Source organism: Lynx canadensis, chromosome F2 (genome assembly GCF_007474595.2).
Source record: "Lynx canadensis isolate LIC74 chromosome F2, mLynCan4.pri.v2, whole genome shotgun sequence".
NCBI lineage: Eukaryota > Metazoa > Chordata > Mammalia > Carnivora > Felidae > Lynx > Lynx canadensis.
In genome coordinates, this window is record NC_044320.2 from 62,033,746 (window position 1) to 62,322,103 (window position 288,358).

The 288,358-nt window shown below is 40.1% G+C and overlaps 1 protein-coding gene across 6 annotated transcripts; it reads left to right on the plus strand.

Annotated features, from left to right (window-relative positions):
• The first annotated feature begins 14,964 nt into the window (after positions 1–14,964).
• EYA1 (EYA transcriptional coactivator and phosphatase 1) lies at positions 14,965–185,506 on the plus strand. Of its 6 annotated transcripts, XM_030304383.1 has the most exons (18): positions 15,043–15,053; positions 20,183–20,232; positions 21,768–21,895; positions 43,124–43,201; positions 54,539–54,608; positions 54,930–55,075; positions 58,675–58,812; positions 76,577–76,659; positions 77,077–77,263; positions 104,442–104,581; positions 105,927–106,010; positions 129,341–129,430; positions 159,319–159,377; positions 159,490–159,650; positions 160,479–160,593; positions 160,758–160,879; positions 164,957–165,057; positions 183,543–185,506. In XM_030304383.1, the coding sequence occupies exons 3-18, from the start codon at positions 21,772–21,774 to the stop codon at positions 183,621–183,623; spliced, it is 1,779 nt and encodes a 592-aa protein (XP_030160243.1). In that variant the 5' UTR covers positions 15,043–15,053; positions 20,183–20,232; positions 21,768–21,771; the 3' UTR covers positions 183,624–185,506. The 6 variants fall into 6 exon arrangements, with proteins under 6 accessions (XP_030160240.1, XP_030160243.1, XP_030160238.1 ...); XM_030304380.1 differs by lacking the exon at positions 21,768–21,895 and having other exon boundaries at positions 14,965–15,053; XM_030304378.1 differs by lacking the exon at positions 15,043–15,053 and having other exon boundaries at positions 19,999–20,232; positions 58,690–58,812.
• Positions 185,507–288,358: the final 102,852 nt, after the last annotated feature.

Here is a 288,358-nt window from a genome sequence, read left to right on the forward strand (position 1 = left end):
CCACAGGAGTGAGCATAGCATTCTGGGATGACAAAGGAGGCTGGTGAGGTGTGAGTGGGTGGGGGAGGGGATGTGTTACATACTTTGACTAGATAGTAATGAAGACTTTCAGTTCACTTTCTATTATTTAGATTGTAATTATTCAGGCTCTTTGTGTTTATGTCATGTTATTGTATGAGCAAGAAAGCAGAAAGAAGAAATGAATGAAGATGAAAGGCAAATCAGTGGTGTTTATTGTTTATGCGGAGAGACTGGAGTCATCTTTAATTTCTTTCTTTGCCTCAAACCCACATCCAATCTGCAAGTCCCATTGGGTCTAATTCAAAAATATGCCCTAAATCTGACGACATGTCATCATCTTCCTAGATAAAACCCTAGTCTAGATTACCACCACTTCTCACCTGGAGTATTGCAACAGCCCCCCCCTTTGTCTCCCTGCCTCTCTTCTTGCTGTCCTCTTGTCTTCCCTCCACACAGCAGCCAGAGGGATCGTTCTTAAATGTAAATCAGACACTGTTCTGGTCAAAACTTAATTATAAAATAAAATAAAACAAACAAAAAACATTGCTAGTAATTTTGTATTCTGCCAAGAATAAAATCCGAGCTCTTTAACTGGGCTACAGTACCCCATGCTCCATACCCAACCCGGGTCCTGGTCTCTCCTTCTTGTCCACTGTCCTCCACGATTCTTTCTTTCCTGCTACTTGTCAAGCTTGCTCCCTTTGAACTTGCTGTTTCTTTTCCGTGGACCACATCCCACCCCCCCCCACCTCAAGTTTTTACAAGTCTATCACATCTTTTTCTTTTGGAGTTTTAAAATTCATTTTGTTTCATTTTAATTTTTATTCAAGTAAAATTGATACACAGTGTTGTATTAGTTTTGGGTGTACAATATAATGATTCAACAATTCTATATATTATTCAGTGCTCATCATGAGAAGTGCCCTCTTAATTCTCTTTATTTAGTTCACTCATTCTCCCATCCCCACCTCCCCTGTGGCAACCACTAGTTTGTTCTCTGTATTTAAGAGTCTGTTTTTTTTTTCTCTTTTTTTCTTTTTTTTTTTTTTTGTCTCTTTTTTTTCTTTGTTCATGGTCTTAAATTCCACGTATGAGTGAAATCATATGGTATTTGTCTTTCTCTGACTGACTTATTTCACTTAGCATTATACCCTCTAGGCTTATCCATATTGTTGCAAATGGCAAGATTTCATTGAGTATATATATATTCATATATATATTTCATTATATATATATATATATATATATATACACAAAATTGACTATTGTAAATAATGCTGCAGTAATCATAGAGGTGCATATATATATTCAAATTAATGTTTTTGATTTTGGGGGGTAAATACTCACTAGTGGATTTACTGGATCATAGATAATTCTATTTTTAATTTTTTGAGAAACCTCCATACTATTTTCCACGGTGACTGTACCAATTTACATCCCCACCAACAGTGCAGGAGGGTTCCTTTTTGTCCACATCCTTGTCAACACTTGTTTCTTGTGGGTGGCTTTTTTTTTTTTTTAATTTTAGTCATTCTGACAGGTGTAAGGTGATATCTCATTTTGGTTTTGATTTGCATTTCCATGATGATGAGTGATGTTGAGCATCTTTTCATGTGTTTGTTAGCCATCTATATGTCTTCTTTGGGAAAATCCACTTAGGTCCTCTGCCCATTTTGTAATTGTGTGTGTGTGTGTGTGTGTGTGTGTGTGTGTGTATGTGAGTCATATAAGTTCTTTATATATTTTGAATATTAACCCCCTTTCAGATATATCATTTGCGAATCTTTTCTATTCAGTAGGTTGCCTTTTGTTTTATTGATGGTTTCTTTCACTGTACAAAAGCTTTTTAACTTGGTGTAGTCCGAATAGTTTAATTTTGCTTGCACTTCTGTTGCCTGAGGAAACATATCTAGAAAAATGTTGCTATAGATGATGTCAGAGAAATTACCTGCTGTACTATCTTCTAGAATTTTTATGGTTTCGGGTTTCACATTTACATCCTTAGTTCATTTTGAGTTTACTTTTCTATGTACAGTGTAACAAAGTGGTCCAGTTTCATTCTCCTGTATGTTGCTGTCCAATTTTCCCAGCGCCATTTGCTGAAGAGACTAATTTCTCTATTGTATATTCTTGCCTCCATTGTCATAGATTAATTGGTTATCTAATCAAAGGTTTAATTCTGTGTTCTCTATTCTATTCCATTGATCTATGTGTCTATTTTTGTGCCAGTACCATACTGTTTTGATTACTAGAGCTTTGTAGTATAACTTGACATCAGTAATTGTGATTCTTCATTTGGGGTCTTTTGTGGTTCCATAAAATTTTAGGATTATTTGTTCTTGTTCTATGAAAAATATTGTTGGTATTTTGATAGGAATTACATTAAATCTGTAGATTGTTTTGGGTGGTATCAACATTTTAACAATATTTATTCTCCCAATTCATGAGCATGGATTATGTATTTTTTCTGTCATCTTCCATTTCTTTTATCAATGTTCTACAGTTTTTGGAGTAAAGACGTTTTACCTCCCCGGTTAATTTATTCCTGGGTATTTTATTATTTTTGATGCAATTGTAAATGGGATTGTTTTCTCAATTTCTCTTCCTGCTGCTTCATTATTAGTATATAGAAACGCAATACGTTTGTGTATATTAGTTTTGTATCCTGTGACTTCCCTGAATTCATTTATCGGTGCTAGTAGTTTTATGGTAGAGCCTTTAGGGTTTTCTGTATATAGCGTCACATCATCCACAAAAGTGAAAGTTTTACTCTTCTTTACACATTTGGATGTTTTTATACCTTTTTCTTTCTAATGACTGTAGTTAGGACTTCTAGTACTATGTTGAATAAACCTGGTGAGAGTGGACATCCTTGTCTTGTTCCTGATCTGAAAGGAAAAGCCCCTAGTTTTCCACCATTGAGTATGGTGTTAGCTGTGGATTTTTCATATATGGCCTTTATTATACTAAGGTATGTTCCCTGCAAACCTGGTTTGTTGAGAGCTTTTATCATGAACGGATGTCTTAAGATGATCATATGGTTTTTATCCATTCTCTTTTAATGTGATATATCACGTTGATTGATTTGTGAATATTGAACCAACTTCGCATGCTAGGACTAAACACGCTTGTGGCTACTGAATGATTTTTTTAGTGTATTGTTGCATTAGGTTTGCTATGATTTTGTTGAGGATTTTTGCATTTGTGTTCATCAGAGATATTGGCCTGGAGTTCTCTTTTCTTGTGTAGTGTTTTTATCTGGTTTCGGTGTTAAGGTAATCCTGGCCTCATAGAATGAATTTGAGCATTTTTTTTCCTTTTCCATTTTTTGGGATAGTTTGGGGAGAATAGGTGCTAACTCTTCTTCAAATGTTTGGTAGAATTCATCTGTGAAAGCATCTGGTACTGGACTTTTGTTTGTTGAAAGTTCATTGACTACCGATTCAATTTCATTGCTGGTAATCAGTGTGTTCAAATTTTCTATTTCATCTTGATTCAGTTTTGGATGGTTGTGTTTCCAGGAATTTATCCGTATTTTCTAGGTTGTCTAATTTTTTGGCACATAACTTTTCATAATATTCTCCTATAACCCTTTGTATTTCTGTGGTGTTGGTTGTTATTTCTCCTTCATTTCTGATTTCATTATTTTTTTGAGTCCTCTCTCTTTTTTTTTTGATAAGTCTGGTTAAAGTCACCAATTTTGCTTTTGTTTTCAAAGAACTGGCTCCTGGTTTCATTTATCTGTTCTATGTGTGTGTGTGTGTGTGTGTGTGTGTGTGTGTGTTTAAGTCTCTATTTCTGCTCTAATCTTAACTATTTCCTTTCTTCTACTGACTCTAAGCTTTGTTCTCTTTTACTAGCTCTTTTAGTCTACCACCTTTTCATTATCTATGCCTCAACTCACGTGATACCTCCTTAAAGAGGCTTTCCTCTGCTAATTAACATAATGCCCACCTCTTCCCCCTTGTCCCTTTCTGCCAAATTTTACCTGAAATATTTCCTAGTACTTGTCAATAAGTAATATACATACAAAGGATTAGGAAAATGTCTGGGTTTTTTTTCATGTTTATTTTAATCAAAATTATATATAGATAATTTTGTAAGTCAAATAATCTATAAAAATTATTGTGGAGAAGAAAGTCTTCTACTTAACTTTCATCTTTCTCTGCCTTTCCCAGATAAAATCACTTCTAACTTTTCAGCTGAATCTTGCTATATTGTTCCTTGTTGATTTTTAGGTGTTACCTATTGACTTGTCACTGTGGAAGACAAATATTGGCTCCTTTTTCCTGGCCCTCCCACCCAGCATATATAAACAAAAACTGCCAGTTTTGCTATCCTCCCAATATGGTTATTTCCTGATTTTTATTAGATGATTTTTGACATTTACATCACTCCATCGACGTGTATGCTCTGTACAACAGCTGTATGTAGTATTCTATAATGTCTTTTAATAATTCAATTTCATATTCTCCCAAGATTGTTAAACTCTTCTTTCCATATGTTCAGATGTATCAACTCTTCTATCAATTTTTTCATCTTGAAAACTCTTTTGGTGCCTTCTGACCTCCTCTTTGGACCGCCATGCCTGGGGCAGAGCTATGATCCTAGAAATTCTCTTTATTACCAACACCCAGGGATTTGATTCTTTCTTTTTCCTGTTTGGTTTATTTATTTCATTAAGGAGGTTTGGCTCCCAAGTTTCAATACAGCCTATTTTCTGTTAGCTTCCTGGGAAAAGATAACGTGGGAAATAAACTTTTTAAGACCCACATGTCTGCAAATATCCTCAACTTGATTTAAATGTCTTCAATTTTCTTAGTTGTTATAAAGTTTTTTAGGAAAAAAATTCTAAGTTGAGAATTATTTTTCCTTAAGAAATTTGAAACCACTGTTCTATTACCTTCTAGAAATACAGGTTTCAATTAAGAAGTCTGAAGTCATATGATCCATTTTGTCTGTGATCTATTTTTTTCTCTTTGCATGACTGTATGGACGACCCTTTCCCCAAGTGTTTTGAAAGGTGTCAAAAATGTCCACTGTCTTTTTAACAAAAAATTCATTTTGTTTGGGTATTCATTGAGCTCTTTCAGTCGGAAAACTCATATCCTAGGAAATTTTTTTCATAATATTCTCTTATTTTACTGTTAATTTTCTCTGCTTGTCTTGCAAAACTCCAGTTATTTGGATGTTGGACCACCACAGTTTCTTATATCTCCTCATTTCCTTATGGCATTTTCTGTTCTTCTCTCCTATTTTCCAGCTCTTTTGCTCTATTCTCTGTGCATCTTCCTCAGTTTTATTTTTTCAAACCTTTTGAATCACACATTTCTGTCATTCTGCTTTTTATTTCTAAAGGCTCTTTTTGGTTGTTAGATGTTTCTCTTCTTTTAAAAAAAAAATACCGTTATTGTTACTTTCCTATCTTGTTTCCTATTTTATTTCTCTGGGGATATTAATGAGGGTTTTTCGTTTTTGTTTTTCTTGCTTTAGCCTGACCTCTGTTTCTTCAAGTTGCTTTTCTCTGTTCATTTGGTTTCTACATTTCTTGCTAGAGGCTTTCCTCAGACACAGATAACCCTTGACTGTTGGCTCCTATGTGCAAGTGGGGCGCCTTAGAATTGTCCATTGTCTGGGGACTCATAAACTATAGTTTTTCCTGGAGGGCAATTAGGCTGGGTCCTTTCTTTGAGAGACCCCAGGTGTAAGTTTCTCAAGTCTTTCCTCTTTGGCTGGTTAGAATTCCTAGTGAAAGTCTCTTTTTATCTACTGCCTGGATAACCTAGATTTAGCTGTTCTGGGAATCTGAATGCAAAAAGGTTTAGTGGAGGGAAACAGCGGCAGTTGTCTCACAATCCAGTGTGTCCCAGCATTCAGCATTCTGCAGACGGAATCCACCTGTTTTCAACACGGTACCCCTTCCTGAACACATTCCAGGCCTTCTCTGTGAGTCCAAGTGCACTTGTTTCACTGACCATGCAGAGTGGCAAAGTGAATCTAACTGCTTCTTACACGGATTTGTACCCTCCTCCTTTTTGTGCTTCTTTTTACTTCTGCTTCCCAAAGTACTTGGTACCGCTAATTCCTGAGACGTCAGGGACTTTGGGGGTGCAAATTGGATTGCTTTTCACCTTTCCTCACTGCCAGCTTGGGATTCGGCTTTCTTGGATCTGCTAAGCCAGTTACTACTGGCCTGCCTATTTTTTCACCTCTAATTTTTTTTTTTTTACTGTTTTCTTATTAGCTGCCCTCCTCATACTTTATGCTTTATGCTTTAAAAATTCCATGTACTGTTGCTTTAGTAAAAGGAGTTTACTAAATGTACTAAAAAATTCCATTTACCGTTGCTTAGTTTATAGAAAAAAAAAAAAGCAAAAATGAATGTATATGCCCAGTTGGCCACCTTTTAATTTATTCACGCTCTTTTATGCACACATGATAAGTAGGAATTCTCTCTGCTGGTTTACTGCTTCATCTCCTAGTGCCCACAGTACCTGGAACATGCTAGATGTGCATGATAAGTATTTGCCCAGTAACTGACCGGCTGACAGGCCCACTAACTAGCTTGGGCTAAATTTAGTTAAATTTCGGAACGGCCTACAATCTCCAAAATTTTAAAATGACAATGTTGGAGCTCTATCTACAATGAAGTATTTCTGAAAGGCAAAGATGTAGGATTTCTTTAAAGGTATTTTAATTCTATTATGTATCCCTTTAAATTTTTTTATTAATCTTTCTGGATTTTTCTATTGAGAATTCAAAAGGGAAACATGAACTGCTTTGGAGTAAAGTGTGCTTTGGGAGGAATATGTTAGGTAAAACTAAATGTGTCTACGATAGCTTCTTTTGAACTGAAACTTGACTTTTGATTTCATTTTCCTGTCTCACTCAAACCTATAGGCTATGTGGATAGAGGGGTTTCAGGTCTCTTCCAATTTCTTAATTTCCTTCGAATTTTGTTATTTCCTATTGACAGGATGGCAAATTCTTGGCACAGATTCAATGACTTGATTTTGTTCTGTAAGGTATTTTAAATATATTTTGAACACGAGAATGAGATTAACTCCCCTATGATGATAATGCCCTGCCAGTCCACTTTAGAATTTCTGCGGGGGGGGGGGGGGGGGCGGCAAATATAATAATGTGTAAGGAAAAACATAGAAGCAAAAGAAATTCAGGGAAATCATTTTTCTTGTACAAACCAGGGCCATGTTCTGTCAAGTAGCCAAATGTGCTTGTATTAATTAATTTGAGTAACATTGACTGAGCACCTGCTTACTATGTGTACCTGCTTACTTTATGTACCTACTTATTATGTGTACTGTGTTAGTATTAGAAACCCACCATGCCCTCATTCTACACTTGCTTAATAAATTGATTTGAGATTCAGTTTTCTGTTGCTATTTTACTATCCATGGGAACTCTACCCGTGCCGTAAACATTTTTATCCCCATGCCATTTTGGTAAGGTGCGTGACCTTCTTAAATCCATTTCATAGGTAGCTTGTTTACAGATTATAAGTTGAGAGCCTAACACAGAGGAATCCTGTGCTAAATGTAGAATTAGAACTTGAATCTTCAGTGCATTTTTGTTTTGTAGTCCAGTGAGTAGTACCTTTAGATACCAATAGATAACTTTTGGTGGTTCTACAAATTTAAGGAAAAGCACAGCATTTAAACTTTGAACAGTGATAGATATAAAACCCAAAAGTACAGAAAGATGTGGCATCTGGTGCTTCGGGAAGGTCTTAATGTGAAATATCTCATTTAAAATATCTTTTTTTTCAAAATAGGTCATTCATTGGTTAGTAATAGGCATGATTTGGAGAAACTAAATAGAGAGCTGAGTGATGTGGGTCTTCCTTTTAAGTAGTCTTTGGTTATTCATCATGAATCAATTTATTTGTGGTGAATTAGGTTTGTTTTGTTTTGTTTCTCGTTATTTTATTTTTAATTTTATCAAATGCAGTGTCTCCCAAAAGAGACGTATCTGTAAATTGAAAACATAAAATCTGCATATCTAAAACACGCTCTTTTTCCTTTAGAATTTCTAAGTCATAGACACTCATTCTTTTAAAAAAGCCTGAGATTCTTGAACTGGTTTTCTGATTATTGTCTCGAATAACTTCTTGTTTTCCTCCTTTTTTTGTCTCGTCCCTCCCTTACTTCCCCTTACCCCTCTCATCACTCTCTGGTGGCGAGGAAGATCTGTCCTCTCAGGCAAGGGCGGGAAGGAAAGTGAACAGCTCTCCCAGGAGGCCAGAGCTAATGGGAGTTTTGTGGATCTTTCAGCAGGGCTGGTCAATGATAACCATGCTGTAGAGGTCTCTCCTACTGGCTCTCTGACCTCTTGGTAAACTATTTGTTTTTCCTTGTATTGATTAAAACACACACACACACACACACACACACACACACACGCACGCACAACGAGCCACCCGGTCCATAGCTCCCTATCACCCAGGACATTGTTTTTAACAACTGTACACATTTAAAATACACGAATTCGGAAAACTCCAGATCCTTGACTTGATTTTACTCTGCAATGCAGGTAAACCGATCACTGGTGATGTTCAAACAGAATCCTTGAAAGAAGCAGTGGATGCTTCCAGATTTCTATTTTTTGAAAGGACGTGAATCACAAATTGTTCAAAATCAGTAGAATACTCCAATTATTAATCCATGTGAAATGAGTATTCTTATTAATTGTGACCATGTAAGGACTAAAACACGTTCATCTTTATTATCATGTTGGTCCTTAAAAGGTACTCTCTTTCAGTATTTGAACAAACTGGAGTTCTTGATTTCCTTAGTATATAATGCAGGGTCTATTTTTTTTTCCTTACCATACAGCATTCTAAGGTAAAATTCAAGGATCCAAGGCAACTTGATTGCCTGCGGGTATGAATCTTTACAGTAGAGAGAAACCTCCAGGTTGTATACCTATTGACATTGCTTAATAAAAACATCTAGAATAATGGTGCTTCTGGTTGTGTTTCCAATAGCAATGTGATTGCAGCACAGTGTGGATTAGGTTACGGCTCCTTTGAATTCTGACCTTCTGTCTAAAACAGCTTTAGAGGTTACTCTTTTTTTCCGATTTGGGAGACTGGAGGGGGAAAATGTTAATGCTGCTTGAAGGAAGAAAAAAATTCTCTAGGTTATTAAGTTTTGGTTTTTTATTTTTCCCCTTCCTGGCAATTGCTTTGTAATAATAATAGAGCTTCTTGATTCTGGATACTTAAACTATACCTCCAAATGCATAAGGACACTTGGAGTACATTTCGAATGTAATTATTTCCTCATGAACAAATCAAGTGTTTATGATGTAATAGCTATTAAGATCAAAGCATATCACATTGGATAACTGAAATTAGGAATACAAAGGGAAAGAAATGGATAGAACTGTAAAATAACTTGTCCATATAATTGCTTGTGGTGGACTCAGACTCTTAGTGTCTCCTTTTTATTATAAAGAAAAAGTGGGGAATATTTATAATTCTTATTTTAGAACGGCAATTCACCTTTTTTGATAAATATGAGGAAACTATATCTCCTGATTTGATCATTTCAGGTTTAAGGATTCATCATATTGTTTTCCCTATTGGTCACTTAATGTGTTTTTATTTTCGAACCTGCACCCTGACTTGCAATGTATAGTTGTGCATAATCATATGTTGCATAGTGATTGTATCTATTCTATATTGCATGTATCATTTCGATATATATATCATTTCAACACATGACACACCTTTCTGGATTTATTAACTTTATTAGGTGTCCTTTTGCTCCAAAATGATGATACAGCACACAACATACCGATGTCCCAGTTGCCCAGTGTTTAGTGGGAACTTTGATGGGGTTAGAGGAGTGAGGCAGATTCTAAAACAAATACCAGGGAGAGGGCATATTTTTAAAACTCAGGATTCATACAGATAAATTGTCACGTTATTTGTTAAAATAAATGAAGAATGTATAGAAAACGCCTCGCATAGCGCCTGGTGTGCAGTAAGCACTCAGTAAATGTTAATTTCCTTTCCTGTTCCATGAGATAGTCATCATTTCTGAAGAATTTAAAAACTGTGAACTCAGCTGTCGTGAAACCTGGAAAACACAAAACAAATTTCCAGATCCTCTTACATGTATTGGGAGGTGCTGACAAGATTGGTTTTGCCCATGGCTTTGAGAAAAAAAAAAAAAAAAAAAGGTTTGAAGAGGAGACAAACCTGGGTTCCTGGGTTTTCTAGGTTACTTCGTGTCAACAGAAATCCATTTTGAAGTGTGAGAAAGCAAAGGAGTTTATTGCTGAGAGTAAGCTTCCAAAACCAATTATTTACCTATTTTTGGCAGATGGAAGAAAAAGTAACTCCATTTGCCATTTCAGAAAATCAGTTGATTTTAAAATTGGAAACCTGGTATGTCATATTTTTTAAAGAACCTATATCATCCCATTCCCTTAAAAATCTACCACTGCCCTTGTTATCATTATTTGTTTCAATAAGTGCACCTCAAAGTTTCTATTAAGAATAATAATATTTTAAAATAACATCCTATAGGCAGCCATTACTACATAGGATAAGTTTCCCACCCTACATAAACAAATGTGATTATTCATATGTAATAGCCAATGTACTTATTAGAGGACCAGGAAATAGATTATATTTCCACATTGTGTTGTTATAAAGACTAGAATATTTATTAAAATAATTTTCCATGGTACAGTGAATAGTTAGTAATTGCCTCTTTAAATTTACTGTTAAAAGCTATTCATGTTGGAGTTTGAATGGAAAACATTTAGCAAAATACTGGTTGACATTCAGTTTGGCGGATTTAATATCATTCTTAAAATAAATAGAGGATGTTTTACTTGGTCGTGTTTCAGCACAAGGCTACTGGGAGCAGGGCCCTCATTGTAGGTCTCGTGCCAGTAGGGAAAGAGGAGGTCATGAAAGTGACCACTCCAAATGCCAGCAAGGATCGTAACGCCAGCCATCCAGACATTGTTCCAATGGTTCCATAAAAAAGCCAGGAATGTAATGCCATGACATGGGCCACGAGAAAGGAGAGTTATTTGGAAGCAAAGGGACCAGAAGTACAATCTTTTAGAATACTCTGCCATTCCACTTTAAACAGTCTGAATCACAAAATGTTGATTTTATTGATCAGATATACTTGATTTTACTAATGTGGAAGAAATAATAACCAGGATTTTACTTTTGAAGAGAAAGCATTGGTCTTTAAATGCTAATGATGTTTTCACAACTTACTATACATTATTGTTGAGAAATAATCTGCTAAGAATAGTAGAAACGGAGACAACAGATGGTTGATAGTGAATAGCGTGCATCCTTAATTCTAAAATTATTAAAAGGTAAACACAAATAAAGGAAAAACAACTGCTGAATACCTCTCTTATTGGAAACTTCACAATGACTCAAGATCTTTATTGTTGTTACGGGAATGGAAAGAGGAAAGGAATACTTGTCTTCATTCATTCGTTTTCTCTGTTCATTTGTTATATTTAATTTGATTAATTAACTGCTTACTCGTGTAGTTTCAGAAAAGTTCAGTTACCTTTTCGATTGTTCTAATGAATTCCTTATAACTGCCCTAGTCTTTTTATTTTTTTTTTTTAATTGGGGTCATTTGTTTATTTTTGGAACCATGGCTTTATTTAAAATTCTGTTAATTGGGAAGCAGTAACAACTTCTCTCAAAATTGCAGACTTGCCTATAACCAGGTATGCGTCTAGGCAACAGCTTGTTCTAGAAGATAAAACCTGTTTGGAGAGACAGCATGTGAAAGACATTGTCTCATTGAGGGTACTCAAACACTTTGTTACAGTTGCCTATTACGAGTGTTTTTCTTTTCCAAATAAAATGATATACTTATTTTTTGTTTTAATGGGAAAAAGGCATATTAGAATTTCTTTACTCCTATTCATTTGTTTTTGTGTTGAAATTTCTTCAGGAAATCTCAGAAAATAATGCTTTCTGCTATTACCTCTACTATTTACTAATGGCAAATTTTCAGCAAATGTTTCTAATTTGTAACGTGTATGACTCTTTTTAGGGGACACCTACATCCTTAAAGTATATGGATAGGTTATATAATTATAGTTAGTGAAAATTTAGAAATAGGAAGTCAACAGTATACTACAAACTGGATCTTATTAGTAATGGCTTACATATTGGCTATTTATCAGAGAATAACTTATTTTTGGTGTAAGTTGTATGGTTGTTATTGCATACTTGATATTCAGAAGTAGTAACCAGACACAAATCTATGGCTAAGCATGTGATTGTTTTTAATCCACCTAATTTTGCTTTAGGAAAAGGAAACCATTTAAAATTGGTATATCTGCACACGGATATTTCTTTTAGCCAATGACTAAGCTCTTTGTTACATAATTATGAAGCATGACCTGTGTCATATTAGTGGTCATATTACCTTCATCATGCTTTTCATAATTTTCTTCATAATTACATGCATCATTTCTTTAATGGTATCATGTTTGGTTAGTTATATAAATAAGAATAATTGAATTTCAATATAAAAACTAATGTAATATGATAAATTTGATTATAATATAGGCAAGTAATTTATATGTAAAAGTCAGATACTTTACATGATATTCCTGATGTTCTGACTTCATTTAGTTTGTGTCTTCTGGATTTGCAAATATAATCTCCCATGGATCAGAAAACTAATATTTTACCCTTTTACATCTAGGATAATTTTTCAACTATGGGAAGCAGGGGTACAATAGCTGAATGTAAAGTTTCAAACAAGGTTGAATTCTCCAACCAGCACCTCAGATTTTTATTTGATGAACCTTAGAAATAAATATGATCGCAAAAGCAGTTACTATGTGGGTGCTTGACATCATAGATTGAATTAATGTAACATTACATTTTATTTCACAGCACTAGAAACCTCCATCATGTGCTGTGTTTTATTTTCTGCATCTATACTTTAGTATATTGAGTAACTGACACTTCTGGTTTGAGAAAGTGCTGTAGGTGGTAATGTAATTCTATTTCTGCTGCATATATGAACAGATCCAATAGCCATCAACTGCTTTTTGACCTAGCTTCCCAAATATGGCAGACGACTAGCCCATGATTCCTTGCTGGCACCACACAAAATGAAATCCTAGGTGAGTTTGCAGTTTAAGCTGCCTCTTAGGTTTGACAAAGCGTTCCTTTCTGAGGAATTTCGATTGGCATCCTTTCAGGGGGCAGTAAGGGAGATAGTCCATACTGAATTTTGTTCCTTAGAAGCTTTTTGTTGTGGTTGCATCAGAATGGTGCTTTCGTGTACAAATTAGCAAAGCAAAGGTAAGACTGTATCTGTTTTATTAGTTGATGATCTGGAAATGTATCATGAAATCATTTAAGAATTTGCTGTGATTTTAAAAATGTTCTTTCATAGCAAAGCAGGAAACTTTTTAAAAAGGTGCTTTTTACTGTTAATAAAAGACCAAATACGCAGAAGAGTATTTATTATCGGTGAAGACAAAACAGTTTTAAAGAAAATCCAGTGGGTATAAAGATTTTACTTTAGAGTACAGAATTGGTTATGATGCGTGAGTAGTACCAAAATAAACATTTGTATTTGAACTACGGTAGAGAGCTGGTGGGGGGTGGGGGGGGAAGGAAAAGACAAAAATATAGAATAGGCACATAAGTGATACCTCCTTTAAATATTTGAAATCAGTGTAACGGTTATCACCGATCTAATAACTGAAGTCCTTTATTTGTCTAAAACACGAAAGGAAGTAAATATCTTAAACTGAAGTTGCAATTTAGTCATAATAGTGGAGAGCTCAACTCTCCAGATAAGTGTTGCGGATTATCATGCGTAGATACTGAGTTTAGTTAGAATTTTTTAAAAGAACAAAATGTAAAGAGAGTTCTAGATGAAATCAATCTTTTCCCAAAAATGATTTTCAAATATCAACACCGAAATATTATCAGGTTCATACCCCCCCCCAATTGCTCATGTAACCCTTGCCCCTCTAGAAATCACTGCAGAATCATCATTCAGGCTTTCATTGTTAAACTGATAATAGTTTACACGTTTGCTTGTTTTCTCCCTCTGCGTACTTAATACATAAGTTGCCATTCTAATTCTTTTTTCTAAAATTTCCCAGACCCGTTAGTTGTTGCACGGGGGGGGGGGGGGGATTGCAAAGTATTGATTCCCCAAGTTTCAGGGCCTGAAAAAAGTTTTGGAAAAGTATAAAAGATAACGTGTAACTACTCCCCAAAGCTCGTAATTGGTAGCTGCTGGAGCAGGAGATGTGTGTCGACAGTGTCTCCGAGAACTTATTCTCACACAGCTGTTTATTCAGATAGCGTGGGGCGCGTTCATTTACATAATAAATTTTTTTTTTTTTTTTTTTTTTTAAGCAGCAAGGTTGAGTCAGACGGAGCAGTGCTCCTCTCAATTGTTGCATTTAAACCAATAAGGTTAGAACAAGAGAATAGCTGTGGTTTGCGTTGCAAAAACAAAAAAAAAAAAGCCCCGAGGCTCCACGGGCAGACCTACAAGGCTGCGCAAACAAATCGAGGGATGAGATTGTGCCGTTTCTTTGTCTAGGGTTCTCAGATGCTATCTGCCGCCGCTGTTTGGTGGGGAAAGAGCGCAGGGCTCGCAGCGGCTCCTAAACAGATCGGTGGGAGCTGATGGCTCCGAGTTTGGGGCGAGGTAGAAACTCTCCAGTGCCACTTCCGACTTTAAGCCTTCCTGTTGCCGTCCACTGTGGCGGTTTTCTTGCTGGGGAAAGCGTTCTCGCTCAGTCGCTCGGCAGCCCGAGCCTGCAGCAGCGGCCAGGCGGCCGTCCCCGCGGCCGGGCTTTCCCCTGCAGAGGCGCCCCGCTTCCAGCAGCGCGGGGCTCCGCTGGGAGCGCCTAAAAGCCCGCACGCGTCCTTCCCCGGGAGCAAACCTACCCAAGGAATGGAGGTCTGCTAAACCAGAACGTTCGAAGGAGCACGTTAAAAACTGGTGGACGCAGCAGATGTAAGCGCTGTAAGTACAAGCTGACGGTTTGAAAAATTGTAGGGACTGACAACAGCTGTCCTGTGGGCAAAGCCCAAGATACCAGGAGCGCCGTGAGTAATTGTTTGGATTTGTTTTAAACTAAAAACATGAGGGCACGGGCAAGATTATGACACTTTGGACCTGGGATTTTATGAGCCACAGGGTTCCATCACAAAAGTAGAATTCTTAACCCCCCTGTTAGCTCGGCGACTGGCATCATTAAGAGAAGACAATTACAAATTAATTGTTAGCAATTACTGTGGTTGTGATCTATGGAAATAGAGTACACGGCTGTATTCTTGCAGGGAGATTACTTCATTATCTCTCCTGAATTGCTGCACAAACCTCAAATATTCTTGAGCGATATGGAACAAAGCGATAAATACCTATGCGTAATCTCCATTGCAACACAGATTAACTTTGCCTCCACACCTTAGGTTGATATGAGAAAATGAGGGAAGAATTCACATTTTGAAAGCACAACAGATAACAAAAATAAATTGAGACCACTTTTTAAGGAAGGAAACCCTTTCGCTTCAATAAACAAATTTCCCCCACGTTATATGAAACAGGCTCGTCTTCTAAAGGTGAAATAATAAACATTTGCTAAATTAATATACTTTTCGCATATTGACGCTTTAGATGACTGGAATGGACCTTGAAACTTAAAAGAAGGTTCTTCAACTTTTGAATTACCATTTAAAGTATTTGTCATTCAAAATCACTATATTACTAATGACTCATGGGCTTATATTTCTTGGGAGGAGTTTTTGAACACATTTAAGTCTAGCTTTTGCAAGAATTCAGTAAATTCAGACCTGCCATTGAATTTAGACAAGTGTTTTCATGTTGCATTTCTTAAAAAGACAAGGGTACAAAAAGTTGGTAGTTAAGCACAAAGTGTAGTTTTATAGAGTTGGGATTGTTTTTTGTTTTGTTTTGTTTTGTTTATGCATCTTTCAAAGTAGCTTTTATTTTAGGCTTCTGTGAGTGTTTTCGCCCACCGTTTGGGGTTTGAGCACATGCATACATGAATAGTCCTGCATTGTCAAATATTTGATATTTGACTTTCTTGCTTGCTTGAGTTCTCCTAAGGCCCAGAGTGTTCAGTAAATGAACAAACAGCCATGGGTTTTCAATCCTGAAAATTCTTCGTGGTGACAGACAGAGAAGCCTGATTGAGCCACTGTTCAGTTTTAGAGTGCCAAAAGGAAGTCAGCTGCTGTGTGAGTTTCGTACACATGATAAATGATTTTCTCAAAAGAAAATTTCCATTTGTATGTGAAAATTCCTATTATAAGAATACACTGGGAAGAGGAAAAAAAAAGACTTGCAGTGAGAATAAAACCCTCTCTTCCATTTAATCAGATAGCAAAGGCATTTCATTCAACATTTTCAATGAGTGCTCATTTTGAAATCAATCTTTTAAAACTATGGTGGCATCAGTGTCATTTAAACACTTGTTTTTGTTTTCACGGGGACTCAATGTTGTCATTTTCTTCAAACGAGGTATGTCAAAGAGGAATACAGCCTACTACATTCAGTTCAGTAACAGCATTGGAGCATTCATTTAATGGAGTCTTTGATAAAGAAGGAAATAAGTGTTAACATTTAAAAGACATCTTCGTCTTCCTAGGAGTTCATTTTGATTTTACGTTTAGATTTTTATCACAGCATTGACACCAGAGTTAGAAATACTGATTGAGGGAGATTTTAGCAAGAATATACTCTGATGAAAAAGCAGATCTATGCCTAAGTCTCCTTCTTATAAAATACATTCTGATTAGAAAATTGCCATTGTCTTTCAAATTTGGGAGTACTCAGGTTGATCTGGGGGGGGGGGGTGGGCAAAAGCAGCCTGCCTGCCAAGTCTATTTATTTAGATAAGTTCAGTACTTTCACTTTGAAAATGTCTTTTTAGTTTTTGGGGGGAAAAAAAAAGTTTTAAATTATAGCCATTTTATAAAAATTGCTTCTAGCAAGCAAAAAAGCCTATGGAAAACCCATAATTGAGACAAGTACCTACATTTTATTTGCTCTTTGCTGCTGAGATTTAGAACCCCTTTCCATTTACAGTTTACTTTTCACAGAACATTATTAACTTTTTGGCTTCATACACGATCTTCTGTCAGATGCTTTTGATTTGTAATTTAGCAAAGTATAATAAACAGTGCAAAAGTCATGAATTTTGCTCTGCGTCCTGAGCTCTGTGGTAGGGAAAATGTGATAAAATGTGTACCTTAAGTCTTGTTTGATGATCTCTCAAAGCAAGTTTGCCTTCTGGAAATAATTTCTGGGGTTGAAGAGCATGGTATTAACAGATTTAATGTGGCTATTCAATGGATTGGCGAAGTACTATGTGAGGTTTAACAAAATGAGAGAGACAAATTGAACATCAACAAAAGTTACATCTGTGAAGAATTATAAATTTAATTAGAAAAAAGGCAAACTTAAAAGACCTCATTAACTAATCAGAAGTCAAAGTGACTAGTTTAGGATTCTTGAATTTAAATTCTACGACGTTCTGCTATCTTTTTTCCTCTTTGTATTTCTGCAACTCTCAGTATGTAGGCTGCTGTGGGTGTTCTATACAAAGAGTTTTAAAAAGCATTAGAGTGAAGTGACTTCATTGTAATATAAGATGACTCTTTGTAATGTTAGGGGAAATATTTTTGTACTCGTAGGAACATTTGAATTAAAAATACCAGATTAGAAGAAGACAAGAAACGTATTAAGTTTATGGATATGAAGCAGAAAATATGAGCTTACTGAATGCCTAACAGCATTTTCCTGAAAACCATGAAATAATTTTTTTTTCTCTTTTGAGTGGAAATCTGCCTAATGAATGATTTTTGAAACACATTATGCTCTTGGACCTTGAAAACACAGAAACTTCCAGCGATATTGTCAAACATAAGAGAAAATCAACACCAATCAGAAATAGGTGTTCTTTTTAGATAAGTCATTATAAGAGCATGTTTCCTTACTGGCCTGTAATCTTGTACTACACATAAAAAACTAAAAGCATGTGAAGTGTAGCATTTTGTAAACTGTAACTAATTTTGCTCACATCTGTGTCTAATTGTTGTCTGCATTCGCATTCTTGAGAGTAGATTTATTTTTCCTGGACCACGATGTGGATTCAGCTGACCAGCCTAAGTGAGGATTAGTTGTTTTAAAGTTATTTTGATTAAAGAGTCATTTTTAAATACAGTAACACACAACACATGGTTTAAATAATCCTTGAGACACAAAAGAATATATCTGAAGTATACTTAATGAAATGAAGATCATGGATATGGGATTTCAAAAATTGTAGTATATGAAAGTACAGTAGAGACTGAGTCAGGGCAGCATTAAAAAAAAGTGCAAATGCATTTTTTTTCAGTGAGAAAACGTGGTCGAAAAATTCTTATGTTGAAGTGCATTTTTAAGTTTGACTTTGCAATTTAATGATAGGTTCAACCACAAATATAAGGATAATCAAACTTTCAAAGTATACAATGAAACCAAAATTATATTTCCAGGATTATACTATCTAGCCAATGTTAAAATAGGAATGTATTTTAACATTTAACAGAAAGTGTGTTTTACATACTCTTTCCCACAATTAGGCCAAGAGAGTTCTTAAAACTAAGCTAGTTCTCACCTATAATTTATTCCAGGTGTATAAAAGCAGGGGGAAAAAAGGGAAAAAAAATTTATCCTCGTAGATTGCTGCAGTTTCTAGAGGAAAACATTTAATCTTACGTGAGAACGTTAACAAAAATTGCAGCCGCCTGCTATCACAAAATGATATATCTGCAGGAATTAAAATTAAATTTTCACTTACTACTCAGGCGTCTGTTAATGATTTTCATCCTGCATGTATTCTAGAAACACATACCTAGAAATTTCACATAATGTTACACCAAGGGATCTAGACTTCAGCAGTGCACTCTTCGTGCCAAAAAGGTAGAATTCCTCAATTTCATAAATCATAATTAGAAAATAACCAGACTCAATGGCAGAAATTTGCTTGGATCACTTTAATGCCATTTGAGATGCTTCAGTTCTCATCTTTGTTCTGTAGCCCTAATTGATGTCAGTTCAGGTTGAATGAAAATGCACATCAAAGATTTGGAATTCCGAGTCATTTTAAGTGTTTTCCAGAATGCTCTCTCCTGCGAGGCGTTAGTCTGAGCTTGTAAACCAGCAGCCCGCCCTCACCTGAGCTTATCACCTGCTGGCGGTTTGCGCTGCCTCTGGAGGAAGAGTAGTAGCTGGCAGAGCCTGCCTGTGAGCCTAAGTTAGTTGGTTCATCTGGAGACAAAAGGCACCAAAATGCTGGCTCCCAGGGACATTGAACTGATGATTAAGCTCTCTGTCCTCTTGGTTGAAACGACAGCAAATTAAACGGAGAGCTGACTGCTTTTTCTGTTTTAGCAGGCGATGGTGCGTAAGCAGTCACTGAGTTTCAAATTTGCATGAGTGCATGAGCACACGTCACTCAGTGATGTGATTGTGGGGTATGAAAACTTGCCTTTGCCATTTAGAGTGACATTTTTCAGCATTGCCTGAAAGTTGCCCAGAAGCTGTTTCAGTAAATGCTACATGACGAATAGTAAATATAGGAGAAACCACCATGGTAAGGAGGAGAAACTGTCAGGAGTCAGGGGTGGGCGGGAACTCTGTTTCAGCTGGTGATAGCAGAGAATGGAAGATCTTCCGAGGGTGCTGGAGGGTTAATTCTTGAACTGCTGTGAAACACACTCATTTTGCTAATAGCTATTTTTCTCCAAGCACCTTTTCCAAGCTGCCTGGGCAAGGCTGCTTTGCATGTTGATTGGGGGAGGGGTAATCCCGTTTGCAGCTGTCATAGGCCAGTGATGAATCACTATCCCGTCATTTGGCTGCCTTCCCCCTTGACAAGGGGAGGAGGAGGGTAGACCTGCAGGAGGAAACAACAGTGGAGACCTCAACTTCAAGACAATATGCCTTTCACTGCTGCAGTATCCTCCTTTTTCTCTTTTGGTTAAAAGAGAGCATTGTCGTTCTCAGCCATGTGCTCTGTATAATTAAGAGCTGACACTGAAGCAGAGTAACAACAGCTTCTAATTTCTTACCCCCGATCACAGGTGCAAACATCTCAAACCAGTTCAGATGTTGCTGTTTCCTCAAGTTGCAGGTAAGGATATTTGACATTTTTAGAGATTACCTTTCTGTGACCCATATCTATTTTTGTCTAGTATTTCTTAATTATTTCTATTAATAGCAACAGCCTCTGTTGGAAATTACTTCACAATTTGTGTGTGTGCGCGCTTGTAAAAAAATTTTAAGTATGTAGAAAGGGAATAGGAGCTTGGGTTTGAAAATGATTATGGGCTATAGTTTCTGGTGTTAGGTAAACTGTGAACGTGTAATGTGAATTAGGAGAGAAAAGTTGGATTGTAAGCCATTTCTAGTTTGATTTAGAAGATTGGGGAAGTAAAAACTCACTTTAGAAGTTACAGGGTTCATATTAAGCTGCTTTAAAAACTAGTTACAGTCAGTCTAAATGCAACCTCTAGAGTAAAATAACTAGCTTTTATTAACCTGGTGGGGGGGAGGAAAAGTCTTCACGTCAATGGAACATTAACACCCCCCCCTTTTTTTTTTAAGAAAAATACATAGGTTTAAAATAAAGGGAATGGGCCTTAGATTTTTTTTTAAAAAATTGGCTGTCAGAAAACAGAAGGGTATCTAGGTGTGGTTTTAGTCGCTTTAAATAAGCCCCCCTCCTCTCCATGAATAGAATATTAAATATACACGGATAGCTCTGCAATTGTGAACGTGAGTGGCGGCTTTACCATCATTTTATAAAATCAGCAGCTACTGAGTCTAAGAACTTGGGGGCGGGGGGGGGGGGAGTATTTAACCTTTTATATGGTAAAAATGCAAAAGTGCAGCATTGAGGTAGAATTGTTATTTCCCTGAATAAGTGACAGCTGAGGTATTCCAAGCGCTAATGCTCCCAGGGACTCACTGTATGTTGGCCTTATCCCTTTTCAATTGGGCACGCTGTATGTAATCCACAAAGCAAACAAGTGAGCCGACATCATAATGTTTTAATGCTGCATTTGTTTCAAGGGAAACAGAGGAACAATTAAGCAGTTTGCCAGAGTAAACACATGCATCAGGACTATCTCTTTCCCTGTCACTGCACTATGGGCCTCAAGTGTTTTATTTGGTTTGGAGACCCATTAAATTACAATTGGGTGGTAAATTATAAGGGAGTACTGGTGCTAATTTATGAAACAGATTCCATAGACAGTGACGCTTCGTCCTTTTATAACTGTTTACATATTTGTCTTTTACAGAAATAACGCCTCTGTTTTTTCAATTTAAAAAGAAAAGCATGACTGCATTTTTTTTTTCCTTTGGAAATTAAACTTGACGTAATGGTCTCACTGTGATTTGGTGAGCTGTGTAAGAAAAAAAGATTTTTCAAAGCGCCATGTGAATACTTGGTTAGCTAGGTAAGGCCAAGGACACCTTTGAGCACCACATGTTGGGAAAGCATGACTGAAGGTAAAATGTAAGGTGAACTGTTTGGAGTCTAAGAAAACAGATACAATGGGACTTTTGTGTGAATGTGTTTCAAAGGTGTCAAGTCGTTAGCGCATTAAATACTAGTGTTATGAATTTGGTACATCTGTCACACGGAAGGCTTCTTGTCTTTAGGTCTATGGAAATGCAGGATCTAACCAGCCCGCATAGCCGTCTGAGTGGTAGTAGTGAATCCCCCAGTGGTCCCAAACTCGATAACTCTCATAGAGATAGTAATTCCATGACTCCCAATGGCACCGAAGGTGAGTGTCTGCCTTCTCGCTATTTGCTTTGCACCTTGTTTCTTCGTCAGCGTATACTTTGTTATATACAAGGGGGTTATGATTTCAGTTGTCAAACCCATGAAACTACTGTTCTAGTTCCCATTTGGGTCGTTTGACGTGTGAATCAGTATTCATCCTTCAGTTAGGAGCTGCACAGTACTAAATTATTGTAACATTAACAGACTGGTTCTATTTGGCATAAATGGACACACGTATATGGATGGGTGCGTAACGTTTTTAACCTTTGAGTGTTTTTTAAGCTTCTTGCTGATGACTCTTCAGAGTATAGTATTTGCATTGTTTTGTTCTCTGAGCAATGAGAATTTGGAATTACTTCCTTTCCCTTTTGATACTAAATATAACAAAATGGGTTTCAACGTAACATTGGACTGGATTGTTTCTAAGTACTGGTAAAATTGTGTGCCTAATGTTCTTGCGTCTCTGACCATTGAGATATAAGCAAATAACAAAACAAAACAAAAAGCACCCTTGTTTACAAATATACAACCTTATTTGGGAGCTACATGAAATTTATTGTCTTCAGGATTAGATAGTATACCTGAATAGTTGTGTTACAATTATTTTGTAAATTAATACATATTAATATTTATGTAAATTTTATGTAAACACCTACTTTAGTCCATAGATTCCTCAGTCTAAACAAGTAAAGCTATCCGTGTGCATTGTGAGCTGTTCTGCACATTTATTTCGGTATTATGTATAATTTTAAAACTGTAACATATGCAAGTATGTGTTACATATTGTATTTATTTCTACTTTAGCCTGTTGAAAAATTGCTGCTTCACACACGATATTTTTGCTTATTCCTTACTAAGCCTCAGGACCTTAATGAACTTACAGCATAAGTTTCACTAGAAGTTCAGTGAATTATCCATGTTAGAATTCCATCCATCCATAAACAACACCCTTAACCATCATTTCCCAATCGCCATGGTGATCTTTTATCACAGTTCTTAAAAATAAACAAAACTAAATGCCATATAATTGTTTGTTTGGTGCAGTATTCCAGCACGTATTGGTGAAGCCTTTTAAAACTAGGAATGTTAGGACATTTCTGATCCTAGAAAACATATAAAGTGAATTGATTCTGATATTAGATACCTTCATTTCTATACCGACCGTGGTGATTTTTAATGTGTAAATAGTCTGTATTTTGCTTTTTGAGTAAATACGTTCGTTACCAGCATTGCTGAAAAATGGTCACTGTCAAAAGTAGAAACTCCGCTGATCTAGCAAAAAATAAATAAATAAAATAAAGAAAAGAAACCTCTGAATGAAGTTGGCTCTTCACCTCAAACTCTTCCCATTTTGACAGGCAATCAAAAAGACACTGAAATTATTTTTAGGAAAGCAATTCTGGTATTGAAGTAGGTTTCGTAGAGCAAATAAAAAAAAAAAGTCTTTTTTTCTCTCCTTTGGGATTCGGCTTCAGGTGGAAGTGTGACTGCCACGCAGTGTAGGTTGGGCGTGTGCAGTCTGAGTGTAGGTCCTTCGGGGGGGGGGGGGGGCCCAGGCCGGTGTCCTCGTGCAGGTGGCTACTGACAGGAGAGTCAGAGGGGCCACAGGTGCAAACCTTAAATAGTCCTCATCGCTGAGAAGTCCAAATAAGACCATCATTTAGAGTAACTTAAAAATAAAGAAGACTATGTCTAATCATTTTTGCTAAATAGAATTTACTAATACGTATTGGTTGGAGTAATTATGAAATAATGCATAGTGGTAGTTCACATACGTATAAACAAATGAGGTGGGGGGGAGGCATTTTCATTTTGTCATCATTTACTGGCAGATTGTCTCCTACAGAATAAGAACCATGTAATACTGAAGCAGAGTCTGTGATGGGGACTGCCCCCTAGGAAGGCTTTGTGTGAATGACGTGTGGTTTGTTTTTTAAGGACATGTGGAGTGGTTATGTCTTTCTAACAGTTTGTTTACCTTTAATAGCTTGATATCAGGTCCATATTCAGGAATATGTGTCTTCTACCATTTTTGCATAAGTGGTTCAAAAGAGTACGATTTTGTAGGTAATTGTGGAATCTGCTGAGGCAATCTGGCAAATACTTCAAAATTACTACTTATCCAGAAAAATTCTTAATGATCTTATGTTTTAGAAATGAATTTTTTAGACCTTTTTCAGACAAAGGCAGTTACGCATTTCGTTTTGTTTTCAGGGATCTTACCTGGGTTTACTTTGTAACGGCTATGGTAGTTAAAGTGGAGTTAGAAGGTACCAATATAAAATAAATTCTCCAAAGAATAAAGGGAATTTTCATCATTCTGCTTGGAGATCCAGTTTTATTTTCGTATACGGTTTGGAAATACGGTTCTAGACTTGCTTTATGATCCCTGTTACATCCCTCTTTAGATGCAGACTCTATCAGAAAGTTCTGAGTTATTATTAAGTTTGTGAATCAGTTCATCAAGCTGCTTACGCATTCTGTAACGCATTTGTTTCCTTACCCCCAGTCACCGCTAGAGGAGTGAAGGTTAAAATTAGTGAGCTCCTAGTGTCTGGCAAGCTTCCCTGGGATATAATCCTTATAGACTTTCCTAGTCCTTCTTTGAAAGTCTTCTTTCGAAACTAGTACTGTTTACCAATGAATTAGAAGAACGAAAAACAAGAAATTCATTTAAATGTAAGAGAGCGTTTAAAGTATCAATCATCTCCCCTAACTCCATGACAAATATTTTTAGCTCTATATGCCATGATTTATATTTAAGTGACTTCACTGCAACTGAGTTGAAGCTATTCTCCTTAATGAGGTCAACAAAACTTCCATTGAGTTGACACAGTTGTTGGCTTTGCCCGCGTTTATATAGGTTGTCTTCTCAGAGCCATTTTTTACTTCCTGCCCCCACTTGTCCCTATAATGAGGCTAAGAAAACATGAAAATCTCCTGTATCAAAAACCATAACTTCATCTGAAGAACAAACAAGAAGGGAATGGAATGGAGAGGCCGAGATATTAAGTTTCTTCTTAAGTCGGCTGCCAAATTATCATAAGACTCAATGTTTGTAGGTTCTGTACTCACAGGCTAGTGCCTATTTTCATGGTTCATCTAAGGGATAAAGACAGACAGACACTGAGCTATAGCCTCAGATACTGGGCTTTTTTATTCCCCAGATGAAATGTTCTTCAGTTAGGATGGTTGTTTACTGTTTCATACTTCAAAAGTTTCAACTATTCGTATTTTACGTTCTATTCCAACCTCTCTGTGAATCGTTACCGTAGTTAACTGTTGGTTTCTCACAGTTTATAAACCTTGGAGATAGAAAGCATAGATAGGTAAAAAAACAAAATAGCATAAATGAATGCTTGAGTTGCACTGAAAAAAAAAAAAAAACAGAAGTGATATGTTTCCAAATGAAGTAATAAATATTTTACTCTTAAACAATTACAATTTGATTTGGAGGAGACTCATGGATAGTTATGAAAACTATGAGCAACTGTGGCTTTCTTTTAACTGTTTGGCCTATTTTGGGGGGTGGGGGGCAGTTAGTTTTCCAAGACAGGATTGAAGAGAAATTTCTTATTAGATTGTAACAGCATAATTTTTAAGACCTAGGCTTCTTGCTGGTGATGCTCGCATTAGATGTATATTAAAGCACCGAATCTGAGAGGATTCCTAATGTGTGGATATATGTCAAGTCTGTTGACGTCTGTGTTGTATAAGCGTTCAAAGTTGTTGGGAAACCTTCCTTTGGAAGGATTCAGGGCCATAGCAGTAAAAGGAGTTTTATTTACGTACCTAATTAAGGCCTTGTTTGCAAAGCAGTGATTCTTTCCATCTTTGTTTTTTTCTCGTTGTCTTATTTCCATGGGAGCCTAAGATTGGTCGGTTCATATATTGCTAGTTTGAGTGTTTATTTTTGCTTGTCTGGGGAGGAAGAGTGGGGAAGGGCAAAAAAGAAGCGTGAGCGAGTGGAACTGAGAGCTCTAATTCTGAGTTTTTGCTATTGTAAATTCAGATTCAAAGTCAAAAAGAAGCTTAAACTTGTCTTAAAGCAGATGAATTTGCCTTTAAGTGACGTAACACCACATGCGGTTGAAATCTTCACTACAAACAGGGTTTCAGGAATTCTGATGGTAATTCAAATAGTAATTTTGAATTGGTATATCAGATTCCCAAGGTGATAAGAGATACAATCTTGAATTAGGTGGCTAAATTTTCTGCATTTTAAAAATGTATTTAATTGTGTATTGCATATTTTAGGATGATAGCTTAATTCAATTTTGTATTACCAGGAGCTATTTTAATGTTGTTTTGTCATTTCTACAAAGCTCAGAACACCAACAAATGATCTGAATTTGTTTTTCTCGCTGCAATTTGAATTTAGTGAAATAAAGTTATATGCAACTGGAATATTTTTAAGAAATCTTATTTATAAGAAATATGTAAGCTGGAGTTAATGTGTATAAAATTATGGTTTGAGGCTGCATTTTAAAGGCTACATTTGTATATTTGTGGTCAAATATTCTGTTGTCAATAGAAACATGGTAATCTAATTTTATTATTGTTTACATTCTGCACATGACTTACTTTCTGGAAGATTAAGGGACATTGTGAGTGAAAGGATTTCTAAATGACATTTTTAAAGTTTGCCTGTAGCCACATAATTGGTCTCTTATAAATTGTTCACAAGGAAAAGCCATGAAAGGATGAACAAAATAATTTTAGGATTTAGTATTTGCCTATATTGTGTCCGAGAAGAGTTTTCACATGCCTGTTACTAATTAATAATGATAATGGCTAATGTTTATAAAGAACTTAATGTTAGTCTTTATGCTGACCATTCTCCAGGATTTGTTTCATTAATCTTCAGAAAATTCCTGACATCCCAGTGTCGTGGTTAAGACGCTGGGTTTGACTCCCAGCTCCACGATCACTAGCAGGGTTAGCTTCTGTTGGGCTCAGTGTCCTCGACTGTAAAATGGGAATCAGAGCAGAAACCTCTCTCAGGCTTGCTTTGAGGATGATAAGTAAAACCTGGGACACACTTGGGACTTCCTAAGTACTCTGTATTTATTAACTTCTGTACCATATCTAGACTTGTATGGTACTATTACTGTTTTACATACAACAAAACAGAGCGTTAGAAACTTCAGTGCCAAGTTTAAAGGCACAGGGCTTATAATTGGTACCACTAATATCTGACCTAGTATTTGAATCCAGTTCTGAGTTCAGAGCTTGGGTTTTAAAATCTCTGTATTAGTCCTTGGAAAGAATACACGATTCCCATCCCCAGCCAGTGTCTTTTCTGACACCTTCGTACTAAACACTGGTGCCTTCCCCTTCCACATGGATGCCTTCTCAACTGGAGAACACCATTCCCTAGCAAACAGTGGAGCTGTAAAATGGCCTATGGCAGAGGCTTTGATGACAAAAGGACTTCATTATGAGGCCATGTCCCCAGGGCAGTTATATTCTGGTCTTTAAGTTCTTGTGTGCGTGAGTGTAGGAGATTTCTTCTTGGTGCCACGCGTGCAAAGCATATTGCATCAATAGGTTAAGTTTTAGGGGATTGTCTCTTACTAGTTTTCAAAGCTTTAGACTTAATTATAATTCCATCAGCCGTCTCTCTCTGTTGGCTTCCCTGGGATCAGAGATGGGAAGTCCTCTCTGCTTTTCATTACAATAGTCATTATTATATGCACATTTGGATTGGAGCAGTATTACTGTGAAATCTAAAAAGCGGTCACAGTTTTGCTACTGCTCAGAGTAACCATTTTCTACCTCAGAAAATATTCTTAAGTGGATGGTAAATTTGGTCACGTTTCTCTTAGAGAACCGGGCTATGTTAACTAAGCAAAGCTCGAAGAAGCAGCTTAAGTGGCATTTGTTGGGGGTTCCATAGAAACAGCGGTTACGGAAGCCAGGATATGGGAGCACGGGTGCTATGTTCTAGGAGCAGCAAGTAGCCGTTCAGGCGGTGTGGCGGGGGGAGAGAGGTTGACAGGGTATAAGAGGCGAAGTCACAGGATACAGCGGTGGCATGTGTAGGGCCTTGCACATTGGCAGATGTACTATCGCTCATAAATAGCTTTGGTAGGAAGAATAGGAATTCCAACGCTTATTGCCTGAAACTGTGCTCAGAGTACAGAATCAGGCTCCTTGATAAACGGACTCTATATAGTATTCTCTTCTTCCCCAATACCTCACAGTTCAAGAGAATCAGAGTTCTATGACATCTCTTCTCTAGCTGGGCCAGAAGTTAGGTAGCATCAGCAATCTGTACCTCCCTTAGAACATCCTATCTTCTGGGAGAAATTCCTGGTTCCCTCCAGGGATATTGTGTGAACCTTTAGTGAGTCCTAGCATTTAGGCTAATTCTGAATCCTTCACTCATGGATTCCTTGCTTTAAGTGATTCCTAATTTCTTTTGATGGCCAAAGATGTCTTGGGGGTGAGCTGTATATAGATAACGTGATGGGTCTATGTGTGCCCACTTTGCTTACTTGGAGTAAAGTCTAAGAGTGACTCATTTGCCTCTTTTTGGCTCCAAGGGTACAATATAATAGGAAAAAAGACAATTACAAATTTTCCGATTTTATTTTGGGTAGGCAAAAACATTATCTGACACATAGCTGTCTTCAGTGACTGCTGAATAATCAAGGACTTAGGCTGAGGATTTATGTAAAGTTTTAGGACCCCTTTTGTAAGTAAAAGGCTGTTGTTATGTTTATGGTAATTTGTTGGTTTTGTAGATTTTTTAGTTTCATTTCATGCCTGAGACATCTCATTATATTGAAAAAAGGTGGATGAACTCTAGCAAACACATTCTAAGCTGATTTATTTATGTACTCCCTTTAAGGCCAATTGGAAACATTTTTCTATGAAATGAATCAAAATCTAAAATGCTTACCTGTTTTATCATTGCATTGATTACTGATCAAGGGAATTGTGAGTGGAAACAATACTTTTTTAACAAAATGAGGACTATGAAATGAATTGCCTAAGTTCTTACTGTTTCTTAAGCATATCAAGAAATAGCATACCTGATTTTATCTGCAAAAGAGTTAACTTTTATGTACCTAATTTCAAAGAGTTTAAATAGCACAGTACTGTGCTGGAGAAGAGAATCAAAGACACGTCAGACCGATCTCAAAGCTCACATCCTTCACATTCTGAAATATGGGCTCCCTGATAGCCAAATAACTTGCTCCTTACTGACATAATTTATCTGCCCTAAGAAATTTTATGTTACCCTGTCTAAGTGGATGATTCATTGAAGGAAATACAACATCCGTTTATATGTATGTTTCACTTAGTAGAGTCTCTAGGTTCCTTAAAGGCAAGGATAAACCTGTTCACTACTGTGTTCTTGGCATCTAGCAGAAGGCTTGGCTGTGATTAAGCAGTCAACACGTATTTGTTGAATGAATGCCCCATATGACTAAGCAGATAATGCAGGAGAGTGATTATAAGAGACAAGAGTCACTCATTTTATTTAAAGGCATTAATAGATTCAATAAGTATCTAAAGCCTCGTTTTCAAAGTGTGAAAATGATGATTTCACAGACCAATTTATATAGTAATTATACAGGCCATCCATTCAGAGAACATCCACAGTCAACATTGCTGCTGATTTTTAATTTGATCTGTAGTAACTGACTTGCATTTGACCTGTACTAATTAATTAATTTATTAATGACAACTGCTCTTGGACTTAATAGTATTAAGCAATGATGAAGCAACTTCCACGTAGTCCAAGAAACACATGAATTATATAAAGATCAGGCAGTTAGTACACTTAGATTTAGTATCTTTACAAGATGGTAAGGTGTCATGATTGGAGGTGAACATTTTTTTTTTAATTAAAAAAAATTTAATGTTTATTTTTGAGAGAGAAAGAGAGAGCACAAGGAAAGGGCAGAGAGAGAGGGAGACACAGAATCCAAAGCAGACTGCAGGCTCTGAGCTGTCAGCACGGAGCCTGATGCAGGCCTCAGACTCCCGAACTGAGAGAGCATGACCTGAGCCGAAGTTGGACGCTTAACTGACTGAGCCACCTAGGTTCCCCATAGGAGGTGAACGTTTTATTTTTATTTATTTTTTTTTAATTTTTTTTTTAACGTTTATTTATTTTTGAGACAGAGACAGAACATGAACAGGGGAGGGGCAGAGAGAGAGGGAGACACAGAATCTGAAACAGGCTCCAGGCTTTGAGCTGTCAGCACATAGCCCGATGCGGGGCTCGAACTCACGGACCATGAGATCATGACCTGAGCCGAAGTCGGACGCTTAACCAACCAAGCCACCCAGGCGCCCCAGGAGGTGAACGTTTTAAAAGTGAGGAAAATTCTGGGGTGCCTGGTGGCTCAGTCAGTTAAGTTTCTGACTTTGGCTCAGGTTGTGATTTCACAGTTGGTGAGTTTGAGCCCCATATCAGGCTTCGCTTGCAGAAGACAGTGCAGAGCCTGCTTGGGATTCTCTCCCCACCCCCCCCTCCCCTGCTTGCATGTGTTTTCTCTCTCTCTCTCTCTCAAAATAAATTTAAAAACTTAAATGTGAAGAAAACTTGCAAGGACAAGGATATATACATACTGCAGTGAACAGTCTCTATGTATGTATGTATGAAATAATATATATCACACTGTATATCCACCATTACATCATTCATTCAAGAAAGAGTCATGATTTGTGTCTAGAAATTTACCAAATATCATCTTGCCAAAGAGAAGTTTACAGTCTACTGGATTTGCAGACCTATAATCAGATGACCACTATACTTTATCACTAGGGCTATATTCTGCAGAGAGGTGGGGTCCTAATTATGACGGGGTGATCGAGGATGGTTTATGCACACAGGTAGTACTTAAACTGAGTCTTGAAGAAGAGGTGGAAAAACACTGGGTGACAAGCCAGGAAGGAAGAAAGAGCATGGATTGTTTAGCTGTAGCAAAGACATCCCTAGTCCCAGGGGTGGTGTGTGTGTGTGTGTGTGTGTGTGTGTGTGTGTGTGTGTGTGTGTGTGTGTGTGTGTTTAGAGAGGGACATGCACACAGTGCGTGCCATGGGGCTAAGACAGTAATCACCCAAAGCAGGGGAGGAAGAGCCTTACGTATGAGGTTCAGGAGTTTGAATTCAATCCTGTGGGAGCTGGCTGATTTGGAGGCTCATGAACAGGAGAGTGATATGATTGAGTCTATGCTTCAGAAATACATCAAATGGTATCTTGAAACTGTACTCAAGGGACGGTGGGTGGTGAGAAAAAATTCTGGGTGAAAAGCTAGGAGGACCTTTTTGTCTGAAATAATGTACTTATTTATATGCTATTATTTCAGTTCAAATTTACATCTAATGCTTGCCTTAAGTGGAGAATGCATAATATTAAAAGTATAGAAAAGCAGTAGTGCATGGTGGTGAGAATGTGGGTTTTGCAGTCAGACTAACTCTGGCCCAAAAAAAATTCACCGTTTTGCTATTTACTAACCATGTAACGTGGGTTTTGAGAGGCAGCAGAGCAGGGGTTTGAGAGAGGGCTCCGAAGCCTTGTTGTCAGCTCTGCCACTCACCAGTTAGCTAAGTGTGACGCTGAATAATTACTGAACCGCTCTGTGCCTCTGCTTCCTCGTCTGTGAGACGAAGATAGTAATAGTACCTGACTGGGGTGCTGGGTCGCTCAGTTGGTTAGGCATCTGCTTCTTGATTTTGGCTCGAGTCAATGATCTCATGGTCTGTGTGATCGAGCCCCACATCTGGCTCTGCCCTGAGAGCGTGGAGCCTGCTTGGGATATTCTCTCTCCCTCCCTCCCTCCCTCCCTCGTTTCTCTGGCCCTCCCCCGCTTGTGTGGGCATGCACCATCTTTCAAAATAAAGATGAATAAACTTAAAAAAATAATAGTACGTACCTGTAGGTCTGCAAGGATGGTTAAATTAATCGGTGAAGCGCTTAGAACACAATGTGACTCCTAGGAAGTGCTTAATATTTATTGGTTATTATTATTACCATCATCCTCGTTATCATCATCTATGATCTCTGAACCTGTGCGTTGTAAAATGGAGATTGTAGTTTTATCATGGTATTATGGCAATGTCTACTTAAAATACTAAGCATAGTCACTAGCATCTACCACATGTATTCAAACACTAGCAGCTATTATTAAATAATTATAAATGTTCCATTAAAAAAACTCTACTGGGACTGGCTACTGGGTCTCCGTGGGTGGGAGAGGATATTTTCTCCTCTTCTGATGTCCCTCACATTATCCAATGGCTGTTTCAGGTACTCTGAGTACCTGGGCTACCTAATAAGTACTTGCTCAGTTAATACGTAATAAAGGTAGGGTTTATGTCTGAATATTCCTGCAAATGGGTGAAGAATGGGAAAATATAGGGGAAAAAACATAATCTGAGATGTAAATTTGGTAGGTTGATTACATTTTAGGCAAGTAAACCATTTTTCCAGATTGATATGATTGAGGTTCTGAGTCCTAGCCAGCTCATCTGCTTCCAATCTTCATACACTAGTTTATTTTACCATCCGCTAATTTGCAACATACACTGATACACTTTTATTCAATGCCCTGGTATTCTGGGACTTTTCCTATGGCTGTGCCGTTTTTGCTGATTGTTCAGATTTCCAGCAGAGCGATGATTAAGGATGATCAAGGCCTAATTAGAAAATGTTTGACTTTGTACTTTTCAAAGATTTCGTGAAAGCTATGGTAAGTCAAAGAAATTTGAAACTACTTGCATGACCTTAGGCTAGTTTCGCAAACACCTTGAACCTGCAGTTTCCTCACCTTTGAAAGGTGAGGATTATAATATTTCCTAAAGTTGCCATGAGGAGCAAAGGAGGCATTGCTTGTAAAGTACTTAGCACAACGTGTGACCTATAGTAGGTACTCCATACACATCAGTTTCTATTTAGAGTCTTCCTTTTTTTGTTCTGAAACTCTACTGAAATATTGCCTAGGTCATTAATTGAGAATTGTTCATTGAGAATCTACTGAAATATTGCCTAGGTCATTAATTGAGAATTCTTAACTGAGAATCTACTGAAATATTGCCTAGGTCATTAATTGAGAATTCTTAACATAAGGGCAGTCTTTTTGTACTGTTGTGCCATGCTCCATCAGTATAACACACTAAAAATAGATCCCACTTTGGAATCTGAATGTAGGGATCTGTTAAAAGTCATTAAATGGCACGTTTCAGGTCTGTGTACTTCATTATATATAAATGTTAGTTAACAGAAAGAAGAACCAGAAACAAATAGGAATTCTAGCTAATGGTGTGAATGGTGAAGTATTGAGGAGGAATAGATGGTATGAGCAACTTATTTTAAAAGCATGTGAAAAATAAGATGGTTTTATGAGAAATAGGTATGGAATAGTAAATATAGTAATATGTGAATTATGGGATTTAAGCAGTTGGTTTATGGCTGTTCACTATATACTTCTTTTAACTTTTCTAGATGTATGAAAAATGTTATAATAAAACATTCGTGAAAGAAGTGAGCCTACAATACTTAGGAAGGAAACATTTATTTATTTATTTTTCATAAAGAGCTATTCCAGATTCTAACAGAAATACAAAGAAGTAAACAATACTACTGCTGACTTAAGGAGTTCACAATGTAGGTGGGGGAGATAAGACTTTTTGAAAATTTAGCCCAAACTAAAAGGTCCTAATATGTCAGTTGGATCATGAAGCTGAGAATTTTCCATGTGTGACTTAGCCATCTCCAGGAGTTCTAGAGCTCGTACTGAGGTCAGCAAATTCTTTTGTGCCAAAAGCATTGTCTGTAAGATGAGGAAATTAACAGGCCACGTATATAGTTAATTCTTTTCACGCGGGACCTTCTAGTTATTAAAATGCACATTTTCAGGTCTGAAATTTCACAGTGGGTTTTTGTCATTATGCACTTGCTCAATCAACAGATTAAAAATAGACTGTCATTCGTGTTCTGAAATACTTTGGTGTTAGAAAGAGGGCTTCATTCTCAAGAAGGTTAGAAGTCACTGATCCAAACAAAAGTGCTCTCAGAGTTTGGAAAAAAGAGCTCTTCAGCTTGCTGAGGCCTGGCCAGGCTTCAAGAAGGAGATGGAATCTGAGCTGAGTGTTGGGAAATGGGTAGAATTTGAATAGGTTGAGAAGAGATGGAATGCATTCTAAATGAGGGACCAATCTGAACAAAGGTAGGATAGTTTGGGAGACCACGAGGAGACCAGTTTAGCTGAAGAAGGAATTGATCGTAGATAAGGTTGGAAAGATCAGCTGGAGACAAACTGTGGAGGACTCTGAATACTAGACTGAGGAATTTGGACTTCATCCTGGAGCCAGTAGAGAAGCCACAGAATATTTTGAGCAAGGGATTGATACGGTGAAAGTGTTTGAGGTACTAATCTGGCAGCAATTTCAAGGATAGATTGGAATGGGGGAGAGATGAACAGTAGTCCGGAGGCTCATGCAGTCTGCCCAGATTTTGTGTGTCAGGAATCTGAGCCTGGGTGGCAAGAATGAGAGTTTCAGGAAGGGAAAGTGAAGTTTCAGGAGACATCTCAACGGAGCCGCCCTCCTCTACCATGTGGCATTTCTTTTACTAAAAAGAGTCACTGGGTCTAGACCTCTACAGAAGCCGTTGCACAGTGCTGCTTCAATATGGTACACACGTCACACTTGCTGTGAATAACAAGTTTTCAAATTGACTAACATTTCTTATTGGCCATGTATACAGTCAAACCCTAAGTTTAGTCTATAGGTGTTGATTTGACTTTCCTGAGGTTGTATAAGGTATGATATTTTGAAAACCTAATACTTTTCCTATTTTCTACCCTCTTTTACGCAAAAGAGGATGGCCCTAGCTTTAAAATTTTGGTGATCACCAGATGCCAGACTATAGAACCAATAGTCACACCTAAAGGCACACCTCATTTTCCCAATGGGAACTAACTAAAGGCAAAAGCACTTGTTTCGTGGACATATACGTTGTTAGGTAAAGAACAAATAGTTAAATGGCTACTTACAATATTTATTAACTCAATTCTGTGTCTTTGAAGTGTCCTATAAAATCTAAAATTTTCAAATATTACTATTTCCCACTTTCATATTTCATGCGGTAATTTTATTCACTCTCTTCACATAGGCCTTTGGTATCTGGTATCCCTTACTGCCATCTTTTTCAGTCATTTGACCTAGTTTCCAAAGACCTACGTTTCCACTTCTGCCTCATGGTTTGAGTAAGCATAGTCATTAAATCTGTGAGTGATACAGCCATTGAATCCAAACGATAACTGAACATTATGGTGGCTGTGTATTTATTTTGTCCCACGAGCTTATATTTGTTATCTGTACAGCATAGTCTTGTGCAGTGTAGCTTTTAAAAGAGTTCTTTTAAGGCCTGTTTATAGCAATAGCTAAGATTTGCCTTTGGGCGGATATGCCCCATGCATTATTGCTAATTTATCGCTCTTTCGAAGGATCCAGGCAGGGTCCTCTTTTAATGTACAAAAATTCCAATGGTTGATACTATTTTATGTTAATGTGTCTTCTCCAAAGAGTACTTGGTTCAAAATAACTTAATGACTTGCATCCTGCAACTGAGAGGCTTTATAAGCACCTGCACATAAGTTGATTGAGTGATAATTTGGGAGGAATAAAATGTCTCATGTTTGAGCATACATAATATAAATTGCCCTATGCAATGTGCCTAGTAGTATGAAGTCAGTTGTAAGTCAGTTGTACATTTTTACCTTTATTTATTCCCTCAATGAATATTGAGTTCCAACTATGTGTCACACATTGTATCAAGTTCTGTAGAGCTACAAAAATATGCAGTTCTTACCGGTAAAGACATTTATAATATATTAAAATGGATAAGGCTGAAACGTAAAATGAGGTAGAATAGGATGTATTTTCTGAAGGAGGCATAAATTCCCATTTAGTAGCTCATGGAAAAGAAAAATCAGTCCAGAGTAGTAGGTCAGGCAAGACTTCACAAAGCAGACAGGACTTTGGTTCAACCTTTAAGGAATTGTGTAATTTAGTCAGATGGAAATTTATAGAATGTTGGAGAGAAAGACATTAGCAAAACCATGGGTTTGAGGATGCATTAAGGATCTCAGTAGGCCAGTTTGGTATAAATGTTGAATATATACAGTCCTGTGATTCATGACCTGGAAAATGGGATAATGGTGTCACACAGAAAAGTTAGGGCAATTAGATGTAACTGTGTATTTTATAATACTGTTATATTCTTGTAAGTTAGTATTTGTTAGAGAAGTAAAGCCAAAAAAAGGAAACAGTTTGGTGTTAGAGTGTAGGGGGGTGGGGCTTAAAAACATGAGAAAGGGATGTAACTTAATAGCTTAATTCAGGAGAACATGGAGAGCTAAAGACCTCAGAGCAAGGAGTGACTCCCTCAAATCTAAGCTATGGAGAGATCAGTATCTCTGCTTAGAGTAGAAAGAGCAGGGGCTGAAAGGCCAATTATCAACTTTTACAGGAGAATAGATATAAGATAATTAGGACAGTGGCTGTGAAATTAGCAAGAAGATGATTGGGAAAGATTATAGAGTGGTGGCAATTACAGACGCGGCAATAGGGTGCGAAGTGAAGGGATCTGGGAGAAACTGGGGTGAAAAGGAAACTTTCATTCTAGAGGACATGACCATTACAGAGGGACAAAATGAATATTTTATGTTGGAGTAGGTTGAGTTTCACCCTGATCCAGATGAGGGTGTTGTGTAATTGGGATGTGGTTCCCATGAAAAAGATGTGCAGGTAGATAGAGATTTGGGAGTCATGTACATGAAGATGATTTTTTTTAAATGTGTGGCAAGGAAAGACTAGAGAAATAGGTAAGAATGGCATAGAATTATAAAACCACAGAGCAGGCAAAGGGAAGAAAATCCAGAGAACAAGAGAGATACGAAGGGGAAATGGGGGAATGTTGCGTGTTGTATTGGTCAATGAAAAAAAAAAAAAAGAGGAAAGCCCATTCTGTGAAAGAATTAAGGAAAATCAGAATTGGGAATAGTTTGACCTGGGCAATTAAAGTCCTTTTAGTAAAATAACAGCTATAAAGAAACGGTTGATGGAAAGGACTAAAGACAGAGTAGATGATCCAGATGATGTACTCATCCAGAGTAGATGATCCAGGCAAATTTGTAGGAAACTTGGTGCTGAGAAAAGGGAGAGAAGTCTCATGGTTGAGAAAAGCCTTTTAAAAATTAAGGGAAGCCTGCTTTTTTATTAAAGTATAGTGGACACATCATGTTATATGAGTTTCAGGTGTACAACATAGGAATTCGACAAGTCTCATGTGCTCACCACAAGTGTAGCTGGCATCTGTGACTGCACAACACTATTAAAATACCAGTGATTAGGGGGCACCTGGGTGGCTCAGTCGGTTGAGCGTCCGACTTCAGCTCAGGTCACGATCTTGCGGTCCGTGAGTTCGAGCCCCACATCGGGCTCTGGGCTGATGGCCCAGAGCCTGGAGCCTGCTTCCGGTTCTGTGTCTCCCTCTCTCTCTGCCCCTCCCCTGTTCATGCTCTGTCTCTCTCTCTGTCTCAAAAATAAATAAACGTTAAAAAAAATTTTTTTTAAATACCAGTGATTATATTCCCTATGCTGTACTTTTTATTCCCCTGACTTATGTATTCCACAACCGGAAGCCTTTATTTCCTACTCCCCTTCATCCATTTTGTGCATTTCCTTACTCCCTTCCCCTCTGGCAACCATCAGTTTGTTCTCTGCACTTATGGGTCTGTTTCTGCTTTGTGTTTTTGTTTCTTCTTGTTTTTTAGATTCCACATGTGAATGAAACCATATGGTATTTGTCTTTCTCTGACTGACTTATTTCACTTAGCATGATACCCTCTGGGTCCATCCATGTTGTCCCAAAACAAGATCTCGTGTTTTTTTTTATGAGTAAGTAATACACACACACACGTATATACACATACATGTATATATACACTCATATTTATACATATATGCAGTTTTGATATGTGTGTATATACACATAATGTATATATGCATGTATGTATAACACATAACACATCTTCTTTATCCATTCATCTATCCATGGACACATGGGTTGCTTCCATATCTTGGCTGTTACAAACAATGCTTCAAAAAACATAAGGGTGCCCTATGTTTAGTGTTTTTGCTTTCTTTGGGTAAATACCCAGATGTGGAATTACTGGATCATATGGTATTTCTATTTTTAATTTTTTGAGGAACTCTCATACTGTTTTCCACAGTGGCTGCACTAATTTAGATTCATACCAACATTGCACGAGGGTTCCCTTTTCCCATATCCTCGCCAACACTTGTTATTTGTCTTTCTGATTCTAGCCGTTCGGACAGGTGTAAGGTGGTATCTCAGACTTGTCTGTCTTTGTTGGTAGAAGAGAAGTAGCCTCCTGAGATGGAATTATTGAGGATTCTGGGAGATCACATAATGGAGTTTTGTGGCAAAGACAGTATGGAAGTGGCAGTAAGAATAAAAATGTAAAAGGTTAAATCCTACTACAGGAAAGGAAACCTCCACTGAGATTAACCAGTAGGAATCAGAGATGTTGCAGGAAGACCACGGAAAGATTGAATGTAGCTTTAACATGCTTTATCAAATAGTTGGTTAGGGCATGTACTGAAGAGGATGGGGCATGAGGTGAGGATTGGAGGCTTGAGGTAGGTAGAAAAGACTCCACAGAAACTATTTCAGGCACAATAAATGGAAAAGGGATGGTCAAGAAAAAGGATGAGTCAAAAGAACATGGAAAGCATACATGTTAGCAAATTTGGTCAGCAGGCAAATTGTGGCCTCATCTTCCATGCTCAACAATCCAGAATAGCAGTTGAAGAATGAAAAATGAGGACTTGCCAAAGCGAGGATTAAAGCCTGGCGAAAAAGATGCTTGGTACGAGATAACACAGGACTCTAAGGTAGCAGCTCTTGGTTCCAGACCGGGCTGGTGAAGTTGGAAAGACATGACATTCTCATGAGCAAGTCTAGTACCAGTGCACAAATGAAAAAGGTAGTAAAGATCCATAAAAATCAATGCAAAGTACCTGGTTTAAAGCAGGGGCTGAAAGTATATTTGCCACCATCATTAGTAGTAGCTCCAATGCCTTTCTCCTGGGAATACTACCAGGGAGCTATCTCAAATGAAGACTGTTAAAAGCACCAGCTTTAGAATTATCAGCTGAATTTCAATCTAGCTTTGTTATTAACAGTATGAAAAGTTATTCAACTTCTGTGTATCTCAACTTCCTCATCTGTTAAGTGGGGGATAACATACTCAGGAGAGGGTAAAAAAAAAAAATGCTTAGAAATCATTTAGCTAGGTCCAGAGGTCATACTTTGTAGTCACTTTATCATAAAGTGTCTCTTTTAATTAGGAGAAATCAAAGTCTTTCTTATGGGATACAATCTATTATATATGAGCTTCACATTAAAGTTAAGTTTATCCTTTGAAAACTAAATTAAGAATATAAAGTCAAGCAACTTGCCTAAGAGCCAACGCAAGGCCATTTTCCTCAGGATGGCCAAAATCAAATTCAATCATAGAGTAAAATCAAATCAAGGTAACTTGAATGTAACTTAAGGCAGGACTAATGATGATTATAGGAGAAAACTTACACAGTAGTCCCTCCTCATCTGTGGATAATATGTTCTAAGACCCCCAGCACATGCTTGAAACCATGGACCGTACCAAACTCTACATACATACTACGAATCCTAACTGCATTCCTGTAATGTAGGGGTCATTTAAAAATTTTTGTATGTGAGATAATTAAGATCAGAGCTCAAATAACTTTTATAAAGTCTTAAAGCGGATAACTGGATTCTTTGACTCCAAAACCAAAGCTCAAAGATGTTGATAGATGAGAGTTTGTGGCAGCCCTGGAGGGTAGCACGTTGCCCTGTACAGTACAGGCCTAGAGAACATGACTGAGCAAAGGAGTTGCAGGGGGGAGGGGGGCAGTGGGTTGTGAAGATGAAAGAGGCAAAGGGGAGTTTCTGAATAATTAGAGAATATTTAAGGACCTACTCAGGTCCTTAAAGTATCAGATAGAAGATTGAAGACTGGAGTGATGAAGACAGACTCTTGAATGGGGGCAAAAGAGAATAAAAATTGCTGTTTTCTACCAGACTGAAATCCTGTAATGAAGGAAAATGTACAGTGGAGATAAAAGAATCATACAGTTACTTAGAAGAGAACAGAGGATTCATAGATTTTTCTTTTCAGATAGGTGGCTTAGATGGGATGATTGTTCTCAGATGTGACACTACCTTAAATCTGTAAGAGTTAAAAATTTCAGGAGGTGGTATTTAAATCTCTAGGAGTTAAAAAAAAAAATTGAGCCTTGGAGAGGTGATCTATTCTGTCATCTATGGCATATTTATAAATCCGATAGCGGGAGTGAGGATGGGTAGTTTGGTGGCTGGAGATCCCTCTTGTCTTTTTAACTTTCTGGAGGGTGTATGCTTGGCAACAACAACTCAGGAGGTGGTCTCTCTTTATTTGGCTTTCACTCAGAAACTATTTTACATCACAATAAATCTTCAGTCTCTTTAGTGTTGGGTCCCTGGTGATCAAAGTATTCAGTTCCAGTACCTGATAAAATCATGAGTATCTTGGTAGTTACTTTATATACATCCTCTTCTTTTCAACAGTGAGCCTTTTAAAAAAAATTGGACTCATTAGGAAAAGGGAGTCTTTATTCCTTAGTATACAGATGGGTATATTTGAACAATGGCAGAAGCTAATGTACTTGGGGCCTAAAAGAAAAAGTATCCTCCTCCTTTCCTTCTTCGTTTTAATGGAATTTCAAGTATAATTTAATGTGTCTCCTGGGAGTGAAAGCTATATTCGATTAAGCTAGTAATATGGAGAATAGCTAGAGTAAGTCTTAGGGGTATAAGAGTGGGAGTGGTTTTGGTATAGTAAGCTCTCGCCAAGTAATTTTATCATCCACTCTGTAGAACCATAGATCTTAGATTTGATAAAGATTTAGCAGTAATGTGGGCTAACACCCTATGCACTGGAAAATTTTTTCTTCACCGTTTTCTCAGGCAAGTGAATGAGGAGCTTCTATGAGGTCCCCTAGTGAGTGCATTAGCCTGGAGTGTTCACACTCTAGGAGGATCTGGACTGCTGGGGTTTACTTCCCTTCTATCCACCGTGTATGAACATGTGCCTCAATTTCCTTGCTTTGTTGTAGAGTAGTGCTAATTGTTGAGAAGGCCACATATTGTCATTTTCTTTCAAGCCTGGGATGAAAACATGCAAAATAATTCCCATTTCTGCCACTTACTGTGTGACTTTGGACAATTTCCTAGTCCCTTTGCTTTCAATTTTTTCAACATTTTTTCAATTTTTGAAACAAGGAGACAGTACCTAGCTAGGGAGCTTGTAAGTTGTGCTCTGAGACCTCCTTGGAGAATTCTTTAAAAGGATTAATCATGACGTCCATAGTCTGACAGTAGGAGGCACTTCGTATGACCTGTTCCCCTTGGGCCTGATTGTGGTCTTTGATCAGTATATGGTATTTGATTTGGAGTTCAGATCCCTGTGGTAATCTGTCCAGTACAGAGTGAAATAGAGCTACTGCTTTATAGGTACAGGGTGCTGTATGAGTTGTTCTTTCAGGGAGGAAAGCTAGGATGTAGACAACTGGGTAGGAAATTTTGGACCTGTGTACCAGTAGTAGAGGACCTACTTTCCACAATCTAGGGGAGTATAATGGTTATGAAGAACAAGATCATTAGGTTGCCTGGAGGTGTGAAGAGAAAAGGGAAATACAGGCCTGTGTCAGAATTTAATAGCATCAACTAAGACTTCTAACCCCAAACAACTGGTGGAAAAATGAAAACTTCAGTGACCCTATTGTTTGGTCTACACGAAAACAATCCATTTCAGTGATTCCCATTAGACTTCCTGGTTTTATTTTTCATGTGTTTAGAAGCAGCCTAAATAATTTTTTGTAAGTGACTATCTGCTGCAACTATTTATGTTATCTATTTGAAAACCACTCATTATGTATTAGTAAAAGATTCAAAGGTCAAAGAGGGTGAATTTGTTATTTGCCTGATGTTTATAAGAAATTGTCAATGTTGAGAGAAGGAAAACTGCATTTTCTCCATCATTCTTCCCCATTTCAGAATGTTTTTACTTGTAAGAGAAGCCACCCCAAATATTCTCTTGGTAGGACCTTTGTTTTGGGAAACATGTTACTGATTTTTAAGTAGCCCCTAAGATCTTATTGCCATCTTTCTGGAAACCCATTAGTGGGGGGTGTAAAACTTCCACACAGTGGGCTAGGCAAATCTCAATGATAGCACTTCACTAGTTTCTAAGGAAAGCAATAATACTCTCTCTTCATTTTTTTTTTTTTAAACCTAAATCTGAGGAAAAAGGCAAATGTTCTGAGGTGTCTGGCTTATCTGTTTGATAGGGGTCAATAATACCATGACTATGTCAGTGGAGTGGATTGCTTTCAATAACTCAAAGCATAAGTCTAAATGTTTTTAGTTTACAGCTCCAAGGGGCTTTACTAAAGATCATATATGTTTTTGACAAACTGTCTGCTATTGGTTTTCTTTTAGAATGGAAAACTTAATTTCTGCTTCATTTACATTTAGTGTGGTTTTGGTACCAAGTACATCAGATATTGATAAATTGGCAGCCAGATACGACTGAGTGGTTGTAATGATCCATTAAATTGAGCACTCTGTTTTTCAGCTATACTGGATAACTAGGAGTGTGCGTGTGTGTGTGTGTGTGTGTGTGTGTGTGTGTGTGTTCACACACGTAAGCATGTGCCTGTCCTTGAGTATCATGGCTTTTTGGCTCTGTTTGGTCAAATGGCTACATACCCAAGGAAATAACTTCATGTCCACATCATATAAATGTTAAGATATAAGTTATTTGTTAATAAGCATTTCAATAAATATGTAAGGTAACGTGTTTAGCTACTTTTAAAGTGTTTCTGTTTTTGAAGGATAGCTTGACACAATGGATTGTTAACTTAAGGAGAAAACCGTGAACATGCGTATGTTTTGTAAAAATGCTATTACAAATATTAATCTGAATTACATTCAAATATTAAAAGACTGGCTTTTAGAGTGATTTTCTTGTAACTATTTTGAATGTTATAACTTCTCCACCATGCCTTTACAAATAACTATTAATTGGATATATGATATATGTTGTTTATTTTGTAGTTAAAACAGAGCCAATGAGCAGCAGTGAAATAGTTTCAACAACAGCAGACGGGTCTTTAGACAATTTCTCAGGTTCAGGTAAGGAATATATATTAGACTTTCACATTAATACAAAACATAGTTTTTCTTAGTTTATTGAAACTGTTAGATATATCAAGTATATATCTGTGTGTATATGCATGTGTGTATGTATTATATAAATGAAATAGAGCCTTATGCAGAGTACCATTCTTGTAATTCTCTTTTTATCCAATGTTATGAAGTGTTTGCTGAAAATATTGATATCCTATCAAGAAGACAAAATCAAAAGGGGTTTTGTTTCTTTTCTCTTCTACTAAATTATCTTTATGTTAGTGACTCCTTCCCTTTTTCTCTCATTTGTATGGTTTTTCTAATCATGCGTATTTAGTTAGGCAAAATTTTGCTTCTGGTACTCTTTAAGGAGTCTTAGAAACTGTCCTCCTGTCATGTCAACTATAGATCTAATTAAACACTTTATAAAGCAGCTTTCAATCCTTAAGTTAGTTTTGATCTCTTTCACGTTAACAAGGCCTGCCTCCAACAAACAAGTTTCACATCTTTGTTAATGAAATTACTGATAGGAAAGTGATTGTGATATTAAAGTAACTGTGAGGTTGTGATTATGTATTTGCCAGATTACCCAGATTGGACTATTTCAATAAAGAAATTATTTCTATCAGAAGTAATTCTTAAATTTTTAACCCTTTTTATATTATCCGCTGTGTTTTTAAAACCTCTCAAACAGAAATGCTATACTTACATAAATTTGTGATTGACTTACTCCAGCTCTCAGGATCACTTATTTAATGCATACCACAACTAAAAGGAGTTATACATAGATATAGCATGAAATACAAATGTATAACTTTTATACTTAGGATACCAGATGGAAGCAATAAGGAAATAACAAAAAGGTGTTATGCCCATGAGTTCTTTTACAAAACACTTACTAGAATCCAGCTTAAACCAGAGAATGTGCTTGGTGCCGTTATGGATTCTTAGGTACATGAGAGTGGCCCTGGTTTGAGGCTTAGTGAGGTGAATAGGTAACCAGATCATGACATTACAGTTTGATTTCCAGAGGGAACCCAAGAGATCCCCGAGAACACCTAGGAAGGGACCCAACAGAGACAAGGTTGGGATGAGGTGGGCAAGAAAGGTTTCCTGGGAGAGATGATGGCTTCGCTCAGCCTTAAAAAATGACTAGGAATAAAGCACATAGGGTAGGGGGAGGGAGAAAATATGAGGAGGGGGAAGCTGGACAGATGGAACTCCATGGGAACAGACCAAGACACAGAGGCACAGAATTTAGAATTGCCAGTGGCTCAGCATTCCTGGTGTGTGCAGTTTGAGTGATGACAGCATGCTGGACAGGGTCAGGATAGAGTCTGACCAGGCTTGCGTGTTCCACATGATGTTTGCGTTGTGTCCTGAGAGCAGTAGGAGACATCAGAGAAAGGGGGTTGCATGATTGTGTTCCCATACAGAATCCAGACTCTATCAGGACTGAGGGGGGCTTGAGAACTGAAGTGGAGAGACCAGATAAAATCTTCTGGCATTTAACACCAGAGAGGAGGTGCTGGCAATGGTGTGGACAAGTGATGCGTTAAGATGTATTTGTGAAGTAGAATTTATGGCATAGCAACCAATGAGCACAAGGGGTGAGTGAGGCAGAGACAGGTTAAGGTGACAGAATGCAAGACAAGCATGACTGAGAAGGAAAGGTGGTACCTTCCCTCTGGGGCATGTCGAGTGGGAGGTAACATCCACTCAGAGATGTTGGAGCTTGGGAAAGACCTAGAAAGGAAATTTTGGAAGCGTGCAGAGAGTTAAAGCTAGTGGGCTGAAACAGCGTTGAAGACAGAATCCCGGGAAGACCAATATGGAGAGATGGGCAGGGGATAAAGTGAAAACACTGATTTTTTTCAACTGGGGAAGAAGGAAGAGGATTGAGTTGCAAGTGAAGGCAGGGAAGAATTTCAAGGAAGTGCCGTCTATGTGAGAGATTTGGATACAGCTATTAAAAATAGGTTTGAGAAAACTGAACGGCATGAGGAAATGTTAACTATACCAAGTAGGTATACCAAGCAGGTTACAAAAGAGTAACAAAAGGTTTTGTACCAAGCAGGTTACAAAAGAGTAATATGCTCTGTATAATCCATTTATTTTTAAACATTATGTGTCTTTGTATATGGGTATACAAATTAATGGTGGTTTTCTCTGGATAATAGAATATAATTTGAATTTTATCCCTTCTGCTTTTTTTCAAAAATATCTTACAGTGTATGTGTATAGCATTCATACTTTTTAAAAGTAGTAATTTTGAAGTGCAAGTTTAAAGTCATGTACTGAAATGAGAGAAGTTTTTTTTTTAAGTATCTATGGACAATAATATTGCATTGCTATTTTTCCTGATATCGATAACCTGTGATAAAGAACTAACTTGTTCTTAAATATATACACTGAGGTAGTAGCAAAGGGGCATCATATCTGCAACTCCAAAAAAAAAAAAAATGAGATATACGTATTTATACACACACACTTAAATAATGAAAAAGGGACTAGAGGACTAAGCTACTAAGACATTAGTGTTTAGGGAATTGTGGTAAACAATATCTGGAAAAGTTTTTCTACTCTATTTGCAACTTTTATTCAAGTGTCAAGTTATGTCAAAATAAAATATCAATGAGAGGGGCACCCGGATGGCTCAGTCGGTTAAGCATCTGATGATCTCACTGTTGACAGGATCAAGCCTTGTGTCGGGCTCTGCACTGACAGTGTGGAGCCTGCTTGGGATTCTCTCTCTTCCTCTGTCTCTGCCCTTGTCTGTCTGCTTCTCTCTCACTGTCTCTCAAAATAAATAACCTTTAAAAATAAAATATCCATGAGAAACATCAATAGATTTAGCCTACAGCAGTTTCAGTGAGTAGTGATTTTCTTCCCCTTGTGCCCACTTGCCTGTATGCCCCATTTCTGTTGCCAGCATAGTTCCTAGCAGATCTATGTGGTCATAAGTTCAGGGAATAAATGGATGATTTAACCAATAAGGTGAGGAAGTGATTTAACCAATAAGGTGGAGACAGGGAGGAGAAAAGGGTCTTTCAAGTACGAAGCGGTGAGAGGAGAAGAGAAGGTAGTCCATTAGTAAGATATGGGGCTGAGGACGGCATTTAGAAAGTCAGAGTTGGGGCGCCTGGGTGGCACAGTCGGTTAAGCATCCGACTTCAGCCAGGTCACGATCTCGCGGTCCGTGGGTTCGAGCCCCGCGTCGGGCTCTGGGCTGATGGCTCGGAGCCTGGAGCCTGTTTCCGATTCTGTGTCTCCCTCTCTCTCTGCCCCCCCCCCCCCGTTCATGCTCTGTCTCTCTCTGTCCCAAAAATAAATAAAAAACGTTGAAAAAAAATTAAAAAAAAAAAAAAAGAAAGAGTGGTTTTGGCTGCCAACACAAACTTCACAGAGGTAGAGGTGAAAGGTGTAGGCAAAATGGGGATAACTGATGGAGGGAGGTCCCTGCTGGGACAGCAGTGGCTTAAATCCAAAACAGAAGTGGATCGCCTTAGAGAAAGGAATAACTTTTCCACAGAAACATCCGGAACAACGGAATGGAAGTTAACGTGCATGAGTTTGAAGTAGAGGACGAGACACTACGTTAAGGGAATTCCTGTCCGATTCTTCTGTTCAAACCCTCCAGTAGCTCCCATTCATCTCTGAGTAAATGCTGATTCTTTGTAATAGCGAAGAGCCCCATCAGACCTATTGCCTGCTTCCCACTAGTCCTTCAACATGCCAGACATGCTTCCAGTCGGCGCCTTTGCCGTGACCGTCCCTCTGCCTGGGGCACCTCTCTGTACACCTACCTGCCTGACTCCTTAATCACCTTGAGTCTTTGCTCTCATATCACCTTCTCTATAAGGCACCCCGACCACCCTACTCAGTGTTACAAAACTCTCACTGTAGGCTTCCAGTCTCTCTAACATGCTAACCACCATAACACAGCCCTTAGCAAACTGTATCATTTACTCGTGTATTAGTTTTATTGTTGGCTTTTCACCCCACCAAAATGTAAGCTTGTGATGGCGAAGATTTGGCTCGCTTTGTTCATTCATATCCTCAACACTTAAAAAGTTAGGCACTTAGATATTTGCTAGATGAATGGATGGATGAATGAATGATGGCTTCTACTTTTTCCTCTGAAGCAACTCATTTTGAGCTATCAACTCATTTGTTAGTGATAGGCTTGTGAGCTTGAAAAAATGAGAAGAATGAAATAGATGCCATGAGGAGTTGGGAAGCCCAAGGCTGCTTGGAATATAAAAGAAGGTTGGCAATAGAGCCCGAGTCCAAACAAAGGTAGAACGATGAATGTGGAGCCTTTATGGCAGAGCAGTTTTTCTCTACAAGAGTTTTGCTGCTCAGGTGAAAATGATATTTAAGGATTTTCAGGTAAGGCAGGGAAGAATGTGGAAGTAAAAGGACAGGTATCAGTAAGAGTTTAAAATAATTATTCATGTAGCCTCAAAGTTTTTTTTCTTTTTTTTAAAGCAAAAGTAAGGGATAACAAATTGAGAGAAAATAGGCTGTCGAGGGGTCCTGCATCTATGATAACGTTGGAGAACAGATGAGACTAGAGGAAAGAAAATTCTGGAAGGAGAGGATGTTTCTTCCTTAATCTCAAAACTCAGTGAGACCTCTACCACATGCTTCCATAGTCAGTCCTCTGTACTTCCTTTCTTCAGCCTTCATCACTACTTTTAAAATTACTTTGTATTATTTTTCCTCCTGCTAACCCATAGCACTATGAGAACAGAAATTTTATTTGGCTTGCTTACAGTTATAGTCCTAGCACCCATCATGGAATTGAGCACATAGATGCTGGTCAGTAGATGTTAAGTAAACAAATAAATTGGTTGACGCTGTTGTGGTGCGAGACTGTGGAATGGGGGGGGGGGGACGTTCACAATGTGGTCTTGAGCTTGATGGTTGGAGGAGAAGACTAGAGTTGAGGCCTAGATGGAATGAGAGAAGTGTTGGATACATAACCCAGGACAACGTTGGGACTTGTTAGCGGACATAGTCAAATATTAAAGTTTTTGATAAATGTGAGGCCATGTTTAGGAGGTGGGTCATTCATGGAAGTTTTTAAGAATTGCCATAAATCTTAGAAAAGGAAGGCCTTGTGGGAGAGCAAACAACAACGATTTGGAAGAAAAAGCAGTGAGGATATGTTTTTCAGGTCTCTTGTAATATCTGGAATCTGAGAGAATGAGTAGGATCTACTTGGAAGAAGCTCTGCGGGAGAAGCAAGGTCCTTGGAAAAAGGCTTAGCAGAAGGTGGAAGGAAAGTTTGGTGAAGAGACTGCAGCTATAGGGGATCTTGTTTTCCATAGATTGATTCTCCATGTCGCACAATGGAGAAGGGGATGGAGCACGCTAGGGATTTTTTCCTTCCTTCTTTCTGCCTTTCTTGAGTGAAAATGTAAAAATCATGGCCTGCTGGAGCAGTTGTGAATGGGACTTAGGGTTTATAAGAAAAAGAGAAGCCTGGAGAAAGCGATCTCTGAGCATTTGACTCCAAAACGGTCTTCACCTCTGTGGTCACTCCTCTGCTTCCTTCTCCATGATGACTTCATTCACATGTCAACCTTGGGTGTCTTGAGGCAATAGCAAGGATAAAGAGGAACTGGAACCATGCTGACATTGGTAGTAGCCGTCTCACCTCTGTGCCTCAAGGAACCTGAGCATCTTAAAGCATTAAGGAGGCAATGAAGCTCCCTCTTTTCCAGGGAAATCCCCAGGTATCCTTATATGGGGAGACTGGAGGAGAGCAGGTGATTTTCAAAGGCATGTTGCCGAATTGAAAATGGCAAGGTTATTATGTTTTTAAAATTTAATGATGTTCTGCCCATTTACTATTTACCACTGAAAAGCAGTATTTTAGCGATCTAAATGTATTAAGAGCAGTTGAGGTTGAAAAGAATGTTTTTAGGGATTACAAAATATCTTTGCCTTCTGTTTCTTCCATTTCCACAAAGTCTAAATTTGTTATTAATTTGTTAAATGAAGTGCCAGTTGATAATATTGATCATATAATATAATGTTGATCATATAATCAAATAATCATGTAATATAATGATCATATAATATAATGGTCATCAATATAATGTTGATGTCTGGTAGTGTTTGAAAATTAGAAATAGGAACAGGAATGCTTCTAGAGGAGAAAGAAATGTCATGTATGAAAAATAGGATTTCTTTGTCTTTTAATTGCTCGTAAAAAGATGTAACTTTTTGGGTCTGACTCCTTCATTCAACAGTTATGTGTAGAGCACCTACTGTATATAAGCCAGTGTTCTAGGTGGTGGAATTATGGCAGTGATGAAGTAGATGAGGTCCCTGCCCTCAAGGAGTATTCGTTCCGTGGGTGAGGCAGGTAATAAAGAGCTAAGTGGTAGTGAAAGTAAATAGCCTACAACAGAAATGAGAGCAGATCAAAGCATATAGCGAGGAGTGGCTGGGGGTCTCTTTTAGAGGGACGGCCTCTCTGAAGGGTGAGCATACGAGCAGAGATCTTAGGGAATAAGTTCGAGTTTATGTATGTATGTATTTTATGTAATTTATTTATTTTTTTAATTTTTTTTTCAACGTTTATTTATTTTCGGGACAGAGAGAGACAGAGCATGAACAGGGGAGGAGCAGAGAGAGAGGGAGACACAGAATCAGAAACAGGCTCCAGGCTCTGAGCCATCAGCCGAGAGCCCGACGCGGGGCTCGAACTCGCGGACCGTGAGATCGTGACCTGGCTGAAGTCGGACGCTTAACCGACTGCGCCACCCAGGCGCCCCTGTAATTTATTTTTAAGTTTGGGTTAATTTAAAATAGAGGATAATGGGGCTTAGAGTTGGGGACAGTTGTGACATGATCCAATATATGTTTTTAAGAGATCAGCATTTGTTGTGTGGAAAATGCTTTATGGGAGAAGAGGGGAGAGAAGGGTAAATAGAAACAGGGAGACCGGTATTGCCCTGGCTGAGAAGAGAGAGGACTGTATTAGCCCGTGTCCTTCTTAGAAGAGCCACAGAGGCGGGACTAAATGTGCCAGGATTCCATTAGGGGAAAGGAGTGGAGGAGAAAGAGAGGAGGGTGAGGCTGTGTGTGGGGAGGGGGGTCCTGACCACCACTCCCCGGTAGCCATCACGTTGATAATTGCTACAGGGTGGTAAATGAGAGCAGGGATAAGTTGTCAAGTAGAGGGCATATTCTGAAGGGAGAGCTGGCTGAATTTATGATGAAATGATAGGAAAGAGAAGAGTCAAAACTTGTGGACTTTCAACTTGTCCATCTGAGTGATGTTTTTAATGAAATGGGAGCAGTGAAGGAGGAACTGCTAATTTGGGGGTTTCTGTTCACCTTCTCAGGAGATTCTCAAGCTTAGGTCCTCCCCTCCCTTCCCACAACAAAGATTTAGGGAGGTTCTTTAACTTCTAGGTTAGAACGAAGAGAAATAATGGCATAATAGGAAACAAATGTACTAAAACAGAGAGAGGCATTAGTTGCCCGTACATTCTCAAGGCTCTGGCGTGTGTAATTTGGAGCTTACTAATGGTAAAAGAACCATTTTATTTACCTTGATGAATGATCTGGGAGCGTTCTTTTTGCTTTAGGGTGTTCTGGTCCCATGAAATTTAAAAGTAATCAGAATTCCTAAATTGTTTAAAAGTCAAAGGTGTTTAAGGCAATTAAGAGGAAAAGTACTTGAGGTATGACTTGGAAGATTCTAGACTTTAGTCCACACAAAATTGTAGGGGCTCGGATTTAGGGAAATCCCCCAAAATAGGGCTTTATTATATGGCATTAAATATTTAATCATTTTAGGGGCACATCGTTAGGTAATTAGTAGCAAGATACCCAGACAACATCACAGCTTCTTATTCACATGTATTTTATAAAGGGTACTATTCACAGGTGCCTGGGTGGCTCTGTCGGTTGGGCGTCTGGCTCTTGATTTTGCCCAGGTCATGATCTCATGGTTTGTGAGATGGAGCCCCGTGTTGAGCTCAGTGCTGACAGTGTAGAGCCTGCTTGGCATTCTCTCTCCCTCTCTCTCTCCCTCTCTCTCTCCCTCTCTCTCTCCCTCTCTCTCTCCCTCTCTCTCTCCCTCTCTCTCTCCCTCTCTCTCTCCCTCTCTGTCTCCCTCTCTCTCTCCCCCCTGCTTGTGTTCATTCTCTCTCTCTCTCTCAAAATAAACTAAAAACAAATACTATTCACTCCAAATTTTATGGCCAAAGGACTGAATCAGATTTATTTTGTATGTTTACACATAACTGCAAAAAATTTAACCATCCTTCACATCATCAGGGTTTAAAAAAAATCTACTTTGCTTATGACCTATTTCTTCACATTCTTCATATTGTTGATTGATTTCTTCCCACATGCCAGGCCCTGTCGGGTGCCAAGGAAACAAAAGAGCAAGGGGTCCTTGGCCCCAGAAGCTCATGGTTAGCAGAGGAAGTGAACATCTATGCACATGTTAACTATAATGCAGCGTGGTTAAGTGCTACACGGCCAATGTTTACGGCACTTCAAGAAGGTACAGAGAAGGAAGATATTATCGGAAAGAGAAGATGATGTTTGAGTCCCACTGGAGGAGTGTTTGTCAGGCGGGGAGAAGGCCTTAGAGGGCAGAGGGTCTGGTCTGAAGAGCCCCCCGAGACAAAGATGAGCACGCATGGCATGTGTGGGCAGTCCTCAACTCCAAGGAGGCTACATATTACTAAACCCAGGGGAGGGGGGATGATTGAATCTCTGGACTCTGCCAAGAAATTTGGAATTTTTCCTAGGGATAACGCGAGCACAGTTGAGAGCTCCTAAGCTGGAACATGGACATAAAGAAGTTTCCGTTTAAGAAAGATCACTGTGGTGGCAGTGCAGTATTGTGCTCAGGTCCGCAGATGGGACACAGGGAACGTGACAGAGGCTAACGAGAGCCGGGACAGGGGAGCGGGGATGGCGTGTGCAGAACAGCTCAACAGGCGGTATCTGGATTTGGGATGGGTGACTTGTGACTCATGAAATGGAGGCAGGGGAAAATGAGATTATTCTGAGGTTTCATGTTTCTTCACAGGAGGTCAGGAAATAGTATGTTTTGATGGAAGGAGTCAGGCAGTCGTGGGTTCAAATACCACCTTTCCCATGTATTTGCTCGAATGTGTTACTTAAGTTCTATGCCCCATATGTAAAATGGGGACAGACAATTGTGTTGTGTGGACCAAGATCAAAGAGAAGAGTTGGAACTTCAGTCTGAGCCAAAATTAAATTCTGATTCCAGAACCTGTGCTCAACTACCACACGCTGAGCACCCCCCCACCCCTATCTCTTTCTTCATGTGTACACACCTATACTCCACATTCAACCTTAAAGCTTCACGGAACTCACCGCACCCTGTGTAATAAGCCTGATACAGTCTCTTCTGTTATTCTGTTTACCTGTGAAAAACTTCTGGGTGCAACCTGTGAAGTTGAGTTTGTGATCATGGGTCCTGACCCACAGTTTGAAAAACCCAGGGAGAGAGCTGGGCAAGAATAAAAGGGATTTCTGTGGCTTCCACCATCCGGTCGCATTGCGTTTTTGTTCTGGTTTAGTTATTTATTTTTTAAAGTCGTTTTGAACTGTGATTGTCCAGGGAAGGTATTCCTCCTCCAGCTACTCTGCCGGGTATATCTACTTTGCCCTCGGTCTCTTTTCAGGCTTAGCAAAGGAGAACAGGAAAGGCTGTAGTCGAGGATGACCTGGGCAGGTGGTAGTCCTTGTTGTCCAAGTGTGCTCGCACTAATCCCTCCCTTCTATAAATTGCAATATTTAACTAATCCCCCCATGGCTATTTGTGTGTCAGCCTCCCCACATGTGACAGACAGAACTTGTCTTTGCGTGTTTGCATCTGCGGCATCTAGCTCGGCGGCTGGTGCGGAATAGTGACTCAACACGTGCCCGCAGGTCGGGGCACACCAGCTGAGTTGGCCTGCCCTCGCTTTAACGCGGACCCCGACTCTGCCAAACTGAGAGCCACGTGGCTGAAGTCTGGCAGCTGGCATGCAGCACTGGTATGAATCTGAATCTGCGGTCACTGCGTGAGGCCGGCTTGCTTTACAAGGAAAGGAGCATTCCGGATCCAGATTCTGGTCCAACTCTACTTGCTGTTCTCCCGAACCCAAATGGAAAACTGAGCTTGAGAAGTATACGTGGACTGATGGGACATTATGAAAAATGTATCAGACTTTGAGCGCATGGAAGCTTTTAGAAGGATTGTAATACACAGCATAGTTCATAAATAATAGAGCCCCTGAAGACTGGGATTACTACTGGAAGAAGAAGATGAACCTATTATATCTTGTAACTGTACCCAAAGACTATACATCTTAGCTAGGTAGAGGGTAGAGGATAGGGGTATTGACATGTATTTATATGTAATACATGGAAACGCGTAGAGCTGTGGGTATATATAAGTATATGTGTGTGTAATATATATCGTACATAAAATCGCCCCTATTTACAATAAAGCTGAGAACTACCATTTTAAGGCCTTATGTTAACAAAAATGGATTTTTGTTTTAGTTCAGGACGAGCGTAAAAGAATGGCAGTTTAGTGCATTTCTGAGACCTACTGAGTAACGTATATGTGATTAAAAAGAAATGAAATTCTGCCTGAATGTTTGAATAACCTCTTTAAACAACAACAAAAACATTTTATTTTATTTTTTTAACTTAAATAACTGAAGTTAAGCACGTTTCACTGAAAAAGGCCCAGGAACACTGCCTCAGTACAAGAAAGATCAGGCTTCGCTTGCAACTTGAGAAATTTAAGAGCGCCGTAGGAATGCATTTTTACTAAAAAATGTTGCTAAATTCACGCAGGCGAATGAGGAGCGGCCCCATTTCTGCTCACCTGGGAGAAGATTAGACTGCGTTTCCCGTTAATCCAGGGTCAGGTGTGTGTGTGTCCCTGAGCGCACACAATAGGCCAGGTGACCTTTCGGTCCCGCCCAGCCCTGCAAATTCACCCTCGTCCCCGCCCCCCTTTGAGCGGGCCCTTCTGCACAGTGGCCAGGACTCCTTGTCCTCTTACCCTGCAGCTGCCAGCTATTTCAGATGATTGTGACCACTTTCTAAGACCTAATCTAAACTTAGAACCACTTCATCAGTTCCCAAAGGTTGTTCCATAGATTTTCACTTGGGTTGACTGCATGAAATTGCCGTTTTTTTGTTTTTTTTTTTCAGGCCCAAAAGGTTGAATGCTGGCCATTTCGTATGGGCTACCTGTCGTTCAAACTAGATCAGCGCTTTATGCTGGTTTCGTATTTTGCTTTGACTGTTATGTGTTCTTTTTCTTTTTTTTTCCAGCAATTGGGAGCAGTAGCTTCAGCCCAAGACCAACTCACCAGTTCTCCCCACCACAGATTTACCCTTCCAAGTAAGATGTATTTTCTCTCAATAAATGCCTTTTCTGGGTAATCTTTTACCTTATTTCAAGTCATGTTTTGTGCCCACATGTTCCATCTTGATTTAAACTAAAGTGCATTTCACAGAACCGTAAATGTGTTGACACAAATTTCTTTTGAGCGTCACCTGGAAGAGATACTGAAGTATTTCAGTACTTTGTGTATTGTATTCGGAAGTTATACTTGAAGAGACCGTCTTTAACTGCAATTTGTGATTTGGTTGTTAATCAGTTACCTTGCATGTTTCCATCTAATGCATGGGCTTTCTATTTTCTGTCATTTCTGACAAATAGCAGACCATACCCACATATTCTCCCTACCCCTTCCTCACAAACTATGGCTGCATATGGGCAAACACAGTTTACCACAGGAATGCAACAAGCCACAGCATATGTCACATACCCACAGCCGGGACAGCCGTACGGAATTTCCTCATATGGTGAGTAATCCCGTTACTTCAGTGGTGGGATCTAATGGGCATACCTGTGTGTGGGGGCAAGGTTCATAGGAGTGGTACCTAAAGACTGTCATCTTGGGCCGCTTTAGAAGGTGTGATCACCTTTTGTGTCTAAATTCGTCATCTGATTGTTTTCAACGAGCCTTGTAAGAAGCGGGGCTACTTCTCTGGAAGACGTCAGTGGCAGATAGATTGCGTGGTTCGTATGCCGTCTTGCTCTCCTTCCCCGCCCCCCCCACCATTGGTAGCTCAACTTTTAATTTGCCGCTTGAGCACTCGGTTGTGGAATCCAAAGCATTTTAGTGCATATTTGAGATAAAACTTCTGTGAATGAAGTCTTTTAGGGTAAAGATACGTTTCCTATTTATCAGATGCCTAGCTATGATTAGGGAAGTACAAACAGAATTCAACAAATCCTTGCTCTGAACGAGAGGCTGGTAGTACTTTTAAATTTCAGCATTATCAACCATTAGGAAAAGTGATCTATATATCACAGCTTGGGCTGCCCTTTGAAGAGGCAAAGCAGGAAACCTTTAAAGCTCACATCCCTATTTGTTCCTTCCCACCTGGAGATTACCTTTATCTTGGTGTAATTTAACTCCATTGTTAAAGGGTCAATACCTGTAAATTAAAAATAAATCCAGCAAAACCCCAAAGTTTAATTTTAAGAAATCTTAGGATTTCAAGATACCTTTTCTTCAATTGAATTGCAATTGCAACTTTACACACATTGCACTTTGTTTGAGTAGGAAGAAAGTGAATTATTAACATTTCCTTAAGAAAAAAATCTAGCGATCAAGAAAACGTACATGGAAGCTTGGAGGAAAGGACTGATAAAATAAATAAATCTGTGCTTATAGCAGTATATTGAAAGAAATAATGTTCTTTAAGCATTTCATTAATAATTAGAAGGCAAATTACTTTATTCCTTCTTTATTTTCTACCTTTACCCCAAACCAAATCGACTATATATAAATTTCTTATAAAATATACCGAAATTAAAATGTTAATTATATATGATTTCACCCTTTATGGTTTCATTTCAAAATTACCCAGAACCGAATGTTACTTAGCTAGGTTTTTTTTTTTTTTTTTCCTAGCTAGGCATTTTTAAGCCAGATTTTAGAAACAACCATAAGATGGACTTCCTAGAATTGTCTTGCATTTCTATAACTTTTACGCAAGATTTCTGAAAATAATGTTAGATATAGATCAATTTTATCTGCCATCAACTCTTAACCAATTCTCGTGCTAAATGAGGAAAAAGGACCTCGGATTTGAATTTCATAGATTCAACACTATAATGTGAGTTGAGGCAGTCCCCAGTTTATATTCTCAAAATGTAAAGGCCTGCCAGGAGAGGGTGCCCTTCATGCCATTGCCTCGACTGCCACTCACACATCTCCTGTCTTGTTCCTTCTCCTCTCCATTCAATTATGGTAGGGCCCTTTGCCACTTTCGAGGCTGTGGTCTAGGACCCTTCCAGTACTGAACCATTAGTGGATGTCCCTATTGTCTGAGATAATTGTTCCAGGAGCAGAGATTCTGAGGTTCAAATCAGAACTGGTAGAGTGAGGATAGGGATTTTAACAGGAGAGGTGGGGGTCGGGAGATGGTAAGGGCAAGGCTCCGTGTCGAGGGCTTTGACCCCAGGGCCATCTGTGCTTATAAATCTCCTGAGTCCTCAGCATTTTCCTGATCACTGTCTTCCTTCTCTTTGGGGGCCTTGAGTACAAAGAGATGCTCCCAGTGCTTCTGACCAGGCATTCTATTTTTCCTGGGCCAGCGCATTGAAAAGTACGACCGCCATCTCCCCTCTGCTTGCTTGTGAAGGAAGAACACGTAGGTCAGGGTTTTTAACTGCTGATAGTCAAGGTCCAGATGGTCTTAGAAGACTTTCTCCCAGGACTTGTGCCCCCTGGCTTTTTACTTAGAGCCTGTAAGAAAAACTAGGCAAATCTTTTCATAGTGGGAATACTACATCAGTGGAGAAGAGAGCTTAACGCTCTTCTCTGGATTGGCATAGAGCCGAGCAGTATGATGAGTTTGCAGGCTTGTGGGTGGAAGCCCTGGAGACAGGTGCAGCGGAGGGGGTTTTCTACCTCTTCCTGCTTTTCCTTATCTGTTCTCATCACAAAGATTGAGCCTCTAGGCTAACACCAGAGGTGGTACAGGAAGACTCAAAGCAGATTAATAGAACCCCCAATGGAGACAGAGCAGGGGGAAATCCCTGTTGGTGACCACATGGAAAGAAAGGGTTTCTTGAGCCATCAAGCCACCTGGCCGGGTCAGGTGTCTTTCCAGGGACCATTGATAAGGACGGGTTGCTTCTTGGTTTGGGATTGCCTGTGCGGGGAAAAGTCACATTTTGTTAAATGTTAAGCTTCTCTTAAGACATAAATGTTAAGATCATCATGAGGCTATGTAGAGATACGCCAGGAATTACTGTAGGCTCCCTCAGCCAAGAGTCAGATTCTTCCACTGCCTCAGGAAAGTTACCTAAGTTCATTCTACTGATGAAATTCCCCTAAAATGGAAATAAACTGTGAGACTACTGTGTCTTCTAGATCCCAAAGATATCATTTATCTTAAGTGCAAAGTGAAATTATTCAAAAATGTGGATTCGCTTGGCAGAAGACTTGCTCTCTTCCTTCTGTGGAAATTAAGGACCCTTGTTAACTTTCATGACTGTCTTTAATTACAATCCAGCGCTGAGCCCTGCACAACAATACTGCCAAACCCAAGTCCTAAAATTCGGATGTCAGCCTGGCATTCTGGGAAGTATTTGGAGGCCACAAACACATGATTTTTATAGTACAATGATAAAAAAGAAAGCGTACTTTAGGCTACACTTAAAACAATAATATTGGAATAAATACTTGAAACTATAAGGGACAGAAAGGGAATTATTGGTCAGCTTTACTTGTTTGTAAATCACTATGTTGTTCTATATGATACAGTCCTTTAATATCCTCCTAGCTTCGTGCTTACTTTCTGGTGGGATCGGGTGGTTGGGAGATTTTCCCCCTGTGTTGCTTGGTTCTGTGCCCAATATTGTTCCCTCTGACTTCAAAATGAATTGAGTGCTAAAATCATCTTTGTGGCAGAAAGAGTAAAGAAAAAAAGGAAAAAAATGCTGTGAGGCTAGAGACTCTAATCTCCTCTTAGAAAAGAGAATTTTGATTTTTGACACTAATCTACACAGTGACTTTTAGAACAATCTAGTTGAAGTTTAATTATGGCTATTGCTGGATTCTAAAGGAGATCATCTTTTAACCTCTTATAAAACAACAAAACTAAATCTAGAAATCATCACCGGAGTTAAATTTTATAGAAACGGTAAATCGGAAAAACAAAGGACAATGGGAATAGTCGCTCAAATCTGTAATACTCCTGTTTTGTTTCGTTTTGTTTTCATTGAAGTTCTAGGTTAGGGTATTTCACTCTAAGCTTGCATACCTTTGGTTGTTGAGATAATATCGGGAAGCATTTGTGACTGAACAGTTGTGGGAGCGTTTGGGGGGGGGTGTTTACCAGCTTTTGAAATGAACATATAGATAAGCTGTCATTAACTGATTTAGGTGCATTGTGGGCAGGCATCAAGACTGAAGGTGGATTGTCACAGTCTCAGTCACCGGGACAGACGGGATTTCTCAGCTATGGCACAAGCTTTGGTACGCCTCAACCTGGACAGGCACCGTACAGTTACCAGATGCAAGGTCTGTATACACACTGACACTAGCCTTTTCATTAATCCTGGAGTCCAGTAGTTACCTTCTAAAGTAGAGCCCTGTGTTCTGTGTAGGTAGTAAATGGTGATAGAAAGTGACTGGGCTTAGAGGCAAGATCCCTGGTTCTGCTTTGGCTCATCACTTACCTATTCTCTGGGCCTAAATTTCCATATTTATAACCTCAAGGGGTCAGACCGAATCGTCTCTGAAGTTCTTTTCAAAAAGCTCTAACATTCCCTGTGACATTGAAGTTTTCCGCCTCTGCCTCTATCAATTTTAAAAAAGGAATGACAGGGGCGCCTGGGTGGCTCGGTTGGTTGAGCGTCCGACTTCAGCTCAGGTCATGATCTCACAGTTTGTGGGTTCGAGCCCCGTGTGCACAGAGCCCGAAGCCTGCTTAGGACTTTGTGTGTGTGTCTCTCTCTCTGCCCCTCCCCTGCTCATGTTCTGTCTCTCTCTGTCTCAAAAATAAATACAAACATTAAAAGAAAAAAATTTTTTTAAATAAAAAAGGAATGACAAACCCAAAGTTATGATGTAAGAGGCTGGAGTGTGATATGTGCTAAAACCTCTGGGGCTTGGCATTACCAGCCAACCTTTTTAAAGGGGCTGTTTTCTTCACTGTCATTATTGTAGCTCTAGAAGTACAGTATGTGATATGTGTTAACTAAATGACCTACCAATGACCAAGAGATTAAATTGACAACCACTCAATGCATCTTCAAGATACTGCTTCCAAAGACCAGTCCCTGGGCTCTAAGTTTGAAACTATAGACCAAACATACCGCAAATGCAGGACAGATCAAAGAATAGCTGAAAATTTAATGCTGTCAATACTGTTTTCAGGAACACACAGGCGTAAATGTAACTGGCAGATTATTGTCATGCAAATGTGTCTGTAAAATAATGGAAGTTCTTATAATCTAAATATTCTCCTAATATCTTTTCACTACAAATCAGTTTAATCCCATTCAGCCTCTTAATAATGGTGCCAAGCCACAATTCAGTTAAATCCCTTATCACTACTTTTTGATTGAAGGCATTCTTTTTGTAGTTTTTATCTCTTTTATATCTTTTATTCTTCATTACGTTAAAATAGTTGTTTATTGCAAATAAATTAGAAAACAAGAAAAATAATGTTTCATATTTACTATTATGACTTTAATATTCTTCCAGATATGTAGTATTGGACCATATTGTATAATAGAATATTACAACCTGTTTCTTTTCAGTAACAATATATTGTAAACATATTTTCACATCAATAAACTCGATTCTATAGCATCATTTTAATTGCATAGTTTCATATATATATATTTTATTTAATAATTCCCATTTCATTAGAAGTCCAGAGCAATGCCATGAATATTTTATGTGCATTTTTAATTATTTCCTTTGAATAAATTTAAGCCTGAATTGCTAAGTAAATTTTTAGACTCTTTTACAGATTTGTTATATATTTACACAAGGGCTGTGTATTAGCATGTACACATTGGGTAATATCTTTCTTTTTTTAATTTTTCTTTTTAATGTTTATTTGTTATTGAGAGAGAGAGACAGAGTGCGAGCAGGGGAGGGGCAGAGAGAGAGGGAGACACAGAATCCAAAGCAGGTTCCAGGCTCTGAGCTGTCAGCACAGAGCCCGACGGCGGGGCTCGAACTCATGAACCGGGAGATCTGGACCTGAGGCGAAGTCGGTCACCCAACCGACTGAGCCACTCAGGTGCCTCTGGGTACTATCTTTGTAAAAATTGTCATTTTAGTAGGTACAAGATTTTATTACTATCATATATATTTTTTAATTGAGAAGATGATCATTTTTTCTTCCATGGCAGTGTTTTTCTTTGTCTTATTATTTCTTTTATTAAGATTTGTAAACTTTTATAATATTTCATAGGTAAACGTCCAGCTTCTCATTTTTTAAACTAAAATGTAATGGGACCAGATCTATTAATCTTTTCATACTTGTTTTTGCCTTTGGTATAAAAATACCTGAATTATAAAATTCTGATATATTTGGGGGCGCCTGGGGTGGCGCAGTCGGTTAAGCGTCCGACTTCAGCCAGGTCACGATCTCACGGTCTGTGAGTTCGAGCCCCGCGTCGGGCTCTGGGCTGATGGCTCGGAGCCTGGAGCCTGTTTCCGATTCTGTGTCTCCCTCTCTCTCTGCCCCTCCCCCGTTCATGCTCTGTCTCTGTCCCAAAAATAAATAAAAACGTTGAAAAAAAAATTAAAAAAAAAAAATTCTGATATATTTGGTAGCTAGAAAATAAAAGTTGGCTTACCCCAGATAATATGTGTTGTTAGATGGATGTTACTTATATGCTAGATTCCAGAACTTTAACGCTCCTCAAAGGAAGAATTATGTTCCTGCATGTGCTGATTATTTGAGTAAAGGGATAAAAAGAAAAAAAGAGTTGAAGAGATCGTGTTAATGAATTCAGTAGTCCTAGACTGTAGTAATGAGATGAACCATAACGCAGACAAGGCCTGTTTGCTTCTGGAGCTTGCGTTTGTCAAGAACAGAGTCTTCTGAGAACTATGGGAGAAAAAGATAAGGCACCGCAGCCTCTTCTCCATAGAGAAGCAGGTCCTAAAGGTCGGAAGGAGGCATGTGAGGTTTCTCGCGAGAGGAGAGCTTCCTCAGTGCGTGTGGTTCCTGGGCCCAAGCCCGTCTGCAGCCTCTTGGTTACCCATCCACAATGAGCTGAGCAGAGAAGTTTTAAGTGTTTAGAAACTTGTATCGGTCCATAGTAAATCTCAGGTTGGTTAAATCAGGTAATAATTCTAAGAAATGGGGCTTACACCCTCTCTCGTTTCTTTTTTCATTTCATTCCTTTGGTAATACCTTATTGTATTTTGCTAAATTATCAGTCCTGGAAGGATTAGGGGGAAAAACTAGTCTTGCAATTTCGGAGAGTTTGAGAGATAACATCCTTGAAAGTTATCTTTATTCTTTCTCTAAGATCAAAAGCTTATAAGGCCGAATGAGTTCCTAAGAGGACTAACCGACTGTCAGAGTATAAACATAGTGTGAGAATAGAGAGAACGTGGAAATGAAGGAGGAGGAAAGAAAGTTAGTTTGGAGAAGGAAAACTCTTGATTTTAAAAAAGAAATAAAGAGGAGAGCCCAGGTGCCTCAGTCCGTTAAGCTTCTGACTCTTGGTTTCAGCTCAGGTCATGGTCTCACAGTTCGTGAGTTCGAAATGCACTAACAGCACAGGGCCTGCTTGGGATTTTCTCTCTTCCTCCCTCTCTGCCCCTCCTTCGCTCCCTCTCTCCTTCCCTCTCTCAAAAAAAGAAAGACACGTGCAGTACCAAATATAGCATTGCCTCTCTACCCATATTTTCCATTGCATCTGGGCATATTGGATATTGCATTAAAACTTCTTTGTGTTTTTGTGCAGCCTTTGGTGGGCTGGCCTTTCCAGGGGGATTTCAGAACCCATTTTCCATGAATGAGATATTATTTTATATGGGTATTTCTATAATGGCCCTTGACTCAATTTTAGATGATTAGATATAATATGACTTCCACATATCAAGCCAGATAATTATATGCTATTAACTTGAAACATGCTAGTGTGGCGATGGTAATGATATATAATATGCTATAAACCTCTTATGGCCAGATTTGGATAAATACTGAAATTCTGATTAATATGTGTTTTTATAAGTATCAAGTGTATTATGAAAAATGCTTCACTATTATTAAATGATATTGTGTATCCAGTTGCAGGAATCTATTAGTCTTTGAGTGTTTTTTCAGTACATCTTTTTTTAATATAAAAATTGTTATAATGTCTTAAATTATTTTCAACATTATCCCAATTATTTGATCCTTAATGAATAACAGCGATTTCTGCTTAGATCAGTCTTAGAGCTATTAAACATTTTTAGAATCCTAGGTGAAACTATATGTATTTTAGTGGTTTGGGAGTGTTTTACCTAGCTTTTTTCCCACGATCTTTTCACCTTTAAAATATAAGGTGTGATCATCAGTTATTCAGAGATTTAGCTACTAGGATTTCATGATATTAAAATTTCACAATTCTAGAAGACATGTTCTAGTAACTCAAATGACTCATAAACTGAAACGTCTTGTGCTTACTGTGTTATGCTGATTCATTGAAAGAAACTTTATGGCGATCACCTCTTGGACAGATGTGCCTCCATCAGGCATAGAAGGGCTAGACTAAAGGCACGGTGACACCTTGCCGTCTGGTTAATGGAGTAGGTTCTAGGGGCACCTGGGTAGCTCAGTCCGTTGAGCTGAATTCACCTCAGGTCATGATCTCATGGTTCATGAGTTCGAGCCCCACATCCGGCGCTGCGCTGACAGCGTGGAGCCTGCTTGGGATTTCTTTCTCTCTCTCCCCCTCCCCCACTGGCTCTTTCTCTCCCTCTCTCACAATAATCAAACTTAAAAAACATTGTGTAGGTTTTAGAGTCAGGTTGCCTGTTGAATAGCCCTGCCATTGCTCCACAGGGCTTGACCTCTCCACATCTGTCCTTCCTCTTCTCTCGGGTGGCGATAATATTATATACTCTAGTAGTGGTGGAGTGAGATTTAATTGGGATTATCCAGGTAAATCACTCTGACCAACATGTATGTAGCCCATGGTAAGAACTGAAATGGTTGTTTTCATTGTTACTGCTCTCATTGTGGTGGTGATGTGGTTCCTATTTATTACTTACTAGTGGTGTTATTATTTAAAAAAAAAATTAATGTTTATTTTAGAGAGAGAGTGCAGGGGAAGGGCAGAATCCGAAGCAGGCTCCAGGCTGCTGCCAGCAGAGAGCCCAACGTGGGGCCCGAACTCACAAACTGCGAGATCATGACCTGAGCTGAAGTCGGACGCTTAACCAGCTGGGCCACCCAGGCACCCCAGTAATGTTGTTATTACTGTCCAGCTTTCTCAAATACTTAAATGCTCACTCCCATTCACAGGAGAAAAAAAATATATCTGTGCAGGCATATATATAAATTTAGTATGTACATAATATACTAAAAGTATGTATATATGCTTATATAAGCATACATATATGTGTGTGTATATGTGTATATATTATAAAACCAGCAAAGAGAACTCAACCCAATAACCATATAAGCATAGCAAAAAAAAAAAAAAAAAAAAAAAAATCCAGATCTAGCTAATGTCCTGGCAAAAAGGAAAATCACTATCAACACAGATCAGGCTGTTTGTACATGACCCAGAAATTGGTGGAGAGACCAGAAGAAACAGCCAGGGACCTGAAGAAGAAAATCAGAAGAGAGAAACGGCTGTGCTGCTGACGTGGGTGGCAGACGTCGGAGAAGAGAAGCAGTGAGTGCACAGAAGGGCTGCTGTGAAAGACAGGAGGAACTTAGTTCTGCAGTGGTGGGAAAGAAGGAGGCATCATCCGAGCGCTCGTGCCTCTGTAATCCCTCAGTCATAGCTCTACTTTGAGCAAGAACTGGTAGAAAAATAAACGGCAAATTGTGTAGTTCAGAAATCAAAATGAGGAAAGAAGATAGGAACGTGACATTCTGCTACACAGGGATGGAATACTCTAGTACCCGTGCAGCAAAACGGTTAATGTTCACGCTGCAGGGATTAGTGCTGAGGGCTATTGTCTCCATCCATGCGAGGACCCTGAATGATGACTTTAAGGGATAAACCTGAAAACGCCAAAGGATGTGTCAAAATGGAGAATGATTTTTAGAACAGTCGGACCCTGTTATGTTGTACTGCACTTAAATCATAGTACCAATAGGGAAGCCTCTCAGAGGATGCTGCAACAGTATAAAATATAGTTGCCTATAGTGTATATATTCTCGAGGACAGATTTGCTCTTTAGATAATTGAGACCTTGTGTCACACAAATTCATATATAAGTGTATACCAGCTCTAGGAGAAAGCTTTTTAGAAAGTGCACTTCTGAGTGCAGTTTGTACTTGAACACTTCTATGACACTTGAGGAACAGAATTAGTTGGTAATTTGTGGGTATTTGCCACTTCCAAGCCTTGGGAAGTATGCCATACATGCTGCCCGTGTTTGGTCCAGGGGATCCTTCTGGATCCTTCCAGCTCCAGTGTTCAGCACTTCTGTCGTGGTAGGCTTCTGTGGATCCTGCATGTGCCTCATTTTAAGACAAACAAGGGCTGAATTTTTGTTTTCTCTTCGTTTAAACTTTTTTTTTTTTTTTTTTTTTTTACTGCTTATTTTTGAGAGAGAGAGAGAGACAGAGCATGAATGGGGGAGGGTCAGAGAGAGGGAGACACAGAATCTGAAACAGGCTCCAGGCTCTGAGCTGTCAGCACAGAGCCCGACGCGGGGCTCGAACTCACGGACCGTGAGATCGTGACCTGAGCCGAAGTCGGCCGCTTAACCGACTGAGCCACCCAGGCTCCCCTGAATTTTTGTTTTCTATGCACTGATACTAATAGCCCATGAAGTAAAACCTCATGGATTGGGAAGTCTGATTGCTTTCCCTTTTGCTGTAAGGTCGCTAGAAAATTCTGTTTCTGCTTTAGTGATCTCTTTTTGTACATCCAGTGAAAGTTTGGAAACAAGTTTAAGAGAGGACAAGAAAATGTTTCTGTTCATAGACCACTGTAGGGTTCACCCTGAAGAGGTAGAATCCTTGCTTTTAGCGTTGATACTTCCCTGCTCCCAGGGTTAGCCTTCGTGTTTCTGGAAGACGTTTTGGAAGGGTGTGAGGAGGTTTCCCTTCACAGGCCATTGACAAACTTTATGCAAATGGGTTAGCCGAATGGATGAATATGTATGGGAAACGGGTCCCTGGCGACCCTGGGTCAGTTGTGCAAGTGGCGTAGACAGTGTTTTCAGTGCTGCTGGCCAAAGGGCCCCGACAGCCATAGTGAGGCGTGGGTGTTGTGTGTGCGTGTGTGTATGCATATGAGTATGCATATGCGTGTGTGAGTGTGTGTCCGTGTAAAAATCCTCTTAGAAGAAACTGCTTCAGCCTTTTATTTACTGACCAATTTCACAGAATATCTGCCCAGTTTGTCACACACTAGTTTTTATTCACTTCTTTAAAAAGTTTTATTATTTCTTTGTTCTGAGAGGGAAAGTATGAGCCGGTGAGGGGCAGGGAGAGAGAATCCGAAGCAGGCTCCGTACCAGCGGCGTGGAGCCCTAAGTGGGGCTGGAACTCACGAACTGGGAGATCATGACCTGAGCCAAAACCAAGAGTCGGACGTTCAACCGACTGAGCCACCCAGGTGCCCCATTGACTGTTTATGTATAGGAAGCAACTGACCTGAAATCAAACTTTTAGTTAGATTTTTTTTAATGCACGTTCCAGAGCTATTGCTGGCACCACCTTTCATTTACCCCCACGTTCCACACAATATAGGCTCATAGTTCCATCTCCCACAGAAAACAAGAAACTGTGTTCGTAATTGTGAGGCTGAGTCACATGAAGAAAATGACATTGTGTTTGGCAATTTATTTAAGGTAAGGACGCGCTAAAGACTTTCATGCACGAAAAAAAATAGATTGGGTTAGAATTAGCTGAGCCTCAGCTTGGAGGAAAACCCAGCATCCCATAATAACTTAGTTCTATTAATTCTAGATGGTTGCAAGTAGTGATCCTCTTTACTCATCTCTTCATCTCTGGTGTCTGGTAATAGGTCTAAAATAGATGAATTTTATTTTAAAGGTAGAGGGGTTGATGCCACCAAGAAGATTGAGATTAAGATTCATCAGGACCCTAGTTCCCTTCATTTGAAGAAGTGAATTTGGAAGTTAGCCTAATAAAAATCTTGGTTGGTCTATGATCATAGTTTGTTCAAAGCAGTCTTCCTTTGTGTTCATACTTCTAGAAGGAGCCGGTTGAGGGCATCCCAGAATGGGAGGTGGGGGCATACAGTGCCTTTCTGAGTGTTTCTGAGTGTTTTACCGCCCCCAAACAGCAATTCAGTGTGGTGCATTCCTTTCGTTCTGCACTGGGGAGGTGTCAGGATCTGCCATAATAGATAGGAGGGGCTACACAGACACACACGGAAACTAGAAGGCTCTGGAAACTTCGCTTTGTTTATTTTCCTTAGGCTTTATTGCTCTCACTTAGAGAGGAAGATAACACACATTCTAACTGCCTCTTTGTATATTATGTTGTTTGTTCTGTTAAAGAGATTGGGGTTCAAACCAATGAGAAGAGACAAAGGAGGGCAGGGGTTGAAGAGTGTATGGCAAGGGGGACCACTGTGCACCTCTCTATGCCTCACTTCTCTGGGGCTCGTGATCCAGTGGAAATGATCTAATAACAACCCAGTCAGCGAAACTGTCCTTATTTCCTTTGTTCTGCCTGTCCATAGCTTCTCACATATACAGCCAAAGTGTTTCCGTGTATGAGGCATTTAGAACCTCAGAATTGCTTAGCAAAATGTTCTCTGAAAGGTTTTTTCATCGTCCGTAGACCTGACATTTTTCACAAGGAAAATTAGCAAACTCCAAGATGCATGACTTTCAGAAAATGAATCTTAAACCTTTTGTTACAATCTGCGTGACAAAGCACTTGAGATTTGTACTTCTTGACATACAGTGACACAATACAGTTCGAACTGAAGAATCGCTCTTGTAGCCTGCAGCGATGTTCAAAATTTCTCCCTGACTTCTTTGCCGGTCTACTCACATTCATATTTTAGTTCATGGCCTTTTTGCGTTCTAGAACTTTTTTTGTGCCGAAGGTGATTTTTTTTTTTTTTAAGTAATATTCCATTTTGTTTCTTTTGGCATCTTGTGTTATTTCAGCTAATGGGTACTGAAAATGGTATCAGATTTTTTTTTGAAATCCAGCTGCAGCAGTAATCAGTGGTCAGCACCAAATGTATTTTCTATAGGAACTGTTAGAGGATATAGAAAGAGATCAAGAAAGGTAAACATAAAGGCTCTGCAAGCTTTATTACCTAAGTGAAAAAAAAACGCTCTTCGGAATATAAAAACTATTACCGGGATAAAAAGGAAAGCTTGGTCACTTAAAATCCTTCTTGTAGGAAAGGGGGGAAACTTTGGTTTTAAATAACCCATCTGGCCTTCAGGGGCTTTTCCCCGGGGAGTTGCACTAACTTCTGCCACATAGATCGTGCCCGATGATGGACATAGCCCATGGCAAAGAGGCCAGGGAAGGAAAGCAAATGGACTTCTGTGAAAATACACGAGGGACAAAGAGCATCCTGCTCGCGGAGTAAGTGCTAGGAAACGCTCTAAAACATGGGGAGTACAGACAGGCCCCAGCAGGTTCCAGCATTCTTGTGTGGGCTGGGATTCTGGTTTTTAATGTGAGTCCTTGTTCTCTGTGAAGTAGACCTTTGACCTACACGTCCCCCTTTTCTTTTTTTTCCTTTTTTTTTTTTTTTTTAAAGCGTTTTGAAGTTAGAGCGGGGCAGTGTTCTCCAGTGAAATCACACAGAAAGCTTCGATTTCATATTTTAAACCGTGGCCTTTATCAATATGAACTCTAGTCTTCTTCATATGCTAAAGTAGTAGGGATTTATTAACGAAGGTTCTGCGAGGTTGGCTTATTTTTCAAATACAGTTGCTTAGCACCTATAGAACTGGGTGGCCCACACAGGGTCTTCTAGCAAGACTGTTTCTTGTTTTTTACGGTTGATGAGACCACTGCCCTTTCTCTGTAGGAATCCCTGACAAGATCAAGAGGAAAGCAAAATCTTTGTGATATACTCTCTATGGGCAACGTTCTATAATTTGCTTTTAAAATGACTTCCTAGCCTAGAAGAGAGCTATACGGAAGAAGCCTTTTAGAAAGGAGGTGGTTTGATTGCACGTTTATTCGTTAAACGTTTCAGGTACCTTTGTCCCAACCGTTGGTATGTCTGTGATGTTTATGTAACCAGAAGTTACGCCCACTTTTCGTAACCTGCGATTCGCTCTCAATGTGTCTCAGTCAGAAAATCTAAAAGGTGGATTTGGCGTGATAGAGTGGAAGACGGTGACCTGAAAGTGGAGACGGTTGGTCATTCCCTTAGAATCCTTGTCCAAGAGAGAAAGCAGCATTCACTCTGCTTGGAAAATGAGGAGGATGTCTGCCTCAGCTACCTTACGAAGCGATGTTGGAAATAACCAGAGATGATGGAGGTGGAAGTGCCAAAATATAAATGGACTATTAAAAAAAAGAATATTATTGCATTCTGAATATGAAATTTCTCATACGCAAGCGAGACTCTTAATTTCGTTAACATACCCACAATATGCCAGTACCTGAGCTCGCAGCAGCCTCTTAGGAGGCCCATATCTGTACTGAAAGGTCAGGGTTTTGTCAGGTTGTCCTGGTAGTATGTATAGGGATGGGATATTCTTCTTCCATCTCTGTGATCCAGTAAGATTTTATGAGGTGTTCCAAATCCATGATGCTGAATCAGTTTAAAATCTTACTTGATGTAAAATTCTGGATTTTCTTTTTGGAGACTGAGAAATATTTTACATCCTTCCAGAAGAGTGCTTATAAGTCCTGCAGTTAATTTTCTTTCATGTAAAGTTGTGACTGTAATCTAGTGTTTAAAGAGAAGTCTTAGGAGCGCCTGGGTGGCTCAGTCGCTTAAGCGTCCAACTTTGGCTCAGGTCATGATCTCACGGTTCGGGAGTTCGAGCCCCGTGTCAGGCTCTGTGCTGACAGCTTGGAGCCTGGAGCCCGCTTCTCTCTTTGTTCCTCCCCCGCTCGCACTGTGTGTCTCTCTCTCTCTGAAAAATAAATGTAGACTAAATAAAGATTAAAAAAAAATTTAAAGATAAATCTTTATACATCATCCAGTTTAAAGAAAAAACAGTAAAGTGTATATTCTCTAGGTAAAACCTGAGAAATAAGCGGAGTTATTATTTTTTTCCTTTCCCTACTCTTTTTCATCACTGGACAAGTGAGGAAGTTGAGAGACTTTTTTTTCAACGTTTTTTGTTTTGTTTTTTTTTTATTTATTTTTGGGACAGAGAGAGACAGAGCATGAACGGGGGAGGGGCAGAGAGAGAGGGAGACACAGAATCGGAAACAGGCTCCAGGCTCTGAGCCATCAGCCCAGAGCCCGACGCGGGGCTCGAACCCACGGACCACGAGATCGTGACCTGGCTGAAGTCGGACGCCCAACCGACTGCGCCACCCAGGCGCCCCAGAGACTTTTTTTTCTTTTGTGATGTCTGTTGGACTTCAAGCTGCCCTTCCAAACTGCCCACAATCGCCACCACCAACAAAAAGAAAAAAAAAAAAAAGACTTATTAAAAGGTTTCCATCTGTTCTTACACCTGATTGTTTAGGTCACTTCTATTATTACTGGACCCTTTGGTCACCACCCTGGACGAAAATTCTCTAGCGCCAGTTCTGTCTCCCACTTGAGCCTGGAGGAAACCCTTCAAAGGCATGAATCAGCCATGGTTTTTCCATCTCCATGTGAGGCAGCAGGATAAACACAACACAGGAATCTGAGGAACGTAGGTCAGGATGAAAACAAGACTAAGGAAGAGGCAAATTATGTGGCTTCAGTTAGTGCACTGGAATGCCCAGAAAGGGAAATCGGTGCAGAGAGGAATAGTCAGGGAAAGCTTGTTGGAAAGCTAAGACTCGAGCCAGGTCTTGAAGGATGGGAAACGGGGACTGGTAGAGGGAAGCATTAAATAAGAGTAGCAGGAATGAGTCTGTTGTGTTTCCAGGATCACAGGGACCCCATCCTGAACTAATATGGCGGACTGTGGATGGGGGAGCTTGGGCAACGGTATGGGCAACAGTATCCTTCCCTTAGCACATCTGTCCCAAACTCCCATCTCCTTTCTGTAGGGCCAGTTACATACACATATGTATCCTTGAGTTTATGACCACTTCCCCCCACCTCCTCCACCCTTTAACATTTCCTGTGTCCCAGTATGCTCCTATTGGAATGTTCAAAATTTAGATTCCTGGGTTTTTTAGTAACAGTTTCCAAACTGTTACTCTTTTCTTAAAGGATCGAGACACTTCTCTCACCTACCTTTAGTCCCTCACCCTGCTTTTCTAAGAAGCGTTCACTCTCTGATCTTCTCCTTTGGGCAATTTGTCCTCACTGCCTGCCAGGAACGCACTGCTTGCTTTTTCTGCACAGTTGTGTTTTCCTTCCCAAACTTACCAGGTGTTTTTGCTTCATTCACTTGAGCAGCTTTGCCTCGTAGAGGTATTCTGGAAGGAAAAATTTTTTTCAGTGTTCTTTTCTTTCCCCTCCCTGACCAAAAAAAAAAAAAAAAAAAAGTATTGCTATGATTTTTTTCACAATAGTAAACTATTTAAATAGAGAAGATTTTTCTCTTAACGACTGGGTAAGAAGGTTCCCCCACCGCCATCCTGCTTGGAGCGTAAATTCCTAACTGTACCAAGAATAATCCTGGGCATTACTGGAGCGTCACTTGCACCCCCTCCCTGCCAACCTCCTTAATTAAGAAATAATGAGTTCTAAGTGGGAATTGCTTCTGCTTTGGGGAATTTTTGTAATACTTATATAAAATATAAAGCATTTTATTACAGAATATTTCTGCTTTCTCCTTTACCTAGAGGTGACTTTTTGTGTAAAGTCATTTGTCTCTAGGCAGGAGAAAACTACTTTATTTTGATAAAGGAATTCTGAATATTAAGCCTGATTCTATGACCTAAGATGAAAGTGAAGACTCCTAAATCAAATAGAAACTCTCTGCAGATTGAACCTAATGGACAAAGGAGGTCTGTTTTTTTGTTTTTGTTTTCGTTTTGTTGGTTGTGTCTTGCCCTCCCTCGCCTCCAGCGTCCGTGTTCAAGCCCGCCATCCGGCAGCCCTCGACACAAATGTGCCTCTCCTGCTGGGCCTGCCCCGGGTAGGAAGGGGGTTTTGCGGCTACACACCAAAACTTTCTTGGGAGCACTGTGGTTGCGATTTTGCCTTTGTGGTGTTCTGAACTGGTGAAATTCATCTGGCGGTGTTGGCACCGATCTGCATCAGATCAGCTATCAAGGTGGGACCCCGTATTCCCTTTACGAGCTTTAGCAGAGCTTAAGGACCCCAAATGCCCCAAACAGTCTCTGCGAAGCTTCCATTCTATAAATGCTCGACGAGCGCGATTACTTTCTTAGTGGAAAAAGAAAGGCTGTCCTGGTTACGTGTTTCTGAGGTAGCTGTGAAAACACCTACTGAATTGGAACAAAACGTAGTGGTCCTAAAAGTCAGGTACTGTAGGCGTTTGATAAACCTGTGGATTTTCAGGGTAAAACCCTCCCCTTTCTCCCTCAAGGAGACAGTAATTTCATGTCCAAAGAGGGGCCTAGATGTGCGCTTTTTTAACAAGCATCTCCTGATGATCGCGTGACAGTTAGTTAGCCATATGTTCAATATGTTGGTTAAAAAAATTCTTTTTAAGATCTTGCCCCCAACACCCCATGCCAGCCCCGATTACTTTGTGCACAGTACATATACCGTAGAGATTAGAAATTTTGACACTGGGGCAAGACAGCCCGGGATTGAACCCCAGCTCTGTCGTGCCCGTTTATGTCTTCTGCAGTTTGTTCATCTGTAAAGTGGGACGTAAGCGTACTCACCTCGTGGGGTGGTGGTGAGGGCCCAGTGAGCTGTAACATGTAGAATGTTGTTTTGGGGGCCCGGCTCAGAGTTACCACTCAGTAAGTTTTAAGTGCTACTATTCTTATTATTTGCTTTTCTTAATCCTATAGAAAACGAGAATGAATTTCAGAACTTCTCACAAAGCGATAGAAAATAGGTAAGAGAGGACAAGAGAGCATTGTGTAGACTCTCAAACCGCACAGAGCTATTTTTGAATTTCAGTTTCACCCCATGAAAGCTGTATTATTTTAACCTAACCCTCTGTGTCCTTATTTGCAAAATGAGAATATTAATACTCCCTATAGGATCAAGGTGTGGTAGGGTGTATATAAAGCAGGTAAAAGATGAACACATTCCCAACACACAGTAAATGCTCAGTGGACGTTGTCTTTAGTGTTACTGTATGGGGTAATACTGGGGATATTTGTATGGGTTGACTACAAGTAATTAATTATATAAGCTCTAAGTTTCTTTTTAGCCTATTTCATAGGGAAAGGACTAATGAGCTTAAACGTAAGTGGTATTTGTTAACTTGTATCAATTTGCTAATTATTAATTAGCTTAAAATACTGATTCATAAGTCATGATACTATAAACGTATTTGTGTACATGTTATATAAAATTATGATTTCTCTAAAAGTATACATTACAGAGAAAGAAAGAAAGCAAAGAAAGCAAGCAAGAAAGACTCCGTAATCTAGCCTTAGGAGGAAAGAGAAGAGGGGAACTCAGGGAAGGTTTTTCTGAAGAAAAGGGTTTCTAGTCGCTGTTGAGTTACGAAGTTGATTAGAAATTAGGACCGAATGGGGAGGAAGTAAGAGGTGCAAAGAATAGCCTTAAGACAACCACATGTCGCTTCATTTGTGTCAAGTCAGGCTGGAATGTGTATCTGGGTGAGTTGGGTTGAGGTTACTGGGAAGAAACCAAAGAAGTCTAAAAGATAATCTGGAGCCAGACCAGGATCTAAGAAATAGGCTCTGGTAAGGAGTTTAAATTGTATCCTGAGGGCAATAGGAAGCCACTAACAGTTACTTTTTTAAACAGGGAGGTGAGAAGATCAGATATGCTCGTTAGAGAAAGTATTCTACCTTTGTGGAAAATGAACTGGAGGGGGCCAAAAGATGGGCAGGAAACCAGTAAAGGAGGCTGTTGCAGAAATCCAGTGTTGGTGGCCTGGACTGAAAGTTAGCAGCTCTCTTTGCCTGAGTCCTCCACGAAGGCAGGTGGGGCAGCCCTATAGATCCGATTCTGGTGGTGAAACGTTCCTATTGCCTGAGCCCGATTCTCTGGTGTGTCCACCTCTCCCTGAAGTAAGTCAGACCCTTTTGGAAGTTGCATTAAGTCTCGGAGGCCACAGGAGTGCCATTAAAGCCTGTTTCAGCATACTAAATGGAATGGAATCTCAGCCTGCAGTCAGCCAGTAAATGAATATAACTTATGTTGAATTCCAGCTAATGTACAGTCTTAGAAGTAGCATTAAGTCTGGAAAGTCACTTGGGTACCATTTCAAGTACTGAACTGTGATTTACTTGGTCATACCTCAGTGGCCAATATGTGCCAATATAGCTTCCATGGCCCTTTCTACTTTGTTCCAGGGAATAACTTATGGAATGAAAACATCCATTTTTAAAATATATTTTCTATATCTTACTCGCTTTCTTGGTGGATAGGGATTATTGAGGTCAGTATTTATTGTTCAAAAATGTGTAGTATAAATGAAAGTAACAAGTCATAACCCCAAGTAATGTTTCCTATTAAATGTATATAATAAAGTCAAAAAACGGTATTGATATTCACACACTTATCCAGAAGAAATTGAAATTTTATTTTACAAGGAGTGTTTTAAACTCTCGTTTTAAGTTTGTATATAATATATAGATATATATATATATATTTTATATATAATATCAATATTAATGAACTGTTGACTGATAAATACCTAAATAGTGAGCCACATGCCCATGTAGCCCAGAGCTTACAAAAACAAAACTGATGTCGTCCTGGGAAGCCCTGTGAGGTCCCAAGTATGTCCTAGTCATCCTTTTATCCCCCTGTAATTATCACCATGAGTCCAGTATTTAATATACGTTTAAACCTTTGTGATTGTCACATGCTAATGAACATTAATATAGAAAGCTTATCTGAGGCCCCGATTTTTGCAGTGGAGTCGGTATTAGGAGTGTGAGAGCTGTCTGCTTCTCCGTGTTAGATGTTATGGGAACTTTGAACAATTGGTATTCCTGAAAGGCACAAATAAAGAAACCTCAAATATGAGTCTGTGTGATACTAAATGTGAAACTATCTTAGGAAATATTTTCCCTTAATAAAAATAACAAAGCCTTGGATCAGGTTTTCAGAGTTCAGAGATGTTTGATAAGTAAGTAGGAAAAGAATTTTAGATATGCAAAGAGATCGAGTCATATTTAGCTAGTTTGGGAAAGTGAAAAGATACATAAATGCAGTGGAGAATTTTAGAAATGTTTACTGAAGTAAACAATAACTGTTCCTAACACTTGTGTGGTGCCGTAGACTGCTCATTGTACTTTCTAATCTGTACTTTCCTCATCTGATCTGTTGAAGAACCTTACAAAGTCTACTTTTCACAGTTAGGGAAATTCTGTCTTAGAGGGGTTAGGCGATTTGTCAAAGTCCAAACCGCTCGTAAGTGATGACGGGAAACCCTGTTTTCTGACTCGCAAGGTAGTACTTGAATGTTGAGTAGCAAATAAATCATTGGCATATCTTCACTACCACATCATACCTGAAGGCGTCTGCGAATACTTAGTTCACACTGAAGACTTTATCCTTGAACTGCCAGCCTGTTTATTGCCTATACCATTCATTTGCCATAAAATTTTCATTTTTTTGAAAAAGGTTTTTCTGTTTACAGAAGCAGCACAGCTTCTGGGTAGAAAATTTTAAAATGTGCACTGGCTTCACGAACATTATGTGGCCAATGGTTACACCCTCCCATGGGTAACAGTTCTGAGATTTTTGTGCTTTTAAAAAATTTTTTATGATTTTAAAAATATTTCACATGAACTTACCAAGCCATTTTTTCGTTTTCGTTTTTCCTTTATCAAAATAATGTGAAAAAATTGTCCATGTAATTCAGCATTATCGTAATACCATTGCAATGTCTTCAGAGGGTTCTGCTTTCTGAATCACACCTGTTAGGGACATAAGAATGCTTTCTAGGTTTTGTTATTGGAAACAACACTGAAGAACATCTTTGCTAACTATCTTTTCGTATAAGTCCACGTATTTTTTTTTTTTATCTTAAAGTGAACGGCAGTACAATTGCTGTTCAAAAGTTACTTAAATGTTGACCAGATAGCCCAGCCAGAAAGGCTGTGCTTATTTGGATTCCCATTTTGCAGCCTATGAATCGCATTTTTTACACATTTTCCAATCCCTGATCTTTTCAAAACTCTTTGCTAATATCACCAAAGATAGTATATTGTTGCTTTGAATAGTTTCACAATAAGATGGTAAATAAAACGAGGGAGGGAACTGAGGTTTGCTTTCGTGTTTGTATCCTGCACGGTGACAACTATTTATTGTTGAGCACATCTACGTAGATGTTCTGCAAACAGAATGTTACCCAGAGAGCACACAGAATACACGAAACATTGATCACCTTCCTCTTTGATTCTTGTCTTTTGAAGGACTTCAAAAGTTGCCATTGTTCTTTTGTGAAGTGAAATAATCAGCTTTTTCGGTGGGCCATTATAATGACAAGAACAAGTCTGAAAGCATTTCAAGTTCTCGAAAGTAGCGTTGTTTTTGAGCTTGCAAGAACTTTCGAGATCATTTCATCAGATCCCATCATTTTACATTATGTATATTTAAAGCTATGAAAAAATCCTGGTGCGTTTTACAAATTGAAATGGAAAGTTCAGTGACTAATATTTTTGCACAAATGTATCATTTTGTCCACAGTTTATATGTTACGTCCTCAGAAATTCAAACCTCTTTACTCTTTAATCCTTTGCAGTACAGTGAAAGTAAAATTGTCAACTATTTCAAGAAACGATTTTGTCATGGCAATGGATTCTGGTTTTAAAGATAAACCAAGTGTGTTTGCAATGAACTTCAACTCTGTTTTATCTAAATAATGATTTCTTATGGGCACATTATTCTGCATAGTTCAGTCACCCGTATTTCTTTTCATTTTGTTTTAGGTAGCAGTTTTACAACATCATCAGGATTATATACAGGAAATAATTCACTCACAAATTCCTCTGGATTTAACAGTTCACAGCAGGTAATTTTAAAAACCAGTTTAACTTCAGAAAAAAATTTTTTAATGCAACAGATGATTTTCTTATATAAAGAAAGATCTGTTTATAGTATACTGTGAGGGCTTACCTGAGCCTTTTAATATATGTATTTTTTTTTTTCTTAAAAAAAAAAAATCTCTTTAGCAGTCCTATATGGTGAGTGTTTGGTTTTCAGATTTGTTTGATTTTACCTAGTACTGCATCATGGAATCGAAGAAATAGGAAGAGTGGACCTGATCTTACATGCAATTTGTTTGCACGTCGGGACATTTGAGTCAATGGGTGCTCGTGTGCTCCTCTGTGAATTCAGAGAAGACCCAGAAACACAATATAGATGCCCTTTGGAAAGTAAGAAATGAGCAATATTCTGACAGGTTATTCTCGTGTGTTTGGTTTGGTAGGACTATCCGACTTATCCCAGTTTCGGCCAGGGTCAGTACGCACAGTATTATAACAGCTCACCGTACCCAGCACATTATATGACGAGCAGCAGCACCAGCCCAACCACGCCGTCCACAAACGCCACTTACCAGCTTCAAGAGCCACCATCTGGCATCACCAGCCAGGCAGTCACGGATCCCGCAGCAGGTAATTACGTGCATTTTATTAGTCCCGCAGGCTCTATTTCTGGTGGTTTAAATGCATTTTTCTATAGTCATATGTGCATGTAGTGGTTTCACAGTTTGGGCAAGTTTGGGCATGGCCTAACTGTAAGTCAAACATCATGATTGTGGCATTAACTTTATTTTTATTTGCTGAAAATTTTTAGTGTAAATTACGGAACTTCAAAAGCACCTGAAATTGAGGTTCCTTTCATTGTCAATATAGTCAGTTTTCAAGATACGTATATAACATCTTAGATAACTATAGATATTTAGATGCAATTATTAACTATAATTACAAACATTTGCCCACATATGGAGTATGAAAATAAGTGATGTTGCCTCAAATTTAATGTTGATTATCATTAAATATTTAATGTTTTTCCAAAATCAAACAACATCACAGTTAATAATTGAAAGCAGTGATTCCCCTGGCCCACCCTTCTCCCCCATCATGGCCTACTTAATTTCATAACTGGGCATGAGCATTTTCATACTTCTGCACCACCCTTGATAGGCCCTCCAGATGAAAATCTCTCCACCTCTGGAAATTTTCCTACTGTGTCTTTGATACTTCTTTCCCTCCATTAGTGTTTTCTGGAACTCTTAATATTGTATATTTAACTTCCTGTATTGGTCTTTACCTGTATTTCTGATATTTTCTCTTGTACTTCTCACCTTTGTCTTATTAAAAATGTAGTGTCGGGGTTCCTGGGTGGCTCAGCTTCTGACTCTTGGTGTTGGCTCAGGTCATGATCTCACAGTTCCTGAGTTCAAGCCCCATGTTGGGCTGTAGACTGACACCTGCACAGCCTGTTTGGGATTCTCTCTGTCCCTCCCCTGCTAGTCTGTCTGTCTGTCTGTCTGTCTCTCTCTCTCTCTCTCTCTCTCTTTTTCAAAACAAATAAGTAAACATCTTTAAAATTTTATTTTTTTCAACGTTTTTATTTATTTTTGGGACAGAGAGAGACAGAGCATGAACGGGGGAGGGGCAGAGAGAGAGGGAGACACAGAATCGAAACAGGCTCCAGGCTCCGAGCCATCCGCCCAGAGCCTGACGCGGGGCTCGAACTCACGGACCACGAGATCGTGACCTGGCTGAAGTCGGACGCTTAACCGACTGCGCCACCCAGGCGCCCCAAAACATCTTTAAAAAATGTAGTCTCTTTTCATGGATTATGAGGTGAGCTATGATCCTCAGTCACAGACTTTTCTCCCTTTTGCCTTTTATTCTTAGAGCCAAAGCCCACTCTTTGCTAACCTTTACTATAGGTTTATCTTCCCAATATTAGCAGATGCCCCCCCCACTAAAAAAAAAAAAAAAAAAAAAAAAACTTCAGGTTTTTAGTATTCCACCTTCTTCTTAAATGTAGGTGAGCACTGTTTTGTTTTCGATTAGGAAGTTACAGCATTCCTAAACTTGTACCCTCACTAACTATGAACACTATTTCTGCTGCACAGCTCAACTCCAAATATTTTTTATCTCCGATTATCATATTCCATTTTCCTTCACTTTTTTAAAACTAGCTTGCTATATTCTTCCCGCAATTCACACGTCTAAATACAGTATTCACAGAACCTAGAATACAGGGCTTTTCATTAGATGTAACATCTATACGATCGCTCTCAAAATAAACTGTCATGGAAGGTATTGGATTTATTATGGAAGCTGTTGTAGAATTTTCCTCTCTTCCCTCTGTTAATTTCATAGAGGCGTCACGAGGAAAGATAATGGCTTGTCCCAATTTCAGAGAGATCTCCTGTTTTCCTATGAACCATCTGGGTCATGCAAACTTCGTGAGGACTAAAAGGAGCTTTGAAATCGGATAGCTATGTGAACAAGTAGAGAAACGCTTTAGGATCTGTGGAAGAATAGAATGAGAAGACGGAGTGATCTTAATTAATTCATAACATTTTGACAGTGAAGACAGCGTAAAACAAAGTGAAGACTTAACTGTGTTTTTTAAATTACGGGTGACGGGCACTTGCTAAAAAATACCAATATAATTGTACAGAAAAGTTGGTCTCTGGACCGTGCGGTTATTTTAAGTGAATTTTATTTGGAAAAGGGATGCCATGTGCAAGACTGGGGAGATCACATAGGAAACAACACAAACTTACGATTTTTTTAAGCGTACAGACGATTTTAAGGTTAAATGATCTATTTTAGATTGTATTTGAATAAATGTTTAGTGTGTCAGGTACTCATTTCAATATTCAGTATCTTTCTGGTTACAGAATAGAAACCGATTGGACTGGGGAGAAAATAATATTTTTCCGATCTCTTGGATTCACCACTTCCCACTAAAAGACAAGTGTACAGGTTAGCCTTTCTTGTGTAGTTAGAAATGGAAAGTTCAGTGAGTTTCCACATTAAAAAGAAATGTGGATTACTTGAGAAATTTAAGGAAGATTTAGTCTGGTGTTGGTTGGTTTGTTTACATTTGCAGTATGACTGTGGACTCAGCTGGTTTTTTGGTGTTCATTTTCCTATTAGTCGTATATAAGATTATAGACTTGTCTGTGATGAAATGGAAGTTTTGAATGAGAAAAGTACATAAATTCATTAAAGAATTGGAAGGAATGATTGGTTACATATAATCTAATGTTTTTGTTTTGCAATCGAAATTAAAGAATAGGAAAAATAGTGTCTATTCTGTTGAAATAATTTCAGGTTCTTTTAGTTTTAGTAGTCTTTTAGGTTTAAAATTCACATTTTCTACACTGGACTCTAAGTTAGACTCTAGTTATTATCTGATCTAATGTAGAATAATTCAGTTTCCTGGAATTCTAAAGTACAGAATGAATATACGGTATATGCAGCTCTTCTCCCATACTTTGTACTATCTGTTCTTGTATTGTTCGTGAAATTGTGATGTCATTATAAACATATAAAGATAATCTTGCAAGGATTTTTCAGGCCATACATGTAAGGACTCATTATTTGGTATTATATTTTAAGAGAGTGCAAGCTGGGAAGGGGCAGAAAGAGAGGGAGGGAGAAACCCAAGCAGGCTCCGAGCTGTCAGTGCAGAGCTCGACGCAGGGCTCGAACTCACAAACCATGAGATCACAACCTGAGCCAAAGCTAAGAGTTGGGTGCTTACCGCCTGAGCCACCAAGGCATCCTGGTGTTATGTATTTTTTAAGTTATAAAGAATAGCTCTCTTTTAAGTTCATGGTATTATGCACTATTATCTATACACATGTCACTCCTCATGAATCTTAAGTTCAAAAATTATTTTAATGTGTTTACAATTAAATATTGAAAGCTATATTATCCTTTGGATAGATCTATATAATACATTTAAAAAATGTAACTTGAACATGAAAGTTTTATCTCAAAATTTGCAATCATTTGTAATTCATTTCAAAAACTAAAAGCAGTGCCTTTGTATTCGTGTTTCTTTTTATTGAGATAAAATTGATTTTTAACATTATATTAGTTTCAGGTGCACAAAATGATGAGCTGTTTGTGTGTATTGTGAAATGATCACCACGGTGAAGTCTAGTTAACATCTACCAGCATACGTGGTTGCAGATTTTTTGCTCTCGTAATGAGAACTTTTAAGATTTGCGTTTAGCAATTTTTAAATCCTTTGCATTCATTTTTAGAAACGAGTTTGTTAGTCATGTTTTGACTATCTTAATAAAATAAAAGTTACATCATCTGGAAATAGAGAAGTATTAATCCACTTTGGGAACTACACTGAGGTTTATCGGGTCATTTAGAAAAATCGTAATTTACTTGTCTCAAAAAATCATACCTACTCTTCAACTAGTAACGCTAGCCTCTCTGCCCAACTGAAAGCCATCTTGATTGCTTCTCATTTTGGCAATTATAGATAACGCCACTATAAATATTTGTGCTCGGACTTTTTGTATAGACATAAGTTTTCAACTCACTTCGGTAAATACCTAGCAGTGTGACCACCGAATTATAAGAGTACCTTTAGTTTTATAAGGAACTGCCAACTTGTCTCCCAAAGTGCTGTATCATTCTGTGATCCAACAAGCAATGAATGAGAGTCCTGTTTCTCCACACCCTCGTCAGCATTGGTAGTGTCAGTGTTTCAGACTTTGGTCATTCTAATAGGTGTGTAGCAGTGTGTAGTTGCTTTAATTTGCATTTCCCTGATGAAATACGATGTTGAGTATGTTTTCGTATCCTCATTTGCTCTGTATGTCTTCTTTGGTAAGGTGCCTGTTCAGATCTTTTGCCCACCTTTTAATCAGGTTGTTTTCTTATTGAGTTTTCAGAGTTCTTCTATACTTAGAAGTCCTTTATCAGATAAGGTTTGCAAGTGCTTTCGCCCAGTCTGCGGCTTGTCTTTTTTGTCTCTTAATAGTGTCTTTCAAAGACACGTCAAAAGATGTCTTTTGATTGGGATGAAGTCCATCTGAGCAGTTTTTCTTCCATGGAACGTGCTTTCAGTTTTGTATCTAAAAACTCATTGTCAAGCCCAAGGTCACCTAGGTTTTCTCCCATGTAGTGACCTAGAAGTTTCACAGTTTTGCTATTTAGATTTAGGTCTCTGACCCATGTTGAACTAATTTTTGTGATAAGTAGAAGTCAGTGTCTAGGTTCCTTTTTTTTTTTTTTTTTTTTTTTTTTTTGGCATGTGGATGGCCCTGTTTTTGCACTGTTTGTCGAAAAACCTATCTTTTGCCACGTTGAATTACCTTTACTGCTTTGTCAAAGATCAGTTGACTGTGTTTGTGTGGGTCTATTTCTGGGCTTTCTGTTGTCTTTCATTGATCTGTTTGTCTTTTCTTTTTCCAATGTCACATCATCTTGATTATTATAACTTTGTAGAATAAGTCTTTAAGTTAGGTATCACTCCTCTGTGTTCTTCAATATCGTGTTGACTGTTCTGGGCCTTTTGCCTTTCCACATAAACTTTAGAGTGAGCTTGTCTGTATCCACCAAGTAACCTCGTCAGATTTTGTTTAGAATGGCATTGAATCTAAAGATCAAGGTGGGAAAAACTGAAAGTATTGACTCTTGACAATATTGAATCTTCCTGTCCATGTACTTGGAATATCTCTCCATCAGTTTACCTTTTTAGTTTTTTTCATCAGAGTTATGTAGTTTTCCTCATATATATCTTATACATGTTTCTTAGATTTATATTTTTTTGGTACTAATTAAATCACATTTTTAATTCAAATTCCAATTTCTCATTGCTGGTATCTAGGAAAGCAATTCATGTTTGTATGTGATCCTTGGATCTTAAAACTTCACTATAATCATTTATTAGTTATAGGAGTTTTTCTGTTGATTCTTTGGTATTTTTGAAGAAAATTTTTTAATGTTTATTTTTAAGAGAGAGTGTGAGAGTGGGGGAGGGGCAGAGAGAGAGAGAGCCGGGGGGTGGGGTGGGGACACAGAATCTGAAGCAGGCTCCAGGCTCTGAGCTGTCAGCACAGAGTCCAACATGAGGCTCAAACCCATGAACTATGAGATCATGACCTGAGCTGAAGTTGGACACTTAACTGACTGAGCCACCCAGGCACCACATTCGTTGGTATTTTTTTATACAGTTATGTCATTTGTGAACAAAGGCAGATTTATGTCTTTCTTCCTACTCTGAATATCATTTGTTTCCTTTTCTTATCTTATTGCATTAGCCAGGACTTTCAGTACAGTGTTGAACAGGAGTGGTGAGGAGGCATACTTGTCTTTTTCCCCGATCTCAGGGAACAAAAGCTTCTGGTTTCTCACCATTAAGTGTGATATTAGTTGTATGTTCTTTGTAGGTATTTTTTTGTTATCAACTTGAGGAAGTTTTCCCCTGACCCTAGTTTGCTGAGAGTTTGTATCCTGAATGCGTGTTGGATTGTGTCCAGTGCTTTTTCTGCATCTGTTGATATGATCATATGATTTGTCTTCCTTAGCCTGTTGATGTGATGAATTACATTAATTTATTTTCGAATGTTGCACCAGATTTTCCTACCTGGAATAAGTCCCACTTGGTCATGGTGTATAAATCTTTTAATACATTGTTGGATTCGGTTTTGCTCATACTTTAAGAATCTTTGCATCTCTGTTCATGAGATATATTGGTCTGTGGTTTTCATTTCTTATAATGTCTTTGTCTGGTTTTGGTATTAGGATAATAGTGACCTCATAGACTAGGAAATGTTTTCTCTGCTACTATTTTCTGGAACAGATTGAAAAGAATCAGTACCATTTATTTCCTAAATATTTTGTATAATTCACCCGTGAATCAATCTAGGCCTAGTGCTTTCTGTTTTGGAAGGTTAATTATTGATTCAATTTCTTTAATAGATATAAACCTGTTCAGATTATCAATTTCTTCCTGTGTGAGTTTTAGTAGATTATTTTTCAAGGAATAGATTCATGTCATCTAGGTTATATAATGGGTGGGCTTAGAGTTATTCATAATATTCCTTTATTATTCATGTAATGTCCCTGGGATTGTTAGTGATGGCCTTTTTCATTTCTGACACTAATGTCTGTGTCTTTTTTTGCTTTTGTTATCCTAGCTAGAGATAAATTTTATTGACCTTTCAAAGAGCCAACTTTCTGTTTCATTGATTTTTCTTTATCGTTTTCCTGTTTTCAATTTCATTGACTTCTCTGATATTTTAGTAATTCTTCTGCTTTCTTTTGATTTAACTTGGTCTTATTTTTCTACTTTCCTAAGGGTTGAAATTTAGATTGTTGATTTTAAATGTTTCGTATCTTCTAATAAATTCAGTAAGTGTTGTAAAATTCTAAGTATTACTTTTGTTGCATCCCACAAAAGTTGATGTTTTTATTTCTTTGTATTTAGCTCAAAATATTTTTATTTTCGTTATCAAAACCTCCTTTTTATTTTTTTAAGTTTTTTTTAATGTTTATTTAGAGAGAAAGGGAGAGGGAGAGAAAGCATGCGAGCAGGGAGGAGCACAGAGAGAGAGAGAGAGAGAGAGAGAGAGAGAGAGAGAGAGAGAGAATCCCAAGCAGGCTTTATGCCCAGTGTGGAACCCCATGCGTGACCTGAGCCTAAATCAAGAGTCAGATGTTCAACCAACTGAGCCACCCAGGCACCCCAAAACCTCCCTTTTAAAGAGGTGTATACTTATAAACATTTTATTTGAGAAAAATTTTAGAGATTTGATGATGTGCAGTATGTATCATTCTTAACAGTTGTCCAATTTTTCACATCTTCCCAATTAAATGGCTTCCTGTTGTCAGAGGATGTGTTCGGTTTCTGAAGAATACTTCGTGGTAAATGCAGATTCCACTATCTCTAAGAGAAAATTTTGATTAGAGTCAAGTCTTTTTTTTTTCTTACTTAAATCTAAGACTGTAAGCCAATATCGCAGTTAAATCTGTGGTTACTTTAAATTTTAAATGATGGATTTCATTTTAAATTTTTTTTTAAAAACAATTCTTTACGAAGTCAGTGGTTTTCTTTTAGGTTCAAAAACACACAGAGATAAGGAAAAAAGAAAAGGCCATTTTGGGATGTTTTCCTTTTGTGATAATAGCCAAACTTACATACTATCATCTCTTAGCCACTGACATCAGAAGACTGTTATTTTCTCACATTAAACACTAAGATGTTAAGGCATATTATTATCAATATAACCAAAATACATTTCTTCAAATAAGCAATAGAAATGATTTAACTACCACTTGAGAGGAATTGTCCTGAAGGAATATTTTAAATTGACTTTCTTCAAAGAGTACTTAAGCCATTCTTTTAAAAATATTTTTAACATATGACCCCTATATGTGTAATCAAAATATGAACTCATTCGTAATTCACTTACTGTGCTGTACTTAAACAATGTGTCTTGATCATGTATTTTTGTCCAAAATCTCTTAGAACATCTTATGATAATTATGACAGTTACCATAATAATAACACATAGTAAAATGTAATTGTTTTTAGAGGCTTACATGTGATCTTATAACCCTCCCCCCCCCATGAGGTGTAGTTACTATTTGGCCCATTTTACAGATGAGGAAAATGAGGCACATAGCTCTTAAATACTCGATAAATATGAAGTATTAAGTTAATCAAGAATTTTGAGGCCAAATTCTTGTGGAAGGAAAAGTCACCTACATCATTGTATTTTTGAAGTAATACAAAGCCATGAGAGAGAAAAGAGTAAACGGTGACTAAAACATTATAGGTTAATGCGAAATAAAGCTAGTCATTGTTCATTAGGAATGAGTTTTAGTATGGATGCTACAGAAAAGTCCATTTTTCAAAGTGTTTCTTCATTTGAATTCTTACCAACAAGGTAGACGTTGCCATTTACCTTTCCATGCTCTGGCTGCGTGTAGACGATTTACTGGTTAAGGTGATGTACGGGAATCTGGCCAATATTAAATTTCAAGTGACACAGGAAAAATCAGTATAAGAGGGAATTCAATATGCATGGGAAACCATTTGTTCCCTCTGCTTCTTTGATCCTTGCCAAGGCACACGCAAGTAGAGCAAAGCGCCTGAAAACCGGGAACATTCTTGTGCAAAGTAGCAGAGGAACTCTGAGCTCTCCCAGGAATTCAGTGTGACAGGATGGAAAACTAAACTGCTGGCCTGTCTTCCTTCTAAATGCAGGAAATTTGGGCCACGTCTGTACTACCTAACGTGTCTACATCTGTTCACTGTGGAAATGATCCTGACGTTTGCAACAGCATGCATCTCGACCGCTACGTTTTACCGAGCGAGCGATTTTGAAAATCTTTAGGCCGTACTAGCTCATTTTCACTGATGCCTTGTGGACTTTGGAGAAGTTTGCAGTTTGTTCAGCTCAAAAATAAACTATGTCAGTGAAACAGTTTTAACTAGCATTCTGGAAACATTTGTCGGCAAAACAAATATTTGTGTCTAAAATAGTCAGGCCATTAAGATGTGAGAAAACAAAACAGATGTTTGTTTGGGGTTGTTGGGTTTGTTTAGCTTGATGGGATTGGTTTTCTTTCTTTTCTTCCCCCCCACCCCAGAGGAGATACAGTGTTAACCTTAATGAGATTATAAAATTCTTGAAAGTAAAGTTCACTTTTTGTTTTATATTGTCAGGCATGTCTTAAAAATGAGTTGCCTTATTTTTGAATTTTGGACTGTGTTTCCCAGAAGTAAAAAATTCAGTGTTTTAGAATTTTCCCGTTTTGTGCCTCATTACCAGTTTGACTAATTTTTTCAGTTCGTTGTCTGGAAGTCAGGATTCTTGTGAAGAGTCCATTTTAATATGCATGAATTCAAATAAGCAATTCTTTCTTATATTTATACTTAACATGTGATTTCTATATAAATACTCAAAACAAGAAAGCATATATTACTGAGCTATCTAAATTAGTTTACTGTCCCTCCCAAACATTTATTACTTTGTCCTCGTCTGTAGCTAATTGATGCATTGTTCCCGTAAAGCATTAAGCGTCCTATGGGACCAACACAAATCAACGTAGTAAGTTCCCTCGTTTAAGATGGAGGACGTAAGTATTTACTGATAGAATTTTTTAATTGAAGAGGGTTGAGAAAAGAACTTAACATCCCTCCACCTCACGTAATTTGGATCAAAAGGTTTGATGGATACGTTTTGGATTAACTTTTATTTCTTTTCGGGGATGTGTGTCAGTTTATTTTATTTATTTATTTATTTATTTATTTATTTATTTATTTTTATCGAAATACAATACACAGTGTTACGCGAGTTGCAGGTGTACAACGTAGCAAATTGACAAGTTTGTACGTTAGGCTGTGCTCACCACAAGTGTAGACACCGTCTGTCACCATACCACTGATTATACTCCCTATGCTGCGCCTTTCGTCCCCATGGTTTATTTGGATTAATTTTAAATAAAGGTAGGATGGATGGATTAACGGTTGCCAATTTTAGTCCTGGTTCGGCAGCCAAATAAGTTTGATGAATGTTTTAAATTTACTGAATAAGAACATTTGAGCATGGGAAAAAATAATAAAAATATAGAGGGGTTTGCAGAGAAGAGTAAAATCCCCTTCATCTGCGGTAGCCAATTTCTTTCAGCTGAGTTTCTTGTGTATCTTTCCAGAGATACATGTTGTTTATATGAACCTATACAAAGCACTTGCCCCGGGACACGTTTTTCCCCCACCTTCAAGTATGTATACTTTCGATTTTTTTTCTTAAAGATAATAGAATACACACTGTTGTATATCCTACTTTTTTTCACTAGATACACGTACAGAGAAAAATTTACTAGGTATTTTCGATGTGGATTTTATATACAAGTATAAAAATAGCTGATTCTTTTGAGCACTCGCTATGTGCGAGACACCATGCTAAGCACTGTTCACGCATGATCTTAGTTCATTCCCATTCAGCTGCGTGCGATAGGCAGCGGTCTCGTTATCCCCATTTTACAGAGAGAGAAGCTAAGGAGAGGTCAGTGACAACATGGGGATTTAACTCCAGAAGCTAGACTACAAACATGAATTCTTAATTAGGCAAGCCTGCTGCTTCTAGGAAGCTCGGTGTTTGAAGTTTTAAACAAGCAAAATAGTGTAAACAAAGAGAGGCAGTAGCGATCGGGTGTTCAGTTTCTTAAGTTATTCCAAGAACTCAGCAAAGGCATGTATTAGCAGGTATTCAGCTAAATATATGTTAAATAGTTGAATGAGCTCTATTTGCTCGTAAAATTGTGTAGGCCTGAAATTATAAGGAAGTAAGTATATAGTATATTTAAGGTTGTCTTATAATTATCTTGTAGTTCAGTATTTCCTGAATTAGAGGATCAGTCCAAGATCAATATCTTAGATAATCCAACAACGAGTAGGACACTTTTCCGCTTTCCTGAATTTGCTGTGTCCCCCCTCCCTCCTTATCCTACTTAATAATGACCTGTCATGGAATTGTGTAGGGAACAATTTTTCACAGCCTCTCTACCACCCCCTACCCTTCTCTGAGGACTTGGTTTTCTACATTGCCAACTTCTCTGTTCCTTTCTTTTTTCTTTATTTTTCCATTCGCACCTCATGGTTGATGAGCACTAAGAGTAGGGGTGATGATACTCTCGTCTCAAGGAAAAAGAAGCCATCGAATTTAAAGTGTAATTGGGCATCTTAATCTAGTACAGTCACCTTCTAAAACTTTTGAAAATACTGATACCTCTTCATAAAATGGAAAGTGCATTTTCTTCAGCACCATTGGTTCTGACAGATTTTACTGTTGTAAACTTTTATGTAACCGCTGCCATTTGAGTACAATTTTCTAGTACTTTACATTGTATGTGTGCAGTATTCACCTGGATTATTGATTGATTTGATGGTCATGGGTTGGTTTAGAAATCATGCCCGCCATTGTTTCTATGGAAAATAGCTTCTGAGTTTCAAGCAGCCGATTTGAAAATATGTGGAATAGCGTGGATTTGTAAATTGACGACTCTCTCACATCTACAGATCTACTTGTGCAATTTTAGCATGAAGCCATTGGGCAATAGGAATTTTAAAGTTAGAAGGGACCTTATAGGTTCTTTTGCTGATGAAGACCTTCACTTTACTGATTATGAAAAACGAATCCAGAAATACTACATCTTTTCAAAGCATCTTGGCCTGTCATTGTCAACATCTCTTGATGGCGGCCTTGGGAGAAAGCATGACGTAGTCTGGCCTTTCCCACACTGCTCTAGGCCACACTACTGTGTACGAAAGATGGGACAGAGATCCTCTAATGAGTTTCAAAGCAAGGAGAAGTTAGGGGGACAAACTGTTAGCTTTAAAGTTAGCAGGGTTCCTGTACCTTAGGTCTTTTCTGATCCTTTGGTGCAGTCATAGGCAGTGAGAATTGAATCTAGTGTATAGTATTTCTCAGGCGTACTTGGCTGGCCCCCCCCCCCATCCCCCACCCTGGCAGGGGATTTCTATGAACTTGGGCACCACACTCCCTCAGAATATAATTAAGAAAAAGGAGTGGTCGCTAAGGATTTGGAGTTGGGCTAACCTGGGTTTGAATCCTGGTTCTGTTATTTACTCTGGGCAGGTCACTTAGCGCTTCAATGTGTCCATTGTCTATGAAATGAGGATAATACCGCTCGTGGTCTATGGAATGAATGTGAGGACGCCATTATGTAAGTGGCCAGCAAAGTGACACCTACTAGGCCCTCAAGTGTCCACTTCTTCCGTGCATGCCTTTAGCAGGTATTCATAAATGCTGGTTGTGTGCCAGGTGCTGTGCTTGGCCCAGGGGATATAGAGGAGACGAGAAGGGCAAGGTCCCTGACAATAGGAATCCAGTGTGTTTTCTTCCCTCTTGAAGATTATTACTGTGGTGCGCTGTGCATTGTGGTTGTTTCAGACACTGAAGCCCCCACAGTGTGGTTCACCAGTTTCCTTCACATGGTATCTATGACTGGGAGAGGTTTAAACCAGAGGTTGAAATGTGTGAGGATGGATGATAGAAGTTTCTATGAGGTTGTCTATGAGGAGGTAATGGCTGTTCTCCAGGGATGATAAAGCTCTCTTAATGTAGTTACTAGACCTTGCTGAGGAATTCATTTATCTGGGAGACCTCAGTCAGTGGTTGTGTGAAAAAGAATTAATGGTTATGGAATATAGATAGAGAAGTCAAAGCAATTCTCTAGTATTAATTCAGTGAACATTTGTTAATCTCTGACTTCTGATTAACCCTGTAGCACTAGTCAACAAGTCTGCTTGCATTTAGTTTATTTTACACAAGTTTTTATGGGAGAGTTCTGATACCTTAAAGTTATGAAGATTCCTTTAAGTCTTCTCCTCTTTGGTAAGGTGGAATATTCACTGAGAATATAATATAATACAGTTTATTCAAGATCTTGCTGAGGTTTTTGGTTTTGTTTGTGTATTTGGCCAGGACAGAGACAACTCCCACTTAAAAAATCTCCCAGTACGAAACGATTATAGTTGTACTCTATGGCATGTAGCTTTGAAGGCTTCGTCTGTCTACGAGAATCCCAAGCAGCTTTTTGAGGACTATCACGAGCCTTCCCTCAGGGCTGTGTCCTTCCACATGGGCATCTTCCCTGGTTAGGTCCCTTAATTTTCATAAGACAATATCCTTTCCATTCTCAGCACGGGTAACTTAGTAAAGCATATGGGTCTCCACCTAACGAAGCAACCAATAATAACTCCACACCAAGTAATTTATTAGTATAACCTTTTACCTCATTGCTTTTTTTCTTTTGAAGTTTTTAATGTTTATTCATTTTTGAGAGAAAGACAGGGCATGAGCAGGGGCAGGGCATAATCCGAAACAGGCTCCGGGCTCTGAGCTGTCAGCAGAGAGCCCGACATGGGGCTCGAACTCTCAGACTGCAAGATCATGACCTGAGCCAAAGTCGGACACTTTACTAACTGAGCCACCCAGGTACCACTTACCTCATTGCTTCTTAACACTCACGTCTCACTCGCTTCTGTCAGCTACCAGAAAGGCACATAATGGCCTCATTCTTCTAGATGTTTTAAACTTTATCCTTAAAATAAGCAAAGTGCCCCACCTCAGTGCTCTGCAATCTGAAGTACTGAGTTAGCCCTATGGAGTCCACTGTGGTCAGCCTGAGAAGTGAGAATCCTATGAAACCTGCTGTTCTATATATCATGAGGGTATGTTCCCGGCATCATACAACATCCCCTCAGTGAGCAGTCCTGTGAGGCATCTCTGTCTCGTCTCTGTGCTAGAAACACCTGTGTTTCCGTAGAAAAATTGATGTCTCGTTATACGCACCCTACAAGTATACAACTATTCGTGCCCTTGACGGTAGACCTTAGGGCAAGCCGACCTCCGCTGACCACTGTCTCTCCTGGCTTTCTTTTACCTTTCCCGCTTTAATGTTTTTTCTAATGTACTTGTTAATTTTTTAATTGCTATGTAGTTATGGTGTGCATTTTTGGTGGGTTATCTTAATCCCATTTTAGAGAAAGGTAAGATATAAATTATCCAGAAAACCCAACTAAAAACTCAAATGTTTTATTCAACAAGACTAGGAGCCAGAAAGTAGATTCACGGCGTCTGTTCCATGTTCAGGAAGCAATTATTTTCCAAATTTTACATTATAACCACCGTCGTGAAAGTCACTATTTTGGTTAATATGTGCGCGAAAACCTCTTCAAGATTCTCATAATTATAGCCTCCCAAGAGTACACACCTGCCCATCTTTTCCTTCTTTTTGCTTGAAGACCCAAACTACCGTGTCTAATAGGCTTGTTATTTGTTTCAGTCCAGCTAATTTATGTAAAAAAAGCACATTGCCAATTGTAAAATGCCTCCCAAATGTAAGAATGCATTTTTCTCTACCACTGACAGTGTTTGCAACTTCTGCAGTTTATTTTATTTTCCATCCCCGATGACATTTTGAATGTTCTCCCTGCAAGAATTCTAAGACTGTTCTTTCTGTGGAGTCTCTTTCCTTTCCAGTTTCCCATTTCACGTTTTCCCTAAAGTGTCTGTTTCAGTACATTTGTTCATCTAATTACCTCCCTTGACTCACTTTTAATATTGATAAAGGTTATTGAGGAAGCATGTTTCTCTGGAGACTTGTTTCTTAATCTTGCTATTAAATTTCATTGCACTGTTCCCTCATTGAAGGAAAGGCAGAAAGCATGGTTTCTTCTCCTTTCAAATGTGAATGACAGTTTGACGATGTTCTTCAACATTCCATTAGCTATTCAGTGAGCACCTGTTAGTTACAAAATTATCTTAGGTTCTGCAGGGATCTAGAAAGCAAGAGGGTTATTCAGTGTCCTCGCGGAGCATTTTTCTGAAGAGCCAAACCTAATAAACGAGAAGCAGCAAAGCGCTCTGAAAGAATAGAGGAACAGAGATTCCTTATATAAAGTGTTTGGAGAAAAAAACTAACAACGGAGATGAAATTTATCCTCAGCACGTAAAGACATAAATGAGGGAGGCTAGAGGGTTGTACCCCTTTAAGTGGGCTCGATGGTGGTATCATTTCCATCAGAAGAAACGTACACTATGTATAAATTTCACTGAAGAATGAAAGCATTTTTGAGCTGAAAGATCACCTTGTGGTCATCTTTATGAGTAAGGTAACTTAGAGTTATGAGTTATGAGTAAGATAAGCCCAGAGAGATGACTTAGAACAATTCACTTCCCACCACCACAGTAACATGTGTATATGAAATGCTTTAGTATGCATTATCTTAAAAACAAACAAAAAAGTATATTTTGAGAGAGAGAGCACGCACGGGTGGGGGAGGGAGGGAGAGAGAGAATCCCAAGCAGGCTCCGTGCTGACAGCATGGAGCCCAACGTGGGGCTCGATCCCATGAACTGTGAGATTCTGACCTGAGCGAAAATCAAGAGGGGGACACTTAACTGACTGAGCCACCCAGGCGGCCCAGCATGCATTCTCTTATAGAATCTTCACAATGGTCTTGTCCTCCTTTTCCCATTGAGGAAATCCAAGTACAGATAATGTCAGGATAACAAATGGATAATAAAATGTCTGTGCCCTCAAGGGGTTTATATATATTATTTATATCAGCACACAGGCCACCAGTGAATATAAAATGCATCTGGTAGTCAGAGTCCCTGGAAGGACGAATTGGTTTGTAAAATAAATAGAGTTAGGGCAGATAAACTATTTCAGAAGAGTGGTCTGGCAGGGTAACATCTTAGCAGAGACCCGAAATTACCGAGTGGAGAGCCACCTCCAAATCCAGGGGAAGAAGGTTCTGGGAGAGGAAACGGCAGTTCCCCAGGCCTGGAGGGGGGACCGTGCTCGGTGGACAGAAGCAGCAGCAGGGAGCCGGTGTTATTGGAGCACTTGGTGGAGGGGAGAGGAGTGGGAGGGGGTGAGGGCGGGGAGGGAAGTAGCCAGATCATAGCAGGCACGTGGGCATGTGGAGGACTTTGGATTTTTGTTTTGTTTTGAATGAGGCGAGAAATGTTTAAGCAGAAAAGTGACATGACGTCATTACGTTTAAAAAGAATCTGCCTGGTTGTTAGACCAAGAATGAGCTATAGCAAGATAAGAAGGGGCACGGCAGTCAAGCAGGAGATGGTTCCAGTGGCCCAGGGAGAGGTAACTGGGCGCTAGGGGTGGAGGGTAGCTAGGGGTAGAGAGACTGGCAAGTAGAGCTCTCAGGATTTGTCAACAGATTGAACGTGAAGAGTAAGAAGAGCGGCATCATGGGTAACGCCATGGTGTTTGGCCCTAACAGCTAGAAAAGTGCATTTGCCATTTATTAATATGGGGCATTAATGTGGCAGGAAGAGAAGGTATTGTTGGAGACATCAGGATTCCTGTTTAGCATATGTTAAGTTTGTGGCACCTGTTAAAATTCCAAGGGGAAAAGGCAAGTGAGTTGTTAGAGAAGTAAGTCTGATGTTCGTGGGATAATTGAGGGCCTAAATTTGTGAGTCTTCACAAATGCCATTGAAAAAGCTTATGTGCCTGGATGCGTTTGGCCAGGGCGGCGAGCCATTTTAAATACAGGAAGGGAGAGAGCCAAGCACAGGGCCTGGCCTTGCCACCAAGAGTGGGGCCTCCCAGAGGCCAACGGAAGCAAGCGTTGCAGACAGAACGAGTGATGGGCTGTGTGTCAGGCTGGTGAAGGTTTGAGAAAAGTGGAAATTGGGACTTGACCATTGGATCTGACAGAGTGGGGGTCCCTGGTGATGTTGACCCAGGTGAGTGGTAGTGGAATGTTGGAGAGAATAAAACCTGATGGCCGTGGTCTCAAAAGGGAGTGGAGGAGAGGGAATTGATGCAGCAAATATTTGCGACTCTTGTAATTTTCACTTTGTACTGCAAGGTAACGGAGACATGGGGCAGGACCTGGAGAATCCGGGGTGTGTTTTTTAGGCACGAACTCTACACAGCCTGCATGCGTGTGCAAGTGGTCCAGAAGAAAGAGGACAGTGGGTAAAAGAAGTGAGGGTGGGCTGGGATCTCATGCCTAAAGGAGGGACTGGCAGAAAGGTCACCCGTATAACAAGAGGGAAGGCAGACTTCACTAAAAGCACCAGTAGGTGGCTTTTCCTGGGCATGGAGAGTGCAGAGGGTGAGTGCTTCTGTTTTCTCAGTGAAGGAGAAGCCGGGCTTCTTGCTTGTAGCTCTGAAATAGGCGTGGTCATGAAAAACAGCCCAGCAGAACATCTGGCCAAGTGCGGGGCCCATCTGAGCACACGATTCTGGGTGACTGCGTTGGTCACACGTTCGGAGGCTGGGCCACGATACAGGTTATCAGTTAAATCTGATCAGGCCAGCAAGCACAACAGTGGTGGGCGGACCAGGGGCACTGGCGGGAGACGTGGCTTCCTGAGAAGAAAGCATGACACAGTCACCTTTCAAAAATTTGAGAGAGATCAAATCCAAACAAAAGCTGTCCTGTCTTCACAGATTAACAGAAATGGAGGGTGAGGAGTGACAGAATGCGCAGAAAATGTATCAGAGCTACTTAGAAACGTTTATGACCACCAAAAAAAAAAAAAAAAAAGGAATTACTCGTGGTGTCTCCTGAGTGGACGTCCGTAAATCAGTAAATCCCAGTGGTGGGAAGGGTGAGGTTCCTCAGACTGCGGTCTGTTGTCACACAGATGTGGCATGCATGACCGTTGATGCAACGATGTGAGAAAATCTCCCCTAATCGTCCCCCAAACTCCAGGAGTGAAGGGTGGTATGAGTGGAAGATTAGAGCCAGTGTGCAGATGACTGTGACTTGATTTGCTTCAAAGATTCAAAACACATATATGTGCATATACGCATATACGTGTACCCACGCATATAAAGAGGCCTTTTCAAAGGTTGTCAGCTTTCCCTGTTGTGTTGTCTGCATTCTCTCTGTTGTCCGTGGTGTTGTGTGCTGTCATGGGAGAATTCAAGCAGGAAGTTTAGGCCACGGCTGGAATTTCTCCACAGGTTTGAGAATAATAGGAATTTCAGTTTTCAGCTCAGAGTCTGACTACAGAGGCTCGTGCGGGGCGGCCTTACAGGAGAGGAGAATCCATTTTACAAAATGTCAGCGCGCTGGAGGTGAGCCTGGAAAAGAATGCTTGTCAGATTCAGTTATTAGGGGACACTGCAAGGCAGGGAAAATCCAAGTGCCCCTTGTCCATGTGCCCTTTCGCCTACATTTCCTCATTTTCCTCTGTAGCGAACAGTGTGGCTTAACCATGGCGGGGCATTTGGCTTCTTCTTAGCTTAGCACATCACCCAGCGTCACTGGTGTGCTTGCCTGCGTGTGTAATTTGTGATCGTGCCCTCCAGAGTCGGTCAGCTACCGAGAACCCCAGTAAAAAAGCGCCCCCGAGGCCACACACCAGGAGCAGTGCCCACGTCCCACGGGTGCGTGCGTAGAGCCATTGCGTCAGAGATGAGAACAAAAAATCGCTCCCGAGGTGTGTGCGTCTGGGGTCTGCATCAGCCCGAGGAGAATCTGTCATCTATTTTGCATGTCAGTTAACTGTGTTAATGAGAAAACCAAAACCTTGTTTGCATAGTCAAGGTAAATACATTTTGCTCTCATGGTGGCCGCACTCCCTTACCACCTGGGATAGGGCCTTTAAATAAGTACACATTAAATCCCTTTTCTATTGTCAGTTCCCCCCAAATTAGCCCCTCGTTTTGGTCCTTGTTCTTCAGTTAAGCAACACGTTTCACTTATCACCTTCATCACAATGTTAACATTTAATGTTTGCAGCGATTTCGAAGAAGCGGTGTCACCCCGGGGAAGTAAGGTGACAGTCACTTAAATCTCATAGTCACGGTGGACTCACTTTCTTGAATCTCATCTCATCGGTTACTTTAATGAATACAGTTATATACTCCCACAAGCCAAATCTGTTTTATAAATAAAGTTTTACTAGAACACTGCCATACTCCTTTAATGACACACACTGTCTGTGGTTGCTTTTGTGCCGAGTTAAGTCATTGCAACAGGCCGTCTGTCTCACAAAGCCTAAGGTATTTAGTATCTGAGTTTTTATTTAAAAATGGCTGATCTCGGGGCGCCTGGGTGACTCAGTCGGTTAAGCGTCCGACTCCGGCTCAGGTCACAATCTCGGGGTTCATGAGTTCAAGCCCCGCGTCGGGCTCCGTGCTGACAGCTCAGAGCCTGGAGCCTGTTTCAGATTCTGTGTCTCCCTCTCTCTCTCTGACCCTTCCCCATTCATGCTCTGTCTCTCTCTGTCTCAAAAATAAATAAACATCAAAAAAAAAAATTAAAAAAAAATGGCCGATCTCTGTGGGTGAATTGGCTCATGCTTCTCTGGGTATCTATGTGTCCCGCTGCCCTACCAGTTGGCTCCACTGCCTTTGCACCTCACAGCGTAGATATTTGAGAGAGGATTTCTGGGTAATTTTATTTACCTTAAAGTAATCAAAGGCAGCTTTACAGAGGAGTGTTTTCCCTCTGAGGAAAACCAATTTAAAAAAATTATGAGCAGATTTAAACCCAACGGTCGTGTGTGATTCTCTCGGCCAGTAGTGTCAGGCTTGGCCCATCTACCTCCCTGTGGGGACGCCCAGGGTAACTGGAATAAACCTTTCCTCGCGATGACTTCATTCTTTGTCTCAGTCTTCCTGATTTGGGCCTCACCTTTTAAGAGGATCTTGATTTGGAGAGTCTCAGAGTTTGGGGGTGCCACGGTTAATGTCACTTGCTGTCTGGCATCTTCACATTCACCTGTGTAGCTGTCCGGGTACTTTAAGTCGTGAGTCTCAAACATGACAGTCTCTGCTTTTGGGGACGTAGGCTACCCTGTTCTTTTTATCTGAGTGCCCCCATAGCAAATAGAATGTAATTACGGATTGTTATGTCTCATGTTCATGAAATTCAGATAATCTTTATAAGGATTTCCCAACAAGCTCTGCACTTCCTTTTGTAATTGGGATCGCCTTGCATAGATTTAGCCAGAGACAGTAGCTTCCCTGGCCTCAACCCAATGCCATTATATATGTGGCAAGAGCTTCCTCTCCACCGGGAGTCTGGTTACTTGACTCTGTTTCAGGGGAATAATCTTTCACCTTGGTTAAACTTAGAAATGGGTGAGGAAAGCCTCTTTTCTCCCAAAGCACAGAGAAGGGAGCTCGCAGGATGCCTGCCTTCTACTTCCTTTACAACTACCACTGGCATATATAGTCCCAGGAGTGTAAAGTTAGATCAAAAGTTCTCTGCTCTGCTTAGAATAAATGAGAATGCTTATCCCTAAATCTTCAAGGAGCCAACCAGGCCAACAGGCTGGGCAGCAGGGCTACATAAAAATAAAAAAAAACTTCTATAAAGGAAGACATAATTTAAGACAATATCAGCATAATTTAGGGAGCTCTCAAGAATGGAAAAGTGCCTGCAAATATGAAAAAGAGGTTAACACTTTTCTACTAATCAGTAAAGGAATATAAAAATTTTGCAGAAGATTGGGATAGTTCATAAATGGAAATAGACTCGGGGCGCCTGGGTGGCGCAGTCGGTTAAGCGTCCGACTTCAGCCAGGTCACGATCTCACGGTCCGGGAGTTCGAGCCCCGCGCCGAGCTCTGGGCTGACGGCTCGGAGCCTGGAGCCTGTTTCCGAGTCTGTGTCTCCCTCTCTCTCTGCCCCTCGCCCGTTCATGCTCTGTCTCTCTCTGTCCCAAAAAAAAAATAAACGTTGAAAAAAAAAAAACAAATGGAAATAGACTTTTTAAAGCACGTATCTGTAAGTATCTCCAGCATGTCCCAATGAAAATCACTACTGTTCCACACCTGATAAAATAGCAAGGACTTCTTTAAAACCGTAATAACCGTTATGTGTAAGGCTGTAGTAAAACTGACACAATTCAAATTGATACAATCGTTTTGAAAACTACTTGGCTATATGTATAGGAAAAGAACTAACATGTGGAGAGGCAACATGAGAAATAAAACTAGATAAGGAATTTGTACAGTAGGCAGTAAACCCTGATGGATTCTGAGGGTTGGAGTTGCCAAGGTATTTTATACAGATTGGTCTGAAAGTGACCATTTAAGAGGGAAAGACTAAAAGTTCACATTTAGGAAGATTTGGTGAATACTGTGCATCGTGGATGATAGAACTTTAAAGTTAAGTAATCTAGGTTGTGCCTTCAACTTGACAGACCAGGAGGCTGACAACTAAAAAAATAGGGAAACTTCCCTAAGACCCAAGTAGGAGTTACGAGCTCAGAGGGACTAGAGGTGCCAAGAGGAACTAAATGGAATCTTCTGAGTTCCAGCTCTGTTTTTCTTTTCAATATTGAAGGATTTATGGAACTCTTCAGTAATACTTACAAATGTAGAATTTTAATGATCTTATGTATATTTTAATATTTTATGATTCAATATGTAAACATCAATGTTTAAATAAGCTTTAAAAATAATTACAGCTATTTCTCAGTTTTAAAAATTTGGACTTGCTGGTAGGAATAATTAGGTAATCTTCATAGATTTAATAGAGCAAAAGCCAAGCTTGAGAAACCCTCAATTTGTTCAATCATCAGTTTTTTTAACGTGTACTCGGTGCTCTAGGCTCTAACTGCATTCTCAGAATACAAAATAAATACCACCAGCCTCTGTCCTCCAAGAGGGGGAGTGATGGACCTTTGCTCAAAATAACTCAAATTATTATCCACCATGAACATAAGTGATGGCAAAAATTGTATAACCCTGTAACAAGAACTCAGATTTAGATAGAAAATTCGCAAAGAAGATACTTGATCTTAAGGGGTTAATAGGAATTTCACAGACAGACCAGGGGAGGGGCTGTAAGTGTTGAGAAAAGCATTCTAAGAAAAGGGAACAGCATGTTCAAAGTCATGAAACAGCCTGACACATTCAGAGGCCTGAGATAGGTGTGTTTGTCTGAAGTATACACTGTGAACGGGAGAAAGAAGTTGGAGATAAGGCTGTGAGCGAGGGACTCAGTGGAACTTCTCTTTTTTCCAAGTAGCAAATATAGAGTGTTAGTGCCATGCCCCAGTTCCAAGTACCTTTACATGCATATTGGTTTTATTTTATCTCATTTGTTACCCTGTTACAGATGATAAAAGTGAGTCAGAGAGAAGGCAAATACCTTGCACAGTCACACTGCTAACAAGCAGTGGGATTGTGATATGAAACGTGACACTTGAGTCCACAGCTCACTGTCCTAAAATCAGACTGTCCTTCCTGTTCCACACTGGGATTTGGGAACACTGAACAATTTTAAAGGTTTTTGGCATGGTGGTATAGGCCAGAATTGGAAGGTTGTGGGTAGCAAGTGTGAAAACCGCCTGTTGTGGGGTGCCTGGGTGGCTCAGTTGGGTTAAGCGTCTGACTTCAGCTCAGGTCATGATCTCAAGGCTTGTGGGTTCGAGCCCTGCGTCAGGCTCTGTGCTGACAGCTCGGAGCCTGGAACCTGCTTCAGATTCTGTGTCTCCCTCTCTCTCTGCCCCTCCCCCACTGATATTCATTCTCTCTCTCTCTCTCTCTCTCTCAAAAATAAACATTAAAATTTTTTTTTAATAAAAATAAAAGAAAAAACAGCCTGTTGTAAGAATCAAAGAAAGGGCTGATGAGAGCCTGGATTTAGAATGAAAGTATTCAGAAGGTAAAATACACAGAACTTAGTCTTGATTTGATGGGGCAAATAAGGAATTTCTGGCTTGAAAAACCGAGTGTATGTTGGTACCTTGAATTAGACACTTTAAGAGAGAAGGAGGATCTATTTGGGGACAACTGTAGTTGTGGTGCCCATGGAAAATCAGGTAGAGAGGTCTAGCAAATGAGGATATTCAGGTCAACAGATCAGGAGATGAAGCCTTAGAATAATCAACCTGGAGGTTATCATTGAAATCCCTCTTATCAATACTACACACTGCTGAGAGCTTGTAGTGAGGTAAGAGGACCGTGGAGAAAATTCCAGTGTATTTGCTGCTCATGATATAGTCCACCAACTGGCTGTCTATCCACTAATTGAGTATTACATGAGGATTAATCAACTGCATCCCTAAGCACGCTGTTTAACTTTTCTTTTTAATCTTAGCAAGACTTTTGATGAAGGAAGCATTGCATTAATTAACATCCTGAAGCTCCTTGTTTTGTCCCAGATCAGTACTTTGAGTATCACTAATATAAAAAACACTCACATTTAAGCCTTAGGTAGAGGAAGAGGTCTCTAATGAGACAGAAGGAATAGCATGAGTGCAAGGATGAGAAGCAGAAGAAAGGGAAGTCAAATTACTCTGATGAGTTCAAAGGTGAGAGGAGCCAGTGGTCAGCACGGTCACAGAGAAGTGAAATACGATGAAGAACTTCAAGTAATTATTGAATGTGGCCATTTTAGGGTCTTCAGTAGCATGTCAGGAGTTTTAACCCCTGTTTACTCTTGTACCTTCTGAGCCCTCCTTTTTAATCCCACCAATCTACCTCCTTAAATACTTCTCAAATCTGTACTTTGCCTTGTGTGCCAAGATCTTAACTGACTCTAAATCCAAAGTACGCTTGGATTCAGTGTTCGCTTTACCTTATCCCTTGGCTGATCTGAAGTTATTGATCACTGTCTCCTTCCTGACCCACCCTTTCTTCTACAACACACTGACCTTGGTTTTCCTCCTCACCCCGCACCCATTTTTCCCTGCCCGTCCCTTCTGCACACACTCCATGTCTTTAATGGCAGCCATTTCTTTAACTGCATTCTACGTGCCATCAGTTTCCAAACCTAAACCCATCCCTCATGGGGCAGTCTAACAGCCTGCTGGACATCGTGAATACCACAGATTCTTCAAGCTCAAGATGTCCAAAGCAGAATTTAAATGCTCATCTACACACTTCTTTATAAGCCCTTCTTCTCAAATCCCAGACCTCATGGTTATATTCATCTTCCCAGTTGCCAACCCACTGGTATGAGCACCTCCTCCTCCCTTATCTGATTAGTTATTGATTTCCCTGTCAGTGACACTTCAAATCTGTAGCTCTCCCTATGTCCACTACCTGCATGGGCCGCCAACACCATCACTGAATTATCCTCCTGGCTGGTCTCCCCTTCTCAGTCTTCACTTGCCTCCACTACCTCGCCACACTGGCTAGAGTCCTCTATCTAAGGTGTAAATTTGCTCCCATCACTCCCTTGCTGAATTCTTGGCCTGTAACTCCACCTCTTCTCTGTACCCTTCCTCTATAGAGTCAGTCAGATTGGTTGTTTTTTGGTTTTTTGTTTTTTGGGTTTTTTTCAGTTCTTCAACATGCTCATGCGCATGCTTTCTCTCTCTTTCTCTGTCTCCCTCTCTCCCCTCCCCCCACCAACATACATGCTCATGTGCCTTTCTGGAGAACATTTATACTCCATTTTTACTGGTAGCTTTGTCTTCCATCTTCAGGAAGCTTCTATAATCCTGTAAATCTGTGTTGTATAGACTTGCCCCGTGGTCTCTCAGCATTCTACCTTTCCCATGCCATAGCCCTTTCTATGTTGTCTTCTAATCTCTTATTTTTGTCCACAAATCAGTGCCTTCCTCTGAATTTTAAGCTCCAGGGAGACCATATCTGTATAGCACATCATTATACCTCAGCCTCCTAGTACAGTGCCCGGAAGAGTGTAGGCATGTAATCATTGTTAGAGGAAATAAATGCTCTTCTGAGTATTTTTACATTCATTATCTCGGTGGGGGTAAAGTTGAATAATTTTGAAAGGGTTTTAATGAAACATGAGATGTCAGTGGATTAGAAGATTAAATTATTTGTTGAGTTGTTTTGTACTAATAGAAGGAAAGAGAATAGTTAGAGTCAGCAAAGCTGGTTAGGAGAGTAGAAGCATTTAATCCCACCTCATAGAACAAAGAGGAAGAGATTTTTTTTTTTTTAATCTGGCTTGCATTATTAAATTTTATCTTCCTTCTAATAAGTTGAGGCCTGTAAGGTTGTGTGTGTGTGTGTGTGTGTGTGTGTGTGTGTGTGTGTGTTAATATTTAAAGGTATCATATTGTTCATATTTTAGAGCTTTTTCTCCACCTGGAAAAACTTTAGATAAGATGATTTAAGAATCTACCTGTATACTTTACTCATTGAATTTCTTTTCTTTGGTAGGGAGGTTTATAGAAATGAGTAATCAATTTAATTATCACTTGTTTCCAAAAAAAGGGGGATGGAATATTATTTTTTAAAGATTTAAATGGGTTTAACACAAGGATAAGGAAATACACACCAAGAACTAAAGGAATTGGCAATCAATAGGAAATCTAGACTGAGAAAACCTAAGTAAGGTCAACTACTTGGAGGACAAAATTAACCCTAAACTACCTGGAAGTCAAGGCAAGAGATAGAATGTGATAAGATGTGTTGTTTGATGTCTTTTAGCTTCTTGTCAAACATGAACTTCAAAGGTTGGAGAGCTCACAGTTCGAGATGGACTTTGCAGTCAAGTACTCGAAATGCGAGTCAAATTTAGATGCCAGTGGTGACCGTTGAAAGCAAATGCTCTGCTTTGACATTACTATAGAGAGATTGGCATGCGTTCTGTCTTAGATGGTGGCTGTCCAGGTTCGCACGGAGGTGTAGTTACAGAATTGTCAAAGAAAAGGGAGGTCGAGCCTTTCTCCTCCAAACACAACTTCGAACTCCCTGAACTCCTTAAAAATACATATTTATTTGGAGCTCCTAATTCTCTATAAAACTTGGAAGACAGATGCTTGGTTTGGAACATTTTGAGGAGAAGATGCCACAGTCATCTGCCTCTGCCAGAGAAAGACCTAATGTGGATTTCGAAAATGTTAAACTGTAACCAGCCAGCACTGTATTCTAATAGTTCCGTAAGGTGAGTGAGTTAGCTCAAAAATGCGTCCCGTGTAACTACATGTGCCGACCTAGGGAGTGGAGTTGTTCTGGACCTTCTGGCCATAATTAACTGTGCTATCATGGTGGCGTCTTGGTACAAGGATCCATGACTGGTCTATATGAGGAAATTTGCTGTCTTGTTTGCTATTGCAGAGGACATAAAGTCTCATCTAAAAGTGATAGGAATCTGTTGAGGTTTTAAAATTAAACAAGAGGTATAGGGCTGTTCCATGTGATTTAGAAATGGAATTTACTCTGTCAAAGTCCATTCCTATCCATCCCGACTCGTAAGGCTTAAACTTGGAAGTAATATTGAGACCACATGGTTGGACACGTGGCTGGCCTTGTTGGTACAGTTGAGGACGATAGTACAGTAACAAAGGCTACCAGATATTCACTTGTCCTCAGTACTTTTCTGTTTGCTGAGATTTAGTATCAACAGCATCTCAGTGAGAATTACCATTCCTCATACTAGCTTGAGAGATTCCAACCCATATCTAGGAGAGAAATCTGGCAAAGAGTTTGGGGAGGAGAGGCAACACACTGGGCACATCTGGAATTTGGGAGGGGGAGTAGAAATTGTCTCATGTGTGAACATCAGATAAAAAAAAGTATTAGGGTTTTTGTTGTTATTGTTGTTCATTTGGAAATAGGGTAAGAGTTCCCCCTCCCCCAACTCCACAGTCACTACTCAGCCATTCTTCTAGCTGGTTGGAAGTTGTTCTTTATTTTGTATTTTCTATGTAATTATTTCCATGGTTTCTCTGAGTTACCCAGGTGAGCAATTTGAATGTGCTGTCCGTTTGAGATTTTTGGTTCAAAGAGACTGAGACAGATGCTGTGCAGAGTATGGGCATTGCCCATATATCTATTCTTCCTTATCTTATCACTCCCTTGTTCTCACATAAAATGAGGGGGAAAAAGGAGATTTTTGAAATTTTCAAAGAAAAATCTGCCTGGTGATTTGGTTTTTGCTGCCCCAGAGCTGATTTTTCTTTTCTTTCTGTGAACCGGGAGCCTTTTTGTAGGTGGGAGAGCGGTTAGTAAGGCAAATGTGTGAACCTCTCAGCATGGCCAGACACTGTCTGCGGAATGAGAGAGAGATGGATGTGGAAATAGGGTTGAGGGAGCATTGTCTACTCGTGGAGAACCACTAAGAGAAACTAGGCAACTAGTTTTCCACTTGCTGTCTTCCACACCTTCAATTAAATTTTATTCATTTCTGATCACGCGTTTCTTTCAAAAGAGTGCATTCTTGGAATCAAATATCTCATACGTTTTTTATCAGTGCAAGTAAAAGTAATGAATGTGAGCAGAATGAAATGCGCTTTGCTCTTCAGACTTCCCCATGAGTTGAAACAAGGTTGATCTTGACACCATGGTAATAGAACCAGAAGATAAAAGACCTTCCTGTATTTCTGCAGAGTACAGTACAATCCACAGCCCATCAACACCCATTAAAGATTCAGACTCCGATCGATTGCGTCGAGGTTCAGATGGGAAGTCACGTGGACGGGGCCGAAGAAACAATAATCCTTCACCTCCCCCAGATTCTGACCTTGAGGTATGTCATTGACAATGACCTAGTAAATAACAAGGTATCTTGGTAGTTAAATGATGGTTCTGTACACACGCAATGTAAACAGGCCGTGATCAAGATACCCAAATGCTTTTGTTCCTGCTTTTTTCCCCTATGTTAATTGTAAGTAAAGCATTTTTTTTCTCTTTCATGTTGATTGTAAGTAAAAACAATTATTTCTGTTTTCTCTTCCATTTTCACTACGTGCAAAGCATCCGGTTATTTCTCTCTAAGGAAATACAGTAAAGTATATAATTCTGCTTGAACAAAATTCTCTTGTACTGCTCTATATCATTGCCATTTCAGTTAAGTATCATACTAAAAGTGATTAATAAAATCCACTTTGAAAATTAAAGACACACTTAGGTATATGAGAAAGGAAAACCTGGGATGTTCTAAACTGAAATGGCAATGTCTCATGAGACCTGTTTTGGTGGAGTTCAAAAGCAGGAGGGATTAAATAAAACCTTAAAGGGTAGATTTCATAGCTTTGAATCCACTGCAATTAAGTTTCTGGGTTTTGCCAAGTGAAAGCTGATGGTGGGAAACATGATTATTTTGGCTGAAAAGATGAAAATTTCCCAGCAGAACCTATGTGTATGAATATATACTGGTGTAATGGAAAGGAGAAGAAGAAATGTACGCTTCAGAAGCCTTTGTGGCATCTCAAAGAAATTTTTGAAATGAATTCCTTCAAATCCAATTCCAAATATCTCAAGAGTGTGTTAAGAGCACATGTGATGTGTCTGCCTAAATTTTGTAATCTGAAGAAAACAGGCAGGAACAATATATAACCCAACTGCATGATAACAGCCCAAAGGTAGCATAAGGTGAGTAGATGATGTGAAGTTTTAGGTTTTATGTGCAATTTTTTAACACTTGGCTTGATAAAAATGAAACATAAGATTTGTTATTTTAACACTTTAATAAGCAGAGAGAAGAGATAAGAAAAAAAATGGAATGATGTTTAACTGATTGCCCCCACTCTGTCTCATTAAGTTGTGAACAGACTAGTTTTAACTCATTTTTAATTTTTTCAGAAGGGAGAACTGTGAATCTTCAGTTCGGAAGTAGAAAGGACATACATTATTATTTCTTGCCCATGCTTGTATCGATGTCACTAATATAATTGTTCTACACACCATCTGAGGTTATAACTGGAGAAAAGCTGGGAGATACTCTTTGGAAGAGTTGTGTTTTAAAACATTAAAAAAAATTCAGATTTTTCTTTTGTCTTCTATTTCAAGACTGCTTATTTATGTTGAAGTTAACTGAATCACAGGTTTCTCAACCAAGGGAAAGACATCCTGATTTGGTTCTTCCTTTGTAGAGGGTGTTCATCTGGGACTTGGACGAGACAATCATTGTTTTCCATTCCTTGCTTACTGGGTCCTATGCCAACAGATATGGGAGGGTGAGTACCGAGAGACATCAGTTTTTAATTTCTTTAGAGTTATATATGTCTAGAATTGAACTTTTATCCAGACAGGGATGTGGTTTAACTTTACATAATAAATTTAAGGGGCGCCTGGGTGGCGCAGTCGGTTAAGCGTCCGACTTCAGCCAGGTCACGATCTCGCGGTCCGTGAGTTCGAGCCCCGCGTCAGGCTCTGGGCTGATGGCTCAGAGCCTGGAGCCTGCTTCCGATTCTGTGTCTCCCTCTCTCTCTGCCCCTCCCCCGTTCGTGCTCTGTATCTCTCTGTCTTAAAAATAAATAAACGTTGGAAAAAAAAAATTTTTTTAAATAAATAAATAATAAATTTAAAATATGAACTGGAGAACAACTGAATTTATGGATACAGATATATGTGTAAGGCAAAAACATATAAATGAGCAAGAGGAGGTTGTTTTCATATAGATTATATGGAAAAATATTTTGTTTTATATTTTTTATGTGAGTCATTCAATTTTTTTGGTTTTTATTCGCAACAACATATTTGGCGGAGCCAGTATTTCACATGTTCTTGTCTTCAGTGATTAGCCGAGTTAGTATTTTATTTTCAAAACACCTGTTAAGAATGTCTTTAAATGTCGCTTTGCTATGAGCTAAATCTATGTGAATGGCATAAAAAACTGGGCCTCTGAATGACAATAGGACCAATACATCAATGTTTAAGTTGTTACAATACTTACCTTTGGTGTGGTAGGTAAAAAATAATATTACAGACAACCTTCCATGAGTAGAAATTCAGCGTCGGTGTTCTGTTTTCGGGTTTCCCCAAATCCTTGGAAATTCTTTTTGATCTCTTCCTTGGTGGCTTCATGAACCTTTCCTACACCAAAACCATGTTAGTTAAAGTGGCTATAGGTAATTGAATATGTGAATACGATATTTCTCGTTTTTTTCCATCATTAAAGAAACAATATTACAGGTTTTAAATCTGTGAAGATATTGGTTCAGAGCCTTAGGAACTGAATTCTTGTGTCTTGGTGACTCTGGTTGTTCATCGCAATTAAATCTTAAAACACAAAATGTGTATCACGCTCTCATTACAGATTTTATCCCGGTACCCATTCTTTCAAACAATACTTATTTCAATAAACGTATATTGAGTGCCTGCCCTGTAGGTATAGTTTGACAGTGAAATTTGATGAACTATCCATTGAGCATCATAGTGAAGCTTTCCTTCTCATAACCCTGAAGTTACATATACCACCCCTCAAAAAGGCTGGAAAATATGCACGTTTGTAAGAGCAAAAATATTCCAGAATATTCCACCCTTTGGATTTCTATTTAGAGGGGCGCCTGGGTGGCTCAGTCGGTTGAGCGTCCGACTTCGGCTCAGGTCATATTCTCATGGTTCGTGAGCTGGAGCCCTGTGTTGGGCTCTGTGCTGACAGCTGAGAACCTAGAGCCTACTTAGGATTCTGGGTCTCCCTCTCTCTCTGCCCCTTTCTGACTCGTGCTCTGTCTCTCCAAATATCAACATGAAAAAATTTAATAAGAAATAAGATATCTGTAAAACACAATATGCCCCATCTTATGGTTAGAGTTTCTATGAGAAGAAGACAATTAACAAAAATATAGTATAATTAAAAAAAAAATAAAGCCACAGAATTAGTCATTCAAACAAAGTCTCTGCTTTGTGGCCAGCACATAATAGGGATTCAGTAAATATTAGCTGTGGTGTTTTTTTTTGTATTATTCCCTCTATGAATACTAGTACCATCCCCATTTCTACAAAAATTACTACTTAAAAGCTAAAAATTAATAGCTGAAATGTCAATGTGTGGTTAGTAGGAAGAATCTCAAAGATTTTCTTAACTATTTTAAGGTCCCTCCAACTAACTCCTAAGGAAGAAAGCTGGTTCCTGGAACTCACACAAAAGTATTGAAAAGAGCATGCGCTTAGAATACCAGCATTTGAAAACCATCCAGAAAGTCTCCAGTCTTTAAGAGCTTTCTCATTAAGGGCCAAATTGGTAGTTGACTTGATCAAGGCTTTGTTCACCACTGAAAAGGTTCAGCTTAGGGCAAGATAGTGAGCATCCCGTGACCTAATGACCTCATGTCAGTCCCTGGCCACAAATTACTGGTCTGCGCATTCACACCTAACCTAGAAACCCCTGGCAGCTTAGACTTTCTTATTCAGATTCTCAACGATATCTAAACAAAACAAGTACCACGAATTTTATTTTTGAAAGTGTCAACCGTTAGTATTTTGAGGCTTCATCAAATAGTATTTTGTTTGTTAGTTTGTATAGTTTTCTCATACTAAGGCATGTGATGAAAAGTTTTATCTCCTATAATTTCCAAAAACCAAGTGTCTATAGTCTTTATAGGTGATCTGAAATATTTAAATGTAAGTTAACAGAGGTCAGGGAGAAACTAATTTCAGAAAGCCTGGTTGGGGAAGGTCTTCCTGAGCATGACTTTGATTTGAACCTGAGGTCCAAATGACTAAAAGGCTGGTTGGTAATGTGACCGTCACGAGAGAGTTCTAAGCAGAGGAAGCAATGAAGGCAGGGCAGGAAAGGGTTTGATGTTTGAGGGACAGAGGCCAGGTGGCTGAGCTCAGTGATGGAGATGCTGAGTCAAGATGTGGGCCGGGATGAGGGCAAGCGCGAGCCGTGTCAGGAGGTTCAATGTCGTTACACATGACATATGAACTCATTGGAGGACTTCAAGGGAAGACATGGCAAGATCTGATTTGGATTTTTACGTTATTTTGGCTGCATGTGGACAATTAATGATGGGGAGAGAAGACTGGGGCACAAAGTGGTTTTGGGGGTGACCCGATATACTAGCAATAGAGATGGAGAGAACTCACTGGATCCTGGATTCTGTTGCAAGTTGAGAAATAGGATTTGCAAAGGATTTGGTTTGGGCTGGTGCACAGCAAGTGATAGAGGAGTGAAAAAGTCGTTCCCAGGTTTTTGTTTTTCGTTTTTGTTTTTCCCTGAGCTGCTGGGCAGCTTAGTCATGTATTTGTTGAGATGGGGAAGACATCCACTTGGATCAGGCAAGAAGGTGGATGGAAAGTGAGCCTGGGACACGAGGAAATGGACAGGCCTTCAGATGACAGGTTTAGTGACAGTACACAGCTCAGGATCAGAAGTTCCTCAGATACTCTCAGTGTGATTTCATCCTAAATATTTGTGAACACCCTCTTTGTGCTAACCACCTGTTGTCTCGATGTCATGCGGCATCCCTTCTGAAGACACATTGCTGAGGATGTTGAGTTGTAGCCTGAGGCATGCAAAGAAGCTTGTTCATTATTCTCTTTATTAGAGAACTTTACAGACGGGAAGATTTTGCTCTCAAATCTGATAATCATGCCTTGTAAAAATGTGCGTTTCAACAAGGATCCTTCCAAACAGTGATAATAACCAAGCTCATTGGAGAACTTTGCCCCCTTTTCATTCCTCAAGGCACTAGGGAGAGAAGTCTTAAGGCAGTTGAAGGGCAAGCCTTCTTTCTTGGAACCTGGTTTCGGTGGCGTCCCCGAGCATTGTGAAGGGAGCGTGTGGTTGGGCCTTCCTTACTCTACAGGCATATAAAGAAATGAATGCCTGACCATGTGATAGCTGTTCTGTCTCTATGGGAACCAGATACTTGAGAAGTAGCTTAGTCACAGTAGCTTAGGCGACCCAATGAGTAGGCCATTCAGTAAGGGGATACAGGATCTGGTTGATATAATGCAAAATTAGGGCATGTTACAGCAATATGTACAAAAAAAGTTTGAGAATGTCCCACCTTCCATGTAATTCTAGCTGTGGGAAGCAGGCATGTCGGGCATTATAAGGAAGTGTTTTGTAACAAAGGTGATGGGAACAAAAAGAGGCTGCTGGGCACATGACAGGCCTGGCTAGGGAAGAGAAAAGCAAAAGTGTAATAGCAGGAAAACGAAGTCCCTGGTATGTGACCATACGTTCGGCTGTTGTTAAAAATATCCGTCCTGGCTTTTTTGTTGTTGTTGTTTAATGCGTTTCTCAAAGTTGCTTTCAAATGAAATCCATACTCCCCAATTTCACTGAAGAAAACTAGTTTTGATTTTTTTTCATTGAATGCCCTTTTAAAAATAGACAGTATAGTCCTATTGTTAATACTGAACCACATGCCCCAAACTTACATTTCAAGTAAGTGTTGTGTTGATGTCCCAAGCACGATTCCACCTTGTGGGAGGACTCCCCAAGATACCTATAGCCAAGAGCTTCATGGTTTCACTACTTTATTTTTATTGTTTCTTAACACCGGTGTCTGATAGGGATTTGGGCTAGAACAGGTCCTAAAGACATTGAGCTTTACTCCACATTGTACACAGAAGCCTAAACATGAACACTTAAGACAGCATAAAGCTTAGCATTTTCAACTGTAGGCCCAACTTATTAAGAATTTCCTGTGTACCCCATACTTGTTTAATTCAACATTAGAACTCTGAAACTGCTGCTGCCAAGCCCATTTTACGGATGAGGACACTCAGGCTTGGAAGAGGTTAGAGACCAAGTGTCTGGTATAAAATAAATACTAATTCTGTTGTAACATAGTTGAAACTTGACGGTCAAAGCAACAACCACCACAAAACAAAACCTCGAATCCTGTGTAGTGGCCAAGAGTAGCGTGTAGAAATACCTTTAAATTTATGAAGTACTGGGAGCCTGGGTGGCTCATTTGGTTCAGCCTCTGACTCTTGGTCTCAGCTCAGGTCATGATCTCATGGTTGGTGAGGTTGAGCCCCATATCAGCCTCTGCACTGACAGCACAGAACCTACTTGGGATTCTCTCTCTTCCTCTCTCTGCCCATCTCCCTCCTCTTTTTCTTTTTCAAAATAAATTAATAGACATGAAAAAATAGATTTATGATAGGAGATCGGCCTATGGTGTGATAGAAAGCATCAGATTTGAATTCATACAGATCTAGCCTCAAACCCAACCTCTGACTTTTCAGCTCTTTGAGCTGGAGTAAATTGTTTATTCACACTGAGCCCTAGTTTCCTCTTCTATAAACCTAGCCACTTGACCTGCAGAATTGCTTTAAGAATTCAGTTGTGTCAATTATATCTCAGTAAAGCCAGAGGAAGAGGGATCTAAGTTGTGTCCTGAACTTAAAGGGCCCAGCTGTATGTCTTATTAATAACAATGACTCAATAAAGAAAACAGCATACGTCACTGATTGATCTTGTATCTGCTGTCTAAACATTAGTTACATACTGCACCGGGCTTCTAGAAGAATGCTAGTTGCCAGTATGAATTTAGGTCAACTAAGCCTCCCTAGTGAGTAGATACTGTAATCATTCAGGACGTTGAGCAGGGAAAACAGCTCTGAGCCCATTTCGTTAGAACACTCCCATTAACCGGTAAAGGCTGTTCTTCTAACCCTGTTTCAGAATGAAACACTAAACTCCAAAATCTTTTGAGGCATGATCTTCTTCCATGGTGGCTGGTGTACATGCGGAATTCTTGGCATGGCACCAAAGCAGTGGACATCTAGTGTCTTCCTTGGGTTATAGAGGATCTGGTTACAGAAACAGAGTCATCTCTCTATTGGAAGCTCCACACCAGAGGTTGGCAAGCATTTATTACCTGCGCCTTTACCAAAAATGTTAAAGGGTCAAGTAATAAACATTTTAGGCTTTATGGGCCATGTACCTTCATAACTGCTCAGCACTGCCCTACTTGTGCAAAAGCAGTCACAGACAATAGACAAATAAATGTATCTGTATTCCAATAAAAATTACACTTCCAAATTGGAATTTCATGTAATTTTCATATGTCATGAAATATTTGTCTTCCTGGGGATTTAAAAAATCTAGACCAAGGGTCTAGGCTAGGAACTGACAGACCATCTCCCATGGGCCAAATCTGGTTTATGGCTTGTTTTTGTAGGTCTTTCAAGCTAAGAATGTTGTTTAAATTTTTAAAGGGTTATGAAAAAGAGAAAGGATATGTGTCAGAGACTTTATATGGACTGCAAAGCCTATAATATTTGTCCTTTTAGAGGAAGAAGTGTGCCTGCCTCTACTCTAGATCCTGCTCTGAACTTTGTGCTGATTCATTTTTGCCCCTGCCCCCAGGACACCAGGACAATTCAGTGACACCCACACTTTGGCCGACTAGATTGTAAACTCAGTGCAGATCTTGTGTGTCTGGATCTGGGCCCCCAGTGAAGCACAAGCCAGCACAGGAATCTGTTAGGGTAGGTGAAATGGCTGTAACAAATAGGCCCCATATGTCATGACCACAGAAATGGATCTCTTTCTTATTTCGTGGTCTCAAGTGGATTTTCCAGGTGACTTGGTTTAGGCAAGGTTTGATAATGGTTGTGCCATCTCACGTCGAGCTTCTGAGGCTTGTGTAATCACCGTCCTAAGCTTTCTAACCCACAGGGAGAAAAAAAGCAGGAGGAGCATGGATGGGAGACGGGATGGACCAGGCTTTCGTGGCCCGGTGCAAAGGAGGCTGGGAAATACATGTAGCCTAGCTGTGTGCCCAGGAAGAAACAGAGAGTGTGTTGTGGTGACAGGGGGCAGCAGCAGCAACCACAGTTGTCAGGGAAGAACTATTTGATAAGTGAGCGAAACCCAAAGCACACCTCCCACCGCAGCAGAGCAATGCCCGACGACTGTGTGACCCGTGTGCCCAAGAGTCATGAGCGGCCAGTTCAATCCCAGAGGAAGGTTTCCTGATTTTATGTTTTCTCTGCATATCAAGTGCTGAATTAGATCAAAATGATGAAGTAATTCATGGTTTCAAGTATAACTTTTGCATACTACGGAATGACGTGGAATCTAAACTCTCAAAAAAAGCTTTTTTTTTTTTTCGTTTTGCTTTTAGCTTTTCATTGGTTTCAAAAAGACAGTGTTGCTGACTATCAGCTGAAAGATCCTCCTCCATTCATTTCTTCGTCCTTATCTTGACGGTTGCTCTCTTTCCCTAACTGCAACGCCCTTCCGCTAACTGGCAGTGAGTGAAACGTGTGTTCCTGCTCCCTTATTGCATATGGCCTTGTTTTTCTTCAGGCCTGTGAAAGAGAATGCAGGGATTGAACACAAAGCATCACAGCTTCCCAACCATGATGACCAGCCTGCCCCCACTAGCTTGGGACCTCCCTTGCTCTGTGGCCTCAGGAAAAGCACCTCGTATCTCTGAGTCTCACTCGGTTCATCTTAATCTTCCGTCTATAGAATGAAAGCAATCACAGCACTATTAGGAGAACTACGTAAGCCACATAGAAAAATACTTACAAGCACTCCATAAATAAGAGCTTTTGCTTGCTGTGGGGATTCAGAGAAGGGAGTGGGCAGTAAGGAATACAGTGTTTTGTTGTTGCGGGAAGCAGAGAGACAGGTAGAAGCAGAGCATAACCGTTGAGGGAAATGGCTCAGAAAAATTAAGTGATTGGCCCAAGGCCCCACATCTAGTAACGGAAAACATCAGGAATACAGGCTAGTCTTGTGATTGGTCCATCGCCCTCAAAGGAGTATCACAGGGAGCATTGAGTGTCCCGATTTTGTGCTGTAGGTGTGGGGATGCCATGAACAGTATTAAAACAGTGGAGTGACATGATGGAATCGTACAATTTGGAAGATTAGCCCGATAGCACAATAGATTATCACAGTCCTCCTGGTAGGAAATAAAAAGAGGCCTAAGGAAATGGCTGTAACACTAGGAAAGAGAGAGATAGGAGAGTGGTTACAAATGAAATCTAGATAGGTCTTTGGATTGGATTAGCTGTTCAGGCTTTCGTTGGCACTGCGTGGGTCCCTATGTGTTGAGGCCAATTTGGCTGGGTCTCCTATGGTTTTATTCTTCTTCCTCCCACTTTGTACCACTGCTTGGCTGTTGTCCCATGTTTGGGATTCATTGGGCTTTCTCCACAATCAAAATTAATCTTTGGAATGGTGAAGCTCTTTTTCTTATTTTCCACGTGGGTATTCTTTTCATGATGTTGAAAGAGAGTCTCTGAAGTAAGGAGAAAATTAAAGCAGTCGGGTGTCACATGTCTAATCAGTAAAAATGACCTGATTAGCCCCACCACAAGTTGGGGTTTGTTTTGTTTTGTTTTGTTTTAATCATTCAGTCAGTAGTTCAACCGTGGTTTATTTTTCATGTGTATACACTCTCTCATGGTAATCCACGTTATTCTTTAACTGGCATCAAAACTACACCCAACTCTTAAAACTTGGCATCTCATGCCAGCTGCTCAGTGATAGGAGCTTCTAAAATTACAAAAAGTTAATATTCCATTGATCGTATTGATGACTTTAGACAGGTGGAAAGAAGACAATGAAAACTTTGGGTCTCACAGGTTGTATATATCACTTACGTAACACTTCCAGAGATATTTTTTAAAAGAAATAACATTTTGGCATACATTTTTCCCCTCTCTCAGATAAGGAAGCTCATTTCCCGAATCTTCTCTTTCATCCATCCCTGATGAGCAGCCAGCATGGGGCCCTGAAAATAGGCCCCTCTTGGACTCAGAGTGCCCATTCCTGTTTTTCAACTTCTTTTCCCCCAAAACGAAAGATCCTGAATGAGAATTTATTTTAAAGGACATCCAGGCCTTGTTTGTGGTTGTAATGTTAGCATTCTAAATAAGGACTGGCTGAAGGGCTCCAAAACAGGTATTTTTGCCTTCATTTGGCTGATGCTGCCCAAAGATGTGTTGTCAACTTGAGCATACTTTATAAGATTTTCACATTGACCAACAAATCCTCATAAACCCGTTTGAGTTGTTAACATCACACCTCACTGGGCCACTACAACAGAGTAATTGCTGGCCGGGGGAGGCTTAGCTGCCCACATAGGATCAGTACAGATAGAATTTAGGAACCTTATCCTTTGTTCTACAACCTCAAAATGTAAGTACCATATCCTGAGGAACTAGTTGTACTTTTGAAATCGTTGAACCACCTTGTAGTAACTCTTTCTAGCCCAAGATTAATTCTTTAAACAGCAGTTGTTTAAATAGGATATATCTTTTTTTGATCCAAAATAGAAAGGGGTTGTGTAGATTTGATCTCATAGATGTAAGGAGTGTGTGTAGATTTGATCTCATAGATGGAAGGAGCGTGTATAGATTTGATCTTCTAAATGTAATGGGGTACATATTGAAAAAGGAGAGATACAAAAGATGTTTATCACGTATTTAAAATGTGCTTATAAATTAAAAACAGTAATAGATTGAAATTTAAAAGTAATACTGTTGTTTTTTTCACTTCCCCCAAAATAAATCCCCAACACAGTATGTACTTTGTAGAACCCAATTACTAATTCAGAATGCTGTAGCTATCTAAAAGTGGAACAGTGACTTAGGTGTTAAAATATTTCTTAAAGGTCTCAAAGAATTTAAGTTGGACAAACTTCAATTGCCTTTGTGTTTGCTTGGTTTATTTTACCATTATTTTTTTCTTTTCGGTTTAGAAAAATAAGATAGTAAAAGAAAAGGAATAAAAGGGCAAAATATACAAAAGTGTGTCAGTAGGAACCAGAGTTACATTAAAAATAGGAACGATTTTTTTTTCTTACTGCTTTACCAGTATATCTAAGCAATAAAAAGAAATTGCTTCCTTATTAACATTTGGTATGATTTTTTTTAGTTGTTCTTATAGTAAAATTGAAATGACATGGTTATTCTCTTTGGACCGTACATGATCTGATGTAATATTTGGCATTTGTGGCATTTTTAAAACTAAAAATCTAGGGATATATCTTTTAATACAAGGAATGTGTTAAAAGGGATGTATCTTTGACATAAAAGGAAGGGATATTTTTATGGTTAGGTGAATGGCTAGCTTTAAGATTTCTAGGGAAAGAAGAAAGCATTTTATTTTTATACTCAGAACACATTCTAGATCCTATTCAAAAGTCCCAAGAAGAGATAAATAGGTTTTCTTTAAACTTTCTATTTTGAGGCTCAAAGGACCATGGACACTCAGACACTCTGAAAAGTACAATTTTTGAGAAAGTAAATGAAAATAGGTTAAGAAAATAATTTTGAATCAGACTCTGTGTGTGTGTGTGTGTGTGTGTGTGTGTGTGTGTGTGTGTGAGGGTGGGGGTGGGTATGGGGATGGTTCATGCTTGGCCTTAAAAATAGGTTAAATTGCCATTTGAAGCTAGGAAGTGAGAATTGGGGATGAGTGCATATGACCCTTCATATATTTTTTGCAGTGCTTACTTAAAAGATAGTTAAGATCAAATATCATATACAAATAACGGAATTAGCAAGGCAGATGTAACTATTATATTTCTCCACATAAGAGGGCAACAAAATAATCTGAGAAGCATGAACTTCAACCTGGTCCCTGGAATAAAGCAAAAGTCATGTAGGAAATTACCCACTGCTTCCCCCTCCCCCCACAACTAGGAGCAGGGACCTGGAGGAATTCAGCCTGGTGTCCCTATTGGCTAAGGTACCCTGCTAATACCACATGGTCTCCATGCCAGGACCACCCCAAATTTAAGACTCTATCAAAAGAACTTGTCATAATAGAAGGCCTTCAGTCAGTACGTTATCCTTATAGCACTAGTTTAGTTGTGGGTAATGATCACTCAAAATGTCCATGAAGTAATTCAGAAAACTGTACTACCAAATGGCACCCTTCTCACGTTGCACACACAAAACTTCCCATGTCGTATGGGCTACAGTACGCAAGATACACACCTGGCCACCCACCCTTTGTTTCCTGGCCTGACATTAACAAGTCATTCAGAAAGTCAGTCTTTCATAATTTATTGAACAATGATTGTATATTAGTATAGTGGTGCTAGCCACAATTCCTGCCTGCAGGGAGCTTATAAATTAATGATGGAGGCTATTGATGGAGAATGAGTGAATCTTCAACAGTAGTCTGTCATCGGGGCAAAATCGTTCTAAACTAATGCCACTATAAATCCACAAAATCTATGTCAAACCACAGAGTCTCCAAAGGAATAACAATATTAGGAAAGAAACAAGTCTCCTTGTGTTAGTCGTGACGAGCATTAACTAGTAGTAAGAAATAGCCAATAGTGGAATGCCAAATGATAAAGCTAGTACTGTGGATGAGAAAAAAAAAAAAAATCAGGAGCCATGGGAGCCATGCAACCAAAAAGTAAATGCCAGAGGCCCTAAATGAGATGCTTCTAGGGTTACTGCTATTCTTAAATTACACTGGGAATTCTTCTTTGCAGCAGATCAGAATGCAATGTGACACCGCCAGTCCTCAATGTATGAGACATAGGTCCTGTGGCTTCAATTACAAATGTAGGAGCTTCCTGGTTTTCTGGAAAAAAACATCTCATGTGATAAAAATTAATAGAGCTAACACAGGCAAAGCAATGTCTGACATAGATTCTGTGTATATTCTAAAGATCACTTAAGCCTGGGTGAGGATTACCAAGCCAGTCATAGCACCTTCTTTTCAATAAATGGTAATACACGGAGGAACTTGGCAGGCCATTTGCAATTTTGACTTAAAAAGAATTTTTTTTGACATTTTAAAAGTATGGTTTGAATGTGCCTTACATTTTCAAAATAAATACTCATAGTTGCACTATCCAAAGACAACCAATTATGTCTTGGTGAATATTTTTTATATATTTAAAAAAATTTTTTATACTAACTTCTAAACACGAAAGTAGGTGGGATAGCATAATGGAACTCAGTGTCACCTCTAAACTAACAATTATCAAATCCTAGTTAATCTTATTATACCTGTAACCTCACCACATCCCTCCCCTGCCCTGATCTCTCCTGTGATTGTTGAAAGCAGATCCCAGATATGTTACTTGATTTGTATATATTTCAATATGTATTTCAATATGTATTTAAGACTCCATTAAAAGAATTTTTTAGCTGGAGGCGCCTGGGTGGCTCAGTCGGTTAAGCATCCGACTTCAGCTCAGGTCATGATCTCACAGCCCATGAGTTCAAGCCCTGCGTCGGGCTCTGTGCTGACAACTCAGAGCCTGGAGCCTGCTTTAGATTCTGTGTCTCCCTCTCTCTCTGCCCCTCCCCTGCTCATGCTCTGTCTCTCTGTGTCTCAAAAATAAATAAAAACATTTAAAAAAATATTTTTTAGCATAGAAATAGTAGATAGTACCTAGTACTTTAGCTATCTAGAAAATTAATAGGAATTTCTTAATTTATTAAATGTCTAATCTATAGTTACATTTCTCCATTTCCTATTGATTTCTATGTTGTGGTAAAATACATATCATGTAAATGCTACCTCCTTAGTCATGTTTTAATTTTAATTAATTATTAGAGAGAGAGCATGCGTGAGAAGAGGAGAGGGGCAGAGAGAGAGAGAGAGAGAGAGAGAGAGAGAGAGAGAGAGAGAGAATCCCAAGCAGGCTTCAGGCTCAACATGGAGCCCCACGTAGGGCATGATCCCACAATCATGGGATTATGACCTGAGCCCAAAATCAAGAGTTGGACCCTCAACTGACTGAGCCACCCCGGCGCCTCTCCTTAGTCTCAGTTCAGTAGTAGTAAATACATTCACGTTGTTGTACAACCCTGTGTCCAGGACTCTCTTCATCATGCAATACTGGAAGTCTGTTAAACAGCTCCCCCTTCTCTCCTTACCCCCAGCACCTGGCAACCACCATTCTGCTTTCTGTCTCTATGATCATGACCCCTCTAAACACCTCATACAAGTAAAATCACACAGTACTCATCTTTTTGTGAAAAACTGATTTCATGTAGCATAATGTCTTCAAGGTTCATTGGTATCATATGCATATGTCAAAATTTCCTTCCTTTTTTAAGGCTGAATAATAATATCCCATCATATGGGTATACCACATTCTGGTTGTTCATTATTGGACATTTCTTGGGTTGCTTCTACATTTCAGCTATTGTGAATAAGGCTGCTGTGAATATGGGTATATAAATACCTTTTTCTTTTTTGCTTTATTATTTAAGTTTTTGTACACCTGAAACTAGTATGTCAACTATACTTCAGTTAAAAATTTTTAAGTGCAAATATCTTTTTGAGACCCTGCTTTCAATTATTTTGGGTATATACCCAGAAATGGAATTGCTGAATCACATCATAATTCTATGCCTAAATTTTTGAGAAACTGACATACTGTTTTCCATAGCCGCCGTAACATGTTCTGTTCCCACTAACAGTGCAGAGGTTCCAACTTTGCTATATGCTCATCAACACTTGTTATTTTCTGGAGTTTTTTGTTTTTGTTTTTGTTTTTTAATCGTAGTCATCCTAATGATTGTGACATGGTACCTCATTGTGATTTTGATTCATCTTTCCCTAATGGTTAGTGCTACTGCGCATCTTTTCATTTGCTTGTTGACTCTTTGCATACCTTCTTTGGAGGAATATCTGTTCAAGCCTTTTGCCTATTTTTTAATCAAGCTCTTTGGGTTTGTTTGTTGTTGAATTGTAGGAGTTTTTTTTTTTTTTATATATCCTGGGTATTAACCTCTTATTAGATATATGAGTTGTAAACATTTTCTCACAACCCATAGGTTCTCTTTTAATTTTGTTAATTGGGTTCTTTGATGCACAGAAGTTTTCAGGCATAGTCTTGTTTTTATATTGTTGTTTATACTTTTAATGTAATATCCAGGAATGTCATGAAACTTTTCCCAGAAGAGTTTTATACTTTGACTCTTAATTTTTAGGTCTTTAACCCATTTTGAGTTAATTTTCAAATATTATGTATTGAACAAGGTAAGAATCCAACTTTATTCTTTTGGATTTGGATATCCTGTTTTCTCAGAACCATTTATTGAAAAGACTATCATTTCCCCATTGAATGGTCTTGGTACCCCTGGTGAAAATCATTTGACCGCATGAGTAGGAGTTTATTTCTGAAATCTCTGTTACGTTGCCTTGTTCTGTATCTCTGTCTTTATGTCAGTACTAAACTGTTTTGATTACTGTAACTTTGTAATAAGTTTTCAAATCAGGAAGTGTGAGACCCAACTTTGTTCTTTTTCAAGATGTTTTTGCCTATTCAGAGTCCCTTGAGATTCCGTATGCATTTTATGATGGATTTTTATATTCCTGCAAAAACTGCTATTGAGAATTTGATAGGCATTACATTAAATCTATAAACCACTGGGTACTATTAACATCTTAATATTAAGTCTTCCCTTCGTGAACATGGGGATGTTGAATATCTTTACATTTATTTGGGTCTTCTTTGATTTCACCAACATTTTGGTAGTTTTCAATGTACAAGTACACTGTGTACAAGTCTTTTGCCTATGTTTATTTCTAAGTTTTATTCCTTTGGTGCTATTGTAAGTTGAATCATTTTCTTAAATTCTTTTCTGGATTGTTCATCATTAGTATATAGAAATGATTTCTGCTTATTGGTTTTTTATCCTATAACTGTGCTGAATTCATTTGTTCTAACAGATTCTGTGTATGTATGTGGAATCTTTAGAGTTTTCTACATAGAAGATCATGTCATCTGCAAACAGTTTTACTTCCTTTTCTATTTGGATGCCTTTTATTTACTTAATTTTTTACCTAATTTCTTTCTTTTCCTTTCTTTTTTTTCTTTTTAACCTAAATGCACTTATAGCACTCTATGAAGTAGAAATGTCAAAAGTGGGACATTCTTGTCTTGTTCCTGATCATGGAGGAAAAGCATTCAGACATTCAGACTTTTATCATTGAATATGCTATTACCTGTGGGCTTTACATTTATGGCTTCTGTGCTGAGATAGTTTTTTTCTATCTCTGTTACTAGTTTGCAAAGTGCTTTTCTCCAATGGTTTTATAATTTTTAACAGTTTACTGTATGTCTTTCAAGTGTCTTTTAATCTGTAGATTCTCACTCAATCTTTTTTTTTTCTAACCTTGTGTATTTCTGTTGAAGTAACCGGACTGTCTGCCCTGTAGAGTTCCTGGGAGTTTGGATTTTCTTGACCGCATCTCCATTGTGTTCCTTTGTCACATACGTCTTTTCCCTTGTATGTCCTACAAATTAGTAGCTAGATCTAGAAGCTTAATTAGATTCAGATTTGATTTGTGTGTGTGCTGGGGGGGCGGGGGGAGAGGGTCAAGACTTCATAGATGGAGATATCCTTCCAGTAAAAGGTGCATAATTTCTGGTTACTGCCATTTTTAAAACTTTAGTATTCTAGTTAGACAGTCTCCTTTCACAATCCATTATACAGTGTTCTTACTTATCCTGTATATCCTTTCTTCTTGGCTCAAAGACAGTTCATTAGGAAGGATAAAACTTGAGTTGTATGTATGTGTGGGGGGGGGGGGCAGTGGTGATGGTAATTGAACCATAAGTTCATTAATTCAGCAAGTATATGCAGATCAACCACAGAAATAAAATGATTGACAGCTTTTGTGGCAAATAACTAGACCATAGCTATTTTTGGTGAGGCAAAGTTTTTAGGTGAATCTAAACCACTTCCTTAATTTTGAGATTTTCTCAAAACTCTCTTCTTGAATAGCTCTCCAGTATTACTGAAGATGCTTGATTAAGGCTTTCTGGTCACCTCTAGTGGATACGTAGGTATCCTCAGTAGCTCATGCTTGCCAATCTCAGTGTGAGAATAACATTTAACAGAGGTTTATGTATAATGTGTATACAGTGTAATCTTGACTTGGAAGTAATTAGCTATTTACATTAGGGAAAGAATGCTGTGCCCACATCATGGAGCTGAAGAATAGAATACCTTTCTCTTAGGAGTCAGTCAGATAACTCCATCAGAGTTTCTGTTTGTGGGAAAACTGAACGAGAAGACCCTACTTTCCCTTCTTACTATGACACCTGATAATTTCATATTATTCTGATAATCTTAAAATGCTTCCACATTCTATCTTTTAACCCTACCACAAACAATAACTCTGTAAAATTTTATGTTATTCTTGAAATGCTAGGGTACAGCACCATTTTGTGAGCTCTGAAAATTTTCAGGGACTATGTACATTGAAAGTACTAAATTTGGAATATGCCTCAGTAATTACTGATTATTGCCATGTATCAATACCGACCATTTGCTGATAAACTGGGGCAGGGTCAAGATTTTGCCAAGATCTATTCTCTCAAGTCATTTGCTAATTGGCTATAAGCAGTGGATTTGGACTATACTTAAGTGCATATTCACAAAGTCTAACCTATTAATGATTAAATGATAGGGGCTAACAGGTACTTGTGACTAACTCAGGATCACACTGCTTGACTATGCAAGTGATGTATGTGGTTTTTTTTGTTTTGTTTTGTTTTTGTTTTTTTAAGAACACCTCTAAGTTTCAACTGATAGTGAATGACTCTATCTCCTACTCAGTTCCTAGATATTCAGATTATGGAATATCTTTTGCTGGTTTCCTAGTGTTGGGTCGTCTGTCCTAGTGATAACAGCCAACTTTGTCCCAAAAAGCATAGTTGCTATTTTTGGGAGAACAATGGCGAGCCCTCCTGGGAGTAGCAACACTGAATGTATTTAGTTTAGTTTCCGTGCAGATCAGCTTTACTAATGACTGTGCTCTTGAAAACATGGTCATCTCAAAATATTGGCATGAGGAATTTACGGTTGCCCTTATTAAATAGCTTGAACTTCACATACAGTTTGAATTCAGAATATTAATGCATCTTTTTATGGAAGGACATGGAGTCCTATGTCTAGATTGGCCTACAGCTATTGGTGGAGTAGTAGTAGTAAGAATAGAAATAATTCCACTACTACCAGTTGTAGTAGCATCAGCAGCTTTCTACTTGCGAGGCACTGTGTTCAGAATTTCAAATAAATTACCAAATTTAACCTCTCACACATGCTGGTTTTGCTCCCATTTTACTAATGAGGAACCTGAGGCTCAGAGGGTAAGTAACTGAACCTGACCACCACCACACAACCCGTCAATGGCAAAGTTTAGAATCCCAGTCTAAACTCTACGACCGCAAAGCCTGTGGCATGACCATTATGAAAGTGTGCATTTTCAACGTTTTTCTGCCCTTGTGCAAGAGCTCTTTGCCCACAGGCTGTGAGCAAAAGTGTTGTAGAAGAAACTTGTGGCATGTAGTGAAAGAGTGGTCCCGAGAGTGCCTTGTGTTAGACCTAGTTAGTATTAGACCCAGTTCGGTCGAGAGGTGAGCTGGATGGCTATGTCGTAAGTGCCGTGCACAAGGCAGTTTAGTTACTAGTCATCCCAAGAGGATTCCTAGACTGACGCGTAGAAGCAAACGGAACAGCCTCGCAGGACCAGCAGTGTCTTCATCTGGTTGCTGAGTCTCAGGAAAATCAAATTTCTGAATTTCTATGGATTGCATATTTAATGACCCTTAAAATTTATCAAATGCCATGAAGACAGGCGACAAGAGACCATATCCTCGTCTTCTGATGTTCCCATACTCACTTGTATTTACAGGCACTCTTTTTTTCAAAACAGATTATAGATTTTCAACATGGGAATTCAAGACTGCCAGACCTAAATCTCTCTACAGGCTGAATTCAATGGCATTTCAGCATTTCTGTGTACTGATTTTGTCTAGAATTTCTTTTAACTCTTTTAAGCATTTTTATAACATGGTGACCTAGTAGACTAGTGATCAGCCTGAAAAAAAATTAATAAAAGGAAAGAAATGACAATGGGCTAGGGGTAATGCTGGTGATTTCAGCATAGAATGATAATAACTTGAGTTTCTGTGAGCATTCTGTGTTCTGGAAACAGGAGGAAAAGATCTTGAGACCATGGGATAATTAAAGATCACTTGATAAAGGATGAAAGCAAAACAGTTGTTTTAGGTCTGGGTCTGTGCTCAGCAGATTTCATTGTTGTTTAATTTTTCAACTAAATGTTGCTTTCTGTTCAGTAGACATAATTGCCTTTGACTTAACAGGCAACAGCCGTGGGTAGCCTCACATTGCATCAAGTTCCTTCACTTTATTTTCCTGACTTTAAGCAGACATTTGCAATTTAATATCCTATCAACATAATTTAGGAGCAGGGTTAAATTTCAGTCCTCTGTGTGTATGTGCGGTGTTGGATGCTATTTGTGTTGCTTTGGTGAGGAACATCTTGAGAAGAAGGTCTCTAGTAGGAGAATGTCCTGGGCAGAAGAGCTATAGTAAATTGACACTATTTCTTCATTAAAATAAAGAAAAATGCCTAAGCATTTGATTTTATTTTCTCTGTCTGAACCTCTTCACTGTACTGTCTAATTTTTACGAAGGAACTAAATTGTAGAGCACATAAGAACATATTTTGCTGAATGTTGTAATGCATACCACTACTGAATTTAAAAAATAAACAATTGCGTGCTGCTTTTATGCTAAGTTTCTCCACTTCATTAAGTAGATAGGTAAGGCTTTATAAGCAGTGGTTCTAAGAATGGGCTGCTCTTTCATCAGGTACAAATTAATCTTGCATTTCTAATGAATATGTTTAATTCTATATTATGTAGGTAGAATCATTTTAGGACTAAAAAGTGCCCCCCTCCCCCTTAGGTAGGTATCTGTGGATTTTTTTTTTTTTAACCAATACTGCATGCTAACAACTAACTAAAGGTCACATTTAATATTTTTATTGGAATTATTTGAAATACCCTATTTCTTGCTTTTCATTCATTTATCCCTCCGCCAAACTTTGGGAAAGCCCTGTGCCAGGCATACTGTGCGAGGTCCCAGGGATATAGAGATAAGGGTGTAGGGCTATGGGTCTGCCCTCCTTAGATGATAACACACCTACTGGCCCAGCGGCCAGTGAGCCAGGCTGGAAAGAGTCAGGGATGAGACTCTTACCTGATGAAGAGGCGATGGGAGAAACTGCAGGAGTTCAGGGCATGCAGGTTCAGTCAGAGACCTCAGCATACTAATGTGGGTAATCAAGGGAGACTGATCCTTTACCCTAGGCTTTTTAGGTCCCTGGTGAGAATGACCATCAGAGTCCCTCGCCTTTTACATAAGGCCTCTGCCTAAGTCATCTTTTGAAGAAAAGATTTCATGACAAAAAAAATAGTTTGAAAAACTATACATTGGTCCCATATTGGGGAGGTAAGGAACAGTCAGACGTTTATGGGCTTTTTGTACTTGTTGAAGTGTTTAGATGTTTCCTAAAAGGGATAGGAGAGTGAAATTGTCCTAGTGAGACCCTGGCCATGGAGCCCTGGGAAGGAGGTGATTGCAAATATCCACATAGGAGACACGTGGCTGGGGGGGAAAAGCGGCAGTGAATATTATGGAAGGCATGGATTCCAGATCCAAGTGGCAGGATGTCATGACTGATTTGATGTAGGGTCAAAAGAGGCCGTTTAGAAGAATGCCAAGGTTTGGGGCTGATAGGTTGCCATTCAGCTAAAGAAGGAAAACAGTAGGTTTGCAGGGGAACTATGACAAATCCAACTTGCAGCACATTGAGTTTCAGATGCTATATGGAACATTCAGCTAGAAATGGCCAATAGGTAATTGATATGTGGGCCCAGAGTTGAGATCTCAGATCGAGCAGAAGGGAGCGGCGTGAAGGTTGAAGCCGTGAGTGTGCTGGGGTCTGTGAGGCAGGCACCCACAGTGAGCAATAGATAAAAACAGTCCCAGGGACCCACATCATTGAAGGGATAGATGATGGATACTCAGATTCTAGAAAGATGCCCAAAAACTATTGATGGTGTTATAGGCACCGGGAAAAGAAATGTCAAGAAGATATTGAACTACAGTGGCAAGTGCCACAGAGGGTCAAGTTCAAAAAAAAAAAAAAAGAAAGAAAGAAACATTTGGCAACAATGTTTACTTCAATGACTTGTTTCTTTGAAGTGATACAACAAAAATGGTTTTACAAAAGCAACTATTTTATAACTACAGCTTTGGAATTTGTTATTGCAAAGCACAAGAAAAGATTAAGCCAAAGATGTGGTGATTTTAATGTCTCAGTTTTGGTCTAAAAAAATGTGGGTTTTTTTCCTTCCTCTAAATGTGCCGAAATAAGCCATCGAGCTATGACTAATTTGTTAACTGTTCAGTGTTAGCTTTTGTCACATTTGACTTGTTTCGGACGTATTTGAAGAGTGTGAACATATGAAAAGATTCTTAGGAAGTGACATTTAACCTCAGTATGAGGACGCCAGCGTAAGCAAATCTATGAACGCAGTTATCTATTTGCCCTCCTGGTAGTTTCCTTTTAGGTACACCACTTTGGGTGAGGTGGCTCTGCACCCTGACGGCCCTGACCGTAAGCAGATCACAACACTGCTGCTACTCCATTTCCCTGTCCCTAAAATCAAAAGTGGGTATATTCTAGAGTTCTTCCCTTCAAACTGTAGATCGTGATACATTAGTGAGCCAGGAAGTGGGAAATATCAGAGTGCACCACTCCACATAGCGAGTAACGTCTTGTTTTGACAAATTTACATTAAAGCTCTTTGGGAGAGAGGGAAAGGAGGAGGGATGATGGGGGGCGGGGTGGGGACGGGGAGAGAGGAAGAAAGTGTGTGTGTGTGTGTGTGTGTGTGTGTGTGTGTGTGAGAGAGAGAGAGAGAGAGAGAGAGAGATTACTAGCTCATCCTGTGAAATGTATTTTTAACTACAGACTGTGGTTTTAAATTTTTTGAAAAACACTGCCCTCAACTAGAACCCCTTCCTATTCTAAAAATCTCTCATTCCAGTTGTCTGCCCAGTTGCTCTCTTGGCGTAGTAAATGTTTGAGGACAATACTGTGGAGTGGCAGGTATAAAAACTGTTAAGGAATGACCGCTAATAACAAAGGAGAAAGACATTAAAAGGTAAATAAGGCCAACATCTGTGTTGTATTTGACCACAAGACTGAACAAGCCTTTAAAATTTATTGGTATTCCGACTAGCAAGTCATTACTGTAATTTATGAAGTAAAGTTAAAATATGCTATATATTAACAAACAATGGAGTAATTCTTTTGATGGTGGTATAATATGCAACCGTATCGAGGAGAAATAAAGCTTTTTCAAAAGTAACAATACCGGCACATAAATTCCCGAATTGGCAATTAAATAAATGTGGTGAGTCTCTTCCATCTTGCCACATAAAAAGATTCATTGACATGGTTATGAGACAAGTCAGTGTATTTTTATTGGCCTGAACTAGAGGGAGTAAACACCTTGGTCAGGTGTTTTGTTTTAGAAGCAGCTGTTTGAACTTCTCCTACTGGTTGTTTCTGCTCTAGGGTGTATTTGAGCATTTGCTTTTTCCAGCGCACTTACTGATTTAGAATTCAAGTGAGTGAGCAATTTCCTATAAAACTAAGATTCAGTGGAAGTTTCTCTATACTGATGCGGAAACTTTTAAATTCGTCTACAGCCTCCGGAATTTCATAGACTTTAGGTGGTATTAAACAGGGACAGTTTAAAGAATGCTGAGGAATATGAATCATCAAACCGGAAATCTGAGGGACGTATTTTTATTTGTCCTTCCCTACGCAGCTCTTAGACATTCCGTTGGTCTCTCTTTCTTCTCTGCCCTGTTACAAACCCTGGGGTGTTTGCTTTGCCCCTTTGCCAATCTAACCCCTGACTCTTGGCAGTACTGTGCTCTCTGCCTCCTTCCCACTGTCAGTCAGCCGGCGGAGAAGGCCTGGGGAAGAGAGCAATTGAGACCAACCAGCGAGGTCATCCTGCCATATTTTCCCAGACCCTTCGCTGTGGGTCCTCTGGGACTCCTGAAAGGTAGACTGATGGAGGGGGCACGGTGGAGGCAGTGCTAGCAGAGTGGGTGGGGTGGGGCGGTGTTGACTCCACCTCCCTGGCCAGAGCTGATTGGCCTGTGGCAGGCAGCCTTTGAGTCCCCGCCCCATCCCTCCATCCCGGGCCCCTGCTCTCTCCACTGTGTGCAAACGCATCTAGCAGTGCCAGATTAAGAGACGAGAATTTTGTTTTTTCTGCGTGAGAACAACGTGTCTGCCAGTTAGCCATCCGATTTATTAGATGAGCAAAGTAAGGATCGGTGAGGTAAGGGCCCCAAAGTGGGAGAGCAAGGTAAGGCCTGGCCCCTGGGTCTAGGGCTCTTCCTCCAATGCTTGAGGCTCTTTCCCGAAGCGCTTGTAGAGACGGGACTTGAGATAAATACTCAAGAGCTTGGTAGACTATAGAAATATGGGCAGTAGGGAGTAGACCACAGACTTTGGAATGAAGATGCTGTGTTCAGAAGACCGTACAGAAAACGTGCAAGTCTTATGTCAGAGAGTATAGGCGCACAAAGTGTACCCCAGTAGGCAGGTGACATATGTGAAGGCATAATTCTTCTACTTATAATTTCCCTAGTTAAGTGATGATACAGGTGGACTCTGTACTTACTCCGGAGGCTTGATGTAACAATGAAACAGGCTATCAGAAATTATTGCTTGAAAACATTTAAAATGTCGCACGTGTAACAGCCAACATTGCTGTTAGAATGCCGGTGAAACCTTCCAAAACTCTGATTACAGCTTTGTAGACTTTGTGGACGTGTTTTCTTCCTTGATTAGTTATGCAGGGTCTTCACAAAGAACCATGTTGTTTCCTGGATGTGATACATTACAAATACAGTGACACCATGAAAACTGCAACTATTTCCACAGCCCCTGAATTCATCTCAGTGCCCATAGATGTCATGCGGATATGGAGTGTATGAGACAGCCTGAGCATCAGTAGCACCCAAGACTTAAGCTTTGCATGTACATTTCAGGATGCTGGTCCTCCCCCCCCCCACCCCCCCCCCCCACCAACCCGCCCCCCCCCCCCACCAACCCGCCCCCGTGCCTTTGGTATGGTCCTGGCTGTCTGGTAACTGGATGGTGTTGCATGAATGTCAGGATCAGCTCTCTGAGCTGGGCATAGTGCCCGGTGGCTATAACTTCCTACTGTGAGTATACCCCAAATTGGCCGACAGCCCCAATAAATAACAAATAATGATAGTTATCATCTGGAGTAAAATTAGTATTTATTACCCTTCTGAAATTAATCTATATTGTACCTATTTTCTGGTAATTGTGGCAGACCTGTTAGATACTCTTGGTTTATGGCGTCTTCTCCAGTCCATGAATTTCTTGCTCCTGACACACACCTGTGAAGATAAATTTCCTCTACTCTATATGCCTAAGTAACCCTAGATTTTATATTGTTGTAATATTTGAAGCAGCAAATTATCTCTTCATTATGCAAAGTACCAACAGCTTTGGGGTCACTTGTTAAATAAGATAAGTCACTGAAGTTTGCACACAGAGTGGATCCCGTCCAGCAGGAGCAGCTGGAGGCCAACCTTCCCCGATGAGTCCCTTGCTCTTGGCCCTTCCTTGCACTGACTCCCTCTTCTTGTGACACTGTATTCCATGAACCTGAAGTACATCTGTTCTTGACCTGAACAATTCTTCTTTTAGGATCCACCTACATCAGTTTCCCTTGGACTGCGCATGGAAGAAATGATTTTCAACTTGGCAGACACACATCTATTTTTCAACGACTTAGAAGTAAGTTCTGATTATTGTATACACACTTCATGTTGTGTGCCTGGAAGTCGGTGAGTGGTCTTGCAATAACAGTGAGATATTTTGCGACTATCTAACGGAAATAATGAGATTCCATTCATTACTGATTGTGTGGTAATATGGTTGCCTTCATGGTATTTCTGTTTTGCTTTACTTGGGCTGTTGTGTTTCAAGGTTAGATTCCATGTGACCCTTGGTAAGGATTAAAACTTGATGTCAAAACTCTTAAATATTAAACTGTGTTGATATCCTATGCTACAGATTTCTCAGCTACGTAATTACCACTGAGACGGGTAACCTTCAGAATCCAACAGAAGGAGCAACACTGGCCTACCTTCTCCTTGTCAGCCTCTTACCCTATGGAGTCCTATGGTTTTCTATGATTTCTATGTCGTCCTCTTAGCCTATGGAGTCCTATGGTTTTCTTTCCGGTTGGCCCGATTGTATAATATTTTAGTCAGGCCTCTGCCCTTTGGACTGCCAGGATTTCTTACGTCAAACTGCTGATGATTTTATTTGTCCATTGTAATTTGGGGAGGAACTTCTGTAAGATGGTTAATTAAACTTGTTACAGGCACTGTCTAACATGATGATCTCGATTAGCGGCGTTTTTAAGCCTAGAGAATATTGTGTCTTATATCACCGTTAGGAGAAAACATGACTATGACTACATTTCACCCTCTTCTTAATAGAGACAGTTGTTTATTTAAATCCTGCTGTTAAGCAAGCTTGTGGTAAGGCTGCCAACAGGCATTAATCATCAAGTTGTTGTTTTGGTAGATTTTATAAATGTGTGTTATTTCAGACAGAAGAATCTGAGAGATTCAAATAGAACTTTTACTGATCAAAGTTAATGGGCAGCAATTGGCCTTTAAATATTTCCTGATGTTTCCCTTTTCGAAATCAAGCAAAACACACCTTATTTAATAGATGAGCCAAAATCATTTGAAAAATGCCAGTGTGACAGAACTTAAATGCGGTTTGTTCAACATCTGTCCTGTATTTTGATTTCTTTTCATCTGCAATGAAACTACTCGTAGACGAATTGGCAACTTTCGGTGCAATAAAATTATTTAAATGTGCTTCATTTTTTCCCATTCCTTAGTGAAATATTTATTTCTACACTTAGGGTAAAATACAATTTTTTTTCACATTTTAAAGTATTTGCTTTTCTTAAGGAAATTACATGTAAGGCATTACTATTTTTTAAGGTAGAAATATTCCAAGTGAGTGACAAGTTCAGAGTTGCCTTTAGAAGAGCTTAATGATCATTCTTATTTTCAAAAGCTGTTTCTGATTTATGGTTGTGATTCACTTCATAAGAGAACAGCACAAAAAATTCCATATTTTACTGGTATATTAAAATTCCTTCCCTAAGTTTCCATTTGTTTCTAATGATACAGACTAGGCTGATATTTTGTCTTGGGTACAACCTTGTTACTCTTACTGATGTTAATAGGTGTTAATAGCACCCATCAAGAAGAAATTAGCAGCAATTTGCTATTGCTTTCAAATTTTACCTTCTTACAAAGGCCAAAGCTTGTCTATGCAGTGGCAAAACTATTGTGAAAAGTGAGAGGTTAGCCAAAGCAATAATTCGGTATCATATAGACCAAAAACTTCCAAACTTGGTTTTGATATAACATAGCTGGATTTTTATTTGTTTACTGACATTATTCACAGTGAACTGTATACAGAGTATCTAAAATAGCGCTCAAATCCATGGAAAAGTACATCTTGAAAGTTCTAGTTTAGAGATGTAGGGGATATGGTTTTTCCATAAGCCCAAACTGAGACAAAAAGAAAATGATGAACTGGGGGTCGATGCAGTCATTAAAATGTCTCATTCTGTTCTTGGCGTAAGGACTTTCCCTTATGTACAGTAGCGAAGGGAATAAAGATATAATTCAACCAAATATACAAAGCAACAGTAGAAAAATGAAGCTTACAACCTTACAAAAGTTAGTTTTAAGTTATTTTACTTAAGAGTAATATAAAGGTATCAACAAAAGTATAAATCAAAGATCCATTTAACCTCTGTCTTTGAAAATTGTTTACTTGCTCTAGATTTGCACAATATTTTAAAAATAAATTGGTTCTTAAACTTATTTCAGTATTTCATTTTATATTTTGGTAATTCAGACCTGGGGCTGGTCATTGCAAATACTAGTTTCTTTCAAAATAAAAAGCAGAGTTATTTCCTGGGAAAAATAAATGTATTGGCATTCTATTTCCAAGAAAACCAAAATTATCTCATCAGGCAGAAATGGTGTGGTAATGCCTAATTTCACACTCTAATGAGCAATGTGGTGCAGTAAGAGACGTGGATATTTTAATGTATTTAAATTACATGTTTTTAACATTTTAAGATCTCTGATACAGGTAATTTCAAGGAGATTAACGAGCTATTGTTTAGCTGGAAGTGTGATTTCCGAACTCCAATTGTTGACATTTGGCCTCATTTTCTTTTAAAAAGTTAACTTTTTTGCCAGCCACCCCTCTGTATAATTTGATTAGTTCACAGTTTTGGCTTATAAGAGATTCTGAATCACGAAACGCACTTGTGAGAGGCTTCTAGTAACAGTTTTTTTTGTGTTATCAGAGTATATGTTTCAAATCGTTCTGGAGATACTAGCAAATTTTAGGATATCATTTTAAAGTAATTTAGAAATGCCTTAATTGTACTTTAAGAACTAAAACAGTTAATCATTTTAGTTTTAAAAGTCTTGTGTGTCACCTCATTTTGTGACAATTTTTAATAAAAGCAGTCACAGTTTAAATTAATTGTGTTGACACTCCAGAGCAGGGTGGGGGGGAGGGCAGGGAATTAAATGGAGAAATTTTGTGGGTTTTGTTTTGTTTTGTTTGTTTTTTGGTACCATTGAAAAATATTTGACATGTTAAGGAACATGAGTGACAGGGAGATGTAATTTTCAAAGGAAATAATATCCCCCCCACCCCCACTCCCAGAGAAGGGTTTAAACTTTACTTCCATAGTGTACTTCTGGCTTTCCTATTTCTAAGAATATTTAACATCCCGCGTATCATTTTACCAAAGGGTCTCCGCGTGCAATGTGATGATGCTTATATGGAAGTCATTTTTTATGAGTGACGGTATGGAACTAGAGGTGTTTTTTGTTTTGTTTTTTTCTTCAGCTTCTTTAGCAAAGTATGACTCCGAGTGAATGGAGAAAGAGTTCTTTCTGTTGGGTTTTTATTGAAAGGCAACCTGCAGGCAGAGTGAGGAAAGGCCTTTCGTGTACGATAACGTTTCAGTTTAACTTGCTGTTGGTCAGTTCTCCCGCTAGATTTTTTTTCCACAGTCAGGGAGACTATTTCATATAAGTCAACTAAAAATAAGGTGTAAGCCTATGTTGAACTTGCTCTCTGTCGGGTGTCAAGTTGTATCACTGAGCTGGCGTTACGGTTGCCATCCTAACTGGTGCTGGTGACGTGGTGGCCTTCACGGGCCTCTGCTCCCAGAGCACACTCCCTGACTGCAGGGATCAGGGTTGGGAAGTAGCAGGAACGCTCCTCATCCTTCTGTCTTCACGTGAAGGGGTTGTATACATCACACTTATCTAGTTAAGTGTGGGGCTCCATTTGGAGCATTCTCCCTCTCCTAGTGTGTTGCATAGTTGAGACAGACCAGAGGATTCCTTAGTGTCAGGATTCACATGAATGCCTCAGTCCTTTCTTGAGTCTTTGCCATGTAGACTCCTGTCCTAGATCTGTCGTTTAAGTACCTGCTTCTGGTACCCCTTTGTTTTTACCTTTTCTACAAAGAAAAGGCTTGGGATAGGGGTGCCTGGGTGGTTTGGTCGGTTAAGCGTCCGACTTCGGCTCAGGTCATGATCTCACGGTCTGTGAGTTCGAGCCCTGCGTCGGGCTCTGTGCTGACAGCTCAGAGCCTGGAGCCCGTTTCAGGTTCTGTGTCTCCCTCTCTCTCTGCCCCTCCCCTGTTCATGCTCTGTCTCTCTCTGTCTCAAAAAAATAAATAAACATTAAAAAAAAAAATTAAGAAAAGGCTTGGGATAGAAAGTTCCGGTCTCCGTAGAGGCTAGCCTGGGTTTGGTGAGGCAAAGGTTGTGGAAAGCTGCTGAAAACAGTCTCTAAATAATGCTGTGGTTTAAAGGAAGGGAGTTGTAATGATTTTTCTTATAAAGCAAAGAAATTAGTTTGCTCCTTGGTTTCATTCAGTCTTTAAATTTGTAATAATATTTTATGACTCTAACCCTTAGGGTATCATCTGTTAATTATTTTAGTATATGGTATTTATAAATTTGTATTTACCTACGAAAAAAATCTTTCTTCAAAGTATCAACCATGCCAATGCTCAATAGCTTCGATTTCACGTGACATGTTTTGTAGTGACCTAATGCCTGTGTTGCCAAAAGTGTAAAATTTTAGCCAATTCAGAGGTTGATTTTTTTGAGTTGAAAAATATAATTCACCTAGAAAGGGCCTTATTCTCTATAAATAAGTGGGAAAGGAACTCTTGTGCCCAGAGTCCAGCTTTTGTGGTGGGTGCTGGAAATTCTGGTTCTCTGCTGTTGCCTGAGAAAGCATCTCATGGGTGCTTCCAGAGAGGACGCTTCGAGAAGAGCTTTGAGCTGTTCTCTGTTTTCAGTCCCTTCCACAAGCCAAGAGCAACTGTATGAAAATGTACGTGCATATCAGTATTATACTCCAAATGTACCCATACACATATACACATATGGCATGTTTTCAGCTCTGTACAGAGGCTTTTGTGCTCTTATTTTCTCCTTATACATTTGGCAAACATAAAGTATCATATTTTTTTAAACTCCTGGTAACATCTTTCGTAACAACCAGAATATCGCCTTCAACGTTTTGACCATTAAATGACTTAGATTGAATTCTTATCTGTTATCTTAGAATAGAATCAATTTCTATTTCCTCCCCCATGGAAGAGAGTAGAGAGTTGGCTTTGCCTTCTTGGTCTTTTTTATTTTTGAAAAGGAAGTTCATCTATTTATTTAAAAAAAAATTTTTTTTTAATTTACATCCAAGTTAGTTAGCATGTAATGTGCAATAATGATTTCAGGAGTAGATTCCAGTGATTCATCCCCTACATAGAACACCCAGTGCTTATCCCAACAAGTGTCCTCCTTAATGCCCCTTGCCCATTTAGCCCACCCCCCCCCACACACACACACACACAACCCCTCCAGCAACCCTCAGTTCGTTCTCCGCAGTTAAGTCTCCTGTGTTTGCCTTCCTGTGTCTTAAGGTAAGTTGTTTGGTCTTGTCCATTTCCTTGGTTAACAAGATTAACAGCAAAAGTCTAGAGTTTAGAGGGCAAACTACAGTTTCTGAGTAACAAATGATTATTAGATATAATAAATGAATATTGAATTTAACTATATCCTAATTGCTGGCTGAAAAGCAATGTCGTATTTTGTTATTATTACTAATGAGTAATTTTAAGTGTTCTTCCTGTTTCTTCATTTCTTACAAGATTCTATATTTTTCTTTTATGTGAAGTAAGAAATAGATATATAAAAATCTATTCAAGGACTTCGTTAATTGTGAGGTTCATCAGAAGGTTAGTAGTCAAAGTATACAGCTGCTTAACATAACAAAAGATATTTACCTTACACTGACAGCCAACATTGTACTTAGCAGTAAAATAAGAGAGACACATCGTCATTACAAAAGGAAAAAAAAAATTAAATGCTCTCTGTCAGGACTATTATTCAGCATTATTTTAGGAATCGGGCGCAGTAAGACATGAGCTATAACTAATGAAATGAAAGCGATGGAAATGATTGTTTTTGCAGAAAATTTAATATACATAAAAGCTGAAATAAACTTGAATAGTCTTAGAATTTATAATAAGCTTCAGAAAAGTGAAAGATTATAGAATTAAGTTTAAAAATCAATAACTTTTGTATTATAGGCAGACATGCAGAAATTTTAATTATAATTTTACAGTAGCAGAAACTGCAACACCAAAATGAAAACAAAATTAAAAGGAAAAATAATAAGTAACCTATACAAGAGGCAATTGTAAGAAATATATGAATAAAACTTTGACATCTTACTGAGAGATCTAAGGATTTGAATAAAAGATTTTTTCCCTTTCTTTTTGTAACACGTTTGAACAGTTTTACAAAATTGTCCATTTGAAAGAATAGGCAAAAATACCTAAAATTTTTTTGTCAGAAAGTGGTAATAGTTAAGCATCCAACTCAACCAAATAGTAAATGTCTTAGAATTCTATAATGATATGAAGATTTGTGTTGGCCTACATTGGCATTGGACTAACCAGGGGGAGAAAAGATCATTCAGACACAGCCCCAACTTCTAGAAAACTTTTGTATGTGTTAAATGAACACACACATATAATAAGATAAGGAATCGATGTCAATTCATTAAGAAAAAACATAAAGAAATAGCTCAGTAGAAGAAATGAGCAAAGAACATGGGACAGACTGTTCACAAGAGGAAAACATTCAAATTGTCCACACACATGAAGGAAAGATGTTAGATTTCACTTTTGGTGATCAGAAATGTCAGAGTAAGTGGTCAGCCCCTGCCCATTACACCAGCAAAGATTTAAAATCAGTGATGTGGTCTACAGTGCAGTAAGATAAACAACTTGTGTCCACTGCTGATAAGGATGTGAATTGGTACGAGTTTTCAGAAAAGCAGTTTGATAATATGTATTCAGGAGCTTAATGTGCTGATTTTTTTACTCGGTAATTCCACTTTTCGCGTCTATTCTGAGAAAAGAGAATTGTAGACAGATAACTGATAACATAGTGATAAGCAGTCATTGACCTTGTCCTAAATACTTTACATACATTATTCCACTTAATACCGTGAGGTTTCTATGATAAAAAGCACTATCATTATCTCCATTTTGTGGAGGAGCCTAGCAAATCTTGGAGGATTAAACTAAAATTTGTCTAAGCTCATACAGCTACTGAATGACAGACGCTAACTCAAGACAGATACTTTCTAGAAGTTCTCTCAGCCCACACTATATCTCCCCATGGCCTTTTTTTTTTTTTTTTTAATTCTGAAATACAGAAATGTTTTCAATACCCATAAAAAAAAAAGGAATGAAATAAATTATAGCATCCTCATTGGAGATTGTTTTAAGACTATATTAAATAGAAGGAGGGGCGCCTGGGTGGCGCAGTCGGTTAAGCGTCCGACTTCAGCTCAGGTCACGATCTCGCGGTCCGTGAGTTCGAGCCCCGCGTCGGGCTCTGGGCTGATGGCTCAGAGCCTGGAGCCTGTTTCCGATTCTGTGTCTCCCTCTCTCTCTGCCCCTCCCCCGTTCATGCTCTGTCTCTCTCTGTCCCAAAAATAAATAAACGTTGAAAAAAAAAATAGAAAGAAAATATTCACGATCCATTTCAAGTGTAAAATACAGGCTGTACAGTACAGGGTAACTTAATGTTTGAAAGTATGCCCTATTATCTGAAAAGGTTATAGACTGGATGATTCCAGTGATTTAACATTCTAGAAAAGGCAAAACTATGGAGACAGTAAAAAAGTTCAGTTGGTCGCCATGGGTTAGAGGGAGGGAGGGATGAATAGAGGGAGTTCAGAGGATTTTTTAGGTAGTGAAACTGTCGTGTGTGATGCTGCAATGGTGGATTCCCAACATCGTACTTTTGTCAAAACCCTTAGGATGCACAACACCAAGAGTGGGCTCTTTTATTTTTTTTAATATGAAATTTATTGTCAAATTGGTTTCCATACAACACCCAGTGCTCATCCCAAAAGGTGCCCTCCTCAATACCCATCACCCACCCCATCTCCCTCCCTATCCCCATCAACCCTCAGTTCTCAGTTTTTAAGAGTCCAAGAGTGAGCTCTAATGTCAATGATGGACTATGGGCGATAATGATGTGTCATTGTAGATTCATTTGATCATCACAGATGTAACGCTCTAAGATGTCCGTAGTAGGGGAGGTTGTGCAGGTATGTAGACAAGGTACACATGGAAAATCTCTCTGCTTTCTGTTCAATTTTTTTTGTAGGTCTATTGCTTCTCTAGAAAACAAAGTTTAACTTTTTAAAAAAGATTATGGCATATTGAAAAAAAAAACTGGAGGGAAATATATTTTTTAAATATGTTATGACATAAAATTTAAAAATAAGTCTACAAAATAAATCATACTACTGTTTTTAATGTATATGGTATTAAAAACTAGCTAGAGGTAAATATATTAAAAAGTTGCCAGTCTGGATAGTGGGTTTACAAATGCTGTTTCTCTGGGACGCCTGGGTGGCCCAGTCAGTTAAGTGTCTGACTTCGGCTCAGGTCATAATCTCACAGTTCGTGAATTCAGGCCCCGTGTCGGGCTCTGTGATGACAGCTCAGAGCCTGAAGCCTGCTTCAGATTCTGTGTCTCCCTCTTTTTCTGCCCCTCCCCTGCTTGAACTCTGTCCCCCTCTCTGTCTCAAAAATGAATAAACATTAAAAACACACACACACACACACACACACACACACACAAATGCTGTTTCTCTGTAATGCTCCAGAACTGAGATGTTCATAGTATTTTGTAATCTCTCTATATCTTGTGGCTGCTGCCTTTATTCAGTAGTTAATACATATTTATTGGGCAACTATTAAGTTCCAGGCATAGTGTTCTAGATGCTGAGAATACAGTGATGATTAAGTTAAGGTTTTTCTCATGGAATTGGCACTCCGTAGAGGAAGTAGGAGATAAACACTATGTAAATAAAATAGTGTCATGTAGAAATAAATATGAAGAAAATGAAACAGTAATTGGATAAGGGATGGATCAGCTGAGGTGGGGCATCTTTAGCTGAGATGTTCAGGAAAAGGTATCCCTGAGGAAAGGACATTTGTGAAGAAACCAGGAAGTTGGAAGGGAAGCAGCTACAACTACAGAAAAGCATTCTGGAAAGTCAGTGGCAAGTGCAAAGGCCCTGAGGTGGAAATGTGTTTCACTCCTTCAAGAAATAAACAAGACCATTATGGCTGCAACAGAGTGAATGGGGGGACAGTGACAGAGTCCAGATCATGAAGGACCTTGTAGACTGTGGTGAGAAAGTTGTATGATTTTTCTAATTGTAGTAGAAAGCCATTGAAGAGTTTTAAACATGGGCATGTTAAAATGTTTATATTCTTAAAAGCTCAGCCTGATTAGCGTATGAGGAAAGGCAAGACTGGAACCAGTGTGACCAATTAGGAGACCGTTGAGCCAGCCAGATAGCCTTGGGCTGAGATGGCGGCAGTTCTGGACATGGTGAGAAGTTGCAGGATTTACAGTATAATTTAGTAGAAACACTGACTGGATTTGATTAAGGGATCAGAGGTTGGAGGAGAAGGAAAGCTGAATGAAGGATGACCACTAGGTTTTGACCTGAGCAACCAGATGGGTGGTGGATTATCTGAGATGAGAAGGAGTGGGTTTGGGGTGGTGAGGGTGGGGAAGGAGTTGTACTCAAAAATTCTGCATTGAGCATATTAATTTGAAATACATATTCAACATCCAAGTCAAGAAATTATGTACCTATAGGTTTGAATCTCAGAGGAGAGAAGCAAATTTAAGGATATCATTTTATTAAAAAAAAATTTTTTTTTACATTTACTTATTTTTGAGAGAGTGAGACATCAAGTGAGAGTGGGAAAGGGGCAGAGAGAGAGGGAGACAGAAGCAGTCTCCAGGCTCTGAGCTGTCAGCACAGAGCCCGATGTGGGGCTTGAACCCACAGACTGTGAGATCACGACCTGAGCTGAACTTGGACGCTCAACGGACTGAGCCACCCAGGCCCCCCTTGAGGATATCATTTTAAAAGTCATAAAGACCTCTTCTATGGGAAAGAGTGCCAATTGAGAGGAGGGCCTAAGATTGAGTATTAGACACTCTAATAATCAGAAACAGGACCAAGAAAAAAGAACTTTCAAGAGATGTGTTAAGCAATAGACAGTGAAGGGGGTGGAAAAGTATGCGGTATCACAGCAATGTAGCGGATGGCATCTTCAGGAGCAAGATGATGTGCTGTGTCCCAAATGCCACCAAAGTTGAGTAAGACGAGAACAGACCAGTAGCTTTTGGATTTGGCAAGAATCTTGGCGGTTAATGACTCTGATAAGCACCATTTCAATGAAGCAGGAAGACAATTGGAGCGGTTTGAGGAGAAGACCAGGGTTGACAAAGTGAAGTCAGGAAGGATTGAGTGTCTACAGTGACAGGTTGTAGAGAGATGGGTTGGTGTATGGAGGGGATCAGAGGATCAAGGGAGGTCGTGGAGTTTTTCCACGGAAGATGTTTAGGCATGTTGGGCCTCAGTGGGAATAATTCAGTGGAAGAGAAAAGGTGTATGGTAGCAAAGAGAGAGAAACTGTGAGAGTGAAGTCCTGGGGTAGCAAGGGAAGATGGGTGGCATCCGGAACACAAGATAAGAAGAAAGGCAGAATTGGCAGCTTCAGATGCGGGCGGGCAACTGGGGTTCGGTAGTGCTAAGAGGAAGCTGTTCTCACTGGAACAACACCTGCCACTCTGTTACTACCGTTTCCTGTCTGCTGCTCTTTGTCCCCAACTAGGGAGTCCCTTAAGGGCAGAGACCATGATTTGTCCACCTGCATCCTAAGTTTCTAGCACAGGACTTGGTGCATGGAAGGCTCTCCTATGTTTTTTTAGTTTTTTCCAAAACTTTCGAATTAAATAGCCTACAATGAGCACGCCTGCTTTTATATTTTGCAAAAGTTAACTTTTTACAAGTAAACGATTAATCACAACCTTGAAAACAATTTAGATTGTCCAAGATGTTAAATTTTGATGCCCCTTCCTTAAAGTCATATCTTCAAAGTTCTTAATGCCAAAATACAATATACATGGAAGAGGTATGTTATAAATCATATACAGTGTGCTTCCAGTTTAAGGTTTAAAAAAATAAAAGGTATTTACATCAAAAAGAAAAGATACAGCGTTTGCTACGTTAAAAATGTTACAGACGCCGCGCCCGAGTGGCTCAGTCGGTTAAGCATTTGGCTCTCGACTTCCGCCCAGGTCACGATCTCCTGGTTTGTGAGTTAAATTCCCACATCAGGGTCAGTGCTAATAGTGCAAAGCCTGTTTGGGATTCTCTTCCCCTGCCCCACTTGTGCTCTCTTTCTCTCTCAAAATAAATAAATAAACTTTGAGAAAAAAATTACAAAAATATTTTTCTACAATAAAAAAAGACTTATTTCCAAGTAGTGGTCTCATACCATCTGCCACCAATACAACAATACGTTTTATTTATATTTTTATTTTCGATAGTTAATATTTCTTATAATTAGCCGATTACGGACTATAGTCAGTCAATGACTCAGCTATTCCACCTTGACTCAAAGCCCCGTATATATGTGATTTGTTCTCTTACAGTGCTAGAGATAGCAGAACTTGAACTCATGAATTCATGCATTCGTGGAGGAACCCCTCTGTGCCTTAATTTCCTGTCTCTAAAATTGAATGATGATAGTACACACCTCACAGGGTCCTTGTGAGGATTCCTTACTTCTATATCATTAAGGGCACAGAACTAGCACCCGCCCACAGGAAGCAGTTGAAGAAATCTAGGCTATTACTGTTTACGGGTGTCTTCTACATGCCAAACCCGAGACAGTAGGGCTATGGAGGAAGAAGAGGGAGTGACTTCAGGAGGGGTTAGGGAGTGAAGGAAAAGAGACAGTAGCTGGTTTGCTGCCATAATCCCCATGCAGAATTCCAACACTAATCACACCAGAGACGATGACGACGACAACAACGAATCTGCCAGTGTTTAATTTGCAAATGCAGCTGGTTCCAAGCACATCACACAGTACTTCTCTTGCCCTTTCTTCATTCGTAGCCTCCTCCCACCCCCAGGTCCACGAGAGGAGATTCACTGCTGGCACTTAAATAGCTACTGTCTCTGGCTTCTGTCATGCTGTGCCGCTCCTTTGTAGAAGACGAGGATGCTGGCTTTGTGTCAAAAAGACACGTGTTTCTTTGCTCGTGCTGATCAGTTTTCCTTTCCTTGTCCAGTTCCGGATCGTGGAAGGATTGAAGGATGGCTCATGGAACTTTCTGGTAGTCCACAGTGTGGAGCAGAGCCTTGCCTTGTTTGAAGTCTCCTCACCAGGCAGAGCAAGCCTGTCCCTGGGTACGTCCCCATGGCGGCAGTGGGGATGCACTGTTGGGCTCTGGGTTCTGGTCCTCCCTTGGTCAAGTAAGAAAGACAGGAGAGCAGCAAGCTTCAGGGAAACTCCTCCCATCGTTAAAAAAAAAAAAAAAAAAAAAAGCATTGACTTCGATTCTCCCTCAACACTGTGAACTCCATCTTACCATCTCCAGTTTATATATGTGGGAAATTGAACTGAAGTGATTTTTTCCCAGAGCCACTTTGGTAAAGCCAAGGTTGAAGCCAGGGTTTCCTGCCACAGCTGTCATTGCACTAAAACCTGTCTAGCTGTGTCTCCTAAGCTGACCGTTGCTCTTTAGCAACATAAAGGAGGTAGAGTATCCCGGTGCTGTCACACCTTGATGTGATATGGCAAAGCCCAATAATGGCATTTTCTCTAATGTGTTCTTTACATTTTTTTAATATTACTTATTTTTGAGAGAGAGAGAGACAGAGCACGGGTTGGGGAGGGGCAGAGAGAGAAGGGGACACAGAATCGGAAACAGACTCTCGGCTCTGAGCTGTCAGCACGGAGCCCAAGGCAGGGCCCGAACTCGGGAACAGCGAGATCATGACCTGAGCTGAAGTCGGACGCTTTTAACCGACTGAGGCACCCAGGCGCCCTCTGTTCTTTGAAAGCTTTGGTTTTCACTGTCTTCCAAACAGTAGCTACTCGAGCAACCTAACATCTGCTTTGCGAAAGTTGGAAGATAGACAGGGAGGTAGATAAATAGGCAGGCAGTGGACAGACATTTGCTTGCAAATTCCTACTGTTAAATAGACAAATATTTTCCTGCCCCTATATTACAAAGGAGAGCTGATATGCTGTAAATATACTCCTGCTTAAGCCATTCTGGACACTATACAAGGCATAGAAGAGAAGAGATGAAATATATCACTGCCCTCGAGGAGCCCAGATGCTATGTGGAGACGGAAAAGCAAAAGCACGATTTTATCACAGAATGATATTGCCGGTGATGGGGATATGTAAGGATATTACTAGAGTCCAAAGGCAGGATGGCTCACCCAGATCGAGAGCAAGGTGCCAGGGCTGTGTGTGTCAGAAAAACGATTGCCCAAGGAAGTGATCTTTGACATGAGAGCATGTGGCATTTAGGCACTTAGTTCGAGTAGGTATAAAGCACAGAGTGCACGCAGGGCGGTTGTGAGGTAAGAGGATAGAAAGGGAGACTAGAGCCGGGTCACGGAAGGCTTTGTACACTCTGCTAAGGAAGCTGGATTTCATATGGAATGCCAGTGGTAACCGTTACAGAATGTTTAGCATTACCATGGGCATGAATGGCATTGCGAGGTCAAGGGCGTCAATAATCTAGGTGTGAGATCACCAGGGTTTGCCTGCGAGAACAGGATACAGGGGCAGATACGAAAGCTAAGAGTGTAGTTTGGAAAGACTGGGGAATATGTTCAACGTCGCGGGGAGGGAAGCAAGTCGTACTTTCTGGCTTGAGTCATCAGATAGAGGTTTAAAACCCCAGGACAGTTAGCTGGCTTTGGCAGGAAGATGCTAAATTCGGTTTTGAGATGTGGGTTTTGAAGTGTACAACATCCTGCAAGTGGTGCAGCTCAGAGAACTGAGCTTGAAGCCATCACCCTTGCAATTGGTTAAGACTTGCCAAGAAGGAATGCACTGAATAAAAAAAGTTATCTCAGAGGAGCGATCCCTTTGTGAATTTTTTGTTTGGAAACCCAGAATCCGAATATAGGTTGAAGATTCCTGATTCAGAAAATGGAACGACTCCTGTGAAGCCACAGTGGTGATTCTAGCCAACTGATGGTCAACCTGCCCATGACATAAACGGCCTTCCTGGTTTTGCCGTAGTCTCTCTACTCGGAGGACGAAGCTGTGGGGAGGTGGTGTGCTCTGCGGAAAGAGTGAACGCCTCAGAGATGGAGAGACCCCGAGTTCAGTCTTCATTTCCTACCGATGTGTGACCTTCACGCAGTCAACCTGACAAGCCTCAGAGATGACCCGGGGGCTTATTAGGAAACGGCAGTATCTAGAGCTCCAGCCCAGTGCCTGCCATTTGTTGGACCTCAGCCAACAGGAGGACCACCCCCTCCTGAGTAGAAATACCCCGTCAGCTTGCCCGCAGTTGGCCGGATGGCTGTCGGTCTATTTAAAAACTCCCGTGAAATCGACCTGTTGGTGTCACACAAGACAGGCTTTTCGTGCAGATTCTTGATTTTGACAGGTGCTCGCTAATCTTCAATCTGGGGGAAGAGTCACTGTTCTGTGAGGTCTGATTTTACTAATTTACTTGCATAGGAAGTTTGTTTAGTACAGAGAGGAATTCCTTTTTTTAGATTGACTAATGCAGGAGAAAGCCTGTAACTTCAACTTCCCCAAAATGTGTCTAAGTTGCAGTCCCTGGGGACTTCTCCTGTTTCAGTGCAGTTACAATGGAGCCTCTGTGCGAACAGCATTTGTAAGGAAACGCTTTCTAAATCCTGGATTCTTCTCACTGCTAATTGTGTGCTACTCCTTTGTAAGGCAGGTGGAGGGTCAGGGCAGGGGAGAGGATGCCATGTTTTTATCAACATTATTTTGCAGATTTGTTCACCGCCTCAAAAATAATTGACTGAGAATTATCTCCTGGTACTGGCATTTTGTCAGAAAGCTAAAGGGAGCTCTTATGTGCAAGATACCCCTTCAGTTGATGGGAATTGTTTGTTTTAAACACATATTGCAACCCTACTAGACTTGGAGATCAGCTATATCTGTTAAGCAAAAAATCAGTACCTCGGAAAATTAACAGTTGAAAGATCGTGTTTAGCACGTATGTAGTAAGAACATGTAGGGTTGGGGTAAAACACAAATATTTTCTCTTTTTTAATTTCATTTATGTCTTTTGAGGGAAAGAGTGCAAGTGGGGGAGGGGCAGAGAGAGAGGGAGAGAGAAAATCTCAAGCAGGCTCCCTGCTGTCAGCACAGAGCCCAACTCGAGGCTTGACCTCAGGAACCGTGAGATATGCCCTGAGCCTAAATCAAATCAGATGCTTAACCGACTGAGCCACCCAGATGCCCCGAATATTTTCTCTTTTTAAAGCATCAATTATAACATTTACTTTCTTTAAACTATACCGAAAAACATTTAAATTTCAATTGGCAGAAATGAATATTTCATTCTACTTATAATCGCATACCTGTTAAAATGGTCCTGAGCAGAAGCCCCTCCTCATTATTGGCCAAGGTCCTTGGCAGCAATTGCCAATAAGGGCTCTCTCCAAATCCAAGAGAATATTTGAAACTTTATATCTGAGGCAAGACACAAATGGATTCTGTAAAACTATTTTTCGTGATAACGGCAAACAAGATGAAGCTATTCCTGTTCTCAAGGAGCTTAGAGTTCGGGGAAGCCCAGAGGAGGGGGGTGGAGTCGAGCACGGGTGCTGCTCAGAAATTTGAGGGTGACTCACACACTGATGGAAAAATTAACAAGGCTCAGCAGAACTGCCTGGGGTGAGCTTTGGAGAAGAGTGATCTAAGCAGCAGTATAGTAAACGAGCCTCTGAGTGATAGAAGTTGTCAGTTGAGGAAAATATAGCCTAAGGAGATAAATGAATGTCATAAACTCGGTGACACACATCCTTCACACTCGTCACTCGCTTGAACATTTATTAAGCAATGACCGTGCTATGCGGAAACATGATTTTAGGCGCTTAAAATAGAATTGTAACGAGGACTGACAGTTGTTGCCCCACTGAAGTTAACGGTCCAGAGGGGGAAAAAAAAACCTGGAAGTGAGCAGCCCTTGCCTGGTTAAAAGAAATATGAAACACGCATAAAATGGAATATTAGGACAGTTTAAAAAATAACACGGATGATTAATTAATATAAAAATATCTTTATTACATATTGTTGAGTGGAGGGGAAAGAGGCTACAAAACACGTATCTGGTTGTACCTGCTTTTCGGGTGTGTGTCCCCCAATGAAAATCTAAGCCCTGTGGAGAACGGGAGGAACTTTGGACAGTTGAGTCAGTAGGAGGGCAGGAAGGACAGTGGAAGAATTTAACAGCGGTGACTTCTGAAGGATGGAACTGAAGTTTCTTTCATTTATACGCTTTTCTGTTTTGCATGAATTATCTACATGGGTGTGTGTTATGGTCAGACAAAATAAATTTCTTTTCATAAAACTGCTTTTTAACACTTCTGTGACATAATGCAGCAACATTATCACTTATCTTCCGGTTGGCTCATCGATTCTGTCATAACTAATTCTGTCAGTCGGGTCGTTGGAAATTCCAGGTTTTGTTCCATATCATCCGTGTGCTTGGTCCACATCAAAAAGAAATAGTCAGAAATAAGGTCCTATTTAGAAAACAGAGAAAAAGACCCATGAGAAGTTCTCTCTCCCTTCAAAGAGTTTATTATCTGGTGGTATACTTATCTATTTCCTTATCCATCAAATGTAGATAGAGCTTTGGGGAGGATTAGAAATAACACCTAAAACATAGTAGGTTCTCAATAATTGTCTTTACTGTCATTCAATGGGTTACAGAGCATACATCAGAGGTTGGAAAACATAAAACAAAACAAACAAAAAACAAAAAACCCTAAAAGCTTGACAGAGGAATTAATTGCCTTGGCCAGGAGAGAGAAAGGGGAGGCATGCCAGCAGACGATAGACACAGCTATTGCCTGTGAAAGGGCAGTAGAGGCCTGGCACAGAGTGTGCAGTGGGCTGCAAGAGGTAAACAGGCGGGCATGGCCCTGATAGCCGAGGTTGAGGTCATTATAGAGGCCCTTGAATGCCCAGCTTCATTGGAATCTATTGTTTCCCGTTTAATTTTTCCCAAGTACGGATTGACCACCTTCTGGCTAAAAGGCAGAGACGGACAGAAACAGAAGTGAAATGTATTACCCGCTTCCAAGAAATTGATATTGCATGTTGGAAATTGTATTTTCAGGTAGAGCAAAACCTACGTTGAGAAAAATGTTCTGAAGGTGAAGGTTGAAAAGAGAGTCAGTCCCAGCAGTATGATGAATTCCATTTCATATTCTCAAAGCTCTGTCAGAATTCTAGTTCCTTCCCTGGGAGAAAATTATAGTGACCCTCCCCTGCACCCACCACTCTCTCCAGCCCTGTGATGTCTATCGGGCCTTACTGGCAATATGTGTATCTGCTTTATTTTTGAATGCTTGGTGCCTGGTATGATCCCTGGTGTATAAATAGGCAATCAGTCATTAGTTGAATGCATGACAACCTGAACAAAAGAACAGAGAATGTGTGTCCTATATATTTTCTAGAGATATTTCCACAATTAATATATAACATAACATAAATGCTATATTCATGGTATATAATATTTTCCTGAATAATACAAACAACCAGATTTATAACGAACAACCAAAACATGATTATCTGTTACTTTAAATATTCATGGAAAAAGAAAGGGCTGGCTTTCTAGGGAGTGAGAGTATGAGTAAGGATGAAAATTTTCCTTAGTTTTCCTTTCAGGCACCCACTCCTCCCCCTCCCGCCTTGACACCCAGTGGTTGGGGCATACCAGAGCTCCCCATGCTGGAGGAAACCACAATCAGATAAAACAGTTCACACCAAAGTAATGAGGCTTAAATAATTTAGTCCTAATCTGAAGTCTTTGTCTTATAAAAGCACATTCAAAAGGAATGATTTCAGGGGGTAGGATTTCAGATCATAATACTTGGAAGAGAGGAGAGAACTTTTGAGTAAGAAAGTGCATTTGAGAGGTCCTCACTTCCCCGTGAGAAGCTAACAGGCAAGTGACATGGAACCTTCCAGTAGCTCACAGAACCCTTTTTTTTTTTTTTTTTTTTTTTAAGTGCCGCTGTCCACTTCTGCATACTTTTCTCTCCAGAGTCAGTAATAACTCTATGGCAAAAGAAATCGGCTTGGAAAATTTTTATCAACTTACTAAGGATGTTATTCCGAGCTACACATTCCTCTACATGAAATTGAGGAGTTTTTACTATTATAAAAGTATCAGTCTGTATGATGTGTTAAATTAATAAATTGAGCTCTTTTAAACTTTCAAGTTTCACTCCCCACCCTTGCATAAAAGGGTCACTTAAAAAGCCAATTACGTTCAAGTAACTCTTTAAAAGCTGTCCTGATGTGTGGTTTGCAGTTAAATGAAGATGAATTGATAGGTACAGAATGGTGATAAACTGGAACTAATATTTATTGCAAATATTTAATTTTAAAGTAAAAATTGCTCCAGAAAAAAAAAAAAAAACTCCTAAAACATGACCTATTTAATATTACAGCTTTTGTTCCTTGTTTGTGTGTGATCAAAACAGACATATTCTGTGTAAATTAAAACTTGTAGTTAAAGGCTTTGTGAATAAATTAGTATATGATTCACTTTCCTCAAATGGCAACGAGGACTAAAGAACGTGACTGCAGCAAAGTATCTTTCCGTGCTTTGGCAACAAGTTTGATTTTTATGAGAATGTGATTATTCACAGCAAGATGAGGGTTGGTGTCACTATGAAAAATTCTTCTTCAGGAGATGGTCTCAGCAGGAATGATCTAGAAGAAAGGCAACAGGAGTTACAAAGAACACTGTTGCCAGTGACAGATTGTGTTTGCAAAATGATGAGCAAACCCATTGAAAATTGAGAAACAGTTCAGCAGTAAATCAAAGGCTTATTCGTAAGAGAAGTTCTGACTCACCGTTCAAAAGGATGACACTTATGTTAGATATATGCTGTTTTCTTTTTTTTTAAGTTCTGAAATATTTCGTAGATTAAGCCTGCCTTTAATCTTTTAATACATGAGAAATCACGATACAATTAAAAATGTGTATGATATTTTTAGGATAAAACTGTATAATGCAGTTTAACCTATTATCAGACACTATTGCACAGTGCTGTTTTGTATTTGAAGGTGTGCACCCTTTTCACTGGCTCCCACACCAATTTGTAAAATACCTCAACTTCTGATATTAGCTGAATCATAAATGAAGCTTTTAATTCTGGCCTGAGCTTCTTGTGTAGAATATCATGGGGTAGGGGTATAGAACGCGCGGGATATAATGAAGAATGGATCTTGCAGCATTCGATATAAAGTATTCACTGTATCCTTAACTTTTTAAAAAGTAATTAATGTGTTGAAGTCATTAGACCAAGTGCCATGGATTCCATAGTTATCAATTAAAGGAACCCATTGATTGCGTGTTGAGCAATTTTAAATTAGCCCGTTTTATTTGCAAAGAGCTTATTTTCAATTCTTTCTGGCTCTCTCTTTTCTGGCGTCTCTTTTTCTCATGCTAACATTGAGAGTAAGAATAGAGACAAATACATTTTATATAATCGTGGGGTAAAGAAGGTATTCATAGTGAGACAGAAGGAGCTGCAGGGAGAGTGAAGCTGGCATGTCAGATTTATTAACACTGCACCACTCGCTAAGAAGGAACTCTTCATGTGATTCCTGATGATGACATCTTATTTTTAACGAGCACATTTGAAAAGAAATTAATATAGAAAAATATTTTAAAAAATTTTTTTAACATTTATTTATTTTTGAGACAGAGAGAGACAGAGCATGAACAGGGGAGGGGCAGAGAGAGAGGGAGACACAGAATCGGAAGCAGGCTCCAGGCTCTGAGCCATCAGCCCAGAGCCTGACGCGGGGCTCGAACTCACCGACCGCGAGATCGTGACCTGAGCTGAAGTCGGACGCTCAACTGACTGAGCCACCCAGGCGCCCCTAGAAAAATATTTTTAAATGTTCTTTTTTTATTTGTTGTTAAGCATAAGCTTGAGATTCCTGTAAATTTTTATGTCGTGATCTGAAATATTTAGCATACCTTTGTACGTCTACAAATAGCATTACTTGAGTGCTTCATTTTATCTTTTGCCTTAATATGCCATCTTCAGGCACTTTCAGTAAAGATTTTATTCTCTAAATAGTGTGTGAATATTTATCTAAACAGAACCAGATTGAAATAGTTAATGCCTTCTTACCTTTGTTGAAACTGCTGTAATTCACATCTTGGGTTTCAAATACAAGTACCTAGGTCTCCTAGCAAATGGAAACAGAATTCTAGTAAAATCGATGTCTCATTCTGGTAATCTCTACAAGATACTGTACCATTAAATATATTAAAATACTGTTTTTATAAGTAAGACACAATAGTTAAAAGCAGTGTGTATCTTTACAAGTTGTACTTTATTATCAAATCTCAAAATTGGATGTTAAAATGCCTTATTAGTTTCTGAGATTTGAAATTTGGTCCCTTCCCCCCCCCCCCGACTGGCTGCTATTAGTTTTGTCCTCCTGTCAAAACAGATAGAGGGACATTTAGATATTGACTTTTAATATGCATTGGTGCCTATACTATGCTGAGTGCATATTCTAGAGTGAGAATTTAAAGACGAGTTTGTCTGGATATGTTCTAATTCCTCAATGTACATTTCCCAAAATTGGCAAACCAAATGAGGCCAATTTCAAAAAAACGCCTTCTCCTGTGCCTTAGCCACAGGTAATCTGCACCCTTTTCTTCTGCAAGGAAGCGTTGTGGTGGGAAAGCGAGGGAAATGGGAGGGTCGTGAGGTGTTCCCCAGACAGGCTCGATAGGTCCAGACCACCTGCACACGCGGGACTGAGGGGCTGCGAATACCACACCACACCCCATTTCCACATGACCATGCTGCAGGCTCGCATCTAGTCCTTGATGCTGGGCACAAGGGCACAGCGGCACTTAAGCTCTTTATTATGTCGATTTAAAAGTGCAGTGCGGGCTTTGACACACCTTTAGAAAAGCACATTGCAATCATATTATTCCACATCACTAAGTTTAAATACACAGTATGCTGATTGGGCAGCCTCCTTTTTGCAGAGAGAATCGTGCAAGTAAAAACCTGGTTTTTGCAAATTTACTAACTCACGGACAAAATGCCTAACCCACAGAGACGGATGTACTCAGTGCGATTGTCCGTGAATGCGAAACAGCACTCTTCACATCTCTCCCGTCCGTTGGCTTATTCCTGGATCGCCCCTTCCCCCTGAACTTCTGAATCACAGAGAATCTCTAGAGATGATCCATTTAACCTCATTTTTTTCCAAAGAAGTTATAAAAATATCTAGGGAGTCAGGAGTTATTTCCAAAAGCCGCTGTGGAAATCACTCCCTTAAAAGCTCTGTCACTCGAATACTGGTCACCCTGTAATGCCACCTGTACGCTTTAGATTTTCTGTTAGAAAGAAAGAGGGCAGTGTGGACAGATCCACAAAGGGATGGTTTTTCCCCCCTTTTTCTATCTAAGGTATTCCTGGTCACTTGTCAAGATAAAACTTTCAGACAGTTTGTGTGTTTGTCTCTAAAGTACTAGAAATCCTTCCGTACTCTGTACAGTTAAACATTTTCGTGTTCAGAAATAAGAGGGAAATTTCTTTCTAGTAACTTGTAGGTGTCTATGGTACCGAGCGAGTATCTATACTGTTCAATGGGGAGGTGGGAGCAGTGGATGTAATTGCCTGATGACAGGAGGGGACAGAGGACCCAAGGATCCTTTCCTCTGCCTTGGCTAACTCCGGCTGGTCTCCATAGGCACGCCAACGCACAGGCACAATGAAAATAGCCCGTTCTCTCATGTCTCTTTTTTCCTTTCATTTTTCCTTTGTAAAGGAAGGTATTGAAACAATTAGTTGGCAGTCTCGGGTTAGTTTTCTCATGGTAAATTTGGAAAATGGAGTGAATGTAGCCTCAGTCAGCAGAATTTGGGCTTGTATAACTCAACTTCTCCAAAGACGTGTTTGTAACATTTTTACATTGTTCCCTTTCATAATGTGCAGTCTGCCTTAGAGTCTTCTTAGAGTCTATTTATTCAAAGACTGTAGGTTTACTTGGAGTTTATGTTTCTGGTGTCGAGTTCAGAGATATAGTGCCTCAGCAGGCCGGTTATTACATCACTGTGCTTGGCATAGATAATAAGACCCATTGTAACTGTCTTAATTTTTTTTTATTAATTTTCCTAAACTAACTTGAATGGTATGGTGTTTTTTTACATAATTATGGCACAAGTGAAAGGCTTGGAGGAAAAGTACAACCACTATGGTATCAAAGCAGAATAAATATTTGCAGAAAAATTCTGCCATAACTTAATATTTTGCATATGAGCCCCTGTACAAAATCTGAGTTATTCCTGGGGCTTGGTCCAAAAGAACATGTCTGTGGCCCGACCCTGGAAGGCCAGAGATGATGACGGATCAGAAAAAGGTCAGTTTGAGTTGCAGTGCCAAAAATAATGACAGAAGGGACCAAAAAGGCAGAATAACAGTGCAACCAGAGTTCTGAAAGGGAATGTGCCTTTGCCGCATGGCTGTTGAGATCGTACCCCATGTGGCTTTCTTCATACTCCCAACACCAGGACTGGTGTTTAGCTGCTTCATGTGTTGGCAATTTTCCCCAGCCATCCATGTGAGCATTTTATAATCCAGCCGCACGAGTGCTTAGATGTCTGCGAGCTGAGGGCCTGTAGTAACTAAAGCTTGCTAATTTTATTTATCTTACTCCTCTGTGAAGCACACGGGCCATGGAACATAAAGGGAAGCCAGGCAAGGGTAAACTCTGGTCCTTTGGTTGGTGGTGTTTATCTGCAAGATGATTGTAGAAACCTTTTGTGGAGAACGGAGGTTGCAGACTAGCACCTGTGGGCTCAACCCCGTGCCTCTCTGATTGTTACCGCCTGCCTTCATTCACCTCCTCTCCCCTGGTCAGATCCTTGTTCCCGGGCCTCCAGCCTTCTAGCTGTGTCAAAGCCACACTAACACCTACACTCTCACCACCTACTCCCATCCCCTGGCAAAGGCCCAGTTGCCACAGTGGCTCTCCTTCCAGGGTGATTTCAGTCATTTGACGGCCTACTGGTGAGATGAAGGGCCGGGGTTTGTCCCGGGGGATGGAGGACTCCCGTCTGAGCTCCAGGCTGGGAGAGGGGGCCGTGGTGACAGACGCTGGGCACAGTAGGAGTGGGACAGGAGAAGGGGAGGGTAAGTGTTGGAGCCGCAGTCCCTACACTCCAAACAACCGGTAGGCTGCGAAGGATCCAAACGGCAGCCACCATGACGAATGGTCAGTGGTCTGCATTGTGTGAAATTGCGGGGCATGGGAAGAGCCGGCGAGTTGGAGGTCAAAGACGTAGTGTCTCCGCACTTACATTACATAACTTCTCTGACTCTTCACTTTTTTGCGTCTGTGAAATGAGTTACGCCAGTAAATACTCTTCTACCTTCACCGTAAATCAGCAACACTCATTCAACTCAACAAGAAGGACGAATATTTGTGAGGGAGGGAAACCGTGTGCCCGCCCCCGCAAGAACTCTACGGAATGAGAAGAAAGGACTTACTGAAGTAGGTTGCCTTTACTTTGGGGAAGGAGGAATATACTCAAGTGATACAAAGAATCAAACTAGGATATTCTGGTAATCAATCAACAGATTGGTAATCTGTCAACAGATTGTGTCTCCTCTCTGTGCGTTAAGATTTCTGAAAAGGGGCAGGCCAACCTCACATAGCTTTAGCAGTAATCCAAGTTCGGTAGTTAATCGTAAAGTGTTCCTAGCGAAGGACAGTCACAATTTTGCCTGGCACTGGTCCAGGCTCTTGCTTAGAATTTGTGCTCTGTGCGTGTATATGAAAATTGGTCCAATGAAAATGTTTTTTATGTACGGGGCGCCTGGGTGGCGCAGTCGGTTAAGCGTCCGACTTCAGCCAGGTCACAATCTCGCGGTCCGGGAGTTCGAGCCCCGCGTCAGGCTCTGGGCTGATGGCTCAGAGCCTGGAGGCTGTTTCCGATTCTGTGTCTCCCTCTCTCTCTGCCCCTCCCCCGTTCATGCTCTGTCTCTGTCCCCAAAATAAATAAACGTTGAAAAAAAAATTTATATATTCCTCTACTATTGCCTTGATACGGAGCCTTTACGCACAAATGTGGCTGATTTGGACATCCCTTTGGAAAGCCATGGACAAAAGATGACTCTTTTCCCACCTCTTGATCCCTTGCCAGCTCCCATAGCAATTCTTGAATGTATGGTTTCGAGGGTAACACAAGCCATCTCCAATAGCCTTCCCTTATGGGGACCTGCTTTCTGGCTCCCCAAGAGTTTTCTTGCATGTCTGGAACTATTTCCCAGAGAGACGGGATAACTTGCCCAATAAGTGCCACCTCCCCCCACCCCGCCTCACCGCCACGCACAAGTAGATGTCTGACATCAACAGTCTGGGATCCCAAAGCTATGTTTTGTTCCTGTTACCCAGCTTCAGTGACTACGAACCATCTCTGGCAAGTTTGCCCTGTATCTCTTTACCTGGTGCTGTCCCTCCCCGAGCTGGGAAAACAGAATTTGAGTTTTCAGACCTCAGAAGCTCTTCTGGACTAAATAGAATTCAGCCATTCAGCAGGGGGATGGAGGTTCCTTTGAATGTTCCTCAAGGCGGTTCTGCAGCATTTGCTACAACTGTAATTTATCATGTGTGTAGTTAATTAACTTCTGTCTTTCCTGCTGAACTGTACGTGCCTTGAGGGCTGGGGCTGATGACTGGATGCTGCTTCCAAAGCCAACTCCTTGCTGTCACCTGCTAGCCCTTGTAACTCTTCCCGCCTGACCTCCTCCTTGAATGATGGGGTTTGGGGGGTGATGGTGGGGTTCAGAGCTGATGGCCAAAGAAAAGAATTCTTGAAGACATCTTTAGTGGAAAAAGATGATTTTATTAAAGCACAGAGATAGGACCCGTGGGCAGGAAGAGCTGCACAGGGGTTGTGACGGGTAACTGATGATATACCTTCAGGTTGGGAGGGGGTTAGGGATAAAGTAAGTCTCTAAGGTATTTTGGAAGCAAGGTTTTCAGGACCTTAAGGGGGTACCTATTGTTAGGAAAACATCATTTATTACTGTTTAGTAAAACTTCAGTCATGAGACCCTTCAGATGTATATCAGGGGGCCATAAGCCTAGAGTGTGATTACCGACATATATCTTAGGGGAGGTGGGTAGAGATAAAGGAAATTTCCAAAGGAATTTTTTTTAAATATTTTTTAATGTTTATTATTGAGAGACAGAGAGACACAGAATGTGAGCAGGGGAGGGGTAGAGAGAGGGGGAGACACAGAATCTGAAACAGGCTCCAGACCCTGAGCTGTCAGCACAGAGCCCGACACGGGGCTCGAACTCACAAACCGCGAGATCATGACCTGAGCCGAAGTCTGTCACTTAACCAACTGAGCCACCCAGGCACCCCTCCAAAGGAATTCTTATGTGTCTAAGGAGACTCACAGGATCCGGGGGGTCAGGATGGTGTTAAGCCAAGATTCCCTTTTGCCGGAGCAAAGTGTCATCATTGAGGCAGCTGAGCTCCTAGAGGGAGGTCACTCTGCCTGTTTCAAGGACTTGTCACTGGGCTGTAGGCAGTAAGGGAATTTAAGTTTTCATTTGCCTTTGTTTCCCACATAACCTGATAGCTTTACCCCCTTACACTTAAACCCCCTTACATCTTCATAAGGGTGATGTTAGGGCTCCAGGAAATGGACTATAGGTTTCTAGAGATTAGTCTATTGGTAAGGTTGCCTTTTTCTTGCAGTTAACTAAGTTTTCTGTAAACTGAAGGAGACTCCTGTCCTGCATGACTGTGATCTCTATCAGTCAGCCATTTGCTTTTGTCCTTTCTCCTGTTCTTGGGCAGCCGGGAGTGTCTGAGGAATATCACACATATCCCGCCTGGGAGGAAGGGGTGAGGTGCTAGCTTATACTTTGCCCTCAGCGTGCCTTATGCTCCCTCATCACTTGTGCCTTCCTCCTGCCACATCCTCCAGCACACCAGGGTTCTGCTGCCTCGGGGCCTTTGAACATGCTCTTTCCTTGGCCTGCAAGGCCATTCCGGAGACCCCACACGGCACTGCATCATTCCCTGGCCTGCTATACTTTTTCTCCTTAGCAGTTATCACCATCTAACACATTGTACATTTTGCATATTTACTGGTTTGGGTGTCTCCCCCACTATGATGTTAGTTCCAAGATGGTAAGGACTTTTGTCTGTTGAATGTTGTGTCCTTAGCATCTGGAATAGCGCTAGAACATAGTAGCCCCTTTATAAATAATAGGACACATGAATGAATAAATGACGATCTTTCTAAGCTAAGGCACCCATCAGCCGGCTCAGATGAGTGTTGAGTGCAAAATCTATGAGAGGTCATGAGAATTGCTACCTTCTCCCCAAATGAGGCCCCCCGCGAGATACCCCAACACAACAGGGGTACCTTGGGCACCTGCAACCTCGACAGATCAATGCGTATGTGCTCAACTGGCCGAACTGGCAGTAATGTCCCTTAGACTTGTGAATGCTGGCCAAAGGCTTGGATTCAGTAATGACTCCGATGCTCTAAAACCCTACCATATACATTTTGGAAGTTTATTTCAAAAAATACATTTTTTTTTTTTTTTTTTTTTTTAGCACATCCAGTCTTTTTGGAGTAAAAGCTTATTTTCCCATGGAATTCTTTATGCTCAGCACTCTGTGTATTAAGCAGTAAACTAGGGTTCTTAGGAATATATCTTGGTACCTGGAAATAATGGGAAGCTTCCTTTCTTGTTTTCTGTGTCTATAGATCCTTCCAGGGGGCTTTTAATGTTGTGGTGGTGTTTCAGTAGGTCCAGAAGCCCTGCTCCCCTCCTTCCAATAACTAATTTTCTGAGTTTCAAACAAATTTAGAAACTAAAAAACAACTAAGTCCAGAACGGAAAAAAGAAAAGCTAAAATTAGGCTCTTAAGCAAAAAGCTAGATGGCTTCCAGAAAGTGGGGGGAGGGGAGTCTCATCGTAATGGGGGAGAGGAAGAAGAATTTCAGATGTTGGAATGGGGGGCGCTGCAGTTTCTGATTTGAGAGTGGATGTACTTAGAAAGCTTCACACATTCCACGTATATTGATATTTCCATATTTTTATATTCTCCATTCTTTGAGAAATTAAAATTTGTAATAGGTAAGCATCAAGATAGTAATAGCAATAGCATAATTTTTCATCAAAATAAAAACATACAGAGCATATTTCCCCAAATATTTCTACAATTATGTAGAAGCTCATACAAAGACTTACAGATATTTACCTGTAAGTCTTATATATACCTTATCGATACAAAGTTCGTGCAGTAAGGTGTTTTTCTATTGTTAAGTGAAATGAACAATTCGCAAAACATATTTTACAGGGACATGTTAATGATTTCTTTCTCTTCCTGGGGGTGCTAATGAGGCCCTTTAAAAAAAACGCTCCTGATGTTTGCCTCTGTTTCCATTAAAATCATTCTACAAAAAACCCTCCTGATGAAGAATGAAGATTTCCTTGTTGCCACCACACTGGAGTTGATCAGATCTCTGTGAAGCGAGTTTAGTGGCTGCAGGTAGAAGCTTGGAGCTGTTGACACTCAGTTAGAGCTAACCAAGATATTGAACAGCAGTTCAGATGAGGGCCTCAGCCCTGGGAACAAAAAGACCTGGATAGAGCTGGTGGGAGAAAACAAATACAGGATGTGGGGGGACAATAGCCACAGTGGAGTCATTAACAGTCATTGGAAGATAACTGACTTCTCCATGGTCATGGAGATTTACAACTGCTTGCATTTAAGAAAAGCCTCTTAACGCCCAGCCTTTGGAAGGAATTCTTCCCGCCCCTAGAGTTAACTAACTTTAAGTCAGCTTTGATTCCTTGAATTAAATCCTTTATAAGGTAGCCTTTTCCCTTGTACTCACTCACCTTCAACCTCCTGTTTTCTCCCCAAAGAGAAAAATCCTCCACCGTGGCATTCAGGCTTTGGGGTCTTTCTGGTTTTGTTTTGTTTTTGTTTTTGTTTTGGGTGGGGGGGGGGGTACGGTTTTTGGTTTTGCTTTTTTTGTTTGTTTTGTACACTCACCGTGCACCCTAAAAGAGTTGTTTACCAACAACACAGAAAAAATGTATTTCTGGCTAGATAAATGGCAGAAATGTCTACTCATGATTTCGTCACTCTTTAAACCCGGGATGAGTACAGGGTTGAAAAAACACTACTATCATTCATCTTCTGAAATATGATTGAATTAATAACTCTGAGAAGTCCCCAAACATGTATTCCAGGAATGACCTGTTTTTTAAATGTTAAATTCACAGTCCACATGTGAGGCCTCCTGGACTTGCTTTTCCTCTTTCTTATCTGAGGTTATGGACCTCGGGAGAGCAGAGGAGGGTTACAAGGTCAAAGTCTTTTCCTCCTTGGAACTTGCTGCTTGCTGGGAGAGGGTTGCCTGGAAAATAGATGCTTTGGAGAAGGGGTTGGGGGGTCACGATTTTAATTCTGTTAAGCAACAGCTGGTTTGAGTTTCTTTCCACTTCTATCTCCTGCCCCCTTCCTCACAAATCCGTGGAGAGAAAAGAATTTGTTCAGAAGGGACCCGCAACATAAAAATACACCTTGTCTTACTGTGGCACTTGATGTATGTCATCATTGTTCCAAACTGAATGTCAAGCACTATAGGGACAGGCTAGATTTTATCAAGTTAAATAGGAAATACAACCAGAGCTTTAATCAGAAGAACCTTTTAAAATACAGGATACATGCCTGGAGATCTTTTAATAATATTTTTAAACTAACACTTTTAATGACAAGAAGTATAATAAAGGCCTCTGGGGTATTTGGAGCCTGACTGCAAAGAATCGTAACTGAAATATTAAAGCATTGCCCGCTGTGGGTGACTTGTTTCTGGAGGGGAGACCTTGTTGTCGGCCTCCAAATTCGTACGCCTTCCTTTGGCAACAAATGTTTATTGAGTGTCTGCTTTTCACTGGACTGTGCTAGGGACTGGGGATGTAGCCATAAGATGTAGGGGTTCGTGGATGCAGACAGGTGCATGAACGTCAACTCAGTCTAGTGGAGCTTTAGCTCAAAATCACAGCCTCCTATTCTAAACAGTTTACACGCGGTTTGGGCTTTAAACATCAGGTCTGTTCAAATAACATTATTCTATAATAAATTAATAAATCCAACACTTATATAATAATAAAACAGTAAAAAAAATGCAAACTACCACATGGTTTGATTGTTTTTATTTGGGTTTTTAAGTCTCCCATGCTTTCTTCCTCCTACGCACACACTCATGCACACACACACACACACACACACACACACACACACAGAATAAAACTCACATCTCTCAAATCAATGGTAAACCAGTACCAGATTTTTTCGTCTGGGCTCCTCAGTGCACTGGCCTCAGGCTCTGTTGGTGTGTGGCTCAACAGCAATCAGAGGTCATAATTTCATTGGCAGTTAGCATCAGGTTTAATTTTTCTAGCATGTTACATTTACCGACATGTCTGGTTTCAGTTATGCTCAGGCACTGACTGAATCAGCTTTGAGCAGCATGATGTCTTCAGGTACCGGAGGTTTATGGAACACACATGCTAATTGTTTTCAATCCCTTTCCTTTCTAAACACAAGAATATATTTTCTGAAGCTGAATAACAGTAGTCCTTAATGGCATTGCTCATTTTTTTATGTCAAGAGAGGGCCTGGAGTAGGTAAAAATATCAGCTTTTCACAAGACTGACACCTACTGATTGACATTGTTGAGAGACGGACCAATTAAAGTTGTGGGGTCTTTTTAAACATCTGTGTGTGGTTTTTCAAAAAAAAAAAAAGGTGCTTCTCGAAAATGAACACATATCATTTTTAATTGCATTTTAGGAATGTGACCAGGTTCATATAGATGATGTGTCTTCAGATGATAACGGGCAAGACCTGAGGTGAGCATGTTGAAATGTGAAGTGATTTTCTCCATTTTACAGTTTAATTGCTAGGCTAATTAAGATGAACTTTCTGTCTGGTTAACTTTGGGCTTTTCTTGCATCTAAATAGCACATATAACTTTGGAACAGATGGCTTTCCTGCTGCAGCAACCAGTGCTAACTTGTGCTTGGCAACTGGTGTGCGGGGTGGTGTAGACTGGATGAGAAAGTTGGCTTTCCGCTACAGACGAGTAAAAGAGATCTACAATACCTACAAAAATAATGTTGGAGGCAAGTAGCTATCACCAATATCTTACTGGATTATTAAGCTAGTCTGGCTAAAATTCTCAAAGTACGACTCACTTTCACATCACACTTTTTGGGATGTAATAGCTTTTTTGGAGCAGTTTCATCTAACCAGGTGATTATCGTGCTGTGATTTAGTGACAGGAATATTATCCTTCGATGGGGTAGATGTTTGTGTTAGTTCTCATCTTTTGATTGTGCTTCAGAATGACATTAGCATACAAGGGAATATGTTGACTTCATGAAAAGTTTAGGGGTGGTGGCGTTTTGCAGCATGGCTAAATCTACATGCTCTAAAGACGACATCCGGAATCTCTTGCCTGTTCTTTCCTTAGGAGTTATTCTAGGTCAGTCCCTCCCAAAAGGTGGCATAGGTGACCACTGATAGATCCACGTTTCTATTCTGTGAGCTTATTAGCACCTCTGTTGGGTGGAAATAGATCTTTCCCAATAGATAGGGCAAAGGTTCCCAGACTCACTTGCACTGGCCAAGCCATGGTCATACACCTACCCTGGGAGCCAGAGGGGGGTTGGCTCTGCCCAAACTCCATGGTTAGAGGAATGGTGTGAGCAGACTCCTCAAAAAGAGATGACTTCTATAACCAGGGCAGTGCGAGCCAGAAATGCAAAATCAGTAGGTGTTCCCTACAGTGCTAAACAAGTAGGGAACCAATGGAGGCTCATGTGTGAAAAATTACTTCACATACCACAAAGCCTCAAGAAGATATTAGGAGTTGTATTAAATGTTGATTATTTATAACGCTGAATAGGAACTTTGGTAAGGAGGGAATTCGTGTGCTCTTAAATCCACAGGTCTGCTTGGTCCCACCAAGAGGGAAGCCTGGCTGCAGCTGAGGGCTGAGATTGAAGCCCTGACGGACTCCTGGTTGACACTGGCCCTGAAAGCACTCACGCTCATTCACTCCCGGTAGGCTGCTGTCCCCAAGTCACCCTGTGGTGCTTTTGCTGGAAAACAGCCTTTGCTCGTGTTTGTCCATTTTGGAAATTCATTTTCAACAGTCTTTTTTTTTCTTCCTTTCTTTTTTTTTCTTTTCTTTTTTTTTTTTTTTTTTTTACTTTCTGTTCTCATAGGACGAATTGTGTGAATATTTTAGTAACAACTACTCAGCTTATCCCAGCATTGGCGAAAGTCCTGCTATATGGATTAGGAATTGTATTTCCAATAGAAAATATTTACAGTGCAACAAAAATAGGTGAGCTGCTTTTGTTTTGTTTTACAATCAACTCTTCTCCTTCAGGCTAGCAAAAATGAAAGGCAATATTTGAGACTTTTTCATAGTACTAGATGTCAAAAAACCAGAAGAATTTGATTTTATTATGTCAGAACTGGCATTAGACATCAAGAGAAATAAAAACCATAACTCATGCAGCTTCATTCAAGACATTTTACTTTACTGACTAACATTAAGACCTATGCCTTTTACACCTGGGTGGCTCAGTGTTAGGCATCCGACTTTGGCTCAGGCCATGATGTTGTGGTTCATGAGTTCGAGTCCCGCGTCCGGCTCTGTGCTGACCGCTCAGAGCCTGGAGCTTGCTTTGCATTCTGTGTCTCTGTCTCTCTCTGCCCCTCCCCCACTCATGCTCTCTCTTTTTCTGTCTCTCTCAAAAATAAGCATTTAAAAAGACCTACGCCTTTTATCTATAGTCAATTTAGCATCAATTCTAGATTATTATCTTATTTTTCTTTTTAGCTGACATCAACAAAAATATCTAATATGCTAAAACAAATAGTAGTATAGAGATACACAAAGTAGAAATGAAACAACTCTAATAATATCTTTCTTTAAACTGTTATCACTAGAACTATTTTTTTTTTGCTTTATTTTAATTCAACATGTATAAACAGTTGGGTTCCCATTTTTGTTATGGGGATACTGAAAAAAAATTAAGTTCTTGAAAGAAGGAATCATAATTGGGAAAGAAGAGTAATGTGACATTTCATGAGAATAGAAACCAAAGCAGAATAAAAGTGAGATAAAAAGAAGACATGACTTCTGTTCTTACAGAATTCACCATCTAGCAGGGGAAGCAGACATCTAAATAACTGTAATAGGACAAAGCGGTATGTAAATGAGCCTTTATCACATATTTAGTAGATGGCCAGAGCTGTTCTAAGCATTTTCCACATTAAAATCAAACTTTGCAACCTTTCCATTTTACAAATGAGGAAACGAAATCTCAGAGACTTAATTGTCCAAGTTGATAGCCAGTAAAGACAAGAGTCAGACTAGGTCTGATTCCAGGGTCCAGACTCCTTTCCATACCCTATGGAGTTCAACCACTAAATGCCTGAATTTCCACTTGAATGAAGAAACATTTACTCCCACCCGAGAGGAGGAAGAGGGCAATGTCCGTGAAAATTAAAAGGAAGAAATGGCATTTGAGCTGGATATAGAAGGCTAACTAAGAGTTTTGTAGGCAGATGTGCTAGTGAGAGGAAATAGAGACATTGAAGTGTGTTCCCTGCTGAGAGACTTCTCCAGTAGTCCTGAGTCCTGGGAAGCTGATTCTGGAAACATAGACTTAGGTCTAGTCCTAGGTGGCCTTGTTTACCACCCTAATGAGATGTTATTTTAGTGAGTTCTGGGATGGAGGATGAGGATCCTAGTAGGTGAGAAGAAAGTTTTTGTAGCTGCTCAACTCTATCTAAAGAAAAAAGAGTAAAAATGGAATCTCATTTTCCATCTGACTACACTTTTATACTTCCGGTACTTTTCCTTACTAGCATTTACTAAATTATTGTTAAAGAATTACTTTTATAATTGTTCATAGTCGGATCTTTCCTAGAAGAGTGTAGTATCTTGATAACTAAACCTGTTGCTCACCATTGTAGCTATGGTGCCCAGCACATAGTAGGTACTCAATAAATGCTTGTTGAACAAAATGAATAATAAACAGTTGTTTATTCTGAAGAAGGCTGACACAGAGGTTTCTTTTAAACACCAGGGTAAGGACACTGTTAACTGATAGGGGGAAATCAGGTTTGATAGTAAAGATAAGAGTTTGATCTTATCCATGTTGAGTATGAAGAACCTGTGGGATATTCAGATAGCCTTGTCAAATGGAAATAGCTGGAGGTGGAGAATGACTGATGCCTCCTGCTAGAAAATACTTATAAAGACAAAGGAATGTATCAAATAGAATTCCTCGTAGCCCAGTGTAACCAAAATGTTTGATTGTTTGCATGCCCATAAAAATAACAGTTTACATTAAGTCAGGTGTTTATGTTCTCCATAACAATAAAGAGGAATCATACCGTGTTTTGTAAACAGTGGTCCATGGTACAGGAAAGAACGATTTCCAAAGAAGCCTATAGAACAGAAGGGATAGTACTTAACTTCCCACAAGGAAAGAACAAGTAGTTTATTACCTGTCATGCACATTGAACTCCATTCCCAAATAATTTAAATAATTTGAAAATATTAGGATGACAGAAAATTATAATAGCAAGTACATATTAAGTATTTTTAAATGGGCATTTTGTTTGTGATCTTGAACTTTAATTTTTATCAATACAAAATAAAAAATTAGAATTAAAAAGTGGTGGCAGAAATTACCTCAACCTTAGAGGTAGAATTGCTTTTCTGGGGTATTTTTAACAAGCAAAGTAGAGATTGAAACTCTTGTAGTTTTGCTAATTTTGCCATCAAAAGAGATACAATTTGGGAGTCGATGCAGAAAACCCAGGAGTTTTCCTTGTAGGCAAATGGCAGTCATTGGAGGAGAGGACTGGTATCTCATTTTAGCAGAGCTGTGACGTTCTTTCAGACAAAATGGATTCATCAAAATAAGAAACTCCATGTAGGAGCTCCAGTTAACTTCTAAAAGTCAGCTTCAGTTTCTTAGTCTTTATTATGGAAGACGTCTATATGACCCAGAATTCACAGCGAAGCCTAGAGGAGACAGGGTACAGGCGAGAAATTTTTTTGTCTGATACAGCTTTACCTTGAAATAACATTGAGTTTAATTACCTTCCTTTTCCCATGAAAAGGAAACTTGGCAAAAACACATAAACATTTCCCTCTAAGGAGGAAAAAAGTTTCATGACATCTAAGTTTTGGGTTGTATATTTTTGCAGTGAAAGCTACACTTTGTATTTGTTTCTCAAAGTGATTTAATATTTCACAGTTTAGTGGGCAACCAAAGAAGCATTGAAATTACATCCTTTGAATAAAGCTGGCCCGATTTCGTTCTGTCAGATGCAAACCAGAGATTTTAGTGCAAAATACAAATATAAAGCAGACATTTGTTTAAGCAAACAAGCAATTTGTTCGTGAGTATATCTGATCCTTATTTGAAAGAGATGCGGGCCTGCTCAGCCATTTACATTTGAAAACTATAAACTGTCCCATTGTCCATGAAAATGACCTTATTGGCAGCCTGGGACTTGGAACACCAGTTTCTTCTCTAAGCAGCAACAATGGATGCATTAACTGCAAGGATGTGCCTTCAGAGAGCCCAAATGAAGTCTTGACATGGGAAAGATAATAGATAGATAAAGGTATTCTGTTACCTTTATCCCGCTTTTCTTCCAGGAAAGTGCTTTATTGGACATTAGATGCCTGGGTAGGGTGGGCATGATCTCTGTAGTGCCCCAAATTACCTGACATTTGTTTCAGAAACAGTTTTACCAGAATATTTCAAGTAAACACATTAGGCTTGGCGAGGGGAGGATGGAGTTGGGAATCCCAACTTGAAAATGAAGGAACAAATGAATTCCACTGTTTGATTTCTCTTGCTATAACAAAACCAGTCTCAGGGTGGTAGTTGTTTTTTGTTGTTGTTTTCTTGGTTTTTTTTCTTTTTTTTCATCCTTCTTAATAGACGTTGGATAAGACCTTATTTTCCGAGTTTAGTATATCATGAAACATTTTTTAAATCCAGTTCGAATATGTTGCCAGAATCAAATGCCTTTGTCAAGTCTTGGCTCATAGGAAAAAAAGTACTGCTGTAAAACAGTATTTTCTCCCAAATATACTGTGATCGACTAGACCCTACTTTTTAATAAATGAGTTCTTAAGAAAAAAATATCAAAAAATGACCATTTCCAAAGGACAGAACACCACATGGATAATTTACGGTTTCTGGTTTACTGTGCTGTTCCCCATTCTACCCAAATGGCATCCAAAAGCACTCTTTTCCAGTTTGCGCAAGTAGGATAGAGTGGAATCAGGAGCATAAAGGAAGATTTTGTGTAAAAAGTTCAAGCACTATCGTGCTGAGTTACCCCAACTTTCCATTTTTTATAATCTATTTTTGTTCATCAGGCAAGGAAAGCTGTTTTGAGAGGATAATTCAAAGGTTTGGAAGAAAAGTGGTGTACGTTGTTATAGGAGATGGTGTGGAAGAAGAACAAGGGGCAAAAAAGGTGAGTGTTCATCGATGGGGTTTTTACACCATTTAATTTTTTAGTCCTCAAACTGCTCATTCCTGGATCACTTAAACACGTTCAGTGTCTCTGAAACAAATTACAAATGTGTTCAGAACTGTAAGCAGTGAAAAAGGACAGTAGAATTAAATAAGTATGATCTTTTTGAAGAGTGCCCTGTACAAACTCAAAGGTCATGGATGGTTGGTCTTCATAGAACATAGACTTTTAAGCAGAAAGGAAGGTTTAGTGCTGTAGCCGTCACCCGAGATGACGCACTTGTGGTGTCCATGTGAGCATATCCCGTTTGGCCGTGGTGGCAGACATTGCCAAGTGATTAAAATGTGCCTGAGCCTGGATCCAGCCTAAGAACCTTCCAGATATTACTTCAGAAAGCCTCTACCGGTTCGTCGGAGCTGGCTTGCCAAACCATTTGCTGTCCTAGAGTACAGTGTCTTCCTTTTATCACAAGGTGAGCACCTCACCTCCGTTGGGACACTTGGAGAAGAGGAGAGGGGTGGGTCCAACTGTGGGTCCCTCGACTCCCAGTTTGTGCATCATACGTCTTTCTATCCTTCTGCATCCCTGCAAGTGTAATTCTGCCATTTCCCTTAGCAAAAGCTTTCCCGTTAATGTCTTTCATTGCATTTCAAAGAGAGGGGAGGAAGAGGGGACCACATTTCTTCACTCAGGGACCACTCAGGGTCTTTAGTCTAGTACAGCCCACCTGTGCAATCTTCCTCACCCCAGCACTTGACATTGCGGCCCCTTCAGCCATGCCTAGCTCTTCCTCCGGGCTTTTGCCTCTGCTTGGAATGATCTTTTCCCCAGTGCCCTACTATTGCTGTCTTAATCGTTTTTCAAAATCCAGTTCGTGTACCACCATTTCTATTCCCCTTGTTTGTAAGAGCTTAATTATAGTAGTTCTCACTCACACTGTAATTGGAAAAGCTGTTGTAAATAGCTTGGATTCTAGAGCAGACAGCCTGCCTTTGAGTTACAGCTCCACTGCTTACCAGTTTTCTGACTTTGAGAATTATGTACCCCTCCTCTTTTTCTTTCCCTTTCTATAAATGGCAATCATAACAGCATCTAGCTCCTTTGGCTGTTTTAAGGATTAGATTTAGTCAAGACGTGAAAGCCGTAAGACAGCCTGATACGTATAAAGTGTGCAACAGAAGGTAGCATTGTCAGTAAGTAGTTATGGATATGCCTGTTGCAGCAGTAAAATGGGAGCTCAAGAGGTAGGGATCTTATTCTGCTTAGCCTGTTGCTTGAGAATTTGTCTTCAGAACTTTTTTTTACAACTCTCTACATCTTGACGCATAGTCTCTAAATATTTTTTTTTAATGGAAGAGATTTAAATTAAATTGAAGAATATATTTAATTATTTTACAAGGTTAACCAATGCAACTGTTTCCCCTTCCTTTCCCCCACACACTCACTGACAGACATCACTACATAATTCCACAACGGATGCAACAATTCATCTCTTCTGAAGTATTCCAGTATGCAGTGGAAGCGATGCAGAAAGTCACCAGCATATAGACGCAGCATTCAGCGTGACGCATGGCCAGCCTTCTTATGGAGTCTGAAGATGATTTAATTCACCTTCAGTGCCTCTGAATTCTAACAAAACCGTAGAAAGTGACCCGAATTCTGTAAATGATGGCTTATTTCAGTTATACCCATTGATGCACAGTTGTGTGCCCAGAATTACGCACCCCCTGAGTGGGATTGGTGCGGATGGAAACCCACACACAATTCAGATCCAGTAGAGGTTTGCCGAGCTGCACGTGCAATGTAACGGTTCGTTCTGACATTCCAGGTTCACCGGTGGGCAACCACCATGATGGTTACGTACATCTGTCGGCCCTTCAGGCTGTTTTCATAAAAGGAAATTTTCCCCAGACTAAATTAGAATACCCCAAACTCAACCCTGGAGAGTTAGAGAGAGGTTTGATGGGAATCCAGACTTTAGGTCTTTTTAGCAAAGCCTCTGGAATCCCCACGCCGTTCCTAGACAGGACCTCCTCGTGGCTAGTGGGATAGTCAGGAGCGTCAAAGTGGAGAGCAGCGTTTCATGGCCCCGCGGCCCAGGGCCAAAGATGTGAATCTGCACCCTGCCCCCCCCCCCCCAAGGCTGGTCCTTCTTCCTCTACCAGTCACCAGAAAGTTTTAATTTTAAGAGAAGGTTGCCAAAACATGGCTTGCTAGCTTGTGGTAGACCGAAAGATGCTTATAAAAGTGGTGACTTAGAGCACCGTGAAATCCCGTGGGTCCTAGCAAGGCTTCTTGGGGTGAGTCCCTTGCTAAACCTTTCAGAGTAGCATGTTTCTTAGATGTTCATCACGGGTGAGCATAACGTGGAAAAAGTAAAGGAATTCTTGGTTTAATGTTACAACTGGAAGTATTACAGTAATAGGGCTAAGAGTATTTGTTCTCTCTGCGGAACAGTTAAAACTGTTTCCACTGTTTATCTTTGAACGTGTTGTTATTTTTACTTGGGACAAACACACCTGTGCCGAAAAGAATTAGCCCGTGAAGAACAGGCTCTGAATTTTTTGACTGTGAATGAATATTCTTAGCTTCAGTTTTCTGTTTTGATTTTGTGGGATGAGTGTAATGTGGTAAGGGTCCGGTACTATCTGTTGTGAACAAACTCTTGGCACCTTGAGACCCGCCAGTGTGGGAATTCTAACAAAACCGTGACCATGAGTTACGAGACTGTTTATGTGTATATGTACAAGGCACGGATTTTTCAGAAGGTTCAGATTCCTGATAACCTTGCATAAAATTCAGATGTCATCAATCCTCCCCAGTGACAAATCTGACTATTCCTGTCTTATATTCTGTCTAACCTTATTCAGTTAACTAGTATTTAAATAGTAGTACTTTGTGGGGTGCCTGGGTGGCTCAGTCGGTTGAGCGTCCAGCTTCGGCTCAGGTCATGATCTCACGGTTTATGAGTTCGAGCCCCAGGTCTGGCTCTGTGATGACAGCTTGGATCCTGGAGCCTGCTTGGATTCTGTGTCTCCCTCTCTCTCTGCCCCTCCCTCGCTTGCACTCAGTCTCTCTCTCTCAAAAATAAATAAACATTAAAAAAAAATTAAAAAGAAATAAGATGGTTATCCATGCTGTAGAAAGATTAATAATCATAATGGTAAAAGAATTACTCTCAATTATAAAGCCCTTATTATGTCCCAGACTCACTCTCAGGCACTTCCTATCCATTATCTCATTAAATCCTCACCATCATTCTGTGAGGAAGGAGTCCTTAGACCCACTTTATATATGAGAAAACCAAGGTTCAGGAAAGTAAATAATCTGGCCAAGATCACAGAACTTGGGAGTAGCCAAACTAGGACCGTGAGATGTGGCCCAAAATCCCTTTAGATTAAAAACTTTATTTACATATCTTAAATATGATTTGATTCACAAAAAAAGAATTTTCATGCTTATTTTTTTAATTATTAGAATAAAGTATGCCATGTTTGCTTTTTTTCCCCCTTTCAGGAGGCAGATAGATCCATGTTCTCTTTCTCCCAGGTTTTCTTAAAATTTTAAGAAAAAATCAATTCTGATATAGTTTGTGAGCATTCTAGATTATTAAATAAAATAGTGAAGCTCTGTGAGTTTCAGTCATAAAATGTTTTGCAAAATCAAACCATTTTGCAGTTCTTCTAGATCAATTCTGACCACTTAGCTTGTCTCTCTTAGTTTTCTAAGTCCTTTTGAAAATCCAATACATCTCTCTAAATAATGCTCTTTTGCTTGAGGTAGTTCCTTTTTTCAAGCTCAGAAATGAAACCAGTAAGTATTCTGCCCGTTGCCGGTTTCCTGATGGTCAATTGAAGTCTGAAGTCTGTTCTGTCACCTTTGTTCTCTTTGCCAATATAGTCCCAGGGCTTTCCTCAGTAATTTCATCTAATTCTATAATTCATATCCTGAGAACACACCCGCTCAAAGAGAATACGTTAAAAATACCTTTGTTTACTTAAAGGAACAACTGTATTCCAAAAAGATCTCTTACAAGAGTTCTCTGCCAGGATCTCTTTGTTCCTAGAAAGGCTTCAGAGAACGTGAGAAGCCATCTACCTCTGGATCCCTTTTTCTGACGTGTCTTTTGTTGTCAAAATCTGCCAGGCTTTCTTTCTGTATCATAGAAATCTATGTTTCCCTAATACAGTATACAAGAGTAGGCATATGTATGAATGAAAAAAAAAATCAAATGTAACAGTCTTCTGCATACCGACAGCAATTTTCATTCCTAGAGTAAAAGTGGCCTTGTTTTATAACTCTACAACTAAACTCCCTTTGCTTACTTTTCCGAGAACTACTTAAAATTAATCACGTGTGAACACCAGAGAGAAAATGGCAAGCATCCGTTATTGCGTAATGGCAAAGGCTTCATCAGTAAATGTCTATCCAATTTATTTGTTTAGATTTTTTAAGTGTAGCTGACACACAGTGTTACGTTAGGTTCAGATGTACAACACAGTGACTCCATAACTGTATACATTATTCTGTGCTTCTTACAAGTGTAGCTACCATCTGTCACCATGCAACACTAGCACGATACCATTGATTAGATTCCCTATGCCGTACCTTTGATCACCACGACTTGCTCATTCCATACTCTGCTTCGTCCGTTTTGCCCATCCCCCCACCCTTGTTCCCTCTGGCAGCCACCAGTATGTTCTCTGAATTTGTGGGGCTGCTTCAGCTTTTTGTTTCTTTGTTTTATGTTGGTTTTTAGATTCCACGTCTAAGTGAAATCATATGGCATTTGTCTTTCTCCGACTTATTTCACTTCGCATAATACCCTCTGGGTCCATCCATGTTGCCACAAATGGCAAGATCTCATTTTTTTATGGCTGAGTAATATTCCTTCGTATATATACCACATCTTTTTTTATCCATTTGTCTATCTGGGGACACTTAGCTTTCTTCCGTATCCTGGTTACTGTAATAATGCTGCAATAAATGTAGTGATGCATACATCTTTTTGAATTAGTGTTTTTATTTTCTTTGGGTAAATGCAATTCTTAGTGGAATTGCTGGATGCAGTATTTCTATTTTTAATTTTTGGAGGAAACTCCATACTGTTTTCCACAGTGGTTGTACCAATTTACATTCCCACCAACAGTGCATGTGAGGGTTTCTTTTTCTTCACATTCTCATCAACACTTGCTTACTTTTTGTCTTTTTGATGTTAGCCTTACACCAATAGGTATAAGGTGATCATTGAGGTTTTGATTTGCATTTTCCTGGGGCGCCTGGGTGGCGCAGTCGGTTAAGCGTCCAACTTCAGCCAGGTCACGATCTCGCGGTCCGTGAGTTCGAGCCCCGCGTCAGGCTCTGGGCTGATGGCTCAGAGCCTGGAGCCTGTCTCCGATTCTGTGTCTCCCTCTCTCTCTGCCCCTCCCCCGTTCATGCTCTGTCTCTCTCTGTCCCAAAAATAAATAAACATTGATTTGCATTTTCCTGATGATTAGTGATGTGCTGAGCATCTTTTCGTATGTCTCTCTTTCATCTGTATATCTTCTTTGGAAAAATGTATATTCAGGTCCCCTGCCCATTTTTAATCAGATTATTTGTTTTACTGGTGTTGGCTTACATAAGTTTTTAATACATTTTAGATATTAACCCCTTATCAGATATATCATTTGCAAATACCTTCTCCCATTCAGTTGGTTCCCTTTTCATTTTGTTGATGGTTCCCTTTGCTGTGCAAAAAGCTTTTTATTTTAATGTGATCCCCATAGTTTTGCTTTTGTTTTTCCTTGCCTGAGGAGACCTCATCTAGCAAAATGTTGCTAAGGCTGATGTCAAAGAGATTGCTTACTGCCTATGTTTTCTTCTAGGACTGTGATGGTTTCAGGTCGCACATTCAAGTCTTGCATCCATTTTGAGTTTATTTTTGTGTATGGTATAAGAAAGTGGTCTAGTTCTATTCTTTTGCATATAACTGTCCAATCTGCCCAGCAACGTTTATCGAAGAGACAGCCTTTTCCCTACTGTATATTCTTGACTCCATTGTTGTAGATTAATGGACCATATGCATATGGGTTTACTTCTGGGCTGTTTTGTTCTCTTTATCTGTGTGTTTGTTTTTGTGCCAGCACCATACTGTTTTGATTACTATAGCTTTATAGTGTACCTTAATATCTAAGACTGTGATATCTCCAGCTTTGTTCTTTCTCAAGATTGCTTTGGCTGTTCAGGGTCTTTTGTGGTTCCATACAAAGTTTCGAATTATCTGTTCTAGTTCTGTGAAAAATGCTATTGGTATTTCAGTATTGATTGCAATCAAATCTGTAGATTGCTTTGGATAGTATGGGAATTTTAACAATATTAATTCTTTGAATCCGTGAGTATGGAATGTCTTCTCATTTATTTGTGTCATCCTAAATTTTTTCCATCAGTGTTTTATTCAGAGTATAGTTCATTCATCTCCTTGATTAAGTTTATTCCTAGGTATTTTATCCTTTTTGGTACAGTTGTAAATGGAATTGTTTTCTTAATTTCATTTTGCTGCTTCATTATTAATTCTAGTAGTTTTTGCATGGGTCTTTAGGGTTTTCTATGTATAGTATCATGTCATCTGCAAATAGTGACAGTTTACTTCTTTCTTCCCAATTTGGATGGCTTTTCTTTTTCTTGTCTCATTGCTACAGCTAGGACTTCTATTTTATGCTATTATCTTTCATTTCTAATTATTCTACATCAAATAAAAGTGTAAGAGTAGACATTCTTGTCTTGTTCCTGATCTTAGAGGAAAAGTTCCCAGTCTTTCACCATTGAGTGTGATGTTTGCTGTGGGTTTATATCATATATGGTCTTTGTTATGTTGAGGTGTGTTCCTTAGAACCCACTTTGTTGAGAGCTTTTATCACAAACAGATGTTAAGTTTTGTCAAATTTATTTTCTGCATCTATTGAGATTGCAAATTGAGATCATTTTTATCCTTGATTTTGTTAATGTGGTGTATCACTCTGATATATTTCCAGATGTTGAACAGAATAAATCATACTTGATTGTGGTGAAAGATCCTTTTAATGTATTGTTGAATGTGATTTGCTAATTTTTGTTGAGGACTTTTGCATTTATGTTCACCAGGGATATTGGCCTGTAATTTTTTTTTAAATAGTGTTTTTGGTTTTGGTATCAGGGTAATGCTGATCCCCTCGATTGTATTTGGAAGCTTTTCTTCCTTTTCTATTGTTGGGAATACTTTCAGAGAATAGATATTAACTCTTCTTTAAATATTTGATAGGCTACTTACTTCAGCAGCACATAAACTAAAATTGGAACAATAAATGTTTAACAGAATTCACCATCTGGTCCTGGACATTTTTGGTTTGTTGGAAATTTTTGGTTACTGATTTAATTTCATTACTAGTAATTGGTTTGTTCAGATTTTCTATTTCTTCCTGCTTATGTTTGGAAGATTATATGTTTCTAGGAATCCATCCATTACTTCTAAGTTGTCCAATTTGTTGGCATATAATTTTTCATAGTCTTTAATAATATTTTGTAGTTATGGTGTAGGTTGTTATTTCTCTCCTTTTATTTCTGATTTTATTTATTGGGGTCTTTTTTTTTTTTTCATGAGTCTGGCGAAAGGTTTATCAATTTTATCTTTTTTTAAATGTTTTGAGTGTGAGAGAGCACAAGTGGGGAAAGGGCCAGGGAGAGAGAAAGAGAGAGAGAGAGAAGCCCAAGCAGGCTCTGCACTATCAGCACAGAGACTGACTTGGGACTTGAACTTACAAACTGAGACCATGACCTGAGCTGAAATCAAGAGTTGGACGCTTAACCAACTGAGCCACCCAGTCACCCTAATTTTGTTTATCTTTTCCATGATCCAGATCTTGGTTTCATTGGTATTTTCTGTTATTTTTAAATCTCTATTTTATTTATTTACACTTTGAACTTTATTATTTCCTTCCTTCTAGTAACTTTGGGCTTTTTTCTTAAGTATAAGGTTAGATTATTTATTTGAGATTTTCCCTGTTTCTTGAGGTAGGCCTGAATCACTGTAAATTTCCCTCTTGGAACTGCTTTCACTGTGTCCTAAAGATTTTGGACCTTTGTGTTTTTATTTTCACTTGTCTCTTTGTATTTTTTGCTTTCTCTTTAATTTCTTTGTTGACCCCTTAGCCTCAACATCTTTGTGGGGTTTTTTTTCCAGGTTTTTCTTATAATTGAATTCTACTGTCATACTGTTTGGGTCTGAAAAAATATTTGAAATGATTTCAATCTTCTTAAATTTTTAAGATTTGTTTTGTGGCCCAGCTTGTGATCTGTCCTCAAGAACATTCCAAGTGCACTTGAAAAGAATGTGTATGCTATTGTTTTGGGATGGAATGTTCTGTATATATCTGCCAAACCCATCGTGTCTAATGTGTCACTCAAAGCCACTGTTCCTTGTTGATTTTCTGTCTGATTGATCTATCCATTGATGTAAGGGGGTGACTGTTAAAGTCCTCTCTTATTATTGTATTACTGTCATTTTTTCCCTTTTGTTTCCATTAATAGTTGTATTATGTATTTAAGTGCTCCAGTGTTGAGTGCATAAATATTTACAGTTGTTATATCCTCTGGTTGGATTGATCTCTTTATCATGCAATGCCCTTCTTTGTCTCTTATTACACTCTTTGTTTCAAGTCTATTTTTGTCTGATATAAGCATTGAAACCCCAGCTTTTTTGTTTATTTATTTCCATTTGCATGGAATATCTTTTACATCCCTTTTACTTTCAGTCGTATGTGCCTTTAGGTCTGAATTGAGTGCCTTATAGGCAGCATATAGATGGGTCTTGTTTTTGTATCCATTTCATCACCCTATGTCTTTTGGCTGGAGAATTTAGACCATTTAAGGTACTTATTAATAGGATGTACTTATTGCTATTTTGTTAACTGATTGCTGGTTGTTTTTGTGTTCTTCTCTTGCTCTCTTCCTTTGTGTTATACTTGGTCCCCTTTCTCTTTGTTTCTTATGTATCTGTTATTGGTTTTTGGTTTGTAGTTACCATGAGGTTCATATATGATATCCTAAATATATCACAGCCCATGTTAAGTTGATGGTCACTTAAAAACAAATACATTCTAAAAGAACTTCATTTTACTTACATGTTTTATGCACATGTTGTCATAGTTTACATTTTTTTATTTTGTGAGTTCTCAACTAATTTTATAGGTGTAGTTGATTTTATTACTTTTGTCTTTAACCTTCATAGTAGCCTTATAAATGATTGTTCTACATTTACTGTATATTTACTTTTACTCATGAAGTTTTGTCCTTTCATAATTTTCTCCTAAGTATAGTTTTTTTCTCTTCCACTTGAAGAATTTAACATTTTTTGTAATGCCAGTTTAGTGGTGATGAACTCCTTTAACTTTTGTTTGAGAAACTCTCTCCTTCAATTCTGAATGATAATCTTCCCTGGTATTCTTGGTTGTAGGTTTTTTCCTTTCAGCACTTCGAAAAGACCATGCCACTCCCTTCTAGCCTGAAAAGTTTCTGCTGAAAAATTAGCTGATAACCTTGTGGGGACTTCCCTTGTATGTAACTAATTACTTCTGTCTTGCTGCTTTAAAAATTTTTATCTTTAAATTTTGTCATTAATTATTACATGTCATGGTATGGACTTTATTGGGTTCATCTTGTGGGGAATTCTCTGAACTTCCTGAACCTGAGTGTCTCTTTCCTTTCCCAAATTAGGAAAGTTTTCTGCCCCTCTATATGGGACCCCTATAATGCAAATATTTGTTTGCTTGATGTTGTCTAAGAGATCTTTTAACCTATCCTCATTTTGTAAACTTTTTTTTTCTTTTTGCTGTTCAGCTTGGGTGGTTTCCATTACCCTTTCTTCCAAATCACTGACCTGTTCTGCATCCTGTAATCTGCTGTCAATCTCCTCTAGTATATTTTTCATTTCAGTTTTATATTCTCCCACTTTAATTGGCCCTTTGCTATATTTTATCTTTTTAAGGCTAGCAAGCATTTATAGGACCATTACTTTGAACCCTGTCAAGTAGATTGCTTACCTCCGTTTCATTTAGTTTGTGTTCTGAGGTTTTAGCTCGTTCATTTTTTGGAGTATAATCCTTTGTCTCCTCATTTTGCTTGACTTTCTATGCTTGTTTACATGAATTCAGCAAAACAGCTATTTCTCCTAAATTTGAAGGAATGATCTTATAGACTGTGTATGCCTGGTAACTTTGGACTGCTGGAGCTGTGGCCGGCATGGACTTGGGGTCAGTGCTGGGGCTGCCCTGGTGGGATGACCAGAGCTTAAGTAGGCATAGGTCAGGGTGGTCCTGGTGCTCTTTGTGCAGAGCCTAGCAGGATAGCTGAAGTGGGTATAAGCCAGTGTATCTCAGAGTGTTTTGTGCAGGAGTGCCCTGGGCAGCTCGAGCCAAGGCCGGCATGGGCCGTGGCTTCTCAGGGTCCTATAGGCTAGGGTGCCCTGGCAAGTGATCAGCAGCAGAGTGGTATGTGTCTGGAGTGTTTTGGGGTGCTTTGTGCTGGTCTCACCTTGGCAAGATGACTGGAGCTATAGTGAGCACGGGTATACCCCCATGAGAGTCACCTTAGTGGAACAGCTGGGGCTCTGGTGGGCTCACTGAGGTAGCGGGTCCACTATGGTGCCCAGACCCTGCCCTGGTTCATACTGTCAAGGTGGAAAGAGAACATAAATTGCGGTGCTTGCCAGCCACTCCAATTTAGAGAGATTTTCAGCAGTTCCCTCACTGGTGGAGTTCTAGGATTGGATCCTTTATATTCTAGTTGCCCTTTGAACTGCGGCTTTGTTTCGTGGCCCAGGACAGACAAACATGTTCATGGTTTCTTGGTACTATCCCTCCCTGTTGCAATCCACAGCATTGGAAGCAGGGCGTTCCTGACTCTGTTTCTGTTGCCATTCTCTACCTGGTCTTCTGTTTTGCAGAAGCTGTTCAGTCAACCCTCAGTTCTTCAGGAGATATTGCTAAATACATAAATAAGTGTATATTTGGTATATTCATGGAGGAGGTGGATTCCTACATTGCCATCTTGGACTAGACAAACTCAAAAAATGTCCATTTTAAATGTGAACTCTAAAATTTGCTCACATCCAAGATGCAGTAGCGAACGTGATTACTAATGTTCAATTCTAAGCTTATTCAGAATATGAGAAAAATGAGAGCTGCTTTTATAAAAAAAGGTAACACTTTTTGCAGATTTGAGACTTCCTAACACCAAGTACAGTAAATTTTGTTATTCTAAAGCCATTAATTTTATTTACTGCTTAATGAGCATATTATATATGCCAGATCTTGAATTGGATTTCATCTGTGTTCTTAAAGAATTCACTTTTGTCTCGAGTAGAAGCAGATATGCAAATACTAAAAGAGCAATGCCATGCAATAAATTTCATGATGAATTTTTAGAATAATCTTCCGCGATCTTTTTATTTACAATTTGGGAAGTATTTGTACCTCCACATGCCAATCTTCTAGAGATAATACGTGCATATGAAAGCACAGTTATGGTCTTTTTTTAACAATGTATCCTGGCAGTCATTCCATATCAGTGTATGGAGTTCTGCATCTCTAATTTCTTTACATGGCTGCGCTATACTTTAATAAGTTCCCTGAGGCTGAACATTTAGGTGATTTTCATATTTACTATTACAAACAGTTCTGTAGTAAATGTTCTTTATGTGATTCATGCATGGACAAGTGTATCTCTGGGGAAAATTCCTAGAAGTATAATACCTAAGCCCAAGGTTATGTGCTTTTATGTTTTTAAATATTTTATTAATACATTCTTAGTAATTCAGCAAAATTCAATTTACACGTGAGTGTCCATGCACCCAGCTTTTTATGTTAGTAAGTGCAAAATACTAGATGAGGAGGAGAGGTGGCATAAAGGGATTTAGAAAATTGCACACATGGACAAGAGGAGCAGGAAGGAGGTGTCCTTTTCCCATTATTCAGGGAATAGTTTGTTTCTAACACTGTAAAAACTTGTACTACTTTCCAATATTTCGGCTTTGGAATCCATTATTCTCAATAATGCCTAAACTAATATACTCACCACCTATCATTTCTGTTAATATTTGTGGTTAGCTCTTTTCATTTCCATGGCTCCAGTTAAGTGATGGAATATCTCCATTTAGTCATCCTGTGTCATTCCATCTGAATATCCGCTGATGAACTAACCCAGTTCACCCACTCGGATTTATTTGGTGTTCCCCTCCTCCAGCCCATCACCAGGACACATGAATTGTTCCCTCATTTGTGTCCCGTCCATTGTACCCACTCCATTTCTCCTATCCTTCTGCATACTTTCTCTACTACTGGCCGGCCACACCTCTCTATTCCATCCTTCCTAGTTAGACATTCCAAGTGTTTCTACCTGGAAAAATCTCCTTCCTCATTAGTCTTTATTATGAACATATCATTCAAAGCTCATCACCTCCATACTAAATTTTCTGTACATCCCTCCTATCAGCCTTGTCATAGACTGTATCCTGACTGAGAGCCCTTTCCCATTTACCTAACCAGCTCTGCCCATTCTTCAAATTCAGTGCAGGCTCAGTGTACCCTCTCCAGCTTACAACTGAGCTTTCTTCTCTCTGAATTTATTCATTGATTCTTTTTTGTTTTATTGAGATATAATTGATAGGCATTACTATTTAAGTTTGAGAAGGTGTACAGCATAATGACGTGAGTTACATATATTGCAAGGTGATTGCCACGGTAAGTTAACATCTATCATTATAGCTACAAAAAAATGAGAACTCTTAGGATTTACTCTTAATTTTCAAATATACTATAAAGCAGTGTTATTGATCTTATAACCAGAGCTTTATATCTTTCAATCACCTTCATCCAATTCCCCTACTCTTTGTGTTTGGTAACCACAAATTTGATCTCTTTTTCTAGGAGTTTGGGATTTTTTTTTTTTTTTTTTTAGATTGTACATGTAAGTGACATCATTCAGTATTTATCTTTCTCTCTCTGACTTATTTTACTTAGCATAAGGTCCATTCATGTTGTTGCAAATGGTAAGTTGTTTTGTTCTGTTTTGTTTTGTTTTTTAATGACTAATATTCCATCGTATGTGAATACCACAACTTCTTTATCCATTCATTCATTGATGGATATTTAGGTTGCTTCTGTGTCTTAGTTATTGTGAATAATGCTCTAATGAACATAAGGAAACAGATACCTCTTCGACAATGATTTTGTTTCCTTTGGATAGAAACCCAGAAGTGGAATTGCAGATCATAGGGTAGTTCTGGGTTTGTTATTGTTTTACATTCCCACCAACAGTGAACAAGGGTTCTCTTTTCTTCAAAATCTTGCCGGCATTTATTACCTCTTGTCTTTTTTTATGATAGCCCTTCTCAGACATGAGGTGAGTTGTCACTGTGGTTTTGACTTGGATTTTCCAGATTAGTGATACTGAGCATTTTTTCATATACCTATTGGCTGTCAGCATATTTTCTTTGGAAAAATACCTATTTATTGTTTGCTACTGATTTGTATGAATTTATTATATATTTTGAATATTAATCCCTTACCTAATATGTGGCTTACAAATATTTTTTCCCATTCTTTAGACTTTTCATTTTTTTTTTAATTTTTAAAAATGTTTATTTAATTTTGAGAGAGGGGCAGAGAGAGAGAGTGACACAGAATCTGAAGCAGACTCCAGACTCTGAGCTGTCAGCACAGAGCCCGATGCAGGGCTTGAAATCACAAACCGTGAGACCATGACCTGAGCCGAAGTCAGATGCTTAACCGACTGAGCCACTCAGGCAACCCTAGATTGTTTTTTTCATGTTAGTGCTGTGCAGAAGTTTAGTCCAATGTAATCCACTTGTTTGTGCTTTAGGGATCCAAAAATAATCATTGCCAAGGTCCATGTCAAGGAGCTTTTTTTCTGTTTTCCTCTAGGATTTTTTGGTTTCTGGTCTTATATTTAAGTCTTTAATCCATTTTGAGTTAATAGTTGTGAATGGTATACGATAAGGGGCTAGTTTCATTGGCTTACATGTCTGAAGCCAATTTTCCCAGCACCAATTATTAAAGAGACTACCTTTTCTCCTTGAGTGTTCTTGGCTCCATTGTTAAATGTTATGTGACCATATATATACATGGTTAATTTCTGGGCTGTTGATTCTATTTCATTGATCTATGTGTCTGTTTTTATGTCAGTACTATACTGTTTATATTACAAGAGCTTTATAATATAGCTTGAAATCAGGAAGTGTGATGCTTCCCATTTTTCTTAGGATTTTTTGGGCCATTTGGGGTTATTCGTAGTTCCATATAAATTTCAGGTTTGTTTTTTCTACTTCTAAAAACTGCCATTGGAATCTGGATAGGTTTTGCATTGAATGTGTAGTTGGTTTTGGATCACATGGACATTTAAGCAATATTAATTCTTCCGTGAACATGAGATACCTTCCCATTTGTATATGTCTTCCAAGTTCTTTCATTAATGTCTTACACGTTTTTAATGTAGTTATTTTCCTTGATTAAATTAATTTTTAAGTATTTTATTGGTCTTGATACTATTGTAAATGGAATAATTTTATTTTGTATGGATAATTCATTTTTAATGCATAGAAACACTACTGGTTTTGTATGTTAATTTTGTATCCTGCAACAGATCTAACACTTTTTTGTGTGTGGAGTCTTTAAAATCATGTCATCTGCAAATAGTTTTACTTCTTCATTGTCAATTCTGTGCCTTTTATTTCTTTCCTACTGATTCTTGTCAATGGGGGACATAGGTCATGCATAGTATTTTATACATCTGCTATAGCTACAACACTAAAGTCGTAGACTTTATCTGTAAAATGAAGGTTTAGGGGAAATGACTCAAGAGTGCTTCTAGGTTTAATAAACAGAGTCCAGAAAACTATGTCATAATTCAAAGTCACATACCTAATGTCAGAGTTGAGAATATAACCCAGGTCTCCTCATTCTGGCACCTGATTTTTTTTTTTTTTTTTTTTTTTTTTTAGAAAAAATGGTTGTCTTTGCACCCACTTGTGCTGGGAAGCTCTTGTACATTCATAAAATCTTTACATGAGTATGTGGCTAGTTAGGGAAAATATTATTTTGCGACATTCTCATTATTTGTTAAGAGGAGTTTGAGTTTCCTGTCCTCTCCCTAGATTCAGTCTTATAATCACTCACTTAATGTTAAATACACATTTCTTAAAGTAGAAGCCCTGTAATTTTTGTGAGAATAGGACTGCTGATTATAACAAAGATCATTACCTTCATGTTCTGAATTAGTCCCGAGGGTGGAGTTGCAGTCCTTGTGTGGGGGTCCCAGAGATCACCTGTTCCCTTTCAGGTACACCTAAGGGTTGCCAGTTATCACTGTAAAACCTTTTGCATTTTTACTCAAATCGATGACCCCATCGTCACTGCATCGTGATGCGTTGTGTCCGTAATATACCACAGGCATATTCCATCTTTTGAATTTGTTTCAGGGTGCTACTTGATATGTGGTTCTTATTGATACTCTGTACAGGAAGAAAAAAGCCATTAGTATTTCATTGGCAGTAAACAAGCCAACCCAGGGCTCTTTGTGAATAACCTCACCTTTCCGAAACTTGTTTTAAGAATGGTTTAGAACAGTTCAAAGTAAATGTACTCTAGACTGGCATCATCTCCTACACCTGTAAAGATAAGACGTATAACCATTTTTTTTACTTTGTTTACTGTGGAATTAAATGCCTAATTTATATCTTAAGCGTGTACCAAAGGATCAGCTGGATTTTTTTCAGTTCCCTTTTCAATTTCTCTGCCACGCATTGCATTCTACAGTACGTACTGTGATGTGTTTTGTTGTCTAGGGGAAACATATCTAATTTCAGATAATCAACATGTAAAAGAATTTGACTGAACTTACTTTGAAAAAAAAAAAAGCATTCCATTTCTTATAGAAGGACTTTTATATGTATTTACGAAGGTAGTTGTCCTGAAAGCTTCTGGATGGCTATCTGAAGAGCCTTGGGCATTTTCTGCTACATCCTGATAGCATATTCTGTGAGAGCAATAGAACTACTCTATAGCTTCCTTTATTCACTTGTTCGTGAGAAGCAGCTTTGGGGAGGGGCACCTGATCTCTGGCAAATTAGAGAAAATAAGACCAGAAAGAAAGTAAGAAAAATACACGAGGATATGACCATAGATGCCAAGTAAACGGTTAAATCTGTAAGAATACTTGAAAACTTTTGATGTAGTGGAGGATTTCCCTTCAAAATGATGTGTCAAAAATGGACTTGATATTAAGTAGTAAAATGAGTAGGGTGCAGAGCGGTACATATTATATATACACAATTTCAAATAGTCTGCACATATAATATAGAAGCATGTTTGTGGGGGCTATCTGGATAGTAGCATTAGAAATGGTTTGTATTTCTCTATAAAACGAAAGCTCTACATTTTACAAATGTTTTACAGTACACATGAATTTTTATTCCAATGAGAGAAAAAGAAGGACAGCTTTCTGTGTTGTAACTGATCAGTTTTCCAATCTGATGTGTATATCATAGTCACTCAAATTTTGCAGTGTCGCTCACTCAGAACTTGGAAGGGAGTGTGTGTGTGTGTTCAGCTGTATACTGTGGGGCTGATAATTTACACCGCTGGATTAAAATGCCATAGAGAACAGTTAGGAGGCATTTCAGCATCTGGGCTTCAGATTCAGGGCCGACCTGGTGTGAATCGCGTGTTCGATCCTTGCCAGCTGTTACTTAAACCTCTCTGTTCCTCCTCCGAGTCTGTTTTGTCATGAGTGCAATAGTGATGGTAATACCTATCTATCCCTGAGGTTAGAGAGAGGTTTGAATCCGCGAGGCTATGAGAAGTGCTGAGGAGAGTGCCTGACCCTACAGCTGTCATTATTACCGACAACCTCCTTGTAAGCCCTGCTGCATGTGGCTCCTACAGCCAAATGTGTCTTTCTCTCACTTACAGCCAGTATCCTAACAATGGAATTCTTCATTCTCTGCCGCCGAACACACACACAGACACACACACAGCTAGAAAGTGCTCTTCTGAATGATCATCCTTTTATACCTAGTTTAACGATTACCTCCTCTTACCAAGTATTTCCCCGTCTCTGCAGGCAAAGGGAAACTGGCCTCTTCCTAGTCCTTTTATAAAACAGAGGTTGCCAGGCTCATCTGCTACACCATCCCTGCAGACGGAAAAAAAGGAATAAATGAATGCAAAGTAGCACACTCTGTTGCTCTAGTCAAAAATTGGCAAGTAGATCCTAAAACTTTGAAAAGAGATCTCTAGTACTCAATGCTGGACTATCGCTGTTGAAGGATGACAAAGATATGGAGTCCATTTGACATTGGACTGTGGTACATGCTTTTAGCCGGTTATTTGGGACAAAGGCCTTGTTAATAAGTAACTTAATAGTTTCCATTCCCAGAATACAACATCTCTATGATCTACATCAAAATAGTTATTTGCTTCCATTTTACCTACACATAATACCCCCCCACACACACATGCAAAAATTAACTTAAATTCCACTGTTTGCTTCCGTGCAAATTGATACTGATTTTTTTTTTAATTCCTTAGAACTGTAATTGAAAATTATACTCCAGTCTTTGCCCTATTTTTTAAAAGCTGTTTTTCTATAGGCTAAGTAGAATATTGTCCTCTAAAAAATGATGATTATCTTTCTCTTATTTAAAAGAGATTTTGCTGATGTGTAGGTACTTACTACAGAGCTTTTTGTACAATGGCAGTTTATAATCATGTTCTCATCCTTGATGGATGAGGTAACCTCGGTTGTTTTCCTGTTTTTCTTATCTCTGGCTAATTCGGGTGTTCTACAAAATATTCTCATCATTTCAAGTAGATGTCTTACAAATAGTCTCATTTAAACTAGATTTTTAGATTGATTTTTTTCAAATCAACTACCAAAAAAAGTTCGTTTACAGTTTTCCCATATGGTAAAGCCATTTTAAGGTCAGTGCAAAGAATGCCTAATGGAAATAAATGAAGAAAAAAAAAGTTGCTTCTGACATCAGTCAAGCTTTGAAAAACGTAAAATACTACCAACTTAAGGAAAACTTAAACTTTCAGCATCAAAAAGTCCACTGGGTCCATGTTTTGAAAGGTGACTGCTTTTGACAAAGTTTCACGCACAGCTACTGTGTTTTGGACTTCATAGTCAATGACAGTGTAGATCAACTTAAGAAACAGCCATCCCTTTCTTAAACAGACTCCAGATTATATGTTAAAGTGCAGTCCAGTATTCTTAGGGGAGGATTAAGTTTGGATTTTTGTTTTAAACAGACGTGATGTTAAGATCTTAACTGGCCGTTCTCACAATACTACTGCAACAAGGGGGTGAGCATCGTAGCGAATTTCCAAAGCAGGTTTTAAGGCTTCTTGCTGGGAGCGCTGTCTGGCCTCACCGTGTGTCTGCTCCTTTCACAGCACGCCATGCCCTTCTGGAGGATCTCCAGCCACTCGGACCTCATGGCCCTACATCACGCCTTGGAACTGGAGTACCTGTAACAGCCACCTAGCACTTTGAAGCCGCACAACTGCCCTGCGACCAGGAACAAACCCAGCAGGCCTGTGTCCTGTGTCCGCGCTGGGATACCCAACTTCGCGATTGCAACTCGTTGACGCACAGCTGCTGTCGGTCTTCACCTCTGCCCTTGTGGTCAACGAAGGGCCACACCTATTTCTTCAGAACAGCTGTTGACTCTAGTACTGTGAAGCCAATGAAAATAAGCCATGAGAATGTTCTAGTACAGTGGAATGCGGCTTTGCCGCATTAACTACATGGTTCAAACCTGTGAAGAAAGGACCTGCAAACGCTTACGTTTTTCGCATCTTCAATGTGACGTAAAGAGCTTCTCCGATACAGCAAACTTGATTGCACAACAAAGACTGAAATGTGTTCCCTGAAGACTGGCGAGGGGATTTTTCTTGTAAAGAAAGTTTACTTTTTGGTGTCTCATACCCAGGGTAACCTGTACATCTCTACTTATTTATGAACAGACTTTAAAAAAAAAAAAAAAACAGCTTTATGGAGGTAGGACTCAAGCACCGTCCAGTTCACTCGGCCAGACTTTTTTGACAGCAAATAATTGAAGAGACAATATAACACAATAAGCGATTAAAGGCCTTTGCCTCACGACACAGCAAGTACTTTGAATTTTAGCACATTGCAAAGTAGTTTAAAGTATGTCTAATTTAAACGTGTAATATGTACATCACTGAGACAATCATGTACAGAGAGAATTTTGGGTGTAAATTTGTAATAATGGATGATTCTTTTACATATCGTTTAGAAAATGATATTGAAAGGTAGCGATGCCTTGATCGTGAAGTAAGAGGCAGTATGTGCACAAAGTCATGCGCGGTGCCTTATCGACGTACTGGTTATAAATATGTAGATAATGGATTTTTTTTTTTTTTTAGATAATGTTGTCAAGACCAAAAGCATGGATGTTAATAGGATTTTGTTTTCCAAATTGTTCTTTCCATCATCTTTTTCTTTAATGCTGTTAGGAGGACCTTGGTAAAATAACACAGCGGTGTCTTAAATCATTTCAAAAAATAAAAAAACAAAGTTCCTCCTACCACCTCACCTTTTCATTTTCAACACTAATGTATTATATGTAACTACTTGAAAAAAAATGATTATACAAATGCTTCTTCCCACAGAAAGAATGTAGATGATAGATATATTTTATTAATAAGATGGCTCATGAATTGGAGACTAGCAAACTTTTGTGTGCTCAGACGATAGGGTCTGCATCTTCTTGATTAGATAAAGGAGGACATTACCACGTCTCTAGAAATGAGCAAAACTTTTTGATTGTTGCTTCTGTTTTCCTCCACACCTTTCCCCGATCCCCACCCTCCCTGGAAAGTTCATTGCGGGCAGTGGACATGGCCCGATCGTCCTCACGGAGGTTATTCTTAACCTACAGTGTGCATAAAGCTGGGAAATAAAAATTGTCACCTTTGTTCTGTGATAAGACAGTTTCTCCAACAGTGATGAGTTTGGGCACTAAAGACTTCCATTATTATGACATTATTTTTTAGATGAACTTTATTACATTGGGGGGAAAAAAAACACCAGCTTTAACCCAAAGTAGCTAAAGAGCTACTGTATCTTTTTCTGAAGTTTCATGCTGCTGCTAGAATTAGTCACTCATGAATTTTCCAAACTGCTTAAATTAACAATCGAATTTGGGTTTTTCTTTTTTGCTTGAAACAAACAGAAGTTGACAATTTTTTAGCCTTTCCATTTTATGTTTTTGTACTCTGCAGATTGGAAAGACAAAGTTTATCTTGGCTTTACTGTATAAAGGTGTGTTGTGTCCACAATCGTGTACAGACTTTTTCTTCAATAATTTTGTGTTTAAATTAATAAAATTGATTTGTGACGTACTGTAAGCTCCTTGACTATATTTTCTTATCGCTCGTTTGCAAGAAACAGCAGGACCTGGGCTGCATTAGAATGCTTCTGGTCTAACAAAAGGAAGTGGGATAAAGCCATGGTGGTCATAATGGCTTTATCAGTCCTTCAGGGGACTAAACTAGAAAGGGAACAGCTGTTTCTTTGATCACTGGAAGAACAGATGAACAGAAGAGCTCTATATGTCCTCTAAAACTATATAAACTGGACTCTCAACTTTACCATAGACCAGAACTCAGCATCAAGTATCTTGGATGGCAGAGCACCGATTTATCGACTTAAACACCGAGGGGACAGCAATAGAAAGCGGTTTCATCTATAAAGAACACCCACAACATACACCTCTAAAATTTGGCCAGATTGATCGCTGACAGCTCTAAATCCTGGGATTTAATCTTAGAAACACAACATCCATACATAGAAACACATGAAAAAGCAAACATGCAGTTGGCTGGCTCAATTATCGGGCCCACGATGTCCATTTTTAACAGGCACACACCCAGCCAAGGGGCTTGAGTAATGGAGTGTTTGAGCGTGCTCAGACACCCCAAAAATAAAAAAGGTTGGGGTGGGGGTAAGTCTTCAAAGAGAGGCAGGAATGGGGGGGGGGGGTGGAGAGATTTTTAAGTCTCAAGAAAATAAGGAAAATGGGCAAAATGGAGGGTTTATCCTCAAAAGATAATTTTTTTGAAGCACTGCTTCTAACATGACACCCCCTGACCAATATGTTTAAAGGGCCTCCCTTCAACCATTTATTGGAGCCCAGGTGCTTCTATTTGGCATTTCAAAGTCTCCAAATATAGTACCTACTTTCTTCCCAACATAATCTCTCGTTAGCGCTATGAACAAACCTTCGCTAAGCATGAACTGGACTCTTTAATGGGCCAAACAGCCTAAAGCATCGCTCCCTCATCTTTGTTCAGAGCATTCCCACTTCTGTCAATGACTTCCTCCACCCTCAACCCACCCACACCATGTCCAGCTTTAGTGTCTTCTTTGTTGCAGAGCCTTCTTTCCCATCATGGGACACAGTGTTCGTTCCCTCTGCTGAATTTCTCCCAATGTCCATAGTCTCATTGGAGTTCATATTATTCCCTTAAAGAGTCTCTGGGCCCCCACCATGGGGAGCATTGTCCTAGGTGCTAATGAAGCAGTGCCCTGCTCCTGAAGTTGGAGTTTTACATTGGAGTAGGTGGGAAGAGACAAGAATGAGTTAATGAATAAGATGCATTCAGTCAAAAACACTCTTGATGAAAAGACAGGGAATATGAGTGATGGGACATAAGCTTCTTTGGACAGGGTGGACAGAACCATACTGTAGGAACTGAGGCCAACTGCTAAGATACAGGCAGCATATGAAGATCGGGCAGAACACACAGGCCAAGGTCCTCAGAGAAGAATGCTTCTACTTGTGTTCTAGGAGAATCATGCCCATGGGTCCAAGAAGAGGCCAGTGAGAATTGCACCCATGGGTCCAAGAAGAGAGGACTTTGGAAAGGAAGGGAGACCAGGAAAGCCTCGAAGTCGTGGTAAGGGATTTGTATGTCCTAAATGGAATGGGAAGCCATTGAGGGTTTTACACAGGAGTGTGGCCAAGCCTGATATACTCTTTGAAATGATCACTGCGGCTGCTGGGTGGAGAATGGGCTTTGGAAGCGCAAGAGAAGAAGTGGGAAAACAGAGCCAGCTCCTTGACTGCACAGAGCATTTATCAGGGCACTGCATTATTCTGGCTTAGTTAAAAAGATGAAAATGACAGTCCCATCCCAGTCCCTGACCTCAAGCATTCAGATGGTGGTTTAACAAGAATCAATTACAATTACAAAACAGGCTTCCATGATCAGTAGGGATGCATGTGAAGTGGGACTGTTTACAGGCACTCGGGGAAGGCAGAGCGCTTCCTGTAGAACTGACGTCTAAACAGAGACCTGAAGGCTAGAGTTGGCCTGAGCAGAGAGAAGGGGAGAATATGAGAGCGGCCTTGAGTGGAAGGAATGTGGCAAGGGAAAGAGAGAAGAAAGGAAAGCCATGGGACTATGGGACTGAGCATTGTCGAGAATAGAAGTGGCCAGGAGAGGGAAGGGTCAGGGATTTAATTGTCCTTCATCTCAGACTAAACTTCAGGCGTTAGTGCTTTTATTATACATGAACTTAACTCCTCCCCCTTCACAGGAGAAAGAAAAGGAAGGGGATGTGAAGAGAAATTTCAGTCAGGCTCCTGCATTCACACACGCAGCCCAGAACTCTTCACCGTGCCAACGATTCCACATCAGACTTCAAAAGTTAGGTTTAAGTCGTGTCCAGTGGAGCCCCATTTAGAGATTATGAAACTTGGGTCAAATGCTTTGCATGAGGTCACAGCCAAATAAGGCAGAATCATGACTCCTTGGATACAATACAGAATCATGGAGAGATCATGAGTTCTCAGGGCACCAAATGTTGGCTTTGCCTCCCTGCTCTATCACTGCATTCCAGGGTGAGCATGGGCAGCCCCTGTCAGTTTTCAAGGCATATTCAGTGTCCTGTCCACACAGTTAGTACAATTTCCCAATGATGAGTGAATTTTTAAAAAATTTTTTTAACATTTATTTATATTTGAGAGACAGAGCATGAGCGGGGGAGGGACAGAGAGAGAGAGAGAGAGAGAGAGAGAGGGAGACACAGAATCCGAAGCAGGCTCCAGGCTCTGAGTTGTCAGCACAGAGCCTGACGTGGGGCTTGAACCCACGAACCATGAGATCATGACCTGAGCTGAAGTCGGACGCTTAACTGACTGAGCCACCCAGGTGCCCCAAGTGAGTGCTTTTTAAAAAAAAAAAACCTCAGCACCTCAATTTGCATGTCAATCTTTCAGAAGTTGATTTAAAATCTGTCTTCTAGGGGTACCTGGGTGGCTCCGTCCGTCCGTTGAGTGCCCAACTCTTGATTTCAGCTCAGGTCATGATCAAATAAATGGTGGTGGGATTGAGCCTCACTGTCAGTGTAGAGTCTGCGTGGGATCCTCTCTCTCTCCCTCTCTCTCTGCCCCTCCCCTGCCCTCTCTCTCTCAAAATAAATAAATAAACTTCAAAAACCTAAAGTTTGCCTGCCAGTACAAATGTCAACTTTTAGCAGTAACTTACAAAATTTGCTTTTAAATTTTAAAGAGGGCACTTGTTGGGATGAGCACTGGGTGTTCTATGTAAGTGATGAGTCACTAAATTCTACTCCTGAAACCATTATTACACTATATGTTAACTGGGATTTAAATAAAATTTTAAAAAATTAAATATTTTAAAGAATAAGTATTTGAATATGACCCGGACGTTTCCCAATTGAAATGAATATAAAGGAGGCCATTTGCTTAACCGAATGTGGAGGTGATGCCACAGATGTTGTGTGTTCACATAAGACATGCGAGAAATCTCCTTCCAGACCCTGGAACTTACCCACACTACACGCAGTTATGAAAGCTTCAACTGGAATTGTCCCGTCCATCCCATTCAGAATAGTTTTTTGACAACCCAAAAGGACAGAGGTAGTAAAAGCACTTCTCTCGGTGTCTCTCAGAATGTTTCCATTTCTCTCTATTCTGTGCAATTACACAAACTGACAGGATAACTTGTGGCAGAAGAAATGAAAGGGTTTGTAATTTAGGAAACCTTTGGCCCCACTGACTGAAAGCAGGTTGTTTGTAAAAAGGAAATCCTGACCTCAGCTAACTGGCAAACTCTGTCAGAAGCAATAGAAGGGAGCGAAGGAGAAAGAACAGCGCCCGGGATTTTTATTGGCCACAGAAAAAAAATGGATGCTCTGCCAGAGGAAAGCCCTTCGAAGAGAACTCTCTGGTGGGGGAACAAGACATGCTCAGTGTTACTGAGTGTGTGACTGCACAATTGCATGGCAGTTCTGTTCTGGTTTTGTGGGCTGGTTTGACTGGAGGAGTTTGCTGCACAGGACTATAGCTAGACTGACAAGCCCAAAGATGGTTTCCTCCATTTAGCTGAAGGTGAAGTCCTGCTTCTCCTACAAGCACTCTGTGGCCTGCCCTATCTTCTGTCTCGGCTTGACACAAAGCTCCAACAAGCACAATGGAGTGTGCCCCAGGTGTGCAAGGAGAGAAGCTGCATAATGTTTTTCACGTCAGTGCTGTCCAGCCACTCACCCCCCACTAACTTGCTTCTTCCATGTGCTGTTTGGCAGGACTCTGCAGTGACTTCTGGGTAACTCCATAAAAGAAGGAGGTCTCTGCAAGTTCTAATTTCCTTATTCCAGCGGTTTTCGATTAGCTGCCCATTGAAATCACCTAAGTGCTTTGAAAAATACTCATGCTTGTGCCCCGCTTCAGAGATCTAATTTGCCTTGGGTGGGGCTTGAGCGGCAGCCAAGGTAAGAAGCCATTGTTTCATGTCAACCAGGTGTACGTGAGAGTGACCTCCACTGTAGTCAATTCCTGGCAGGTCTGGACAATTTGGGAAGTGTGTTTTCCAGCTTTCAGTTTTTCCTTTCCAATCCAGTCTGATCGCCATTTGGCTATGCCTATATTTCTTTTTTTTTAAATTTTTTTTTTTTAACGTTTATTTATTTTTGGGACAGAGAGAGACAGCGCATGAACGGGGGAGGGGCAGAGAGAGAGGGAGACACAGAATCAGAAACAGGCTCCAGGCTCTGAGCCATCAGCCCAGAGCCTGACGCGGGGCTCGAACCCACGGACCGCGAGATCGTGACCTGGCTGAAGTCGGACGCTTAACCGACTGCGCCACCCAGGCGCCCCTGCCTATATTTCTGAAACCCTTATGACTCCAACTCAAGCCAACACCTGGGGGGTTCTTACTATGACTAAAAAGTTCTGTCCGATGCCAGGGGTGTCCCCAAAGGGCTGGCCATCTGGTGGAGAAAGAGATACATGCTAAAAGGCAGACCGTGATGAAGGCCTCACTAGATTGTAGGACACCTGCAACCTGTGGGTGCGAAGGCTGCAAAGAATTTTAATTTATGATGGAAGCCCAGAGGGTACAGCAGTGAATGTTGGCTGGGGAGACAGAAGAAGTCTCACTGAAGAGCTAATATTTTTGCTGGCTTAAATGGAAAAAGAAAAATAATTCTGACAGACTCCTAAACCAGGTCCTCCCCTGGATTAACAAGAGAAATATATAGTAACCACAGGCTGAAAGACAGTGGGAGGTGGCTGCAATAATCCAAACGAAACGTAATGAGGATCTGTCCTATGGCAGCCCCGAAGACAGAAATATGGAACCAACATAGTAGATGTCCCAGGAGCAGTGCTAGTCATGAGTGGATGGGGTAGGCTTCCAAGATGCCTTGGCTACCCCCACTTCTACACCCCAAACTGCAGAGGGTCTGGCTGGGAAAGTGTTCGTTCACTCTAAATCTTCTCTCCAATTCAAAACTAGGAGACTTTGCTCTTTGGAACCAATTTTACACAGATCTTCCTTGACTTACAATGTGGTTACATCCCAATAAACCGGTCATAAATTGAAACTATTAAGTCGAAAATACATTTAATACATGTAACCTTCAGAACATCATAGCTTAGCCTAGCCTACCTTAAACATGCTCAGAACACTCACATTAGCCTACAGTTGGGCAAAATCATCTAACACAAAGCCTATTTTATATTAAAGGATTGAATAGCTCATGTAATTTACCAAATGGTATACTGAACGTGAAAAACAGAATGATTGTATGGGCACAAACTGATCATAAGTGTATCCGTTATTTACCTTTATGATTGCGAGCCTGACAGAGTGAAAGCTCCTGCCCCGCATCAAGAGGGAGTACCACACTGCCTACCGCTAGCCTGGGCAAAGATCCAAATCCAAGATTCAAAGTACAGTTTCTACCAAGTGCATATTGCTTTTGCACCACTGTAAAGTCAAAAAATTATAATTTGAAACATTGTAAATCAGGGACAGTCTGTATATGGTTGTGTGTGTGTGTGTGTGTGTGTGTGTGTGTGTGCGTGTGTGTGCACGCACGTGCACGTGCGTATTACAGAACTGTTTAGGGTGAGCATAGCCACTGGTTTCCCTGATGGTTCCAGAAAGTACAGTAATCAGGCTGATGCCCTTTACATACGATTGCGAAAATATCACTTATCCATTTCAAATAGGGGAAAGGTACTGGCTGGCTGAAGGAGATTACAAAGATGTTAAACCTCCCTCGGGAAGTCCCTTATTAACCACTCTCTAAAAACATAATCTGGAGGTGGTCGTGGTGGGGAAGCACCCTGGCCCAACTTCAGCAGTACCTACATGGCTTTTGTAGCATCTCCAGGAAGACATGGGTCCCTACAAATGCTCACTCCTCATAACTCCCATTAAGGGATGCTGCATTCTTTGAGATGAACCAAGTAGCCAGCGGCTGCCCCAATGTTACTAATACAAAATCCCTTTGACTGTGTCCCTTGCACTTCCTTGTTTATAAGCACAGAGCCCATCTCAGACAAATAGCAAAGTGTTAAAGAAGAGAAAAAGAAAAGGAAGAAAGAGAAAAAAAAAAAGAATGTGGACAAAATCAGGGGGAAGGGTGACTGTGTCAGTGTGGACAATGAAAAAGACTAAACCATTGAACAGATTCTCCCTGTACTTGCTCTAGCCCTGATGTGCAGGAGGCCTGGCCAGAAGCCACCCGCTGTCACGGGGATCAAAGTCCTCATGAACGCCAGTCCAGACAACCCCCGGGACGGAAGAGGAAGGAGGAGGGGGACTGAGCGGGAGGAGGCAATGCTCCCTCCGCTGGCTCTTCAGAAAGGGCCTCTTTCACCGCCTCCCCATGTTCCTGTCTGTACAAACCTCTCACTGAGAAATCACCACAGGCCCCATCACCTAGCCTACTTAGTGGTTCAAAAATACCAAAGGTTTTGTGGAATTTCCATTCTTCCCAAAGTAGTTAAAATGCAAGCGGGCGGGAGAATGAGCTGATGGAGGAAGCACACACCCTTATTGGAACAGTCTTGTTTTGAAAAACTTCTGCCCTCTGGGGTTGAAAGCATTTCTTGGCCCGGTGGAATCAAGAGGTGCCATGATAGCCCCAGAAATGCTTCCAGCCCTTGACCTTGATATTTATTTGCAAAGCCTTACAGGAAATCAGTTCTATGTGTTCCATGAAAAACAAAGGAAAATGCAGGAATCAGGAAAAACAACAGACTGCTCCAAACAGCCTTACATGAACAGACTTTAAAGAAAATTAGATGTTCAAAAAATAGTTCCCTTTGGCATGTAATCTTTCAACATGTACTGAAGACCCACTATGTGCTCAGGCCTCTGCTAGATGCTGACGGGATCTGCGTCCTGGGAAATTCATGTTTCCCAGGGTGGAGTAAGGAGTGCTGTTGGATCAAGGTGGTGAGTGGGCGATGTGAACCTCACCACTAAAGAGCAGGATGAGCTGAAGGCTTCAGGAACAGAGGGGGAGAGAGACATGCTCTGAGAAGACATTAAATAAATGCAACATTTAATTTGTACTGTGAAAAACAGGTAGGAGTTTCACAGATTAAAAAAAAAGAAGACAACAACAGCCAAACTAGGGAGAGAGCCTAAATGTTGATGGGCTGATGAATAGATAAGGAATATGTGTTATATATACAGGATGGACTATTACTCAGCCATCAAAAAGAATGGAGGGGCACCGGGGTGGCCCAGTCGGTTAAGCATTTTACTCGATTTCAGCTCAGGTCATGATCTCATAGGTTTGTGAGATCGAGCTCCCTGTTGGGCACTGCACTGACAGTGTGGAGCCTGCTTGGGATTCTCCCTTTCCCTCTCTCTCTGCCCTTCCCCAACCCATTCTCTCTCTCCCTCTCTCCCTCTCTCTCTCTCTCTCTCTCTCAAAATAAATAAATAATTTTTTTAAAGAAATGAAATCTTGCCAATTGCAATGACATGGATGGAGATAGAATGTATTATACTAAGTGAAATAAGTTAATCAGAGAAAGACAAATACCATATGATTTCACTCATATGTGGAATTTAAGAAACAACAGATGAACATATGGGAACGTGGGGGAATATATCCGAGGGAAGGAAACCACAAGGGACTCTTAATGATAAAGAACCAACTGAGGGTTGATGGAGGGAGGTGGGTAAGAGATGGGCTAATTGGGTGATGGGTACTAAGGAGGGCACTTGTGATGAGCACTGGGTAGTATATGTAAGTGATGAATCACTGAATTCTACTCCTGGAACCAATATTGCACTGTATGTTAACTACAATTTAAATTAAAAGAAAGTAAAAAATAAAAAATAAATTAAAAAAGAAAGATACAAGGAAAGCAAATAATATCTAAAACAGTTTCAGAAATTGAGCCTTAAAATTGCAATAAGTATTAAGTATGACTTTGGAAGACCTGATAGGCATTTGTAACCATTTATGGAACGCTTTCTACATGTGTGAGAAATTCACAGAACAGCAAAGAAGATGTGCCATGCACATAAATGCCTAGGATTGAGTTCACCAACAGTTGCAAACTCAAATGACAACAGGGGACACTGAGTAATATAAATGAGTGAGTGATACAGGCCCAGTATGCAGGGATCCTCTTTTGATAGTGACAGGATATCAGAAAAATATTCCTACACTATAAGAAAAACAACAGAACAAGCAATAGGAATTCATCCTCAGAGGAGAGGAGGCAGGAGACGGCGATATAGATTGTATCAGGCAGAAAAGTACATGGCCCTCCAAAGAGGACAGCTGCTTCTTGACTCTGAACAGTTGTTGCCACATAGGAATGCTGGCTCAGGTATCAGGTTTTCCAGTTTTCAAGAGAAGTCAGATACCCTGATATTGGGAAAAGTTGGTTGTGGGAATCTTAAACTTTGTAAAGTATGGATCAAAATGACTAATGGTGTAGATGGATTCAAACAAGACTGTGGGCACAGTTTACAACATTCCGATAACGGGAAAGATTTGCGTGGAATGTCTAGCAAGACTTCGTGGAGGAGTTGCTGGTGAAGCTGAGCCTTAGCAAAAGTTATTGGCAGAACTGACAACCTCACATAGGAGGTTGAAGGGCAAAGGGGCTCGAGTGACAGTATCATTCATACTTTTGCAACTCATGTAATTCAGAGGTCCCACACTTGGCTACATACCAAAGTGAACTTGGGAATTTTTGTTGTTTAATGGGTACAGAGTTTCTGTTTGGAATGATGACGAGTTTCTAGGGACGGAGAGTAGTGATGGTTGCACAATATTTTGAATGTACTTAATGCCACTAAATTATATACTTAAAAAGCATTAACATAGTAAAAAAGAAAAGCTTATGTAATCCAAGTCATGTATTCTTATTATAAATATTAGAAATAGAGTATAGGAAAAGGTGATTTTGATAAAGAATTTTGGTTCTCAGGCTGCTGCAAAATGAATTTGCAATGAACCAACAAATTCTTCCCATCATTCCCCTCAGAAACTACTAGGAATTCATCCCACAGGGCTCCTGCATCTCAATATTGGATATTTCACAGGCAACAATCCCAACTATTTCCATTAGAATCATCCCAGGCTTCACATGCATTGAGGAAAGAGAGATGACAAAAAGCAGGTAAGTTTCACATTCCCCAGAAAATACAGTCATGCGAATGCCTTTATTTGTGTGAACATTTGTGTGTAATGTGTGTGTGCATGAGTGTGTTTACCCATATTGGCTTATTTTACTTAATTTTCTGCGACCTAATTTTTTAAAATGTTAACTTAGATATCTTTCCACTTCAGTACTTATAGATTTAGTTTTTCACCTTCAGCAGCTGCCTAATGTTCCACTATATGTAAGAAGCTTGCTTCTTCCACTGAGAGAAATTGAGGGAGTTTGTTATATATTTTCCTTAATGAATTGTGCTATAATAGATACCCTTTTATATGCATTTATAAATGTGCACAAATATTTCATATAAGTTAACTTTCTAGATACATAGTTGCAAGGTCAACAGGTATAACTATTTAATGCAATAAAATTTGTCCAAATATTCTGCAAAAACAAAGATTGCATCAATTTTTATACTTCCACCAAAGGTGTTGTGGAATCTAAAAGGCTTTTTAGATTCCCAAAACCCTATTCCCAGAGATCCTAATGCAGTAGTTCTGAGGTAGGGTCCAGAGATCAACATTATTTAAAAACTCTATAGGTAATTCTAATATTTACCAGCTTCTGAACCCATTTATCAAAGCACAAGATGAACACCAAATTGTCTATTATCTAATTGCAACTAAAATCTAAGAACTAAGAAACATTGTTGACAGAAATTGAAGAACTCCTAAATAAATGGGAAGGTATACTATGTTCATGAATTAGAACACTGGATATTGCAATTCTCAAATTGATCTGTGGATTAAATGTAATCACAAACAGCAAACAGAGAGAGAAAGAGAGAGAGGACACAAGCTAATTTTTTAAAATATAGGAGGAAGACATACTAGTAGGTGTCAAAAACAATCACAAAGCTATAGCAATTAGACAGTATTGTACTGGTACTAGACAAAAAAAGAAAATCGGAAAAGCATAAAGAATAGAACATACATTGTCATTGGTAACTAGGATGAGAGTACAATGCAGCAGAAAAAGGATGGCCTTTTCAATAAATGATGCTGATCACTTGTATTACCTTTTGGGAAAAGAATGAATCTTGACCTCCTACCTTCTACCATACACAACATGAAATTATGACAGATTGTAGGCCAGATGTAAAATAATAGAGATATTAGAAAACTACATATGAAAATATCTTTATGACCCTCAGATAAACAGAGATTTTGTAAGAGGACACAAAAAGCATTAACCATTTTTAAAATGATAAATTGCACTATACTACATTAATATGTTCTGGTCATCAAAACGTACCATTAAGAGAGTAAAAAGGCGAGCCAGAGTAAGAAAGATATTTATAATACACATATCTAACAAAGTTCTCATAAAGAGAATATACTTTTAAAAATTCCTACAAATCAATATGGAAAAGATAAGAAATCCCAAGATAAGAAAATGTGCAAAAGATTTGAACAGACACTTCATATGAAGAGGACATCCAACTGGCTGATAAATATATGAAAGTTTCCCACCTTCACTGCCTGTCAGAGAAATGCAAATTAATAATATACCTTCAGGGGCCCCTGGGTGGCTCAGTCGGTGGAGAATCTGAATTCAGCTCAGGTCTTGATCTCACAGTTCATGGGTTAGAGCCCTGCATCCAGCTCGCTGCTGTCAGCACAGAACCCACTTCGGATCCTCTGTCACCCTCTCTGCCCCTCCCCCACTTGCACTCTCTCAAAGATAAACATTTAAAAACCAATAATGTGATACCTTTATATACCATCCAAATGACTGAAATGAAAAGAAAAAAAAAAAAGATAATACCAATATGTAGTGCTAGTGGAAATAGAAGTTGGTACAGACTTTGTAAAATTGTTTGACAATCTCTACTAAATTGAATCATGCTTCATTTCTCTGAATTACTGAGGAAGATAATCCTTATGCTATTTAGTTAGTATTAACTGTTGCCTTAAAAAATAATGGTTGATTGTCACATATGTATTTCTTAATTTTCTCCTCAGCATTTTAAAACATCCTGGAGCAGGGAACAATGCCTCATTTCTTTTTTTTTTTTTTAATGTTTATTTTTGACAGAGACAGAGAGAGACAGCGAGAGTGAGCATGAGTGGGGGGGGGGGGGCAGAGAGAGAGAGGGAGACACAGAATTTGAAGCAGGATCCAGGCTCCAAGCGCTCAGCATAGAGCCTGACATGGGGCTAGAACTCACGGAGTGCGAGATCATGACCTGAGCCAAAGTCGGACGCTCAACTGACTGAGCCACCCGTGTGCCCTTTAAAATGCCTCATTTCTTATATCAATAGAGTATCTAGTCCATCACATGGTATATATGCAGAATGATATGTTGAAGGTGCCACCGATTTTTATTGTCGATTAATAAGCACATTTATATGTTACAAAAAAAAACTATTAATTTTTTCTTTGACATCTTCTACATATTAAACAAGCTAGTGTCTTATTTTCAATTTTTAAAATCTGCTCTAATTGCATTTCTAGGGATTTATTCACAAGAATATTATCCATGATTTCTTTATCTACCAGAAGCTGTGATAGTCACTGAGGATAAAACAAGGAGTAAAACAAACACCTGTCTGGGATAATCATGACCATACCATAAAAATGAATGGTTGGGTTCCAGTTTAAGAGGATGCTGTAGGAGGATATTGAACTCACTTCCTTCCATGGGTGCACTGAATCCATAGATACATGTCAAACAACTCGCTCTGGGGGAAAAGAAACAACAACCTAAAAACTGTCTCAGTGACTCCTACACATCAGACATGAGAGAGGCCTCACGCTGAACCAGGTAGGAGGGACTGGGACACAATCTTACCATAAACCCCGTCTCTGATATGGCAACCCACAATTGGGAGAACTCAAAACCTAGACTTTTCCCTCAGGAACAAAGGCTTTAAGTCTCACAGCAAGCACCCCAACTTTTTTTTTTAATTTTTTAACGTTTATTTATTTTTGAGAAAGAGAGAGACAAAGCATGAACAGGGGAGGGTCAGAGAGAGGGAGACACAGAATCTGAAACAGGCTCCAGGCTCTGAGCTGTCAGCACTGAGCCCAACGTGGGGCTCAAACTCACAGCCCTCACGGACTGCGAGATCATGACCTGCGCTGAAGTCGGCCGCTTAACCGACTGAGCCACCCAGGCGCCCCACACCCCAACTTTTAAGACCTGCACCTGACAGACAAGTTCCCAAAACATATAGCTTTGAAAACCAACGAGGCCTGTGTCCACCAGAGCCACAGGCTACAGCAATCTGAGAAATGACTCTTCAAGGGTTCACACATGGACTCACCTGCCCCAGAACTTAGTGCAGAGACAGGGGATCAAGAGGTAGACAGACTATATGTGAAAAAGGCTCGTTGGCTAATCATAAAGCATTGGTAAAGCTTTACGTAAGGTAAGGCTTTATGTAAGGCAAGCTAATCATAAGGCATCGAATTTAATTTACACCTAGAGGCCTTTTGGCTGGCTGGTGCCGTCTTCACATTCCAGTGACTTGCTTGCACTCTCCCTTCACTGTGCTGCATCAGGGGCACCTCTGCATCAGCTGGCTCTGGTGGCTAGTGGGGCTTATACTCATAGATCCCACAGAACTATAATCAATGGAAAGATGGCTCTAAATGGCTACCATTCCCAGGGCACACCAAGAAGAAACAGACTCAGGAGCTTGGTCTCTCTGTAAAAGAGGACTCTTAGGTTATCATCATCGTTGCAGCCCAAGGGGTAGGCTTCCAATTAAATACACATCTAAAAGCTGACTGGAATCCCTTCCAGAGACCTCAAAGGGTGATCACTCTCTTCATATTCCCTCTCTGCCATGCTCCAGAGTGCCGGTATCTCCCAGAGGGGAGCTTTTACCTACAGCTGGTACACTGGGTTTTATATCTGGCGCCCCAGTTTTTGCACTGCCTTTTCATTGTCTGGCTCTGGTGGCAAGGGGGAGACTTGTGTTCCTGGAGCCCATGGTACTATAACAGCAGAGAATTCTTGACTGTCATCCCCAGGCACTGTTCAGAGAGCAGACTGAAATACACCCCCAGTCTTTCTGTGAAAGAGGCCTATCCGCTTGTCCCGGAGCTTTGGCCTGAAGGATGGGCTTCAGATTTGGCACATATCTAGGGGGCAACAGAAGTGCTCTCAGAGAATAGGCTGAGTTTATCTAATGCACAAATCCATACATATTGTCAAGGAAAATGAAGACACATAGGAATATGTTTCAAATGAAGGAAGAAAATGTGACCTCAGGGGAAAAAAAACTTTAAAGAAATGGAGATAAATAATAATGTACTTGGTAAAGAGTACAAAATAATAGTGATAAACATGCTCATCAAACTCAATGGATTAACACATTAACACAGAGAAGAAAAAAAATATTCCTTTAAATAAATTTTTGAAAAGTGAAGATAGCATAAGGGACTTTCAGGGCAACATCAGACAGATTAACATTCACATTATAGAGGTCCCAGAAGAGGAAGAGAGAGAGAGAAATGGGCAGAGAACTTATTTGAAGAAGTAATGGCTGAAGATTTTCCTAACCTGGTGAAGGAAATAGACATCTAGATGCAGGAATCCCAGAGAGTTCCACAGAAGATAAACCCAAAGAGATCTACGCCAAGAAAAATTATACTTAAAATGTTAAAAATTAAAGGAGAGAATCTTAAAGGCAGCAAGAGGAAAATAACTTGTTACATACAAGGGAAACCTTATAAGATTATCCACAGAAAATTTGCAGACTAGAAGGAAGTGGCACCCTATATTCAAAGCACTGAAAGAAAACACTTCCAACCAATAATTTCTACCTGTCAAACTTATTCAGAACTGAAGGAGAGATAGGGAGTTTTCTAGATAAGCAAAAGCTAAAGGTATTCATCACAAATAAACCAGCCTTACAGGAAATGTTAAGAAACTTCTTTACACTGAAAAGAAAGAATGCTAATTAGTAACAAGAAAACCTATGAGAGTACAACTCTTGCTGGTAAAGGTAAATATATAGTGAAGGTAGTGCATTAACTACTTATAAAGCTAGTATAAAGGTTAAAAGAAAAAAGTAGTAAAAGAATTACTACAATTATAATAATTCACTCAGGGATACACAAGATAAAAAGATGTAAAATGTGACATCAAAAACATAAAATATGGTGGGGAAAAGTAAAAACATAGAGGTTTAGAATGTATTCATACTTAAGTTACTATCAATTTAAAATAGAATGTTATCAATACAAGTTGTTATACATAAGAATCATGGTAATCACAAAACAAAAACCTGCATCAGATACACAAAAGAGAAGGGCAAAGAAACCCAAGCATACCACGAAAGAAAGTAATTAAATCACAAAGGGAGAGAGCAACAGAAGAAATGAACAGAAGAACTACAAAAGAGCCACAAAACAGTTAACAAACCAAGATGGCAATGTTTTTCTGAAGTCACCTCCTCCGTGGACACACCAAATCTATAACTATTTATAAAGCAGTTCTTCCTGAAGAAGAACTATGGGGCTGACTAGACAGCTTCTGCACAAAAGATAGAGAGACCACATAGAGAAACAGGGACACAGTAATGAAGGGAACCTGCACCCCTGAACCTGCCAACTGTAGTGGGGAGGGATAACTGAGGAACTACAAAGAGAGTCATCTGCTCTGGTGCACAGAAAAAAGCCATGGCTTAAATGGGCAACTAGAACATAAAGAAATCAGCCCTAGAACCCTGCAAAATGGCAGGAGAAGTTAGAATTCTCCATGGGTTGGAAGATGAACTCCACAGTTTATATTCCCCCTCCACCTTGATAGCCCAGATGGGAGCAGAGTCCAGGAGCTATAGCAGGTCTGCTGTTCCAGAGAGCCCTGGACCCCTAAGCCCACACCAGTCTTGAACATCCCAGTGCACAGAAAAACTCAGATGACTTGCCAGTGAACCACTGGCTCAGAGTGCCTCAGATCCAGCTGCTCTACCAGGATGGTTCCTGCACAGAATACCCTGGGACCACCTGGCCTGTGCTCACCTCAGCTCCAGCAGCATGGCCAGTGCGCCCTCTACATGAAATGTCACAGGACACACCAGGTTGCACCCAATTCAGATTTAGCTCTCTTGCCAGAGTGCCCTTTGCATGGAGAGCCCTGGGTCTCCCTGGCTTACCTTCACTTCACCTCCAGATGTAATCTCAGGGTATACCCTCATTGTAGATAGTCCTGGGATCACCCTGGCTCATGCCCACTTCAGCTTCAGCTCTTCTGCCAGGGAAACCTCTACACAGAGAGCTCCAGGACACCCATCTTTCACCCACTTCAACCTCAGCTGCCCTGCCAGGGAACATCTTGCATAGAGAGCCAAGGGACCACCTCAGCCCATACTTATTTCAGCTCAGGTGATACCACCAAGGCAATCTCAGCACTGAGTGTCCTGGGACTAATGGCCCATGCTACTCACAGCTACAGTTAGCCAGCCAAAGTCACTAGGGACACACAGTCAACACAGGGGATGACCATACAAACACCACTCCTTTAAGGTTAGAAGAAATAGCTGTTCCACCTAATTAACAGAAATTAATATAGAGTCAAGCAAAATGAGGAAAACAAAGAATATGCTCCAAAGGAAAAAAATGAGACAAACCTTGGAAAAAGATCTTAATGAAATGGAGATGACCAATCTACATGATAAAGAGTTCTAAGTAATGGTCATAAAGATGCTCACCAAACTGGAAAGAACAGTGGATGAACTCGGTCCAACAAAGAGATAGAAAATAGAGAACCAATCAGAGTTGAAGAATACAATAACTGAAATGAAAAATACACCAAAAAAGCATCCAAGCTGAATAGCAAAAGCAGAGAATTACTGAAGGAGGAGGAGGAGGCGGAGGAGGAGGAGGAGGAGGAGGAGGAGGAGGAGGAGGAGAAAGGTTAAAGGATTAAAGGAACTCTTGGATAACATCAAGCAAACACATTTTTGCATTATAAGTGTCCCAGGAGAAGAAAGAAGGAAAAGGGCAGAAAACTTATTTGAAGAAATAATAGCTGAAACTTCCCTAACCTGGGCAAGGAAATAGACATCCAGGTTCAAGGAGTACAGAGAGTTCCAAACAAGATGAACCCAGTGAGGTCCATAATATGACACATGATAATTAAGATGCCAGTGATTAAAGAAAAAGAATTCTAAAAGTAGCAAGAAAAGGGGTGCCTGGGTGGCTCAGTCAGTTAAGCATCTGACTTCAGCTCAGGTCATGATCTCATAGCTCATGGGTTTGAGTCCCGTGTCAGGCTCTGTGCTGACAGCTCAGATCCTGGAGCCTGCTTCGGATTCTGTGTCTCCCTCTCTCACTCCCTCCCCCACTCACACTCTGTGTGTGTGTGTCTCTCTCTCTCAAAAATAAAATTAAAATTAAAAAATTAAAAGTAAATAAAAATAAAAACAGCAAGAAACACACACATACACACACACACACACACACACACACACACACACACACATACTTACATACAAGGGCAACCCCATAAGGCTATCAGCTGATTTTTTAGCAGAAACATTACAGGCCAGAAGGGAATGGCATGATATAGTCAAAGTCCTGAAATTAAGAAAAACAAAAAAACAAAAAACAAAAACAAAAACCAAGAATACTCTGTGGGGCAAGATTATCATTCAGAATTAAGGGAAAGATAGTTTCCCACACAAACAAAGGAGTTCATCACCACTAAACCAATGTTACAATAAATGTTAAAGGGAATTCTTCAAGGGGAGAGGGTGGAAAGGCCACAATTAGAAGTACAAAAATTATGACAAGACAAAATTTCATCAGTAAAAGCAAATATAAATATACTAGGGCAATCACTTATAAAACTAGTATGAAGGTTAAAGACAAAAGTAGTAAAATCAACTATATCTAAAAAATTAGTTAAGAGGACTCACAAAAAGATGTAAAATATGACAACATGTATGTAAAACATAGATGGGGAAGTAAATATGAAGTTCTTTCAGTATGAGTTCAATTTTAAGAGACCCTCAACTTAATACAGACTGCTATGTAATTAGTATGTTATATATAAACTCATGCTAAGTACAAACCAAAACCTATAATAGATTCACAAAAAAATAAAGAAAAACAATGCAAAGTCCTCAATCACACACACGCGCGCGCGCACACACACACACACACACACACACACACATCAAGAAAAAAGGAAGAACAAAGAACTACAAAAACAACCAGAAATCAATTAACAAAGTGGCAGGAACAAATCTAGCAGACCTTAGTCCTGTGTCAGCACTGGAATACCCTATTCTCCTCAAACTACTCTAAACAACAGAAGAAGGAGGAAATACATTTTATGAGGCCAGCATTCCACCAATACCAAAATCAAAGAAAGACACTGCCAAAAAGAAAAAAAAAAACCTACAGGGCAATATTCCAGATGAACATAGATGCAAACATTCTCCACAAAATATTATCAAACCACATTCAACAATACATTAAAAGGATCGTTCACCACAATCAACTGGAATTTATACAGAGGATGCAAAGATGGCTCAATATTAGCAAATCAATCAACATGATATGCCACATTAACAAAATAAAGGATAAAAGTAATATGATCATTTCAGTAGATGTAGAAAAGGCATTTGACAAAATTCAACATTCATTTATGATAAAAATTCTCAACAAAGTGGGCTTACAGGAAACATACTGCAAATTGATAAAGGCTGTATATTATAAACCCACAGCTAACATCATAATGGTAAAATACTGACAGCTTTTCTTCTAATATCAGGAATAAGACAAGGGTGTCCACTTTTACCACTTTTATTCAACATAGTACTAGAAGTCTTAACCAAAGCAATCAGACAAGAAAAATAAATAAATAAAAGGTATCCAAATTGGTAAGGAAGAAGCAAAATAGCCACTATATGCAAATAACATGTATTATGCAAAGAAAATCCTAAAAATGCACAAAAACTGTTCAAAGTAATATACGAATTCAGTAAAATTGCAAGATACAAAATTAACGCACAGGAATATGTTATGTAAATTACACTAATAATGAAGTACCAGAAAGAGAAATTAAGGGAAAAAACCATTTACAATGGTACTACAGAGAATAAAATACCTAGGAATAAACTTAACCAAGGAGGTGAAAGACTTGTACTCTGAAAACTATAAACATTGATGAAAAAAATAGAAGTTGCACAAAGATATTCTATGCACATGGATTGAAAGAATATTGTTAAAAAGTCCATTCTACCCAAAGACATCTACAGATTCAATGCTATCAAATTAAAACACCAACAGCATTTTTCACACCATCACAGATTCAATGCAATTCCTATCAAAGTACCAGTAGCATTTTTCATAGAACTAGAACAGATAATACAAAATTTGTGTGGAACCACAATACAGTGAATGAATAGCAAAAACAGTTGAGAGAAAGAAGAACAAAACTGGAAGCATCAGTCTCCCTGATTTCAACTATATTACAAAACTATAGTAATCAAAGCAGGATGGTATTGGAATAAAAAACACATAAATCAATAGAACAGAATAGAAACCTCAGACATAATTTATGACAAAAGAGTGAAGAATATACAGTGGGGAAAGGACACTCTCTTCAATAAATGTTGGGAAGACTGCACGCCACTTGCAAAAGAATGAAACTAGATCACTATCTTGTACCATACACAAAACTTAACTCAAAATTGACTAAAGACTTGCGTATAAGCTCTAAAGCTATAAAACTCCTGGAAGAAAAAGGGTTGTAAACTTCTTGACACCACTCTTGATGATTTTTTTTTTTGCATTTGACACCAAAAACAAAGGCAACAAAATAAGAAATAAACAAGAAGGACTTCATTAAACTAAAAAACTTCTGCACAAGAGAACTTATCAACAGAATGAAAAGACAACTACTGAATAAAAGACAATAAATGAAATCATATCGGATAAGGGGTTACTATCTAAAGTTTATAAAGAATTCATACAATTCAATAGCAAAAAGCAAGCAATCAGATTTCAAAAATGAGCAGAGGACCTGAACAGGCATTTTCCAAAGAAGACATACAGATGGCCAAAAGTTACATAAAAAGGTACTCAACATCACTAATCATTACAGATATGCAAATCAGAACCAGAAGATAGCAACTCATACCTGCTAGAAAGGCGAGTATCAAAGAGACAAGAAATAGACTTCCTGGGAAGATGGTAGAGTAGGAGGATCCTAAGCTCACCTCATCCCATGGATACATGTAGATAACACCCCCATCATCATAAATAAACCAGAAATGACCTGAAAACTGGCAGAAAAGACTCTCCACAGCTAATCGTAGAGAAGACACCACATTGAAACTGGTAGGAAAGGTGGTGACATGGTCAGGAACCAAACAGATGCATGAAGCTGACTGTGGGAGGGATGGACACTGCGATCACAGAGAAGGGAGAGGAGCAGAACCCACACCAGGCACCCCAGGCACAGGGGACCCTCACTAGGAAGACAAATCCCCATAACATTTAGTTTTGAGGAACAGAAGGGCTCAACTTCATGAGTTCTTACAATCAGTGAGGCCTAACACATGGAACTTTAAAAATCAGCACACTCAGCTCTGGGAGAGCCAGGAGGGTGGTAGGAAACTGAACCGCAACCCTTAAAGATCCAGAAAAACAAACAACATCACAGAGATGCAGCATAGAAACAGCAGTTTGAAAAATGCCTGGGGTATATGGGGGAAAGATTTATTTACTAGACTCAGAATGCACACTAGAAGGAGGGGCAAGAACCTTTAGGAAGCTTCAAGAACGAAAGAGGTGGCAGGGCCATCTCTCTCCATAGCCCCAGCCTAGGTACCTGATACCTGCAGTGAGGAGCACAAACACTCTCCACTCAGCTTGCTAACAATGTGCCCTGCCCTGTGCTCTCCTCCCGCAGACCTGCCCCCTCCAAACCCACCTTGCCAGGAGTTCTCCGTAGCCACTCCAGGTCCTTTCCCACAACAGACTGGTGAAGCCTTACGAACAGTGCACCCCCCCACCACATTCTTTTGTGGTGAAGGAACCACAAAACACCTCCAGCTCTTCTCCAAAACCGCTCTAGGTCCCTTCTGATAGCAAACCAGCACAAACATTACTGGTACGGCATGCCCGGTTCCCGCATTCTCCTGTGGATGCACCCACCCAACCCACTTTCAAAAGGAGGCCATCCAAAGCAGCACCGCAAACATGACATTATGCAAACACCCCTGACAGGGGCCAGCATCGCTCCAAAGTGACTCGTGCCCGAGGGGAGAGGGAGATAACCATACGCACCAGTACAAATGCAGCACCAGCAGTGTGCCGGGAGCACCTACTTGGTCTGACTGTGGGCCCTGCCTATCAACAAAAGCCTCTCATAGGACAACACAGAGATAGCACCTTGCAGTTCAGTGCAACCACAACGCTGGAAGACACCAGGCGTGATCCAACTCAAGCCCAGGGTGGCCTCAGACTGGTCCATTAATGATACAGGGACCAAAACCTGCCCATAATAGGCAAAGAGAGCCATTGCAGGTGACTAGACATAAAGCAAATGTGGCTCAGGAACAGCAGCAGGGTACATGCAACACACATAGGAGACACCCCTGAAACTCCAGATTCTAGGAAACAGGGGACATTGCACTTCAGGGCACTACAGGACCTCTTTTCATAAGGCCACTACTTTCAAGAGAAGGAGATAGAGCTAACTCTCCTCACACATAAAAACAGACACAGAGTTACATAAAATGAAGAGAGAGAGGCATATGTCCCGAATGAAAGAACAGGACAAAAATCACAGCAAGAGAGCTAAACAAAACAGAGGTAAGTAATATCCCTGATAGAGAATTTAATGGTCACAAAGATACTCACTGGACTTGAGAGAAGAGTGGAGGATTTCAACACGACCCTCAACAAAGAGATAGAAAATGTAAAATAAAACCAATCAGAGATAAAGAACTCAACAACTGAAATGAAAACTACACCAGAGGGGATAAGTAGTACACTAGAGGAAGCACAAGAACAGATCAGTAACCTGGAGGACAGACTAATGGAGAGCAATCAAGCTGAACAGGAGAAAGAAATAAGAATAAAAAATGAGAATAGATGAACAGAACTCAGCAACATGATCAAGCATGACAATATTTCCTTGTTATAGAGATCCCAGATAATGAAGACAGGGGAAAAGGGGCAGAAAATTTATTTGAAAAAAATAATAGCTGAAAACTTCCCTAATTTAAAGAAGGACATAGAAATTCAGATCCAAGAAGCACAGAGAACCCCCAACAAAATCAATCCAAGGGGTTCCACACCAAGACACATAGTAATTAAAATGGCAAAAAGTAATAATAAAGAGATAATTTTAAAAGCAGAAAGAGAAAAGAGAACACATATATAGAAGGGAAACCCTATAAGGCTATTAGCTGCTTTTTTCAGCAAAATCTGTACAGGCCAGAAGGGAGCAGCATGATATATTCAAAGTGCTGAAAGAAAAAAATCTGCAGCCAAAAGTATCTATCCAGCAAAGTTATCATTCAGAATAGAAGGAAAGATAAAGAGTTTCCCAGGCAAACAAATGTTAATGGAATTCATCATTACTAAACCAGCTTTACCAGAAATGTTACAAGAGACTCTCCGAGTGGAAATGAAACGAAAGACCACAACCAGGATTAAGAAAAGTAGGTAGCACAAAAGCAGTAAAATTAAGTATATCTGTAAGAATCAGTCAAGGAATTAATAAAATGAAAGGATGTAAATTATGACACCATATACCTATAACTGGGTGGTAAGGGGGGGAAGTGGAATAAAAATCTAACACTTTTACTTTTTTAAATGTGTATTTATTTCTTTTGAGGAAGACAGAGAGAGAGAGAGAGAGAAAGAGAGTGAGAGAGAGAACAGGAATGGGGGAGGGGCAGAGAGAGAGGGATAGAGGGAATCCCAAGCAGATTTCTCACTGTCGATGCAGAGCCTGGCACAAGGAAAATTTAGCACTTTGAGAATGGGTTCAACTGTAAGCGACCATCAAATTAATATGGACTGCTATATGCATACAACTTTATATATCAACCTAAAGATTGTGACAAATCAAAAACCAGTAATAGATATAGAAAAAATGAAAAGAAAGGAAGATCATTAAAGCCAGCAAGCCATGAGAGAAGAGAGATAGAGGCAAAAGGAAGAGAAGAACTACAAAAACAATTTTAAACAAGTAACAAAATGGTAATAAGTATATATCTATCAATAATTACTTTGAATATAAATGGACTAAAAACCCCAATAAAAAGACAGTAACAGAATAAAATTTTTAAAAAGCAAGATTCATCTATATGCTGCCTACAAGAGACTCACTTCAGACCTAAAGACACATACAGATTGAAAGTCAAGGAATGGAAAAACATTGATCACACAAATAGAAGTGAAAAGAACGCCAAGGTGGCAATACTTATATCAAACAAAATAGACTTTAAAACAAAGCCTGTAACAAGAGACAAAGAAAGACATTACATAATCATAAAGGGACAATCCAGTAAGATACAACAATCGTAGTAATTCTGCTTCCAAAATGAGAGCATCCAAATACATAAAGCAGCTATTAACAAACCTTGAAAAAGTAATTGATAGTAACAATATATCCATTTACATCAATAGATCAGTCATTCAAACAGAAAATCAAAAAGAAAACTGTGGCTTTGAATGACACTTTGGACCAGATGGATCTAACAGACATATTCAGAATATCCCTTCCAAAAACAGCCAAATACACATTATTTTCAAGTGCACAAAGAACATTCTCTAGATTAGATCGTGTTAGGCCAAAAACAAGTCTCAACAAATTCAAAAACAGTGAAGGCATATCAAGCATCTTTTCCAACCACACTATGAAACTTGAAATCAACCACAAGAAAAAAATCTGGAAAGAACACAAATCATGGAGGTTAAATAATATGCCACTAAACAAAGAATGGATGAACTAAGAAATCAAAGAGGAAATGAAAAAATATATGGAGACAAATGAAAATGAAAAAACAATGGTTCAAAACCTTTGGGAAAAGTAGGTCTAAGAGGGAAGTTTATAGCAACACAGGTCTACTTCAAGGAGCAAGAAAAATCTTAAATAAACAACTTAACCTTACAGCTAAAGGAACAAACAAAACCCAAAACCAGTAAAAGGAAGGGAATAATAGAGATTAGACCAGAAATAAATGAAATTAAAAAACAACAACAACAACAATAAAACAGATCAATGAAAGCTGGAACTGGTTCTTTAAAAAAGTCAACAAAATTGATAAACCTTTAGCCAGACTCATCAAACAAAGCAATGACTCAACACAATTAGAAATTAAAGAAGAGAAATAACAAATTGGATAGTACAGAAATACAAGGGATTATAAGAGAATATTATTAAAAATTATATGCCAACAAACTGGACAACTTAGAAGAAATGGATAAATTCCTAGAAACATATAATTTTCCACAACTGAATCATAGAGAAATAGAAAATTTGAACAGAGTGATTACCAGCAATGAAATTGAACCAGTAATCAAAAAATTCCCAACAAACAAAAGTCCAGGAACGGATGGTTTCACAGGTAAATTATAGCAAACATTTAAAGAAGAGTTAATACCTATTCTTCTCAAACTATTCCAAAAAATAGAAAAGGAAGGAAAGCTTCCAAATTCATTCTATGAAGCCAGCATTACTCTGATACCAAAACCAGATAAAAACACTGAGAGAGAGAGAGAGAGAGAGAGAGAGAGAGAGAAAGAAAGAAAGAAAAACAAAAGCCAATATCTCTGATGAACTTAGATGTAAATCCTCAAAATAGGAAACTTTATCCAACAATATATTTTAAGAAATAATTCACCATGATCCAGTGGGGTTTATTCCCATGATGCAAGAATGGTTCATTACTCACAAATCAATCAACATGATATATCACATCAAGAAGAAAAAAAGGAAATAAACCATATGATCATTTCAATCGATGTAGAAGAAGCATTTAACAAAGTACAACATTGATTCATGATAAAACCCGTCAACAAAGTAGGTTTAGGAGGAATATACCTCTACATAATATAGACCTTATATGAAAAATCTACAGCTAACATCATACTCAACAGTGAAAAGATGAGAGCTTTTTCCTTAAGATCAGGAACAAGACAAAGACATTCACTCTCAAACTTGTATTCCATATAGAATTGACAGTCCTAGCCACAGCAATCAGAGAATAAAAAGAAATAAAAGCCATCCAAATCAGTAAGGAAGTAAAACATTCTCTATTTGCAGATAACATGTTATTATATATATATATAACTCCAAAGACTCTACCAAAAACTGCTAGAACTGATAAATCATTCAATAAAAATCATAAGCTGTGAAATCAATGTACAGAAATCTGTTGCATTTCTATACCCTAATAATTAAGTACCAGAAAGAGAAATTAAGAAAACACTCCCACTTACAATTGCATTAGAAATAATAAAATATGTAGGAATAAATTTAACCAAGGACATGAAAGACCTACACTCTGAAAACACTGATGAAAGAAATTGAAGATGACACAAACAAATGGAAAGATATTCCATGCTCATGGGTTGAGAGAATTTATATTGTTAAAATGTCCATACTATCCAAGTATCACAATCCCAGATTTGAAGATATACTACAAAACTGTAGTAATCAAAACAGTTTGTTACTGAGATAAAAACAGACACATAGATTAATAGAACAGGATAGACAGCCCAGAAATAAACCCATGATGTTATAGTCAATTAATCTATGACAAAGAAGGAAAGAATACACAATGGGAAAGAGTCTCTTCAACAAGTGGTGCTAGGAAAACTGAACAGCTACATGCAGGAGAAGAAGGAGAAGGAGAAGGAAGAGGAGGAGGAGGAGGAGGAGGAGGAGGAGGAGGAGGAGGAGGAGAAGAAGAAGAAGAAGAAGAAGAAGAAGAAGAAGAAGAAGAAGAAGAAGAAGAAGAAGAAAAGAAAGAGAGAAAGAAAAAGAAAGAGAAAAGAAAGAAAGAGAAAGAAAAAGAGAAAAGAAAGAAAGAGAAAAGACAAAGAGAAAAGAAAGAGGAAAGAAAAAAGATAGAGGGTGAGAGAAAGAAAGAAAGAAAGAAAGAAAGAAAGAAAGAAAGAAAGAAAGAAGGAAAAAGAAAAACTGGACCAGTTGTTTTACACTATGCAAAAAAAATAAACTCAAAATGGATTAAATGGACCTAAATATGAGACCTGAAACCATAAAAATCCTAGAAAAGGACACAAGCAGTATCTACTTTCACATTAGCCCTAGCAACTTTTTTCTAGATATATCTCCTCAGACAAGGGAAACACAAGCAAAGATAAACTATTAGGACTTCATCAAAATAAGAAGCTTCCACACAACAAAGGAAACAATAAACAAAATTGAAAGGCAACCTACAGAATGGGAGAAGATATTTGCAAATGACATGTCTAATAAATCAAAATATATGAAGAGCTTATACAACTCAACACTAAAAAAAACTAAATAAACCAACTTAAAAATGGGCAGAAGACATGATCAGACATTTCTTCAAAGAATACATCCAGTTGGCCAACAGACACATGAAAAGATGTTCATCAGCACTTCCCATCAGGGAAATGCACTTACCATCAAAAAAGTACAATGAGATATCACCTCATACCTGTCAGAATGGCTAAAATCAAAAGCTCAAGAAACAACAAGTATTGGCAAGGATGTAGAGAAAAAGGAACTCTCTTGGAAAGTTTGGTGGAAGTAAAAACTGGCACAGTAACTGTAGAAAACAGTATGGAGATTCCTCAAAAAGTCAAAACTAGAAGTACTCTATGATCCAGGGCTTGCCCTATTGGGTATTTACCCAAAGAATATAATAATACTAATTCAAAGGGACACATGCACCCCCGTGTTTATAGCAGCATTATTTACAATAACCAAGATATGGAAGTAGCTGTGTCCATTGATTGATGAATGGACAAAGAAGAAGTGGTATATATAAATTTTTGTAAATATATAATATATAAATGTATATAAATGCGATTCAGCCATAAAAAAGAATGAAATCTTGCCATTTGCAACAACATGGAGTTAGAATGTATAAGACTAAGCGAAATAAGTCAGAGAAAGACAAATACAATATGATTCCACTCATATGTAGAATTTAAAAAATAAAGCAAATGACCAAAGGGAGAGATAGAGAAAAAAACCAAGAAACAGACTGGTAATTATAAAGAACAAACTGATGCTTATCAGAGGGGCGGTGAGTAGGGAAAATGGATTAAACAGATTGAATCAAGGAATATATTTCTGATGAGCACCAGGTGATGCATGGAATTGTTAGACCATCATACTGGACACCTAAAACTAATATAACACTGTATGTTAATTAATTGGAATTAAAATAAAAATTTTTAAAAAGAAAATATATATACACAATGGAATATTATTTAGCCATAAAAAAGAACAAAATGTTGCCATGGCAACAACATGGCTGGACCTTGAGCGCATTATGATAAGTATAATAAATCAGACAGAGACAAATACCACATGATCTCACTTATACGTGAAATCTAAAAACATAAAACAAAACAAAACAAACTGAGTTCATAAATACAGAGAACAGATAGGTAGTTGGTGGTGCTGAAGGCAGGGGATAGGGAGTGGGCAAAATGGGTGAAGTGGTCAAAAGGTATAAATTTTTGTTTATAAAATTATTAAGTCATGGGGGAGTAATACACAGCACGGTGACCATAGTTAATAATACTGTACTGAATGCTTGAAATTTGCTAAGAGAATAGTTCTTACAAGTTCTCACCACAGGGCAAATAATTTTTTAAGTATGTATAGCATTAAATGTTAATCACTTATTGTGTTGATCATTTGAAATATATAAAAGTATCAAGTCATGGGGTGCCTCGGGGGCTTAGTCTGTTGAGCCTCTGACTCTTGATTTCAGCTCAGGTCATGATCCCAGGGTCATGGGATCCAGCCCCACATTGGGCTCCACACTGAGCATGGGGCCAGCTTAAGAATCTCTCTCTCCCTCTGCCTCTTCCCCCCGCTCACTCTCTCTCTAAAAAGTAAAAAAAAAACAAAAAAATAAAATGATGCTGTATACCTGGAAATAATATAATGTTATATGGCAATTATGCCTCAATAAGAAAAAATAAATGTTTGATGATAAATATGGAGGTACTATAAATTATACTTAAAAGTGCCAAAAAGCCAGAGACTTCTGGTTCTCTGTACACCGATTTGATGAAATACTATGTGACCATTAGAGAAATGATGTAACACTCTACCTGTAGTCACAGAAAGCTGCCCACAATATATTATTTAGTCAAAGGGAAAAAAGGCACAGATTTGATAAGTATATACCAATACAATAGATTCAGTGATAAATCTCAGAATGGTGGAATTTTGCAGGATTTTAACTTCTTGGTTATGTCTTTATTTTCTGAAGCTACCAATGAGCAAATAATATACCTAAAATAATTTAAAAGCTATTTTAATGTTTCAATAAAATCTTCTCGATTTTCTAATCCCTATGGTTAGCAAGATTTAGCTCAAATATGGGATCTCCTGCAGAGAGGTGACTTCTTCCCTCAACCTAGGTGTTTTGAGGGCCACACCCGGTCCAAGAGGTGAAGTTTTCCATGATCTTTTCCATGATCTCATCCATCTTCCCAGTCTGTGGGGTGGGAAAATGCTGGATCACCCAGATAGGCCAGTCCCCTGCCACTGTAGGCTTGACTTGAACCTCTCTTTCACCACCAAAACCATTTACCCCTTCACCGTGTATTCAGTGAATATCTATTCACATAGTCCCTGAATATCTATGCTAGATTCTGAACTAGACAGAAGGAAAGCATGGGGGATTGGATGGCAAAGAGTTCATGCCTTCAAGGAGATTACAGATTCCCTGGGAGACAAGGTACACATATGCCCATGTGCACACACTGGGAGACAAGGTGCACATTTGCCCATGTGCACACACACCCACACTGAAGATCAGGGTTATCTTTATCCCACCTCCTCCAGGCCACAGTATTTGCCCTGTTCTGGAGATTGCTAGCTACTTACTCCTAGAAGCCAGTTTTGTTTTTACAGAATAAATTTATTGAAATGTGAAGAAAAAAAAAAGGAAATCAGTGTCCCAATGACAGGAGACAACATTGACTATTGTTCCTGTTTTCAGCTTATTTAACTGCATTTTAATATTTTCCATTAGAAAAAGCGCTGGTGGTGGTTTTGAAAAGTACACAAAAATATGAAGAAACAATAAACTCATGCATGATTTTTCCATGTAAGGCATGAGCAGTGTTGATATTTTAACAAGTTTCCTTTTAACTCCTGTATCCTTCTTTTCTTACATAGTTGAGATCAAATTGCATATTCAACATTGGTCTTGTTTTCCCAGAAAGTTTGTAATTAGTATTTACCCATGTCGTTAAACACATTTCCTGAATGCCATTGTTTAGGGCAGCACCATAATTCCTTATACGAGTACATACTATTTGCCAGGTGCTGTACTGAGTACTGTAGCACTCAGTGTTAACCACTTTTCTAAGAGATAGCTAAGAAAACTGTTTCATTTCAGCCTTACAACTTTAGGAGATACTGTTCAGAATAAAAAAGAAAAAGGTCCTCAATTACAGAAATATAAAGCACTTGATCAAAATCACAGACATGGTAAAGTGTAGAACTAAGATATAAAATTAGAAAATCTGACTCCAAAACCTACCTAACTGAACTATTATACTACCCCCTGCCCGCATCCTCTAAATGGATAGTAATGGCTCATAGTAACCCATATGCCAGGCACTGGGCTAAGTCCTTTACACGCATTAATTTAAGTAATTACCACAGTCATTCTCTTACTGTGTTCTTTTTACAGATGAGAAACAGAGACCTAGAGAAGACAGATAACGTGCTAAAGATCATACAGGTAGGGATTGGTGGTCTTGAGTCTGAACCCAGGTCTCTGACTCCGGCCCCCACTTGATTGCTTTTCTCCACTTCGACAAAAAACACAGTCTCATTGCCACGTCCAACATCATGAAGTTTTTCCCTCTTCTAAGTTTTCTACTTAGAGTTTTATAGTTTAAGCTTTAACATTGAAGTCTTTGATCTGAGTTAATTTTGTATACAGTGTCAGGTAAGGGTCCAACTTCATTCTTTTGCAGTGCGGATATCCAGTTTCCCCAGCACCATTTGTTAAAAAAAGATTGTCCTTTCTCTATTGAAGGGTCTTGGCACCCTTGTTGAAAATCACTGGACCACACATGTGAGCGTCTATTTCTGGGCTCTCTTCTATTCCATTGGTTTCTATTTCTGTCTTTATGTTTTGATTATTTTAGCTTTCTATTAAGTTTTGAAATCAGGAAGTGTAAAACCTCCAAATTTGTGGGGGTTTTTTTCAAGGTTATTTTTATTTGTTTTTGTTTTTGCAATTTGGGGCTCCTTGAGACTCCATATGGATTTTAGGATGCATTTCTCTATTTCTGTAAAAAAAAAAAAAAGTTGCTGGGATTTTGAAAGAGTCCACCATAAAGACATGCAAATCGATAATTATAATAATATGCTGTGAGTGTTGGGAGCCACTAATTTTTCCCACTAAACTTTAAGCATCCAAGGGTAATCATTTCATATTTGTAATAAAAATGTGGTATTGAATCATGTGCTGGATAGAACCCAATTAAGCCTCTGAATGAATCAGGATTACAGAGCATCAAATACTTATTTCCTTATCTGATAAGAAGCAAGATGTTTTAAGAACCGAACAAAACAAACTGAAAATAAACAGATGGCTTCTTTATGACCAGACTTCTAATTTCTCAGTAAAGTCAAACAAAGTTGAGGCCTGGCTGGTACAAACACATCATAATTTCCATCATGTAAGAACTCGGACAGGGGGCGCCTGGGTGGCTCAGTCAGTTGAGCATCCGACTTCGGCTCAGGTCACGATTTCACGGTTTGTGGGTTCGAGCCCCACATCGGGCTCTGTGCTGATAGCTTAGAGCCTGGAGCCTGCTTCAGACTCTATGTCTCCCTCTCTCTGCTCCTCCCCCACTCATGCTCTGTCTTTCTCTCTCTCTCAAAAATAAACATTAAAAAAAAAAAAAAAAACTCGGACAGATGCAAAATAACGTGTGGTTTTTTACTTCCTACAGTTTAAAACAAGTAGAACCTCTTCCTAATGGCACCCCCCACCCCCAGCCAGCTATAGCTTAATAAAATCTAAAGGTGATACACACACACACATACACACACACACACATGCACGTGCACGCGCCTAACTATCAGAAGTAAGAGGTTTATTATTCCAGGGGCTGTATTACTGACTGCATGCTTATTGTAAGTGCTCGGAATTGGACATGGTTTATTCTATTTATAGCGTTAGTACTATTTTTTAAGTTTAAATAAACTAAACAGATTGAATAATTGAAGTTCGCATAGTAATGTTGTTATATAATATAAAAGGTATGAAACATAAACCTCTTCCTTCCTTCTGCAGAGTCTAATGAAACTGCCAGTTGTTTATTTTAGCACAAGAAACTCTTGGCCTGCAGAGCACAGGAAAGACAGAAGAAACGTTTGCTTTGATTCTTCTAGAATTAACCCAAGAGGCCTTGTAAACCAAGATAGCAAAAGTGCCCTTACACTGCCAGCCCAGGCATTGTCTCCTCTGCGGCCCCTTCTCTTGGCAAACAGAACTCCTAGAGTTCACAAAAGAATAGTCCAGTGTCCAGCGGTGGTGATGTGCAGGAAGAGAATTCACATTTATCTAGGCCAAGAAGGCTCCATCTTTTATGGGATATGACCTCTTTGAAATCTGAAGACATACATGAATTCTGACCCCAAACTCAAATGCAAACATCCCTGCAAACTTTTACATATGATTTCAGGAGATTCACAGACTAAAACCCCTGGTCCATTGAATCCCAACTTTATATTACATACCGTTAGGTAAATTAATCCAATGTTATATACATTAATCTGGTAAGTGATGACGTTTGGGCCCAAGGGTTCAAGGGAGGTGTTGTAGAGTGACAAGCTTGTTGGTTTATTTTAATGGATTTGCCAAGAAAGAGCCACAGGGGTGGGAGACCTGGGGACAGTGAAGACTTGCTAAGCCACCATATAATAAAGAATTTGGCTTCGTATGGAGAGGTCTGCCATTTGCCCTCAACTTCTAGGATGTAATCTGTGTCATATCGATAGGACAGTCTTTAGGGAAGAGGTTGGCCACACTAGATCTGAGGGTGGGTGGGATGTGAGGGTGGGGCCAGCCACATGAAATGGTCAGAGGGGGGGAATTGACCACTATAGAAGACTAAGCATGTGCTTTATAGTGATGGCTTTGGGTCATGCAGTTGACCAGGAAGCCGAATGAAACCCCAATAAAAACCTTGGATCCTGAAGCTCGGGTGAGTCTCCCTGATTGGCAATACTCCCTGTATGTTGTCACACACTGATACCTGGAAGGTAACATGTTCCTGAAGATAATAGAAGCCTTGTACTTATACCTTTCCAGACTATGTCATATGCTTCTTTTCCTTTGACTAAGTTTGATCTGTGTCCTCTACCTGCAATAAACCACAGCTGTAAGTATAATATCTTTCAGTAAGTTCAATAACTTCTTCCAGTGAATTATCAAACCTGAGGATACTTTGAGGCAGCCCCCTCAACTGCAGTTGGTGTCAGAAGTGAGGCAGTCTTGGGATTATGACCTCCAACTTTGTTGTTGGATGCTAACTCTTTGCAGTTGGTTCGGAAGTCTTGGGCAGAGTTGGGGGTCTGGAGGCACCCTTAACCTCACAGTTTGTCTAACTTTCAAGCAGAGCTCGGTAACACCCAGACCCCTTGGCAATCAGCTCCCCAAGACTGGCTGGCAAGTCGTCAGAGGATTTCTAGACTTCCTGCCCCTGGGCAAGCCTGGCTACAAAAAGCCACCTGACTCCTGATATGGAACCGTGGGATGGAACCTATTAACACTTAAATCAAGGTTAGTCTATACCCAAGTTAACCTGTCCCATGGTAGAGCCACTCATTTAGCCTTTCCCACCCAAGTTCACCCCAGCAAGAGTAGAGAAAAACTTAGTAAAAATAGAAGTGCAGGTGAAGCAGAAGCCTGAGTCCTGTTCTCTAGAGCATGCTTACAATAGCCTCATAGTTTCTAGGGCCACAGAAATGCTTTCCTAGGTGAACAGCAATGACTTACATATAAGGAAATCCCCTCAATATTTGGTTCTGAGTATTTATTGACACATTAGATCTTTAAAGGAACACACGGCATCCACTACTAAGGGGAGTTGGCCTTTTTTATAGGTACATCTGTTTTTATTACCTACTGAAGAAGAAACCCAGGTGACAAACACTTAGTACATAAGATAAGCAAATGAAATAAGCTCATAAAAAGTCTTAGAATGGTTGAGAGGCAGGTAATTGCCCAACACTTTCCAAACCTTTCATCCCTTCTCCCAAACTAGTGGGAACATCAAAGCTGGAGATTAAGCAGAAATCAATACCACTCTGCTCCTAAGGTGTCCTTGAGGATTCATGGACTAATTATTGAATGTGCATTGAATATTTGTGTGCTTGAAATACTATGCTGAGCATTATGAGGTGGGTGAGAGCTTCTGTTCCAAACTTTAAGACAGGACCCTTCCCTGAGGGACGTACAGTCCAGTAAGAGAAACAGGATAGTGACACCTGGAATAAAAGAAAAGCAAAATAGGGGTGCCTGGGTGGCTCATTTGGTTAAGAGTCCGACACTTGATTTCGGCTCAGGACACGATCTTACGGTTTGTGAGTTCGAGCCCCGCATTGGGCTCTGCGCTGATAGCGTGAAGCCTGCTTGGGATTTTCTCTCTCTCCCTCTCTCTGCCCCTCCACTGCTTGTGCTCCCTGTCTCTCTCTCTCAAAATAAATAAACATTCAAAAAAAAAAAAAAAGAAGAAGAAGAAGAAAAGCAAGATAGAGTGAAGACCATATGGAACGTACCAAAAACAAACAACAACTTATGGAAATTCAAAGAGGGAAGATTTTGCTTCCTTCTGGGAGTAAACACAGGAAAGACTGGGTTACAAATGGACCAATTTGTGTTTTAGGCCATGTAAATAACAAAATCGTGGTCACTACAAAGAAAGAGCATTAACGAGATAAGAAGGGACTTGGGATATTGGTACTCTGGAGTACTTTTTATCCAGAAAAATAAAATGCAAAAATGGCAGGAAGTAACTTCATTTATTGCTAAGACAGTTGAGACTGAAAATTAGGAAGGGCTAGCTGTCCTAACACAAGGGGGTAGATCTTGTCTTCCCGGGCCCGTGATCGGAAAGCAGGCACAGCATGACCAGAGCAGCCGGGCAGCTTGCACAGGATCCTACGGGGAGTAAGTGGCTGATGTGATTCAAACCCAGGACTGTTTGACGCCGAAGCACGCAGCAAGCCAGAGGCGTAACTTGCCATAGCATGGAGCAGTCTCACACGTGGCTTGGGGTCCTGGAGGCGGAGAGGGTGGGCTCTGAGAGGGGAAATGAGTGCATCAGTGGAGGCGGCCCCGATGGCAACGAAGCTGCAAATCGGGCCGGGCAGACACTGGCATCATGATTTCCCACAAACCACCTGTTCTTGGCGGGATGTGAGGGCAACGCTAAGGGTGGGACTGGGTGGGCTTGCCTCTGGGAGAGATGGAATGCGGGGCCGGATGAACAGAGGCAGAGCATAGGATTTTATGGATGTAGAAAGTGTTTCCTGTGTTTTGCTTTGATCTCATTACCCAACCAAGGTAAGGGGACCAGCAAGGGATTCGTTCCTCTGTGCTCTCACTCTTACCCAAAAGGAAGTTATATGTTCTGGACTGTAACTAGTGAAAACATAATTTAAAAACTCTGCCCTTGCTAGGCACCTGAACTAGGCACTGGCTACAAAACTGCCAGTCTTATCTCTATTTAAAATGACAGAGAAATGAACCTGTCCTGTTTATCTCCTTATTAGCAGCTTTCCCTTCTCACACACAGAGTCAAAGAACTCTAGTCACAGGGCATCCGGGAGAATTCTGGAAACTACCGAAGACATCAGTGGGACCTCACCTCCAGGCTCTAGAGCTCACTGCACAATTTCTGGGATCCTGCCACTCTTTACTCTGAAATAATTCAGAAAAAAACCCTGCAAAGACAGGCAATATGAATGCACTACCACCAGAACTCTGGTCTGAAATTCCGCTCAGGCGCAACTAGGATAAAACGGTAAGGTGGAAAGGAAGACACCCAGAGAAAACAAACCCAGCCTCAACAGAAAGAATGAATTCGCTAAGAGAAAGAAGAAAGTGGTGTAGAGACACATCTGGGCCCCGAGAGAACAATGGTTTCCTCCCATCACCTCTGGGTCCTCTGCGGCCTCAGTTTTCTTATCTATAAATGTTGACAAAAGTATTTACTTTAGGGCAGACTATTGTGGATTAAGAGCCATAACAATCAAATAATAACGTGTGACCTTATCTGGACCCTGATATGAACAAACCAATTGGAAAAGAAACTTCTGAAACAATAAGAAAAATAAAAAGGGGCTGGGTATTAGATGATACCAAAAGATTATTAGGTTTATGTTTTGAAGAAACCATCCCTATTCTTTTTTGAGATGCACAAATGTAAAGGTAACATGATCTTCACTCCAGAATTTGCTTTACTACGTCTTACCAACCAGGAAGGGAGGGAAGGAAGGCATCAATAGGAGTTCTAATTTTCAAAGGCTTCTTTTTGGCTCCTCCCAGCCGTAAACAGCCAACGCATCCAAACCCTCCTTATCGCCACATAGAAAACCCAAACCTTTCTAAAACATTCTCGAATATGAGCCACACAAGATGCTGGCTCCTAGTGGGGGCTACCTGTAGGTATTACATATTCTCAAATCAATCCCTTGACATTTTTATTGGCATCACAAAATCTACACCTTTGCTCCAGCCTAAATCAACAACAAAAGCGTCAGCCAAGACTGCATATATAGCAGGATCCTTGTAAATCAGCAGTTGCCTTTAGGCTCGAGGGGCCTCCAAATTTGACCAGCTGTTCAAAACAGTAAAATCTCATTAGCTCAATGTCCAGCCACTCAACAGTGAGGCTTACTTCAAAGTCACGCTCTGCAACCAAGAGAGAATAACCAGGAAACTTTTGTGTTTGCAAGTTAATTAACAAGCTGAAAACCCGATTTCTTGTCAATAGGAAAAAAGAGACAGTATGCTATTGAAAGGATTTTTTTTTTTCCCTTTTCGTTACTCTTCCTATTCCCTTTCACGAGGAGACACTTTTTTTCTAGTGGAGAAAAATCGGTAGAACTTTGACTCCCTGTGATTAAAGTGGGAAACTACACGTTAAAAGCCATGAACACAAGCTTGATGCCGACTGTTTTGATGCACTGAAAAATTTCACTTAGTAATCATGTTGACTTGGGCACCAAGCTGTGAAAAGATGGCATCAACTTTCATCTCGGCTGAGCCATGTTGTGGAAAAAATGGGTCTTACCTACTGGTATTTAAGTAAAATCCATTATAGACCAGTAGTCTCTCTTAATTGTGTGCGGGCACTGAAATTGTTGGTTGGCAAGTGTATCGGACCCCAATCCCGTCCCAATATCTAGGAGATGGTGAAAAAAGAGGGAAGGCCGGTGAGTGTGGTGTGGGCACGCTTATCAATTGCAGGCATAGAGAGGGGGATGTGGAGAGAAGCTAACTACAAAGCTAACGACTCTGATCCCTGGCAAGCTAAAGCAAATTACGCCCCTCATATTGATATTCAGCACCAGAGGCCTTCACCTTTGTCAGTGGACTACGCGCCCCTAAAGAGTCGTAAAAATCTCCACGTTTTGATCTGTTCGATGCAGGGTTTATGGGGACTGTGACGGCAATCAAGGGCACGGAGAGAAGGCGGGAGGTGAAAGACGGTGAACTTGACTGTGTATCTCCCACCGTTGCCAGGGATAAGCTTTTGCGTGGAGCAGGTCTGTCAGTGTAGCAAAGACGACTGATTGGAAACAAACCCTTGGAGCCAAGGTTTGGTAGGAGGGGTCCAGCCGGCATATTAAGGAATGGAAGGCCACACCTGGCTGGACCAATAAATCTTTCCCCAAAAGTGTGCTTGCTGTCATGCTAGCACATGCACAAAACTGTCCTTACGTTTTGTCTCTTTAACACTTTGTTTTTATCATCATGGTGCATTCCACCTCATCCAGAAGCTATTCTGGAAAAGCTCCACTTTAGAATTGAAGAAGATAAAAGAAAAACCAGTAACCGTGTCACTCTCCTAATTTCTTTTTACAGAACCACATCACTCTAGATTATTTTCATGGTGGCTTTTGAAAAAGAAGCTTAGGGGCCAGAGCAGGTTGCTATTCCAAGGGAGCCCTGCTTCACGATCCCAGGATTTCACTAGACGAAGCTTCACGACAGCAGGGATTTTCCTTCCCTATCAGTTTAAGAATGGTGCCATCGCATAGTGGGCACTCAAGAGGTATTTGTGCGATGAATGAATAAATGAAATCAATCTATTTTACCTGTGGTTTGGTGACAAAGGAAAAGCTAGCTCCCGTTGGATTCACGAAGTTATGTCTGAGAAGGAACTTCACTGAGGCTTTTCTTCATTCCTTTTATGCTTCTCTCGTATCATAACACTCCGGTGTTTTCTAATGATACTACTCATTTGTTTGTCACACGGATGCCAAACGCAGTTGCCAAAGAGGAGGTAACAGGTATCCTGATATGCGTCTTTTGTATTGGTTTTTTAATTCTTTTAACTATTTATTTTTGAGACAGAAACAGAGACAGAGAGAACATGAGCATGAGCAGGGGAGGGCAGAGAGAGAGGGGGGGAGGGGACAGAGGATCCGAAGCAGGCTCCAGGCTCTGAGCTGACAGCACAGAGCCCGACGTGGGTCTCGAACCCATGAACCGTGAGATCATGACCTGAGCCGAAGTCGGGTGCTAAGCCAACTGAGCCCCCCAGGCGCCCCTGTATTCTGTAAAAAACACCACCAAACCAACCATGGAAGGCCACTGTCTGAGAATTAAACTGGCTATTCCTGTTGAACAATCGGCTCTTGTTGGCAAGTTTTCCAAATTGCCAGAATGGTTTTAGAAACCGGACCAGAGACAACAACGTTAAAATACAAAACCCTGCCAGATTCTCACACAAGTTTTTAACATCACCCTCCAGAGTTTGGTACAGATGAAAGGGTAATTGGAAGCCTGTGGAAAGTATGAGTAGCGGGGTCACAGATTTTTTTTTGCTTCTCACATATCCCCCCACGTTCTAGAAGGGAAGGAAATGACTTATGCAATGTTATGATAGTATTAAGTGACTATTGTTTCGATGTTCGTGCTAACCACCTAAGGCAGGTCAGGGTGTGGATTCTGGCTTTCCAGTGGAGGGGACCACAAAAGTCATGAGTGCGTTTTGGTTCCTTTCTCCTGTGGTATCCAATATGAATCAAGCAGCAGGCACAAAACACAAAGACTTCCAAAAATCTGAGGCTCTTCTCTTCTAGCCCAATGATGTACTTAACAGGAAAAAGGAAATGAAATTAAATGAAAACAGGTTTCCAAAAACAGTGTAGTTACCAGCCAAATCAAAGTCCAAAAAAATGTTAACAGCCCATGATTATATCCTTGGTAAAGGATGATCCAAAACATAATCCATCAGGAAAAGGACAGTTTAGTCCAAGATATTCCTTGAAAGGGAATCCCAGTAGTATATGAAGTAGTTCCAACCTTCTCACAGCAGGAGAGAACAGCCCCTCTCTCCTCCCCGATCTGGTACATGCGTCCACCATGCCAAAAACCTATTACAAAGCAGACTCTCCGGCCCAGTAAGGTGAGAAGGGCCCAGCAAAGTAGGCGGCTGTAGCTCTACGTTCCAAATGTGTCCCTACATCCATCTAAGCAAAATGAAAAATTCAGTTACGAAGTTTTGTGCAAGCATGCTTCCAGGATGGTGAGGAACTCCAGAAAACGAATTGACCCTTTGTCTACATGCTTACTCTATTATGGCTAATGCTGTAGGATCACCTGCCCACTTAGGCTCTGGCATTTATTTGTTCACCGGGGCCCTGCCGGTGATTCCCAGCGATTGGCATCTTTGGTTACGCCTATCTTTATAGGCCTGTCTCAGATTTTCTGTTTCATATCTACAATTTTTGTGATGTCCACTGTTCCCTCGGGTCTTTTCAATGTTGGGCACAAATTCTCCTCCAAATCTACATAGATCCAGGTTAACTCATGTAGCACCAAAGATTACCAGCAGGAAGTATTCCCAGCCACTTTCCAGACACCTGTTGAGCACAGGGGAGAATATTGAGAATAAGCTTTTATTTTTTTCAGTTTGTCATATTAAGAAAAGAACAACGGAAACCTCTGTCTCTCTCTCTGTCTCTGTCTCTCTCTCTCTCTCTCACACACACACACACACACACACACACACTGAGTTTATGTTTGAGCTTTGAAGGATTTAGGAATCCCAGCCCTGTTCAATTTATCTACTGAAATCAAATGATAAGAACAAAAAAAGTCCATTTTAAACAGTTGTAGTATTGACCCTTGAACAACATGGGCTTGAACTGTATGGGTCCACTTAAATTCAGATTTTTATTGTAAAAACAATCTAGTATTGTAAATATATTTTCTCTTCCTTATGATTTTCTTAACATTTTCTTTTCCCTAACTTACCTTATTATAAGGATATAGCATAATACATAGAAGATACAAAATATGTGTTCATTGACTGTTAGGTTATTGGGGAGGATTCTGGTTAACGGTAAGCTATTGGTAGTTAAGACTTTGAGGAGTCAAAGTTATACATGGATTTTTGATTATTTGAGGGTCAGTGCCCCTAACCCCTGCATTGTTCAAGGATCAACTATACCACTTTATTTAAGATTCTCATTAATAGGGGTGCCTGGGTGGCTCAGTCGGTTAAGCGTCCGACTTCAGCTCAGGTCATGATCTCACTGTCCGTAAGTTCGGGCCCCGTGTCAGGCTCTGTGCTGACAGCTAAGAGCCTGGAGCCTGTTTCAATTCTGTGTCTCCCTCTCTCTCTCTCTGCCCCTGCCCTGCTCACGTTCTGTCTCTGAAAAATCAATATACCCTAAACAAAAATTAAAAATGTATATATATAGTTGAGAACTGCCTTTAGATGTCCAGATCTTACATATTTAAAGTTCCTTCCTTTCCTCTTTCCTTCCCCTTCCCTCCCTCCTTTCGCATACTTGACCAGCAACTACTGATATTTATGGACCAAAGATTTTAATTGCTCGGTCTTAAAGTATAATACCTCTTATGTTATTGGCCAAGTTTTGACTTGTTCATTCACTCATGCAACTAACATTTATTAAATGCCTATCTGTGCTAGATGCTCAGAATATGAACATAAGTCAGAAACTTTACACTCGAGAGACTTAGAGATCACTGAGGAAAAATAATGCACGTGCACAAGCATAAAGCAAGGAGGAACAAGAAATACATAAGGGGAGTACAGATACAATGTGGAGGAAAAATTTTAGGTACAGGAAGATCAGGGAAAGCTTCCTGAAAGAAGTCATTTTTTTTTTAAAGTTGAAGAATGAGCTCACAATAAAATATATGCACTGTAGGTATATGTATTACCTCGTGATATTTTAATAACTTGTCTCTTTATCTCTCTCAATTATTATACAGCAAGTTCCTTGAGGGCAAGGGGCACTGTTTTGTCCACATTTATGGTTTGTTTTCTAATACCTATGACGGTACCTGGAATGTGCTCAGTAAATGTTTATTGAATGAATAGCTTTATTAATAATTAATTTGGTCATGGGGAGAATTCCAGACAGAGGCCGCAGAGAACAGTTGATTATAGACAGATTCCCTTGATTCCATTGTTTGGCACATACAGACTCTTTCAGCTATGAAAAATAAAGCAATATGTTTCTTGTTCCATTTGAGAGTTTATTTTGATTTGAAACAAACTTCCTTGTCTTCTCCCCACGTCCTGCTCCATGAATTTGCTGGGCGTGCCTGTATGTGCTGAGAGACAACAGAGCTCAGGGTAGACATTTCCTTTTCTCACCCAGGTTCCTGAGCCGCTTCCTGGCTGAGTGGGGGCTTCACTCATGGCCCCTGCAGAATGTGGGAATGTTTCACCGTGGCTACTCTGAGGATTAACCAAACTCGGAAAAGTGTTTGGAGAGACTTAGATGAAGGTCCCCATAGACCCACAAGGTATTAATGTGATGGAATGTTTAGAAAATCTTGCAGCTTGGCTCACTTTTTCAAACTTGGGAGGCTCTGTGTTGGAGTCATTGCTATGTTCCCATTTCCAAAAGATCAGAGCCCATTACCATTTACAGCGTGGGGAAAGATTTAGGGAAGGGAGAAAGAGGGACAGAGTCTGAAGCCTGGATCACTTCAATATCTGTGTGTGTGTGTGTGTGTGTGTGTGTGTGTGTGTGTAAGGGGAGGGTCTTGTGAGAAGGGACTGGGAGAGTATGGTAAATAACTAGATGAAAAGTGTGATCCAAAGACGTTCCAAGTGGAAAGATAGAGCAATCCCTTCCGCATTTCACAGAATACTTGGAGGGGACTGACTCTTTCTCGGCTTCTTTACTCTCAGTATTGTCTATATAAGTTAAATGATAGAGAAGATCCCTTTAGTTTAAAAAGGTACTTAAGAGTAAATTCATTTGATTCTGCTTGAGAGGTGATTCAAGACAGGGCAAAGCTTATGATGTCCCTCTATTTGAAGTCCCAGTCACTTTATTTGAAGATCCTCATTTTGCTTCACTTAGAATAAGATAAAGTGCCTGGGGAGGACATTTGCTTGACAACCCTTAGCAAAGGCATAGGAGAGCAGCACCTTTACGTTCCACGACGTTTGCAACTTAGTATGTTCACATCTATTACTTTCTTGGATTGTAACACCCTAGGGGAGTCATGAGACAGACGTTTTCGGCCCCATTTCACAAAGAAACAGATTCGAGTTAAATACATTTATTTCCATAGAACTAATTAATAATAGAGCCACTTCCTAAATATCTCTTCATTTAATTCTTACACCGGCCCTCAAGCCTCTTGGGTTAGTTAAGCATCTGACCCTTGATCTTGGCTCAGGTCACAATCTCAAGGTTCCTGAGATCCAGCCCCACGTCAGGCCCTGTGCTTGAGCCTGCTTGGGATTCATTCCCTCTCTCTCTCTCTCTCCCTCCCTCTCTCTCTCTCTCTCTCTCTCTCTCTCTGTCCCCCTGCCCCTCTACTGCTTGTGCTCTCTCTCTCTCTCTCAACATGAATAAACTTCAAAAAAAATTCTTACACCAGCCCTACAAGAGAAGTGCTATCATGCCTTATTAGAGATCAGGATCTCTTCAAGTCAGAAATTACGTGTGTTCCAAAACATCACGGAATTTGCAAAATGGTGAGTACACCGGGTTACTATGACCATTAGAACGTCTCTCTGTTCTTTAGTCACACCCCTTTATTTAGTTGACAGTCTGTTCGTTGAGTGCCTGCTATGGGGCAAGCACCCCTCTAGGTGCTCTAGATTTATCGGCATCTTGTGATGGTTGCAGGTTCAAAGTGGAGATAAGCGAATGACCGCTATTCTGTGTGTCTGTGTGCTCATATGCCTACTGAGGCTCTCTTGGAAACAGCTTGAACCATTTGAAGCGAATTTACCAGAACTTAATTCACAAGTGGAAACAGCTTCTATGTTTTCAGGACCTCAAGCACTGCTCAAGTAGCTGCAGTGACCACTGCCAAGGCTTTCCTGCACGGTTTAGTCAGAATCCACTGTATCTTGAAAGAACCACACCCAGGGCTTTAAAGGCTAAATGCAGCTTCTCAACCTACAACCTTAGTCTTAGACCCCACTGTCAGAGAGAGGACCGATCGGTGGCAAGGCTAAGGGTAATTCATATTAAATAATGTCTATTTATGTTTTGTTGACGGGCCAAAGAATCCGGGGACCCCGATCGAAGCTTGAAAACAAAATGGTTAAGAGTAAGTTGTTTCGTAGAGAAGTGATTGGTTACGAAGTTTTGTGCAAGTTAGTCATTGACTATCTCTCAGGAAACTTGCAGAGTGTGGTGCTACCATTCAAATATTTTCTTTCTTCCTCTCAGCCCTGACTTTTAAAACGTTAATTGATTTGCTCCATGAAATGCCCTGTAAAGTGGCCAGATGTTGTAAGAGAATCTTGATAGTATGGGAATTCAGCAAGAGACTTCGGCAGCATAAAATGATTCTCAAATGTCCCCAGCTCTCAACTTAGCAAAAACAAAGGCTCCCACTTTAAGTGGGATTATAAAGAATCTCCCGGATTTCACTGGTAAACGTCTAAAGAAAAGAAAAATTGACCCTCTACCCAGATCACTACGCGCACCAAACAGGATTTTGTAAACACAGAGGAAATTATCCTGGATTAGTAGCCAGGAGACCTTGGTTAATTCTGGACTCTGCCGCTGTGTAGCTGTGTGACCCTGAACAAACCATGTTCCCCGAGTTTCACGTTCTCAGTTATTAAAATAAACGTGGAACGTCCGTGTGCTTCCATTGGGAATGAACATGGTGCTGGGGGCAGGGGTGCCTGGCTGGCTCAGCAGGAATGCACAAAGTGCTGTGGGGAATCACAGGAACAAGTAACTCTCTCAGAGGAAGTCAGGGAAGGCTTCAGAGAGGAGGAGACATCTGGTCTGATCTCTGAAAGATGAGTGGAGTTTGCCTGCCGAAAAGCCAGGGACAGGAACGTGAGGACAGGAGAGGAGGGAGTGACTGTGTAGTCATAATCAAGAGCTATTCGCAGACGACCACGAAAGGGGATGGTGTGACAGTGTATTGGGGGATGAGGGAAAAGTAGTGACGAACTGCACAAAGGGTACGTCGCAAGGCCGGGAGATCGCTTTCATTCAGATTTCAGGGCCCCATGTCCCTCATTCACTTCCGATTCTCTCCAGGAGGTCACAAGCAGCCAAGAGGAAGTTTTATTTGTTTGTTTGATTACTTCTGTTTAGCAGCAGGACGCCATTTTTAATGTAGGAAGAGGCCTCTGTTCGCTGTACGTGGGTGAATTCGATGGGAAAGCAAACGATGGTAAGACACCAATGAGGAAGTTACATCAGACAAGACAAAAGGGTATGAATTTACAACCTGGCACAGATTCTCATGCAGAAGAAATTTCTGAATTTAAAACTTGGCAGAAGGAATTTCTTAGGGAGAATTGGCAAGACTTTGTGACTGGGGGAGAGAAAGGAAGACCAATAAACCAAGGGGACTATGGAGTTTCTAATTTGAGAGGCTATATGGTCATTCCATGTAGATAGGGGTTCTCATACTTGGGCAAGCATCAGACAAGCATCACCTGGAGGGCTTGCTGAAACACAGATTACAGGGCCCCATCCCCTAAGTTTCTATCGGTAGATCTAAGTGGGGCTCAACAGTCGGCATTTCTTTCTTTCCACTTTAATTTTTTTAACGTTTATTTTTTTTTTATTTTTTAAAAAGAGAGACTGAGAGAGAGAGAGAGAGAGAGCACAAGTGGAGGAGGGGTCAGAGAGAGAGGGAGACACAGAAACCGAAGCAGGCTCCAGGCTCTGAGATGTTAACACAGAGCCCAACGTGGGACTCGAATCCATGAACTGTGAGATTGTGATCAGAGCTGAAGTTGAAATCAGACACTTAACCAACTGAGCTCCAAGAGTCGGCATTTCTAACAAGTTCTTAGGAGACACTGCTTCTGCATTGAAGAACATGCTTTGAGAACCAATGATGCAGCATTTAAGGAGGTGGATGATAGTTTAAAAAGGGAGTTAAGGGGCACCTGTGTGGCTCAGTCAGTTAAGCATCCGACTTGGGCTCAGGTCATGATCTTACAGCTCCTGAGTTAGAGCCCAGCATCGGGCTCTGTGCTGACAGCTCAGAGCCTGGAGCCTGCTTTGGATGATGTGTCTCCCTCTCTCTCTGCCCCTTCCCTGCTCATACTCTGTCTCTCTCGCCTTCAAAAATAAATAAACATGAAAAATATTTTTTTAAAAGGTAGTTAAAATTAACTGATGGGTCAAATTTAAGCATGATCGATGAAGGAACGTATAGGACAGGTCATATATTTCTCAATGAATCATCACCCCATGAGATATAAAGTCCAAGACATCAAGGGTAATCTACCACTAGTGCTTAACATAATGCCTGGGACATATCCACTGCTCAGTAAAGATTTCCTAAATGAATAAGGAATGTTAAATGAATCCAGGTATACATAGCCAGAAGGCAGTTGGAAATGTGGGTCCACGAATGTTGGAGAAGTCTTGTCTCTTCATATGGATTGGACTACAGAGATTGAAGAAGGATGATTATAAATAAGGCAGTCAAGCCCCACATCGGGCTCTGTGCTGACAGCTCAGAGCCTGAAGCCTGCTTTGGATTCTGTGTCTCCCTCTCCCTCTGTCCCTCCCCCACTCGTGCTCTGTCTCTGTCTCTCAAAGATAAATAAACGCCAAAAAAATGTTAAAGAAGGCAGCTAAAAGCATCAGGACTGACACTTTTCAAATCCTTAAGAAGTCTGACAAGATTAGGTATAAGAAATTCCACGAGTTCATCAACTTTACAGGTCCGTGCCACCAGAGGGGTAGAGATACAGTCCGTGTTTGTAGTGTCTCCCAGTTTGAGCAATGCGTTAAAGGAAGAATCTCTGTACTTGGAGGGAAGCGGGACTAGATGGCTCTCAGTTCCCTTCCAACTCTCTAATGTAGGTCATGATCCTATGACGTAAGTAGAGAATGGGGAACAATGGTGGATTCGTGTAAAATGCCAACGAGGAACACAGTAGTTGGACGCGGTAGAGCCAACCAAAATTTGTTTCAGAGCGGGAAAGACAAGCATAATAAAAATATAAGAAAGAGCTAAGATACTCTACGGAGAAGAAACACATGTGAGTCAGAGGACTGGTGAAGGGCCACGACCCCACCCTAACTTGCCAGAACGAACGGATGGACCATTTCCCCTCCTAACCAAGACAACACCACGCACAACATAACAAGACTATACACGAGGCGGCTACCCTTCCGTCTCCTTTGCCTCGTTATTCAGACGTTGATAGATTATGAGAAATTAAAGCTCTCGTTTATCAGAAATCCTAGACAATTCTTGTGCTGAAAAGTCACAATTTCGGTTTCAGAGGCGTCAAGAAAAGACGCGTGTATTCTGGCCCCGGCACTTAGATCTCACAAAGGATTATTTTTTAGGAAGAAAGCATATAAATCAGGCACCATTTTGCTGAGAAGTAAATTCTTTTCATCAGTAAAGGAAATTTGTGGCCTGATAGTGACAGAACATGGCCCTCTCAACTTAGAATATGCTTTTACCTCTGCTACTGGTTTAGAAATACTTTAGAAATACACAAAGGATTGAAAAAAAATGGGAGTTCGGTGCCTTAGGGAGTACCGCTAGTTTAAATAACACATGAAAAGTATTTATGAGCCCTTTTTTATGAGGTGGTCAAAGAAAAGACCATCCCGCATGTAACATAAGACTGGCTGAAGAAGAAAGCATTTCCAAACCACGCTGGAGAGTTAAGCATGAATGGAATTTTATTTTAGTCTCTATTGCTTATTTAAATGCATGGTGTTTGCAGATGGGGCCTAAATGATAATGCAGATCAAGGTGAGGCTTGCCAGGAAGAAAATAGACTAGTCTATTATTCAAAGAATGTGACCAGGTAATGTTGGAACAATCTGAAACCCACAGGTCGAGCAAAAGGAGGTTTCTGGACGGGGTGAGTCGTCGTAATGCGCCTGAGTCCATTTTGAATTCTGTGGGTTGAGCATTTGCTACAGTCAGTGCTTTGGAATTACTCCATGTTCAGCAAATGTGGCTACGACGTCCTTGGCCAGTGATGCCAGGGCACAGCACCCACAGAACCGCAGCAACAGCATGTTATAGTCCTCGGCCCAGTCGGCTCCAAAATGTGCCGTTCTTCATTTGCTCCGCTGTTGCCACTGACCTCTCTGGAGAGCGCATGCCTGTAGCTTCATTTCTCCTGAATGGTAATGGGTCTGAGCTCATCTCCTCACAATCTCCTTTCTGGATCCCCGTGTGACAAAGAGCATGCCCTAGTGTGTGACAGCTGGCAAAGGTTATGGGTTGTGGACGCAGCCGTGGAACGGAACAAAAATAACCGGCCCCTGGAGGCATTAAACAGAGATCCTTGGCCTCATTAATTTTCTGTCTTATAATGAGCATCTGCCTCCCGAGTTGTATCAGTAACAAATTGTAAGGGTAAAGCGTTCCCTCAGGCCACCAGTTGATCGAGTTCCATGGCTGTGTCAGGAGTATTGATGTGTCTAGCCCTTAAACGAATGCTAAAGGCTCCTGGCTATCCACTCATTTATTTCACAAACATTGATTGAGCACCAACTATATTCTAGGCACTGCGCTAGGCTGTAACTTACGTGATTTTCCACCAAATTCCTTTTGGATACTACAAACAGACGTGGTATATTAAATATTAAGTTAGCATTTCTGGATTGGAAAAGAAAACCCGGGGACCTAGCTGGCTCAGTAGATAGAACATGTAATTCTGGATCTCAGGGTCGTGAGTTCAAGCCCCACGTTGGGCATGGGGCCTACTTGAAAACAAGAAAACCCATTTCTCGTTTAAGGATTGGCAATAGAATCCATCGGATCATTAACATAACATTCCTCCTCAAAAAGCCCGTGTTTCAAGCTCAGAAGCATCAAGAATGGGACATAATTTATAAATCTCGCATTTAGTAGAGACATTAAACTTGGAAAAACAAAACCAATCTTGGACAATTTGTCATTCGTACGTCTACCCATACATACACAGCTGATAGGAAATGAAGCTTTCAGGAAATTCAGCAAAATCATTAAAACACTTTTTAGTCCCTTTTATTTTTTTTTTAATTTTTAAATTTTTTTTTTCAACGTTTTTATTTATTTTTGGGACAGAGAGAGACAGAGCATGAACGGGGGAGGGGCAGAGAGAGAGGGAGACACAGAATCGGAAACGGGCTCCAGGCTCCGAGCCATCAGCCCAGAGCCCGACGCCGGGCTCGAACTCACGGACCGCGAGATCGTGACCTGAGCTGAAGTCGGACGCTCAACCGACTGCGCCACCCAGGCGCCCCTTTAGTCCCTTTTATAGAATCAAATCGGCTTTGTTAGAAATGTTCCTTTAAACATTCACTCTTTTCATTCCTTGCTCATCCACCTTCCTTACTCCCAAACTTTGGGTTTGTGGTGCATGGACGGTGATAGAACTGATTCATGCAAAGCTGAGGTCCTGATCCTGCCCGTTTAGAAGGGAGGACATCAGCCAGTGCACAGTGCAGCTTGGCACACGCATACCCCCCCCCCCCCCCGCCCATCCTCCATTCCCCTTTCTTTCCCTCTAACCTTTGTGCCAGATGGAATAGTAGTTTACCAGCAGGAGGGGACTCCAGCCTGTGGCCGCCTCTATGTGAGACCACTGGATGCGGAACCAAAAGGTGTCTACCCTCTAGCAGCTGTCAAGCCAAGCCCAAGGTAAATGATCACTCCTTCGTCTGGTGGCGGGGGCCCCTCTCCGGGAGGTAAAGGTGAAGTTTAATTAGCTTCTGATAAGAGTTAATCCGCGATTCCTCACTTTGCACTCCCGCAAAGTGATTTTTAACGTCTGTCTTGCCACACCAAATGCAGAGTAAATAAAAACAGGGTGCTGCCTCCCCGTGTTTTCTTGCGGTCTTTGCCGTACCTGGTAGAGGCTGGAGACTCTGTGTTTCGTGCAACTCTGTGTTTGGAGCAGCTCGCTCCAGACTTACCAGCACAGGGCCATGTGGTGGAAAGGGCTCTCAATCTGATTATGGGTTTCCAGCCAGATTTGAAAGGCAAGAATTTATGATTCTTCTTCTCAAATAACCTGTCTCACAGCTCAGCAAAGGACGACTGCGGAAGCCCCTCGTCTGATTTTCTTTTCCTCTAAAATAAACAGTGCAATTTCTCAAGTCTACCTGGTTAATTGGAGGTCACTCTATTAGACCTTATGTTCAAATTCTTCCTATTTTCTTCCCCAGAGGCAGGTATGCTTTTGGTTTTAAAATGAAAAGATATAACAGCTGAATGCAACACAGCCCAGTTTCTTCAAGACTATCCTACAATATCTAACGATAACTTACTTTATTTAGATTGTCCCAGCACCTGAAAAGTCATGAGCATGAAATCCTACCAGGGTTTTCCCAAGACGCCCCCTCAGTGCACCCTCATAAGGAGGTGGTAGGAAATTCTTCACAACAGACTCAACTGGGTGATGGTTGTAAATATGAAGACCACATATTACCAATCTGGGCTGAACACTAAATCTAAAAAACACTCCATATTTTGGAGTTCTGTGACCATACAGCAAGCACAATTGTAATACCGTTGACTATTCCCTATGCTGTTCCTTTCATCCCCGTGACTTATTCTCTCCTTGACTGGAAGCCTGTTCCTCCCACACCCATTTTGTACATCCCCTCACCTCCCTCCTCTCTGGCAACCATCAGTTTTAAAACAATATTTTTTAAAACAATCTTTTTTTGATAAGCCACGGTTCGGCCACGGCACCGTCACCTGCATGTTGAATGTAAGGACCATGCTAGGTGCTGGAATATTTTGGCTTCATAGACAATAAGCTCACTGCAGCATCCAGGGACCTCGGAAAACTACCCCTGACTACTACCCACAAGGGATTAATCAAGATCCTTCTCTGCCTTGGGCATCATATCCTCCAGTTTATGAAATGCCGACCATAGTCTGTGGACTTCTCTGTAATAAATTTTAAATGAGATTCATCAAGTCCTTAATGCACTCATTTACTTAACGATCTTGAGCACCAACTTTGGATTAGGTACTGTTCTAGCTTCTAGAGCCGTTCCTCTTACGGAAGCTGCATTCCACATTCTTACATTCATAAGCATTTTATCGAGATCATTTTCCACAGACCGAACAGGGGTTGGCATGTCTGAAAAGGCTTTGGGTTGTCTGGAGCCAGCAACCGCCATGTTATACTCAGTCCATTAGTGAGTATATGCTGCCTGCTTTACTGATTGCTTTCCCTATATTGCTGATAGGGAGCAACCGTGTAGGAAGGCTTCCCTTGGTTTCACAGACACGTGGAGATATAGTTCCACTGACCAGGGCTTGGTTATATTGGAAATCGGATACCTGAAGATTGAGTCAAGTAACTCAGAACACTGCAGGGTGTCCTCATGAACAAGGCACAAGACTGCATATGGCCATCTCTCCACATGGCCTCTAGCTACTCCCATCTACGCATGGCCCCAAACATACGCATCTGCCCCAGCTATGGAGTGGAGACAAAGGCAGCAGGGCATTTATCATGACAGTTAACATTTATAAATGTCTCTTAAACAATGGAGAGCTTGGAGCTAATGGGAAGTGATTTCAGTTCGATTTCACCTATCATTCTGGGGAAAATGAAGAGTAATATGAGAAACCCTGATTTATGAAGAGCCATTAGAGTCACAATGGCCGGAGTTCTAATTCTAACTACACGGCTTGCCACCTGTCTTGAGCGAGCTTCTCAATCTGAGCCTCAGTTCTCCAGTCTGAGACAGGAAGGTTATGCTGCCTATGAGCTCCTGTTCTTCTGACGGTTAAGTAAGATAAAGTGTCTATCAGGGTTCCCAGTACCAAACAGAGACCAAACAGTGTTAGAAATCGGCTTCTTGCTCACTTCCTACAGCAAAACCTTCTGCCTTCATCTATGACCGCAAAGAAACACAGGAGATCCGGATCAGAGTTCTGTAGTCTCTGGGAATATGAAAGTCTCTATGTAATCTTTCAACCCATTTGCTTATTCAACTATCTGTAGGTCACATTCCATGTGAAAGGCACTGTCTCAAGAAGGGCAACTGTCATCAGGCTCTTTATTATTACACCATGCTTTAATCTCCCATCTGTAGTTTTTAGGTAAAGCCTACAGTTGATTGCCTACCAAGAACATTCGAAGAAGAAAATCTTTTTGCACTTCCTAAGTATGTCCAATTTTTTCAAAGGCAGGATTCCAATCTCACAGTCAGAAAATGTGGTGTTTAGGGTGGCAGTTATAATACTGTGACTATATTTCTCAAACCATAAATTGACATGTGGTCGGACAAGCATAAAGTGTACTTTTGGAGACAGTGGGATAGAATATTTGAAATCAGAACTGGAAAATTTGGGACATATGAAGGCTATAAATAGTGGGCAGAGACTGGGCTGGTTCCAACAGAGACTTGATTCCTACTAAGAACCACATAATTAGCCAGCCCCCATTTGTTATACATATAAATACCGGTACATAAGAAAGGCAATTTAAACCAGAAGGTAAACACGCCAAGCCTGTGCCAGAGGGCTGCCTGGCACACGCGTCCTCTGTTCCCAGAGCTCCATACGGGATAAGGCCGCCCTGGAGAAACGGACAACATAGCTGGGAAAGAAAACCTTAAAACCCAAACATTCTCAGAGCAGGGTGTTCACGGACACGAAATGGTCATCCTCTGTCGTCCTACGGGAGGAAGGGAGAATGATTTTATAGAGGAAGTTTTAACAGGCCCATGCCTTTTCCCAGTGGGAGAATCCACTTTGGGATAAGACCCATTAGGAAGTTACTCCTGCGTAGACTGACAAAACAAAGCTGGGGTCCGAGTAAGACAGAAGAGAGCTGGGGCAGAGTAAAAGCAGGCAACATGCACTTCACAGAGCGTATCTGAGGGAAGTTATGCTTTTTTTATTATTATTACTTTCACACTGTATTTTAGAAATAAGGCACAGCACCTCTCTGCAAAACATAAGGACCTCGACACGAGACTTTGACCACTCCAACAGAATGGCCATGGGTAAGATGTGTGGGGAATCAATTCATCAGCACGATGACAGAAGTGGTCTATTTGAAGAGCGTGACTCGTGGCTGGCACATCCCAGACGCACTGCTAAGGGCCTTGCAAGTATCCTCTCTCAATCTCCACAGCCCCTGTCATCATCTCACTTTTTACAGGTGAGGACATTGGGGCTGAGAGACATGCAGAGAACCCCACGCAAGTTCACGAAACTTCTAAAAAACTGTCCCGTCTGAAACTGAATCCATGCCTTCCAGTTCTGATTCTGTGATTCCCGGCATCACATCACGGCAAGAAGAAAGGTACTTCAGGAAGGAACAGAGCAGAGACTCTTCTCCCGCCCTTCTGATTCATCATAGCAAAAGCATCAGAATCACAAAGGAACGCTTTGAAAATACAGGTGCTTGGGCCCCAGCCTGCCATTTCTGATCCAGAGGGCCTGGATCCCTGTATTTGGAAGCAACCCTCCTAGCCTGCCCTGACGATTCTCATACACACTTCCTGTGAAGAACTTCTTGGCAAACTCGGCTGTATCTGGCTGAGCTGCTACGTATTTCTCAGTGAGGAGGCATTCGAAATCAACATTTAATATTACCAGTAAGCATTTGTTGTCTACCCAATATAAAGCCACCTTGGACGAACATGCAGTAGGGGCCTCATAGGCCCACATCCAGGGTGGTGGCCCAGGCATTTTCGAAGCACCTCTCGAGATTCTGTATTCACTCATGTCCACTCTGGGTGACACGTTACTGAGTACTGCAGTAAGCCAAAGTCAGATGAAGCCAAATTCCAGGTTAAAGAGCACTCCTCATGGAATGCTCTGAGGATGGCCACGTTCTGAAAAATGGTGGGGGGAGGCAGCGGCAAGAGGCGCAGGTGTAGCGACGCAAGCACGTCTCAAGCGGCTTCGGGTAAATGGAACGTGTGAATTTTCAAATATGGAACACAGACTTGGATTAAAAGGGGAAAATTCCGAAAAGATTAATCCTTACAAAGTGCTCACAATAGGAAGGCAGAAAGGATGAAGGATATAGGTCCATTTCCAGCATCTTCGTTTGAAAGTTTTTGGTGCTGTCACCATGGAGATGTGTGTGAAAAAGAAATGGGACCAAAATACCCAAGTTCCTATTTCTGTATAACCACGTCTCAGAGGTTATACATTGCTTACTCTCTTGAATGTGCAATAGAACAATGGAATTAAACTGGGCTCTTCGCTTGATAGAAAAGAACACGATGCCAAGGGCAACTTGTATTCCTAACTGGTCTCTGCTACTCAGTGACTTAGGCAAAAGACGTTAACTCCCATGCCTTGATTTCTCAATCTGAAAATTTGGGGAGAGGGGAAGAAGGGGAATATTGGTAGATGAGAGACACCACATTTGTACTATACTTATGCTCTAATTGCTAACTACCCACAGTTATGTACATTCTGTTTTATGTGCTTTATAAGAGTCAGATGTGGAATCCCCTGTGGTGGTGGTTGTTTTAACTCTCTAGAAACTTGAAGGGAAGTTAGAACTAAAACGAAACGAAAGGAATAGAACTTAAGAATTAAATGTTTTGAATATTTTCCTTCCTAATTTGCTTTGCAGAAAAATGGAATACAGAAGATCATCAATGGAGTGCTTTCAAGTGAATCACAACCACACGCATGTGCAAAACCATCGGTGAAGTCTATATGTGCAATTAAATGCCTAATTATGCTTAAAGAGCCCCTGCATTCTTTACTCCCTGACTATACCCTCAGGAAAACACACAGTGGCCTTCTGTCTTGAGTACGGGTTCTTTAAAGTGTTTAAATGCCATGAAAGTACAACTGTGTGCCCAATTAGGGGTGCAATTGCTGGGTCAAAGCGTGAAACTCAGCCTATCCTCTGCCACGCTGGGTTAACTCTCCAGATTCTGGCTCCTAACCCAAAGGGCAATATTAATCAGCTTCCTCTGTCATCCAGGGGCTCGATGAGAAGTATTGGATGCTTTATTCATTGCCAGTTTTAGAGACAGTACAAGGGCGGGGGGTGGGGGGTGAAATGTCCGACTTTGGTGTTTCCTTCAAGGGCTTTTATTTACTTCCTCAACTAAATGATTGAAAATTATCCTCAGACACTGCTCTGCTGCATAGAGTCAGGTATTATGGCAAATGAGGACAAAAGGATAGGAACTTCTCCTTCATTATATCTCTTAGTACTAATCCTGATCATGCTCTTTTTCAGCACATTGAAGACTGTGGGTTACCAAGATAGACTCACTTCTAAGGACCTCTAGCACATGTCCTGAGAAGTTTGTAGTAAGGATTTTAAAAATAGTGTATTTTCTCATTTGGAAGTCACAGATAAATCTTTTTCATCCAAAGGTCTTCCATCGGTTGGTCATCCACCTCCCTAGTTCCAACTGTTTCCCACAGACTTTTTAAGTAATTGCCAAATCAGGTCATGGTCAGTAGCGGGATGGGCTAGATGGAAAAGTCCAAAGCCACACTTTGTAGGGCAGCTAAGAAGAGCAGGTCTCACTGGTGGAGAAGACATGCATGGAGGGGCATGGGGAACAGGCAGGAAGAGGAGAACTGGTGTCAGGTAACATGTAACCATCACAGGAGAGATCTTTCGGAAGCCAAACCTCAAGCTCTAGGGAGACCATTGCAATAAAGGATTTGAGTCCCAGAGAAGAGGCAAATATAAGGAATCAAAGAATGACCCAAAGCAAAAGAAAGAAGCCAGAGAACTCCAATGCAGGATCAGAGTGTGAGGACAGGGTTTGGTCGTGAGAAACAAGGTTAGAGGCCAGACATTGAAACTTTTCACTTGAAAACCTTTGACTAAACACTTGCCATGTATCATATGGTAATTGTAGTGGTCAGTGTTGATAATACAACGGTAAACTGGTTTATAAAAGTAATGGTCAGGGGTGCCTGGGTGGCTCAGTCGGTTGAGCATCAGACTTCGACTCAGGTCACGACCTCACGGTTTGTGAGTTCAAGCCCCGCGTCAGGCTCTGTGCTGACAGCTCAGAGCCTGGAACCAGAGCCTGGAGCCCGCTTCATATTCGGTGTCTCCCTCTCTCTCTACCCCTCCTCCACTTTCAGTCTGTCTCTCTATCTCAAAAAAAAATAAAAACATTAAAAGTAATGGTCAGGAGGAGACCTGATAAGAGGCTTCGAATACTGAACCCACAGCAATGGACTCAGGGAATTCTTTAGCTCTCTTTACAGCTTCCAAAGTCTGGGATAATATGGAAGTGGTTTCTGCTAGAGGCATCCAAGAGCCATTGGATCAGGGCTCGAGTAGGACCCTGACTTTCTGGTATATGTTTACTCTTACCTCTTATTTGTCCAGGCTACTGCTTGTTTACATTCCCAGTCTTGTTTAAAGGAAGGAAGGAAGGAAGGAAGGAAGGAAGGAAGGAAGGAAGGAAGGAAAGAAGGAAGGAAAGAAGGAAGGAAAGAAGGAAGGAAAGAAGGAAGGAAAGAAGGAAGGAAGACAAAGTAAAAGGCAAGAAAGAAAGGGGGAAAAAACCTGTCTTAACATGCCTTACCTCCCTCCTAGTTGGCTTAGGAGCAAAAATTCTAGCTCATCATGAAACAGAACCTAACCTCTCACTGGCAAAGTTGCCCCCCACTGTATGGTGGGCACACAGAGCTCTCTGGGCCTGTCCCACCAACCTCCTCCTTGCTTTTGCCTGAAGAGCTCTGTGTGACTGGTCATAATCAAAACAGTTGAAGGGCTGGGAGGCCAGTCCATCTCAAAAGAAATGCAGTGGCTGTGCATCAACATAAACATGCATGTATAAGGTAAATCTAAATTATTTAGAATTTATTCTTGTCATCGAAATAACCAACTTTGATGGATAGTAACAATTATATGGCAGGGATCAAAGATGTCATCTCCCCTCTGATACTTGGAATTGTGCATGACAAATAACACATATGGGTTTCTATTGATACATAGAATGGGAAGTCACAGGCTAGATTGTAGCTTGGCTGTATGGAAATCAGTGCAGTGCTAGGTAAACCTTTTTTTGCAGAGATCCACTTGGTCATAGTTATTGCTTATTAGTGGATCTAACATATTCATATGATTTTCCCTAACTGTAACCAATGAGTCACAACAATTACATGGTTTCCATTGAGTTGGAGACAACACAGAGCTGGGAGAACCCCATACAGCTGAAGCTTTATTAGCCTAATGGGAAATCTGTCCCATGATAGATACAAGGCAAGATGCTAAAGTGGAGGCATTCAATGCCTGGGAAATCAGAATCATCTAGAACTAGATTCTGCCATGAAACTTTACTTTTGTAAACATCCAATGGGTTCAAAAGGACTGAGAAAATTTGGGGGGGGGGGTGCCCTGACACACTATTACACAGGAGCTTCCTGGGTTTATTTGTGATCACTAACAAGCAGTCAACAGCACTGCCCTTGCCCCCAACATGTGAAGGGTCTCACTTCAGGCACTTTCCTTCAGATTCTCATTCTTTCTCCCTTGTATGACTCAGAGGCTTTCCACCGATCTCCCCACTTATAGCATATCCACTTTGTCACAGACACATGTGTTAGAGTAATATTCTAAAAGCCAGACTCTGTTCATGCTACCCACTTGCCCACTTGTCTGCACCCTCAAGGACTCATCTTTACCTAATATAACAACTGTCACTGCCATTTGCTGACCGCTGGTTTCAGTGCTTTGCCTGGATTACTGTCATTCTCACAATAATAATATGAGGCAGGGGGTAGCCCCTTCAAGCATTCGATAGGCACACATGAACAAATCCTCGCTGAAGCAATCAGTGAGACACGCATCATGGAATGGGACAAGCTCAGAGGCCAGATGGACCAAGGTTCAATTCTTCACTTCACTTGCTACTTAAACCCTAGGACCTCTGTCTCTCTGCATCATAGGCTTGATTTCAGAATTCACTTATGTAACAAGTACAAAAGTGCTCAACATAGCCTACCAAGGAGCAAATTTTCAAATGCCTATTATTATTATTAAGATGATTTCTATTCAGGCATTACCTCATCTTTTGATCATAAGCTCCTCGAGGAGGGGGTCTCACTGACAGATGTTGGCACAGGTGCTTCTATTCTTTCTGCGTTTTTTGATGAGGAAACTCTAAGGCACAGAAGAATTAAGTAATTTCTAAGGTCTCACAGGAGATGGTAAAACAGATTCAAATCAGAGCCCATGCATCCTATATATCATGACAAAACAGCAACAGTCTGGATACTGTGCTGTCCACCACATCCAACCCCCCCACCCCCGCCATAGTAAGGACATCAATCTAGGCAGACCTCAGGGAAAGTTCCTATACCTGATCTACCAGTTACTAGACTATCAGCTGCCTCCTTTAGAACACCCAATGCTGTTAGAACCTGTGTTTGTACAGAGGGGTGAAGGGAGAGTATGGACAGTAGAGATTAATGTCCATCTTTAAAAGCCCATAATTCTAGGTTTGCAAAGGTAGTTCCAAGTGCATGAAGAGGTCTGTTGGTAAAATGACCCACATGGATGCAACTTAAGAGGATAGGTAAAGACCCACGAAGCCCCTGGAGGGCAAGCTTTCTGATGAGGTCATCGTGCGTGAGGAAGTAGATATAAACTAAGGTAAAAGAATAAGGAGGAGTAGCCTCGCTCCTAGGTTAGTTCCTTCAGGAAGACAGATGCAAGAAATTTGATGCAAATATTTTTTAAATCCCACCTCACTTTAGTCATTAGCTGCCCATAGTTTGGGCAACGGGGACCATTTGATGTGGAGGAGTTAATATGGAAATTGCTGCCCGAGCTAGATAAACATACTGAGAGCCCTTCCTGATGGAAACCCTGAGGAATAACATAGACCCACATAAACGAAGCCTAGAAAGGCTGTGACCATTCATCAGCATTGCTCTCACATAAACCATCCCATTCCTGAAGGCCGGGGGCCACGATCCTCTTAGACATGAAACCCATCAATTTCAGAAAAAGGATTTTTGTAAACCCTTCTTGAGGATGTGACATCCTGGCCTATGACAAACTCCTGCTCTGCTTCACTAAATAGGGGAAAGAAAGGTGAGCACTGTCCTGCAGGGTGATCTGTGCAGCGCCACGGTTTTGAGTACGCGGCTGGCGTCGAAGCATGCAGAAGAAAGGCGTGGGACTGACAGTGTCACTCACTAATTTAGATCAATTCCTGGACAAGATTTTTTTCTTTATTTTAAATTTTTTAATGTTTATTCTATTTTTGAGATTGAGAGAGAGAGAGCAAGCAGAGGAGGGGCAGAGAGAGAGGGAGACACAGAATTTGAAGCAGGCTCCAGGCTCTGAGCTGTTAGCATAGAGCCCAACGTGGGGCTCTATGAAGCCATGAACCGTGAGATCATGACCTGAGCTAAATAAGATGCTTAACGGACTGAGCCACCCAGGAGCCCCTGGACAAGCTTTCTTTCAACAGGTTGACTCTAGAACATGCATCCTTAATAGGGAGGGTAAAGGAAGCAAAAATTGGTTCTTGAGAGATGAAAAAAAAAAAAACTTACTTTTTGTATAAACCATAGATATATAGGAGGCACCTAAACATATACATAGTATGTTTGTGGTACTAAAATTCTGTGGCGAGGGGAACCACCAGGGAAAAAATAAACCTCTCTGTGGGAAAGGGACAGAAATGAGCCCACTTTTGGAACACTGGGAGAGAGATGCGTAAGAAAATCAGAAAAGATTGTTGGTGAGAGCAGTTGGTAGACAGAAGAGACAATATTCTCCGATCTTCAACTTTGGCCCAAACCCACCTATGGTCTCTAAGGACGTGACTGGAGCCTCGATCCAGGTTATTCTTTAGCATAGTGTGGTCAAGCCAGCCATCATCAATTAAGATAACAAAGGAATGTCACTTGTACAGATGAGGACAAACCCAAAATTCAGCTGTTTCTTGCAACTTAGGAAAAAGATGATGAGGCCTTGGGAGAAAATAAACCTAAGGACACCTTGACCTTGGACTTCTAGCCTCTAGAACTGTGGAAAAAATTAATTCCATAGTTTAAGCCACGTAGTCTATGGTATTTTGTTATGGCAGCCCTAACAGACTAAGACACCTGCTGTAGCATACATGGTAGGCATTAATTCATTCCCAGTGCTCGTTCATATCTGGTCTTCCCTTCCTGGGCACAAGAGGACAACTTCCTCAGATCTAAACAATTAGTTGTAAGCAGAAGTGACATTATTGTATTTCTGAGCCAAAGCATTAAATTGCTGGGTCAAAACCCATGTAGCTCTCTTCCATGCCATGGTGATCAGAGAATATATGGAGACACAGGTACCAGGAGACTGAAGTAGCCCAGAATTCTAAACCAGTATCTCCCTGGAGAACTGGCCTGGATCTGCAAAGGATATTGTGTGAAAGAAATACAGCTTTGTTCTGTTACACCATTGAGATTTCTAATGTTATTCTTTACACAGCAGGACTTAGCCTATCCCTACTGATGTCCCCACCCTACATAAATTTGAGAGAAGGCCTCCTGGTGGTCCTGGGGTGTCTCCTTGTGGGCCATCTATGAAGTAAGAAGTCTCTCCTCTAAAAAAAAGTCCTGAGAAAATGAAAAACTGACAATACGATGAAGAGTTCAACAAAGTGGCTGATCTCTGTGGTGCCTTTACAAACCAGAGATGAAGGGAAAGAATCCGTCAATGTTTCTCTGTGCTTTCCAAGACAATGTTGAGGATACGAGCAGTCAGTGGAAAAAAGTGCATGTTTTGGCATAAGGTGGGACAAGTCAATGGGTTCTATTGTGACATTTAGGAAATGTCCTTCAAGACCTTCTCTGGTTCCATTCTCACCAGGAAGGCCCTTTGATTCTGAGAGTTTGATTTCCTGGATAGTCAACAAGAATATCTGTTCCCATCAAAATATATACCACTGTGGAAAACTATAAATAGATTTCCCTGCACATGTCAGTTAAGTGTGTATTTGGCTAGTAGGATTCTGACAAATACCTCAAGACTTCAGTACCCTCAAGTGCACAGATCACTGAAGTTCCAAACCTCCATGAAGAAATCTACCCGGAGGAAGCCACCAGTGTTATCCATTTTTATTATGCAAATAGAGGAAAGAGAGTCCCTTAACTTGTTGATAGAATTCATTTAACTTATCCTCTTTTCACTGATCATTTTTACTCATTTCCCACTCCCTTTAATACTCACTGGTCCTCTTATCCGGACTGTGATTAACTTTACCAGAATAACGTCAAGCTGCCTATGCCACCCTGAGTTCATCACTCATCCAGTCAGTGGGCAATTGATCTTTTGCTCTTGACCCCTGATTTCCGTCTCCTGTGGAAACCCAGCAAAGCTGTATCCAAGTTGAGTCCTGTCAAAAGGCACTTGGGGCCAAGACATCAAGGGAATCACCCAACTTCCAAGCAGCACTCCACTTGCCAGGACATGTGACTTCCATGTGCTCTCGTCAGCTACCAGACAGTTCTTTGAAAAAGAACTCTGGTCTGCCCAGAGCGGGCCCTTTTCTTTCATTCACACCGAGGTCCTTATGAGTTGGCAATAGCTCTGACCCGCTTCACACACCCCTTTTTCGACTCTTGAGTAGCTATAGCAGGCAGTCCCTTTAACAGGGTTGTCCTATCACCACTGGTTAAGGCATCGTTTCTATGAGTGGGTTTTCCCTGGCATCTGATGGACAGACATCATACCCCCATCATTACTTAATGCTGTGGTTCTCAACAGTACCATTCAAAGGGGCAATCTGGAAATTTGTGGTGGCGGCTTTTGGGGCTCTCACAATAATTAGACGCACTAGCGGCTCTAGTGACTAAGGGCAATGGATGCTAGCCATCACGCAACATCTGGGGCAGTCCTATATGACAGAGAATTGTCCCTCATCCCGCAGGATTTCCATTGTCCCACCTAATTTCATGGAGATGAAAAACTTTCATACATTCATACAGATATTAACTAAATGCCTGCCACATGCTAACCACTCTTTCAGGGTTCTGGGTGAATGAACTTCTCTGCTCTCTGGCTCTTATAAACACCAATTTTCTGAGCCTGGAACCTAATTCGATTTTACACATAAACAGAAAGTACTTTTGTACTGTCTAAAGATAAAGTGTGTTTCCTGAAATGCAACCACCATGCAAATCAAGGGAAAACTATAATTAATTTTGTTCTGAGTCCACTTGAATAATTTACTGCATCAGAAAACCACATCACTAATTGTGTGACTCCTCATGATATCTAAGCCACCAGTACAACTTGTCTATCCAGTTCGCGTTTGTAGCCATGCCATTGACAGGGACTCTGATTAGGCAAACATTTGAGTCCTTCATTACATTTTCTCACATACCCATGCCCAAACTTTTACATTCAGAAATAGGTGGGTTTTTTGTTGTAAATCGCTTTACTTCGTTTTAGCCACATTCTACTTAGGGTATTACATTGTTGTTGTTGTTGCTGTTGTTGTTTAATGTGTGTGTATGGTTGGTTGTGTTATCAATGATTCTCATTCCAAGATGGCAAATGTAATGTAGGAAAAAAGAAAAAGGTGTCTTTCTGGGGTGCCTGGGTGGCTCAGTTGGTTAAGCGTCCAACTTCAGCTCAGGTCATGATCTCACGGCTCATGAGTTCGAGCTTCACATTGGGCTCTGTGTGGATAGCTCAGAGCCTGGAGTCTACTTCAGATTTTGTGTCTTCCTCTCTCTCTGTCACTCCCCCACTCATGGTATGTCTGTCTGTCTGTCTCTCTCAAAAATAAACATTAAAAAAAAAATTTTAAGTGCCTTTCTCATAAAGAGGGGACACTGCATCTGATAAAGACTTGATGCTTAACCATTTAAGTACTTAGCCTCCCAGCCTTCAGTGAAAACGCCCTTCCTTGACAATTTTACAAAGAAAATCTCAAATTTCCCCTTTTTAAAACACAGTCCCCATAAGTCTAACAAATTTGAGGAATACTTCCTCAAGGAACCATGTCCAGTGAAAAGTCTTACCACATGAGGTAGAACAGCATGTGTGGTTATTTACAGTGAAGTTAATGAAAACCAGTTGAATTCCACACACATTAGTAACTAATTTCAAGCTAAGTAAGATTCTGAAAATCCCATATTCTCTACTTCGATGCAATAAATTACTCAAAAAAATGAATCAAATAGTCATTGACTAGTCATTGGGTAAGGTGAAAAGCACAGGCTAACTCTAAGCTCTTTGGGAAGATGTCTGTATTTAATACAAACACATAATCAATAATACACTTCTCAACAAAGAGTAAATGTCAAGCGCAACGTGAAGCAAGATCTAAGTCAGGGGTTAGGGAGGATAACACCAATGGAAGGGAAGGCATCCAGGAATTCTGAGAGCAAGATCCAAGGCAGTACTAGCTATCTGGCTGGGGATGAGCATCTTAGCCCCTTTATCCATCACAGTTCAACTGGAAATGAATCAGTAGATGTACATTAAGAGATTTATTGCAAGGAATTGACTGAAACCATTATGGGGGCTGGCTAAGCAAGTCTGAAATCCACAGGGCAAGAAATCAGGAAGGCAAGCTGGAAGTCTTGAACATGGGCTATCACTCTGGCCACAGGCAGACTTTCTCCTTTGAAGAGGCCTCAGCTGTGCTCTTAGAGCCTTTTGACTGATTGAATCAGGCCCACCCAGACTACCTAGAACAATCTCCCTTAATAAAACCAACTTATTATGGACTTTAATCATGTCCACAAAACACCTTCAGAGCAATGCCCAGATCAGTGTTTGATTGAATAATAAAGCACTAACCTTGCCAAGCTGACATATCAAAAGGCCATCATAGACTATCCCTTTTCAACTTGGTACCTTCCCCATCTCCTACAACCATACTTAATCTCCAAATAAAAAGAACAACAAAGTCATACTTCGGCCTACCATGGTGTAACTATACTTCCTACAACTAAAAACACATTAGCCCTTTCTCCAGAAAACAATGTAAAGTTCTTGGCTAAAGTTCACCATTTTTCCAACGACATCCTATTACTTAAACACTGTGTTCCAAAGTTCACTATTAGTAAATTTTATGTTAGACGATAAGTAGATGAGAAAGAAAAAACAAAAATATTTGTTTAATATGTACACAAACATATTAACAACAAAATAAGAAAGAAATATTTATAACTATTACCAGCTATAGTATTCTCAACTCCGAAATGCGAATGGCAGAGACAATCCTCACAGGTTGCTAAAGGAATTAATGTGATGTGATAGGTTACAAGCACTATATTCTAAATATCACCATCATTGGGGTGCCTGGATGGCTCCGTCAGATAAGCGTAGGATTCTTGATTTCGGCTCCGGTCATGATCTCACGGTTCCTGAGATTGATCCCTGCATCAGGCTGCACGATGACAGCTCAGGGGCCTACTTCGGATTCTCTCTCTCCCTCTCTCTCTGCCCCTCCCCAACTCACACACACATGCGCACACGCAGGTGCACTCTCTTTCTCTCAAAATAAAGTAATAAACATTTGAATATCACCACTACCATCAGTGTTAGTATGATTACTGGACAGGCATTTATAATGGCTTTAAGGTGAAGACTGTAACTCAGAAGAGGGCAACAGGAAGCCTGTAATGTAAGAGTTAAAGGGAAGTAAGAAACAGCCATTTCTGGGAGGAAAAAAACAACAGAAATAAAAGCATGGTCAAACACCAGGTTCTTGGATGGAAAGACTAAATAGTTCCCTAAATTATTTTCACAGTGTGTGCAATAGAGAGGCAGCCTCCCTCTTCGGGAGGAAAACTGTCTTTGGAGAAGCAAAATATCTACATAACCTTTGTAGTTGTCAATAATAAAGCCGCTTTCTTCTTCCTCTCCACACACCCCCCTCCACAGGCCCACGTAGAAAGAAATCTGGGTTAAAATAATGGAGGGACAGAGGGTGTCAATGATTTCCTATCGTGAAGACTTTAACAATCTGGAGGACTGGAGATCACAAAGGAGTCACCCAGAGACACAGATAGCTTGGAGACAGAGCCCAAGAGGAGACAGAGGGAGACTAAGAGATGAGGAAAGACCCGAAGCATCCTGGGGCAGCACAGCTTTGCGCAGTAGGACCGTCAGCGGGTTCTTGGAGACAGGAAGGGCTGAGGGGGCTTGTAAGTGCACGAGTCAGACCTTCATCAGAGTACTCCCCGAAAATGGGTTTATTTTATCCTTTGTAAATTATAACCGAATAAAGTTGATTTTAAAAAATTATATGTCTATCATGATCTAAACTTTTATAAGACACATTATGTTCAACAAATCTGGAAGGAAAGATCAAAATATTAGCGGTGGTTATCCCTCAGTAGTAGGAAGGTAAGGGATGCTTATTTGAAACAGTCTTCGATTTCCCACTCCCTGCAGTAAGTATGATTTTTTTCATAACCAGAAAACCTAACATCTTCCTGGTCAAGGGCCATTTTGCACTGAGCCCGTGCTCAGCTCCAAATAGTTCTGGCCACTTGAAACCTCACAATTTCACACTGGTATCCATTCATGTGGAATTCTCCGTCCGTCGTTTTGATGCTAGGGTGGTTCCAATTTTTTGTTTTTTGTTTTTTGTTTTCTTCAGAACCGCTGCTTGCCTTTGAATGTTAAAAGCAAATAAAGTGAATGAGTAAGTATCAACAACAGCATGTGCTTGTCTTGAGGTGGAAAGGGCAACAAATGGAAAGACTCAAGAGTCAGATTTCCAGACAGCTCTGCTAAAGAATTCACTGTGTGGCCTTTGGTGAGACACTTGCCCTCCCGGCTACAGCTTCTTCAGCTATAAAACAAGGGCCGTGATCTCGAGATCATCTCTAAGGGCCCATCTAGGATTGACATGCCGCCATTTTATGGGCCCCTTCGGGGGAGACCAGAAAGCAAAGCCGAGATGCGTTGCTGAGTCATCTTATCACAGCATTGTGATAGAAATCACACCTCGGGCATCCCCCTTTTCTCTGTATTTCTCTATTTCATCTTACACTCTCAGCCTTCTTTCTCTTGCCAATCATGTAGCTGTAAAACTGATTTTTCACTCCCAACACTTCAGCTATCCTGGCTGTTACTCAGATAGCTCAGTCCTTATTGGTATCTGATTCTTCTCTGGCAGTCGCTGTGGGTCTAAATAGTTCCTCCTCTCGACTCCAGCTCATTCCAGCAAAACTTCACACCCTCTCCTTTGTTGAAAGCTTAGCCGGCCCCTCCCCACTGTCCTCCTTCTGCTATTAACCCAGGCATGTGGGGTGGCATCCATGCCGGTCCCATTTCAGCTCTCACAAAGTAATACTGGCACTTAAGACAACTCTGGGTGAGCGCAGGGCGGGGGGCGCGGGGGTGGAGGCCTGAAATTGTAATGTAATCATGTTCATTTTAAGATCTGCAGTCATTTGTCCTTGGCTCAATTTCCCCAGAAACGACTGGCATAGGAAGCTTTTTCGAAGGGCTGTTGCCTCCAGGTTCGCTTGGCGACTCTTAGGGGATCACTTCGGCTAGTTTCATCTGCCAAGTCTGTATTCCCTGCTGCCCCAGTTGAGATTTTAAGTTTCCATTGAGACCACCTGCCTGGTGTTAATTAGTTATGGTTTCTTATTTTATATGCAAACTTGTTAACGTCCATGAGCTGGCACCGCGTCTCGGGCTTCTCCCCTCGTTCTCCTGGGCACGCAGCATTCTTACTTGTACTTGAATAACGTGATGTAGCCAGGATGGCAAAATATTCAGCGAAAAATGTGAGGATGGAAATTGCAAAATCCCAGTAAATCCCAAATCGCATTTTCCTTCTATTCACTGTTTTTCAAAAACCTTGAACTTAACAATTTGGGAGTTTTTTTCACTTCCCATTCCACACGTGTGCCTTCTACTCCCTATTAATTAATATACATAGTAAGAAAACCATACATGGGGCGCTGGGTGGCTTGGTCGGGTAAGCGTCCGACTTCGGCTCAGGTCGTGATCTCACCGTCCGTGAGTTCGAGCCCCGCGTCGGGCTCTGTGCTGACAGCTCAGAGCCTGGAGCCTGTTTCCGATTCTGTGTCTCCCTCTCTCTCTGCCCCTCCCCTGCTCATGCTCTGTCTCTCTCTGTCTCAAAAATAAATAAACATTAAAAAAAAATTAAAAAAAAAAGAAAACCATACAGTGAAACACAAACATATTGTTTCTTTTTTTAATGTTTATTTATTTTTGAAAGAGCATGAGTAGGGAAGGGGTAGAGAAGGGGGGCGGACAGAGGAGCTGAAGCAGGCTTGTGCTGAGAGCAGCAAGCCCGATGCAGGGCTCAAACTCATGAACCGTGAGATCATGACCTGAGCTAAAATTGGACACTCAACTGACTGAGCCACCCAGGTACCCCACAAACCTATTGTTTTTAATGCCACTCTAGACATCTCTGTCATTTTTACCCATTTGTGATATATTAAGCAATTGCCAGTTATTAAATCAAATCAACTGGTTTCCTTTTTAACCAGGAACTGGGAGGAGGAAATGATCTTTTTATAACTTACAGGCTTTCCTTTAGCACAAAAAACCCAAGTTTAAGGGTTACTTTCCTCCATTAGTATGAGCATCCTCTAAGACATGTTCTGCCCAGATAACTTTCAGAAATTTATCCTAATTTTTTTTTTTCAATTCGTGGTATATAAGTAAACATAAGCACATCAGAATGGTGGATATACAACCTATAGTAAAAAGATGTGGCCTTGACACACAAATGAAGTGAGCCAAGAATTGGAAGGTGTAAGAATCCCTTTTTTCTCCCAGGGGTCAAAAACGAAAATTGCATCTGAGAACAAAATCAAGAGTCACCGGCTCTCAAAGAAGAGATTCTGTCTGTAGGCATTTTGGTTTTAAATCCATTCATTTTCACATAGTGGTAGAGCGACATTAAACGGTGGGAAAAATTAACTCCCATTGTTGTTGTCATTTTACATCTACTGGAGCTGCCTGCCATGCCGATTTCCTTATCATGTTTAAATAAAAGGTCCATCTCAAGAAGTGACAAGGAGAGGCCTCTTCACAGAAGGGCTGCTGTTTTCCATGTGTCCTAGATCATCTGATTTTACGTTCTACTGTGCCAATGACTAAATCCAGGGCTAAAGTGGCTGGAAAGAGAGGGTATGGAGTTACTTTTCTGCCATAATTTAATGGACAATTTTCTGGGTGCTAAGTATTAAATGGTTTTAGGAAATGATGAATAGCACCAGCCTCAGAAATTAGAAAGATTCCATTTCTCCAGAGGCTCTCTTCTGGATCCATAAATAATCCGGGATTAGCTGGCAACAGGAAAAACCACCACCCAGGGCTATGTCATTTTCCCCTCTGGCTTTCTCCCCCTGAACACATAGCTGTGGGTGCCTCTGGGTGAAGGGAGGAAGGAAGCTGTGTCACGTAGATAAAATCAGTCTATTGGAGCCAAGACAGATTGGAAAGCAGCTACCTTGGTGCCGGATGATAAACATAAATATGTCATATCTAAAAGTAAATGTTGTTTTGTTTTGAATGTAAACGAATTATTGAAATGCAGTTCCAGAGGAACCTGTCGGAAGGTAAAAATACCGACATGCCCTAGATCATAGTCTATATGTTTTTATCTATTGGGCACGTGAATGCACATGAACATGATAAATGTATTTCACGTATTATGCCTATTGATAAATTGCGCATTCTTCTAAAGGTCCTAATCGACTTTGCTGAACAATTACTTACACTGTTCTGATGAGCGGTATGCACTGGTTAGGTGTAGCTGTCATAATGTCCAGCACAGTGGCACTTTCCACCTGTCAAATCTACATTCGTCCCTTTAATGGAATGTTTTCCATGCCAACGTTGGGATGATTAAAGAAGGAAACAGCTACTCAGCTCCAATCGTAGTATACTATACGCCTTCACTTAATCAATATGCTCTTCAAGGACAGTTAGTTTGCTAACTTTTCTGGCAAGTGATTAAACATTATTATGTTGCTATATTCCAGGTACAATTTTGTTGCCGTTGTCGTCATTGTTGTTGCTACTCCTGCTGCTCTGGGCTGAATTCTTTAACCTTCTGAGATCTGTAATTTTCCTTTTATAAAGGTCACTTGTGTTTGCAATGACCACCTTTTCTGTCATTTCCCCTCCTAAATCACTTTATTCTCTGATTTACTGATCTCAAATCCCTTGTTTTTTTAAATCCTAATTTCTATTTCCCTCATCTATCAAAGGCCAATGTTTGAATCTGTCATTTATCTAACAAAGGTGCTATATTTGTGTTTGGCACCTTGTCATCTCCCTATGGAATCAAAAAGTATCAGATTTGTTATTAATTTAAAAGAGAGTCTTTACAAGGATGTCACTTTCATGTTTTGAATCATTCAATACCCTGCTTGATATTTCCCTTGAAAGGATGAGACAAGTAGTGAATTTGACATAAATAAGCTACTATTTGACATAAATTCAACTGGCATTTCAAAACATTCATAATAAAAATATCATACTCCTTTTAAGAGTCTGCCTTAAATTCTTTTAAAGTAAGATGGATGGATGGATGGATGGATGGATGGATGAGGAGACAGAGAGAAGTTCCTTGAAACATACAGCAGATTCAGTAAACAGGATACAGGAGCTGGGGGCAGGGTGGCTCAGTTAGTTAAGCGACCGACTCTTGATTTCGGCTCAGGTCATGATCTCACAGTTCATGAGTTTGAGCCCCGCATGGAGCTCTGTGCTGACTGCCAGAGCCTGTTTGGGATTCTCTCTCTCCCTCTCTCTCTGCCCCTCCCCCACTCACTCACGCATGCTCTCTCTCTCAAATAAAATATACAAAAAAAAACAACCCAAAATTCTAGGAGCTATGTAAGTTATTCAACATTAATCGAATATTGCTGAAGCAAGCTAGAAGAATACACTAATTAAATGTGGGTGGTTATTGGCTGAAAGGAGGACAATCGTGGCATGCATAGTTTTAGCTTTAGGGAGGGGGAGAGACAGAGAGGAGACGCTGCTTGCTATTGATAGCAATTCTCTTTTAGCCACACAAAGACTAGTTACTGGGATCAGCAACAAGTAGCTTTAAGAAGCCCAACCAGGGGCGCCTGGGTGGCGCAGTCGGTTGGGCGTCCGACTTCAGCCAGGTCACGATCTCGCAGTCCGGGAGTTCGAGCCCCGCGTCGGGCTCTGGGCTGACGGCTCGGAGCCTGGAGCCTGTTTCCGATTCTGTGTCTCCCTCTCTCTCTGCCCCTCCCCCCGTTCATGCTCTGTCTCTCTCTGTCCCAAAAATAAATAAAAAACGTTGAAAAAAAAAAAAAAAAGAAGCCCAACCAGTAGCAAAACTAAGGAGTAATTAACAGGAGAACTCCAAGTATATTGCAAGAAATTGTGACTAGGACCCAAACGTGACACTAAGAGTGATTACACAGGTATAGAAGAAAAAAATAAACCCATTTTTACCTGGACATGTGTGTTTTATTTTTTTTAATGTTTACTTATTTATTTTGAAAGAGAAAGAGCGTGCAAAAGCAGGGGTGGGAGGGGCAGAGAGAGATGGGGGGGAGGGAGAGAGATGGGGGGGAGGGAGAGAGATGGGGGGAGGGAGAGAGATGGGGGGAGGGAGAGAGATGGGGGGAGGGAGAGAGATGGGGGGAGGGAGAGAGATGGGGGGAGGGGGAGAGAGGTGGGGGGGAGGAGGGAAGAGAGAGAGAGAGAGAGAGCGAATATCCCAAGCAGGCTTCACGCCCAGCACAGAGTCCGCCATGGGGCTCAATCTCACAACTATGAAATCATGACCTGAGTGGAAATCAGTAGTCGATGGGTCACCAATGGAGCCACCCAGGAGCCCCTGTTTGTGCTCCTTTAATTCTTGCTCTGTATCTGTATAGTATCTGAGTTTCTAATTTTAATAAATTGTTAAATATCTAAATTCTCTTCATGGAGAATTCTATTTTTACACCAAAGTGCAAACTGATTAGGTGTTCTGTTAAGTCCCTTATCTGGCCACACCTGAGGAAGTCCTAGCACTTTTGCTGCTGTGTTCTAACCCATGGCACTCTACGTATAGAAGTCACCGCCTTAATTACAGATAAAATGTCTAGAGGGATTTAACAGTCTTCCACTGAGCTGGCTTTATGTGATGGCAAATTTTGCAGATAGACATATAAAAGAAGGAATAAACTTTGTCCATTATGTAAACCACAGAAGACAATGTACTACCATTTTTATAGTTTGACATCAAACTATTTATCCATTATCAAAGGAGACTTTGAATTGCTCTTTAAGAAATGGCCATGATTAGTTTTTATCCATTACAGGTTCTCTAAGTAAGTCTCCCTGGTGATTAATAGTGCACATTTTCAAAATAGCTTCTCAGCAGGGCCTGAAAACAACCCACAAGGAACTTAAAGCTGTGAACACCCGTCTCTAAGGACAGGGTCAACAGAGATGACCTGGACCCCAGAACATATATTGAGATTAAAAATATTCTTTTCTCTACCTATTACTTTAAATGAGACAGAGATTTGTAATTTTGTCAATTTCATTTTCTATTAACCAAATTGTCTACAAAAAGCACATATGGCTTTTGAAAATAAAGATAAAAACCAGAATTATGTTTGTTTGTTTTAGGGAGAGAGCACAGCAGCAGAGAGGGAAAGAGGGAGAGAAATACTCTCAAGCAGGAGCCCAGTGTGTGTCTTGATCCCACAACCCTAACCAACATCAGGACCTGAGCCAAAAATCAAGAGTCGAGTGCTCAACTGATGCTCAACTGACTGAGACACCTAGTGCCCCAAGAATTATTTTTAATAGCCAAGTAAATGGCTAGAAACAATATATACCAAGTATTTCTGAATGTCGCTCAAGAAAGCAAAATTGTCTTGACTGGCTGTCTCTTAGCTGACTATGGCGTGTGCTACCTTCTTTCCTTCCCTGCTCCTCCTTTTACCCCTTCTTTCATTCATTCACTCACAAAGCAGTCTTTAAAAACTTAAACGCTGTTCGTAGGATTTAGGGTGAGAAACCCGGTCACAGGAAATAGCTAATATATCTAGGATGTTGTAAAAGTTATATAGCTTATTTATCTGTATACACGGAAAACAACAACTCTAACTGAATCACTAGTTTCAGAAAAAGAGATTCATCTCAATTATGTCATATTGAACACATCAAAACACCTGAGCAACCTAAGTCTTCACTTATTAATTGGCACCTAGACTCAGTCACATAGTCTATTGACACTTAGTCTATTGTCACATAGACTCAGTCCAAGAGACAAAGTTTGAAATTTATCTTAATTGCATGGTCTTTCATTAAGGAAAAACTTACCACTATTCATACACTTAACAAAGACAATTCAACCAATTAAAAATGTTTTTTTACTACTTTTTAAATACTACCTTTTTAAGGCATTTTTATATTCACATCTCCCTCTATGAAGCATAAAACAAATTTAATTTCTTATAGATTTCCTTGGTTAAAAACAAAACCTTAGTTTTAAATGAGCTTCGACAGTAATCAAGCAATTTTCCAGGAACCTGACTCAAATGTCCTGCCTAATATACCATCTAAAGGATTGGATCAGTAACAACCCAGGTAATACGCTTTATGAATAACAGATTGATATTTCTATGAAACCTAAAACAATTTCATAAAAGTCACCAGTGTTAGGGATTTAGCATGGTTTTATGCTTTTCCTTCATTAATCCTCCAGTGGGTGGGATTTATCTTTTTATGTGAAATGCATGGCAATATATTTGACTGGTTATCAATTCATTGCAAAAGTAGTTACGTGGTTTTTCCAATGAGGTTAGAATGAAATGATTTTGGAATTTCCAGAATTTGCAGAAATGGAAAGAAGCCCAACCAAATTTGAATTCCGCTCAAGGAATAAAAAATGGGAATGGATGTTATTTTGAAATGTGCGTATATATGTTTGCCACATTCTCTTCTTGGCAGCTGCAAATTCTCTCAAAAAGTAGCCCAAACTCAATTAAAGACGGGCACTCCAAACTCATTCTTTTAAAGCTTTACGATAAAAATGGGTACATTCTTCAATATTACTGATAGAAAAGCAGAATAACCAAAACCAGGTAAAGGGTTGAGATTAATTTTTCTCTTTGGGGACGTTATACACGTTCTACCTGGCATCCACACAGGTACTTCATAACAGGCACACACACAAACAGACAAAAAAAGTAATGGTTAGTTTGCCATTTTTTTTCTTAACTATCACATTAAGTAAAGTTTGGTATTTCTACAATGTCAGATTGATTCCTGGCATAGAAATACAGATGTGGTGTCTTCATTAGCATCACAGACCATTTTAGAAGGAAAAGAATGACTGACTGATTATTCAAGAGAGAGACAGTGCTATGGATGAAGCACAAGATGAACTTGGCAGAAGATTATCGGGTAATGCAGAGCTCCACTGGACACCTGACGGTGCACTCTGGAAGGGCCACAAAGACAGCAGACAGGTCCCCCCCAGCTGCTCACAGTTGGACAAGAAGGCAAACGGATGAACAGTACTCCCACAAGAAGCTCTGGAATAAAGGAATATGTGGAATTTCTTAGGATGCCTGTGGAAGGAAAAGCTATCATACAGGTAGGTGGGTGGCAGGTGACGAAGCCAAGCCTTGAAGGATGAATAGAGTTCTTCAGCTAGACAAGAAGTCAAAGGACAAGGAAGACAGAAGTCACGATGAGAGCAAGGCACAGAACGTGAAGTAGCAATTTCCTCATAGGAGAGTAAGCCCCACCTTTGTCCAAATTATCTTTTTAAGTCTGTCTGTGAGTAAACAGTGTTGAAACTTAGTATCCCACCGTGACACTTTTTACTGTCCAGTATAATAAAGACAACGTTTCCCTCTGGATCACACGTTGTATGGTTTTGCTTGCAGCTCATTATACTGCGGTGATGATGCAAACCCAGTACGTGCACGACATCCATCGGAATCACTCCACGTCATCTCTGTAGGATTCGGTGGGGGGTTGGGGGGGTGGGAAACCTACACCGTCATGAAGCTCATGTTGCTTGCTGTGCAGGAGTAAGAAAGCGGCTGTCTCTGACCCAGGAGACTCGCGTCTTACTGCCGGCATCCAGGAAACTGTGGTAGGCAGATTTGTTAGCCTGTAGAGTAGGGCAAAATCTCAGACCACTCACAATTCTTAACAGATGGGTAGTGATTCCATCAAGTAACATAGGAAACAAAGGGGAATGAAATGGAGATTCAGGGAAGAGAGAATGAGTTTGGTTTTGCTTTGGTTGAATTCAAAGTAGTTGTGGAGGCAGGGAATTGGCAACACGGGTCTGCATTTCAGGATGATGCCCTCATCAAAAAAAAAAAGGAAAATAGTAATAGTCTCTACCACAGAAACTGAGTGAGAAAAGTCACACAGAGTGCCTGTTACAGATCCTGACAGAGAGAACTTGGTGAGGGGCCGCAGAGTTGGACATTTTCACTAATCGGATCCCTATCCAATTCTGAGATCTGGAATTTCTCTTTGAAGATGAGTCTTAGACGACAATTCTGAAACATACAACGTGGGGTTCCAAAGCCCGTTTCCGGCCCCTCTGTGCTCTAAATCCCAAAGGAAGATTCTGGTGAGACCCTGGGCCACCCTCCTCTAAAGAGAATACAACTGTTTGAGAACTCTAATATTAAAACTAGAATATGTATGGAATACAAGTCTCTGGAGACCTGCAGACTGGGCAGTTTGAGGCACAAAAATCGACCACTTGTGGGAAGGGGTCCTCCTGAGACCGAAGGCAGAGATTTAGAGCCGTCAGAGACATCTGGGGAAACCATCACGGGCATGCTGCCTAACGGTCCAATAGAAGCAGGGCTGTGACAACTGTCCAGAACCGCAACTTATTTATAACTCCTCACAAAGTGATCACCCTGCCTGTTGATGGCCCAGGCTCTTCGTCTTTGCTTTCTGCCTTCCTACTGGCTCCTTTTTTTCTCATTACCCGAACAGATGGAAGAAGATTCCCATAGAGCTGTCATTCTCTGATGGGATCAGAAGATAGGAAACCCACGTCAGGCAATTTTATTACCTCAAACAAGCCGTTGAAGGATAAAATTATTGCCTATAATGAGCTTTGTGGAAATAAGCTTATGGGCTTGTTTCACTTGTAAATAACCACCCTGGTTCTTATGTCTATAATAAATAGGAGTAAAATGAGCTAAACAACATTATAAATTTACCCATTTTCACTTGCTCACAGTTAAAAAGAAAGTACAATGTCCTCAGACATTTGAACCCCTACAACGTGGAGAATTGCTAACGATTGTATACCTTGTTCCTTAGGAAGTTCAATGCTATGAAAATGACACATGTCACCACTAATTCCTGGGATATCAGAGAGGAAAATATACAAAAGGCCTAATGAGCATTTGAAGAAAGAAAACTGGTAACCAACATTTCTGGCTAGGGAATACGGCAATCAACAGAAAGGCTACTGGCCAAATCTCACAGAGCGAAACTACCAAAAGCTTCACCCAGAGTCAACAAACGCCATGTTCTGAGGAGAGGCGTCTTAGGGGACAGATCTGTTAAGCATCAGCGGGCACGTTTCATCTCACCGCTCCTGGCGGGCGAGTTAAAGAAGGCTTTGTGTACCTGCTTTCCAACAGAAGCCGGAGCTGCGAGGCACAGGAAGGCCCTGTCCTGCTCTCGGGCCCCGGGGACAGATAACACACACACACACACACACACACACACACACACACACACACAGTACGTGTATACGGACACACACAGCACAGTCTTCAAACACTTTCCTTCAGGCTACTTCCCCACATTTCAGACCCGCTGAAGAAAAGCTTGAGTTAACTACAGGTCAGACAGACAGAGACTTTCTCTTGTACTAGACATGGAGTTTCCTGTTGAGCAGAGTCAGAATGGCTTCATATCCTTTCCCAAAGCCATGGGCCTTACTATTAAGAGCATAGTGTGCTGAAAGATCATTTAAAAATTAGTCTGACAGCTAAGTCCCCTCACAGCATGCCTTCACACAAGACATTTAAGTGTCGTCCAAAAAATGCAACATCTGTCTGATGCTCTCGTTAGCGTGTGCTCTACGAGGCCACCAGGTTTCTCTGGGAGGGAGCAATGACCAGGACAGAGAGGGTAAGGCCGGAGGAGCTGATGGGGTGCCCTGGCGGGCACCACTGAACTTACTTTTGGGTGAAGATATGCGGTTCTAGTCATCACACTGCGGGAAAAGTGCTACTACAGTTGAAAAGGTATGACAGAGGGCAGACAGAATGACTCAGAGCTTCCCGAACGAGGCCCATATGTTGACCTCATTCTCCTGTTGCAAATCAATGGTAGTAAAGACCCCACCAGGAGGAACCTCCTAGAGCCTTTGCTTACAAATCTCAGCATGGGGTAGAAACAGTCCTTCCTGAGCTCCTGGATGTTTAGGGGAAATTTTTTTAACACCTGGTCCTAAAACCCGTTCAAGCAAACCCATGTGTCAGTCAAAATCCAATCTTTCTGTAGCATCAAAACAATGCTTCGTGATCCCTACCTTCTTATTCAGTCTTCACCTCAGAGTGTAAGAAGGAAGATATTTGCCAAATGTGGCAAAGCAGGAAACAGACTCCAAAACCAAGATGGCAGCAGAGCAAGCTGGAATGTTCCTCTAGTGTATTTGAGCTGTGGTGTTTACTAACACTGTACTTGGATCAGTTATTCTTTCCTTGCCGTGTTTCCAGGGTAACCAGTTCATGGGGTTGAGGGGAGGGGGGTTAGGCAAGAAAAAGGTTTTCAAGTGGTGCATACCATGAAGTCAACCTGAATGAATTTAATTTGCTGTGGCGGGGCGACAATACTGAAAGGGTGTACTGAGAGTCGTTTTTCACTTTTTTCCCGACTGAGTAATTTGAGGAGAGTTTCTTCATAATGGTGCCTTTTTCACACAGCAGGCACTTTTGAATCCCACCTGTAAATCAGGGATGTCTACAGGGATTTGTCGGTCTTTTCCCTCCCCATCCCTTTTATCTCTACCTCTTTTTCAGTTATTTGTGAAAATAAAATAGTCCTCCTAATTCTTTTATGTGAAAGAAGATTGGGTCGTTATGCTCTGAAAGTGGCACATTAATTTTGATCAACAATTTGCTCACTGAAATTCAATCTCTAAGATATTTTCTCCACGTCTGCTTTAAAAAGAAAAATGCCCATCTGAAATTCTTGGTCTCTAAGATACACCACTAATGTTGCTTTAAATTAAGATTTAGCATTTACTTCATGCTCCTAGCCTAGACAGAAGCATACTACATACAATGATGAATTAGGCTGCACACGTTGTTTGATTTCCTTACATTTCTTTAATTTCCTTAAACAATTATTTCTCCAACTAAATAGGACGATGAAGTATTTAACTATTAATGCAAATGTACATTAGAAAATTACCCTGCTATATCAGCCCACAATGGAACTAATTCTATATTTGTGTCTCAAGGAAATTTTAAAGTTATCAACTGTTTGACTTTGGATTACAGAATCAAGCTGATTAAAAAGCATGTGTACTTACACACACACTCACACACACACACCATAATAACACTTACAATGGAAATAACTTAAATGTCTAACTATATTGAACTGGTTAATCAAGTAGGACACACCCATAGAACAGAATAACACCCAGTGACCAAAACTGATAATATAGAGCAGAGCAATGTTCCAGGACGTGGAAAGGAAGTACCAAACAAAAGTATACCAGAATTGCAGAGGAATGTGTAAAATATCCCATTTCCATTAAAAAAAAAAAAAGCACGCGTCATTATGCATGCATAAAACAGTGGAATTTACCAGAATGATAGTAGTCGTTACAGCACAGCGATTCATTGGGTGAGTGATTTTTTGGTTGGCTTTTTGCTCGTGAGTCCCCAACTCCACTCCCATCCACAAATTTTACAAAGAATGTGCTGCACTTAAAAATCTGTTGTTTTTCAATAGTCATTATTTCTTTTTTAGCAGAGGCAAGGAGAATCCTGAAATACTGGCAAGAGGCCCACTCACACATCGTGTAAGTATGGGACAGCCAAACCAACTCAATTTAGCAAAACCTCAAAAGGTTAGAAAGGAATTAAAATGTGTGACCAGCCATGATATGTGCTGAGTGGACAGGAAATTGGTCATGTTAGTCGTGAGACAATTTTATTACTGTAGCCTTCTCTCACTTTTTCTCTTCTCAGACATCTGAAGGACATCCCTTGGATTGCTTTCTGGGACTAGGCTCCAGAAACAGCAAGCACAGAGTGCCATGAATGTTTCATGCTCTTAACTCTGTAGAAATACCGGGTGCAACTATTTGTGATGACCGTTTTGATAAAGTTTTAAGTGCCCAGGGCATGCTGTAAGTTTTATTGCCAAACAGCTACAGTGGTAATAAAATAGGCACTCAAATACTTATGGATTAAGTAAGTTACTTCTCCAAATGTCCTTTTTGAAGAAAACACTATTTCCAAAGCATATTTAGAAAGAAAAAAAAAAAAGAAAAGAAAAGAAAAAATGAGGGAAAGGAGAGAGGTGAAGGGATAAAAAGTTTATGAAAAGGAAAGGAAAAATAAAATTTTAAAAAGATAGCCAGGGGTGAGCAAACCATGATATCCTACATGCTTGATAAAAATGAGCTAGAAATTTGTATTTAAGCTTCTTGGTAGCCAATGCCACCAATGCAATACAACAATTCTGTAATTCGTAATAATTCTAAGACAAAAACAAGACAGAGTCACCGCAGAAACCAAAGGACACTTTATTCCATAAAGCCCTAGTAAGAACAACTATGTGACGTAATGAGGGAAATTTCCAGCATCCCCTTCAGGACATTCACACCCATTGAGCTGTTTCTCGCAGTGATTCCCAGTGGAGGCTGATACTGACAGACCAATTCACAGTTTATCAGAAGCAACTCGGAGGTTGGAGAAGTGATCCCAGCGGTCCAGGTTCACAGCTCAGTGATCTTGCTTAATCTTAAGGTATTTTTCATACGTAGGAAGGCACAAACTGCGTATCTTTTTAAACACTCTGGGGGCGCCTGGGTGGCGCAGTCGGTTAAGCGTCCGACTTCAACCAGGTCACGATCTCGCGGTCCGGGAGTTCGAGCCCCACGTCAGGCTCTGGGCTGATGGCTCAGAGCCTGGAGCCTGTTTCCGATTCTGTGTCTCCCTCTCTCTCTGCCCCTCCCCCGTTCATGCTCTGTCTCTCTCTGTCCCAAAATAAATAAACGTTGAATAAAAAAAAAAAAAAATTAAACACTCTGGTAGTAATTCTGCCAACTAAACTGAAAAGCCGAGAGCCGCAGCAAACTTGGTAACAGTCCCTGATAGCACTATTTGCTTTCGGAAGCCAATTTATAGGTTTTGATAATGCACTAAATGAAAGGGTGCTGTCCTTTGTCATTCGTTCATTCACGCAACTAGTTCAGAGTAATTCAACACACATTTCTTGAAAGCTTCTTCTTTCCCAGAGGCCTGTTTACATGCTAGGAAAACAGAGCTGATCGGGGCAGGTGTGGCCACCGCAGTTCTCACGGAAGTGACAATACAATCTAGAACAGTATTTCTCAACTGTAGCGCTGTACCTGTGGGGCTGCATAAATCTTGGTTGTGGGGCTGTCCTGTGGGAGGTTTAGCAGCATTCCTGGACACTAGCTACTACGTACCCGTAGCAATTTCACCAGTTGTGACAAGCACAAGTGTCCCCAGGTATTGCCAAAGGTCCCTGTGAAACCACTGATGAGAGAGAACTTAGCCTAAGAAACTACAATGAATCAGTTCTGAGGGAGGAAGGAGAGGTTGCTGAGAGGATGTAATGAGGAGGAGGGATTATCCCAGTCTGGTGGCCCACAAAGGCCTCCTTGAGGAAGTGACGTTTAAAAGCTACAAGACACAGAGGTCTAAAAAATGGGGTATTCCAGAGAAGTGAAGTAGGAAATGTGCACAGACGGGGCCAAGCTTTTCCTCAAAACGCTATTCGAATCTACTCTAACACACAATCCACCCAGGACCCACAGTGCCATGTAAAAGGCACTGAAAAGGCCATTAGAAAACATCAGCCATGGAGTATCTGGGTGGCTCAGTCGGTTGAGCATCCAACTGGGGCTCAGGTCATGATCTTGCGGTTTGTGGGTTCGAGCCCCACGTTGGGCTCCGTGCTGCAGCTCAGAGCCTGGAGCCTGCCTCGGATTCTGTGTCTTCCTCTCTCTGCCCCTCCCCCACTCATGGTCTGCCTCTCTCGCTCTCTCAAGAATAAGTAAACATTTAAAAGAGAGAGAGAGAGAGAGAGAAAGAGAGAGAGAGAGAGAACATCAGCCATGCACACCTTTGAGAGTAATGGAACTTCCCATTTTCCTTCCAAGACAAAATGATCACCAAATGCACTCCTTGCAACTGATGGAATTAAATTTCATTTCAGAACTGTTAGCTATAAGCCAGTTAAGTGTTGAAACTAATGAATTAATAGAATGTACTGTAGGGAGTTAAACATTAAGAGGGGTATGTTTTTACTTAGAAACACAGCATTAAATAGAACTCTTTGCAAATCAATTATGCCAATTAAAATCAAGCACATCCATTAACTAGCTTGACGTCATTTTTAAAAGACACTCCGTTGTTGTTTCTATTGCCATAAAAATCAAGAATTTGGACCGCACGCTTTTCTAAGGATGGGTAAATTTTTAAGTTTTGTGAATTTATACCTAAATTCACCTTTTAAAAACTTTTTTTTAATGTTTATTTATAAGAGAGAGAGGGGCAGACAGTGTGCGGGTGGGGGAGGGGCAGAGAGAGAGAGAGAGAGACAGAGAGAGAGAGAGAGGAAGACACAGAATCCCAAGCAGGCTCCAGGTTCTGAGCTGTCAGCACAGAGCCTGATGCAGGGCTTGAACCCACGAACCATGAGATCATGACCCGAGCCAAAGTTAGAGGCTTAACTTAGCCACCCAGGTGCCCCTGGATTCATTTTTTATTATAGATTATTTACACGCTATTTTTTAATTTTTATTTTTTTAATGTTTATTTATTCTAGAGAGAGAGAAAGAAAGAGAGAGAGAGAGCATGAGCAAGGGAGGGGCAGAGAGGGAGGGGGACAGAGGATCCAAAGCAGGCTCTGTGCTGATAGCAGAGAGCCTGATGCGGGGCTTGAACTCACAACCCATGAGGTCATGAACTGAGCCGAAGTTAGAAGCTTCACCCAGCCATTCAGGCGCCCCCTCCCCTATTTCTAAAAGTAGATTTTTGTCATCAGAGCAGATAATTTCATAAAATTTATTCACAGTATTGAAGTGTTTAAAACTTAAAAGAAAATATTGACTCTCATGCTTTTTTATCATCTCTTGCTTACTTGTCCAATTGACACCCCAAAGGTGATAGGGGCAGATAGGACTCTTAGGTTTTAGTATGACAAAGTGTATCATTTCCATCATCATTATACTCTTTTTAGAACTGAGACAATTGAGACTCAGCAAGGTCGACCCAAGGTCTTAGACAACAATTAGCCAAGCCAAGAGTTAAAGCCCTGTCTTCTGATTCCGCCCTGAAGTGTTGGTACAGGAGCCACCAAAACACATCCGTTTGACGCGTTGATAGAAGAACGTGATGTGCTTTCAAGAAAGAAAGGTTTGTGTAGAATATGCTGGAAAGCTGGGAAGCATAAGAGCACTGGGCATAGATCCCAAGGGAAAGGGAGAGCAAGACAGCTGTTTACCCTAATCTTATACCCGTGGGCCCTCCCAGACCACTATCTTCTACTTGATCAAAAAGGAAATGGTAACAAAGAGCATGTGTGCCTATACTATGGCAGACACTTTATATTTCGTATCTTTAATCCTCACAAAACCCCTACAGATCAGACCTTCCCAAACTTTAATGAGTACCTGAATCACCTCGGGAATCTGATAGAGTCAATATAGATCCAAATTCAGCAGGGCTTGGATAGGGACTGAGGATTTACATTTCTCACAAGTTCCCACGTGATGCCGATGCTGCTGGTCCTGAACCATAGACCACACCTTAGGCAGCAAGGCTGTAGAGTACTCTTACGTAGAGCAGAACAGTCACCTAAGTGGTGAGTTCAAATGCACGTTCCTGGGCCCCACCCCCAGAAATACTAACGCAGAAGGTCTACAGTAGAGTCTAGGATTCCTCTAATAACATATGCTCCAGATCATTCTGATCCAGTAGTCTAATGGACTGTTTAACCAAGCCAGCTTATGAAGCAAGATTTGAGTCTAGGTCCAACTCCAACGCCACATTCATTTCAGTGCACCAGATCTCACGTACCAAGTTTTACACACTTCATCTGCATTTATGGAAATCACCCAAATCATTCCTTCCTCTGCCCCCATCCTGCTAGTTCTGCTAGGCTCTTTCCCACTGGACTTTGTTTCCAGCTTCTTCCCCTGCAACCTTCCCTTCCTCACCCCCACCAATCCTTAGGATTTTGTCTCCAGGGCGTGACCTTCAGGATTTTCCAGGGACCTTCTTGTTCTCCTGCCCTTCGCCTCCTGGGGCAAGGCCTGCCTCCCCCTGCTTACCCAGTTCTAGAGGGGGCTTATATAGTCAGAAAAGAGGATAGGTAGAAGACTAAAGAAATCTAATTGTGAAGATGTATACCAGTATTTTTTGGACCTTAGTATGATGTACAGGTTCTGCCTTTTATCATTCTTGGATCCCCCAAAATTGTTCTATTTTTTAATGACCAACTCTTGAGAGAGTGCCAATCATAGCTATAAAGTATCTGGGAGAAAAGCGTCAACATAGAATTATTTACCCATTGTACTCTAATACACATGGGAGGAATACAAAATATATTATAGAGGTAACACAATCCCATAAAATACATGACAAGAAAAGCCACGGACTCACATTACTACTGCTCTGGCTGAAAAGATATTTCATGAGAGATCGAGACACTTCGAAATGCTGGGAACGGCGCAAGATCCTAAATAAGCAAATTGTTTTAGCATTTCTGTTCCAAGCAATAACATTCAATGACTGCATGGAGATTATTTTCAATAGAGATTTTATGGGAAAACTATAACTGGAAATAAAAGGAATATTCTAGCCATAAACATGACGTATCTCTTGTTGCACATGCTGGTGATGACATTGAATGAGATCTCCAAGCAAAATAAGAGTTATGATGTGTGGTGTTGGCATAATAAAATAAGATTTTTCCCTCTCAGAGGTCAATTCTTGAGCTTCATAAAGATGTACAGAATTTCATAGCCTGAAAACTATGTTAAGGGGACACTGAAAACCAGATGGCAAAGAGTTTGTGAAAAGGAAAATAGGACCTTATGTCCCTGCTTTAATTCACTGCAGCACAAATCAGTGTTTTAAACTAGTTATGCTCTTGAACAGTCTTTTTTGAAAAATGTTCATAGATGTGAATTCTCTTGAAGAACAGGTCTATTCAGAATACATACATACATACATACACACACACACACACACACACACACACACACACACACGGAGCGTTGAATGGTCATCTTAAATAGCCAGCATCGATCATTGTGTTTCTTCTTCAGTAGGGACAAATTTATAAGGCTAGTCACATTACTTAAATAGCTTTTAGCCTCCATTTTTCTATCCTTATGCTAATACAAAATGTAACATAGGATGGGAAAAATGGGGTACACAGAGGTCAGTTGAACTGAAATAAGACGTCTGCTCAGCCATGAGAAGTCCGTGGTTAACTCTCGACTTTACAAGCACAGTGCCTGCTTTGAATCCCAAATCTGTTATTTACAAGGTATGTGACCTGGGACAAGTTACTTAACCTCTCTAAGCGTCCATTTTCTGATGTGTCAAGTGAGGGTAATAATACTCTCCCCCTAACAGGATTGCTTTAGTCATTATAGAATGGATGTGAAAAACCTGCCAGGTTGTCTAGCTCACAGAATCATGTTTTCATCTACACATAACCACGTTACCAAGATAATTCACACAGCCTACAATTCACCCTTTTGAGGTACACACCTCAATGTCTTTTAGTATGTTCACATATTCAGAGTTATGCAACCATCACCACAATCAATTTTACAACATTTTCATTAAAAAAATTAATGAAGCTGTCTCCATTAGCAATCACTCTGTATTTACCCACAGTCCTCTCCCCCTCCCCACTCTCCCATTCACCACCTTGCAGCCTTAGGCAAACACGAGTCTAATTTCTATCTCTATACATTCACCTATTCTGGACCTTTCATATAAATGGAATCATATAATGTGTGGTCTTTTGTGACTGGCTTCTTGCACTTAAAATAATGTTTTTCAAGTTCATCTAATCTGTAGCATATAAGTACTTGCTTCCTTTTTTATCGAGAAATAGTTCTCCATTGTATGCATATACATTTCATCTACCAATTCATCAGTTAACAAATTTAAGTATTTTTCCAGTTTGGGGCTATTGTAATGCCTTTCTGGATATTTACTACATTCTCACCAATACTTTTTGACTCTAGCCATCCTAATGGGAGTGAAGGGTTATCTCACAGTGGTTTTGATTTACATGTCTGTAATGGCTACTGACATAGAGTATCTTCATGTTCTTATTAGCCACCTGTGTATATTCTTTGGGGAAATGTCTATTTGAATCCTTCACCCATTTTTAGTCGGACTGTCTTTCACTATTGAGTTGTGAGAGTTCTTTTGTAGTTTAGATACCAAACCAGGCACACAAAAACAAGAAAGCCAATATCTCTTATGAATATAGATGTCAAAATTCTTAATAAAATTCTAGCAAGCCAGATCCAGGAATAACGACTTCTACGTCATGATCAAGTGGGATTGAGCCCCTGAATGCAAGGTTGGTTTAACATCTGAAGATCCATTTACATACCACCCCACATCAAAAAAATTAAAGACAAACCACAGGATCATGCCCAACACAGAAAGAATCTGACAAAATCTGATATTCCTTTGTAATGAAAACACTCAAACTAGGGATCTAAGGACACTTTCTCAGCCTGATAAAGGACATCTACAAAAACAAAACAAAACACAACAAACCCCCCCCCCCCCAACTAATCCAGTACTTAATGTTGAAAGACTGAATGATTAAGAATAAGACAAGGATATCCATCATGCCACTTCCAGTCAACATTGTACTGGAGGTTCTGGCCAGGGCAATTAGGTAAGAGAACGAAATAAAAGGCATCAAATTTGGAAAGATAGAAGTACAGGGACATAATCTTAAACACAGAAAAATCTTAAGGAATTCACTAAATGACTTATATTGAATAAATGACTTTGGCAAGATTGCAAACTGAAAAAAAATAGAGACAAAACTCAATTGTCTCTCTATGTACCAGCAAGGCACAGATTCAAAAATAAAATTAAGAAAATATTTACAGTAGCCTCAAAAAGAATAAAATAGATAGGAATACATTTAACAAAAGAGATGTAAAACTTGTGTACTGAGAACAGCAAGAAGTTGTTCCAGGAAATTTGAAGACTTAAATAGAAAGACCTGTCGTGTTCATGATTTGGAAGACTTCATACTGTTAAGAGAGCAACACTCCCCGAATCGATGTGGAAATTCAATAGAACCCTTATCAAAATCCCAGCTGACTTCTTTGCAGAAATTGGCAAGCTGGTTCTAGGATTCATATGGAAATGCAAGGCACCCAGAATAACAAAAACCATCATGGAAAGGTTTCCTGATTTCAAAAAAACCATGTAGCTACAGTATTCAAAGGTAGTGCGGTGCTAGGACAAGAATATGGATCAATGGGATCGAATGGAGAGTTCAGAAATATACTCCTAAGTTGAGGGCCAAATGATTTGTTGCAGACGTGCCGAAACAATTCGATGGGGCAGAGAAGGTTCTGTCCAGCAAGTTGTGCTGACACAACCGGTTATCTGCACACAAAAGTGTGAAGCTGGACCCCATCTCACACCATACACAGAAACTAACTTAAAAATGGACAACAGACCACAGCTATGGAATTCTTAGACATGATTTCGTTCCACTCTCAGGTACTTCGCTCGTACCGCGTGGTTTCCTCATCGACCGCACACGTAAGTTCATCTTCTACGAACCTGACGCCATGTGCCTTCGGGTCAGGGATTGTGGGTTTGTTCACTCAGCCCCTGTGCTTAGCACTTAGCAGACAGTTAATTATATACTGCAGAACTGAATGAATGAAGGTCTACGCAGAAGCTGAAACAAATTCTTCATCACGAGAATATGAAACCCCGTCTATTTCATGGATGTGCCAACTTATAAGGTGTATTCAGTAGGCCCAAAAGATGAGCCCAAGCCACGTTCCGCCACAGTCTACAACCACCTGTCCCCGGTCCGGCAGCCTGGTCCCGAAGTGAGAACAGGGATTCTGTTGCTAGTCCTGTCATTCCAGAGAACCATAAGCCATATACCACACAACGTTTTTGATTGGGAAATGGTTCTTTGTGGTTTGCGCCCAGGTGACTCAGCTGATTTCAATGTCGGTTTCAGTCATTTCCCCCACCACTTTCCTTAAGGGCTCTGTCAAAATGCCATGTCCCCCACCACTTTCCTTAAGGGCTCTGTCAAAATCCACAGAACGACCCGGTTGCCCGTGAGGACATTTTGAGAACTACTAACTGTGTTTCCTTTTCATGACAAACACGTTTCTGTTTCTCTTCTCCCTATCCTCACCACCCAAACGCGCAGGTAAAACATTTTAATAGTATCGTTCGCTTAATGGAAGCCCAGATTCAGCTAGCTACGAAATAAGCTTCGAGTCATTGGCATAGATTATATATCTCTTCCATGACTGGGACGCCTCAGACATTTTCAGAAATCCCCCAAAGCCGTCACACCCACTCAAGCAGTCCTTGAGGACAGTAGAGGCTGGGATCCACTTCTCCCTCAGGACCTTAATTTACAAGTGAGAGCACTAGACCTTTTTAGCATATTTAAGTTCTTACTCAAGCCTGTGAGCTGAGTCACCAGGTGGGTAAGGCTCCCTAGCTTATACCCCTGAAGACATCAAGTACTCACCTCCCTGGGAGCGCTGTCCGGGTTGGGGGGGGGGGGCGGGGGAGTGGGGGACACAAAGGCAAGTCACCCCGTGGAGGCGACAAGGCGAAGATTTGCAGCCGGCCCGCACGGTGGCTCGGTCAGTAGGCAGCCGGTTGGCCAGGCAGCAGACTCAGACCTGGCAGGACCTCCTGAAGTCGTTCCTTTGACAGTTTATGATTTGGCACATTTGCTTGTTTTGGGCAGCAGTGCCTAGGGCATAGTGATCTCCAAAAGCCACTTTGGCTGTTGAGGGAAACAAGTCGGTCTCCTCTACCCTTCTCTTAGTGCATTTCTTCTTCACCTGGGATGTGTGCGGGGCTCGTGTTTTCGCGCAAGGAACTCTTCCTGCAACGAGCTTCGGAGAAAAGAAATCTTCAGTTCAAACTGAAGCAACTGATCACAGGGAAATACCTGCAGGGAGGGGAAAGTAGGGCAGGTAACTTCTTAAGAAGGGTGCCTCGAGGCTGAGTCGTCATCCGGTTTGGGCCGGTGCAGGCGGGCTTCATTAGTTACTTCAAAGGTGAAGGCACTTTCCTTTCAAAGAGCATCTTATGCTTCTGGATTGACTCTCAGAGATTGTCAATCTAATCTTAACTGGCCACACCAGCATGGAAAGTATAGGCCTCCATTCATTTTTGTGTGTGTGTGAGTTTATTTATTTAGTTTGAGAGAGAAAGAGAGAGCGTGAGCAGGGAAGGGGCAGAGAGAGGGGGAGAGAGAGAATCCTGTCAGCACAGAGCCCAACGCAGGGCTGGAGCCCATGAACTGTGAGATCATGACCTGAGCCAAAGTCAGACGCCCAACCGCCTGAGCCACCCAGGTGCTCTTCGAGGCCCCCATTTAAATGTGCATATACAAAAATATTTCTGAATTACTAATTATTAATACGGTGTCGTTTACCAGTCAGCTTCCTCTTCCAGACTTCTTTGCAGTCCGGATAATTTCTGTACGTTCAATTCCTCTCTTGGTGCCTGGCACATAAGCAAAGGGCACTCAAATCACTGCCGAATAAATAAATAAACTTCTAAAACTTACTTAGACTTCAAGAAAGTCTTCAAAATTTTGGGTGACTAGCAACCTTTGACAAGAGTAACTTCTAAAATAGTTACAAGCGAACCACTGGACATTTCTGCAAATCTGCTGCCCCTGCCAGCATTTAAACAGGAAGCCCTCGCCATAGGAGGCCCTGGTAAGAAGCCTTACCTCATTCTCCCCAGTGACTAGAAGCACCAGGAAGAAATTCCGTGAGTTCTCCCTCCTGGACCCTAGTTTCAAACAAACAAACAAAATAAAAACCTATAAAGTCACCAAGCAGCATGTGAAGTAAATTATGTAGCCATTTTACATGTTTTCTTTCTTTTTTTTAAGTTTATTTACTTTTGAGAGAGAGAGTGAGAGAGAGAGAGACAAAGAGAGCGCACACAACCAAGGGAGGGGCAGAGAGAGAAAAGGAGACACAGAATCCCAAGCAGGCTCCGGGCTTTGAGCTGTCAGCACAGAGCCCGATGCAGGGCTCGAACCCGCGAACTGTGAGATCATGACCTCACGAACTGTGAGATCGTGACCTGAGCCAAAGTCAGACCCTTAAACTACTGAGCCACCCGGGGAATCCCCATTGTACATATTTTTCAAAGGACTTAATGGATTTTAATTTTATTTCAGAAAATGCAACAATTGAATGAAAGAAGGGAATCTAACAAAATTTACTGCTTAGGCCTAATTCTGAAATCATTAGTTTAAATAAGCTCACCTGTGTTTCTCAGTCCCTTAACAGAGTTTCTCGGTACAATAAAAGAGGTGATGTGCATGATCGCCTCCACCTTCCCTCACACCCCCACAGACGGAAAAGAGTAAATAAACGCAGTCAGCAAGAAGTCACTTGCCCTAGTTATTAATAGAAATCATTTGTTAATAGTCAGATCATTTTCATTGAAAATTTGTTTGCTGCACCTAGAAAAGTGGAATGAATAGTCGCCAGGTGAAACAAGCTATTGCCTGTGCATTACATATATTAAAATTCAATACCATTTTTTGTACTCATTGTCACCAACTTAAACATATATTGCCAAAGAGCCATTCTTTGTGAATAAAGCAGCTGACAGCTATAAGGTGTGTTTGCAAGGGCTTTCCTGATTTACTCGAGACATGTGCTGAATACACATCACCTCCACGCCCCTCCCAGCCCCCCCATTTCCTGGAGTTTAATGCAAGAGAAAGGAACTCCACTAAAGTGAAAAATCAATCATTTTGGAGGCAAAAAGTAACTTGCGTTGAGAGTATAAATAAATACTGCTCAGCACTCAAATGTGATGAAAAATCATTGTTCAGAATCAATGGCCATCTTTGTGGAGAATTATAGAAGCTTTGTAACTTGTTAATAGACCTGAAAGTCTACAGAAGTTTAAATTCCCCCTAATCACCATTTCTATAAACCTATGGAAATTACTAGCATGCGATTACTTTTCTCGGGTGTCCCTGGACTTCTTATGATCACTTATTCAGATTCTTTGGGCTTGTACAGATTTCAACCCTTCTTGAACATCAGAAATACTTACGGAATTTACTGAAAATGTACAGGTGCAGGTTCCATAGGAAGAAATGAATTCAGTAAGTCTGGTTTGAGGTCCTGTCTGTGAGCTGTATTTTTTTAATTTTTATTTTAAATTTCATTTATTTATTTTGAGAGCGAAAGTGAGGGTGCATGAATGGGGGAAAGGCAGAGAGAGAGAGAGAGAGAGAGAGAGAGAGAGACAGAGAGAGAATCCCAAGCAGGCTCTGTGCTGTCAGTGTGGAGCTCAATGCAGGGCTTGAACTCACAAACCATGAGATTATGATCACTTCACGATAGGTACATATATCAAATCATTATGTTACACAACTAAAACCAATACAGTGTTACATGTCATTTATATCTCATTTTTTTAGAGATGGTAGGAATAAATAACTGAATTAAGGAATTAAAATAATAAGAAAAAAATTAAAGAGTAAAACTGAGAAGAGGCTTGATTACCTACTGAGAAAAGTGTCTAGAGAAATTTGTTAAGAAGTGATAAATACAGTGAAGGAATGTAAAGCATTAAACAAAAAATTAGGGCTATTGTTAATAAAAAACTAAGCCAAAGGATCAAACTACGTAATAATGTAAGAAGAAGCTGAGCCCATCTTTTCGTCTTGACTGTATACTTGTCAATAGCAAGGACCAAGTTTCATTTATAGAAACTTGTGTAGAGCCAGGGCACCTGGGTGGCTCTGTTGGTTGCACATCTTACGCTTGATTTCGGTTCAGGTCATGATCCCAGGGTCTTGGGATCCAGCCCTGTGCCAGGCTCCATGCTGAGTGTGATGCCTGTTTAAGATTCTCTCTCTCTCTCTCTCTCTCTCTCTCTCTTTCTAAAATAAAAAAATTAAGAAATAAAAAAATAGGGGCGCCTGGGTGGCTCAGTCGGTTGAGCATCCAACTTCGGCTCAGGTCATGATCTCGCGGTCCATGAGTTCAAGCCCTGCATTGGGCTCTGTGCTGACAGCTCAGAGCCTGGAGCCTCTTTCGGATTCTGTGTCTCCCTCTCTCTCAGCCCCTCCCCTGCTCACGCTCTGCCTCTCTGTCTCTGAGAAATGAATAAACCTTGAAAAAAATTTTTTTAAAAAAGAAAAAAATAAAGAAACTTGCATACAGCCTAGCATAGAGCCTGGCCATATGTTGGTGGATGGGTGGAGGCATGAACAAATGAATGAATTACTGATAGATGAATTACTGATAGAGGACTTGGTTGGACTGCTTTTTTAATATACTGACTTCTTGCCTGCTGACATGACTTCAATGATTTGTTTTAAAGGACATGGTACACTCAAAATAATTTTGTCATCTTGCTTACTCCCCTGCCAACACTGTCATTGTATGTTCAAAAGAGAAAAATTGTGGTGTGTGTGTGCGCGCGCGCGCGTGTGTGTGTGTGTGTGTGTTACTGGAAAGCCATATATCACCTATCACCTTACAAAAAAATCACATTTACGTTCAATAATATAACCTCAAACTTCTTGGCACTTATGAATGTTGTATAAAGCCTAGGAAAATAAGATAATAGCAATATCATAAATAAGACCCGGGCTATTCAAATATAGTCAAATCTGTATCATTTTCACAAATGGATTCAAATTACTAATACATGTTTGCATGTGGTCTTTCAAGCACACAATAAAATGTTAGTATAAATACCACAGTAATTTTAATAAATACAATTAGTTTAGATTCTGGATTATGTTATAAAATCAGTAAGAATTTGTTGAGCTAATTAAAATTATGAACTAGAATTGAATGCACTTAAATTGTCCATGTAAAAGTGTTAGTATCTGCTTTCAACAAAGCGAAATGTGAATTCTTTATTCTGAAGATATATCATCAAATATAATTTGAGTATAGATGCAATGCTTTGCACCTTCCAGGATTCAAATTACTAATTTTAGTTTTAATGTTCCTGTGATTCAGGAACTATATCCTTGAACAAATAACTAGATATGCTAGAATATTATTGCTATAGTCCCCTATGAAGTTAGGGTTATCTTTGGCCTAATGTGATTAAATGTCAATCTCTTCACTTTCAGGTGCACGATAACACAGTATTCTAAAATCATAATAGGCTCACCCTGCTTGGAGCCCCAGGTTCTATTCCTACTAATGTTCAATTTTAAAATGATCCTTGTTCTGAACCTTTACTCACCAAGAACTCTTTGGATAAGATTTGGCTTTCCTTTACACCAGTCTGCTTTCTGACAAACTCTAATTTGTAAGTTACAATAACAATGGTAAATGTCACAAGGATCAGCATGTCTGTATCTGCACAACTCTTACTGACTCGCATTTTAGTAGGTGTGACAGTTCTAGGTTTAATTGTCCACTGGTGAATTGGCATTCTGCTTTTCAAAAAATAAATTACTTTCTCCTTTGCCTTTGTTCATCTTGCCGTGAAACCACCTGGAGCGAGGATCATCTTGCAGCAAGCGATAGCGACATTGTTCCTTGCGGGCAGGGGCAATTAAGGACACGGATAAAAATTAGGTGGCTGGGGGCAAGCAAAATAGGAGCAATTAAGGTGTTGGAAGACACTCCCATCGGGAAACAATGAAAGACAGCATGGTTCTCACCATTCTGAAGAACCCAGGAGAGCTAACTCCAAATCAAACTCCAAAGTCAAGTAATCTTCAAACACAAAACAAAAAACCCGATTCCCCAAGACTTCCTCAATGGCTCCTTTTCACAGTCATTTCTTTGCTTCGGTTTATCCACAGCAAACCTTGCTTTCGGGTTTCTGACAGCGGTGCCGGAAGGACAAGTTCTCCTCTACCCTCTTAGGGTCTCTGGCTGGCCCTAAGAATTAAACTGATGAAAGACGGAGTGATCGGAAGAAAGCATAGAGACTTCATTAAATTTTTACATGTCGATGAGAGCTTTCACAAGAGAATGAGGCCAGGAAGAAGTGACCAGAGCAGGCAGCGTTCACCTTTTAGACAAGGAAACGATACATCTGTCAAGAATTGACAAGCAAGAGCACGGGGTTGGGCTGGAGACAATAAATAGTGGGGAAGTGACTGGGAGACATGCGGGGGCAGGACAACTACTGAAGATAAGGGTTCTTTTAGTAAATGTACAGATCCATTTCAGCATCGCTTTCCAGTCTGGTGATAAGGATGTTCTCTTCCTGGGCACAGGGAGGGCACCTCTCCCATGGGAAGAATTTATGGCCTGTTTTAAGGTAGAAAAGGGTAGGTCAGAGAGTCCTGCCCGCATCTGTTGCTCCTAAACACCTGCCGTTTCGGCTCAAAATGATCAACATGCCCAAGTGTCATGTTTGGGGGTGACACGTCCTGAACTTCAGTAGCAGCAGAGATGTTATTAAGATTGACTGACAGCTCTCCTAGCTGTAGTTTACAGACTGTCAAATCCCTTCGAAAACACAAGTGCTACCCACCTCTATTTAAAGACACGCTGGATGGGGCGCCTGGGTGGCTTAGTCGGTTGGGCGGCTGACTTCGGCTCAGGTCATGATCTCGCGGTCCGTGAGCTCGAGTCCCGCGTCGGGCTCTGTGCTGACAGCTCAGAGCCTGGTGCCTGTTTCGGATTCTGTGTCTCCCTCTCTCTGACCCTACCCCATTCATGCTCTGTCTATCTCAAACATAAATAAAAACGTAAAAAAAAAAAGACACAAAAAAAGACACGCTGCACGCTGGAGGGGCGCCTGGGTGGCTCGGTCGGTTAAGCGTCTGACTTCGGCTCAGGTCATGATCTCGCGGTCCGTGAGCTCGAGCCCCGTGCCGGGCTCTGTGCTGACAGCTCAGAGCCTGGAGCCTGTTTCAGATTCTGTGTCTCCCTCTCTCTGACCCTCTCCTGTTCATGCTCTCTCTGTCTCAAAAGGAAATAAATGTTTAAAACATTTTTTTTTATATATAAAAAATAAAGAGAGGCTCGCCGCAATTAAGTCTGGGTGGGCTCCGTCAATTAAGCCTCTGCCCCTTGATTTCAGCGCAGGTCCTGATCTCACGGTCATGAGATCGAGCCCCGAGTCTGGCTCCACATGCGTGGAGCCTGCTTAAGACTCTCTGTCTCTCCCTCTCTGACCCTCTTCCCCCCATGTTCATTCTCTCCCTCTCTCAAAATAAATAAATAAACATTTTAAAAAAGAAAAATTAAAAAGAAAAGTAATAAAGAAAGACTGGGAAAAGTTCTTTGTATCAGTCAAAAAGGGCAGTAATTTTCCAGGATGGAGAAGGATGCAGTGACTTGGCAGAAATACTGGCCAGCTTTTGCATTCACCAGAATCAGCTCCCGATCACTTGGAACGGATTCCTAATACTTCAAACACTGTCCCACTCAAATAGCAACACATTATCAAAACAATCGCCTAGGCCAAAAGTAGTTTAAATTGTTATTCATGTTTCCGATCTTCTCTAGTAAGAAAATAACCAACCACTATTGTTCCCACACAGTCTCTCACGTAGGTTGTGAGCTCGAGGTAGTGCCATGTAGCAGGAAGGATGGGATACTGATCATAATCATAGCTGTGGAGGTTAACATTTATTAAATGTCTGTGTTTTATTATTATTTGCTCATTTTACAAAAGATGAAACAGAAGGAAAAAGATTACAGAACTTGTGCCAGGTCACACCAATGTAAGGTGAGTGGCGAAGGTAGGATTTGAACCCAGGCTGTTTACAAGTTTGTGCTCTTAATTATCGTGCTACACATACTAAAATTAAAAAATAAAGGAAGGGGGTCTGCGGACACCTGGGTGGCTCAATCGGTTCAACAGTCGACTTCGGCTCAAGTCACGATCTCGCGATTCACGGGTTCGAGCCTAGTGTCAGGCTCCGAGCTGACAACTCAGAGCCCGGAGCCTGCTTCGGATTCTGTGTCTCCCTCTCTCTCTGTCTCTGTCTCTGTCTCTCTCTCAAAAATAAATAAATATTAAAACATGTTTTTAATTTAAAAGAAGCAAGGGGCGTTGGGAGGGAATGAGAGGTACAGAAATACTAATCCTCATTCTTCTGGCTTCTGTGACTTTGGACAAGTACTTCAGTTCTTTAGGCTCTTAATATACGGTTTTGCCAACAGCAGTACGTGCATCACCTGGGAGCTTGCTAGAACCACAGAATCATCATCTGCATGTTAACAAGATACGACTGCTAAATTTTGAGAAGCACAGCTCTAGGCCTTATCAGTAAAATTTGCAAGTTGGCCTGGATGACATTAGCTGTCTCTTTCACCCTAAAGTCTAACCTAAAACCTAACTTTTCAACCTAAAAGTCTGTACCATACAGGTACACGTGACTTCAAATACACAGGTGTTTACCATGCTCAAAATCAGATGCCGGATGTTGTCCACAGTGAGGAGAGAGAAGTTGCAAACCCATCATAGTTTCCTGGTTCACAGTTTGTCAGGGTTGGATTACATGTCCTGTGCTGATGGAAGCTACTAATTTTAAAACAAGTGAAAAGGTATTTGAAGTTTGAAGTCTGAATTTTATGTTGATGGTTTTTCAGAGACTCCGATTCAACCAACATTTCAAAGTTGACTACAACTGTAATTCACTCATAAGTAGAACTTAAATAATTGTCTCTAAAAGGAGCATTAGCAAAATGTTGACTCATTTCTGAATTGTTTTTTCTATTGAAGACTTTAATTGGTATTCTCGTCTTTCAGTAAAATATACAGTCAATGCCCCATTTTGTTCTTTCTTCAACCCATTAATCACATATGTTTTTCCATTTTGCACTAATGACAATTAACTTCTGGAGGTTATCGAATTTTAAAAATGACCATGAGGAAACAAACAACTAGGCGATAACATCACTATCCATTCTGATATTTTAATAAGTAGATGTATTTTAATTATTTATGATACTTCATAACATGCCAGTAAATGCTTTCTAATGCTTTTTGTAAAGGCAGTGAAGTCTCGATAATTTTATATCCGACTATCATTCTTTACTATTAGATTGTTCACTGGAAATGTAAGGGGATACTGTTGATGGGATTATAAAAATTAGATTTGGGGATTAGGGTAGTTTGAGCCATGGCATGGCTACAATTTCTGTAATTAATTATCCCAGAAAGAACTTCCTTTTGTTATATGCTGATGTCACTGCTTTTACATCGCTCCTTGGAATGACTTTGGTGAACATGTTGATCATCAGTAAAAACCAATCGCCTATTTTTATGTCTGTCCAATAACTGGTTCATCCAGAAGAAATACTCTCAATCTACCAGTGACCACTTGTGTGACTTTGGACAACTAATTGCAATCTTCTAGGCTCTTGTTATGCAAACTCTTATCCACTTCTAGGTTCTTGCTTGTGTCTGGTACCAAGTCCCCAAACCGCCGAATGCCCCGAGAACAACTGGCCTTCCTGACTCCCCGTCTGACCATAAAAATCCCTGTGATTGTGGATTTCCCCCGTGTTCATCCGGGTGTCTCTGGCTTGTACTCCTGGATCTATCACTGGACTTTCTGCCTCTTTGGATTAATGCGCTTACATGCCGTGCCCATTGTTAAGTTCATTTTCTCCGCTGGGCCCTGCCTACCTCATCAGCCTTTTCAGTCTCACACACTCCTCCGGGCTTCTGCTTTGTGTGTGGGAGGAGGATCAGATGGAAAATAATCTTTGGATTGTATTTGATTTATTCTTTACCGTCTTAGTCCCTTTGGCCTGCTATAACAGAATACCATACACTGCATGTCTTATAAACAACAGAAATCTATTTCTCATGATTCTGGAGGCGGGGAAGTCCAAGATTAAAGAGCCACCAAATTTGGTGTCTAGTGGGAGCCCACTTCCTGGTTCACAGACAGTGGTTTCCTTTCTGTGTCCTCACTCGATGGAAAGGGTTACGGATCTCTCCGGGGTCTCTTTTATAAGAACACTAATCTCATTCATGAAGCCCCACTCTCATGACCTAATCACCACCCAAAGGCCCCACCTCCTAACACCATGACATTGGAGATTAGGTTTTAACATATGAATTTTGGAGGGCACACACACATTCCGTCTATGGGATTTACATTCGCGTATAAGACTTTTTAAACTTTATACTAACAAGTAAAAATAAAATACAAAAAGACCACAAAAGGGAGACTCCTAAGCATTTTTTAAACAGCTGGTACTTCATTAAATTTAAATTAATTAAAATGAAATGAAATTTAAAATTCAGTTTCTTGGTTGTCCTAGCAACTTCCCAAGTGCTTAATAACCATATGAGGCTAGCGTCTACCACATTGGTCAGAGCAGATAGAACGTTTACATCGTCGAAGAGAGTTCCACACTGCACACTGACCAGGAGTGCTCTCGGTATTTTATATAACTTTTTCATTTACTCCAAAAAGCAACCTTATGAGGTAAGACATTATCCTGACGTTTATAGGCGAGGACTCAGAGATTCGGAGGGACTCAGGAGGCTCAGCCAGCCATTAAGTGAAAGAGACAAAGAATGGAATCAGAATTTAAGTCTTTCATACTCAAGATTTAAGTACAGATCTGACTCTCACTTTCCACTCTACTAGATTCTAGACTCCTGACTGTGGCCTGAGCATGCAGCTTAGATATAATTTTGTAATTAATTACCTGTTTCGATCTCTTGCTTTATAGTCCCAATACCAGTAAATGAAAAAGTCCTAATATTTCACAATATTGCTTCCCATAGTGCAACATCTCCCCTTACTTGGACCTAATCTGATTATAAAATGGTAGGGAAAACAAGAGAATAGGAAGTAATATTGACTGAGTCTTAACCTCTGCTAAATACTGTGTTGGTTCTGGAATGCTGTGAAGTAGGTATTACCCTCATTTTGCAAATAAGGAAACAAGCATAGATTAATTCCCTTCAACGACTTATATTTTGAGCAGTGATTTGCCCTATCATCAGGATCGGTTATTTTGAATTTGATCCTACTTCCTTTGTCATCATTTTCCTACATGTGTTTACTGAATCCCTTATACTCTGCCTTGATTTCTTGCATAGTATGACAGTGGGCTAATCCCTACAACATCTACAGTCTTATCATTTTTAGTGTTATCCAAAAGAAGGTGGCTTTTTATAGAGGTGACATTGACCTTATGATTTAGCTGTCATCATAATCCCTGGCAATACTGAGACGCCATCTTGAGGGATGCAACATACACATACTCTAGGCTTGCAACCTAAACGTATTGCCATTTCTTTAATGGTTAGAATATAAGGAATCTGGAAAACCATCTGGGCAGGTGGAAATGGTGCTTCTCATGAATATATGTAATGATTCACTTGCAAAGTCACTGATTTCTGGCTGCGATTTTAAACTGTATTGATTTAAGACTTTGGTACTCCAAAGAGGAGTGCATCTTTCTAGAAGACAAATAAGGATTCTATTCACTAGGGGAGGAGGAGAGAGGCAGATCATGGTTTTTGCTGGGTTATTTCTTATAGCATGGGGGGAAATAAGGTTGCTGCTTTCCCATGGGATGTAGGAGGACTAGATGTAGGATATAGAAGCTGAGGAACCCCGATAGGGCATCTCCATCAACTATGATGCCAATGGTAAAGATTTAGAAGACCACAATGATCTTAGACATGCAGAATCAAAAGGAATTTTAGGGAATGAACTTTCCTCTGGTTCCAGTCTCCCTTTCTCTAAATTGAGAGGGGAGAAATGGGCCAGGGAGGGAGGAGATAGGTTGCAGTAGACCAGTAGTTCTCAAACTTAGGCCATGGTCAGGATCACCTGAAGCGGTCATTAAAACACAGATTGCTGAGCCTGATCACAGTTCCTGATTCAGCAGATCTGGAGTAGGGTCTGATAATTTGCATTTCCACCAAGTTCCCAGGTGATACTGATTACTGCTAATCCTGGGACTATAATAACCACTGCTTTAGGACCACCTCCTCCAAAAATTCAAAATATGAACATAAAAAGATCCATTCTACCCTCATAATCCTAGCCAATCGATACGAAGCCTCCCTTTTTCTGGACTTTGGTCTGAGAGAAGAAAACCTAGGCAACTCATGTTTCATCCCATGTTTTCCTCGAATATGTCTGTCTCCCTCATAATACCTGCGGCCAAAAAGAGCATTTAAACCCCCCCTCCCTGGCTGGTGTAGGCTTGTCCTCTATATTATAGAAGAAATTCTAAGACTTAGAGGCTACTATGCTATTGATATGCTGATGGCAGATAAAGGAATCTAGAAATCTCTACTGTCTCTCTGTAGTGCCTAGTCTCTGGATTACTATCTAGATGGAAAGGTCAATCAAATCAGTTTTCCGACACAAATCCAATCTGTGATTCTGGTTGGCACCCAAATCCACCTTGCCTTTGGGCAGTTAGGGTCTGCTTGGCCTTGACTTAAGATTTAAGAGAGAAGTTAGAAAAATCAGCTTAATTCTCACATAATATCATGCCATTTATATCCGAAAGTAGGAGACGGTTGAGTGTGCTTGTGTGAGTACGCATATGCACAAGCAAGTGCAGATACATCGGCAGCTAAGGGGCGGAACGTGGTGAACAGTTCAGGGCCCGGCACCTCCTCTGGGAGTAAACTGCATATTACACACATAGTGGGGCCTCAGTAGCTGTGTCGTCGGCAGGTATATGTCCTCCTGGTCCAAGCTGATTGATCTACACCTGACCCAAGACACGTTCATTGGAGTCTCTCCCTTGAGAACTTAAACATAGCAGACGGACAACTGCTGAAACTGAATGTCTTTCATGTAGCTTCTTAGAGAAAATAGTCACGGAATCCTACTGCTGAAAACCTCAGCATGCCCTCGTATGTTCCCTGCCCAACAAGTTAGTAATACCTTCAATTCTGAAGGAGACAGACAGAAACGGTTAAGAATCTGATTTTATCTAAAGCAAGCCAGAAGTAGTTTCTTTTCTTACAACCAAAAATATATTAGCCAATATACAGGCCCTATGCCAAATACTTTAGAATAATTAGTACACGAAATCTTGACTTAACAATTCCCCGTGATGCAGGAATCGCCCTCTTTTCATAAATGGGGACATACACAAAGTTCTCAAATTTATATAGCTAGAGAATAAGCAGCCAACAGAGATTTGGTCTCAGGTTTGATAGACTTCAATGTTCATATTTTTTCGACTACCTTACTCCTGAAGGAAGTGGAGCTGGGACCACAATGCCATCTAGGTGTCGAATTTGAAGACACCTGATAGCCAGGTGAATGAGTATATGTGTAAGGTCAGTCAGAACACTGGAACAGGTTCCGAAAGACCTTTAAGAGTCCGTGCCTCTTCACAGTGCTTAAAGTATCATGGGGAGATGATTTTTTAAAAGAGAAAAAGAAAGAAAACACACCAACACTGAAATAGTATCTCACACTGTATTAGAGGTCAATCAACTTGCATAATTTCTGAATTGTAAACTTTTTAGTGAAGTAGTGTCATGTCCAAGTACATATTAGAATTTGAATGAGGCCAAGAAACAATGCTTGGAAAAGCTCATAGTCTACTCATGAGTAGAAAAATTTATAACCATAATAGCAAAAAGAGTATTCAAAGGGAAAGTCTCTCATTACATGCAATTACTCTGTAAAAAGTAAACTAGATGCTTCTAAAATTGCTAAAAATAGTTTGTTCTCGTACATAATTAAGGAATTTATGTTACAGCTTTATTTACTAAATCTTTTCCAAGTCCTTAAGGAACATACTGGTAACCATCGACCCAGGGCCTGATCAAATTATTATAAATTCCAGATTAATCTGATTTGAGGAGGCTTTATTATAAGTTCAGCTTTTCCTTAGCTGGCTCTTCGCAGACATCTCTGGACACTAACACTTGAAGTCCTTGAAATTTATTACCACATCGTAACTATCTTCTGATCTTCAGCCAAGCAATCCTGAAATGAAGCGAACAGAGAGAAACCAAGAACACAAAATCATCTTCAAAATGTGTAAGAAGTCGAAACAAAAATGGGTAAGTTGTCTGCAAGGACACAGAGATGTTCTCCAAGTGCTATCTGAATGCCCTGTGTTGTCGATAAGTTGAAGACATGAGCAGATAAAATTTGGAACTACAAGATCACAATAAACAAACCATTATCATTGCTGTTTGGTTAAACATATGCCACATGATTAAAATATTTCCCTCTTCTAATTACAATTCATTTTAAATTTAATTTTGAAGCCTTATGCCGTTCTCTAATTGTTTCATCTGTTTTTGGTTTTCTGTAAGTAGATTATAAGCTCTTTAAAGAATTATGTTTCATACTCATGTTTCCCTGTAATACCTTGAACAATGTTGAGTAAATAACAGATTAGGGATGACAAATAAGTCTTATTTCCTATCTCCACATGAGTGGTAGTGTCTGCCTCGGGAAGCACACTGGGAAAGATTATGAATTCATGACTGCACTCCACCAAGAGAGACTGCAGATGATTGATTAGTAATGTCTGCTCTGAGCTTAAGAGGGGGAAGTAGCAGCATGCATGCCATCTATTTTTCCATTTCACCAGTAGACATTCATTTCATACTAGTTAAATGAATTAAAATGTAAACAGGAAGAAAAGGATGATGCCACTTAAATTTTCCCATTGGGTGTTCATTCACCTTCAGCGAAAATTATACCATATGTAAGTTCATTATTAAGCATGGAATCAATACATTTTGAAATTTAAAGGAAAGGCAACTAGCTTAAAATAGCATGGGAGATATTTTGTGTTCATGTCAGATCTATACTTTCAGATCTTTTATTTAAAACTAACTCGTTTAACGTCTTCTCGCCTCTATCAAGAAACTAAAAGCCAAGGATTCTCAGAGTTAAATATGTATACACAGAAGTGTACACGCTGAGGCCAGATCAAGGATAAAACACTTGTGCATCTGGACACAGGGTGGCATCACCATAACCAAAAGCTATTCCAGTGGTACTGCCTTGAAAGGGAAGAGTTTGTGATAATGTTTACCAGCCTCAAACACGCTTTGGAGTCCTTCTTGCCTCAGTAGCTGGTGGTAGTTCTAGTAATTACACATATCCCCCACCACACACACCATACACACATTTACCCTGACTGGTACACCCCTAAGCCACATCTGTATAAACCTGCCTATCTCTGTGATGTATAGAAGTTTCGAGAAAAGTCAAGTTTCCCATTATTAGTAGCTCTTTGAATATCCTATTTAATAAGATAAGGTGGAACTAGATATTGTCGTTGTTTGCATTCCATATTATGGAGAAGGGGAATTCGGGACTTAGTATTTGAGGCAACTTTTCACTTAAAACAGCTTAGCGGGGCGCCTGGGTGGCGCAGTCGGTTAAGCGTCCGACTTCAGCCAGGTCACGATCTCGCGGTCCGTGAGTTCAAGCCCCGCGTCGGGCTCTGTGCTGACGGCTCAGAGCCTGGAGCCTGTTTCCGATTCTGTGTCTCCCTCTCTCTCTGCCCCTCTCCCGTTCATGCTCTGTCTCTCTCTGTCCCAAAAATAAATAAACGTTGAAAAAAAAAATTAAAAAAAAAAAAAACAGCTTAGCAAAAATATTTATCCATCCAGTAGCATCTTTCAAATAAGGGAAAGTTTTAGGAGCTCCTAATCCTACATTGTAGTCCGCTTCAACATCTCACAAAACCCTAATACTTACACAAGTGGTAAAGGGTTCTATCTAGTGAGGTGTATTTAAATTCAAATAGTAGGTAGAAGCAAGTAGGGATTAATTATCCTAGTGATAGTGATATAAAACTCTCATGGTGTTTAGGCTAAGAAATACAGCAAGTTTAAAAAAAAAAAAAGGATGGATGTCTTTTTCAGAAAATGATTAAAAAACATGAGTTTGGTTCTAGCTGCCCATCCATAGCACCTGCTACCTGACACCCTAAGCGAGGTGGGTGGCCAAAAGCATCCACAAGGCCATTGGGTTTGACCCCAATTATCTTTTATTGTAAATAGGCCATATGTCAAATTCCAAGATAAATTGGAAACATTTGATCTATCTCCTGCTCCTAGATTAATTTTAAAGATTCATTTTCTATTCTTACAGATCCTTTATTTGAGCCACTTTGCTCTTCTGTTTTAAAGAAAAGACGTTTTATATTTGCCTTTATAGATTCAAGAGGATTCTATGTTTAAGAATATTTTTGGAAGAAGGGATTTTAATAGTCAGAACATGATTGAGAGGAAAATGGCAGGAAATAAGCCTGCTCAAAATTTGAGATATGACCAATACTATCCACTGAATTTCTTCATAGGAATTCATGTTCACTAAGGAGAAGAAGAAAACTAAGAAAACATTCATTACCATGCTTAACAGAGATGAATGCTTTAACAAATCTCCTCATTTCCCCATGCAAATCATTGCTATATCCATGCAAACCAACACAAACAAATATATCACACATGAAAAGTAATAGTCCTATGAGCCTTTGAGGTTTATGTGGAACAATGCTGCCTTAAGACAGACTATTAACCACTGAAAAGATCCTGATTTATTCAGAAATGAAAATAATATTAATGTAAACCAACATGACCTACATCCAAATAGATTCTGCATGAGTGAGTCAGGACAATGTGATTTTCATAAAGCAATTTGGCATTAAAACTAAACAGCACTAAAAAAAACGCATTAAAAAAAAAAACTAAACAGCATAGCAAAATAGAATCCACATTCCCCACCCCCCCTCCCAAATACTCACAGTCCTGAACAACTTAATATATACTTCTGAATTTTGCACACAAATAACCTGCTGGAGGAAGAAGTTCTGTAGGAACCAGTGTTTTTTTCCTCAAATTGATCAGAACAGAATGAGATTTTTAATGAGTCTAATTTTGAATGGTGTGTCTATTTCGTAAAACATCCCTGACATTAGAGAATTTATTGGTAGAAAGTACGTTTATTCTGTTCTTTTTCTTTCCTTTCCTTTCTTTTCTCTTCCTTTGAAAGACCATTCCATGGGTGTTTGCCTGCCAGATTAATTGCCCTTCAAACCATGGATATAGCCACTTTTGTGCTCACTCGTATGTGACCAGGGTTCCAGTTCTAAAATCAGAGTTACTGTGTCCGCTCCACAGACAACACAAACAATAGCTTGAAGCAATGGAAAGATGAAATGGAGCTGAAAAGGGCAAGAGCAAAGGAAAGCAATAAAGGGCTGAGTGAAGGAAAGAAGATCTTACTGTGATGGAAAGAAAACAGCATCCTCTTCTCATCCTGTTTGACCTTGGTTGCTACTTAATTTTGAATTTTTTGTAATGATACTGAAGAAGTGACGAGAGGTCACCGGTGAGGTAATGGCCTCACATGGCCCTTGGGTTGCTCTCAGGTCTCACCCACATATCCACTGGGCATCCCTTCTCACTGTCCCCTGTCCCTTTCCCGCACATGACCCAAGGATCCCCTCTTGCGGTTCAGTTTCTCTACCCAACACCATCATTTATTCCTTCTAAATCTACAAAACAGCACCTTTGTATGCTGACAAAACAGCTTAGAAAGAAAATTTATCAACATTGTGCTTAGTCTTAAAAAAATACACACACACACACACACACACACACACACGTACATATGATCTAATGAACTTTCCACCCTTCCACAATAAAGCATTAATAAGAACGAAGTGAGATCCTCACGGTATCAGTGGTCATTAATGATGCATTCATTACCAATAAGTGTTAGTATCACATCGATGATGCATCTATATAGACACCTAATTATAACATTAAATGGCCAGCATGCATGATTAATTTATTTTCCCAAGCAAGTGTACATTTTTATTAAGAACTTGTTTCAAGACAATTTTTCATAAGTCTCTTCTTGTTACACTAATTGACAGGCTGTAGCCTGTTCATCATACACCTTACATTAATCTTTAAAAAAGAAAAGATATTCCAAATATTTACTGTTCTTAAGATAACTGAGAAGAGCCGACCATCCTCA

Bases quoted from the DNA above. Each gene is read 5' to 3' on its own strand.
- EYA1 (XM_030304383.1), top strand. From the start codon at position 21,772: ATGGAAATGCAGGATCTAACCAGCCCGCATAGCCGTCTGAGTGGTAGT. The intron at 129,431-159,318 runs GTAAGTTCTGAT...ATTGCATTTTAG, and splicing joins TATTTTTCAACGACTTAGAA to GAATGTGACCAGGTTCATAT. The intron at 159,378-159,489 runs GTGAGCATGTTG...GCATCTAAATAG, and splicing joins GATAACGGGCAAGACCTGAG to CACATATAACTTTGGAACAG.